This window comes from Caloenas nicobarica, chromosome 2 (assembly GCF_036013445.1).
Source record: "Caloenas nicobarica isolate bCalNic1 chromosome 2, bCalNic1.hap1, whole genome shotgun sequence".
Taxonomy (NCBI): domain Eukaryota; kingdom Metazoa; phylum Chordata; class Aves; order Columbiformes; family Columbidae; genus Caloenas; species Caloenas nicobarica.
The window spans coordinates 141,902,920-142,185,522 of record NC_088246.1 but is presented as its reverse complement, the minus strand read 5'-3'; the positions used below and the strand labels follow the sequence as shown (position 1 = coordinate 142,185,522).

The 282,603-nt window shown below is 41.3% G+C and overlaps 3 protein-coding genes across 5 annotated transcripts; 1 reads left to right on the top strand and 2 right to left on the bottom strand.

Moving 5' to 3' along the window:
• Positions 1-48,648: 48,648 nt before the first annotated feature.
• OSR2 (odd-skipped related transciption factor 2) lies at positions 48,649-54,751 on the bottom strand. 3 transcript variants are annotated; one of them, XM_065628545.1, is made up of 4 exons: positions 54,511-54,751; positions 50,836-51,562; positions 50,138-50,237; positions 48,649-49,440 (listed from the first exon to the last, which is right to left on the bottom strand). In XM_065628545.1, exons 2-4 carry the CDS (start codon positions 51,489-51,491, stop codon positions 49,258-49,260), a joined length of 939 nt encoding a protein of 312 aa, XP_065484617.1. In that variant the 5' UTR covers positions 51,492-51,562; positions 54,511-54,751; the 3' UTR covers positions 48,649-49,257. The 3 variants fall into 3 exon arrangements, with proteins under 3 accessions (XP_065484617.1, XP_065484619.1, XP_065484618.1); XM_065628547.1 differs by having other exon boundaries at positions 48,649-49,358; XM_065628546.1 differs by having other exon boundaries at positions 54,515-54,751.
• Positions 54,752-76,363: 21,612 nt separating this feature from the next.
• On the top strand, positions 76,364-209,642 carry STK3 (serine/threonine kinase 3). The gene is made up of 11 exons (XM_065628800.1): positions 76,364-76,577; positions 84,017-84,097; positions 84,542-84,670; positions 87,791-87,905; positions 100,412-100,576; positions 101,002-101,169; positions 134,592-134,729; positions 137,147-137,272; positions 151,524-151,716; positions 161,806-161,981; positions 206,396-209,642. Exons 1-11 carry the CDS (start codon positions 76,555-76,557, stop codon positions 206,552-206,554), a joined length of 1,473 nt encoding a protein of 490 aa, XP_065484872.1. The 5' UTR covers positions 76,364-76,554; the 3' UTR covers positions 206,555-209,642.
• A 12,882-nt stretch (positions 209,643-222,524) lies between these two features.
• On the bottom strand, positions 222,525-224,755 carry KCNS2 (potassium voltage-gated channel modifier subfamily S member 2). The gene is made up of 2 exons (XM_065629572.1): positions 224,745-224,755; positions 222,525-223,995 (listed from the first exon to the last, which is right to left on the bottom strand). The coding sequence occupies exon 2, from the start codon at positions 223,956-223,958 to the stop codon at positions 222,525-222,527; it is 1,434 nt and encodes a 477-aa protein (XP_065485644.1). The 5' UTR covers positions 223,959-223,995; positions 224,745-224,755.
• Between the last annotated feature and the right edge of the window lie 57,848 nt (positions 224,756-282,603).

Below are 282,603 nucleotides of genomic sequence, written 5' to 3'. Positions count from 1 at the left end.
TTGTTTGCACTTCTATTTAACTTAAGTACCATGTACATGCTTGGAAACCTAGCTTTCAATAGCAGCAAAGTATGTACATAATTAGTAATGGGGCCTTCAATCATTCTCCCTCTCATGTTCCACTATTTTCCCGTATTCCAGCACAGTTATATGCCCTTTAAGCTATTTTTATCAAGTGTGACAACTTTGAACTTGTTCCAAGACCATATTGCCTTAGATGTGACCTTCTGGTGTGGAAGTTAAACGTTCTCTGAAAATCTTGCATATAACATGTACTTCTCTATATTTACTCTTAATGTAATATCTTCAAAGAATACCAAAAAGTCAGTGAAACATGAACTTTTTCTATAACAGCCTTAGAGCCTGATCCTTTATACATGACTTCAGTAGGATTTACACATGTGTAAGGGCTGTGGACCATGTGTGCAAATATGGACACATGTTGTATCATATTAAGGTTCAATAATAGGGCTGGCCAGGAAACAAGGATTCTGTTTTGTGAAAAATTCTGAGGTTTTGGCATTTAGTTTCGTTCTGATGCAGGGTGAAATGAAGACTTTTCCGTGCATTTCGAAAGCAAGACAGTCCAAGAAGGAGGCAGACAGACAGACCTCTGGGGCTACATAGGTACCTGTCACGGTGAATGCCCATTTCAGACACTGCTTCAAGTCTGACAGTGGTGCTTTAAACATGAATGTGCCCTGGGCGAGGTGAATTACCACGTTATTTGGTGTCCATCAGCAAGTGAAGCCCTTCCCCCTTACTTCGACTGAAATTCCATTCTGATGTTGAGGTGGGCAACTCCTGTCCTCTCGCAGCAGGACAGGCAGCACTCTTCACTCGCCTTTTTCCTTGTGGAGCATTGTCTAGGCTTGAGATATAGTGTAGGCCAGGGGACCCATGTGGTGTATTTTATCACTGGGCAGGTGACAGGCCATGGTGCTGTACTCTGCCACATCGCAGGACTCTCTCAGCCCATGCCCAGCTGTGTTCCCTGGGCAGTCACCATCTCCTCAGCGGGCACGCATGGTGCAGAGGTTGGGGACCAATGATGTAAGGAAAGGGGCTGGGTGCCACAGGAGTTCCTGACACTAGAGTTGTTCGAGTGTTATGTCTGCGAAGTATTTGTCCAAGATGCACGTCTCTGAAGTGTCAGCTTCTCTCTGGTTTACAGGGAATTGGGTATCCAAGAGAGCAAATTTTCTGCATGATAAACGGTGTTTGGTTAGAAAAGAAATCCTGAAGGAGTATGAGTCCCAGCAGCTCTGCTTTATTTTCTCTCAAATGAAAGTTAACATCATTAGATTTGTGTTGGTAAAAGGCATTTGAGATGTATGTAGCATTTGAGCCATATCCGTATCCCTGCAATAGCAATATCAGCATTTTTAAGTGTACTTTGAGCATTTTTTGTCCTAAAAATAATGCCATGGCATTGTGCTGAGTTTTTCTGCAGTGATGTTGTAAAGCAACTCTCACACAAGTTACATTTCCATGTGGATTATACAACAAAAAATAACTTTTCCAGGTTAGATATAAGCTCTAGCAAACATTAGCTGTTAATTTAATTTAACTTAATATATATTAGAATATTTGTTTAATGCAATAAAACCCCAGAAGAAACCTCAACCACCTTGAGTGAAATTCTTACGGACAAATGGAATATAGCGTTGCTTGTGGGTTGAACAAGACTTGGAAATATGAGTGGATGCCGATTTTCTTCAGCTGTTTTACTGTCTGCAAGCACCGAACTGTGATAATGATAGGAAACAGTTAAAACCAGTAAAGAAAACTTTCTAGAAGAGCAGGTAGCAATTGACCAATACTACTTATTTTAAATTTTAACAGAAAATTGATGAACAGAAACAAAATCCACATTTTCTCTGAGATAGTTTCCAAACGCAATTGTGTAAATTTAATCTTTCTGCTTGAAAAAAGCTCACATACTATATTTAAAATAAAAAATGCTTGCTTTCTTCATCCTTCATTGCTAGCATGACCCAAGACAAGTTTCTGGTACATTTTGCCTAAGGGCCAAAGTAATAATTTCAGTCTGGATATAAAATACCATCCAGCAATCTGTCCTAGATCTTGACATAAGAATTGGCCGAGTAGAGTTTTCTTCTGTTCTTTTTTATTAGAACAGTATTTCAAAGGGTAACTTTCCAAAAGAAGGCAGGGAATTGGAGCTGCCCATTTCAAAGATCAGATGATGGTAAGTTTTAACATTTATGTGGTAGCACCGAAGAGGTATGACCTAGTCAAGCAGAGGCAGCTTAACAGATGATATGAAGTGTAAATGTTGAAGATCTGCTTTGGTGTGTCTAGTAAGCATTACAATATGGATTATTCCCACTTTGTAAATGTGGAAGCAAATCAGGAAGATCAGAACTAGATTTAGACTAGGACTTGGTGTTAGAGACAGGATTAGAATTCAGGAGTTGTTTGCTATCAAGCTTAGTCCATTAACTCAAACTGCGAGGGATGCTGCTGGATATCTGGCTGGGCAGCAGTCACACCAGAGGCCACCTGGCCCTCACAACCATAGCTCTGACTGCAGCATTTTTCAGCTCTCTGAGCTGACCCACTGTGTTACCAACTGTGGGTACTTGCTCACGTGGTCACGCTGTAAGAGGCCACAGCCAAAGTGAAGAACAAATTCTTTTCACAGAAATTCTCAAACAGAACTGTTTCACCAAATATATATTTTTAGCACTGCATTTCCCCACTATCTATGCATTCAGATAAAGTAAATTGGCAAGACTACCTGCAAAAAAGCCCAGCTGATCATGTATCAGCTCTCCCCAAAATCCAGAGACCAGTGGCTTTGGTTGCCCTGTGTTCCAGAGCTCAGCTGGGAACAGCTGTGAGAGGGACCACAAGCCTCCTCGCCTTGTGTGAAAGAAAACAGTGCACTAGTGCACTCTCACATCAGTAGAGCAATAGAAATACCATTTTAAAAAACAAATACGTGAATGGCTTCATGGACTGTAAAACCTTTTGTTTGAAAGACAGAAGGTGTCAATCTTCTTGTGCTCTTGGTCACCAAGGGTGGTATGAGCAGCAGTGGTCTCACCACCATATACAAATAGAATAAGCAGAATGTTTTAAAATTCTTCTTTTTAAAGAGCTCGAGGAACTACATTTGTCTTTATTTTGGTCTTGGTGTGTAGAGGCAAATGCCAACCAGAAGAGGGAGCACATGTCAACTGGAAGTCTATTCCCAGAGCTCTACTGACTCAACTCATTCTGCTGACGAATACAGCCATGTTGGCAAAATAAATAAAGAAGATAAATCTGGGCTTGCCTTCTGGAAAAGGTCAAAGCTGATCAGAAAGGAGCTGATACCTACATACTCCGTTGAACTTCCCTAGCAGAAGTATTTCCGTGTTTAAGAGTGGCTGGATTTGAGACAGAAATGTCTGTCGCTCTTGTGTTTTCGTGTACATCACTGGGAGCAACAGCAGGCTCCTTGCTGTGCCTCTCCTACTTACAACTCACACAGGGATCACTTATGTACGTAGTACAAGTAATTTCTTCCTGTAAAGAGGCCATGACTATTAATTACTTTCCTTTTGTACCCTCCTCTCTCTTTTGCCTTCTTTTTTGACGCGTTACAATAGGTTTTGCTTTTCCTTACTTCTCCTGCTGCTCAGTTCTCCAGCTGTCCTTCTGTCCTTCACCTCCTAAGGCACCAGCATGCTGAAAAGATGGGAAGCTGCAGAGGTCTGGCTGCCTGCGACACCCCTGCGGCTCTTGGGTGACCAACCCGGCTTGCAGGTGAGTCCTGAGGGACTCCAGCCACAGCTGGCTGCAGCTGGCGCTGTTGGCAAGAGCACTTGGCTCAGAGAGAGCTGAGGTTTTGCTGCCACGGCACTCCTTCTGCCATCTTTTCCTGCTCCCTCTGATGCCAGACCACAGGTCCCAGCAGTTGTCTTGGCATCAAGGCTGCACAGCCACGACCATAGGTGCCTCCTGTGGGGAACTGGGAAGCATTGATTGCTCCAAGAGGCACTTGCCCTTCTGGGTTCAGTTTAGCATTCACTTGGGGGTTTTACTTTTCCTCTGTTTTCAGCTTTTTTACCCTGCCCTTATTTTATGTAGTTCTCTCCTATTTTCACCTCCCTTGGCGTCATATGATCTTTCTCTGTCCTCACGGACCCTCATTTTTTGTTCTTCTTCCCTGCCACATTCTTTACCCTCCACTTCCTATATTTGATTGTTCTTTTTATTCTTGTTTCCTTTAGCTGCCTCAGCATTTTCCTTCTTTTGCTTTCCTCTTCCATGTTCTTGTCCTTGCCTCTTTGCCCCTGATCCCATCTCCAAAGTGATATCTCACATCTTCCTCCTTCCAGAAAATATATATGTCAGTCTTAGCAATGAATTAGCATATAAACAATAAATTTAGGGTCTTTAAAATTAAACTGCAAATGTTATTTTAATTTGCAATTTTCCTGATCATATGTATAAAGTACATGTCTGCACATACAAATGAAGAAATTAGGTATAAGTATTCCTTATTATCTTTCAAAAAATCTGTCCTATAATGTGACTTTTTGCAAATAATTATTTCAAATAATTACTCAAAAAAATAATTTTGCACATTATTTTTTGGGGTTCACTACTGAACCAAAACCAGAAAACTTTTTTCCTTCCTATATTATTAAGACCAACATAAGAGATATAAATGGCAGTTTTATTTACATGATATAATGGTACGAGAGACCATTAGGCTTTACGTAGTATAGAGTAACTAATATTATTCCTTTCCATCTTTTTTTTTTCTTTCTGAGCCACTGAGCCCTTGATCTTTTTAAACAACGCTAGGTCAAGTCAGCTATCTAAGGAATAGTTTGCTAGAGAAAACAAAAAAGCAATGATGTCTGACAGTCTTCAAATGCACTTTGTACCTTGTTGTTTTAGTGTCAGCTATTGACAGATCTAGTTGGGGAAATTTCTGGTCCTATCAGCAACAACAATTCGATCTTCTATAGCACTTTTCACATCAGAGCACATTACAAATAACATTATCATCCCTCTGTTGATAGCACAGGAGGTTGCAGTAGGGATAACTGACAGGTTATAGGGAAAGATCTAAGTGGGAAAAATAAAATTCCAGCAGAAAACAAACAAAAAATTGTGTCTTTCAGTGACATTTCACATCCCCCAGCCCCCAAAATGTTACGTGAAGAACTTTTCAAACCTTGCTGAAATTCACCATCCTTTGATCTGACTTTAGATACAGTTGTAAAAATAGTGAAATTAGGGTAACTTTTACTTACACCATTTGGGATTAGTCAGGTCTTTTCTTTCTTTTGTTTTTTTTTTCTTTTTTCCTTTTTCTGTTCTAAAGTACGAGTACAGTCTCTGAGGAAACATTCCCTCTCTACCACACAAGTGGTAAATAAAATTTACAAATAAATTCTACTATTTCCCCAAATGCATAGGATACAAAAAAATGTATTCATTAGTGTGAGATATAAAAATGTAGACTCACACTTCTGAAATCTACGGCTGTTCCTTTCACACTTGTGCCAAAGGCAAACAAACATAATTCTCCCTGGCAGCTGGACGACATTCCAAACAGCCACCACATTAATTCACTCACCTCCATCAGCCTCCGCCTGCAACCTGCACAGCTTGCTGCCAGGAAGCCTGGCAATAAATTCCAACTCTAAATACCAAACAAGGTAGAAACTACCATACAATGCATTATTCCAAAGGACAAAATGGGCTCGCTCGATAGACATACCAAGGAAGGGACTTTTCTACCGTCTTTGGGAGTTTCCCTCATTGCACTTGTGGAAGTCAGCAGTTGTCACAGAAAACGTAGGTTTGCACTGGCAGTTGAAGTCTGAATTTTTTGCTCAAAATCTGAGTTATTTTGTTAGGGATGTCTATAGCTGGATGTTTGACTAAAGCTAAGATTATTTATGTTGATGATTTGCAAATCGGTGATAACACCTGATGTGATTATAAGGGATCAGACCTGGAATTTCAGTTTATTCGACTGCTGCTGGAAAGGGTGTTGTGGTTGCAGCGCTGCAGCTCTGCAACAACTGTTAGTACAGAGCTTCTTATTTGCTCTCCAACAAAATGTATATGAAAACTGAGGCAGGTACCAAATAATAACTCTGTCTAAGGTTATAGATTTTATTCAGTTTTTATATATATTTGTTTTCATGTGTGTGTATGTGTATGTACATATATATGTATGTACACAAAACCATTCTACGTTTTTCTCAGTCTTAAAGTTGTCTTCTTCTAATTTCAAGACGAAAACCATGAAATAAAAGTAATTCTGTTCTTGGACGAAACGGAGTGCACCTCTCTTGCCCAACAGCAACTGCAAACAAAATGGCCAATGGCTCCGGAGACAGATAATTTCTCACAACTTAAAGGTACAGGGCACAATAAAGGCATCACAAATCCGAAGGTTTTCCGACATGGGCTATATTGTTACTTTTTTCAGTTCACCTTTTTCAGGAAAGTTGTATATTCTGAAATAAAGTGAATGCAATATGCTAATTTTGTTTTCCCTGCAAGGATTTTCAGGAGTTCAGCTTGGAAGAACACCTGACAACCCGAAAGTTTTCCATCTTCTCAGGTTCTTGTGAGTATGAAGAACTGGGCTGGAAAACTCAAGGGAACAACTGTTGAAAAAGGTTATGACTGGTTTGTCTTATGACTGCACTCAGCACTTGACAAAGTCAGCCATTCTTCACATTCAAGCCCCAGACAAAAGTAAGTGGAGCAAATGGGACAGTAAAGGAATAAAATCGTTCTCAGAAGTGTAACAGGCACTACGAATCGCAGAAAAGTTTTACTTCGTGTTCTGACCAAAGCTGGTGACAATAATTTCATGCAAACTGCTTCCACCCATGTTAGTTTTACTAACTCGGTGTTAGTTCACTGCCTTTAGGGACAGCAAAAAAGCTCACTCTGATTAGTCTTCTATCTTGATTTTATCTTTTTAGAGTTTTGCAAAGCTGATAAAAATACAGAAGTTCACACAGAATGATTTATTTGGATTTCAGCCAAACCTTTGACAAAATCATGTGTCATGAGCTTCTGTATCAGCAAAAGTAGCTCATTTTTAACAATAGGATAAGTAGTTCTTTGAAACATATTTTACACCTTGAAGAAGTGTAATAGTAAGGAAACCCTTATACCCTATAGATCTATAAATTTTTCATGTTTTCTTTGTGTGAACACCTACTCCACATTACAGCAATTACTTATTCTCAGTGCTTTTTTTGTGGGGGCAGAGGGGTCATTCATATGATCTCCACTTCTCCTGTTCTTTTTGAAGTTGCGCTAGGATCTCCACCTGTAGGCTGCTTATTATATCAAGTGGCTGTAGTTTCCATAAAATTAGAGCTACAATGAGCTTTCTATTAGAAATTTAATTCAATCCTTGTTTATCCCTGCTTCCAAATTCTAATTGCACTACATTTCCTGCCACTGGACCCTTGCCTGGGACAGGTTTTTGTACTGTAGGGTACAAACTGTGCAAATGTCTCCTTTTTCACTTTAGGACTGGCTAGGAGAAGTATATCTTAATTTGCCCTTGCAAGGCTCTCAGTGCTTCAGTTTTTTTAATAGCAACTGCTAAGCTTTAAATGGCTTTGCTTTCAGAATATTTTAAAATTAATTTCTTTTTAAAGAAATGACACTCTTCTTATGTGTTTTTACTCTGCCTTCTCAGTGAAGATTTACAGTTGAACTCCAGAATAAGAGCTGCTTTTGGTCGGGGGAGGGGGGTGGTGGTGGTCAGTTTTGAAAAGTCTCAAGATTTTATCTTGAGTTTCAGTATTTGCTTCTTCCTTTATAACTGTCATTCTTGGACATGAATGAACCCGTGACCGTTTTAAGCTGCTTTTTCTTTAAGTGTGTTTCTACTCCTCACATTTGTAACACCTGAAAATACAAACACAAACTTGACAAAGGGTTAGAAGTTTAAAAATTCTACCTTATTTTTTCGGGAACTTAAGATTTTTAAGCCAGTCTCATTATTTTAGCAAAACTGTGTTTCAACATGAGTTGGAAACCAAGGGACTTAACAGAGCCCAACAGAACAGCTTGGGGGGGTGGAAAAAAAAGTACCTTTTTAAAATTTATTTGTAGTTTAGTTTTTCTTTAACATAGATAAAATTAAGATCCTTATTTTTCATTTTCAGTGACTTCCATATCATATTTGCTGAGTTTACAGGTCAAAAATCTGTTTTATTCCAGCTGCCAACCTGCATCTTCCACCTGAGATTTGAAATTAAAATATATTCATTCTGGCTCATAGCTCATTGCTGGTAATAAAGATCCTGCAATGGGAAATTAGCTGATGATTTTGTTGATGATGTGCAAAACAGAATAGAAGCTGGCTCACCCTCCCAGAGCTGACAATAGTAAAAACAGGGGGTTTGGTCAGAAAAGTAAAACAGCTCTAATTCCAGGGTACACAGGGAACATTTCTGTGGAATAGGAGTGTGTGTTTTAACGTAGCGGCTCTGCCACCGGTAATTCTGCGTTGGGCCGCCGGCCCTCGGCACGGGCACCACGGCACCAGGCCGGAGGGAAAGGCGAGAAGAGAGCTGCCAGGTTTTGGGTAGTAAGGTCTTTCAAAAGGAAATGCCAGCAGAGACAAGATGTGATCTGCTCAGTTGGAATTAGGCACTGGAGCAAATAGGATTCAGCTCTCCTGGGCGGCTGAGTGATGGCTGGGATTATCTTCATCATGAATGACAGCTGATGTTTTTCTTTCTTCTTGTGCCTAATAAAGAAATTACAGTCACTTTAAGAAAGATGTGTTCCTCGGCCGAGGATTACTTTCTTAAATGATCTTCACATAAAACTTCATCTTTATCAAAGAATCTCCAGAGGTTTTAAAACAGTTGTGTCTCTGTCTCTTACCCCTCCTCACAGGAGAGGGAGAACAAGGAATGAACCGGGACTACGAATCTCTGTTCACAGTTTGTTCTTTGGGAAGAGCAATACATGCATGAGCAGCTTGCAGCCCCTTACTAGGTTAAAATTTTGCCTGTGGCAAGGATTAGTTTAGTGAAAATGCATAAATAGCATGGGTTTGTCTGCAATGATACATTCACGTGTCTTGCTCAGGATTATTACCAAGCATAATTAACTCAGCAATGGGGAAAACACACACATGCAGAAATGAGGTGCTGATATTTGTGAGATAAACTTCCTTTATCAAGAACCGTCTCACCTGCCCTCTGCACTACACGCAGTCTAAGCCTCTGAGAATAATTCGAAGGAGCCTGAAATATGAAAAGAACCAAATAACCAGAACTCCAAATCAACAGATAAAGGCTTCCTCTCCTCTTCAAAGACAGAGCAACAAAGGGTCTTGGATAAAGTGGTATTTAGTGTTGCATCTGGGACAGGTTCATTGCGAGGAGTAGTGCAGGAGCGGGAGAACTCTAGAGATAGCAGACTGCAAAATTATGGCATTATGAAACATGGAGCAGATATTTTGGGGTCATTTTAGAGGATTCTTAAATCATAAATTGTTCTCCGCTAGGCTGTGTAATTTGACTCACGCAAAATCAGTAGCCTGATTATAGAAGACAGTGAAAATATATTCAGAATAAAACAATATTTAACATTCAGAGGCAAGGTTCTTCAGGACTACATTGTTACCCCCAGCATTTTGGAGCTAGCTTCATTGGCAAACCCAGTAAAAAATCACAGAAGTCTGTCAGCAAAAGAAATTAACTTCATCTAATTTGTTTCTTCCCACAAAACTAGACAACCACATCATTCCTTTTGGACATTTGCCGAATCCTTTTGGATGATCAGATAGAGATGCCTCGGAGTCATGAATAGTCTTATTTCTGCTGGAGCTTACAGTAGCTCTGTTTTATGTTTTTTCCGCTGTGAACCTTGCTTGGGGAATGCCTGCTCTGTGGATTTTATCTTCTCCTTCCTGGTAGGATTACTGAATACAGTGCGATTCTGTGCTGATTTGCAATGTAATGAAGCCATATGAAGTGACATTACTGGCTGCAAGAGGATCCCTGGAGAGATTAGCACATGTATTGCCCTCAGATATCTGCTGAACAAAGTAGGCTGAAGCAGGAGGAGGAATTCTTATTGCACCAGGCAAGAACAGACAGAGGTGCAGTGGAGGACTTCTTATCAAATAGGATGAAAAAGAGGAACCTCTCTCTGCTTTCAACAGACGAAAGGAAAACCTTAATTTCTGAAAATATTTATGGGAGGGAATAAAAAGACACACTCTAGTGGATGTGCATCTCCTGTTACAGAGCTACAGCCCTGGGTGAGGCAACACTCTTTCAATGTCAAATGACAACACCAGGAATTTTTCTCTAGTAACGCTACAGAATTTGGCCCATTAAAAGACTAGATTTTCCTTCAGTTTTCAATCAGCTTTTCCAAGCCAAATTCTTTTTCTTGTTTACGTTCATGTAAATCCATAAAGGAAGTAAGATGAAGTAATTAGTCCCTAGGTCGCACCATTGTAAAATTTTGTTTTTATAAATTTTGCGAGTCAGCTTTTAGGGACTTGTTTTGTTATCATATTAGCAAACATTTTGAATCCCAGGAAAGTTCATCACCTCACAGTCTTTTTTTCTAAAGGAGTTTAATACTGAAAAGGAATCAAAAACCACTTAGGAGGTTTTACTTGGGACTTACAAATATTGTGGAGGCACAACTTTTGCCAAGTGGTTTGGTGGAGGCCAAATTCTGCAAATCCTAAAATCGCGTGAGTGTTCCTTTCTACTTGAAAAAGACTCACGACTTGAAGGACTGCTCACGTGCATAGGGAACTGCAGGATTTGGCCTTTTCTGGCAAGGCTGAAATCATGGCTTTGCTGTATGTAGTTAACCTGCATTTTGTTTAAAGGGATCCCATCAGGGAAGTGGAAACAGATTTTTCTTAACTAAGTGCTTCCAGTTGAATTTAAAAATGCTGCCCTTTTCAGAGGTTAAACTGTTCCCTGCCTCGCTCTTACAAGCATTTTAAACTATCTCTATTAAATACTGTAAATAGGAAATGCAAGGAAAGAGGGTACAATCTAAGCACAAGTAAATGTAAAACAAAAGGGCAGTCTCGTTGTCCTTATTAAAAATATGAAAAGTCCATTCAGCTGCTTGTGTTTAACGATAAAAAGCATGGTTTCACACCAAAGAACAATTTTTTCTGTGAATTAAAACATTCAGAAGACCTTATTAACAATGGTGAGCACTTACACAAGCAAAGTCAATGGCCGTATAGCACACGACTAAGTGCTTACTGGTACAGATACTGCTGCAAAACTGGAGTCAAAAGTATATAGAATAACTGAACATGGTTCTGGTTAGAAATTAATCCAAAAAAAGCCCAAAGATCTGAACCGCTGCAGTGAAATAAACGGGGGTGTGTATACATAGAAATTGGGTTCAAGAAACTAAGCCCAGTTTCTCATTTCCGTTGCATCCCTTTCTGTCTTGTTGCAGGATTAAAAATCTTGCAGCTTAGAACTATCTCTATTGTTTACTTTCTTGAAGGTCTTGACTTGTTTTCTGCATGGAGAGAGTTGGAACTTTTTCCTGTGAGGGCGTAGCTAGAAATGTTTACATACACATCGCTGAACCTATTGTGCCTCCTGTTCACCCTCTCTCAGTGTCAATATACTCTACATAACCTGATCAGTAATGCAGCCATGTAATTAGCTACAGAGATTTAACTGTGCGTTAATAAAAGGCCTAAGGAAAACAAAAATCTGTCTTCCAGCAGGAGTGCCTGTCTAAACATTTGTTTCCAGCCTCCCAGGCTTTACATAAAAATATAGTGCATCTCTTCCTTAACAATAGCTGTAAATAAATGGACACTGACTTCAGTCAATTTTTACTCTTTAAAAAGTTACCGATTGACTTATCATTCTGCTCTTCTTCAGCTTATTTTATAATTTCTACTTTTCTCTACCTTGCCCTACTATTTCCTTTAGTTTCTTCCCACCATTCTTGTACATTCCCACCAAGATTTCTTGTACAAATTTTGTTGTATTTCCATTTTCCCACTAATTTTCTCATTTAAAATTCTGGTTTTTGCTGTTTTCAGTTTGCATGTCCCTTCATTTCCTCTATCTAGCAAGTTCTTCTGATTCTATATTCTGCTTTTCTTTTGTTTCACTATTTGCAGCCTCTCTCCTGACTGTCCTTGCTTTATTTTATTCACCTCCACATCCTTCTTCTCCCCTTTTCTAGCTGGTGCTCCCCTTCACTGCACCCTTTATGTTTATATCCCCCCTGTACTGTATGGAGATATCTCAGACAAGCCTAGGGGGGAAGCTTCTCTTAGCATGTTTCCCTGCAACAGGTGTGAAGAAATTTGGTGGCATGAGGAACGACAGAGAATTTCCTTTAATGTGGCAAAATCTGTGAAACTTTTAAGAGATTAGTATCCTTTTCGGTAAGTAAATGGGGCAGTTTGAACACTAGCCAGTAACAGTGACGCATGGATGGAGGGAGTAGAAAAAGCTGCTTTTTGAGGGAGCTCGTTAAGGCAATGAAAAAGATTTTGTCCAAATTTTTAGGAAGAGAGACAAAATCATGAGAGAATTAGCAAGTAGCCAGGACTGACTGCAAGCACTTATCTGTCTCTGCAGTGCATTTTAAACCAGAAGAGCAATAACCTCCAAACAGAAAGTCCTCACCCTAGAAAATTCCAATGTATCAAAAACGATTTAAAAAATTTGCTCTTTGTATTTCTTCAATGTCTTCACACTATTATTTTTTTTGAGATGTTTCCTCTCGCAACATGCAACTGTCTGTTTCCTCTGCTCTTCTCCTCTGCCTTGTGTGTGCTGTCCCTCCCTGTCTCTCTGGATCCCTCCGATGGCTCCTTCTCCTTCCAGCGTTCCTCAGTCTGACTCTTCATGCACTCTTTCTATTCATCTTTTAACCCAGATGTTTCATCATACTTTCATCACCATAGAGGTCTCTATGCTAGCTTCTTCGCACGCTACAGATTATATATTTATGCTCTGTTGGCTTAGCCACAGAAACTGCCTCTCTCTCCTTCTTCCACTTGCACGCCCTCTCATTCTGTCCTATGCGCACACATTGTACCAGCACTTCAAAACTGAAACAAATATGTGGATACATGAAGATTTCCCCAATATGTGTTCGTACACGCAGGCTCCACAAATCTATTCAAAGCCTGCTTACAGGCTCTATGCCAGACCCAATTTATGTGGAAATTGTAATACAACCTCCTGCTGAAACACATGTTCAACCTCTCTTCAGCACATGTACCCCACTTTCTTGTAGATCGCTTTTCCACATATGCACAGAACCTCCTTCTCATGTGTCTTCTCCTTTCCTGATTGTTCCATCCACAGGTGACTTTTAAATAAAGATGTCTGGGTTTTAAGTTATAAGTTGAGTGAGTGTTGTTGGGGACAGGTTTGTTCCTCCAGTTTGGAAAAACTCTCCTGGTTTTCTCAGGAGGGTGTTTTTTTAGGTGTTTATTCCTGAAAGGAACAAAGGGCATCTTTCTTTTGAAAAGTAGGATTTTGGTAGCAGCTTGCTGAGGAACTGGCCTGGACCAGTATCCTTACTTGATCTTAGGAGAAAGCCGATTTGACTTTTCAGAGGACAATATTTATAGCATGGTTTTGCCACACTTGGTTTTAGGCTTTTGTGCTTGCTCTCAGGCATGTCAGTGAAGAAAGTAAAAACTGAGATAAGAGCAGTTTCATGACAGAAATTAAGCTCTTCAAACCAATGTAAAGAAGGACAACCATAACTATTGATTCTTATGTGACTAATGACCAAGGTGTAAATGGTGCAACACTACCGACCTCTTTCAGGGCTGTCTAAGTGGCACAGAAAGGCTCACACACTCCATAATGAATCTGATTGTGTCAGGACTTGGGGAAAAATATTTTACAACATTTCTTCAGGTAATCTCCCCTCTCTTGCCCACCAAGACAAGGAAAATATGGAAATGTGACTTCCAGCCTTTGTGCCGGAACAGTTTTTTGCAGTCTATCAAAGGTACTGAAGGTCAGCAGAACACTCTTGGCACTGCAGCTACATTGCCAACAGCCCTTCAGAAACGTGACTCCCATGAGACTTTCCCTTGTTGATCATTGAGGAGCTTAAAAGCTGGATCTTGACTAAAGCTTATAGGACCTCTCTGTTGGCCGGTGCTTTCTGTGTTCAATGCCTTCACCTCACAGCAAAACTGTGTGATCCAATCCACAGATGCTGCCTTCGGCCCTCAAACTGTTCTCAGGCTCTCCACTCAACCTAATACCAATCCAGCTTACTCTTCAGCTTCATTGGGAAATTTTTACAAGGAAAAAACAACTATTCTGCTCTTCAGACTGCATTTAGACATCCCAGTGGGTGTGTATTTGTGTGCCCCAGGGTTTTGGTTCCTCAGATCAAAACTGGGATCTGGTTAAAACACAAGCTGGCTCTCTTTGGACAGGGTACGTAAGTTTTTTTCTGATGCAAACCCAGATACAATGGGGCTGAAAAGTGATATGTAGTGAGAGTTCAACTTAACATGGGACTCCTATGCAGCTGTGTTTCTTCCTTAATTCCAGGAACTCCAAGATATTTTCAGGCCCTCCAGATTAGACGTAACCTTAGCGCATCGTGCCAGACAGGGAAGATGTCATGGCCTTGTCAGCAAGCAATATTGAAAGACTTGCACCCTATTTACATCCCAGGAATCTCAGAGTGTTTTCTTTCTGACAAATAAAGTAGGAGTAGGAAGTAGGATAGACTTATATACCAACTCTGAGACCCAGTGCTTCTAGCTGGATTGGCTTATAGCCCACTATGGGCAGTATTGGCTAACAATTGGTCTAAACCATCAATTAAATGTTTGTATCGTTTCAGAATGAAATACTAGCCACCTTCTAAACACCTAGTTATTGTTTGCATTAAATGATGTCACATCCTTTTTCCAAGTCACCTAATTTCTCTTATGGTAACCGGTTTCCAGGCTGGTTCACACGTATGCCAATTATGCCACAGGACAGACCCTCGTTTGGTGGGGTTTTTGTTGATATTGCCTTGGTTTAAAGTGTGCATAGTAGCAGCTTCCTCCTGCATTATGTGTGTCAAAATGCAGGTACACACAATGTGCCTGAAATCTGATCTCACAGAAAGCCCCACAAAAGCGTTGTTTAGTCTCACGCGTTAAATAATGTCCAGGAGCCTAGGACATGTCTACATCACTGATGAAGAAACTTCTGCCTAAGCCGGCGTGGGTTGATACGAGGTAGAAATGTGCCTGAACAAACGAGTTCGGCCTTACACCACCCTGCTGCCAGACCCTGTCTGGCTCATTTGCACAGCAGCGCTCTGTGCCAGGCCAGCTTGCTGACGTGGTGCACTACGAGCTGAGGGATCACTGCTGGGCTCCACACAGAGCCAATGCTAACGAGTATCTGACTACCAAGGAGTGGTGGTGAGCAAGAGAGGGAGATGCAAAAGAGGGAAGGAAGGCTGCCTGCTGTCTGCTTTTTTCCATGACATTCTCATTTTATATTCTCATCATCGTATTTACATATACTTTTATTACTTATGTTGGTGCTTTTCTATACTATTTTCTCTCCTTTTTCTTATTGATTATGAGAAATATCCACTGATATTTCTTCCAACACTCTTGAATGCATGGGAAAACCTGGTTGCAGCTACTAGAGAAAGATGCTATAGGAAGAAAACAACTTCAACATGATGCTGCCATTGCACCTGTAACCAACAGGCAAGCAAAAAATGTGATGCCATTGAAACAGAATTGAGGCATTGCACTGAAGACAGAAATATCCCATAACTTTCATGTCAAGGTCATTCTTATCAACAGGATAAAAACATGCACTGGAAAGAGTCTCCCGTGATACAGTTGCAGGTGTGTGTTTAAGGGCAGAAAGTCATAAACAACTTCTAGCAAAAGCTTCTGACACTGCAAAATCAGACTATTTCTGCATACACATAATTAATTTTTAGACAGAGCAGTCCTGTAGCATGAAAATAGAGAAAATGAGCAAGAAGTACTTTGACAGACAGAAAATCCACTTATGTAACATTTTTAAGCAGGGATAAAAGAAGTGAGCTTCTGCCCAATGTGTGTGCAAAGTGGATAGTTTTCCCCTTTTTGTTTAAATTCTTATACAGCTGGTTTCAAGACAGGGATTTGGAAAATATCTGAAAACAAACTTTGCAAGACAAGTGCTTGTGTCTAGCTTTCTGATAGGGTAGCCACACATCGCAGAAAAACTTTGCTTGCCTCTCAAGAGTATTTGAGCTATCAAGATGAATTGGGTATAGAAGATAGAGTATGTAAGGACAGCTGGATGACTGAAAATAGAAACTCTTGAGGATAAAGCAGAGCCATTTTGGAAGAGAAGTCTGTATCTGGAGAGCCAGAGGCACAGCAAACTGGCCAAACTCTATCAAGGATATCCAGGAACCTGGTGAGCAGATGTGAGACATGTGAGGAAATATGGTCCAAACAGCAAAAGAGACTATGAAAAATTGCAGCATCCCTAGCAGGCCTTGGAGCATAGTAGGAATGGGCCTTGTGAGAAAACACACAACAAGAAGTAAAAATTTTGAGCTGGAAGTTACCTACACAGGAGGTACTCATACAGGTCTTGCAAATGCAAATGCAAAGTTAAAGCACTGTCACAGTTGAGCACAAACTTAACCCATATTACTTTTTGTGCTGCATATCGTGAATTGAGACTGTTTCCCAACTGAGAGGCAGTAACTTAACCCAGGAGTGTATTAACGTGGGTGGTTGCAGTCACTTGATCACAGTGTGAGGTGGTATCTCTTGCAAAAAGCAAAGAAAATATATAGTCAGCAATTCCTGAATAATGCAATACACATACCAAGAGCCTGAACAGCATCCTGAGGCTGCACACAATGTTGTCTGTGTATTTCTGCATCCATAGCCCCAGCATCACAGTCACTAGTGGTGGTGAAAGGATGAGAAAGTACAGTTCATATGAAAAAAATGAGAACTTGCTACCACCAAAAACCTAACTGACTGCTGAACAGGAGACCTTGTTGTAATCAGGGATCCCCAGGACAAGCTATGGTCTTGAAAAACTCAGGGCACTGAATGAGTAAATTCTTATCAGTATAATACAGCAATGGTCCAGCACGTGTTTCTCTGAGACATCGTTACACCACCAGGATACTGGCATTGCTATGAAGGATAGTAATATCTACCTCCATGGAGACATGATCAGCACTACATTGAGAAGCTACAGCCACTGGAAGGACTGAGTGTACTTGGCACTACCAGAAGATAAACACTCATTAAACTCCTACAGAGTATATCCAAGACACTGTGCTATGGTACGGTGTGGAGCAACAGCTCTCCAAGCCCTGAGGAAAATACATCCCACACACAATAAAGAACAGAGAAAGAGAGAGATGAGTGTGTTAAAATATATACGATGCTAATGACTTTAAGGCTTCAAGGATGTGTAACAGAATGCTAAGTACATAAATTGGCAACAGTATTTGCACTTAATTTTGGTATCTCAAATAAATGCAGTAAATGGGACATTGCTACAAATATATTCCCTATGGGGACATCGTCGTAGGGTGATTTGCTGTATAAAACATGTCCATGCTTTCCCTGTAGTGTTTGCTGACATCAATAATGTCTATGAACTGAAGACCCATCTACACTACATCAGTAAATGCAGTGCCAGCATCAGCTGCAATACCTACATCAGCTTTAATCTAAATAGTTCCTGAAACAACACTGACTATGCACAGGGACAAGGTTTAGCACAAGCCTCATTAATTTCCTAGGGGTGAGTGGCTGGTTTACATAGGTGCCTGTGCAAGTCACAAATTATTGATGACATTGTCTGAAGTGGTGTGAGGATGCTTAGTCATACTCCAAAATGAAGTGTAAAGTGACTTTGAGGAGGTACTTGGTCAGAGAAGACAACATGCAAGGCTGAAAAAATATTGCCAGGCTGTTGAATTGTCTTGACTCTCTCTGTACCCTCGCTTGAAAACTGAGTGATCCCAGGCTTTCATTGTCATGTGGATTTGGAGAAATTCCCTTCCAGGCATCCTCTTCCCTCTCCATGTTATCCTTACAATCTCCTGGGACCAGTAGTGCCCAGGGAGGGGATGCCAGAGGACACATCCCCTCCTGGCCCAGCTCCTCTGCACTGTGGAAAGGTGGGGAGCAAGGTCTGCTGTCGGAGTGCAACCGGGTGGCACCACCGCTTTCTCTCTTCCCTTCTCCAGTTGGTTTGCTGTGGAGTGGAGCACCTGGAGGTCAACTCTTTTGCTCCACTAGGCACTAAAGCTGTTGCACACCGTCACATACAGAGACACATACGAGAGAGGCAGTGAAGAAAATTCTTTCCTGCACCCACGTCCAGCTATGTTCCGTCTGGATATAATTTAGTCCTAGTTAAAATCTCTTCTGATATAATTTTTTTTCAATGTCTAAAGTACTAATAACATTTAAAAATTTGACTTAACCTTTGAGTGTTGCGGGTCAGTAACCTTCTGAATGTGACCTTTCAATGGGCACTGCGGCCAAAAGGGTCCCTAAGGGTGTGTAGCCAGGAGCACTTATGAAGAGTAAGGAAGATGATGTGGCTGCTACACTTAGCATTGGTAGGACTCTTGATGCACCAGAGTCCATTCCTGATGTTTACAATGCATAGAAGACGCTGATAGGTTACACAGACCATGATGAAGAGCCATGGGACTCATTAAAGAATCTGAAAATATGTTTTATAGCAATAGACTCAAAAAGTTGAATCCGTTATTTTAAGAAAGAAGAGGCTAAGAAATGGGATGATCACAGACCGTAAGTATCTATGGCAGGGATATGATTTTGATAAATGAGAGTTAGTCTAGCAGACAAAGGCATAATAAGATTTAATTGCTGGAAGCTGAATCAAGACAAATTCAAAATAAAAATAAGGCACAAAAATGTGAAGGCAAGAATAGTTGTTCCTTGAAACAATTCACTGAGTGTTGCTGTGGGCTCTTCATCACTGGAAATATTTTAATTGAGATTGGCTGCTTCTCTAAACTTTGTGCTCCAGTTCAAACAGGAATTAATTCAGGGAAGTCCCATGGCTTGTGTTGTAAAAAAGGCCAAGCCAGATGATCACAGTGGTCCCTTCTGACTTTATAATTTATGAGCTCTGATATAATCAGACCCTAGCACAATATAGCCATAGGCAAAACCACTTCCCATTCATCACAGATTATTTTGAGAAATGTTAACATCTTCTCATTATTTCATCAGGATAAATCAGGCATTACAGTTTATGGCTGTATTAAGCTGGTAAAACATAACTGTAGTTTCACGTGTCTTTAACTCATTACCTCAAAAACCCTCAAAACATTTACCCAGCTCATCCTAACTATTCAGCGTATAAATCATTTAAATGTTGAGAACAATGAGTTCAGGCTCCAGTACCGCTGAGTTGTCCTTCAGTAAGAACACACAAAATGTATCCTAATAAATGAGCAACCCTAAAGTAAACCCTGCATCACTATCACCTGGATGTAACTACACCTAATGTCCCCTTGATCTTTGCACAGAACTCTCATTGCGTACACAGCAAGAGCAGTAAATGGCTCTAAGGAGGTAGATACTGTTTCACAAAAAGGTTTAAGACAAACACAGACAGCAGAGAAGTGCTGATTTAGTAACAGAATATTTTACAGCAAAGAAGGTCACAAATTGGCAGCATTAAAGGTTTTGTTTTGGTTAGTTGACAAGTGCAAATAAATGCTGTACAGAACAGGTAGTCAACTGCCAGCAATATTTTTCTTTTGAAAATGTTATCTTCACTTAGATCTTCTTCAGTAGAATATCATCAGTCAATCATAAAGCTGGTTGTTCCAGCCAAATACTTTTACCATTACTCAATCCTGTGTGAATACTGGGTTCACGCAGTGGAGACATAATCCTGCAAACCCCGAAGAAGAGAATGTTTTCTAATCCAAAAAGAGCCCAATTCCCCTTTATAGATTAGGAAATGAATCTTCTCAGAAAGTGGCTTTTAAAACAAACTGGACTCCTATTCTAGATAGATAGGCTTAACTAAATTTACAGAGTTGGACCCTTCATTATTAGGCAGAGAGACGAACAAACAGCTTGCCTCCGGCATGTTTTTCATGCACAATCGAGTCAGTATCTTGTGACCAGCTTCACAAAACACATCTGACTTTTTATCTAATGCACAATTTCTAAAAATCAGATAGCCAAGAACAAGTGATGGACCTACCAGTGGCTTTGAAGAGAAAATACAAAGAAATTTCTCAGAACACCACGTAGCTAGTTGTGACACATGCTAGACACTGATTCACAGCAGCTAAATTTACCTGAACCATCTAGATCAGACTGTTTGTTGCTTATTTGTTTAAAGTTCATGAGGAGTTAGTATCTCTTTAAAAATTATAATGCTATTTTTCATAATCATAACAAAAGAAATTTCGAAAGTGCCATGGAGTCCCACAAATCACCCTTTCTCTAATGCTAGATCACATTTTAAATGATGGTAAGTAGATGTCATATAATATTGCCACAGAACTTTTATATGCTTATCATCAGCAATACAGGCGATTAAAAACAAGTGGATTGACTTAATGAGCCGACAAGCAGCAACCTGTGGATGAAGTTTAAGTATGCTACAGAATTATCAGCAGGGCTCAAAATGATAATATCTTCTTTGGTTTTGTTATTTCTTTAGTCGTCCCGACTGCATCTCTACAGTCACATCCTCCAAATCTTTTCTCTCTTCTGGCTGCCCATGACACTTTCCCACTGCCACTCTAGACATTCATCTTCCATTCCTGACATTGTCTCTTCTGTGTTATGTCTTTTCCATCATGCTGAATTACTTTTACCTCTCACTGGACATTTACCTAATTTATACTACTTGGATTCAGCTTAAAACCACTGAAATCCAGGTCAACATTTTATCCTATTCTTCATAGCACACAAATGTCATGACTTGAGCTGTACTTCCTTGTTTTTCATCCCCAAACAGGTACTTAGACGAGTAAAACTTTCTGTAAATATATTACTGATAGACGTAATATAATAATTTGAGCACAAGAAGATTAGATTAATGGTTTTGAGATGACTGTTGCCTTCTGGTAACAGAGTTGTCTTTGCAGTATAGCTTTTGATTGCCAAAGATGCATGGATTGACCCGCATACACCAACAACTAACAATCACACTGTTGTACACTATCCAAAAGAAAACAAATCTATTGGCTGAGAAAAGAAATGAAAGACTATTTATTTCAATCCCAAGGAAGAAGTAGCAAAGCAACCTAAGTGAAAGCAAAACCTCTGAAAAGAGCATTGCATCTCTGCGAAGATGAAAGAGGGGTGTCAGGGATATCTCATGATTTAAAACGGCAGGCTGTGATGTGTGAATGTGATGTGTTTTCCTAATAAGAGGAATAAGTGCTCTGAGTTGATCCTTAAATAAATGTATAAAGTGCTGAAAAGCATGAGCACAGTGTATGGCTTGAGAAGTGTAAATACAGATATGAAATGACTGCTCTTGAGTGCAAGAGGCTGGGTGATAGAACAATGAGAATGAAAGAATACAGTGTTTCTTAAAGAGTTTACTGTTTAGTGAGAAGAAAATGAACATACTGTCTTCAGTCCTCTCTCTTCTTTTATCACCTTGCCAAAATTGTTTGCCTTTGAAAAATAATGAAGATTTTTTAAAATAACAACGCTCCTTATACCTTAATATGTTGCTTCATTTCTTCAAAGTGCTTAGCAAACATTGCTAAGTCTTCCTAACAACATGGCCCTAAAATATTACTATGAGGTAGGGAAAATGAACCCTGGAGATGAAATGGCAAAGCTTCTAAGTGACACTGTTGCACAAACAATGATCATAGTCATAATGCCATTAAATAGCTGATAGTGTAATCAAAGGTGGAACACAGGGTTTCCTGCTGCTTCTTTTAACATTGTGGACCACACAGCCTGCCTGTAGAAATCCATTTAATAGCCTTCTCCTTCAGTATGTTCTTACTTTGGTGTATGAGCCTCTTACCAATGAGTAGTCGATTCCTGAGCTATGAGTCTAAGTTACACATTATGCCTCACTTGCACTTTTTATCAAATGGGATCGAGGATCCCTTCTAAACACCTTGTGTGCTTGGAGGATGTTGGGAACCCAGTGTGACCTGGAGAGATTGGAGTACTGCTGGATGCTCCATGACTCTAGCGAATGAACACCATTGTCTCCACACCTTTCTGACTAGGAAAATGTCCTCATATCACAAACACTGGTTCCACAATTGACAAGCCAAACTGAAAGAACGAAGACTGCTGGTTGACTTAGATTGTCTCTCACTAATATCAACGTTCCTCTCATGATTAGGCTGAAGCAAACTTAAGGGACAACTTCAGACTCCATTTTGCTGTAACTGCCCATGCTTTACTTTTTCTTTAAGGAAAGCTTTTAACCTATGAGCAACTTGGAGAAAAAGCAAGTTTACAACACCCTCACTCTCACCCAAACATCTAAGACTCACGTTTGACCTGTCAGTAATAGGCAAAAATATACAGTTTGTAAGAATACATCAGAATATGAAAAATACCATAGAACACTGATAAGAACGCAATAGAATGCATAGAGCTATGTGGTCCATAGTATGATAGTATAGTTTTTTAAAAATGTGTTCTTCAGCTGGGTCATGCTCATACAGATGATCTCCTCTATAGTTGCACTTTGAAGATCTCAGAAAGCTTTTTCCAAAAAAATACATTATTTGTGAAAATGTCTGATAAGACTACTTTAATATGTGACTGCTCTGTACCTTCGATGACTTTAACAAAAATTTGAGCACTGCTGGGCATGTAGTTAATAGCATTGTAGTTAATAGCTATGTCTTTCTGCTAACTCACTGAAATACCAAATCCAGCATTCTGGATTTGGAACACTCCCTTGAGGACTTTGTGACCATAAACCAATAAATGGATTACATTCATTCACATGTTTTTTTCCCATCTGTGACAGATAATGTGGCGTGCCACAACTAAGGTAACATGGGATGGTCAAAATGCCATTTCTTTCATGCCCTACAATTCATCAAGAAGCATCAGGATAGATGCCAAGACTTTCAAAATCTTGAATCAAATGCAGAGGCTGAACCCCAGAAGTTTAAATAAGGACACTGACATTTTTGAATATCTGGATGGGGACATCAGTGTCACAGAGCAGGAATACTCACAGCCCAGCTGCAAATGGGTAAAAATTGCACGGAAAGCAATCAGCTTGGGAGTATGAGGCAAGAGCTCCCACAGTTTTCTTTCCTCCTCCCCCAGCCAGCAATAAAAATCCCACAGAAAAGAAAAAGTTCCTTTTAGTTTTCATTTTAGATGTTGAAAAATAGGTATGTCACTTTTACGCAGAGTCTGATGTATTAAGTCTCAAATAACACAAGAATTCTTATATAACCCAGTAATCAGTGGACTCAATTGTTTATAATATGCCAACAGTAAATGCAGGAGGAATTTATAATCATATTTTCATGGGGAGTAAGCCAAAACTCCTTCTGCAACTCAAACAAACTGCTTCACTTTTCTATTTTGGACAGGTTTAAAATGCAAAGAGATATGGCAACATGTCAGATAAATTTCTCTTGTGGCATTTTCCCCATAGAGGTGACGCAAAGTATCAGTCAGAACATTAGCTTGTTATGTCCAGTGTGTATTTTACAGTTACAATACAGGTGGATGGTTACAATAGTCTGATGTCAAAATCCCTACAGAAAAATAACTTTAAAAAAATTACTTCACTAGCTACATTTTCTGTTCTTCCTGTCAATTCTCCACATTTTTCCCCCTCCCAAAATGTTCTTTTCTTTCTCAGCATATCTTTCCAGTAGACTTTGGTTTTTTCTTTCTTTCCTCTCTCTTTTAGACTCCCTCAACAATGGAAATTAAGTGGGGTTGACTGAATTGGTTCAAACACAATAGAAATACAGTTCCAGTGCCTGGAACTTACAGACAGATTTCCCCTGACTGATGTCTGCTAGTCGTAGCTGTTTTGAGACAGTATTTTAAAATTATTTCTCGGATGTTTCTTCTTCAAATGAAACAGTCCCGTTCTCAGTAGAGAAAGAGACAATACCTTCCTCATTTCCTCTCTACTGGCCATCAGCTGCTTTTTCTCCTAGACTTCCCTCTTTCCCTCTTCCACCCACTCCTATCTCTAGCCTGAAGCTTCTCTTAGAAGAGATTTCAGCTCGGAATGTGCTTGAGCACCCCAAAAGCCAATCCGTGTCCCTCTAAATGTCCCAGTGCTGGCAGGGCGGTGTTCCTGCATTGGCTTGGCTACACTAGGATTTATAACACAGTAGCGTTGCAAAAACATATCTTCTCCTGTGTTCAGCCAGGGTCATTTTTAGACACAAGCTGCCCTGGGGCTGGGATGGAGAGAAAAGCAGCCCTCCCTGGAGCTGAACCAGGCTCCTTCCCAGGGGAGCAGGACAGGAGCAGAGGGAATGTCCCTCGGGCACACACGTGCTGACTGGTGCCGTGAGGTAGAGGAGTGTGGGGATGATGGCAGGAAAGGCTTTTTGTCAAGGTGTACCAGTCTAGCTAAGGAAACACGAAGGACTGAGTGTTGATGCAGATACTTGCAGCCTGGTGGGCATTTTGGGGGGGTCCTCTGCTCAGTGTGGTCCTCTGATACCTTCCTGATCTACTTGAGAGCCCTCAACCCTCTCATTCCTGCCCTTTTTTTGCATTTGCTCCTCACAGCATTTTTTTTTTGTTAGTCCATTCTCCACCAGGTAGGTCCTCACTCTTTGGTTAACCCATTAGTATCCCAGCCAGCCCTGGGCTGAGACTAACTAAAGATTTCCTGCTCTCCCATTCATTTCTGCTCAGAAGGAAGGGAGAAAGGGTTGATGCCCTGGGGAGGGAAGGGGTGGAAACAGTGATCAGACCAAGGCACAGCTATAACTTCAGTCTGTGAATGTGGGTTGTCATGGAGAAAATTAAGATGCTGTTTTTCCCATCCTGCAGACAGGCCAGTTAGGCCAGTTTCACCTGGAAACATTTTGCAGATTTTTACTGACACTGGTTCCTCTCCCGAAGTTCAAACGCTACTTCTGGTCAACACTTTTATCTATGCCGTAGCTTTAAAGACCAAGATCTCAGTGCAAAGTGGTGCAAAACTGCAGGTTTTTTCCTTGGATTTAGGGCAAAGCAACCCTTTCTGCACTTGGGCAAAGGCGCTTGTCTTCAGTGATGAGGCTGAGAGGTTTGTGCTTGAAACATTCTTGGTAATACAACTTCAAGATGCTTGGCACTGCTGAACTCCAATGAAAGAGTCTGATGCAAGAAAACAGAGGAAAGCTGCAACGTGGTTGAAGGGAACTGCAGAAATTGGACTGAGGATGGGATTTGGCCTCTACCACTGAACATTCATGGGGCCAAACATGATATGGAAACTGTTTCAGTACTCCACAGAATCAACATGCCAGGGAGCCTGAACAGCTTCATTTATCACTGTTCCACTGCTGGTGCTTGTCTTTACATGGGGTTATAACTTTTTCCATTAAATCCCATGTCTGACTCAGTCCCCATTGATTTCTAAGGATGCAGAAAGGTGTTTATAACCAACTCTGTGTATGATTCCTTTTTGAAAAGGGAGCTGCATGCTTAAAATCCTTCTGATCAAGAATGTAAGAGTTTGACTATTGTTCTGAAGCCGTTGAGGGTAAATGGAAAATTAATTGTTGCATATAGGTGTGGTGAAGATTAAAAATACTGTCTTTAGTACAGAAGAGTGTCTGTGACAGTACCCTAACTTCACAAATAAGGAGAGAACTATGGGAAACTTGAGCCTCTTTGATATCACAAAACAAAACAGTCAAGGATGTAGCTGTTTTTTCACTCTCCATCTCCATCTGATTCATTGATCTTAGTGTTCTCAGAGTGCTTCTTTGAAGTAGCCCAAACGCCACTCGCTAGAAGAGCTTTCCACTGTATTTTTCCCACCAATTTATTGAAGGTTGTTCAAAAAAAGATTTCACACATATACACTTATTTTAATGTGGAAATCTTTAACTCATGAAGTGAAGACAACTCTTTGGTCTCATATCCAATATTTGTCCTAGTTACACACTTTTAAAGAGATGATACTGATTTTCACCACTAAACAAAGAGCACATTAGTATTGCAATCAGTCATTTTCCATCCAGCTAAGCTTTCTTTGGAATGCAGCTGTCAATTTTTCCTTTTTCAGACCCTGAAGGAAGTATCCACATTTATTCAAAATAACGAATCCAAACTCTTGGACTCCTCAGAGCAAAATAAGCCAGAAGGTGGAGTTGCAACTGTAATTATGATCTCTTTAGTGCCTGAGGACAATGTCTTTTGTTAACTAGATGCATTCCACTGCTACTAATGCCGTCTGTTCATGTTTTAAAATGTTTATTTTGTCCTATCTAGACATAGCTTTCAATGCTATTGACAAATACAAGCAATGTGTCCACCCAATAAACATATGAAAATAATCACTAAAAATATATCTTTCTTATTGGCCCAACATCAGGTTCAAAGACTCTGTTTCATAAACTATTGGCTATTCTCTTATTTGACGTAAATGTTATAAATGTAATGCTTATCGTACCTTACTGATAGTTTTTGAATTGTTTTAGAATAGTGTATATGTGCCTGACATGGAATTAATCTAATCAGTCTTCCATATGAAAATACCTCAATTACAGAGATCATGGAATTATAGAGAGCAGAGAAAAAGAAAAGCTTTGTGCACTTAAAGCTATAAGCAGTTTGTTCTGGGAAGAAACTACAGAAACATTGCAAAGCTAAAACTCCATGAGAACACTTTGCTGCCATAGGCTCTCCAGTTTTTGCACAGTGGTACCTGATGAGAGGCTGCTTTTAGCTTCACTTGCAATTAAAACTATTCCAATGTTCTTTGCTACAAGTAAATATTACTTGAGGTGGAAAAGAGCTTCAAGACTGTGAGCTGAGAAATACAGTACAGTGTAACTATGCCTGACCTTAGTCTTTACCTTTTTAGTTTGAAATGCTTGGGGAATTTTTTTCCCAGGGAGAAAAATCTCTTTCTGACATTATACACTGCAATTTCCTATCAAAATGTGATTAGCAGAGCCAAAAATTACTCACTCAAATACCATAAAAATTAGCACTTTTTTGAAATGTGAGAACATTGTCTTGTTGCAGGCATTCAGAAATGATACTTAATTGTCAAGATATTTTGCTGTCATTTATTTATTTTCCTTTGACAAAAGCTCATGCCACAGATCTGAGATAAGCTGTGCTGTTGTAAAACTAGTGCGAAAACTTGCCTACAATAAAGGAACTTATACTACAAGTTACTCAGCTGTTCCAAAAGCTCAGAGGCTGTGTGTGTGGATACACATGTGTGCATGCATCTGTGTGTGCGGGTTGTATCTATAAGGAATTTTCATGGCAGTGGATTTTTTTAATTTATGGTCACATACCTCAAAAAAGCCAATGCAGGTGTCTGTCCTTTGTGCTACATGAAAAGAGCAATTTAGTTCCTTCAGGAGTAGGAGGCTGGGGACAAGGGAGGACACCACTCCAGTCATGCCAGAGCCCGATCAGAAATAGGCTGAGCTCGACCAGAATCTGCTGTGGCACATGTGGGTTAGGTAGGCAGCTGGTTAGATGGGGGGGGGGGGGGTGTGCATGTTTTACTGTCCATAAGAAATAGGAGCCAGAGAAGCCGAGGGGCCCAAAGCAGAGCGGCACGGCTCTGCGGGGAACAGCCGCGCTACCGAAGCAAGCTTGGAAACTTTGAGTAAGGAAAGTGCCTGTTGTTTGTTTCTACGGCATTCAGAGAAACAAGATTTTGAGTACACGCTTTGTAAATAAACCAAAGGCATTCCTGACTCCTATCATCAATTTCTCCTTCTAATGGAAAAAATCCAGCAAGTTTCCACTCTGTGAATAGGGGCAATAATATATGCACAAACACAGGGTCAAGCCAAGTGCTATCCTACAGCCCTGCTCAAATTAGTGCAGGAAAACGGGTCCCTCGACAGAAGAGTCAGAGAGATACTTTCTCTTCTATTTAAATTTTCAAACCCAGAAAACTAAATGTAGAGGTACCAACTGTGCTCATTCTTTTGGCTAGAAAGAAAGTTGTACTTCCAACAAAGGAAGTACAATTTGGTTTCTCTGAAAAGTTTTAATTTATGGACCAGCATTTTTCTGGTAACTGTACATTTTCTGAATGTACAGAGTTAGGCTGCTTCTTCTTCAGCCTTCCCGAATGCAAAACAGTTATCATTTTGCAGTAGCAGGCTGCCTCATGAGGAGGTGTGAGACCTGATTTTTTTCAGACTCAAATGCTATGAGATCCTTTGGATAAAAGGTAGTGGGCACTCAGTTTCTGTATGGTCAAAAGTATTTTTACATACATGTAGGTCTTTGGAAAATATATATTTTTATATTAAAAATATATTATAATACGTCTTTTATATTAAAAATAACTAGGGGAGAGAAAAAACCAGTTTTTATATATGGCAAGCTTGAGTCATGCACAGTTCATGATGAGGAAGACGTAGAAAAAAACCCCAGAATAACTGTATCTGCTGGCCACACACATATGCACATGCTTTAGGACTGGAGGTCATTTGATAGTGTATCCTCCAAATCAATGCCATATTACAGTTAAACACTAGCAGAAGCCTTGAAATTTTCTACCTTCTATTTAAAAGTCACCTTTGAAATATCACCTTTATTCCCATGAAAACATTGTATTTGAAGGCTTCTAACTTTTTCTCCTAAGATACTGTAATAAAAAATTGCACGTAAGGTTGGGTGCAGCCACTGACATAAAGGATGTAACTGTGCAACATGCAGGCAGGGTTATCCCGAGTGCATTCTTGCTAACAGCCTTGTGCACCCTGATCACATCTTGCAGGAAGGCGAGAGGAGAGATTTAGGACTGAACTGAACAATTTGTCCTCAAAGACTTCCACTAACGTAACCATCTCTTGTACAAGAGCAGTCCTAGTGCAAGAGTGGGGTTCCTAACCACTGCAACACAGGTAAAATTGTTAATCTAGTGATAACTAGACCATGAATTGAAAGACAGTCTTGTCAGTCTTGTCACATTCCTTTTGAAGGACCCACCTCTCAATGAGATTTCTTGCTTGAGGCGTCTTGCAGGAGCAGGCCAGTGGCCAAGAAAGTACAGTAGCCCAAATGATGTCAAAAATTGGCTGGGAGGGAATTTGTCGGACACTGCCTCTCCAAAGATGCAGAAGCTGGAAAGACACAACAGATGTTACCATGTGCTGGAGTGGGAAAGAAATAATAGCTGTAAGAAGGACAAAGTCTTAGAAGACATTTGATCTGTTGGTATAAATGGGGGGAGAACAATAAACCCAAATTTTAAAAATCAAGGTTCTAAAGGAAGTTGAATTAAAAGTCCAGAGAAACAACTGGACTGAAAGAATGACTGTCCTTCTGGTCTTTTGACTTCTGAGTTCCTGGCTTTTTATGTTTGAAATGGGCTTTTTATGTTTGAAAGCAGGCAATGGAAGTGAAAGGCAGGACAACAAAGCAGGAGATGCACTGTAGGTCTGTGAATAGTTAGTGCAATAGTGACTTCTACATTTCTGTTTCTGGAGGAGGTGGTCCAGAGATGAAGTGTAGAGAAACCAGGGAAGCAGATCAAAGTAAAAACCTGAAAGAGCCCTTTGAAAATCAATAGGGGAGCATAAGAAGCAGTTTCCAGGGGACTTGCTAAAAAAGTGATTACATGCATGAGAGAACCACAAGAAGATACAGGAAAGACAACAAATGAGAGGACAGGATTGAAGGAAAAGGATCTAATTACTGGAGAAAAGAGAGAGAAAGCATGAAGTTGGGAAAAGCAATCCAAAAGGAGTAGGACTCAAGCTAAGGAGATGGGGGTGGGAGAGGTCTGAAAATACTTCCTAAATACAGACCTCACTCACTCATGGGGAGTTTGTGCAACTGATGAAGTGTGAGTCCAGCTACATCTCCACCTCAACACCTCCCAGCCAGCCAAAGCCTTCTTGCCTCAGCTGGGCTGACAACCGCTTCCCAGCAATGGAAGCCCCGTTGCCTGCCAGGTGCCCCAGTCCCTCTTTCTCCCACCCCCGCTGCTCCCAGCCCCACTCGCTCCCCTGTGTCGGCTCTGGTGCTTGCCCAGCCCTAAACTAAGCCAGAGTAGAACTAACCTGACAAAGCAAATAGTTTTCCACCAGCTTAGTGTACTATTAAGCAATACTTTAAATAGCAAATAAAATACATGGGATGACATATGGAGACACTTTCCCACAGAAGCATTAAAGGGAGTTTAGGCCAGTGCTTAGTTTCAAGACATACAAGTATCTTTGAAGTCTATAGCCCCACCTTAACTACTGCTTGCAGTCTCAGAATACCAGATGGAGAAAAGGATGGATATACAGAGGCCAGTGTTTATTCTGAACAACAAATTTTAAAGGTTACAATATTTTTAAAAAATAGGGGATCCATGCAAAAGCATGTTGTTTCTGCATACATTAAAAGCTAAAGAAATTGAAATGACAAGTTCTCATCACACTGTGAAACACCTTATATATTTAACTGAAACTGGATATACATCAAACAGTTGTACTTGGTCATAGCCACAACGTAACAGATCATAACTGTGGAGATAGAAGGTCAGAAGCTAGCCCTCTGCCAAAGCAAGTGTGGGAGGACTATGCCGATGAAGAAACAGGTAATATTAATGCTGTACCGCAAAAATAGCAGCACAAGGCAACATCCTATAGCCATAGGGCTGCCTGGCAGTCCCTGCAACATCTAGCTGCTGTGGGATCTATGTTAGGCTTTGTACAGTGTGTAAAAAAAAACCAAAAACCAAAAAACAAAAACCAAAACCAACCAAACAATAAACTTTAAAAGTCTTAGAAAATGCTCCATCTATGCAGCAAAACAATGATGTTTGGTCATACACATATGTTCAGATCAGGGGTGTAGAGCTATATATTATAAATATGAAATGATTATTATGTTTTGTAGGGGTATAATAGAGGTTAACAGTGCAAACTATTGGTAATAGTAACTTGTAACATAGTTATTCCCCCCAAAAAGGATGAAAGGAATATAATGATTAATGTGTACATGCGGAGGCAGCTACACACTCCAATAGTACATTTACATAGAGAGAATGGCCAAGGCATACAGGGACTACATTTGCAGAAAGCATTTGCTGAGAGACAACTTTATACATGGAAGAAGGAATAAAAGCCGAGCATTTCACTCTCTTGGCTCTATTTCTATGTTTGCTCGCAGAGCAATCGCTGACTTTAGCCGAGTCCGGCTTACTGTTCAGCCTCGCCTCAGTGCTTACTGTCAGCACCTGCATTTTCCACCCTTTGCGATAGTGTCTGTTCATCACAAGCGCAGTAGGATACACGCTTGAGCTCAAAAGGCCATGGTACATGTGTGTCTAGCAGGAGATATTTATTTGGACAGTTGAGTGACACTTGTCACTCAGCTTTCTGCTGAGCGTTTGAGAAGGGCAGGCCGCCAAGGGCAGCTCTGTCATACCTGTTCCCAGGATGGGAGGGCATGACCATAACACGGTGCTGCTGACCCAGTTTGTTCAGGTTCACAGCATTTCTGCGGAGGAGGGAGACACGTGCAAGCTCTGGTCTCCCCAGGTTGCATGGCCCATGCACCTGCAGCGTGTGAGTTCCCTGCCTGCCTCTGTGCAGGTGACATGAGGCGTACAGGCAACAAAGAGTCCGTAAAATCTGTAGGTTAGGAAAGACAGCAGCCGTGGAAGCCAAATGGCTGCAGAGGCAGCGAGGAAAGCAGAAAGCAGAGCTGCCTTTCAGCAGAAAACTCTCTGGAAGGGCTGGCCAGGGAGTCTGGGCAAAGACATTGCGTGCTGCTGCTGACTCTGTTTATTCTTTGTGAATAAACAGCATTGCACCAGAAAATTACCATCAATCTCACATCCAAGGGAAACACCCCAAAAGATCTTAAATGCTGCCATACCTCTCAGAACAGACGGTGACAATACAGCTGGTCCAGTTTCTAATGTCCTGAAACACTTGCAGGTATACTGGTCCTAACTGGCAGAGCTGGGCACCATCCCACCCTGCGGGCATGGGGAAAGAGCTGCCCTTTCTACAGCAGCCTGGCTCAGCAAAAAGGCCCCACATGTGGGGTTAAAGCCCCAAGGAAAGGAGAATTGGAGGGCAGAGGATCTAAGGTAGGGAGTTTGGAGTAGGTCTGCTTGCACTACTCATCTCTCACACAGAGATTGTGTCATCTACCTCGTGTAGCTTTAGTATTAATAGTTGAACTCAACTGGAGATGTACGGCCAGGTGAAAAAGGAGAACAGGTTTGTGAGATGAAAAATCTCTTTCGAAAAATTTTACCTGGGAGAGATAGCGGCTGAATCTCAGGTCTCATCCTGCAGGTACCCTGCACAAGCAGTCCTTAACAACTTCTCTGGGGATCGGGTTTTGTCCTTTGATTAAGGCGAGCAGGATTTTGCCGACGATAACATCGTCTTTCTGTGAAGCAAAGCAAGTTAATTAAGTTCATGGTCTCTCCTGGCCTGGCTAGAGGTGCAAGTTACTAAATGCAAACCCATACCCGAGAGCAGCTGAGGGAAGGAAAGGCAAAAGTCCCACCTCAGATCCAAACCTCAGATGGAACGTGCACGGGCAAAATGCAATCACCCATGCTTATCCACTCTCGTTGGCATGCAGAACTCTTTGGAAAAATTATGTGGGATCTTTGTCATGAATGACAACGGCTGCTTTTACATCTTATCCCAAAAGACTCCACTAAAGATCCTGAGGAATTTCTTAAGTAACCACATATGTTGAACTGTTACTTATCTTAATGAAAAAAAGATAGTCACTTAAGAGAAAGATATCCAGAGATGAGTTCACGCTATGGATTATACAATATGTAACCCCCCAAAAAAGAGACAATCTCAACTTATACAAGCACAAATTTTCCATCTGAAAATACTAAATGTAATTGTTTTCCATCATTGAAGGAAGTCCTGGCTCCACTGAAGTCAATGGCAAAAATCCCATTGACTTCAAATGGATCAGGACTTAAACCTTTGCCTTCAAGAACATGCCGACCGATTTTTAAATTTTCTTTAAAAAAAAAAATCAAAAGAAAAATATGTTTATATTTAAAAGTTTTTAAAGTTTCGATGCCAAGTTTTGTCCCAGAGTGAATAACTTCAGCCATGATATAAATCTATCAAAATATGTTTAAAAAATCTAAAGATGAACACACCCTGAAAAAATAGCCCTGCTCTCCTCTTCTGCTCAGGTTCACTCAAAAGAATTTTGTACAGACAGTAATGTGAATAAAGGAGAAAAGATAAAACAACAAGACAAATAATATCCAACCTTATGGATATAGTATACAATTTCAAAATAGGCAACATATTGTAGTCCTAAGTATTTAATAGTAAAAATATTTATTTCTCCAGCTTCAATTTTATTGAGATGTCAAATATTCAGGAAATAAAATTAATCTATTTAAATTACTTTACATCAAGTTAAATGAATTAATTACAGGTAGTTAATCTGAAAAAAAAAAAAAACGCCACATACCTTTTCCATTTCATTTAATGTCTTACATAACACAAGAAAGTTTGCAGACTAAAGGTCAGTCTATCACTGTGTCCTGTCTTCGGCAATTTTTAGCAGCATTTGTTTAAGGACAAAGTATAAAGCCAGGGTGAGTATAGAAGCATCAGGTCAACATCTTCTAAAATCCAGTAGATGCAGAGTTCATGAAAAGATTTTATTCTTTCTACGAATTCATCTGAGATTTTCTAAATATGTTCTGTATCTGACAATATTGTCTTGTGGAGATCAACGAACTAACACTGTTGTCTGGTGTTATTGTAGATCACATTGAAACTTCTGCTTAAATAAAACATTCGTATCCTTCCTACTTTAATCTTGATTTGTTTCTAGTAATGTTAATGAAGAAAACTTTCTTCTCTACTTTCACATTTAAGTAGAGAAACAGCTGGTGTCTTTTGACTCCGTCTGAAAATTAACCAAGCTCCTAAACTCGAAATAATACCCAAACTAAACAAGTTCTGCAGTTTTCCCAGATGCATTAGCAGAACTCATTGATCATTGCAATGATAGTATGACGCGATGACAATACAATTTTGCTATATTAGTTACAGTGATACCAAAGGGGGGAAAAAAAAAAGGAAAGAAAGAAGAAAAAGGAAAGAAAGAAGAAAAAGGAAAAAAAAGCACTCGATGCTGCAGAATGTTGTAGAAACAATTTCTCTACTTTCTGATTATGATTAAATCTTGGTGTGCTTTGAAATCCCTAACGTGTAATGCGAACCAGGATTTGGGGTGTTAGGAATGCATCCCCACCCTTCTTCCAAAACGCTCTGTAAATTATCATCTGCAGACCCCAAATCCTTGAGTGGAGGGGGGAAGGAAGGAGAGGGAGGAAGGAGCAGGAGCAGGAGCAGGAGCAGGAGAGGGAGGGAGAGAGAAGAGAGAGATTAGAAGCACTTTTCACCTCTCGGTCCCGTCATTGTGCTCAGCGCCGAGCTCCGTGCTTCGCATCCAGTGTTATCGTTAGGCCCGACTCAAAGGAAGTGAAATAGTCTACTGAGAAAACAGTGGAAAAAGTAAAGGTCCTGAAGAAGTAAGTGCTGCATGTTGAAACGTATGCATGTCACACCCCATTTGTCTTTCATATTGAAGAATAAAGCAGCCTGTCCCGCAGCAGTTATTATACACCATATTCTTTATTTTAAAAATGCAAGAAATTTGGCACAAAGAACAAAAAAATCAACTGATGAAAAGCATTTATGTCATGGTTTAAATTAAGACCTTTGTAATGCAAGAATTACATCAGCAGTGGGCTTAGCTTAATGAAAATAAGACAGTGTTTTTAAAGACCATGAAGGAACAAATCCTCTCTGCTTTCTGAAAGAGAGAAAAAGCAGATATAGATAAATAGATAATTTAAGCTGAAATCAGAGCAAATCACACTTTGCTACCTCCAGGAATTACTGAACTTTTTATTCCACTGACAAGTCTAGGTCAATGAAGTCAAGCAAGAAGTTATTTTATGTTCACATGTGGATTTTAAACATTTTCAGGGAATATTAGGTATTACAAAGTCTCTTCGAAATTCTCATTGCGTGAACTTCTGGTTAAGATTAATTGAAATTCTAGATTTTCCTCTCTTTTGATGTGTTTTTTGTTTTGGGTCCACCTAACAAGATCTAAACGTTCAAATGTTCTACTATATCCACTTTTAAAAATGTTTATTAGCATATTAAAGATTTGATGAAAAATAATTTTGAATGAGAAGAAATTAATTAGTGTGAGCCATTTGTGGCTACTAGCAATGATGTAGTAATGATCCAATTAATGTTAAAATATATGGGCAGAGGTAGAAAAGGGGAAGTGGAGCCTCTTTGATATGCATTATTTCATATAAGCTTTTTTAATCTATTCTTTGTGCATTTTTTATCTTTATCGATCTACTGAGTGGTTTATGAGAACATAAGCAGTAATTTTCTGACAAGAATGGAACATGGTAAAGCAAGGCAAAATAGTGGTTTCTAGTGGGGATGAGTATAGAACTCAAAATCTAGACAGGAAACATTCTACTGTAGTATGGTGAGTACAATTACATTATTTTAATATTTCTTTACTGCAATTATGTAACAGAAAATTGCAAAGTGATTGGATCACCGCCATGTTTTGCTATTTCTGATGACAAATGCAACTGTTTTAGTCACAAAACATCGTATATATTTGGGGGTTGTTGTATATGTGTTCAAATATACATGTGTTATTTACTCTATATAAAAAACAGAGAGAACTAACATAAGCTGGTTTTAGTTATATCAGTCTTGCGGGGGGCGGGAAGTCACAGTATTTTGCATTACTCTGTTTATTTTCATACATGAACTAATCATGAAGTAATCATCCATTTGCTGCTAAACAAAGTTGTCTAAAATATTTGTGGATGTCAATAAATGAGATGGGCATGCACAGCACAGAATGCACACCAATATTTGTTTTATAAAAATGTTTTATAAATATATTGTTTCTGAACAATGTGATCAAGCTACTGCCAATATTTGAGATGATGATGTACACTAACACATTGCTAGTCAATCTGGTTTAAAGATTTTCTAAATTAGTTATGGAGAATAAACGATTTCTGATCTGGGTAAAAACTAGCTATCCAAATCCTGAAAGATCCTTCATCTTAACAACATTTCTTGATGTGTCCATCGGGATTTCCAGGAAGATAGTCCGTTCTGTGACGAAACAAGCCTTGTCCTCTGTGCCTACACGCACTCTCAGTAATGAAAGGATGAGCAGCAGAGATTTTCTAAAAAACAAAAAAGAAAACAAAACACAGTGATTTAGAAAATAATTATTATCTTCCATTTTCAGAGGATTTCTGGTACCTGTTTCAGTTTTCTTTTGAACAAGTGCAGAAAACAATTGAATTTCAGTTTCTACTTCCTTTGGGCTGTGGGAATGAAAGGGTGAAGGGAAGGGATTCGGAAAGATGGGGCCTGATTCTGTACCCAGAGCAGATCAGCAACCATGGCTGGTGTTGATGAGACCTGCTTGAGAGTAGCAGCTGCAGGACTGGCCAGATGCTAAAGGTGATCTAGTGTGCAAAAAGGAAAAGAGATAAGAGTATTGGAGTTGCTGCTTTTTTTATTTGCACACGCATACACGAGTTTCTTATCAATCAAATATAAATCTTCCTCTCTCAATTGGTGTCTCTCGGGGACGACTCAGAAGGCTCTTAGGAGTTTGTCCAACCCTTGAAAAAGAGCAGACAATACACAACCGTTTACCAAGAAATCCCTCCCTCTAAGTATTGTTTTCAAGGAATTTAGGTAGGAGCTAAACAAAACAAACCAATTTCAAGCTAAGTTGAAAAAAGTTGCTTTTTTTCTGAGAATTCTTTGCCCCCTTGATTTCTGTCATGTCGTGTCCAATATCTTCTGCTTCTATCATCTCTAATATCCACAATCCCCAGGAAATAAAAGGGGTAGTACCTACCCTCCTAGCAGCAAAAAAGGGAAAAATATGCCAGAATTCCTTCATACATGATCCAGGAGAAATCCAGGCAACAGACAAAAAAGACCCTAATGTCTAAACCGCTCTGCATTTCACAGATCACCTCAAACAAAAGCCAATATCAACATCGGCGTTCTCTGACGGGGTGACAGTTGTCTGCTGGGGGGGCAGCGGGTGCCAGGCCAGGGGTGGGGGGCAGAGAAGGTTGGTCCCCAGCCAGGATTTCTTCCTTCATTGTGCGGAAGCGTGTCTGCACGCTGCCCTGGTGCTATGGCACTTAACTTCTTCAAAATACAATAAATAAATAGAGCAGACTTTCTTATTGGGATAGCTGCTACTTCTGTTTTGCCAGAGGACTTGACAGATGCTGCTACTGAAAAGATAACATTTTTTTTCACCCTGGCACTGGTAGGTGGGTTTGAGTAGGAATCTGCTCTCCTGCCTTGCTGAAGTTTCTAAGCTTTCGAAACACCGCCCTGGGCAGAAAGGGCACCAACACAAAAAGCATTTGTGCCAAGAGACATTTTCACGTGGGCAAGGTTCTGACAGCTGAGATTGCCAGGCGGGATCCCGAGTGAGATGTTTCGTGCTATTGTTTATGAAGCAGATATTCCTCCTGATGCACTAAGTCAAAACAGCAGATCATAAAATGTGGTCGACAAAGCATGATTTCTGAAGAGTTGGCTACTCACCTGGTACTAAATTCCATCGTTCTGCTAACCGTTAAATTGTATTAGACACAGACAAAAGGCCATTAAAGATTTTACTTACATTAATTTTCTTAATATTAATTTTCCATGTCGGCAAGGGTTCTCGTTACCACAAATACATTATGCAACTGTGGGCTGCACAGCTAGATCTGCATCACAACTGCTGTCTATTAAGGTATGAGCCACAGCATGAAAATATTAGAGAATGTCCGCGTTAAAAAATGACTATCTCCTGTGTAAAGCAGATTTGTATTAATAGGGATCCTCAGCCTAAAGTGTTTTGGGAAAACAAGCCATCCCTAAGAAGCTTGATGTGGAGCTAATGTTCACAGGGTCTGATCTTTGCAAATGTGTGTGCTCATAGTTTTATTCGTGACAGAAGCCGTACAGAGTTTAAGGGCTCATTCTGTCAGATGACACGCGTCCGTGTCTGCAAAATGGCTGCACAGGCAGTCCTACAAGTCTTAAAGACTGCACTTTGGTACGAGACGGGGGAAGGACCTCACCAGCAGAGGTTATTTGAACACATTCACGTTTTTCTGTTGCCACAGCTTTGGACCTCAAAGTTTTGAAGATTATTTGCAGTTAATCTACCTCTGTTAGAAGCTATAACAAGAATTCTGCCCATGCTGTAAAAAAACCACTAATAAGTACTATCTTAACTTTAGAGCCTGATAGCCACCCACTTTGGGAATGAACAATTGGCATCTACCTTCCCCAGCTGGATTGTCAAATTACTATAAACGATAATTAGCAAATTAAAACTTAAATAGTCTTCCTGCTTCTTTGAAAGGGGAAAATTGGTTATAGATGCATTTTTCTAAGCTAAACTAAATTTTATTGCATCATAGATGTGTGAATTTTTTCCATAGAAAAGGAAAAGTCAAACTTTATCCTCCTCAGCATTTAAATCTGAGCTTCATACACAGACACATAGTTATACAGAAGAGAATTTTTGCCCTTTCAGCTCCAGTGATTTCAATCTTCTCATTTGTAATTGTCCTGACACATTCATGCTTCCATTTATTTTAATAGTTTAGGATTGCGACTCTTATTTAGAAATTGGAGCACTTGGACTAATTCAAAAGTGCTTTCTGAAAGAAATATTCTTTTACGCAGCATTTTGTAACACTACTGTTGTAACATATTACAAATTGGTGGTGTTAGACCACCATAACAGAGACTACCATTTCCCTGCTCTGCCCTTCTGAAATGTTTACTTTATCCTACCAAAAAAAAAAATCTAATTAAGCCACACGATGAGCCTCATTGCATAAATAAGTGTTAGTTTCCTTGGGTTGCTAACAAGAATAGTGAGACACAGATGGGTTAAATGAGTTGTTAAAAGCCACACAGTAGCTGCATTTTTATTATAAGGGTTAGCTCGAAGGGTAGCTCCACTGATTTAAAATGTGAACAAAGGAAAGAGAATCCATACGAAAAACAAATGAAAAAAATTCACCCTCTGTGGACAAATTTCTGCTGAAAAGGATATGCACAGTGATCAAAGCAAAGTTTAAAGAATGAGCGTCTGGGGAAAAAAAAAAGCAACAACAACAAAAAAACTTTAAAAGATGTTTTACTTATAATAATGCAGTTATCCAAATGTCAGTGAATTTGATCAAAGCTGATCTACAGAGCTCAGGTTTAGCATTAGGTGAGTCATTTTCTTTTATTAGTGATGCTTTTTCATTCAAATGGGTAAAAAGGTGAGAGTTTGGATATGTTGAAGGTTTCATTGGCTTACAGTAGGGACAGACAAATGAGGCCCACCTAGTTTTACAATCTGGCCCACAGCTACTTTGTTTTTAATAAAATGCAGCATATTGAAAGGGCATGTCTCAACATGTCTTGACCCATCCAAACTGGATCAAGATGGAGAGCCCCATATTGAAACCAATCTGCACCCAGAATGGGGCCTGTTGTCCCCAAGGAGCAGGGAGGGTCCCTGCCTCACCATGGCAGGGAGAAACCAGCCAGACTTGCTCCTCCGGCCACGCACCCAGCCCTCTCCTGGCCATGGGATCCGGCTGCTTTGAGGGGAAAAATATTTTCAGGATCCAGTGCTGCAGGGAGTCCCGGGGCTTCGCTCAACCACCCTGACCAGCCTTCTTACTTTCACAGCATGTCTAAATTACCAGAGGATGCAGTGTGGAAAGCCCATACAATTTTGGGGCAGGGGTCCTGTCCCCACCTCTGCTCCTACCCACAAGTGTATGAGGGTGTCCCCAAGGAGAAGGAATAATGTACCAGTCAAAAACCCAATTTCTCCTCTCATGGCCACTGAACATCATCTATCATTGTCACAAGAGGCATTTCAGGGTGCCTCTACTGCTGCCTAGCAGAGGACATCCCTGAAAAATAGGTTTTAAAAGAAAGTCACCTTCCTAACCCTCTTTATTGTGACTGGGACACTGCAACGTGCTTGGGGATTTGCTGGGATGCTTAGACAGCTACCTGTGTGACGGTAGGATGAGGGGTTCTTGGCAGTCACTGGGAGGTTGTTACTACAACGCGGCCCTGATCCTCCATTGGTCTTGATGTTGTTAGAAAAAAACCATATTAAAAGCAGTGTCAAAGTTGAGAGCTTGGAGAGCTGCTACTTTTCACAGCTTACAACTGAAACCGTGTAAGGGCACTTTACAGCGCATTCTCTCATCTGCAATTTCCTGTTGCTGAAACATGAAGAATTTCAGTCAAACCAGGTTGCTGCCTCCAAGTGTCTGTGGGGCAAAGGCCAGCGAGCAGGGAAGCTCCCATGCCATTTCCTCACCTGAGTCCGGACTTCACCATGGGGCTTTTAGGGAAATTAAGCCGTGGTGCCCCGGAGATTAGGGAGACAACCAACTAACTGCAGGACAAGGTAGTGTCAGCCTACAGCTTGGCTGCACTTGGTTGGCAAGTGCCCACCTGCACTTTTACCCGGCAGTACATCGTAGCCAAAGCCAGGTATCTCATCCCTTGTGACTTGTGGGAGAGGGAGTGAATTTTCATTTACGAGAGGGTTAAAGAATACATAAGAGCAGTTTCTTGGCAGTAGCTGAGATGCTGAACTTTCACACCACCTGTTTTCCCTGCAGTAACTTGTTCATCTGCCTGTATCCTCACTTCCCAGTTGAAAAACCCTGTTGAAGTGAACAAATAAATGCCGCCTCTGTAGGGCTAGACTTCAGCAAAGGCAGACATGTCCCTACAGTCCTCACTCCTGCACCATAATCCCAGATCATTTGGATTTACTGGGTGACTTTAAGGAATGGAGCAGCATGTGCCCCCAGCAAAGAACAGGACCGTGTGACTGGATCTCAGTTTAATTTTTTGTTTAAATATTTGTGGGTCACTCAGAAACATGTGAGTTTTCCACAGCTGAACTACTGAAAAACTGTTAGGTAACTTTTCAATTTTTTAATGGGAGTTTGAAAATATGAATCATGGTTGTAGGTTGGCAAGAACATGACATGATGGTATGAGCTGCCATATGCCTCTTCATGCAGCATTGATTGCAAGACCCACTTTTCCATGAAATAAAACTGGAGGGTAATGGGTGCATGACAGAAGAAGACAGGAAGGATTTGACCTGTTCACTTAGATTCATTCTGTCATCCATGTAGCTGAAATTCCCTCAAAGGCTCCCTTGCTTTCCTAGCGTTTCTCTGTTGCGGCCCCTGCGCATGCATCTCCAGGACAGGACCAAGCCATCATTTCCATTGTGGAGTGGGAAAAGGAGGCCACAACATGGAAATGAGAGGCAGAGTCATGGGGTACTTGTGTGGTTAAATGATTCACCCCAGCAGAACCAGCTCCTGGACTAAATCAGGGCCGGGTTTACATCGAACCCAGCCAGGCAGTCTTGAAAAGGCTCCGAAGGCCAGGACACCCTGCAGGCAGGAGCACCCCATTTGCATTGCCCTTGCCGGCAACCTGAGCATGCCTGGGGCTGGAGCTGCCCATGGGTCCCATCTGCCATCACGGCTGAGCCTCAGGGCCTTCCAGAAGGGCCCCTGAGGGTTTGCCTTCCCGCCACCCTCCTCGTCAGTCTGACACACAAACAGACAGGGCAGTGCACAGCTGGCACAGCATGGGGAGCCACAAGGTTGCACTGGAAGTATTAATCAAGTATTAATTAGGGCTGTCCCCAGGACTGGCTTCAAGGGCACTCCACGAGGCAGCCTGTGACCATAGGTGGTGCTGAGCTGTTCCCTCACAGGAGCTTTGGTCCTCTTCCTGCTGACGCACTGAGTATCACTGCCCAGCTTAGCCTGGCAGGGCCCACGGGAGCAGGGGAGGACAGGCTGCCTCCACGGCCTGGGAGCATTCGCTGCACTCGCTGACTGCAAGCCCCAGATTAACATAATCCAGCTGTCTGTCTGTGTTTATCAAGGCAGAGTTTACAAGGTTTACATAAAAGGACTGTGATACAGCAACAAAAGAACCTAAAGCATGTAACTTCTATAGAAGATACCAAGCCCGGGACGGCCATGCTTGTTTCACGCAGAGACTCAAGTGCGAGCTCTCCCCGTGTGCTCAGTGTGGCACGTGGAGCACAGGCTGCTTTGAACGTGGGCAAACTTGCATTAACACGATGGGAAGGAGCAGCTACATTCTAATGCACCAGTGATCCATGCAAAATGGGTCACCGGGAGATTTAGAAACTGTACCTTTCACTCCCAGCCAGAGAGATACATCAAGGCATGCTGACATGAAACATGACTGACACACCTTGAGGCATCTTCAGTGCATCGAGTGGTAGTGACGCCAAAAGATGTCAGCTGGCAATATCAGAGACAATGCCTTGTAAATAATCTCTGAGGGGGAAAAAAAAATATTTTACTTCCTCTTACGGTTGATAAAAGAAAAGCAATCAATCAACCAACCAATCTCCCTTCCCCAGACAAACGAATGGATGTCCAAAATGCCCTAGCATGTAGGAAAGCCCTCCCGAGCATGCAGCGAGGGAGCCGCAGGTCAGGGTGCTGCTGGAGGAGTGGGGCTCTTGCAGCGCTGCCTGCAGCCAGGCAGGTTCCCTGCAGATCTGCACAGGGAAGGTGAAGTTTGCTCCTTACAAAGCCAGAAGTCCAGGGTATTTCTGCATGGACAGAAAGCCGAAAGAGCTGGGGTTTGTAATCTCCCAGCCGCAGCCCTCAGCCCTGTGAGGCGATGGAGCCACTCTCTGGATCCTACGAGAATTTCAGGGAAGCAAAAGCCCTGCTGCTCCCCTTCTCCTGCTGAGAGGAGGCTGGTGGCCGATGGACTCCCAAGGCCTGGGGATTTGCTCAGCTGCTCCCAAGCAGCCTGGGGACTGCCCAGCACCCTCCTTGACCCCCTGTCACTGCGGCCCTGATGGAGCTGCCAGCAGGACAGCTTGTGGGAGTGCTCCCCCAGCTCCCAAAATCCCAACCAGCCCTGTGCCAACTGCCATGCCTGGCTGCTGGGGCTGGCAGTAGCCTGCAGCGAGGAGAGGCGCCTCCTTCAACCAGCATAGCCAGATCTGAGAGCAGACGTCTGTCCACCCCCGGGGCCACTGCACCTCACAGCAACATGCGGGCTCTCCTGAGGCCGTGCCACCCCTGTGCCCACCTGTACCCCTGCCTGCCTGTCTGCTGGGGATGTGACCTGTCCGCACCCCCTGGTACAGCCATGTTGGCAGGGCCCTGCTGGGTGGACCACTCACTCTCAGGCTGAGCTCGGTGTTTTCCATCTCGGTAAATTTTTAAAGAAGTTTTTAAAGTCAATCCACACTGCAAAGTTTTGCCCCAGTGCTGACGGAAGAAGCAGCCTCCCCAGGGAAGGCGGCCGTGTGTGGCTCCAGCTCAGCCATGTGGACATGAACGTGTGAGGCCACTGCGCTGGGGAGTAAAGGCTTTTGGGTCCTGCTCCCCCCAGCATAAATTCACCAGCGGTGTTTGAAAGTCACATCTGGGAAAGGCTGCTCAGGGTTACAAGGCAAGCTTGGAGGAGGGGGAGCAACTTATACTTCACATTGCCTTAATTCTGCAGATTTAGAAAAAGATGTTTAATGTTCTCAGCATTAATATTTTTGCATCTCTTGTTTACTAGACTAGAAACTTCTAGAAAAATTTCACAAACAGCTGCATCTGGATTTTTGAATATAGGTATATAAATGAATGTTTTATATAGATGTCATGCCTTTATTTTGAATGTAAATAAATATTTTAAAATCTAAGTATTTGTCTCCTTAATAACTCCAACAAAAATAACATTTTGGCTAGTTGCTCTGCTATTTTTGCCATAATTACATTATTATAAACAGGAAAAAGAACTAATAAAAGCTTCTGTAATTTGGGAGGAAAAGAGATGCTGTGAGGAGGGAAAGATACACAGTACAATATTAATATAAAAGCAACATATACCTAAGTCATTGTATAATGTAGATTGTTGAACAAAGTCACCCTTCCACACATAAAGGACTATCTGCAGTTACAATATAAAAAGCATAGAACGATTACAGGCTTTGAACCACCAGCGCAGCTCCACTGACTAACTGCAAACTCGTTCTTGAAACTTTGGAGCCAGTACATTTTTTTTCTCGTTCACCTGAAAGCGTGGCTGCCACCAGCCACCTGCACCACCGATACTGGTCCTCCTTGGACCATGCTGCTGGCTTTGTGCCAGACCTGGCATGCTTAAAATGGTCTGAGAGTGTCTATGGCACCAGCATTGATGCCTCCAGAATGCCATGTGGACATGGCATCAATATATGGAAAAAGCAAGGAAGGACCGGCCATGCGTGAGAAGTCCCAGGCAGGGAAAATGAGCTCTGGGTCAGTGAAGAGAGGGGAGTTCATATGGGCTGGTGGCTGCAGGGCAGATTGAGACGACAAGTAGAAGTTGGGATGGTTCAAAAAGAGGGAGCTAAAAAGTCTGAGTGAGGGAATTTGCTTAGGAAAAGAGAGGTTGAAACACAGAGTGAGACAAGGGAAGGCAAAAAAGAAACCAGGAGGACTAAAGTAGGGAAGGAAATGGAGGAGACTTGGTGGGAGGCAGGGTGTTGTACAGGAGCCCAGGGTGAAAGAAGCAGCTCCTGAAGTAAGCATCCAGAAGTAGAGCAATGAGAAGAAAGGAAGAGGAAAAAAGAAAGAGGGGTGAGGGCAAAGTTCAATAAATAATGGATTTTCACATGTTTTACTGTTGCTGTTGAGACAGAGAAATGACATAGACCAAGTTCTTCTGTACAAACAGCAGTCTCTATTTATTGCCACAAGCACCTTCTTATATAGTCTTTAGCAACTCCAGTGTCTTTTTACTATTGGTTACAAGTTGCAGTAGTAACATCTCGTTGGCTAATTTTGCTATCATCAGTGTTACTCTTTTACTACCTTCTCTCTCACAGGTACACCTTAATACCTCCAGATACTCCTTTACTCCCATCTTTCTCACAAGTAGGCCTTAATATCTTCAAGGCTGATCTCTGTTCCCGTGCCCTCTGTCAGGGAATCCACGGACCCACCATAGTCCCCCACATTTTACTCAAGTGGTTTGGATTTGTTCAAATAGTGGGACACTTGGCACCAGCCCTTGGCACCAGCCCTTTACCCCAGCCAGACATGGCTGTGCCATGTTCCTGGGTCGCTGCTGGACTGTTTCCCATTTAGATCTGGGCTGTGCCAGCTCCTGAGGTGGGACTTGTACAAAGTCGGGCTTTGCCAGCAAAGCTACGCTGGCGTGCTGGTCTGTAATAGCATGGCGTGCTGTTGCTATGTAATAGATGACCTCATAGAAAAGCATTATGCACACATAGCTGGGCTGAGCTGTTCTGCCATCAGCTGCCGACAACATCCATTTCAGCAACTAATGTATGAAGAGCTCAGTTTTCAGATGCAACCTAAAGGACTCTGATTTCCACCCCCCACCGCCTCCCCCAAATGGAGATTATGGCCAGAGTACTTCTTATTATCTGCTGTTTTTTCTCCCCCGTATGTAGTACAGCTAGTCCTTCTCCCGCCTGCCCCATTGCACAGCTGCTGCCTGTTACACAGCAAAAGGTTCAGAATGAATGGTGTCAGCACAACAGAAAAAAAAGCAGTGCTCCCCCCCTCAAAAAAAAGCAAGGGGAGGAGAAAGAGGAACACAGGGAAGCAGGAGGCAGGTGGTTTGAGAAGCTCCAGGAAACTGCAGAAGAGCAGAGCTGTGTGTTGTGACTGGGCTCCAGAGGCAAGGAAGATACTTCACACATACACAAACAGCAGCCACAGGAATATTAGTGTATTTAGTGTTTGCATTGTGAAAGTCAGAATGGCACTTTATGGCTATAAAAAGCCTAGCCCTAACCAAAAGATAGCTTTACAGAACCTGTTTCTCTTCCCAGCAGGTCTAATATGAACAAACTGTATGTGTATTTTAACGTGTTCTTTATAGTTGTCTCTGAAATTTCCCAGGAAGGGATGATATTTTAAAAAGTGAATGGAGTGTGTCAGTGCCATAGGCAAGTATATTGATATTAAGGAGAAACACTAAATCATCTTCTGACATTTTAAGATGACAGCTACTGGTTTAAATTCAAGAAAACAGTCCAGGGACCAACTATTAGAGATACTTGTCACTGCCCCTCTTCAGCAATTTGGGCTTTGTTCTGGCCGCTGAACTTCTGAATTCCTCAGAAGATAAATTTACAGTCTGTGTCTGCTCAAGGGGGAGATTATTAAACAAGCAACCTCAAAAAAAATAAATAAAACTTTAGCTATATGCAATCATTTTAATTTAGTCCTTTGATATCGTTCAGCTGATTAAGTTCTTTCCAAACATACTGCGCATAGAACTTGGCCTAGGAGGAGCAGACTAAGCCCATATGTATCCTGACAGGGGTGTTTACTTGAATGGAGTTATCCCAGCCTCGCCATGCATACTTGGGGACGCAAAAAGGCCTGGGGACAGGAACTTGGAGAACAATAAGGATAAAGAAACTTAGAGGAAATAACCTACTGGGAGAACGGGAGTGCACTGGGAATAGAAAAATCAGTCAGAAAGGAAGAAATCAAATATTGGGAAGATGCCCATGGAGGGGGAGTGAGAGATACCCACGGAGTGAGGTTTGGAGAGGAGCAGTGTGGAGAGCTGCCAGCACAGGGAGGAGGAAGGCAGTCCCAGGGGTGCAGCACTCCAGTGAGGAGGTCACAGGGGATGAAGAGGAAGAGAGCAGATGGCCCTTAAATAAACTTTGACTAGGGAGGCTGTTCTCCACTCACCAGACCAACATTTCTGGCTGCAGAAATATTTATTTCCCTCCCCATCTTGCTAGACAGGAGCAGATGGAGAGATAGGCCTTGACCACCTAAGCAATTCTGGCTGAGTTTGAGCCTGCCATGTCTGTCCCATCAGTGGAAACTCACCTGGCTGCCTTGAACTGGGGCAGAGCAGGGCTGGCTCAGGGGTCCCTGGCCCTGGGGTGGGCACAGTAGCTCTCTGCAGAGGCAGCAGACAGCAATAACAAGCAGCGGCAGGCAGCAGTGCAGTCCTTTCTGCACCAATGGCCCAACCACAGCCCAGGCAGGCGCTGCTGGTTTTGACTTGCTACTCATTGACAGGGTTCAGGCAGTGTGGCTCCCTGCCACAGGACCAGTGAGGGTCAGGGACCAGGACACTGCAACCACCCAAGCCCTGTCAGCACCTGCTCCCCGTAGGCCTGGTGGGACTGTGGACAGACCATCCCAGAGCCCTGACACCCTCCCAGGTGGAGCCCAGGAGTGGAGCCCTCCCCGCTGAGCTGGGTGCAGGAGGATTGATCCCCCACCCAGACAGGGATCCCTGGGTTGGGAAGGAAGATTTCTCCCTGCTGTTCTAACCTGGTCTTGAGTTTGGGACGAGTAGGGCAGGACGGGTGTTCCCAGCCTGAAAATAACAACTTTTGGGCACCCAAATTACCCAAGACACTGCGGAGAGAGTGCCGGGAGTGACAAAAGCTGTGGGGTGGCAGAAGGGGGATTGCACATCCAAGCCACTCTGGAACACATCAGGGAAAATGCCTCAGTGTTGGCACCAGGCCTTCCCAGCGGGGATCAGAGGCACTAGTGAGAGGCTCCCAAGGGTGATAATGGCGGGGAGAACAGGTGTCTGTGCCACCACCCTGCTACCTGCGTACTGGGCACAGGCAATGAGCATGCAGCCCATGGCACGGGCACACCGGGCTACCAAGAGTCACCTCGATGGGGGGCGGCTGGCGGTTTATAGAGGCGGTGAGGGAAGGAGAGAGAAAGGGGTGCCTGCGGTGGGGCGAGGGTCTTCCTGGGGGGAAGAACTGCCCCTTTCCTCGTCTCCCCTCTGTCCGATCTCCCGGACGTGACCTGTGCTCGGCAGCGGGCGGCTCCCGCGGGCGCGGCGCGGATGGAGCGGGGGGAGACGGGGCGGGGGGGTCCCCGCTGCCAGCGCCTTCTTGGGCCCGAGCTGGGCAGCGCCACCGCCCCGCGAGGGGCCCGCGGGTCCCGTGGCTGAGCCCCGGGGCGGGGGGCTGTATTTGCGCCTCGCTGTTTGCTTCCAGAGCTGTCGGGAATGAATCGTCTTCTGCAGGATAAAGTCCCTGTCTACGCGGGTGAATTGCCCATGTCCAAAGTCTACTGGCAGGAGGCTGTCTGCGGCAATCTCTGCGAGAAGGATGACTTTTACAATATATGGGCTGATTGCAAATAAGTTACTAATAAGCCGCTTTGGCGTAAGAACGGCTCTGTGCATTATTTCCTAAGATCTGTTTATTTGCAAGTATTTCTTTCTTTCTCTTCTTTAAAAAATATTTCGTTCGGGAAAATAGAAAAAAAAAGTACAGAAGTTAATATTTAGACATTCACACTATTAAGTAATAGAGCTATAAACTCTCAAATACGGCACTTTCATTTTACTTAACAATAGATAACACAACAGCGACAGTGAAACAGGCCAAACAAAAGCGATCACCAAAATTGTTGTGACAGTACAATTACCCGGCTAGGAAATTTATTCAATATGCTTTACCATTGCATTGACACAGCAGGAAAAAAAAGCCCAAATGTTCAGAGAATAATACAACAAGGCAGGAGGTATTTGGAAAAAAAGAAAAGGATTTATTTTGAAATACACTTTTAAGAGATATTTTGCCTCCCCGATTTGTTATCGATGTGCATCTGACACGACGATACGAAACAAACAAACGAAGAAAACCACATTCTGTACAGAGCTCTAAAATGAGCCGCGAGTCTACAAGACGAGCTCTACGCCTGGGTGTGGGTTGGAGAGGGGCCCGATCCTGCAGTCCGCACTCTCTAAACGAGTTTCGCAGACGTGTGGTACGAAAGCTTGGCCCCGAGTCTGCGTGTCTCCGTGTGTGTATGTTTGCGTGTCTGTGAGTTCCTACAACACAGTCCTTGAGTGAAATGGGCAAGTTGGAGCTGCCGGAGCGGGTGCGGGTCCCTGGCTGCTCTAGAAGTCCTGCCGCGGGGTGTGAGTTAGACTGTGCCGCCGTAGATCACAGTTTCGCCTGAACACTTTGCCGCACTGCTCACAGTTGTAGGGCTTGATGTCTGTATGGGTAAGAAGGTGAGTTTTCAGATTACTTCTTTGATTAAAGGTTCTTCCACATGTGGGACATTTGTGTGGAGATTCCTGTTCAGATTTGAAGCAAGCAAAGGATTAATCCTTCACAAACTACCTGGTTGAACGTATTACTGCACTTTTTGTTATCGCAACGCACAAGTTGAAATATCAGGATTCGATACAAAGCAAAAGTGGTCGAGCGGACGGGAGACTGTCTACCTCGCCCGGTCCTGCCCCAAAAGGGTTATTTTATAGTTTTCGACTTGTGGCGTTTCGCTCTCCTGGGGCGCACGGAAAGCGGCCGCAGCGCCGGACTCCCGCTCCGGGGCTCCCGCTGCCCGCCGGCGGCCGCGGCGGTGGCGGTGGGCGTGCAGGCAGCTCCGCGCCGCTCCGCACCTCTCGCACGCTCCGCGCCGCTGGGCTCGCCCGCCGCCCTGCGCCTGCCCTCGCCGACGCAGGCCTGGAGCCCTCAACGAAAAACGCCTCGAAGCGGCGGCGTGGACAAAATCAAACCCGGGGCTCGCTCCCCGCCGCCAACTGCGTCCCCGCCGGCTTTAAGCACATCGCCCGCGACCGCCGTTTTTACGCGGGTCGGCCGCAGATGTAACCGCGGACGCTTCCCTCTCCCACGGAGGGCCGGAGACCCTCGATTCCCTCCGCACCGGAGCTCCCAACCCCCCGGCACGGCCGCCGCCCCCGCCCCGCCGCGGGCCGGGTCCGCGCCGGCGGCACACGCGCGGAGGAGGCCGGGGAGCGCCGGGCTCACCTGCATGTGTAGGGTTTTGTGGACCGCCAGGGTCCTGGACTGGCAGAATCCCTTCCCGCACTCCTGGCACTTGAAGGGTTTCTCTTTGGAATGGATGTACCTGGAAGGCAACCCGAGGGGTGAGCGGCGCTGCCGGGAGCGCGGGGCCCACCCGACCCCGGGCCCCACTCCCCCAAACCCGGCTCCTCCCAAGCGCGCCCGCCCCCCCGTTGCTATTTCCCCCCCCTATAATTCTGTTCATGGCTAAACTCCTCTATCGGTTCAAAACATTCGAAATAATTCGTATCGAGGCGTAATTGTACTCTCTGGTGACAGATCGGGACAGCATCTGCCGGCCGGACTCGAGCCCGCTCTCCCTGAAGGCAGCGCGGATCCTGCGCTCCGCGGCACCGGCCGCAGGGTGCGGACGTAGAGGGGGGAGAGGGGGGAGAGCCGGGGAGCGCCCACCTGCGCCCCGTCCTCCTCCCCGCACCCCCAGGGCCCTGGGGCTTCACCCCAGCCGCCCCAACGCGGGTGCCCGTCCCACGCAGAGCGCAGGTTTTAGCTGCCCTGGCCCCTCCGCGGCCACGGAGTCGGAGCGCGGGTTTCTTCCGCTGCTTTTCCGGCTCAGCTCCCGGAGCGGCTCAGCCTCACCCCCCCGAGCTGCTCCCCCAACCTCGGCTCCACATGGCCTGGCCCCGGGCGCGGTGGTCCCTCACCGGTGGTCCCGCAGGTGGTCCTGCCTCCGGAAAGCCTTGTGGCAGATGTCGCAGGTGTAAGGCCGCTCGTCCGTGTGGGTCCGCTCGTGGATGAGGAGGTTGTAGGACTTGGTGAAGTGCCTGCCGCAGAACTTGCAGATGAACTCCTTTTTCGTCTTGGAAGGCAGGCGGCCGCGGGAGGGCTTCCTGTCCGGGGACAGCTTGCTGATGCCCGACAGGGGTGAGGCCAGTCCAGGGCTCAGCTTGGCGAGCTCCCCCACCTTGGGTGGGTCCTCCTGCGTGGCGGCCACGGCCAGGTTGGCAAAGTCAAAGCGGGGCCTGTCCTTGTGCAAGGCTGGGAGGACGTGGGCGATGGCCCCTTGCTTCGGGTGGAAGAGGTGCGTGGCGAAGGGGAGCGCGGGGAAAGAGAAGCGGGAGTCCACCAAGCCTTGGGCGGCCGCCATCTCCGTGATGGTGGAGCGGGTGATTTCATGCACATTGGGGTAGCCCAATGTCCAGTGGTTCATGTGCATGGTTTGCACGGCGCTGAGTCCATACAGACCTTGCAACTGGTCCACAGCTGCGGGGAAGGTGTTCACAGCCTGGAGGAAGGAGTAATTGGTGAGCTGGAGGGACGGGTGCAGCGGGATGGGGGCTGGCAAAGCCTTGCTTCCCATCTTCCCGGGGCGGGCGCAGGCCGGCGGTGCCGCTGGTGCCTCTGCTGGGCTTTCGAGACGGGAAGAAAATCCTTGGAAGAAAGAAGGAGAAAGGAGGGGAAAGATAATTTCACTGAGAGCAGCGTGGTCCCCCTTAGCCGAAACGAGCACAGCGACGGAAGGCAGGGAGGGCCAGGAACGGCTCGGGCCCCAGCGCCCCGCCGCAGCCCCGGTTCCCGTTCTCTACCGGGGCCGGCGGCCGCCACCGACACACCGGCGCGAACGCTTCGACCGGAGAAGCTACACCGTAAAAAAAAAAAAAAAAATCACTCCCAGAAACACCCACCCCAAAGTAAAATAAAAACGAGAAGCCTAGCGCCGAGCCAACCGAAGGACCCGCGGATTCAAACTAAACGAATCGTAGAAAAATACACCAAGAACGGAGCCGGGGCCGCTCCGCTTCCCGCTGCCGTCCCTCCGCAGCGCCCAGCCCGGGCCGCGGCCACCGCGGGGACCCCCGGGGCCGCCTCCCTCCTGCCCCCCGCACCGACCTGGCCCCCAGCGTCGCTCTCACCCTCCGCCGGGCCCCTGCGGGCGCTGAGGGCCCGACCCCGACTCCTCCTGGCTGGGGCCTCCCCGGGAAGGAGCACGGTGCTCACGGAGAGCCGAGGTAGGGCCGGGGGGAAGCGGGTGTAAAGGAGAGGCGGTGGAAACCCCGCGTTTATCCCAGCTCGGATGCTTATTTTTCTTCCTTCAACAACAACTCATTTATCAAGATAACCGAAGGAGAGAAAAGGAGCTCCTGCCCCCCACACACACCTCCTACTCAGCCCCCCCTCCCCCCGCGACGCAGGTCCTAAATAAATCCACTTTGCGCTGAGATCCCTTCCAGATGGCCGAAGCCGCCTCCCGGAGCCCGCTCGGGCCCGGGCGATCCCATCGGCGGTGAGGAAAACGGTCTGCCCGGAGGCCGAGCCGGCCCGCCGAGGGCTGCCCCGCAGCCGGCTCCCTCCATCCCGCAGAGCCGGGAAGGGCGAGCGCAGCCCCGGCGGGACAGAGCCGTCCGGCCGATCCCCCCGTACCCTTTCCGCCGTCCCCCGGCCGGGAGCTCCGCCGGAGCGGCGGGGCCGTGAGCTAATGAGCGGTGTGTGACTGTCAGAGGGTTTCACTCAGACCACTCAACCGAAACCGCCGGGCCCGCTTCTCCTGCCGCCCGGGGGACCCCTCGGCGCCCCCGCGGAGGGCATCGTGTCCCGCGGGGCAGGGGGGCATCGGCGCGGGGGGCAAGCCCCTGCCCTCTCCTTTTTTTTTTTTTTTATTGAGGGTTTACTTTCAGCAGCCAAAGCGGCCACCACGACCCAGAAAATTGGCGTCTCTTCCCCAGCAGAGCGAAAGCAGGCGCCGGGGGCTCTCCGGGCCTGCAAAAAAGAAGTAGGGCCGAGGGTGGCCCAGCACCTCCTGGGATTTGGGTGGAGGGACCGGTAATAAGTAGTTTCCAAAATACAAAAGACACTCTCCCCCTCAAAACAATCCAAAACCAAAATCCCCAGAACCACAACACAAATAAAGGAAACTCCGAGAGCAGAGCCCGCGCCCCGGGAGTGGCGTCCCTGCCCCTCCACGCCGGGCCGCCGCCTCGCAGCCCTCATCGTGGTCACACGCTCTGGGCCGCTCGGCTGGCACCGTGCAGCCTCCGGGTGCAAAGTGATTTTTCGATATTTTTCCTAAAATGCTTTTCCTCCCCGTTAGTGGCACCGCACTGAATCGGGCCTCCGGGGAAAAATGCGACAATGAGGTCGGGTGTGAACTGCAGCGCTACCCACCCCCGTTTTCGTTTTCCTTGAATCGTGGCTCTCCCCGATTTCCTCCGCTGCTGCTCAGTTTTTCTCGTTTGTGATTACATCGAGACCGGGCACAGTGTTATCGATACGACCTATTATATATGGCGACCTTTTCTTTTTTTCTTGGGGGTGGTTATATATAGAGACTTATTTTTAAAGATGTCGTAGTATGAGTTCCTATTCGCTTTCCTCCAGGAGCCTACACAGAGGCAATCAAACCGCTTTTCGCCCGCTGCTACCGCGGCTCCTGCCTCCATCCCGACTCGTTGCGGCTGCGTTTCGGAGCCACCGCCTACGAGCAACGACCACGGTAGGTACGGGATTTCTGTAGGGCAGAGCCTCTTCCTTTACAACTGTGTTTGGTGGTGTCTTTGCAGGGCACTCGTTTTCGTGTCAAAGAACCAGCTCCGAAGAAATATTCCAAACACGAAACCCAGATTTTAACGCAGAAACTTTTAAAACAACACTGTTGCCTGAACCACGGAACGTCCCTTACTATTTGTACTTGGAGGTAACTTTATTAAAATCTATCGATTAAGACCAGAAAGTGCCTTCCTACTTTATTTTTAGGCTACTTATAATAAGGTGCGGGGGGGAAAGTCAACCAAAAACGGATGTTACTTCAACCTTGGCACTTCCTTTTTCCTTGCTATTCAGAGCGCTTAATTTAATTAAGCCCGGTGCCTCGGCAGTACTCCCCTTTCTACCTGCCTGCCTGCTGCCGGCCCGGCCGGCGCTGCCCTTCCCCCGCGGCGGGGCTGCGGCCGGGGCCGTGTCCCGAGGGCGCTGCGGTCGTTCCCGGGAAGCGGGTGGGCCCCGGGGCGCCTCCGCTCTCCTCCAGTCTCACCCGAACCCGCGGTCGCCGCTGCCCGCGCAGCCAGGTGTATTTCCACGAAACGAGGACTCCTCCAGCGCGACCCGCGGGTCAGCCCCGTAGCCCACGCACGGGCCGAGGAATTTCGCGTGAAGGACATCGACCGCGCACGCCGGGAGACCCTCGCCGCCTGGTCCCGCATCAGCGCGCCCGCAGAGTGCGTGGGGGACCCGCATCCCAGCCGTGCGGAGCTGCAAACTGAAAATAAACCGGGCGGCCCCGCTCTCCCCGCCGAGGGGACGCGCTCCTCCCGGGGCCCTCAGCGGCCCCGCTGCTCCGCTCCCGCCGACGGCAGCAAGCAGAGCGGGCCGGGGGAGCCACTTACCTACCGCAGCCGGCTGCTCCTCCCGGGGCAAAGCCGAGGCGGCGGCCGCGGCACCTTCACGGAGACATTAGATCCACAGCGGGGGCGCTCAGCGGGGTCGGGGCCCGGCGGTGGCCGGCATGTTGCGGAGGGCTGGGCAGCGGCTGGGAGGTCTGGCGGTCCCGGCGCTCCGGCATAGACCGCGGCCACCCGCCCGCAGCCTCCCGCCTTCGAACCCGGCGAGGCTCGTCGCGAGTCTGAGCCGCCCCCTGCCCGGTCCATCACATTTCAGCGGTGAGTGGCGTGGAGCGCTGTCCCCGCCCGCCCGCCGCCGGCCCACCCCGCGGCGCGCACAGCCCCGCGCCCGGGGCCGCGCCGCTCCGCCCCGACGGGACGGGACCGCCCCCGGGCCGGCCCCGGCCCGCCTCGCCACGCCGGCCCCACTGTTTACTTGTGTTTGGGTAGCAACTGGGTTTTAAAGGGACAGGACGCCCCCCGTCCCCCTCCGCCCCCCCGTCACCTAAGGTGACTTTTCCCTCCGACAACCACCCTCCGCTCCCCACCCCGCTGCCGGCCGCGGGCATTTACGCGCTCTCGGCGCCGCACCGCCCGCCTCAGCCGCCCGCCGTGCTCTGGCCAGTGTGACACATGCGGCGCGACTTGCTAAAATACCTAAAATATCCCCCTCCACCCCAAACCCAGAGCGCAGAGGTTTTGTGGGCGCCTCCGTCTCCGAGGGGCCCTGTAGGTGCAGGTAACGCTCACTTCCAAATGGTTCCGTGGCCGTCACGTCGGGTCGCCCTATGGACCGACATTTCAGCGGTTCTGCTCTGCCCTTAAACTGATATTTAGGCACACGAAGGCAGATTCAAAAGAAGTGAAGTGGAGGTATCCTCTCCATGTGCGGTGACTAAGCACACAATCCTTACCTGGAACACACAGATAGTTTCGAGAGCAGTTTCGATTTATTACCAGGGAATTTATTGCTAAATGGGGGCCTCTGTGACCCTCTTCAAATTTCTCGATTAAAGCACTGTATTCATTTCTGTCGTTAGTTGCAATACGGTTGGTTGCATACAGCGAATTTGGGTTGAATTTTTAGCTGTAACTTTATCTTGATCTATGCGTTACTTAATCACATGTATGAAAAATTTATTATATAACCTATACCGAAGGTTAAACGTAGGCTTTGAGAAGTATGAAAAGATATCGGGAGAAATGGCATTTAAAGGCTGCTTTGAAAATTTTTAGAGGTAGAGTCTGTGCCGGTTAATTTGAGCTCGCGGAAGAGAAGACGCAAGGGGCGGTTGCATCGGTTTTGTTTTTTTTTTTTCCTCCTGTTAGTATACAGAAGAAAATAAAAGATCAAAGAGAGGGAACAGAAGTCGTCAGAGGAAGGTTTGGAGGTGTCCCCTCACAGGGCAGCGCAGCCGAGGCTGACGCTCGTTGCAGCGCACGGCTGCCGCCGGTCGCCGAGTGCTCGGGCTGTTTTTCGTTTCTTTTCATAAAGTCCTCCTTCGAAAATGCCCTCTTTTAAACCCCAGTATCCCTAAATAAATAGTATTTCGTCTCCTGGGCAGTGAGGACACGGAGGTTCACAGTTACGGGAGAAGGAGCCACCCCCCCGGGCCGGGTGCGAGGTTGGTGCAGGCGGCCGCGGGAGCCAGCGCGGGGCGAGGGCTCGCTGGCCGCGGCCGGGCCGAGGGGCTCCGGCACGGCGCAGGGGAGGAAGCCGCATGCCCTCGTAATTTTGCTTTCTCGAGTGCGGCCGGTTGCTTCAAGAACGAAGTGGAACGGAGAGTTTACAGTCGCATTTTCCACCCCGCACTGCTGCCTTGTGGAGGTCAAGGAGGACCCCTCCGGACACAAAGGTCGGAGGGGGCTGGTTCGGGAGAACCATCATTTATTGCCTTTACAGCAAGGGAAACTGAGCTACACTTGCTGGGGAGAAAAAAAAAAAAAAAAAAGGAAAACCAACCCGCAATCAAGACCAAATAGCAAAATAAAGGCTGCCCAAAACCCAAACCCAAACCGACCAGGCAACGAACAAGCCTCAAGGCGGAGTGAACTGGGGAGGGAAATGGAGCGATGCAGAGTCGCCGTCCGGTGTGCTCGCCCCGGCCGCTCGCGGTACGTTTCGGCTACGCCGTGAGCGGGGAAAGTCACGCTCTCCCGCTATCGGCAGCGCGGCTGCAGCCTCGCACGTCTGTATTGGCAAGGAGCTCCCGGTGACCCCGCCGCGCCACCGCCCGACTCGGCCAGCAGGTGCGCGGCGAGAGCTGGCGGCGAGACCCGCCGGTACTGCTACACCGCCCGGCGCCTCCGCCAGGACCCGGCGTTGCTCGGACGTCTGGTGGCTCCACGACAGCGGACACCCGTCGAGCAGGGGTAACACCTCCGGGGGGCACAGAGCGCTGGGTCCCGCCGGGGCCTCCGCGCTTCCGCGTCACCTTTCCGTGCACCCCAGGCAGACCCTCCCGCCCCCACGGGCCTCCCCCCGCCGCCCAGCGCACGAGGCCGCACCGACGGCCACACCGCGGCCTGCGGAGAACGGGCGCTCCCGAGCCAAGGAGGTGCTCTGACCCGCCCCGGCAGAGCCCCGCGCCCCGCCGTGCCCTGGACGGGCGCGGGTCACGGCCGGGCGGTGCGGCGGGCGGGGGCGCGCCCGGAGCCGCGCGTCAGGCGGCGGCCCGCGGTGCTGCAGCGCCCCCTGGAGGCCGGCCCGGAGCCCTGCCCGCTCCGCCCGCCGCCGGCTCCGGCCCGCTCCGGACCCGCGGGGCGCGTTGGGGCGGACGGCCGGGCGGCACCCAGCGCGGAGCTCTTCCCGCACCCTCCGGGAGACGGCGGCCGCGGTGCCCCGAGGACAGGGAGAGGCAACGGCGCCCTCCGCGGGAGCCCGAGGGCGCACCCCGCGCTGCCGGCTCCCATCGGCGCGTCCCGCGAGTGCCGACGCTTCCGGGGTCATCTCAGCCTCCCCCGCTCTCTCTCCCTTCAACCGTCTCCCCCCCAGTACATCCCGAGCGCTGGACTGCGTCCAGGGGAACAGGGAGATAGGCAGTGTTTGTTCCCGCTGCGAGGAACAGATTAAAGCAGTTCCTCCTCTGGTAGCGCTGCCTGGGGCAAACCTTGACCACCCGCCCCGTCCTGAGCACAGAAATGCAACCAGAGGGGGACGAACCGCGTTTCGGCGGCAGCGAGGCCCCGCAGCGGGGCTCGGCGGTGGCGCCCGCGGAGCAGCGAGCGCGGCTGCGGTGCGCGATGTACGCAGCAAGCGGCTCAGACCTTAGCACACCGCCGCTGTCAGCAGTGGGCGGCTGCGGGGGCTGGGGGCTCAATCCCGCTAAAATGAACGGGGCAAAATGTTCAGTGGCAGCCGCGGGTGCGCCCAGAGCTGGCGCCGGAGGGAGAAAGGGCGGCTGGGAGCAGAGTCGGCGCGGCCGGTGCTCCTGCAGCACCGACCCGCGCGGGTACCCGGACCGGCTGCGGCTCATGACAGGTGCTATGCCGAGGGAAGGGGCCGGGAGCACAGTCCCCGGTGCAGGGCACTCCGCACCCTGGTTAGGGAGGCGCCTCGACGGCTCCTGACGGTCGCTGGCTCGGGGATCGCTGCCGGTGCGCGTAGGGCGGAGGTGCCCTCGGCAGTGAGCGCACCCGTGGGCCAGGTCTCAGCTCCAGGCTACCGACCGCCGACAGACAGGCTGGTGCTGCAAACGACTCGGGCTACACATTGGGACTGACCTTTTTTTTTTTTAAGGAAAATACTGACCGCCCGTCGATCCGGCATCTGATTCCGTTGGTATTTCTTGGTGACTAAATCATCGCCTCCTTCACTCAGATTTATTGGGGTGGGATTTTTTGTTTGGTTTCTTAATGTACCAGTCAGGAAACGGCAAGGTTTAACGAACAGGCGCAGGCGGCCAGAGGCGAGGCGCTAGGCGGGCTCCGGAGGACACCGCCGGTGCAACTCCCGTTCAGCATCTCCCTTCCTCCCTCCCAGATTCGGATCCCCGTAAAGCATCACCGCGATTAATTTCCATAAAAGAAAACAATTAAGCACACAACGACCTCAGCGGGCTGGATGCCGTCCGCGTTTCCTACGGCGCTCGACGTCCGCCACCCCCTCGCCCGCGGCCCCTGCCCGCGGTCCCCGGCCGCGGGGCTGCCCCCGGGCCGCAGGGAGCGGGGGAGCCGCCCTGCCCGCTGCAGCGCCGGCTGCCCGCTCCGACGCCTCCCCGACGGGCACCACCGCCGCAGCCAGCCCAACGGGTGCCTCCTCATCGCCTTCCCTTCACTAGGTAGCACGGAGCCCCGGCGGGGTTTTGCTCTTCAGACGTCGCGGTCGAGAGACAGCGGAGCTCACGGGCACACCGGGAGAAGTGTCAAACCACTCTGGGTCGAGTCCAGCTTTGCCGTGTGCGCGGCGATGGGCATCCATCGTCCGGCGGAACTTGCGCACTGGGCCGCGGTGCAGTGGTGCGGATGGGCCGAGGAAGGACGCGGAGGCAGCCGCCGGTACCGCGGGGACCGGAGCCAGTTGGCTGCCCGCTGCGGTGCTGCCACCTTGCCCCGGCGGCGGGGCCCCAGCCCGGGAGAGCCGGTGCAAAGCCCGGACTCTGTGTGGAGCAAAGGCTCCGTGGCTGGCACAGCCGGCCTGCGCCAGAGGGGCTGCTCTGCCCCGGCCCTGAGGACGGGACTGTCCGTCCCCTGCCGGGAGAACCTCTGTCCTTGCAGCCATCCTGCCCCGGGGCGAGCCCACCCGGCACAGCCCGAAGCCGGCGGCCTTCTCCTGCTTCTCCCAGCCTGCTGATCTCCTCAGGGAAAAACCTTCGATAAATGGACTTTTCTAGCCTAAAGCATTCCTTCCCCCGGCCACCAGCAATTACATGTTTTTGTGGTGCCTGAAACGAACCATTGTCAAGACATAAAGAAATACAACGTGCCATACCTTATTATAGTTTGGTTTAAGCAGCCATTTGGCTGAAGTCTTTCCTGCCGTCAGCACTGAAACACTGAGCAGGGCTGTTGCCTACAGCCACGGCTGGAAGCACGGGCAGCCATCGCACTCAAGTGAGCCCCTTTCTCATCATTTCAGCCCGCCCTGATCTGAGCCTAGGGACTGCAGGGGGTCCCCAGGCTTTGCTTACTCTCTGGTGGTGGCATTTTACCTCCCTTGGCAGACGTGCCAAGTAACAGCCTGCAAGGTGAAGGTCGGTGGGGTTTCACGGCCGCCTGCCTGCTGCAGACGTGGGTTTGTATGCTTCACTCCTGGGAAACCGGGGATTTCAGGCACTGATGAAGTTCTGCAGCTGCCTCAAGCTGGAAGGATCATGAAGTTTGCAGTCTCTGAGCCAACTGTTACGGAGGAAATATAAGAGAAATATAGTATAAAAGCAATAAAGTGGTTTAAGAAACGCAGTTGTACATTCGGTCGTATGCCTCATAACTCACCTAGGACATGAGAACTCCAAGGCAGCAGAGAATGGGGCCCATACATCTTGTCCTGTGGCATATGTTAAATAACTCCATTTCATTTTAAGAACTTTTTATATCCCAGTGAATAACCTGATTTTCACAAATAAAATTAATACTATAGGGTGAAAGTCAGCAAACAATAAAAAAGCTCAGAGGGGTTTTTCCTGTTGTAAACATGCAGAATCCATATGGTCATTAGTTACATCTGTGGGTTAAGCACTGATTTGTTTATGCAAGCCTGATACTTATGATACTTTTAAACTGAGACTATTCTGTTGAATATATGTACACTGTAATTCCCTTTTACCTATGCTCTACATGTGTGTTTCCTGTTTTCAACATGCATTCTCAATGTGTAAACTGTGGTGAAGGACATGTTATAAACCAGGATACTACAGAGCATTTCAGATATTTTCACAGCATTACAAGCACGGTGCAAGCATATGCAAATCATCACTCACAGATGTGCACAATGTCTGTATTAATCTCTGCATGTTTTTTCAGTTTTTTGTGGTATCTAATTCAAAGAAGAGGACAATAATGGGTATTATGAAAAAGTACCAGTTGTTCCTAGGCAGACTCACCCCTAGGATGTCCAGACAAACCTTACTGATGAGACCCTGCACTTTTTAATAAAATCAGGATATTTTAAAGTTAAGATATTGAAGATTCCTGAAATACAAGGAAATTGAGGAAAACTTACCATGGTAATGCATTTGAAAACTCTTAAAGACACTGCAAGGCTGAACACTACCCTGTATCTCTACTGGGTATGATCCAAAAAAGCAGTTAAGCTTGTGCTTAAGTTCATCACTACCCAAGATAGTGCCTAAGCAGGTGTTTCAATTTCTTCATATGTCAAAGTCACCTGATGAGCATGTATTTTACCACTGGTTTAAAAGATCTCCTCAGTCAGGGCCTCATAAAAATAAAGAAATTAATAAAAGCTTATAAAAAATCCAAGAGTAGTTACCATTTTAGGCAAGATTTTGCATCATGCTGGCTTTCACTTCCTTTTCCATGAATTAAGTTGTTAGCACTCACTCATCTGTTATGACCACCTTGTTTCTGCCTTAAATGCTGGTGTTCTCCTCAGCTGCTTCTGCCACCTCATAGCACCATTGTGTGCACCATCCTGTTGGGTGGAAGGACAGTTGCTCCAACATGAAACTTGTGGATGTGATGCTGATACACCTTGGAAACCTTTCTGAGCAGAGCACTTTGGATCTAGCTTGCAGCATGGGAAAAAGAGCGCTTTTTCTCCATGAACTCTTCGCAGTCACTACGGAGAAAGATCGGGGCAAGATCACTCTGGAGTACAGAAAGGCTGCACAGTCAAAACAGTGGCTGAGAATGGGAATGGATTAGTTCAAGAATGTATCTGAGCTGGGAAGGGACCAGACAGAAGACTTTCTGGTAAATAATATCCTTCTGTCTCCCTTCCCTGCCCTGCCCTGCCCTGCCCTGCCCTGCCCTGCCCCATCCCTTCCCTGCCCCATCCCTGCCCCATCCCATGCAAATCCATTTTATCATGTCAGACAGTATGTGATTTCTGAAGAAGCCGCCAACAGACAGAAAACCTATAAAATCGGGACAACTCTGAGGTGAAACCCAGCAGTGGATTTCCACTGTCTCTGCACATGGACCCCTGGCTCCTGTTCCCGCAGTGAGGCAGGTACCCACTCAGATTATGGCCATTCCGCTTCCTCTCCTTAGTTCCTTTTCGCAGACCCCTCAGAAGTATCTGAGGGACCTACTCGTGCTGGTAACTGGTAGGATGAAAAATAGCAAATGGGTGTTTCCCTGTTTCGTCTGTACTAGATGGCATGGTTGAGCTCCTAAGGAATATCAATGATTATTGCAGATCTGCTCTGTCTGCATTAACTATTTCATTTATTTGACCTTCTCACCCGTGTTTGGCTGGAGAAAATTATTAATTGGTTATGCTATTCTTTCAAATGCCCCTTCGGGAACTGTTACCAAGAAAAATACAAACCCCGTTCCTTTCAACACCAGAACTCATTTTAACACCAGAAAAGTGCTGAAAGTCAAGGATGTTACACTGCAGCAGAAACACAGCTGCCTCGAGGCCTCTTATTTTCAGCTTTTCAGATCAGTGGAGAGGGGAAGGAGATGCTGCCAGCCACACCACACACTTCGAGTGTAATATGTATTCCCCTTTGCCACTTCATTTCTCCTGACGATTGCTGATTGTTCAAATGCAACTAGGAGCTTTTGCGTGTCACTGTTCTGACAAGTCTGCCGGTCTCTGAAGTGCTGACAGAGCCCACCTGTGTAGGTACAGCACTCGGCTGTTTCAGGAGGCTGGGTGTGTGTGGAGGGGAGCAGCAGAGACCCAGGGACAAAGCATGCTTTGGAACGACAGCCCTCCTGGCTGTGAGGGAAGCAACGATCAATGGTGTTGGCAAGACTAGGGGCTGGACGGGGCTCTGAGCAACCTGATGTAGCTGAAGATGTCCCTGCTCATTGTGGGGAGGGCGGACTAGATGGCCTTTGAAGGTCCCTTCCAGCCCAAACTATTCTATGATTCTATGATTTCAGTGAGCCTAGGACAGTGCCTGTGGAAAGTTGTGAGGAAGCCTCTGTCATTAACTGAAATCCTCAAGACAGAGAAATCAAAGCTGATTATAGGAAGTGAAAAAATATTTTCTGAATCCAAGAAAGGCCCCACGAGAAGACTCATGGAGCCACCTGAAAGGGTTCTTGAACAAAATGTATTCTGTGCTTGAACTCTTTGTGAAACCTGAGCATAGAGGAGTCCCCATGACTTTGGGCAGAGGGCTTTGACCAGTGTGGCATGGTAAGAATTCATATTGGGAGGAAGCACCAAGTAAATATAATATGATGTGTCTCTTTCAGTGGCAGCTAGTATGAGAGTCAGCCCGTGGCCACAGCGGCTTCACTGACACAGCTGAGATCTGAAAAGGAGACCACCGATAAAGGTCATTAGCTAAGGTTAAGCAGGGTTAACCCCGACCTTTCTCCAGTCTCCAAGCAGACAGCTCTTGAGCAAACACAAAACCACAGTTATTAAAGAACTCTTAAACAATTACAATAACAAAATAGAGTGAAGCAGAGTCAAAACTGCAGATCTGTTTTATTCAAAGCATAATATTTATAGATGACAGATACTGAAAGGCAGCAGAACTGGTTTGAAGGACCATCCCTGTACCTCGATAGTAGAGGCACACTTGAAAGCATTCTGTCTTTCGAACCACAGTGAGACATGAATTTAAGTTTTTCAGAAAGAGTATTTTCATTCCTAGAGCTTGGCAATTCCTATGTGCTTGGTAAAGAATAACATTTTAAATACTTGACTTTCTGTTAGAGTTACAGGTGAAGCCTGAAATGCTAAAAGGCTGTTCAAAGCATCGCTTAAGTCTGATCTAGTTCAGCATTAGTCTAATGTTCTTTCCCCCCCTCACTGGTTTCCATGAAGATATATAAAACCAGACCAGAGCTGATGTTTACTTTTGCAGCTAATGGTTCCTCAAATCTATAAGAACTTCTAAGGAGTAGATAAAAGCAGCTGCAAAAGTGATCTAGAAATAAACATCCAGAAGAAAACATAACTGCAATCAAAGTTCCAGCTGTTCTCGTCTTAATTTTTATCAGTATTCTTTTTAATCAGGCACATTTTTAAGTCAAAGGCATATTTCCAACAGCTTTTGTTCATACATATATACATCTATATACGTGTAAGTCCCTTGAAATATTACAGCAGTTCTGTTTCACATCAAAATAGTGTACATTGTCACTGAAATTATTAATTTTCTTTTCCTCATCCCCCATGTTCTCTCTGGGCCCCTCTTTTGCATCTGGCATGTGTACTGATACTCAAGATGACAAATACTGATAAGTGCGAAGCTGCAATGCCGCATACTTCCATAACGCAAAGCTTAGCCAGAGTTAGTTGTTGATTTATGTCTCCTGTTCCGTCCAACAGCATTTTTTTTAATTCCATACCTTTAATCCTTACCACCTTCAACCTAGTGTGTGTGAAATTTCCATATTTTTGTTGCAGCTGGAGTTTCTTAAAACTAAAGTACACTTCTTGAAGGCAGTGACACATTTTAAAGTTTATTCACAGATTTAAATGCTCAGTTGTTCAAAAATGCCTGAAATCATTAAAACGTGATGTTGTGGGTTTTTTTCCATGCTAAATGGTTGATACTGGGGTTTTAAAAAACAAATGAGGGATGTTGGGATGACTGTTTTTATTCAGCCCAAATCTGTAGAAAGTGTGGTAACTTAGGCAGAGATCAGAAGCCCAGGGTTCCCTTTAGCAAAGCGGTTATTTACAAAACACACAAGGCAGAAAAAGTTCTCCCACACATAAAAAGCCTTCTGCAGGTGTACAGATGAAAGGAAACAAACTCTGCACCATCTAAGTACCATATTACTTAGGATGACTTCATGACCCACAGTAGGAGGCAGCCTACAAAGCAGATTCATTTCAGAAGAATCTATATGCTTCCAAAAAAGAGTTGCAAAAGTTAAGTATTTTTATAATGACCTTCACTGTTTTAAGAGAATACCCAGCTTCCCTGTGCTCTCCCATGGAAAAAGGACCAGAGGCAAGACGCTCTAAATATTTCTCCAAGAGCCTGCAAGAGAGCCCTCTGTGGTACTGTAGCAGCCTCTTTGACAGCTGTCTGTGAAAGATTGCTCTTCCTCTGGCCGACCATACCTTTGCTTCAGCCATTTCAGTTCAAAGTCTGGTGTAGTAACTCAAACCCACTTTTATCGTCTTTAAAAGCTAAGAGGTTAGTGTTTGTTCCACCCAAGCAGCTGAGACATGTCCCATTCCAGGAAAAGGCCAAGAAAATAGCTGTGAGCAGTAACAACTTAAACTGCTGCAAAAAAATCTGCCAGAGGACATCTGTCAAGCCCAAAGAGTTCCAGTTATGTATGATTTCATTTGATCCCAGAGGCTAAATAATGTACAGGAAAGATTTAATAATGTTATGCAGATTACATGTGGAAATGTAAAAGGAACTGAATACAATGCCAGTTTGAAAAATCTTCATGTGCTCGTAGCACTAATACTGCTGTACAGTCAGAAAACATAGCTTGAGCAATAGGCTATGATAATAAAATTAAAAATAGGAATTGCTAGAATATTTACTCAGGTGAGACTATTTGATTAAAAAAAAGATGACTCATTATTTTCCCTCTGCCAGGAAATTATCAGTGGAGAGAGCCCCATTCCCCTTTCCACCACATCAGTTCCACTGCCATATGAAACTCTGATAGTGAAAATGTGGTAACCAAGGATCGCTGCTCACAACACTTCCGAATGCCAACGCAAAGGAGACTTCAGCTACTAAAAGCAGAACAAAACCAAACGGCCCTCAGCTATATCTGCTTGCAAATTTGAGTTGCGGCATCTGACCTAACCAGAATTGCTGGGTTACTGGTATGGTCCCTTTTGCCAAGTCACTTCCAGAAACAGTAATTTCTGGCAGAGAAGGGGAAGGTGCAGCTGGAAGGGTGAAGTGAATGGCCACCACAGGAGCTGCCAAATGATATCTGTCAAATCTTTTGGTAGCGTAATGCTCCAATGCCATGTGACACTATCTAAATACCAGCAAAGGAAGGATTATTAAACAGGATTCTTAGCCAGGACGGCCATGGGCTTCATCATTTAAAAAAACAACCTGAAAGCAGAAGCAAATGGATCCTATCTGGTAAGACCTGAAAACTTTCGTGCAGAATCTCACAAAGGAAGCAAGTGTAATGTTTCCTCGATTTCTTGAGGCCGGCACTTGTGGTGGTCTTTCTTCGGCTGGTGCTTTTATCTCCCTTGGGATAGTGGTTATAGTTTTAGCAGCTGAAAACTTATGCTCACCAGTTTTTCTTTCAGTGGAAGGATCTAAGACTTTTCTTTCCAAGGTTGGATCTTTATTTGCAGGGAGTTCCAGCAGGTTTCTTAGGTTTCTCATTTCCTTTTGCTATTTCTGCTCTCATCTGTTCTGCAAATGGCCACCATAATGTTAAGCTTATCTAATAGGCAGGCCTCTGGCTGGACGAATGCCAGCAGCGTTCTGAAAATCAGTCATCTGAAAGCATTCAGAGGAGATGGCCATCACCTTCTCCCTGAACCTCGAACATAAAACTTCCCTGATAAGCACATACTCCAATGCCATGGAAAGCAAGAGGTTACTCTTTAATTCAGCTGTCACTTTAACCAGCTTCCTTGGGTGGCACTCAGACACTTTGCTGAATTAATCTCACCCTACAAATAACAAATTATTATTTTTTCAGTGTTTGGAAAAGATACAAGTCATACATACACACAATCAAGAGTGAGTGTCCCCATGATGGCTTCACTGTGAATGCAGGTTTCATTCTACAGTCGGTTCCACTCATTTTGTTAATTGGGATCCTTTTCTTCCCTCACTGGCAGGGTGTACTCCAGGTCCATCTACTCCTGGCTTTTGACATCAGGCATGGCCAGGGCAATTCCTACCGTCAGTGAAACTTAGTCAGAAGTCCTGCTGAGAAAAGTGGCAAGGATGGAACGCTTTTATTTTCCTCAGTTTGGGGAAGTCTGCGAAAATGCAAGATTTGTTGCAGGTCTTTATGTGCAGACATATGCAGAGGACAAAAATCTCATGAATTTTACTATTGACCTCAGTGAGTTCTGTATTTTTATTAAAAAGGAGGAATTCAGTAGGAGAACTGTGTCTCCAATTTAGAAACTTGAGAAGAAGCCTAAAAAGTTGTCCAAGGTCTGCATAAGACACTCTGAGGACACAACATGCAGCAATAAAGATTGATATAAGAGCTGATGAGCTTAACCTTGCAAAAAAAAACCACCAGGGGTTTGTCATCATGACATTTATTTAGTTAAGACCTGAGAAGGAAGAGCCAAGAGCAGCTCCTATAAATCCTATAGAAAAAAACCAGTTCTGTAGGAATGGGATCCGTATGGAAAAAACATCCCTTGTTTGGACTTTCATTTCACCAAAGAGAAGGAATTCTGACCTTGTGTGAGACAGAAAAAAAACAGGCTCAAAGGACGAAACTGCAGTATGAAGACACCTATACAACAAGAAACTATCCTCTGGAGTAACCTTAATTTGGAAACAGGGCTGACAACAAGAAGAGAGAGATCTGCTGGCTGCTGCTGTCTCTGTCTGAAGGGCTGGTTCAACCAGGGCCAAGAGAGATCTGAGAGCCCACTGGGAAACCAGTGCTTCCCAGCCTCCAGGGACCTGGCTGCCCCAGCGCTGTGGGATCTGCTCCTGTCCGCAGCAGGACGGTTGCCGAGTCAGCCGCTGAGCATCACCCAAATACCTTCTGCTCAGATATACCAGAGGATGCAGAGAGGCAGAGTGCCTGATGGAACTAGAGAAGGTATCATAGCGCGCAAGGTAAATGACTTTCTGGAAAAGAAAAAAAAAAAGACATACACTTAATACTGTTTTATTAGGCTACATAGTGTAGCTTAGCTCATTTATTTTAAGCAAACACGAACATGTTTAGGAGGAAGCTATATTTAAGTGACATCAGTAAAAAAATAAGCTTAAAATAATAGATACATAGGTATAAACTGGCACAGCTCTAGGAGTGTCAACTGGTGACTTACACGGACTGTGGGTCTGCCTTGACACAGTCATTTGTTTATTAAAAAAAAAAACTTCTTAAGGCTGAGGAATCCAAATAACAGCAGTAACACTCCCTGCAGCTTCCAACTTGTGCAATAAGGTCCTGCGCTAGCCTTCCTGTCCTAGGACTAAGACAAACAAACAAAAATAGATTTTCTGGAATCCACTGCATTTCTGCAGGGCATTTTTTATAAATTAGGCTGCAAGAGATTATTATCACAAGCACACCACTTTAGAAGACTTCCTAGAAGCAAAGCAAGTTTGGAGAAAACCTCTCAAACAATCCCCCTCACTGTAAGACACCTGTTCTCCTTAAAACACTTTCTTTAGTGGAAGTCACCCCAGCTGAATTAAATTTGTCTCCCTTGGGCCTGCATTTTCTTTAGCCAACACAACAGCTGCACCATGTGGAGATGAGCCACAAGAAGTGTAACAACACATGTTTGTGATTGCTGTATCAGCTTTGGCAGATTGAAGTGCAGAGGTCTTTAGCTGCCTTCTATTAGAGAGCCAGCTTTACAATATATACAACATCTTGCAAAGTAGTAGCAATAATATATATAGTTTTATGTATTTCTTGTACATGCTGGTACAGTAAAACCAGAAAAGAATTGACTATTACATATAGCTATAAATATTGTACTAAGCACAAACATTTTCTTTTTCTTGTAGAAGTAGGAACAGAACAGGAAGATGGGTTAACTAAAATAAAATCCCCCAAGTCCGCTGTGCTAGCTGTTATCCAGTCCTGCAGAGACACTCCGCCATTCACAATGTGTAGTAACCCTGTTATTTCAAAGCTGCAGTAAATTAAATCTCTCCAAGAAACTGCTGAATTCCTGGAAAATAATGCATAATCTTGATTCAGTGTGCTTTTTTTTTCATTTCAAGAATAGGTGCCAAAAACTGGTCTTGCAGAGCCTAATTCAATATGCTTTAGAACACAGTTTTAAATTCTGCTTTTGAGGCATTTAATTAAGAGCTGTCGAGTATCTTGCACTCGTCAAAATGAGGTATCTGTTTTTGAAATACCATTTTGAAAGGTCAAGATAAATGCCAATAATTCAGCACAGGATCAAGCATTTGTGTTTATAATGTGCTGTTCCTGTTACTTTTTGTATAATTAGTGCTGTATGTATTTGTGGGTATTCTAACACAGTTGTGTAACTTTAATCTTCCTACACATTTTCTCACTTAAAATTGCTATCCCACTACATATTATATAATATGCAAGGCATAGTATACATTAATATTGTAATGCATTATACATTAATATGTAATGCACGTTATACAATATTGTGTAAGTGTCCCTGTGACTCTGAACAGCAAATTTTCTCACTGCCTAAAATTTCAAATGCTTAGTATCTATGCCACAATAAGGGGACCACTTCTACACTGTTTATCTTCTCTGAGTGCATCGTTTCTAATCAAATGAACCTATGACATATTATTAAGAGGTTACGTCAAATAAATAGTAGTGTCTAATGTGATATGCCTCTAATTTTGACCTTTCCTCCATCCTCCTGGGAGATTAATCAGGCTGAGGATAGAAACACCAGTCGAGCAAAAATCTGCATTTATATTCACACTCCCATGAGCAAATTAGACAGGACTCTCCTTTGAGAACTGATCCCCAAAGTGGTATATTTGAAAGAAAGACTCTGTTGATGCTAACTGATTTTGGATCAGGTCCTAGAGACATTCTGCCTAGTTTGAACTGCATAGAGCAGGGATTTACTATCTATTAATCTTACTGAAGGAGAGACAAATGATATATTAAAACACACAGTTTGGCTTTTTTTTGTTGTTCTGGTTCAGTTTTTCATTGTTTTACCTCGTATTCAAATTAGCATGTTCTTTTTAAAATTAGCTTTAAGGAATTTAAACTGCATTTGTTAATCCAGAAGGAGAAGCTTAATACCACCAGTGTAACAAATTAGATAATGGAATTACAGATGAGCTCAAGGATGAAGCAATAAAAGTTGTGTATCAGCCAGTTCAAGGTTACACAAAAAACATTAAGCTCTGTCTTGTTTAGAAGACATTGAAATGTGATATACGAACACAAAAGAAGTAATGTCTTTAAATTTGAAAATGATTAGCAGTTTTACTCTGCAGGGATCTATGGGAGGAGATGGACTCCACCCTGAGGAAGATAAAAGACCTCAGTTTTCCCAACTGGAAGAAGTGATTCATTTTAGGTGGAAGTGGTACGCATATGATATTCCTCATGTGGTAAATTAACTGTTTCCATTAAGAAAGCTCCTAGCATATGGAATTGCTCTCTTTTCTACTGCTCTACAGAGAAAAATATACCACCAGAACATTTTATTTTTGCTAAACCCAGCCTGGGTAAAAATGGGCAGTGTTGATGGCTGTTGATAAACTTATTTTTGTTATTAAAAAAATCTATTAGTCTTCCACTGGTTCTCCGCTTGCAACTAAGAACATTTATTTTTAGTGAAGGAATAGTGGAAAAAACTTAGGTCTGAAATTTCATGGCATTCATAAGCTGTCTAGATAGTAACTTGCTTTATGTTTTGCTGTGGTTTTATAGCTTGGCCTGTGTATGCTCAGTCACTTCAAAGCTTTGTTTTCAGCAGAAAATTCTCTTGCTCAGTAGTGACAGTAGTTTCAGTACTCATCCTGGGTAGCAGCGAGGATGCCATAAAACTCTTCCCTATTGAACCAAACTGAACCTGATTAGTGGAGGCTCAAATCAGTGCATCCTATAAAGCCAGTTCCGTGAAACTTTATTATGTGCTGCTGTGCTGCTTCTTTAGTACAAGGGCTGCTGTGGGGAAGGCTTCCCACTGCTTTTAAGAGCAGAATGGGAATGTAAGTGCAAATCTTAATCTTTTTCTTGTTTTGAATGCATTTCTACTTTCCATGGGCTCTTATCTTGTAATCAGATCTATTACTTCACAGTCAGTCATGAAATGGCTGTTATGCCACTGAACTTTTTTTGAGAAGTTTTAAGACAAGAATTACATTTAGGTATTTTTTTTTTTTAAAGTATGACTGTCCATGTTATATGAGTAGCTTATTTGGACTTGAATTATGGTCTTCTGGCATGTTTTGATTGGGAAAGGTTGGAAAAAAGTAGGAAACTGAAATTTTGTGGTTTCTGGATTGTGAAGCATTTAGAATGAGTGATTCTTCCACATACAAAACACTAGCTTTGTATTATCTATGAAGCAAGCTGGAGATGTGCTTCAGAAATAAATAGGAAGGGTTTTATTAACAATAAAAAAGCCCTCTAACTGAATATGCTGTAAGCATTTCATGGCATTGCTTTTAGAGTGCTCAGTATTCACTATATGCTTTCCAGTTGTACTGGGTTCTTCTTATTTGTAATTTGTCGTTTTGTACTTCTGCTTCCCACTGTTTAATATTTCTCTTCAAGCACTTCTGTGAAAGGTCAACAAGGGCAAGGAAGCTTCCCTTCTTTAGAGCTGAAAGAATGGGTCTTCATAGCCTCTTGAAAGCATCATCCATGAAAATAAAATATACTCTAATCTTCCCTAAACATTTCTGTGACATCTTCCTCAAACTCTCAGCTCAGAAGCTAAAGGAAGATGGAAGAAGATGCAGCCTTCATGGTGGCGGAAGCCTTGGGCATAAAGCTACACGTAGTCAGGCAGCTGAAGTTCATTTCTTGTAGTACTTGCTTCATCAAGTAACGATGATTCAATCATTCTTTAGCTATTGATTCTAGTTTCCACTCCTAGCACAGGCATCAAGCCTTGCTAGTTAAATGTTATTTATTTATTCTCCAGGGCGTGAGCACACCTCTTCGCAGACTGGAGAACAGATGGTTGTCCCCAGAAAGAGGGGGAATATTTTTGTGTAGAAGGGAATCCAGAGTAACTGAGTATTACCACAACAACAGCAATTGTTTCAAGAACTGAGATTTTTTTTTTTTCAAGTTGATGGTAATTCGCAGATCCCACGAGCACAATCAACACAGCTGTAGTAGAAACTGGAATATGTTCTTTGGTTAATTGTAAACAGCAGCTCTGTATCCATGGTTTATTTTTACCATAGTGTGCTATAATAGGAAAAATAGCAAATGGTAAGTCTATATATAGCCTGTTACTAAGACTATGAGCTAAATGGTTAGTCAACAGAAAAATCCTATCCTAATCAACAAATGTCTTTAGGTCTAGTAATAATATTTTGGATACCAAAATGATGTATGTTAGGTAGTGAAGGAATCACAGCAGTGCAGCTAATATTTTACTATTACAGATTTTTACTGCTCTTTTCAATGTCAAGTAGGAATTTTGTGAATCACACTGATTTTAATGGGGTGGATATGGATGGCAGGATCTGTACCTATATTTCCTGCCTATTTTCTGCATCTTTCTTTTGCTGGACCAGCAAAAAGTCAATTTCCTTTAATGTGACGTTAATTAACCATTAAGTTATTAATAGTTCAGGAAAAGAAATTAAAAACCCAATTGTTCTTTATTCTTAAGCTTCATTAAAAACTTGTTTTTTTAAAAAAAAATCTAATTTGTAGTCCAAACTTGAGAATATGGTGTTCTTTATAGTTTATTTATAACTATTTTATGACTGACAGGGTTAGGAAAGTATATAACAAATTCTTAGATAAGCCTTCAAGGTTACTTCACACTGGACATGATAGGTAGGAAAAAATACAGGCAGAAGTCAATTTTTCTTATCTTCTGTATAAACAAGCTGGTATTTCAGTCAAGGCCTTTCCCTTAACTTTCAGCATACCAGATCACTATCAGGCAGTCAGAAGGAGAGACATGCAAACAGGTTGTTGACTATTTGTCTACGGAATTTATGAATTAGTTTCTAAGGAAATCAGGCCCCTGCATTCAGCTTGTCTCTGGGCTTGCCTGTTGTTCCTTGCCTTTCTCCCCTCCACAAGCATTTGGGACTTAGCTGGCCAATACTCATCATGTTTGACGAAAAGCTGGAGGTCTGTAATGACATCAAGTTCCTATTTTTACGAAACTCATAGGTGATGGGTAGAGGAGGGAATGCCCTGTTTGTGGGGCTGTCCACCCCACGGCAAGGGAAAAGGGAAACTCTGTCCTTAGCTGCTGGGTTTGGGACCATGCTGGACCTGCAGCCTCTTCCTGAGAGCTCCACGTGGGACACTGAGAGAGGGAGCACTGAGGACCCCGCGAAAAAAGTGGGGGCTACCAGGATGAAAGGTAGAAAGCAAACAGGGAAGGAGCTAGGCCGTGGAAAGCACCGCGGATGTGATGAAGGACTAGGGGTATTTTGTTTGGACAGCCTAAGAAGTTCATGACACATACTTCTTGGAAAACATGTACTATTAATTCTGCTGCTTTCTAGTAGCGCCATGTATTAGTTACAATGCATGTTGTTTAAATGAGCCTGATCGAATACCTTCTGCAGTAAATGTGGCTTTTATTTGCTACCAAAGGAACCAGATAAGGTCTCTACTATAACATACATAATTCATTTGCATGATGTTCATGAATGACTTTGAAGTATATATTTGGAATTTAAATCTTACCATTAGTAATACCTGTTAGAAACTCAGACATGAGCTTCTCAAGTAATTTTTATGTTTCTCAGGTTTATTATGAAGTATATGCAACTGAGGCAGGACTGACATCTTGAAACTTTTTGGTTCATACATTTAGGGGCTTGGGGACTGTCTTAGTTTGTGGTTATACAGCATTTAATACTTGTCCGTGCCATCATGATTCCTGATTCCATTGAAATATAAGTAATTATAATATAAATTATTTTATTTGTTTACAAAACTACATTATAATATAAAATAATTACAGTACTAAAAATAAAGTATGGTCTTCATCCATCCTTTGGTCTAAGGAATTGTATTTGATGTTGATGCCAGTTCTGCATAGGACTCCCAATGCATGCTGATAAACTGGTGAAGCGGATGAAATGCTTTAGAAGAAAAAAGAGTAATTCAGTTAGTTTTCTCCTATAGTTTTAAGATTGGGCTACATGAAGCCTTGCCTTGCTCACATGCCTTCTTAGCAGTGTTATATAGTTCTACTCTTGGAAGAAATCATGGGAAAACTCAAGCAGATTGTCTGCAACTTCCTCATCTCCATGTTGTCTAGACACCAGCAATCTCATAGTATATTCATGTCTCCAGAACATCTAGACTGCCCTTGACTGGAAAGCCTGAATGAGGTAGTAGAACAGAGGGAGTCTGTTTTCCCTTTCAAAGTTCCTTCTTTGCTGGTGGCTAGGTACAGTACTGCAATGAATACCAAATCAGTGTTACATTTCACAACATGGTTTCCAAATTCATGCTGAAGGGGAAAGGTGAGATGAAGTTATTTATTCCAACGTCATCAACTGAAAATAACATTTGAAACTATAAGAGATTAATAAAGCAATCTCGAAAAATACTATGGAACACGTTATCTTATCGATATTTTATTTTCAGCATAAAAGTACTTAGCATTCTGAAACTTCTGTGAGAAAGATGTGGAATTAGTCAATTTTTTGGGCACTGTTTGCCCCGCTAGGTTAAAGCCAGGTAACCTAACTTTTTCTGTTTCAGGCATCTTAATTTTTTTCACACTCTTCTTTCTTCAGTAGCAGAGATGGAGGACACTCCTGACACCTTCTTCCTCAGTTATTGGGTGGTGAAGCTATTTTTTTTGGGAGGGGGATTGTGATATTGAATTGTTTTGAACAAGGAGAGCTAATATCTGTATCTGCTATTCTTGGACAAATTTTCTTTAGACTTGTTCTCAACAACTGTTGTTAAAGGAGGAGAGAAGAGTGGCAGATTAGGCTGTTTAGCCTTTTTCCGTAGAAAGACGTATATGTGTGAATGGGGAGAGGGAGCACTTTTGGCTGCCTTTCATGTTGCTGTTACAACTATAATGTAGTATCTGATTTTTTTCTAAGACTGATTTTCCTTGCTTGAATATATAGTTTATTGCAGCTTTGGCTTGAGATGAAACTGGAAAGAAACCGCCTCCTCTGAAATAGCCTGAACAAAATATTGCCTTAAAGATTTGTGTTAAAGGATGCGGAGACAGTCTCTGCATTCCAGGAGTGTGACAGCCAAACAGGGTTTGGGTGAGACTGGTGAAATGTAAATAATAATTGGTCAGCGGGTATAGCTGAAAATCCTGTAAACCAAAGCTGGACACTGACATCTGCCTGCCTGACCTTTCTTGTCTTAGAATGGGGAGACGGGAAGTCTGGTGGGGTTCCTCCCCACCACTTTCTAACGCACTCATACCACACTACATCTGAGGCATCCACTGGCACCTTCTCCTGGGTGGTTTGTTTTGGCACCTCCTACTAGCAGTTGTCTATGGTATGGACACATCTGGCAGTACTGCTGGTGAGCCACTCTGGCTTGTGGGATGATACTTGAAGAGCTCTCCTTTAATCTGTTGTGCAAAGGAAGATGTTCTATTGCAATTTTTCCATGACTCAGAAAAACAAAGAAACCTAAAAGGTCATATGGTGGTGTGTGATTTGATTTATGGGTTCATTCAATATTGCTGTTGTGCCTTTGGCCTGACCACAGTGAGTCAACTAGATTGGATTGACTCAGGCAAAGCAGAGGACTTGCACAACAGTAGGACTTCAGTCACTCAAAATTCCCTTGCTAATGCACATCAAAGAGATGAAGTTAGGTATGGAGTGTGGATTTTTTTTAAGGGGGAGTGCTGTTAGACTTGTACATCTAAAATCAGCTTAAAGTGGAACTTGGACATGTTGGTATTTTTATGGATCTTGCCCAAATGTTTCACTACCTTGAACTTCCATTAGTTAGGCAAATAAGCCTACTTTCAGGAAAGGGTACAGAAGCTGGCTTGAACATTTAAGCTTTTCTTGTATTGAGTTGGCTGGATCTACTTGGATGCTTTCTCAGTTTCTTCAATTGCTACATAAACAGCACAAAGTCAGAAACTGGAAGGTGGAGAAATCGCAGGTAACTGTCACGTGCAACTCGGTGGCCTAAAATCTGCTGCTTGAATAATTATGTGACAGCTTCCTATGGCTTTGCAGGGTGACTTGTATGCTTTGGCATTAAAAAGTCAAGTGCCAGCGTTTTCCAGCTCAAAGCCACACTGTGCCACCGGAGCCAGCTTTGGAGGGCAGCTCCCCATGACTAACTGCAGCCTGCCTCCCGCAGTGCCCTGGAGCCAGCTGTCCGCGGGGAGATTTCCCTCTCCAGGCGGGGGCTGGATGCAGCTCAGCACCACGCCAGGCCGCTGCAGACGGGCGGATGAAAGGCGCATCCCGCCCGCCACCCTTGCCCCGGGGCGGCGGGGCCCGGGGCGGCAGCGGGGGAAGGGCCGCCCTCAGCCTCGCCCCAGGCCGGGCCCGGGCCTGGGCCTACCCTTGCCCGAAGGCCCCGCCCCACGAGTCAGGGGATGAGGTGAGCGTGTGGGGGCGGGGCGGCTGTCCTTCCCCACGGCGGGTCTCCGTTTCTCCGCCACCCGGTTCTCCCCGCCCGACCGGGCCCCTCCGGGCGCCCGCCCCGCAGGAACGGGCAGGGCCGGTTCCCGGGAGGACTACACCTCCCGGCGTGCCCCGCGGGCCGCCGCTGCGCGGAGCATGCCGGGAGCGCGGCCGCCTCCATGTTCTTCCCATCCCGCCGGCGCGACGCCCCCAGCTCTTCCCGTGGTTGGGCGGGGCCTCGCGCCTCCTGCCGCGCTGAGCGACTTCCGCGCCGGCCAATCAGCACTCTGATACCGCAGGTTGTAACCATTGAGAGGCGCGAGGGGGCGGGCCTCCGTCGGTAGCCGGGTAGGTAGCGGTAGTGGCGGTTGCCTGAGAGAGGCCGGGAGCGGCGGCGGCCAAGGGAGGGCGCGAGCCCCGTTTAAAGGGCCAGCGAGCTGGCACGAAAGTTGTGAGGAGTTTAGTGGTTGCCGGCCCGGTGGTGCCCGGGGGCTCGGCCGGGAGCCCCCTCCGGACGGCGGGCCGGGGGGCCAGCAGCAGCATGGAGCAGGCAGCGCCCAAGAGGTAACGACCCTCCCGAGCGGCCCCTTCCCCTCCCGGAAGCGAGCGCGGCGGCGCGGCCGGGGCGAGGCCTTGGGCCCGCGGGGAGCGGACCGGCCCGGCCGCCCGCTGGCCTCGGGCGCTGTGAGGGGGGCGGCGGGACCGCGACGGGGGCTGAGACCTTCCCGGCCGCCGGGGGAGGTTGTGTTGCGTTGGGAAAGGTCTTCTGTAGGGTGGGGGTCCCCGAAGTAACCGTCCTGGATAAACTTCCAGTTGAAGGCAAACCTTGAGGGGCCGGTTGAGTTACAAGCGGAACATTTTAATGTGAAGTGAGGAAAACTTTATGGCCCTAAAGAGTCCTTTGTGGCCCGGGGGTCAGACTTTACGGTTCAGGTCTGTGGAAAAAACGGGCAGAGTAGCTGTTGTTATCTTTCCATATGAGAAAGTGCCCTTGTGCCCTGCTGGTGGGGGGATGCTTGTGGGGGCGGGCCTTGCATAGTTGCGATTGCAAATCAGGGAGTGGGAAGAGGCAAAAATCAAGAGTATTCCCGCAGTATGTCTGTTTTCTGAAATACATAGGCTGTCTGGTCATATGAACTAATGTATTTTTTTGGCGTTTTATCATTTGACTTCTTTTTGTGTGCATGTGTAATGATGTGAAACCATGAGCTTTGCTTTAAATGTGACACTGTCATCTTAGTGCACAAAATAATTTTCTTTAATTGTGTTAAATTTAATCATATATTTTAATTGGAACAATCCTTTCTTGGATGTAGTTGTATACTACATAGAATATAGTTGTGTGTTATACAGAATGTAGTCACACAATTTGCATATATACTTACTGTCTTAGAGCTCTAAGTATTTTACTCTTGCTTCCTTTTAATTTAATGAAAAATCTGGTGAGTGGCTACACAATATAAATTGGTGTTAGGAGATAATAAATCAGTTTTTACATTCTGCTTTAAAACATTTACATTCTACATTTTAAACCTTTATAATTCTTTAAAACAGCTTCCTGCAGGATGGCAGACCTTGAGAAGAATGCAGTCTTGAACTCTTACTGTTTTTTTTCTCCAATAATACATCAAGTGACAGTATCTACTACTTGAAAACTTTGACCAAGAATTGATTAGTAATTGCTATAAAGAGTGTTTTTAGCAGGCAATGGAACAGTATCTACTACTGAAAACTTTGACCAAGAATTGATTTGTAGTTGTTATGCAGAATGTTTTTCAGAAGGCAATGGGGGGAAGGAGGGACAGGCCTATGCTGTAGTTTCAGGTTGACGGTGCTGCATGTTTCAAATAAAGGAAGTAGGACAGGCACCAGCAAGGGTTTAGGAGAAGAAACGGGAATGTCTGAGGAGTAATCAATGTTACCACCACCAGCACAAAGCTTGGGATCTGGTGATATGAAAGGTTTGAAAATAAAACTTGAAGTTAGTATAACCCATGAGATTTTTTTTTTTTTTTTTAAGATTTGGGACTTGCTCTAACTTTTTTGCCAGGCTGGAGATTGTGTGTATGGCCTAATTGAGAGTGAGGAGCTGTTTAAGTCTTTAGCTTCAGTCAGGAGGAATTAGAAAGTTAATGAGAGAACTTCTAAATTCTCTGGTGCGTTTTTATACGTTCCGTGTGTTTTGAAGCTTATTTTTGGAAAATTGAGTGTGATGAGAATTTAATGGGTTTGTTTCTTTGGTGAGAGGGAAGATTTGAACTCAGTTTTTCACAAGATGTTAACTCAAGTTTTCATAAGATTTGGACTAAGGTTTTCATGAATGTGCATCTATATCTCCATTAAGTGTTGTTTTTACAGTTCTCTGCTTGTTTGGCGTCCCAAACTATTCTGCTAGGCCACCTTCTTCTGTATGTCTTCTAGACTAGAAGGACTAGAAATTTATTTTTTGTGGGCTGAATTTTTTTGATGCCTACCTTGCATGCAGTAGTGGCTTGCGATGGACGTGCCATATTTACTTTGCGAAATAGATGCGGGCACTAAACTTGACTTTGCCTGCTCTCCACAGGAGCAGTTACTGACAGGAATCTATTGCCCTGGTATCTGTAGGGCAAGACATTCATCTAGAGGTAGCAAGAATTCCGTGTGAACGCTTCAGAGCTGCATAGATGTCCTAGAATTCCAGTGTTCTCTTGCAGATATAAGGCACTTTTATCCCACTCCCCCTTCTCTGTAAAGGAACACACAACTTGGTTGGGTGTTGTGTAAATCTTTAAAACAGCCCTTCAGAATGTAGCAGGGATGATGCCCAAGTGACAGGCTGGACCACTGTGGCTTTTAAATGGGGATGCTGTCAAAATCACTGGCTTTTCTTGTTTGACCAATGTACTGCAACAGAAACAAAAGATTTACAAAGAGGAGTCCTTTTCAGAATAATATTGTTTATGTTTTAAAACAATTTATAGCAGGTGTTCTGATTGTATACTGAACAATTTGTGCAGTAGTTGCCACAGGGTGTTTTCATGCATCTGAATTTCTAACTGTATTTCAGATGTGCTTTATACTTCTTTCCTTCACTAAAATGGACATTTCCTCTTGAAATGAGTTACAAAATTTGCCACTGAGTCTTGTAATTTTCCCCTGTTATTATCGTTGTATTTTTCTGTGTATATTGGCAAACTCAGGTATGAGGAGATACATTGCATATGAGTGAAAAGTAGCTAGAGACCCAATTCTGTGAAATACATAGTTTTTAATCTAGCCAATCTATCTCCTGCATGCTGCCACCAAATGCTTCTTAACAAGCGTGTAACCTGTTAATTAAGTTTTTCCAATTGTTTCTCTAAGCTGAGGCAGTTTAATTTTCACAAAAATTTAATTTTTGTGGAAAGGGAAAAACTTCTTAAAATACGAAATACCTGTGAAAAATATGGTAGTTTTAATTTTTATGTCAATGGACATGTAAGGTCACGTGGATGACAGTTGTCAAGTTCCCCCTGAAAATGATGAGAAAAACGTGTAAGTTTGCTTGAGTTTTATTGGTAGAAAACGAAATGTAAGTACACAATACAATAATGTAAACTGTTTTAAACTTGCTCCTACTTGTGCGAATGGTGTAAAGCAGTGTAAATGGCTCCAGGCTTTCATGTGCCACCCTTATTTCTGATGACTGCAGTGATTTCTCTTACTAGCTTCTCTTTTAATATATCAGTGTAATTGATCCCAGCCATTCTTTTTAAATGTTTCAATGTGCTAGTTCTTCTGCAAAATAAACTGCATATATTCATGTTTCATGGAACAGCTGTCCAGTTTTCCATAACTCATGACAGTAATTGATGGAGTTCTATTCTTTAGTCTCGCTTTATTTTTCTTTGTTAGCTTTCAGGTTTTTTTACGCCTATCTCTGTAGCATATTGCCAGTTTATTTCATAAAATCTGTAATGACTGTAGGACACTAAACTCAGGCTTTGTTTTTTCATATTGGGTGGGGGAAAAAGTATCTCTTGCTCTTTCTGGTCCCAGTTCAGATTTTTCTGATTGTCATGCTAGGATTGTTAGTCTTGGGTGCCTCTCAATGTTTCTAGGTTTTTCTGCATTTAGTTATTTGGAGTTTTGCTGACGTATTAAACGACGCGTAAGATTCTAATAATGCAAAGTACAAATGTTTTTCTCCTATCAACTGGATTTATAAAAGTAAAATTCTTTGCTAGGATGTATTTTTCTTGTTTAAGAGAGTAGGTATTATGCAGAAAGTCAAACCTGCTTGGAACAAGAAAATCCTTTTGACAGCTCTTGTCCCAGAATTGTAGTTCAGTTAGTCCTCCTGCTTTCAGGAACAGCTTTCCTTCTGCAAGAGTGCTGAAAGAGCCCATAGTCACTCCCTGATGTTTTTCTAGGGCAAAAAACCCAGAATGGCTTTCTACCCAGGTTTTATACGTGTCTTCTACACATCTCCTTTGGACTTTCTTAAAGTTTTTTATATGTGTGTGTGTGTGTGTATATATATATGGTACTTGTATCCTGTGGCCGGAATAAAATCGTTCCTGAATTTACTGATTTATTTGTTCTGTTTTAAATGCTTGTGTCACATAAGTAGAGGACCCTTGAGGGAGATGAATAAGACACTTTTTTTTTTTTTTTTCCTGATTGTTTTTGAGCCCTTTGTCTCTTCACTTGTTCCTTTCCCCTCCACCCCCTTCATATTTCTAGTCATGCCTTAGCAGATAAGTGTTTTGCTGGGTGCTCGTAGCATTCACATGTAGAAGACCTTAATGCTTTAAAAAAGTAGTGATCCTTCTGAAATGCCTGGCTGTGTATGTTTTGTCTTCCATATTTAGAAAGTGAGGCTAGTAGGACACATGCATGCAAACAACTCCTGATTAAGGAGCTGATTCTGAAGCTTTAGATGCATTTCTATGTCCCAAGTTTTAGTTTCTCGTTTTTAACCAATATTATAAGATAATATTTCTAATCTCTTCTTCTTGTATTCTACTTAGTGCTGTACAGCCAGTTAGAACAGTCATCTTCCTCCTCCCTGCTTCTCACAAAGTTTTCAGAAATGCTTTCTTTATTGCAACTGTTTCAGGGTATATTGTATGCTGTTCTGTAGTTCAAGAGCTGGAAATTGTGTGAAACTTCTAGAAATAGAAATCATTGAACAGTCTGAGTTATTAGGATCTTTCTGTGGTTCAAAGAACTGTGGTGTTAATATTGTCACTTGAACACTGGACCTTGCATCTGTACTCTGACAATGTATTTGTGAAGGAATGTGAAGTACTTTTGAGCAATGCATTTGGCGATGAAATTTGGCTGACCTATCTATCTTCCTCTAAATAGGTTTAGTATTTAGCTGCCTTACTGTTAACTATTTATTATGTTTGTCAGAATTGGATAATGTGAAAATAATTTTAAAACTACAGAATGCTATTTCTTTGATCTCCAGGTTGCCTCTTATGTACTCCTGATAGTCAGTTATTTGACAATTATATTTGTTTTGATGAGTTTATGGCTGTTGGCGATTGTTTCCCTAGCTCTTCTCACCACTCCCAGTGTCTTGGCTTCAATGGTGCTGCTGAAACCCTTTTGGTCTTAAGCATATTCTAAAGTTCTCTTTCAAGAACCAAATTTGCTACAAAGACACACACACACACACACACATACATACATATAGATATATATAAATGACATTTTGAAGGCCTCTTCAAAATGGGCATATTTGCTTCAGGATTTTTTTTCTTTTTCCTTCTCATTGTAGTAGGCATTGCTCTTTTGGTGATCAGGTAGAAGTGTTCTCTTCTTAGACGTCTTTGGCTGAGGTCACTGTATGTTTTCTCTTCCAGTTACTAAAAAGTTAATTCCCTCTGCTGTTCTGTTGAGTATGTTATGTGGCTCTTTGGTTAAGTAAGAGACTTGGCTAATGGTCATGCTTTTTATTTTTTGAGGCTCTGCTGGTATCATAAGCATACTGTGCATGCTTTTTGTTGGTGGCAAGCAGAGGATGACTGCAGTAACTCTTGTTTTGTGAACACTGCCTTTAAGGATGCAGATAATCTGATCAGAGGCAAAAAAAGAATTTGAAACAAAAGAAGCAAAATCAATGATTTATTTCTTTAATAGCCGCCTGCAGAATCTTTTCTTCCCCTCTCCCAGTTTTGTCTCAACTTGCACTTGTTCGTTAATGAAATCTGTACTTCCCTGCAAGATTTATGTTCCATCTTTCTGCTTTCTAGTGTCTAACAAGCAGAGAGATGGTGAAAAAGCAAGCAGAGTCATTATGTGTTCCTGTGTTTGATTTGTAGGCCACTTTTGCAGACTTTATTTAGCTGCTCTCATTTGAGTTTTCTGCTGTTTTTCTTCATGGTCATGAGTTGTGCCTGTCCTTTGCTGTGGAGATTTTTATTCTCCCTTAAACACACGTGCTTTCCAGCTTCCTGCGTGTTTGCTGTAGCAAACTGCATGGTCTTTACAACGTCATGCACCTTTCCTTTCTGATTGTGGGTGCTTTTTGTATTCATATAATTGCTACATCTATGAAATTGATATCTAAATGGGTACAACCTCCTTCTTGCCTTGCTTTCCTTGTTTAACATCAATCCACATGACCTGTGTGCTTATACAATTACTTTAAATTTTTGTCTTTACTTAGATGGCTGGCAGTAACAAGTCTCTTCTGACTCGGGTATTCCTTCATCAGTCATTTCACTTTATTTTTTTTTTTAGTTACGTATGTCTCAGAATTGCATCACTTAATATGAAAGTTTCTTTTGAACACTGTTCTTCCACTGTTAGATTTGACAGTCTTTTATGTCTGTGCCCTCCCTTCCCCTAATTTGTATTCACTTCCAGGAAAGTGTCACAGGGTAACATATTTTCCATAATTTCTCAATGATCTGCTGTGCTTAGAAGTTTCTTCCCCCCACCCTGCCTTTTTTTGTTTTTCCTCCTCCTGCATATGGAATACATTGTCTGTATCTAACACTACAGCACCAGCTATTCTTCAGCTTATCTTCTACTTTAATAGTACCCTTGGCTATCACATAGTGTTAACTTGTTATTTCAGGCTTGCAGCAAAATTCCCTCTAACTTTTAGGATGAAGAATTTACAGGTTGCAGCCACTCAGCCTCACTGCAATGTGTGTGAGGTTATATTTTCCTGTACTATGCTAGGTGTCAGCTCCATCACAAGCTTGCAGCCAAGTTGTGTTCTGAGATCTACCAGGAGCCTGGGGGGCTGGCTGGGTGGGAATGCTGGAGGCCGGGGAAAGGCCAGGACTGCTGGTAAAGGACAAAGGATAGTGGTGAGAGTGGGTTGAAGATGCTGGGAGAAATGGCAGGGTGATAATGAGAGATTTGAGACTGTGAGAGAACTGGAAGGCAAATATGGTGGTATTGGATAATAAGAGATTTTGTTGCACATCCCTATGTACATTCACAAAGGTGCAAAAGGGGCTGCCCCAACAACTCTTGGAGTACTCCCCTTTTGGAAGTTCAGTGTTCTGCTACCACCTGTGCAGGTGAAGGGCTACCATATGCTCCCATATCATCTTGTCTGTGGGTTCTGCTTTTAACTTGATGTAATTCACTGGCTTACGAGTGGTATAGTTTAGAAAGTGGATACTTCGTGTGGGTGAAGGATTGGTTTATGCTTTCTTAGATAACAACATGGTGTGCTGTAGGCAGTAATGAGCATGTGTTTGCATGCTGGCTGCTCTTTGAAAGGTGTGCTTTACTGTATGATTTGGCTGTTTCTGCTTTAGTAAAGGAAGTGGTTTGGGCAGTGAATTGGTCCCATGCTGCTCTGAATTGAGCAAACATTAATGGGAAAGTGATAATGACAAAAATTGTCATAACTTCCTCCATCTAATATGATGGTTGATTAAGATCTTCAATTAGGCATTTTATTTTCATTAATTTTTTTTTTTCTGTCTGCTTACTTGTACGAAAGCTTGCTTGACTTCTGTGTCTTTTTTCCCCCAAAAAACAAACAACTTTTGTCTTTCTTTCAGCAAACTGAAAAAGCTAAGTGAAGATAGTTTAACTAAGCAGCCTGAGGAAGTCTTTGATGTTCTGGAGAAACTTGGTGAAGGGTAAGTGCAGCTATTTATGAGGGGATAGGATCAGAGGGAGACAGTATGTAAAGCATGTGTTGGAATATTAAGTTACATAGAAAGTGACTATAAACATCCTAAGGAATGCTTCTGTAGACAAGTTTTAATAATAAAGCAAATGCATGCATCAGTAGACTTCCATGCTTCCCCAAATATATTTATGCATTTTTGATGTCACTTGTTTACTAAGGCAGCAAAGGTGGTTGTGCCTGTACTGGTGTTAGATACACTACATCTTGCAAAGATTCATTATTCAGGGGCATGTCTTCCCTGAGGTCCCAATAGAACTGAGTTTTTTGCAGCCCGAAAAAACCCTCAAACTTTGGCATGAACATATGGCTTCTATGACTTTTAAAAGTTTCTGAATAATGGAAATGAGAATCAGTTTATCTTGTTTTAAAAAAATCCCTCTTTTATTTTTAGGTCTTATGGTAGTGTGTTTAAAGCAATTCACAAAGAGTCTGGCCAAGTTGTAGCAATTAAACAGGTCCCTGTGGAGTCAGATCTTCAAGAAATAATTAAAGAAATCTCTATAATGCAACAATGTGACAGGTAAGTATGACAATTCTGCTCCCTTTCTAAGAGTCTGTGAGAAAATGTATGTGTACTTGTGAATATAGCTGAAATCTATGCAGCTGCAGTTTTTTTTAATATGTGGAAAATTAAAACAGTCTGTGTTGGACAGTTTACTTAGAGGAACCACTTTGCGAATCTTTTCCTACCACTAGCTTGGACTGAAGAAAGTACAAATAGTGTACCTCACAGAAACTGTTAAAAGAATAAGTACTTGCGTCTGCTTAGAATTCTCCATGCTTGTTTCACTTTACTTGCTCTTGTAACCCCAAAGATTAATACTTCTTGTAAAACTCTTTAGCCTTGTGAATTCAGAGTTACCTGTTTCAGAAGATTGATAAAGATGTTTCTTGTACAAGGTGAATGGCTAGCAATTAGCTTCCAAAATAGTATTCTATTGGTAGCCTTTTTCATGCAGGAACATACCTTAACAATCTTCAAATTGTTCTGAAGAAGGACTGTTACCTTACACTTGTTCAAAACCAGTATATCTTATGATTGGTAGTATTGTAGGAGTGGAAGCTTTAACATCGTGCCCTCATGTTGCACCAGGGGAGTTTTAGATTGGATATTAGGAAAAACTTCTTAATGGAAAGAGTTGTCAAGCATTAGAACGGGCTGCCCAGGGCAGTGGTTGAGTCACCATCCCTGGAGGTGTTTAAAAGCCATGTGGATGAAGTTCTTAGGGATATGTCTTAGAGGTGGACTTGACAGTGTTAGGTTAACAGTTGGACTCCATGATCTTAAGCATCTTTTCCAAACAAAACGATCCTATGATTCTATTATCAAGTGCCTTCAAGGGTGTAGAAATTACTTTGCATTTTCTCTCTTCTATGGAGTTATCATTTTTTTATTTGTATATTTTTGGGGACAATCTTTTAAGGTTTTGGATGTAACTTCTAAGTCAGATTTGCTAGGTAGAGTCTTTATTCATATCTAATCAGTGGTACAGGAATCTATTTGTGACTTGGAAGTACAAACAGAAAAGCTTTGCATTCCACTTAGAATAAGCTTTATTTAAAATGATTGCTTTAGTCTTTAACTTGGTGAATTGTATTATAGCAAGTGGTCTGTTATTTCTCAGTTGTTTGTGCTTTTGTGGTGTATCAGTGTTGAAGTTCTGTCTTTAAATGAAAAATTTGCACTTGTTTGGCAATGAGCAGTACTCATCCTAGATTTAAAGATAATCCTTTTAATACGGTCTGAATTCATTCAGATTTGTTGCTGAATGTTTTGCTCAGGTGTTACATGAGCTTGATTGTACTGCTTCACAGCATCTTGTCTATAGGGTCATGAAGGAGGAGGGAAGGTTGAGATATTTATCCTTAAGTATAGGGATGGAGACCTCAGAGTACATTGTATCTATAGCACGTGGGAATGCGACTGTTCCTTAGACTTCTTTTAGAACCTCTGGCTGCAAGTCCTGATCTAAGCATTTGTGACCTACGAACATGCTGGACCATGTAGTCTGTTCTCTTCTAGCACTGACTTCTTGGAATGCTGGAAGCTTGTAAAATGTGTAGGCAGGGGAATGGGAGGAAAAGGAAGGGTTTATGTTTTTTCCAACATTCCACAAAGATGTGTGATAAGATTATTTCAGATGATACTGAAAGGATTTGGAACCCTTGAGTTTTGTTTGGGGCTTCTCTTAATCCTTTTTGTCCCTATGAGACTATTTTTGTCCGGCCAATTGAAGTTTTGTAACAGATACACATGAAAAAGGCCGCAGTAGTCTTGTTTGTCTGCTTAACTGTAGAACTAGATTTCACTCCCAGAGTAGGTCCTCAGCTCTTCCTGTGCACTGGAACAGGAGTTGAAATATGTTTACTTCGATTCTTCTTGTTGCTGTGCTGTTAATTCTTTTGACCTCACGTTTCATTTCTTTCCTGTTACACAAAGGAAGACATTGAATAAGTTTGAAAATAGTACCTTATGAATTCTCAGAAAGAGTTCTTCTGTGGGGTCAATGACAGGATAGCAACCCTTAGTCGCTGCACAGGCTTGAGCCATGTGAGCTGACTGGAAACAGTGGGGTAGGTTGTGGCATGTGTATGTCTGTTAGTACTAGACCAGGATTGAAAAAGATATTAAATGTCTGTGAAATATACTAACAAAGAAAAGAAGTGGTGATACTTGAGAATCTTCTAAATTTTTCACCTTTCTTTCTGTACTATGCTTCGTATGCCATTTTCATTCTTGTCCTGGGTGAGCCTGCTCACCATCTGATTGCTGTGTCCCCTGTCCTGCCCCAATTTTCTCTGCCCTTGTTCTTTTTTTCCTGCTTTTCTTTGAATAACATGGTGCATTCAGTATCTACTGGACATGTACTATTGTATAACTTTTATTTTGAGACTTCAGAATTTTGAAACACAAACTCTTCCTTCACTGGACAAGATGCAGCCATTCCCTGGTTGCAAAGAAGGAGTAGGCTGCAGCTCTGTACCATGTGCTTGTATATGTGTCCAGTGCTTTCAAGCAAATATAGTGCTGTGCAGTACTGATGGGGGGGATGACACACTTTTTAGTACTTTATTTTCCCATGTGATAATTCTATAGATATTACAGAAAAGCACTGAGCTATTGCAGCATCTCAAATAAAAGATGATTAAATCTTAACGCTTTACCCTTTTGTTCTTCTCCATGCCTATTTCTAGAACTAGCTCATGCTTGCAGAACCAGGAGAACATGGGTGAGTTTCCATGTTTTCCAACCAAAGTGGTTCTATGATCCTATGTTTTTTTGCTCAGGAGAGAAGAAAACAAGGCAATCTTTTCAAGAAGAGAAACATCCAGTAACTTTGTGATGAGAGTTAAAAACTAAGAGATGCCTTAGAGGAGGGAAAAACAAAGCTTTATATCGGAAGACTAACATTTGGGAAAACTATATATGTGAAGATCGCTGAAATATATAGAAGTACCTTTCTAATTTTATTAAACAGCAGACATTGGTTAAACTAATTACAGTTTTAAAATGTATTTGACTACACTTGCTCATTAACTGTGTTATTGTGTGTCAAACTGTCATTTTTAATGCTTGTGATTATGACTTTTTTTTTTCCTACTAAGAATTAATCTCTTTATCTAACTTTTTTCTGTCTAGTCCCTATGTTGTCAAGTACTATGGCAGCTATTTTAAGAACACAGACCTATGGATTGTTATGGAATATTGTGGAGCTGGCTCTGTTTCGGACATAATTAGACTTCGCAATAAAACGGTGAGTTTATACATTTCAAAAAATGAATAATAATTGTTAAAATTCAGCTGTGAATTAAGACTAGAAGCCAGAAGAAAAGGCAGAGTTGTGAGACAAGATCTTGGCTGATGCCAAGGGGTATGTCTGTGCCTTGGTTCCTCGGGAAACAAGCTTGTGCAGTTGCTCTGACTGTCTCTTTGTCCATTACTCTGTGGAGTGATCAAGAGCAGAAGCAAATGCATTTTGAAATACGAAGATCCTGTAAGTTTCTTGCAAAGTATTGCTTTGTACAAGGCAAAACTGTGTGTGGCTTCTTCCCTCTACCTCTTCCACCTCACAGCCTATCAGTAGGCCACTTAGTGTACATGCATGGCTTGAAACAGGCATAGAATTGTTTTGCTTCCACTGAGTAATTAGGGAGCATGAGAAGTAATCGGCATTCCTCTAGGAATGAGAAGGGGAAGGAATGCCAATTAAGAAATGTAAGAAGGAACAAAAATAGAGGATTTTATGGTAGGATCTTAATGGGCTTATAAGAGCAGTAATGTAGAGGGGGATGCAAACCCGTAGGAAACAATCGTTGCTAGTTCTACTTAAGAAACAGGTTATCTGAAAAATATTTTGTTGTAGATGTCAAATGATCTTATTTCCTTTGAGTCCATTCTCTTCAGTAGTGCACTGTAACAGAAGGTATTCATTTTACCAGCAAGTATTGTGAGATGACCCTCTACTTGCTAGCCCTTTACGTTTTGTAAACATGCCCTGAAATGTTCTTTGCATCATGTCTGGGAAAGAGAATGAGAGAGAGAGAGAGACATTCTTCAGGCTTAGAAAATAAGACGTAAGGGAAGATAGAATTTAATTCTATTAGGAATGGGGTTGATGTCCAGACTACAGGGAGTCTCTTTGGGAAGCATGGCTTGTATCAGGGCTGCTGTCGTGTTGAACTGATGATAGGGGAAAAGCCCAAAACAGTGGAAAATTGCTGGAATTTCTGCAACCTTTAGAACTGGTGTCCTTACAGTTGTGTATTATCCAAGGGTTAGGAGAAGAGTTAGTAGCTCCAATAAGAAATGGTGCAAGCTAGTCCAGATTTTTTTTTTTAAAGTCCCATTTTAAATGCTCCTTATTTTTATAAATCCCATAAGTGTGTGCATCAATAGAAAATGCTAGGATTTTTTATTTTAAAAGTATTTGTGTATATGTGTGTATATTTATATTAAATAAATCAGACAAACTAGTTTCTCTTATTTCCATTTTAGGGTAATGACACAGTAGAGATTTGAGGGAAAGACATGTTTGAGTCTCAGAGCAGATGCATACCAATGATCAGACAAACTAACTCTTCTACTGTTCTCTTCTACTGTTTGTGGTTAGAGTTGATATGATTAAATAGCATAAATTCTGTTTGAGGAAATAGAATAATCAATAAATACATGGATACATGTAGTGAGGGTAAAGTTAACATACCTTTTGCAAAGGCAAGTTATGCAGCATGTGGCTAGTACAGTCCCATAAAAGAGTTGTTGCGCATACAAATAATTCTGTTTGGCGTAAAGTTGGTCTGGATGTGCTTGGTACTGAGAGGTTTATGGACAGACTTCCACACCAGGGGCTTTTCAAGAAATATACCTGTAGTGGAGTAAAAGAGGAGTTCTGTCGTAGGTGGGTAGTTGGTTGAAAGACAAAAAAAGAAGATGCGAGTAAATGGTCATTTTAGGAATCCTGCATGGGTCTGTGCTATCCTTTTCAGGAAACAGTGTATAAATACTGATGAGAGGGGTTGCATTCCTAGTAGTAAAAGCAGGGAAAGACTTAAAAGGCTTTGTCATATTGAGTGTCTGAGTGAGAAAATAAGCATAAGTAAGTGTGAAGAGAGAAATTTGTCTTGGTGGGGAAGGCAAACTCTTTATATACAGGTTCATGAACGCTTCAGTTTAATGTTTAGAAACAACTGAACAAGTAAAGGGGTTGCTGAAGATTACAACAGTTGCAAAGATGTAACAGAAATATGAAAGTTAGATAAAGGTGGCAAGTATGATCAGAAGTTACTTGTCTAGAAGGAGATACTAAATGGATAAGGATACTTCTGTGTTGAGAAGAGACTTGGAGGGAGAGACATAGTGGAAGGTTTAAAAATCCATGAGTAGCACAAAGAAAGCAAGATATGGTTATGTGCTGTTTATTATAAAACAAGGCATCACTGTTTACTTGACACATACTTACATTCTTCCCTAGGTACCTACCGTAGGCCACTGGTGAAGACAGGCTACAAGGCCAGACAGAACTTTTATTCTGGCTTAGGATAGGTGGTGTTCTGCTGCATGTAACAAAAAAAGCAAACTGCTCCGTGTCTCACTTGCTGTGCTTGTGTCTTGCAAATTTTGCAAGATCTGGGCAGAGGCTTTGGACTTGTTTGAATTATCTTGTTCTCTATGGAACAGTGACCTGATCACTCAGACTACCTTGTGACTGTGTTACTGGAATAAGGCCGCTTAGCATTCTGTTGGTGACTTTTTAAAATGGAAACAAGAAGTAGTTTCACTCTACTTTTTCACAAGAAAAAAAAATGGAGGTGAGGAGGGAATTGATTCTTATTTTGTCAGAATGTTTATTGAATAGGCCCAGATGCACAGGGTTATGTGTTCTGTAATTTTCCTAAGTTGTTAAATGAAGACTGTATCTGGGCCAAGGAAATGTTTATTTCGTGCTTCTCCGTATGTAAGGAAAAGAAACAGAGGAAGAGAGAGTCGAAGTAAGAACCCTTACTTTAATGTAATGGTCATTAGGATCATTGTATCAAAATAGATAATAGGAAAGGGTGGATGCCTCCTTGTATTTGGAAAGGAAACAGTACTATGCGTTTGCCTTTGCTTATCTCTAAACCGAAGAATTTACTAATCTTTTTTCCGTATCTGTGTTTCCCTCACTTCTTCAAAAGTTTTGTTGTCTAGAAAGTGAACAACACTGGGCTTTGCTCTAAAGAACCAAAAGCGAAGGAAGCAGAATTCCAAGTTAAGGAAATGTCTAATGAGTGTTGGGAGCCTGTTCATATCAAGAGGTTTTCTGCTTGACAGAAGCAGGTTCTTGTCCAAGAGGCCCAAGCCAATACTTTGAAGTTGAATCAAACCTCTGGAATTCTGCCCCACAGTTCTCTAGCGTATCAGGTGAATCAGCAGCACCGGAGCAAGATTATGATGCCTTTTAGCTCATCTGAGGTGTGGTGTTCACCAGTCCGAGGCAGCAAAGCTGTGAATCTAGTCTTGTCTACTTTTCTCAGAGGCTGATTTGCGAGGTACGTGTATGTTTGACAGTCAAAACGGTGTGTTTCTGCCAAAAAGGGCTGTTCCACCACTATCTTCCAACCAGGCTGATGTATTCCTGCCTTCTCCATGCCTCAGATACACTGATTGTGTGGCTACAGGATGATGTTGGGTAAGCTTAATGACCTGATGGAGGAACTCTTTCTTCTCTAGTCTATCCTCCCCACCCCTTTGTGAGCTAACTCAGGAGTTATTGTGGCAGCATAGTGCTTCATCTGACGCAAGGGAGACATTAGGAATGAGCAACAGGGAAAGGGAAGGAAAAGAAGGAATGAGACTGACTTTTTCAGTGGCAGCTTGCAACAGAATGAGTTAATTACACTGTGAAGCAATACTTTAAGTCTTACTGGCTGCTATTAACGTATCGGGGAGTACTGACACACTAGCAACCCTGCCTCTCTACTGATAATTTAGAGTGCACTTACTCATGCACTGGGCATGGTTAACTGAGTCGTTCTAATCCTATATCTTTCAGGGACCAAATTCAGTTGGCTGTAATATACCACGCAGTGACTGTGCAGTGGGTTTATGAGGCAAAACCTTCTTATTTGGGACAGTATTGCAAGTGGCAAGTGCAGCAATGTTCAGAGCACATTGGTGTGCTATTGGTGTACAACAGGTGTGCTGTTGGGTCCAGAGGTCCTGCATCTTATACCTACACTGACTTCACTTACATACCAATTGATTGATTAGTTACATATACACTGTCTCATGTTTTCTTATTATCTGCTGCCGTGTTTTCTTAGCTAATTACTTTTCTCATGTGTTTAAGCTCCTGTGATTCAAATTAATAGTGTATCTGAATCTTTAGATGCTGTGTTTCAATGTCCTCCTGGTTTTGCTTTCACTACATGTAGGCTGTGATTTTGTTTGAAGAGCATGGTCTTTGCACAGAGTGTGCAGATCTGCTTAAAAAAAAAAAAGTGTGAATAGTAATTGCTGTGAAAGTGGTGCTCAAGGAAAGTGGCTTCAGGAGGGTGTAGTGTCATTGAAGTTTGTAGCAGACTGTGGGAACTAGACTGATGTTGACTTCAGGCTAGAGCTGGAACTGTAACAACTCTCTTTCTCTCTGAAGCTTTCTGCTTTAATTCATCTGTTATACTTCAAATATCGCTAGCCGGAAGGGTATTGTAGTAATTGTTATCTCTGCTCATTTGCTCGTCTCTCCTACATCTCAGCCTCTTTGTTAGTCCAGCCTTGCCTTCACATAAATGAAGACCAGGAGAGGTATGTGATTATAAGATTGATGTTTGAGCTTCGTATCTTCTGGTGGAAAAATGATTACAGCATGGTGCCTTTATTTGCTATGAGAATGGACTTACTCAGTGTATTGACCTAATCAGAGTGTTTAGATGCAATGATCTGATACTTCCTGGAAGCATCAGGCCTAATGTGCCTGTATTACTTAGTGTAAAAAGAGCAGCTGGGAATGGACTTAGGCAGTTAAAGCAATTCAGTTGACCCACACCCCTTCAGAGGGGCCCTCAGGAAGGAGAATGATTAATTGTGAGTAGAGAACCTGTAGATGAGTTCTCCCAACAGCTGCATGGATTAGGTAGTGTGTGACAGACTGTATAAATGCACCCTTAAGTCTCTTTTGTGCATGGCATCCATAGCCATTTAAATGTAAATATGTGGATTAGATGATTTCCTAATAGATGTGGAACACCTGAATTTGCTGCAATCTGCTTTACTCCAAATTTCCATTTTAAAGATTGGCTTAATGGTTAATGTTTTCTTTGTAGGCTTTCGAGTTGTTCGCCTTTATTGTTCACATTCATTTGAATGCATAACTTGCGTGTGGTTTTGATGATGAAGAATTTGAAGCTACTTCATGGCTGACTCATATGTAGAGGGTAGCACTGACCCATCAAAGGGACACGACATATAGAATTAGAACTAGCTAGAGATACCAAGCAGGTAAATGTTCTGCAGGATCTTAAATTAGCATCTTGACGAAACTGGAAATTGGAAATGAAGTAGAAAGATAATGACTGTGAAATTATACTAAGGTACAAGGTATAGAGCGTGGTATGCTGATGGAAGAATGGTGCTGTGTGTTTAAAAGCTCAGAATAAAATAAATCAACTGTCTTAGCAAGAAACATAATAACTATGTGGCTTGATCAGAAATAGTGTGGGGTAATACATCCAGACCAGGATAGCAACAATGGCTGTAGCATATTCCTATATTAAAATATAAAATAGTTTTGTTTCATGTAGTTGTGCTGTATGGTAGTTGTCAATGGCATTACTTGTATGTCAACATCAAATTACTGTTAGAAACAGTGAGTACTAGTTAGTAAGTAGATAAGTTGTGTGCTATGACAAGGTGTATTATGGGCCGATTCTGTACTTAGCTGTTTCCTTTGGAATTTGAAAGTCACTTGCAGGGACACAAGCGCTACTACACTACGCAGTCACTTCTAACCATCCTTATGAGGAGAGCTTGTCATTTAGGGGAAGGAAGGGAGGAGACATAATTCAGAAGTATTTTTATGTTGATTTTAAGAGTTTATTTGTAGTTTTTGTGAGATTTTTATGAATAAATGAAGAATTGGAGGAGCTTTGGTTCTGTTTTTGTATACTTTGGTCCTTTGTTTCCAACGACTGGTAGGCTCAAAAAGCATATCTGCCTTATCTATTTGCCCAAATTGCATCAGGCTTATGTTTGTTTATGTGCAAACTAGTCTCTATATGATGTGAAGAAGAACTATGCATTGTGTTTTGCTGTGTTTGGAAAAAAAAAAGGTTTTATATATTTTCCAACAAAACAGTTTTTTCATATCTTGTATATACGAAGACCTAAGCTGTTGATGCATTTAGGTAATCTGTCTTCAGAAATATGTCTTCTTAATACAAGTTTAGAATGATGGAATATATTATAAAATCCAAATGAGGTTAGCTGCTATGCTCATTGCAAGGGGAAAAAAAACCAACCAAACAAACCGGAATAGTTCCAGTTGGGAGGGACCTACAATGATCATCTGGTCCAACTGCCTGACCACTTCAGGGCTGACCAAAAGTTAAAGCATGTTGTTAAGGACATTGTCCAAATGCCTCTTAAACACTGACCGGCTTGGGACATCAACCACCTCTCTAGGAAGCCTTTTCCAGTGTTTGACTACCTTCTCAGTAAAGAAATGCTTCCTCATGTCCATTCTGAACCTCCCCTGGTGCAGCTTTGAACCATTCCCACGTGTCCTGTCACTGGATCCGAGGGAAGAGAGCTCAGCACCTCCCTCTCCACGTCTCCTCCTCAGGAAGCTGCAGAGAGCAATGAAGTTGCCCCTTAGCCTCCTGTTCTCCAGACTAGACAAGCCCAAAGTCTTCAGCAGCCCCTCACAGGACATTCCTTCCAGCCCGTTCACCAGCTTTGTTGCCCTCCTCTGGACACATTCAAGGACTTTCACATCCTTCTTAAATTTTGGGGCCCAGAACTGCACACAGTGTTGAAGGTGAGGCTGCACCAATGCTGCATACAGTGTGGTAATCACCTCTTTTGACCAGCTGGTGATGCTGTGTTTGCACCCCAGGATGCAGTTTGCCCTCTCGGCTGCCAGGGCACACACTGCTGACTGATACTGATCCTGCTGACAACCAGCAAGCACCCCAGGTCCCTTTCTGCAGGGCTGCTTTCCAGCCACTCATCTCCCTACTTATGCTTGTGCCTGATGTTACTGTGCCCCAGGTGCAGAATATGGCATTTGTACTTGCTAACTTTCATCCCACTGATGATTGCAGAGTGCTGCAATCTATCTACATCCCTCTGCAAGGCCTCTTGTCCCTCAAAAGAGTCAACAACACCTCCCAGTTAGCTGTCATCAGCTCACTTACTAATGGTGCATTCGACTTCTGCATACAGATCATTGATAAATAGATCAAACAGGACTGGCCCTGGAGTTGGGCCCTGAGGAACACCACTAATGACTGGTCGCTAGCCAGATGTAGCCCCATTCACTACAACCCTTTGAGCTCTGCCCTTCAGCCAGGTCTTCACCCAGCACACTGTGAACCTGCTCATCCCGCAGTTGGACGGCTTGTCCAGAAGGATGCTGTGGGAGACAGTATCAAATGCCTTACTAAAATCCAAACAAACTACATTCATGTCCTTCCCTTCCTCCATGAGGTGGATGACCTTATCCTAGAAAGAGATCAAATTAGTTAAACAGGACTTTCCCTTTGTGAACATATGTTGACTGTGCCTGATGGCATTGTTTTTTAAATGCCTTTCAGCAGTACCCAGTATGATCTTCATAATTTTTCCGGGAACTGAGGTTAGACTAACAGTTCTATAGTTTTCTGTGTCTTCCCTCATGGCCTTTTTGTGAATTGGAATAACACTGGCCAACTTCCAGTCAGTAGGAGCCTCAGCTACTAATTTTTCAAGAACTGAAGCTAGGGAATTACCTCTTTAGGAACACATACTTGCCTTTTGTTCAGACAGTCAGCTAAGTTACTGGATATTCCTTAGTAGCTGAATATTTTGGAATTCCTTTATTTTTGGGGTGATATGCAGGGTTTAAATGTAGACCAGTCAACTAAAACAAACCACCTCTGATTTATTCAAATTGGCATAAATGCACACAATCCTGTACAGAATAGTTTGTTTGTAAATGATACTAATACAGAATCACAGAATGGTTGAGGTTGGAAAGGACCTCTGGTGGACATCTGATCCAACTCCACCTGCTCAAGCAGTGCCATCTAGAGCTGGCTGTCCAGGGCCATGTCCAGGTGGCTTTTGAATGTCTCCAAGGATGGAGACTCCACAATCTTCCCTGGCAACCTGTTCCAGTGCTCGCTTGCCCTCACAGTAGAAAAGTGTTTCCTGACATTCAGAGGGAGCCTCCTGTGTTTCTGTGTGTGCCGGTTGCCTCTGGTCCTGTCACTGGCACCACTGGAAAGAACCTGGCTCCGTCTTTGCACCTTCCCCTCAGAAGGAAGGTCCTTCTGATGAGGTCCCCCAGAGCCTTCTCTCCTCCAGGCTGAACAGTCCCAGCTCCCTCAGCCTCTCCTCATAGGAGAGATGCTCCAGACCCTTCATCGTTGGTCTGTCTCCAGTATGACCATGTTTCTGCTGTACTGGGGAGCCCACAACTTAGTATTCCACTTGTGGCCTCACCAGTATTGAGAGAGGGGAAGTGTCACCTCCCTTGACATGCTGGTGACACTCTAACACAGCTCAGGATACCATTTACTTTCTTTGCAGCATAGAAAATACTTAAATACCATACTGTGAGAAAGTGCTACACTCAGCATGTCATAAACTCTTCATGATACAGTATTTGTTTATAGCCAGCTTTAAATTGCTTGCAGTGTCTGTTCAGATAATCAGTTTTGGTGTACTTGACCATGAAATTATTAGCTGACATAATGAGGATTATCTCTTTCTCTAGATATCCTTCTGCCCATACTTCAGTTTATCTTGCAGTTGTTTAGAAGTCTTTTCTGGTTTGATTTCAGGTAGATGGTTTTACTCCCTTGGCACAATGCCAGGAAAGCTGTCTCGTTTGAGCTGTGCATAACAGGGTTGTCAGTTCTCCTGGCATACGACCCTTTGAAGCAGCATAGCAGTCAGCAGAAAGTAGCACAAAGAAAGGCTTTGAACAGTGTGCCACTTAACAGGAACACTGAGAGCTCTTGGAGATCAAGGAACGCTAATGCACAGCAGAGGCGGGGACTGCTTGCTGTGGAGCATGGAGCTAATGCCACCGTCAATTTCATCCTCTGCTTGCATGGGGAAAGGGTTATAAAAGTCATTGGGACTCAGGGTGTAGCAACATGTATTATTTGGAAAGCAGTGACAATTTGAGCAGCATCCTTGTTGACTATGCCATGAATTGATTTGTTGGAAAGGTAATTTGGGAGAGGGGTTTATTTTTAACTAGGGTCAGTTACAATTGTTCAGTGGAAGGACTGACACATAGTGGCAATTACTGCTGTAAGTTGCAGTAAAAGGAGGGACTGGAGCTTGGCACTTCTGTTTAAATAAACGTCTGTGTAACTGTGCCCTTGGGCTCCACACCTAGGTTTTATGAGGCTGGATAGAAGCTGGAATAGGGAAGTGGTTCTGTATGTTAAATAATTAGAACTTGTTATGAACAAGTCAAGTCAGATAGTCTTGCTGACTAATCATTTTTTTCCTTACTGCTGAGTCATTCTATTGGTTTAGAGGGATTATGAATTATGAGCGGCTGTTTAGGTTCTTGTAGTGTGTGTGGTGGGGTTTTTTGTTGTTGGTTTTTGTGTGTGTATGGTGGTTGTTTTTTTTTTTTTTTTTTTTTTTTAGGAGGTGCAGATCTGTAGCAACAGTTTCAAAACTGAAACTTGAAGGAATTGCTACTGCTTAATTTAATTTCTGTGTAGGATTGGAAAAGTAGAGAAAGAGGGGGAAAATGCAACCCAGTGTTGCAGCCAAATTAGAATATTAATCTTCAATTTTGCAGCTTCTTGCATTTCTAAGAATGAGTCAAGTTCACTTGCTTAGTTTTTATATTAAAGCATTGATGTACTGTAATTGAGCAGCGTTTCAGTTGCGTGAATAGTTTCTTTGTATTTCCTTGAGAAATTGCATCACATGGAATGAATTGTGTGTGTTTTTGCTTTTATTCTAGAATAAATGTTGATTAAAATCTGAGAAGTGTTCTCAGGGTGTCTGATACCTGCAAAAGATTCACTCTTACTGTTTCTGTGGTAACACTTGTTCAGGAGTTTATGTGTTCCTATTATGCTGATCTAAAGCAATGAAGATAAACAACTGTGCTGAGGACTTACTCAGTACTCCATGTAGTTTATCAAGTAGATAAATGAAAATATCTTTTTTTTTTTTTTTTTTCTGTGTTGTATTTTGTTTGGTAGGTAATGTCTGTCAACTTGTTGCCAGTTGATACTTGCAGCTTATTGTATAATGTGTGATAGTACATGAATTCTGCAACATATTAAAGTATTAAATAAGAGAAGCATTTTGGACTATCCAGTCTACACCACTTCTTTATTTATAGTAGGTATTTACTTATTCATAATTTTTTTTTAGCTTTAAAACTGGAGTTTGTCTGATCTGCTTAAAAAAAGGTCAAGCGAAAGAGTTTCCTTTGTGATGCTTTTACAGAGTTCAATAAATATCCCTGTTGCGATTAACGCATGAAATTTTCTGTTTTGTTTCTCAGTTTGTATTCAGTTACTCGATGAATTTGTGAGTACCTTTCTGTTCATCCTGACTGAAAAATAAACAGCAAACATAATATGAAAGTGAGCTGGGTGTAAGTGTGCAGAATGTATTGTTGACCTCAGCAACTCTGACGTTCTAAAGAACCTCAACTCTTCTGCCTTAATTCTCAGAAGTAACTGAAGGCTGTGCCATTACTAAAGAACATAAAGACACCTGTTAAAAATTCAGCGTGGCTGTAGAAGATGGTGTTATGCACTGGTAAACATTATGTAAAGGAATATGTTTTCTAGAGGCTGTAAGATATTAACGGACTGCAACAAATTTGAAAGTTTGTGGGCTGACGTGTTGCACATGTTATCTTCACGTAGTGGTAGTTGTGCTTACTAAAATGTGGCTTTTCTTATAAAATACACTCAGGACCAGCTATGTTTAGATTTCTGTTAGTTCAGTTGTACAACTTTGTACAGCGATAGTAACATGATATAGCTCGTATGGATTATTTGCACTTAATATTAAGAACTCACAGGAAACCTTTGCATAGACAGCAAACTAACATTGGTAGATACTTTAAAAAATACAGTATTTGTGGCTGAAATTGAAGAGCCATATATTCAGTCTGATTGTATTTTCCTATGAGGATATCATATAGCAATTGTTGAGTGATGCAGGTAATTTAAAAAGAACCCAAAAGTTCAATGAGCATTCATTATCTGTATCAGTTTGCTACAAGAAAAGAAGAACAATATAAGAAAAAGCCTGTGGCATTTGGTTGGCATCCATCCTCAATCATTTCTGTAACTGTCTACAGTTAATGGAACAAGTAATAGTAGTTATTGGCACCTTCCAGCATAGCGGTACCGTGGCATCTTGGTTGTCCTTTCTCAGGGCTGAGTAGAGAAGGTCATTGGGGCACATCTGTGTGGGTGCAGTTCTACAGCTTTGTGTCAGCGTGGAGCACAGGCAGAGTGAAAAAATATTTACTTTCAAAAATTACTGTTTTACTTACATTCCATATAAAATGAAGGCACTAGCCTTGAAAGGAATAGCTTACTTGACAGACTTCAGTAAAATTCTGTGAACTAGTTGAGAACCGTTTGAGTGTTTTGTATTTGTATTTCTGCGTGCTGTATTACCTTCCTACAGATGGTAATTAGCAAGTTATCCCTGACAAATAAATTTTTGCAAGCTTTGTGATAAATAATTGTTTGTATATTTTCTGTACATCTTTATTCCTTGCTTTTTTTTTTTGTTGTTGTTGTTGTTCTTGTGAAGAACCTTTAAATTCATCCTCTCTAATTTGTAAACTGCTGGAAATGAGAAATTAATAGTAGTGCAGTTAGGAACAGCCATTGGACAAAAGCTTGATACTACTAACTGTAGCCTTAGCAGGCATTTTGTATGTAGAAATTTGAGAAAAAAAGAAAACATGACATTAGTCTAATCTCTTTCCAAATGTAGGAATGTCCTAGTTTGTTGGGCAAACTGTGTAAAGAACTTAAGGGCATGGATGTTTAAGAAATAACTCTAGCCTTCCGTGGTAGAGAAAGGGCTACCTCTTTTTCTAGGGAAGTATTCTGGTATGTGCCACCTCGTCCAGCAGTGACCACCATTACCTTTTTTTTGACAAAGGTAATGCGTAACTTGACAATTAATATGTGTTGTCTTAGTGATATTAGTTGTATATTGTAGAAACTGTGCTGTAGTCTTTAAGAGGGATGTCAGCATCTAAAGAGTAGTAACTTTTGACAGGCAAGAGAATATTGCATATACTGCCATCTGATCTGCATCTGTCAGCCCTTTCTCTAGTTTTCTAAATCATTTGCTATAATTGGGTTCTAGAATCTAGCTATATGCATCAAGTTAGTAGATCAGAGTTTTGAATTCTAAATGCTATTGGGCATATTCTTGTATTAAAATACTTAAGGTACGTTGTCTGTATTATTTATAATAATCATTATGAAATTACAATGTTTTAAATAGTTCCAATATCTAGACTCTCTGTATACCTGAAAATGGTTTTGTGTTTTCTTGCAGCTAACAGAAGATGAAATTGCAACTATTCTGAAATCTACTCTTAAAGGACTTGAATACTTGCACTTTATGAGAAAAATACATAGAGATATAAAGGCTGGAAACATCCTTCTTAACACCGAGGGGCATGCAAAATTAGCTGATTTTGGTGTGGCTGGCCAGTTGACAGTAAGTACCCATGGAAAGATCATTTAAAAATATTTTAGTGCTCGTAGACATGTTCTTTTACTTTTTGCCTTTTTCTTCTGCTTCGAATTTTGTGTCTGAGGATCAACTGGTGGTAGTGGTAGAGCCAACAGTCTTTATCATCATGAGTATTTAATGTATTGCAAGGCTATTTAGTTTTTAGTTTTTTATTTTTATAACCCAGTGTACTTTAAGTGCCTGATGATCCCACTTTAAACTTTTGTGTGAGATTTATGATCATTGTCACCTCCTTGGCCTAGGTAGGCTGATGAGCTGTTTGGTCTTACTTGGAATTCACTACCATTTGACCTTTGGGTAGTTAATTCAACTTTTAAATATAGAATTAATATCAAAATAATTTGAAAATAAGCATCTCTGTTTTAATTGCCTAAATAATATAATTACAGGATACAATGGCAAAACGTAATACTGTTATAGGAACTCCGTTTTGGATGGCTCCTGAAGTAATACAAGAGATTGGCTATAACTGTGTGGCAGACATCTGGTCCCTTGGTATCACATCGATAGAAATGGCTGAAGGAAAGCCTCCGTATGCTGATATTCATCCAATGAGGGTAAGTGTGTGTGGTGGTGTTTTCTCCTTTGTTATATATATTGACCCTACCCCGCCCCCCAACAATCAAACAAAAAATGGACAAAACCAAACAAAACAACAAACCCCCCACAAACCAAACCAACCAACCAAACCCAACAAATAAAACACAAGCCCTCCCCCCCTGCCCCGCCCCAACCTCAAAAAACTAATACTGGAATCACAGAACTGTGCATTTATGGACAAAGATTTTAAGAATAAGGATTTTTACTTGCTGTCTTGCTTCCTACTTATTGCAGTTTGCCTGTATTTTAACATGTCTCTGTGAGGTTTCAGAATACTTTTATCTCCACTTAAAAGAGAACTAAAGCAATAAGTTCCTAATTGACTTGAAGGCAACATATAGACTCTGTTTTGTATTGTACCTGCACTTGGAGAGTTCCATATCCAAGAGGCCATCCTCCTTTGAAAGAGAGTTCTGAAGTAAAAATGACCTAAAGAAGGATTCAGAATTGTCCTGTGTGAGCACTGTTAATATTGGTAACCCCTGACAGTTTTTATTTATTACTGACACTTACAGTCTGTTACTGAATTAGTTTACTTTTGGCAAAATAAAATGTAAATAGAATTAGTCACTTTATGAGAAGTAGCAGTTATAAAGGAATTACTTGGAGAAGGTTCATGGGGAACAATGTTTATCTAGGACTAATTATTGCCACTGTTAGTCATGCTTTTACTTTTTGAAATGAGCTATAGAATACCTACACTGATTGCACTGATCATCAATAAAAACTTGGTTCTTGAATTGTTCTATCTAAACTCCATTTGGTTTTAATGAGGCACTTTGTATTGGCAGAAGCAGATTTTTTTTCATCTTTGTGATTTGCCGCAAAAATGGCGTGCACGCTACATTATTCACTTTTATTTTGCTGGTGCCTCGTATATCAGGAGTTTAATATAAGGAAGCCACCACTCTTGAAAGAGAACGTAAGTCTAGGATATGATTACTCTAAGGCGATGCATATATGAGTTCAAGTGTATTTAGTGCTGTTGGGTTCTTGATTTTTTTTTTTTTTTTTAAATTTTTTTATTTGTGGGGTTCTTGTTTGTTTGTGGTTTGTGTGTGGGGGTGTGTTTTTTCTTGTGTGTGTCTGTGTGCTTTTTGGAGCAGAGATGTTTCCTGAAGTTTTACAGCAATATGCAGCTTGATTAAAGCTAGTGAATGTTTTGCAATTAGAAACATTACATAAATTTCACAGCAAAGTCTAGTAACTTTCCTGCACCATATTTTTTTTTTCTGTGTAATGAACTATTTTAAAATTACTGTTCAAACTGAAAATACTCAGATGAAAGCTGAGAACAAAATAAGTATCTCTGAAGTTTGTTTTTGATGGGAATTTAATTTAAGATGAAATAACATTAAAAATATTTTTAAGAACTATTAGTTACAAATTAAATACATTTGATCATGCTGGAGTTTTTGGTTGTGCTTTTAATGAAAATGTCTTGATTACATCTCTTCATTTTAACATCGTTATATGTAGTTGCACTAGCTGTTGAAAGGTGAGGACTACATTATCAGAGAGGATTTTTATATGCATGACAACAGCTGCTTATAAATCAAAGGTCACTGAGTTTGAAAGCTTGTTAGTCTGTTTAATTCTTGTAATCAAATGAATGCTATCAAAGGCCAAAGTAATTTAACACAACAATTCTGGGTTACATAGAACATGTGTTCTTGTTAATAAATTACGTTATAGTTTTTAAGGGCTTGTATGCAGTTAGTACTCTTTTGTATATTTGATACCTACAGTTTTTCTTAATTGTTATTAGTGAGTTGTTACAGTGGTTAACAAGAAATACACAGATTTAAGTTGCAATAGTTTTCCCAGTGTCATATGATACAGCTTCACAGGACTTTTGGACATATGTAGATGCTTTCCTACTTTGTTTTAGTTATGACACAGAATTGATACAGGCAAGCATGAAAGCTTGGGCAAATTTTCATTGCTTTTCCTAGATGTTGCTGGAGTTCTGTGGTATTTATGTAAGGCACAATTTTGTTACTCGGGAATGCATGTTGAAATTACCATGTGCACTATTTTGCTGTAGGCTGGTTGGCACTGCCACAAAGGTAATGCGCTGCCAGTAGGCCATTTCCTTGTCAACTGCATTTACAGCTTAATAGAAATATTACATGACTTCTTTAAACAAGTGTTTTGGTAGAGAGGAAATAGCAGATTCCATGCAAACAAGCATAGCTTCCTCTGCTTAACCACACTCTAGCTACTCCAAAGAACTGTACTAGTTTCAGCTGGGAAAGAATGAGAAGTGGGGGGTGCAAAATGGAATTTCATGTGGAGGGGAAAAAACAGCAGGTTTTTTCTGTTTAAGTGTTCAGTACATTTTCACTGCTTAAGTGTTGTCAGTGCTATTTCACTTGTTTCTGCTGCAAACCTGAGTTCAGCAGAGCCTGCAGTTGTCATATTTGGTTTGAGGCTGAAAGGTCAAGACCATTTGCCAGCTCAGTAAGTCTAATGCTTTATTCATGTAAGAGTTACGGAATGTCTCACATATTCGATGTCAAAGTCCTTTTGCTAATGGTGAAAAGTGAAACTTCCGTATTTTCTTGGAGTTTTCATCAAAGGAGGAGTGTTTTCAAGTAGTTTTAAAGACGGAAAAAAATACAGACATCCTCAAGGTTGCCCTAAAACACAGTAATACAGCCACTAGAAATAGGAAGGAATTTGCTGGTAAGTCAGAAATCCCTCAAACCTGGGTGGGTTAACCCATCCAGCACTGCTATAAGCATGTTGATTGCAGAAGCCTGTGCAGCAACTGGGGTTAATGTGGCTGACAGGGTTTGCATCTGCCTTAGCTCTGCTGGGATGAGCAGTTATGAATTTAACAGTGGAGCTAATTAAAGGAGGCTTCAGCGTGGTTCTAGAGCAAGACTCCATCTCCTACTCTGAAGCTGCTGTGATATGTTTTAACAGCTGTGTTCCCGTGTCCCCCATTCACTGCAGCATGTGTGCTGTCCTGTAGTGATAAAGTATTTATCTTCTGCCACTGTCTGAGTTTAATTCAAACCATTAACTGCTTTGTTCTGTCTCTCCTCTTCATGCAATATCTGTCTTTGCTATTTCTGTTTGCTTTAAAATCCCTTTTTAAATTTTTTTTTAATTTTTTTTTTTTAAATCTACAATGGAAGTGTAAAGATAGGCACTGCTTTGCTGCAGTAGTGATTTTTTGCTTTTTGGTAAAAATTGGTAATGTGCTTTTGAAGTATCTTCCATGTTTGCTAATCAACCCATGATCTCAAATTTGTCGTGTAAAAGAGTTGCTTCTGGTGGCAGATCCTTTAAGCTGCAAAGCTTTTACTTGATCATAATCCACCTACTGCTGATATTTGGCTTTATTAACAAGCAGATTAACAACACTTTGCCATAAAGCTCATCTTAAACCTTAAGAATGGCTGTTTTTGAGGTCCTTTCTCTAGGACTACCTTTACAAAAAATTTTCCTTATGTTCGCTCAATGACATGGTCACTTATTGCTGCAAGACTCTGATTTTTTTATAATCAATTGAAGCCAATTTAAGTGCTGGCTGCTGGTTATACAGACTGCCTATCCTTAGTCAGGAGTTTGACCTTTCTGGTAAGCAAACACTAGCATTTTTGTGGCCTCACATGCAGATGGATAAAGGAACTGGTGTTCTGAAAAGTTAACCTGTCAGAAACGTGCTGGTTTGGAATGTTGTAGGAACACGTAGATGGACGGGGGAAGTGGGTTGAGTGGAGCTGCTGCCTTTGGCCGCAGCCAGGCACTGAGTCCCATAGACCAACTGTAAAACTGCAGCCTGTGTTTTATAAAACTTGCTCTTCTTTGCAAGGTCAACACTTACTGACAGGTTGGTGTGCCTCAGATAAATGCTGGTAGCTCTCTTCCAGGAAAATTTAAAAAAAAGGCCAAAAAAACCCCCCAGACTCTTTTATTTCATGCTTGTCAGGCAGCTGCAATAGTTTGCATTGCTGTGGTATGAAAGAAGCTGGTGGTAGATGTGTTTTTCGACACTTCGCAGTATTGGCCTTTGTTTCTTTATGGTGAGGTTTGTTGGAAATGGACACATGAGCATCACATGTTCTGCAGTGAACTGGAGGAAGCCAATTTGAACTGCTTCCATTTGCCTTAAGTCCAATCATGATATTTATTTTTCCATGGCACTTACCCAGATTATCCATGCCTCCTGCTTAGCCTGTGTTGTTTCAACCCTGGACTAATCTGTTTGTAATAACCTTTTATTCCTGATGTATCTTATAACAATCTACCATTTCCCATTTTTTTTTATTGTCAGCATGTGGCATTAAAACAGGAGATTGAAGTGAGAATTATTGTGATGTAAAGCTGTAAGAACCAAGGAAGGTGTCATGATGAGCATCACTGTCTGAGAGCAGTTTTTCAATCACTGAGGAAATGGTTTCCTCTATGCCCTTTGTGCCAGAAGTTGAGGAGGGGGAAGAAGAAAAAAACCACTTCTGGCGATATCAGATGTCTTTTTGTATAGTCACTCTTGCGTTTCTTCTCTCCAACAGATGGAATTGTATCATCAGTTTCTATAATTCTCTTTGAGAGTTCATCAATCTTATCTCAGCATTACTGCTTTTAATTTAGAGTAGGTTTGTAAAAGTGTATTATATGGTTTTCTTATTTTAGTGCTTTTGCTTATCTTTAGAAAAGAGTTTGAGTTAGCTTCTAAAAGTCCTTTTCCTTTTAAGAACTTACTTTGAGATACTTTTTGTTAATTCGTAACTTGATCTTGCCTGCTGTTTCTAGATAGAGTGAGCTAATACTTAAAGAGATTTAAAATATAGGTTTTTTGATTGAACATTACTGTTTATTACTTTACTGCGTCTTCAAAATCTTCCGGAAGAATGACGGTGAGTGTGAGTCCTCAGTGAGGTCATAACTCTTCAATATTTCAGTTGTCCATTCTATCTTATGATAGTTCCCTTACAATTAAATATCCTATGTGCTTTTAAGTGACTTAATGTATTAAGATTATTTTAAAATAGTTAGATCTGAAGTCTTGAAAAAAGCACGAGACCCTAACAAATCCAGTTCTTTGAATGGCAGGAATGCGTATAGTTAAGAGAATAAAAAAACATGACTCCCCCTTCTTCTGGATCTTCCATTGTGCCTTGTCTTTCTAAAAAAATCTGACTTCTCAGGATGGGATTTTAGTGTGTGTTGTCTTACGCAATGCCATAGTCATTCTAAATTAGTAAATAATAAATGCTGATATAATGTATGTTTGCAGTGGGAATCCAAGACTGATGTGATATGCATGGTTGAGGCAGTAGACTGGAACTGGAGAAATATGTCTTGCTACAGGCTTCCCAAAGAGCTGTTGGATGCCTTTGGACCTCTCTAGGCTTTAAATACGGCTTTGCGTTTGCTTTAAACCGCCCTAAATGCAGGTGGTGAGTGCAGAGGGGTGTTATTCCTGTCTGTTTCCATGCATTTTCATCACCCATTTCTGTTGGAACAAGCATTTAGGTGGTCACATGATGAGCTGATTCAGAAAATTGATCCATCTGAAAACTAACCAAGTAACAAAAAATAGCTTTCACCGATACCATTGACTGGTGCTTGGACTAGGTGGGGACAAAAATACGTGGTGGAAGCGGTGGAAGAATTGAGTCATCTCATTTGGGGGATCAACCAAGTTGGTGCTGAGGTTGACTTAAAGTAATTGCAAAACCAGTGTCTCAGCTGTCCATTTGTAAATTTATTATGATTAAAATGTAATAATTATTTAACAAAACTCCTGTACACATAAGTAGATCAAAGGTCATAGTGTATCCAGATACCATCATGCTTGGGAGCTCTAGCTGTAGGTGCAGGGCTGCCGTGCTGTTTTTGCTACTCTGGATTTCGTTTACCTTTTGAATGCAGAGGGAGCCTGAGGGGAAGCAAAGAGATTCTTCTTCCTTTTTCTGATAGACTAGTAAGTGTCTGCAGACTGTGGAGCTTCTCTGGAGGTGGCACTTAAAAATGGCTGTTGTAAGGCACAAACTGACTTTTTTGTAGGCTGTCCTTTTGGACTTTTTCTAGTTGGGTATATCTATAAAATGGTACAGGGTTCTGAACCTTTCATGGGTAAGTGTTCCCTCACAAGGCTTCCCTCTTTCTTCGCCTCAGTTTGCATCCGCCTGACAGCCGCGTTGCTTCATAGTATATTTGCCTCTGTGGTACTATTTATAGCCAGAATTTCAAATAAGTATTATAACTTTATTTAAGAAAAAAAAATGAGTGCAGTACCAGACAGTATTCATCTAACAGAAAATAAAGTATGTTCTCTATATAGATGGGGGGGGGGGCGCAAAATAAATGTCAAAGGAGTTGCTTCAAATAACTGCAAGAAATGCAGCTCCATATGGTAACAGGATATGTAGCATTTTTTCTTTGAGGTAGTAGCAGTATTATGTTGTTAAAAACCAGTTGCACCTATACTAATGCCAGTGCTGATCTGGGTATTATATCTTTGATAGTGGCTTGTTCTGTTTTTTTTTTTTTGTGTGGTGTGTTTGTGGTTTGGTTTTGTTTTGGTTTTTTTTTTTTTTGTTCAACAACTTTCTTTTCAGGGTTGAACTTGAGGAAGTGTGACTTACTTTATTTATGGGTTCTTTAAAAAGAAAGCTTTAAATTTTCATTTAAATATGCTGCTACTTCAAATCAGTAAGCAACCTATCTACCTGCTCTGATCAAAATGTGAATAACTGTTGTAGGGCAATTTTTGAATGAATTAAAAAAAAAAAGGCAAAAAGCCAACAGGTAAGACACTTCTTTCAGCAGTACATCTAAAAACAAAAAGGTACCAAATGCTTTTTCATTCAAGATTTATTTCACTTGTCAAAATAAACATAGATTTTATTTATTTATTTTTTTTTTTAACTTTGAGGAATGATCAGTGTTTACAGTGTATGAACGGACCTCTTTACCTGAACTGCTGCTGGCACGGCAAGTTACTGGCTGAGGCCAGTTCTTGACACCCTGTTCGTGACTTCATTCAAAAAGGCTTCTGGAACTGAGAGATGATAAATGTTGGGCAAATTAAAATAAGTAATTGTGTACATTTGAACTTGTGTGTATTCCATTTTATGAGCAAATATCTGATGTGCATATCTAGGTAAGATATTTGCATAGACTTTGCTGGAACCTTAATACCTATGTACTAAACCTACTGATCACCAGGAGAGTTGCTCTTTCTGTGAGTTAAGATAACAGTTTGTGCTTGCTGTAATTGTAATGAGAGTTGGACTTGGGTCAGCCTACTTTTTTTTTGTCAGCCTACTTCAATAGGTATGGAAAAGCAACTTTTCCATGGGTTTTTATATGTAACTTGAGGAAATACATTTAAATTCTTCTGGAATACAATTAAGGCAACTGTTGTTGTAACAATGTGATTTTTTTACTAGGTGAACAGAACTAGTTTTTAGGTACTTGGTAACTGTGTCAGTTTGATATTAGTTTTCAGGGTGGTTGAGTTATTTTTTAGCAGTGGATTGAAACTAAATGAAGTGCAAACTGTGGTCCTACAGAAAAATCATTGTTTGTCTAAGTTGCACTTGTGGCTCATGGGCAAACTGCAAAGATCCTGCTTTATAGATAATTTATTTATTTCACAATACACATGGGTGTCCAAACTTAAAGTTGTGATTTATAACTTCAGTTAAAATGTGCTCGATGTTCACTTATGTATGTAGGGCGATCTAGGGAGGGTTCAGGTGTTTTCCTTCTTGGGCTCCTATTTTTTGTGGAAATGCTAGACATAGATATATAGTACCCTTTGAACGTGACTTCTTTTTTAGTATTTAATGCCTATGGAATTAGAGGAGAATGTGAATTTCAAAAGGATTGCATTTGCTTGTGACTAGCCCTTCTATGGACTCACTGTAGAGGAGACAGCAGGGAATATTCTGATAAGTGAGGGGGTCAACCCAGGTAAGTGCCCATGGGGTGTAGTCTAGTTTCTTGTGATATAGAAATATAATTTCTTCCCATTTTTTAGCATACCTAGAATAGAATTTTATTGAAAGTTCACCAAGTACAGCTTATCCCAAAAAGATAAACAGAGTAAAAGAAATAGTATGTGAGTTAGCCTCAGACACTGAAGACAAGTTTAGAGGTCTCTGGTTGTAAATCATATGAAATAAAGCCTTTGAAATTTTATATTTTCTTAAATTGCAATTGATAGTTAATTGCTTGTCTTTACCAGATTGAATTACATGTGTTGAGCCTCCTAGAGACTGATATGCTAGCACAGCAGCATGCAGTTTCCAAGACTTCACAGCTTGCTATGCAAAGGGATAGTGTGCTTAACGTCAGCCCATTTCATGTGGAAAGGAGAGTTTTTGTAATACTGTTGTGAAAGCAAGGTAGGAAAAATACCATTTGTCCTCTGGCAAAAGTTATAGATGATAAAAGTTTTCTCTTTAATACTCCAAGGAAGAGTTTTTGCCACATTGCTTTGTCACAGAAAAGACTGACAGATTTCCCTGGTTTATGGGACTCTTGAAAGTACAATCCACATAAAAGACTGGATATATACAGTAGTTCAGTTCTCTTTCCCTAAAGATTCGCAAAGGGGTGCAGAACTGGCTAGATAATCTAATTTCTTTTAATCAAGATACTACCTTGTCAATACCTGGCTCTTGATAGAGAGGAAAATAGCATAAAGCATGGTATAAGGAGCAGAAGAAAATAAAAGATGGAGATAACAGCAAACGGGGTTGGCTTGAGTTCAGCATTAGAAATCCAGAAGATGCTACTGAACGAAGACAGGGGAAGGAAGGTGAAGTCTGGAAGAAGAGCTCACTAATGAGAGGAAATCAGCGCTTTATAAAGGTTCACATTCATTCATATTCGTGTGTCTAATCAGCACAGAATGAAGTGACATTAGCGTTGATAGACATACTATGAAAACATCAGATTACTTGAGGTGTGTACGAGGATTAAATCGGAGGATGATGATGCCCTATTTGTGTCCACATTGAAGCTTTTGAGAAGTCTACAATCTTGTGTATGTAATTGTCATCTTCCTGTAGGTAGTATTTTTCTTATCTACTCCTTTTTTTCGTGCAACTCTAACTTGTTTATACCTTCAGTGAAGAGATGGCTTGAAATTTCACATAGTAAAACTGTTGCAATATAAATAAAATGCAGTTAAAAGTATTTGTGGTTACAGAATCTAGCATAAAGGTTTCACCATGATTTAGAAAATGCATCTTCACTCCTTCATATCACTAGAATTTTTGGGGGTAGAATAAATAATATGTTTATTACTGTTAGAAGTATAAATTCTTTAATTTTTTTCATGATATCAGGTTTTTTGGTTGCATATGTGTGCAAAAAGGAAATGTTAATCTGTCATGTGTAATAAAGTAGCAAAAGTGGAGAATATTTGAAATTTGGACTGGAACTGGAGTTTAATTTGAATTAAATGGAAAACGTTTATTTCGTGCTTCTAAATGAGGATTTAATTAAAATTAAATTAGTTCATCTCTTTAGAGTTACTCCTGAACAGGAAATTTGAAACGTACTTCAGTTGATGGTTGGTTTTCTCTGACTTTGATTAATCACTTTCAAAGTAAGCGGAGGATCAGTACAGTAATTTCATAATTACACACAAGTGAATTAAATTGAAACTTTAACTAAAATAACTGTAGAGGAAGTTTGATCTTGGTTGGTTTCATGTAATGCTGTATATCTTTTGTGTATGATTCAGATTCTTAGAAGTGCTAATCTGAAAAAAGGACCATGCCATGATAGTAGCCATTTATTTGCAAGATGCTTTAATAGGGAAATGTTTGGCCTGGGAATATTATTTTTCAAAGATGTTGGAACAGCAAACAGAGGCTGAATGAAGCCATGAAATTGGAAGGATTCTTGATGACTTGAGTGAGCGTCGCATCAAGCCCTTCATCTGTAAGCATTGTTGAAGATTATTTGATGGAACTGTTAATGTGGGTAAAGCCAAGAATGTATTGAACCAATGTAGTGCAGCATAGGTTAACGTTATTCTCTGCTGCTGAGCTGACTGCCTTCTTCCTGGACAAATGTTTAAAAACAAACCAACCAACCCCAATCAGAAAGCTCATTTGAAAGTTTTAAATCACTGTATATCTGCTCATTTGTGATGTTAGCAAAACTGTAAACATGTATCAAAGTGCAAAGCAAAACTATTTTGCAACTTGAAGATCTCAATAAAATTTTATTTGAAATAGGCAATTGGTAGTAAGTCATCAAGATGCATTAAAACTAGAATCACAATTTTAACATTACAGGCCGCCTTTATTAATCAACTTTACAGACATTGTTATTTGAAAAAGCCTTTCCGTCATTTGTGCGCATCATTTTATGCTGAATTTGTCCAGTTTCTTTTTAACTTGCACTATGGGCTTTGAAAATTATTCAACAAGGTGTTTATGCATGGACTTATGAGAACTCCTTTTACTAAAAATTCTACAGTACCCTGCGGGATATTGTAAAATATACCACAGATTGCAAAACTTTTAAGTGAAATGCTATATATATTTACTACAGATGCTTCTATTTCTTTTTATTTCTGTCATCTTTCGAGTTCCAGGATTAACACAAACTACACAAGTTTAATTTTTATTCAGAAGTCTGGCAGCTGGCTTTATTGAAAGAGAGGGAATTTGTATATTGCTTTTAATCGAAATAGGTCTATCTGGATTTTTGTATGTGACTAGTGTCTTGTTAAGCCAAAAAAAGAACTCGGTAAATAATTTTAAGAGGTTCTTGGAAGCTTGAATCAATGCTTATTTATTGAAGTTGAATTATATGTTCACTTTTTCTTAAACTTTGACATGTTTTCTACCAGTATGGCTAGTTGACTTGGCAGAAAGTGCTTTAAAGGGACTTGACTACTATTATCGCCAAATTCTTAAGATGTTATTACACTTTTTAAAAGAAAAAAGTGTATTTGCTTGGGTTTTAGTTAAAGGGATATTTACTTGATTTTTTTTTTAATCATGTGGGAGAAAACTGCAATCAGACTAGGAGGAAAATATTAAGCTTCTATTGCTACTTACTGTAAGGTGGTTTTTTTTTTTTTTAATGCTCTAAGTCTATAAGTCTATACTGGTTGCTTACTTTGTAAAAAATCTTAAAAATTGCTTAGATTGAAAGAAAGCTTATTAAGACTGTATGTACCCTGTTTCTGTCTTGGTATTATATTGCCTTAAAATGTACACTAGGTCATTTTTAAAGAGGATGATGCATATTTAATGGAAGAAATTTAAAAGGAAGGGTTACCAATCAGTCTAAATTTGTTTCAGTTAAAACTTGATGGTCTAAAGACAACTTATAATCCTTTTCTTGTTATAAAGTATTGTCAAATTTGTAGTAGTATCAGTTAAAAAGTTTATGGAAACTTTGTTTTAAGGTGGTTTAAAATAGAACTGAATCTTTAATTTGTATTTGATGGCACCTGTTTTCATTTTGTTTCCCTGGCAACACCAGCAGTATCAAAAATTGCCCGTAGACCACCCTGGTTTTAGAGAAGAGTGAAACCAGCCTGGCTTTTTCATTTCAACCTTTTAATTTTACTGACTAAATACTTAAAGCTCCAGCAGACAATCGGTAGTTTGTGAACTAACTTGAATGATTTGGGTATGCAATTTGTGATTTTTGTATTAGAATTTTCTGTATTAATGCCAGTTTGTTGTGCATTATTTAAAAAATGAATTGAGAGACTGTGTAGGAAGTACTTTTGATATCCCACAGCAGAAAAAGCTGTGCCTGAAACTGTACTGTCTACCTGCAGAAGAGTAAAAATTCCTGTTTTTTTGGATAGCTCTAAGAACAGACTACACTGTACGGATCCAAATTTTTTCGAGATATAAGGTCTCATTGTTGGCATTCCCATGGGAAAGAAATAAAGCCAACACAAGTGTTACCTCCAGATTTCTACTTTCTTCTGTGCCTCTTTACCACGTCTGAGAATCCACATTGATTATGAAAATTATACATATGACATTCCAAACATCTTGGATCTTAATGCGTTATCAGTTTCTAGTTTGTGTTTTAGAAACGCAAACATGGACATAATTCTTGGAAATACTGCTTGTCGTTACTTGCATACCTGAAAAAATTCTTTGCCGTTAAAAGCCTGCTCTGTAAAGTATATTCCCGAAATCCATGCTGTATTTTTGATGATTAAAAAAAAAAATTGGTGTTCTGGTAGAGCAAATCAGAACTAACAAGACAACGTCTGATTTATAGTGAGCATTACAGAAACACTGGAGAGTCTGGGAAGTTTCAGATGTGTTATGTTTTTCATTCTTCCCCAGAAATTTAGAGTAGTTTTGGAGATAATGAAGCGATCTGTTCTCAGAAAAGACTATTTTAGCAAGGAGGAGCCCTGATGGTATTCAAGGGGACCTATGATGGCCCCTGTGGTCCTTCCATCATCCTGGTGCCATGACTGTAGGCTGGGCAATAGAGGTGGCACCCAGTGTTCTCTCTGCTGCTGCTCCTTGTTTCATGCTATGAATGTTTACATAGGTAAATGTAAAACAGGTAGCATTAGCAAGCACAAGATTTATGGGCAGATTGACGTGCATGGGTTCAAATAGTCATCTGTTTCAACCAGGCTGTTCCTTAAGAAATGTAATAATCATGAACTCTGACCTTGAGACAGAGGGTGTGTCTGCATTGGGCAGGGACATACAGACAGGAGGAGCTTTGCTCGTACTGTCCTCCTTTCCCTTTTCTCCAGGAGTTTCTCCAGAGCAACTGTGTGTGCACTTGAAATACTTTAATTTTGTTGTCAGATGAGGGAGGAATGTTATCCATCTTGCCTTTTGTTTGTTTCTCTGAGTAATACAACTAATTTGTGCAAACTGTATTTTTTGATATTCAGAAGTGTTAAGCGTTTGATTTTTGGGGGTGGAAATGAGCATGTATAAGTTCTGAACTTTTAAAACAAACTAAAAGAGGAGCTTTAATGGATGCAGTGTTGTTGAATAGTCAGATTAATTGAATTGTGTAGAGAAATCAGCACAAAGTTTCGTAAAAGTTGATCCTTTTTGCATTCTCATGTGAATTGTCATACATACGTGGCGACTCTGGAGTAACTGGAGGTGATGCCACTTTCTTGATGTAAAAATATATGGAGTACGAAGCAGCTACAAGGTTCTTGCCAGACTGGAAATACTACAGTAAGCTTACAGTGCTAGAGGGAGGTCTTGCTGCTGTAGCCTGGATGAACAGTAGGTAGGCTAAAAGCCAAAGGGCACATCTGCCCGTCTGGGTGTTGGGAAGCTGATGGTGCCCAGATAGCAGCGCTCTGAGGGTGGGACGTGACTCAGCCCCAGCTTGGCAGCAGCACGTACACTGTGCCAACCTGCGTCTGGATCCACAGTAACATACCCGGCCCCTGAGCTCCTTTACTTGTTTGTCTCTCTTTGTGTAAAAAATATCTGCTCTTCTAGGCTGTAGTTCAAAACCTTTAATACTGGCTTCATTTGTAGTGCCTGGACTGAGCATATGGACATCTCTCACCGAGGAGTGTGTTTCTCTAAGTGGCTGCAGTATTTCTGCTGCTGGCTCATTGACTTTATGCTAGTTGAGGGTAGGTTAAGATTTGGTTCAACATAGTTATCTGATACAAATTTCAACTTATAAAATGTGTCTTTTAAATTAAGTTACTGGATGAGAGAGTGTGTTCTGTTGCAGTGTTTCTGATCTGGTATTATGGTTCCTAAAGCTGCTTTAGTGTTGTCTGAAAGGAGCTTTGATAAAAATCAACTGCATTAATGTGTTCGTGATATGGCTACCCAGCACAAGTGTGACTGTAATACTGACAAACATGTCTACGCTACATGTGATTTATCTGTGACATGCCTCAATAGCAGCGATTATGTGGTGGAACAGCAACATGAGAAAACCGGCCAATGATCCTGGACAAACTTACTCAATGAATGCAGAAGATCAATATTGCCATGACTTGACTCCATCCATCTCAGCTATGCCAGAATGGCACAGTCACACTCTCAACTGCAACCTTTTTCATCCAGGCTTCTTCTGAAAACTTTCACAAAAGACAAAAATTCTCAGAGTTTGAACTGCAGAAAATATTTTAAATTTCTCTTTATAAAGTTTTTTTAAAAAAACCACAACAAAACAACAAAAACCCAAAAACTTTCAGAAAAATCATTATGAAAATAATCAGTCTTTAAACACCTTTGCTACCTTTTTCTCCCAATTTAATGAAATTATAAAATTGAATCAACTCAGCTTGCTGCCATGGAAGAGAACACCCCCAAGGTGTTTCAGGGTTATTGCTCTTAGTGTTTTATGATCTCTTGTGCTTGTCTTACGTGACAAACTTGGCTGGTATTGTCACTGAGCTTATCCAAATTTCTGATTTGGTAGAAAGGTTTATTTTTTTGAGATGGGGGTAACTTTCTACCAAAATAATGAGTTCAGTTCATTTAATGCTGTCAGAGAAGCACTGGAGGAGTTGGAAGCATGGGATCGGAGGAGTAATCCCCCCTTTTCTGTGGTAAGGAGCTGTTACATCAGCATAATTGCATCATATCAGCTGTGCTGACACAGCTGGTTTTTGAACAGTGTTGTAAATTGTTTCATTGATGTGATATTGGTTGTGGGCAGGGAGGGGAAAGACTTTCTGGACGTAAAAATTTACCATAGGACATGAACATAAAGGTCTGCAGATGGAGGATTTGTTGAGAAGCTACTCCCAACTAATCAGCTTGTCTCTCTTAAAATGCTTTAGAGGTACAGATCATTTTTAAAGATTCCCAGAGATACCAAATTACCCTGTATATTGAGTGTTTTTGATGTACCTGAGCTCTCAATAGTAGTGACTTCCAAACAAATCGAAAAATTACGTTTGCATTTATAGTATTCAAAGAGTTGAGTGGAAAAATGTAAAGACTCATCAATAATTTTTATCGAAAGCCTCTGGTGTTCCTTGCCCCATCAAAGAAACTAGGAGGAGATTAACTACATGCTTGTAGTCTAAATTTAATCCCACCCTTTATTTTTGAATCATGCAGAACATGAAAATCACTTAATACATTTTTCGCTGTTTTCATTAGAGCTGCTTTAGCCGATTTGTTCATAGACTTTGATTTATGCAAGAGGAGGTCAAATTAGGCCATTGCCCTTTCACATTAGATTTGTCATACGTTGTATATGTGTGTTCTTAGAACATGATGCAGTTACAAGCATCCCCTTCACATCAAAATATGTCTGTTTCTGATTCTTCATCTGTCTCTTGGAAGTGTTTTGTTGGTAGATTAAGTGATCCCTGTGATTATTATTTTTTACATCCATGGTTAACAGATGATTTGAAGAAGACACTTTGTCCTGTATTTAGGTGTACTTTGCTTTCAGCAAATGGTATCATACAAACAAATTTCTTCATACTTGAAAAAAAGGAAATCAGTATTTGGTGCCCTTGGAGGTTATTAACACTAACATTAGGTTACATACAGATATGCAGAGAAAGTTTTAATGAAAACAGTCTTCTCCTTAATTTTTGTTTCCTTTTCTTTATTACTTCTTCCTTTGGAAATGTTTTAGCATAATGGCAGAGCAAGGGTAAAATTATGCTTCTGAGTAATAGTGTTTGAACTGGGATGTTAACTTCAGATTAAAAAAAAAAACACAACAAAACCACAACAGCTCATTAGGACTCTCTTTCTGACTTCATATATTTGACAATCTTGCAGGTATAGATTTTGATATAGCACATTTTGGCTTTCTGGGGCAACTTGAGCTTATTGGCTGGCTTTTTGTAGAGTTTGTTCTTGATCTCTTTGTGCTTTATCTTGTTATGGATGAAGTCAGTGGGTATAATGTTCATTTTTATAAGCCATTAAGGGCCATACATGTCCTTCAGGTATTGTTTTGAGCACCGAGTGCATTCTTTTCCCACTGCTGCTTAGTAGTCTAGTTAGGATGTTACCTTGATTTCTTATCTATATTCCAAAAATAAAACCATGGTTGGCTCAGTTCTATTTCAGACCTCAAGAAAACCGATTTTCCATAAAATGAACCTTTACTGTTAAGAGAAGAAGAATGTCTGCAGTGAATGTCATAATTACATTTGTAACACAGTTACCTCATAACAGTTACCAGAAGACACATGGTGTCTAGATGGAGACTGGCAACCCTGGCAATTACACAGTAACTTTTTTTTTTTTTTCCTTTTATAACATTACCTTGATCAAAAGGCACTCTTGGTGCCTGTTACTAAAATGAGCAATTTCACACTCTAGAATTTCAGCAATTGACTGAAAAAATCAGTCAATCCATCTTTTTTGTTTTCCTTTGACAATTATGTTTTTATACATAGCCTTGCAGAATGACTTTAAAGGCAGTAAACTGGATTACTCGGGGCCAAGACACCAAATTTGGAGCTAAAGACAACCACTGAAAACATTTTCCTTTCTATCTGAATTGGAGAATTGTTACCTAGGCTCAACTGCTATAGGAGGCTCACAAGGTGAGGTGACTTCTGCATTATTCCCTTTGTTAACTTCCTTTTTGCTTTTATGCTATGAATAAAAAACTGTCATTTCATGAATGCTGTGCCCAAGATGGCCCCTAAAGCATAAATAAATACTTGTTGTGCAGTACTTATTTGTAAACATTCAGGAAATTTTACTATTAAGTTTGGAAGAATTCTGCTAGGCTTTTGACATTGAAATGGTAGCTTTCGGTTACTGTTGAGACTTCAGGATTTATTAACAAAGAGAGACTATAATCTGCAAGATAAATTTGTTCTACAGGCTAAAACGTTATGTTTCTAATGCCTCTGCATTTCAGCGGGTGATGGTTTAAATTATGACACCCAGTCCTGTGCCTTAGGGCTTGTGATTCTGTAACTTTTTTCAGATGCATCAACTAAGCATTGCCTAATTTGTTATGAAACTGAAGGAAAAGTTGTTCAATAATTCTGACTAAATTGTGCTGCTAACATCTGTTTCCAATAAAATATTGGTAATATGATAAGAATTTGAAAGAATTGTGTGATTACTGGTTTCAAATAACCATTCCAATCGTAGTCAGCCAAAGCTAGCTTTTCCTTTCTTGAGGGAGTCATTTATATGTATAAGGTGTTAAGTCCAAATGGCAGAGAAATCAAATGCTGGGTGGCATGTGAAGGTAAGGTGTGTTGTTTTTCCAATGCTGTTCTTCACTGAAACTCTGGCAAATTTATAAGTTCTATGTTTTCACGTCTTCCATTTGCCATTAAATGTATTAATAATTTAATTAAGAAAACTGGTTGAATAGTCACTACTAAAATGAAAATGACTGTTTGTTATAGACAATTAAAATAGGTATGCTTTTTTAATTTTAATCAGTATTTTTAATTCATAGAGCAGTGGTTCTCAAAAAAAAAAAGTGTCCTTTGGCAGGTGTGGGCTGTGTTCTGGAAGTGGAGAGCGTTAGATGGCCCTTTTTTGAGCCAGAGTAATGGTTGGCTGGTCCCCCACCGTCAGTTAAGGCCCAACTTTGATGCTTAGTCTGTGTTATTAAGGTCAGGCAAGATCTGCTCAGAACTGTTTTCTTTTTCCCTGATTTCCACACGAATTTTCCTCTCTTGCACCTCCTTTCTCATCCTTGTTGCTTTGGCTGGGCAAAGGAGAGCTCCCCAGCAGGCAGGAGAGACAAGGGCAGTGAAACCAGAGGGTAAAGCTTGGCAAAGCCTCCTTGAGAGATTGCAGTTTTGTTTCACACAGCTTCTCTTTCTCCGCATCTGTGAGAACTGTGTGTGTGGATTTGTTTGAATTATGTTTTTGGTCTTCATATGTGAGGTTTGCATATTAGAGGAAGAGGACATACTGCACCTGACTCTAATTTGGTATTTTTTTATGACTTATTTAGCTGCAGTGTGTTAGAAACTTCAGTGAAGATGAGAACCCAGCCATGGTGATCTCTCCAACGAGGGAACCTCAGCTTTCAGATTTTTCAGTAGTGTTTGTTTTATCTGTGTTGTGTTGTCTCTGCATGCTGGCTTCCTAAGGAAAAACCAGTGGCTGTCAGGTCAGTGTGTGTGTGAGTAGCTAATGGAGTGTACCTGATAGAATGGAAGAACTTGCCCTTCCTTAACTGCGTACCTTGTGCTCAGGTACTTCAGAGTTCACAGAATCCCAGAGTGTCAGGGATTGGAAGGGACCTCAAAAGATCATCCAGTCCAATCCCCCACTGGAGCAGGAACACCCAGATGAGGTTACACAGGAAGGTGTCCAGGCGGAGACTCTACAACCTCCCTGGGCAGCCTGTTCCAGTGCTCCGTGACCCTCACTGTGAAGAAGTTTCTTCTCAAATTTAAGTGGAACCTCTTGTGTTCCAGTTTGTACCCATTGCCCCTTGTCTTATCATTGGTTGTCACTGAGAAGAGCCTGGCTCCATCCTCGTGACACTCACCCTTTACATATTTATAAACATTAATGAGGTCACCCCTCAGTCTCCTCTTCTCCAAGCTGAAGAAACCCAGCTTCCTCAGCCTTTCCTCATAAGGGAGATGCTTGTGCTTCATCTGCAATGCAGACAGCCTTGACAGGGAAATACATGCAAATTTTGTTCAGAGGCAGAGCAATGGCTTTAAAAAACTTACTCCAGAAGAAAAGAGATGGTCAGGAGCCTTAGGATTTTCAGACAAAAATGAGCATTGTGTTCTTCATAATTTCTTTCCCATGGTTACAAGGCACTTCCAAACATGTGGAAACCTGCCTTGGTGGAGAGATAGTGAAGAAAACAATGAATTTTTTATTTTCACTGTTTTTTTTTTTTAAAAAAAATTATTTATTTATTTATTTATTTATTTTTAAATCTCGGTATTTCCCAGCACTCAGAGGGCACACTGTCTGTTCAGTAATGATAATGTCTTCTTGTTGACGACAGGAGGGTGAACCGTTGGTCTCTATGTAGCTCTTTGTGAAGTGTTTATGCCTAAAAAGCTATGATGAACTTAAATCTCCATCTGACACTAAACTGAGGCTCTGTCAGTTTTATTGCTAAGAATGGGTGCCTCGGGAATGCTAAACTAGCATGTAGAAAATGTTTATTGTTTACATGGGTCTTGTTATGCATTCCCAATGTTAATTGGATGTCAAATATGTCCTTTGGAGCAGAATTCGTCAGAGCTCCTGGTATATCATTCTGTATTTATCTGTACTTCTAGCTATATTCAGATGAAAACATTTTGACTTCCAGTCATTGGATATTGTCATATGAAAAATATAATTATAGGCATTGAATCCTCTGACTGAGTTTATCCTTTCTAAAACATTTGCTGCTGTTTTTAAGATCAACTTTTCAGTTTAGTCTGTGGTTGAATTTCAGCTCAAGCAACTGGATTATTTGTCTGGTTTTTTTCTCTTTATACAGTTCCCTTCTAAATCCTTGCTTGTGTCAGTCCAGCAAGGCATCGCAGCCCCGCAGTCTGTACCAGGTGTGCTCACGCTCCCTCATTTGAGTTTCCTGTGTGTAAAGGAAGGTGGAGGAATTGTACAGCTCCCCATCCTTTTGTGTGGCAGCTGATTTAGGATTGTGTGTTGAAGGAGAAAGGCCGTCTACATGTAGCTGTATATGGCTGCCGTGTCTTGAAGAACCTTTGCCTTCAAAATTCCTTCCCCCCTTCTGCATGTGGTCTTTTTGAATAAAGTGGGGACAAGCTGCTAGGAATTAAGGGTGTGATACGGCCCGTTTGTATGATATCGACATTTCTGGTCACTGCTTCAGCCATTGCTGGTTTCTTTGCGTACTCGAGTGATTGCAACAGCCACATTGCTAAACTGTATTTTTTCTAGTAATATAGGCTGTAAATTTTTGTTCCTTAAGCTGTTAAAAAAGGAATGTTATTTCTGTGTGTACCTACAGTAACAGGGCTTTGCTTTCATTTTTCTTTTTTCTCTGCATTATCAGTCGTTTTAGGGAAGCTGTGAGACGTGTCTTAGACTAGAAACAAAATGCAGTAGGTTAAACCAGACTCTTAACAAAAATTTAGAAAATGCGATTAATAAGTGTTTGGACAAGACAGTACGACACAGACCACAAATCAGAATCAAAACCTATAAAATTTTGTCAGTGTTGCAATAAAATATTCCAGGTTAAATAGATCAGGAATCTTGATGGATACTTGCTATTTTTTTTGTTGATTTGGTTTTTAAATTCTTCCTGCAGGTTTCTTTAGAACTTTGGTTAAGAAAAGAAATTCGGAAGCAAGGCCAATTCACATTATTGCAGATCTTTTATCTCAGTATCTGTACATCTTTCTGGCCTAAAAATATTACATCTTATGCTATGAACTTTTTTCTTAATTACACGAAGAAATTCTTTTCCATGTCTTTGTTCCTGTAGAGTGATATCAGGTATGTGCGACTAAGCAGTTTATCTGTGTGACTTCTGTGTATTTCCTGTAGAGTGTGCAATATTTTGAAGATGATGACCAAGTCTGGAGGACATCTAACTAGCATTAGATGCCATTAGCATAATAATTAGCATAATGGAATCTAAATAGCATGTGTTGTGTTATGCTTCTGTTTCTTGTATTGGGTTAAATTTGTTAAAAGCTGAGCAGATCATATTGGAAGGAAGTAGAGATGGGTACAAAACCTTGAGATGATACAAATAATAACTAACTTGCATAATGCAGTGGGTTATAGAATAAACAACTAACAGGGCTACTATTTTATATAAGCATATTATGTTTTACTTAAGCAGTTGATAGTGCTGTTTGAGAGGTGGAAAACTTCTGGAAAAAAATGCCATATCCAGACAAAGTTAGAAAGAATACCACTGACAGATTTGCAGTCAGTTACACTGAGTGTAAACTGATGTTTTATTTAGTAGCAAAGATTTTAATCATCATTTTATAGCTAGTGTTTTTGTCAGAAAAGATTCAGCCCTTGATCACGACTAAGGCATTAGCAAAGACATATTGTTTACTTGCTTCTTGGAGATAAGCTTGAGGATTTTCCTACCCCTCTGGAACTAGTTTCTCTGCGTTATCAGTAAAGGTTACTGTATGGCTAATTACATGGCAGTTCAGGTTGATTTAAGAATATAAATGTTATTGTAGAAATAGAAGAGGCTTAGACCATTATTATTTTTAGTGTTCACTAAATCTCCAGTGCAATGTTTTTCTTTTTTACTCTGGACAGCTCAAATGAGCAGGCTTGAAAAGGTTAGTTAGCCACTGGGGATATTAAAAAGAAAGTGGAAACTACGTTGTTTGTACTTCTTAGAATATTAAAAATGTGTTTTGTTTTGTTTTTCTTTTAATTGAGTGGAGAAAGAGGAAACAATAAAAACTGCTGGTGAGCCTATTTGTAGCTGTCACCTCAGGGTGGGAAAGAGATGGCTGTTAAAACAGTACATTTCGATGTGAGAAATCTAGAAGGTGTACAGAAAAAAAAGGTAGTTTTTAGCTTCACCTCTATGTTTGATGTTAGTCAAAATGTAATTCAAGCAATTGTGTTCTGTAGCCACTGTATGACCTACCCAGCGGCAATCAGCCCCCCATCTTTTTTTTTTTAAGTTAATTGGCCCATGTTTAACTTACTAAATGTCATCTGGACTTGGTAAAAAGCAAGTGACCTGCAATGAATTAGTGTAATTGTAATACAAACAGAACATCTCATAGTTTTGGTCTTATACAGGAAAAGAGAAAGTCGGAGAGATTTTTCAGTTTGATAAATAAAACTAAAGATATGGGGAACCAACTTCAGCTCACAATTCATTTTACTTTTTTACTATTGTTTTTTAAAAAATGGTACTCGGCATTTGAATTTTGTCTGTATGTTTTCTCTTTGGAACATTTTCCCTTCTGGAAGAATCTTCCTTAGGATGTATGTCGTGACAGTTATTAAATGCTGACCAGTCATTACGAATTACAGTTTCACCAGACACGATACCATTTCAGAAAGGTATATTTTTAAATCTATGTAGCCTGTCCAGATTTTGGTATATTGTTTTCTCTCTGTCATTTGGTAGGATTAATTTTGAATGCCGTTATGTGGTTCATATTTCTTGCTTTCTGTTCCAGAGAGCAATGCTTACACCTACCAGGAGGACAAAGTGTCATGAAGAACTGAAATGTCAGTTCCTGTGGTATATTTGAATTTTAACTCTGACTTCGAAAAGAAAAAAAAAAGTTAGATTTGCTCTAGCAACCACATTTCCTTACTGGAAAGGTTGTAGATAACTTTTACACTAATCTAGCAATCAAATTAAGAGGCTACAATGTAAATGATATTAGGGAGCATATTGAAAGTACCAGCTAAGGCAAGGACAGTAACACTGTTCTCTGTACGTACCTGGTAGCTGTGAAAGCAACAATGTTGAGTCTTGTATTCTCTCAGTACTTTGGGTATTAGTGGAGCAGAGATGGGAGAGGAATTTTTCCTTCGTTGGTTGAAGACAGGCGTAGCTCTATTTAAGACATAAGAATTTAATACTCAGTTACTCTTTCATGCACCAGAAAATCTTCTGGAATTAATTAGACTTTTCCATTATTTCAGTGGGATGTAGGCATTTAATATCTGAAATATTGTAATCTGTCAGTTTAATTTTAGTTCTTAATTTGAGCACTGCAAGTGGGTTGTTTGCCTTGATCCAGTGGTTGGCTTTTGTTGTCACCTGTTCATCTGTTGCCATTGTAAATGGTGAAGTAGGAAGCTGCAAACATTGTTGTGAGCGTTGTTCCTCTGTGTTTCATGTTGCTTCTGTTAAACACAATCATCCTGTTTCTGTGCTTAGACTGACCAAAGATGATAATCCTACTTTTTTTTTTTTCTTTAATTATTATTACCGAAGTCACCTTTGGACATCCCACTGAGCTGTCAGCTGCTATAGGTTTGTAAACTCACAGTGTGCAGATTATTTTTCTAGCAAGACTCTATTACAGTTGTGACACGACTAGATGAAATTCCTGCTTTCTTCTGTGCTACCTGTAACTGCTTGAAGTATTCACTCTTAAATGTAAGTCCTTACATAATCCACATAGAATCAGAGGCAGAGGAGCTGTTGCAGGGAGAGAGCAACCTGTGAAGGATGCACATGGACATTTAATTTTGTCTTTGTCTAATGCATTCTTCGACTGAATTTTCAGGTTAGACATGGGGAAAATGCTACGTCTTCTGAGAGTGCGTGATTTGCATGAATGCTGGGCAAATGGGGAGGTGGTGGTGATGGAAGAGCTCATCAAAATACATGCCCAAGTTTTGATCATACGATTCTGAAACTGTGTCTAACTTTTGATAGAATACAGTGCCAAACTTCTCAGGTGGTTTATAGGAAACTTTTCTACTCCGTAACTGAATATTTTTTGTCGAAATTGAAACTCATTAGCTCTTCTTCTATTCTTTATAGACTTGAAAAAAAGAACATTTTCTCCCCCTTTGAACTGGCATTTGGCATGTTGGAGACTCTTACCATCTTTCTCACTATAGTCACCTCCTCTTTAAGCAATCCTAATTCGTTCAATCTTTCTTCACATATTGTGGTTTTTTAAATATCTAAGCATTATAGTTGCTGTCTTTTGAACCACCTTCAGTTGGTTCACATATCTTAAACTGCAATGCCTAAAACTGAACACAATGCTGCTGGAGGTCTAATATATCCTGAATAAAGAACTACTGCATATTTCTTGAATGCCTTCTGTCATTACTACTGTGTGTGGTTATGGCAGAAGTTTCACATTTAATGTCCAGCAAGTTTACTACAGCTTTTTCTCACAAATATAAGTTACTCAGTCCTTGACTTTTGTATTAGTAAATATAATTGCAAATGCAGTTTTTCCACTTCATGTCTCAGTAAATGTTAATATGTTTCTGGATGTAATCACTGCCTCATTTTCTCAGAAACTGCAGAAAATACTGTGGGAAGAAAAGATTTTATTATTAAAATAAGCTAGTTGGAGTTTTCTTGGATGGAAAGTAAGTTTCTTAGTCTGGGTAACAGAATTGGAACCTTGTAGGCATTATGTCTGTGGATTTTCAAAACAGTACTGCATCAGGAGTAAAAGAAACTATGGTGAAAGGTGACTGAATTAATCAAAAGAGTATTCCCTGGACTCAGTCATGTAATGTGCACTTTCACAACCACTTCCATGTTTTGTAACTGATAAAAACCCCTAGTTGTTCCAGTTCAACACTAAAAAAAGAAAAAGTTGTTCAGGTTCAAGACATTTATGTTTTAGATCTCTTGGATTCTGTGAAAGGGGGGGATTTAAGTGACCGCAGGATGCTTCTATCTGAGAGAAGTACCTACATTCATGAGACACCTTGTTCCTCTTTTGATTCCTGGGCACGTGTGTGGCTGGGAAATGGCCTTGGGGCAGTGAGTTCCCTGGCTCTTGAGCAGAGATCTACCATAATGTGTAGTTTGATCTGAGACGCTTTTAAATTTTGGTGAAGTTCCCTGAGGGTTATGGTAGAACCTCAAATTGGCCAGTGGTCTGAAGTGGCCCCATCTCTCTGTTGTGGTGATTTTCTCACAAAGAGATTGTGTTGCCTGTCATCAAAAGGGAATTTTCTCCTATACAGCTATGTAAAAATACCTTGTTTTCCAAGTCTGTGCCAAGTTAAAATGGAATGAGAAGGTTAAACCACTACATCACATACTTCTTTCAGTCTAAAGACAGCTGAATATCTATTTCCTTTTTTTCTTCCTTAAGCACCCCCCTGAAAACTCTCCACCCCCCTGTTGAGGGGGGGAAAAAAAAAAAATCTTAAACCACAAACACACATGTACGTACACACATGCACCCTTCTTCCCCATCCTGATTAGATATATCTTGCTTACCTGATGCTGAGGTTGAGTGTACTCTTCAGAACAACTCACTTAGGTTTCCCTTTTGATGTGTGATATTTTTCGTGATATTGTCCTAGATAGTGTCTGAATGATGCAGTTCTTTTCAGGTGTTTGAAACTCTTGTTTGTGTTTCTAAGACCTGCTGACTTTCATGGTCTTGTTTCCTAGTAGTGTTTGGATTTTTTCAGTCATCATGTTTGATCATGTTTGGTTGGGTTTGTGTGGTGGTGTTTTGTTTTTGTTTTTTTTCCTCCCATGAACACTAAAAATGTGGAAACTTGTTATTATTGTGGCTGTGGCTGTGAACTTTCAATATAGCCTTTCAATAAAATATGAAGTAATTATACTGTTTTGTAACTATATGGGATTATTTGCAAGTTAGATATTTTTCTCTGAAAATTCCTGTAAATGTCAATTAAAAAAAAAATTCAAAACCTTTAGCTTCCTGGGGTAGATTAAGCACAAAATCTTGAGCAGCCTGAAATTATTTTTGTTTTCAGTGAATGCCTTTGCTTTAAAAATCGTATAATTTCACTTATCTAAAACACCTTTCTTCTCCCACCCCCCAAAAAAACCAAAGAAACAGCAAAAAACCTCAGCGAAGCAAAATAACAGTTAAAAACATTCATGAGATTGCAGATATTTCCATGCTTTAATTTCTACAGGCTTTCAAAAAGCATTTGTTGCTATTCTTTAATGATTTGCTATCTCAGTTGAAGGAGAGGAGAATTTTGAAGATCAGGTTGCTGGTTGTCTTTTCTGCTGTAACTTTACTGACATCAGTGAGTGTAACCTTGCAGATGAAATGAAAACTTGAATGTTACATCTCTAAACAAAAAGGAAACGGGACGGCAACACCGAGTTGATTGGCAGAATTCAAGAATATTTTGTGCTGAAAAGTTGGGTTCAGGAAATTAAAATAGCCGTACTGAATTGGGTAGAAAAACTCAAACTAGTCCAATTTAAAGTAGGAGATGGGAGGCTGGGACAAAATAATAGCTGAAAAAGCTACAGGCAAAAGTCATGAAGACTTCTCCCAAATCATAGGGGATTCTTTAAATATGTTAAAAGAAAGCCTGGAGAAATATTGATAGGTCTGCTGGATTTGAAGGGAGAGGAAGAAGAAATAAGCAAGCAAAGGGTCACTGCAGATGAACAAAGTTGTTCCTTTGCATACAACTCCATCCAGTCATTTGTTGAGTTGCTCTTTGGATAGTACAAGTGATGACTTATGAGAGGTAAAGAAACTTTCAAACATGAAGCAAAACCAAAAAATCAACCCTGGATAAACTGGTAAATTACCTGGCAGTAGAACAGCACACTGAGGTGTTATTTCTGGGAAAAGACTGGTGGTAATGAATATTTATATATAATGAACGGACATATACAGATGACATGAACTTTTTAGATGAGTTAGCAGGGGAACTTACTCTTTGTCTTGCTATTTGGGTAACAGCCAATGCAATAAATTCTGCCTTTTAAATATACCAGTGCAGATTTGTCTCAGGACATGGTAGAACTTTGAAGTTATGCTATGTTGTGGGATTTAAAAATTGTGGTGTAAGTGAACTAGTTTAAAACCAGTAAGAAATAACAACAACAACAAAACCCACACCAAAAAAAATCCCAAACTAAATGAACTTGTGGCCTTAGAATGCTGATTTCTTCAAGCTGTTGTCACAGAAAAAATTATCTGTAATATTCTTTTGAAATTTGAAACAACTTTTAAAAAAGTTTTATAAAATCATAGAATATCTCAAGTTGGAAAAGACCCAGAAGGGCCATCAAGTCCAGCTCCTGCCTTTAGTAGAAAGAGTAACTTCAGAGGTGAGTCTTGAGGCGCAGTTCTGTTGCGTGACGGTGCTAACAAGGCAAGGGTTGATTCTTTTCAGTAGTTTTACAATTGCACTTACTATAGCAAAATGTTTGAGATTGGTATGTTTACATTCTTGACCTATTGTAACTCTGTCAAAATATTATGAACTTACTAGCAATAATAAATATACAGATCAATATAAATGGCTTATCTTTCAGTCACCCATCTTTACTGTTAATCATGTGATTATTCTTTTCATTATGTATTTTTTCTCTGTTTTTATTACTTTATTACTTTACATCTTAAGTGCATCATACTTTGCTTTGAACAGCAAAGGTCATCGTGCCAGAGGGAAGCCTGTGACAGCATGTGGCTGTTAAACCACTGGTAACAGTTGTGGTTTGTGTTTTTGGTTTTGTGTGTGGTTTTTGTTGTGTGTGGTGTGGTATGTGTGTTTTGGTTTTTTTTTTAATTCTCTTACTGTTAATATGTGAGGTATCTGTAATTTTATCCTAAAATACTTTAAATCTTTTTTACTGTATGTAGTATTGTGTATGTAATTTAATCAGTGGTCACTACTAAAGAACTATTGAAGGGAACACAGGAGAATTGCCTGTTAGACGTCACACATATTTCCCTTCATTACGATTAAAAATTCTTTATCCATTACTGTTTCTCCAAAGTTCTCTGGACTAAATCTCTGCTTATCCCTTCCTGCATTTAGGCCTACATTGATAATTCTAGCTGTGCTTTGTTGGGAGATCATCAGGCGAGTGGATGTAGCAGCACAGCGTTCTCGTTCTGCTGCTCAGCTGGATGAGCAGTCGTTGCTGACTCTCAGTGAACAAAGTGGTGTTTTGGTTGAGCAGTGATAGGAATCTTTAAGATTTGGCTTAATGTTGGAAATCTAATCTTATTGCTAGGAGTAGGTGCTTTCTAATATTTGGTGCTATTAGGTTTTCAAATTTTGTGAAAGCTGAAAAGTGTTTTGTTTCTATTTGATGATTTAGTTTTCAGAAGAATATAATTGCTGTGTTGGTGTGTGGTTGGGTGGTGTGTGGTTGGGTGGTGTGTGGTTGGGTGGTGTGTGGTTGGGTGGTGTGTGGTTGGGTGGTGTGTGGTTGGGTGGTGTGTGGTTGGGTGGTGTGTGGTTGGGTGGTGTGTGGTGGTGGGTTTTTTTTTTTTTGGTCCCAGTTGGCATTTTGCTCTGGATTATTAAAGTGGACTGAAGAATAAGTAACTTCAATGAACATTTTTTCTCCTGTAAATTGGTAATAGCCTCTTCAATGTTTTAGCTTAAACCAAAACTGTGTTTTAGCAAAAATATGGGAGAAGCACTTATCCATTGGGTGGCTGGATCAGTCTAGAGTATTTATTCACTGAACATATCTGCAATAAATGCTTTTTATGATACACAGTTTAAAAAAAGTAATAAGAGGATGAAACTTACTTGACAACTTTTGTCTTTCTCTAGGCTTTAATTCAGGGTAAACTATTCAGCATTTCCTGTGCAACATTGAAATGAATGCTCTTAGTGTGTTTTTTCAAGCCACTTCATTGCTACAAGTATGTGAGCTATGAGACAGGCAGTGAAAATGAAGAAAATAGCACTGAATGGGCCATAGCATGCACAATTTTGAGTTGAGTAGTTCCTTCTTGATCTCTCTAGTTCTAGTTTCTCTTGTCACTGAGATTAGTAAAGAGCAGCTCTTACTCCTGCAAAAACACAGGTATAATCGGATGAGCAAGAACTGGTGTGTGACTGAGAAGCTACTTTTTCTTTCTGAAAAGGAAGAGTAAAAATTAGTATTGGCTGCTTCAACAGAAGCAATATTTTGCACAGAAAGACAATTAAGCTTTTCAAACATTTTGAATCACATGTTCAGATTCCAGTTAGGGGTTTTATCAAACTTGGGGGATATTGAGAATCTCCTTGGATCAGGTATCTGATAGATGTGATGGAACCAGACCTGTTTGTAATTCTGCACAAAAAATGTGAGTGCACTGGATCTTTGTTAGCTACTGTGTTTGCAGATGGGAGGAGGAAACTGGTGATTTTTAGAGTGCTTCTGACAATTAAATTTATTATCTACACTGAAGCAGATCATAAACTGACTTCTTTGTCTTTAAACAGGAGGAATTGTTTAGTAACTTTGTTTTTCATTGTTACAAAGTTTTGCAAAAAGCTTTATTGGAACAATATTGTCATTATGAATTGAAAAACAAAACCAAAATCCAACAAATAAAAATCCCCAACCAAACAAACCCCCCCCCCCCAAACTCCCCCAAAACAACAACAAACGAAACCCAACAACAAAAAAACCCAGTGTAGAACCTGCTAGTATCTCACTCTTCTTGTCTGTGCTGGTGTTTCATTTCTAGACAGCTGTTGAACTGTATAACTGAATAATTAGCGGTGTTTCAGTAGCCTTTTGGGAGGTTATTCAAGAAGGGAGGGAAGTTCCACGACATGTATCACAAAGAGAAAAATGTGTCTTTCAGCTGATTCTTTGTTTCTAAAGCTAATAAAATGTTACAGGATTCAGTATTTATTACCTCCCCCCACATTAAATAGGATTTCATACTCTTAAAATGTGTTACTGAGTTGAAATGTATTTTTGAGTTTGTTTTCAGCAGCAGAGTGATAAACTAAGTAGTATAATTGTGGTGCAAAAAACTGTGGAGTCACAAACTGCCTGTGAATGTCTTATATCTTTACACTCTTTCTAAAAAAGTTTCTTTCTGTAGATTCTAGCAATGGAGCTTCACAGGATGAAAATTATAAAATCTCCACAATGTAAAAATATTTGTCTTCTTCAGTAGCATTCATGATACTGCACAAATAATAACAGTGAAAGTTGTTATTTTGATTTTCTTCTATTTATTTAAACAGCAAAGATTAGTTATTCAAGGAGCTAAACCCCCAAAGACATGGTACCTTTACCAAATTAATGTTGATCATTTAATGTGTTCATGGGTTATGTGAAATTCAGATATGTTACCCTGACTGACAGGAAGAATGAGTTGCAAGGATTTTCTGATTAGGAAATTCCGAATGTAGTATATGAGGGTCTCATTTTTCTTTAGGTGTTTCCTAATGAATCTGATTACATTTTTATGTCAATAAAATTGTCCGTAAAAGAACCTTCACGAAAAAACTGTTTTCAGCTTGGACTTCTTTTAAAATGCTAGGCCCTTTACGAGTAATAAAAAGAAAATCATGTCCTGACTTGTGCAGTTCTGCTCTCATTTAAGACGTGGTCTTCAGTCCAGTGTTCAGCTGAACCATAACTGCTGCTTATTGGGCAGGTAGGTGGTTCCAGGCAACACTTATGGTAGAAACTATGAGACTGTCTAGTGCCCTGTTCACAAGCGGCCACGGAAACTGCCCTGGATGGTACAGTTTCCCCCCATCCTTTGTCATGCATATACTGTAATTTGCCGCAGATTCTGGTTTCACTGCAGGGTGTAGGACTTGCCACGAAGCAACGTATGAAAGATGATTCAAAGCAGAGTTGGGCTCAAGGTTAAGAGGTGGAAGGGCCAGTGCAGGACAAATTTGGAATGGGCTCTGTCACAGACAGGTGAAGACAAACACTGATTAAGCTGCCATGGTCCCTCAGGCCTGAGTTCTGATGTCTCGCAGCTTAGAGGTGTAGTGTTTTTTTTTTTAAAAAAAAAAAAAAAAAAAAAAGGGTTAAAACTGGAGACTCGGTCATATGATCTAACCCTCTAACCCCTTTGCTGTATATTTTATGTGTTGTTTGAGTAAGACTTGCCAGTCTGTCTCAGATGTAGGGGAATGAGTAAGGGGGTGTTGAAGGTGGGAGAAAAGAATAGCCTCAGCTCTTTCACAGTCTGTCAGAGCCTTCATCCTCTGGACAACTTCCCCGTGTTTCCTGCAGTTGTTACCTCCAGCTCAACCCCTGGAACTGGGTGGTTGGGAGCTTATATCAAGTGCTAGCTGGTGCGGTTGGTTTGGTTTTTCTTTTGAGCAACAGTTGTCTAAGGCTGGCTGAGTGAGCGTTGCCATCAGCCCTACGGTGAGACCTGAACTCATACTGATAGCTATGGGAAACTTGGGAGAAAATGGTAAGTGGACCGGAAGCAAAAAATTACTACAAGTAATAGTTTGGGAGAACACAGGGACTAGAGGAACAGAGTGACTGAAACAGCTTAGTTTGGTTTTAAAAATAGGACAGAGTTCTTTTAGGATGGAAAAGATGTATTTGACAAGAAATGGAAGCAAAAATGAAGAACAAATTCCTATCAGGTGAGCATTTTGGTTTTATTCCTGGAGATTTGGGACTAGCTTTATAATTCTCCAGTGATTGCCTTGCAGGCTCCTTGGAAGGAAACAGGATTAGGTGGAAGCTAAACCAGAGTGTTTTGAAAGAGAGAGGGAGTGTAACTTTTATGCAGAGAAATATGTAAGCCAAAATGAGAAAGCAGAGGGGGAAGATGAAATGGAAAACTGGCATTTGCGGGTAGTTAATAAAAGGGAGTGCTGAGGGCTGAGGAGAGGTACAGGCTTGCAAGGGCATGGCGTAATTAACAAGTTGGACTAAACATTTGGAATAAGTAGTTTCTATATGTTTTACTGTATTTAAAAAATGCATCTAAAATTTTCAGCTAACACAGCTCATGTCACATGAAGTTTTTTAGAAAGCTACTTCAGAAACATGTATATTTATTTAAAGTAGATATTTTCAACAAACATACAAAGCATAAATCTGGATTTAGGACCTTAACTCTAGCTCTTGAATATCTCCTTTTGTGATTTTTATTGCCTGCCATAAAGGAATGATTCATGAATTCTCTCTTTCTTCTTGTCCTTGGTGAATTATAAAGAAGTCACTTCTTTGCTGTGGTTCTTAACTGCTGTGTAGTTGATGAAAATAATTGGCAAAGGCAAATATTTTTTCCGAGAACTTTGGAGCTGAGTAGGACTCCAAAACTAAGCTCTATTTACCTGCAGAGAGGCAGGTCAATGTTTATTATCAAACAGGAGGTATACGTTTTGGCACCACATAAACAGCAGTTACTGGTCTTCTGTTACAGCTGTGTGTTTTCAATAGCTACTGCAGAGCTGGCTGTTAAGAGCAGCTAAAGATAAGATTAAATGTCATCAGTTCAAAGTTCAGAAGAGATCATTACTGTCAAGGACAGAAACAGCTGAATTTGTTAGCCACTGCTTTATACCAGAAGCACTTCACTTGTACTGACAATCTTGTATCACAAGCAAAGTAGGCAAGGCCAATTGCAGAGTAGTAAAGTGCCACGTTTCATATCTGGGTTCATTTGCCAGTTTGGCACAGCTGCCCACTGAGAATATAAAGCATACATCTTTATTAAACAAAATGCCCAGGTCTCTTTTTGTGATTCTTGTATTAGGCAGATAATGAATTGAGTTTTGTAAATGTTTTAGGTATTTGAATTAAAGCAAACTATTCAGTATTGAAATATTTTTTTCATTAAAATTATAGTAAACAGGTTTTCCATTGTTTTGCATGGTTCCACTTTTCTTCAGCATATGAGAAGTGTTGTAGAATGAGGGTTTGAACAAGTTAAACCAGGTTTCAAGGCCAGTCAGCCTTCTTAGAAGCTATGGATACAATCTCAGGAAGTTCCCTCTCCCTTATGCCTGTGTTTGAAACACAGGTTGAAGCTTCTGGAGCCTCTACTATGCAACAGTCTGTGTAATCTCTCATTTCAATTTTTTTGCCTTTTCTGAATGCATATTTCTGCATATGCTTGTAGAAAAACAAATGAAAAACTTTTACTCCCTTTCACTTCGGAAAATGGTTTCACAAGAAAATAATAGCTTATTATTGCTGTCAGTAGAGCCGGTTCTGAATAGTGTGTTGCTGTCTTGTAAATCATAAGCAATGATACTGAATGCATTTGAGATAATACATACAGAAATTCAAAATTTCCAATTATTGTCAGTAGTCTATCAGAGTTGTACTGCTTTTTTTCCCCCTACAAGTGTAAATGTATAATTAGAGGAAAACCTGGGGAAAAAAATTGTAAAGAAAATGACACAGTATGTATAATCTTTAGTAGGACAAACATTCTTTATATAGGATGAATCTTTTTTTCCTTGTTGAAAAATCTGTCTACATACTGTTCTTGACTGTGAAATTTCTGTTCTGTAGGTAAAACACTGCCTTTCTAAGTAAATTCTCACTGCTAGTGGACATGTTACTTGGTTATTTTTGTCATCTTGTAGTGTTGTCTTAGATATTTAGCATACGTTTCTTAATCTTATTAGGAAAAGCAAGTTTTAAAACTACATCTGTAGAACTATGAATGCAAAAGGAAATCGTAATTCTAGTTTCCTAAGCAATTTTCTTTTATAAAACTAAATGCAGCTGAGTGAGGGGAAGGTGAACTTGTCTTTTCACAGCAACTTCATGTGTGTCTGTTTAAACGAGCAGTGCTGTCATTTTCAAAAGGGCAAATCATCTCTCGAGACTGATAAACAGCAATGGATAAAATAACAAGTGATGGGCTCAACGAGGTACAGTTTAAATAGAGAAAATCTAATGGGAAGTAGCTACATTAGTAGCAGCTGGATTTACTTCCTGGATCTCAATCTGAGTGGAAATCCTAGCTTGCTTAAAATTTGTCTTCCAGATTCTTGGCCTGATAAGAAAGGTGGATAAAGCAATTTATTTACTTGGCTTCAGTGCTGTGATGATGGGTTTTGTTTAAACTTGCAATTGTTGTTTGATTTTTATCTAGGCTATTTTTATGATTCCTACAAATCCCCCTCCAACCTTCCGGAAGCCAGAGCTCTGGTCAGATGAATTCACAGATTTTGTGAAGAAATGCTTAGTGAAAAATCCTGAACAAAGAGCTACAGCAACACAGCTGCTACAGGTCAGTATTTAAGTTACTGAGGAAATGCAAGTTTTATGGCTTTTTTCCTCTGGTCTCAAACCAGAACTGTCCTAAAAATTTCTAAGGGTAAATCTCATTTTAACTGTTATCATTCGCATATCGCATTTCTTTTCCATTTTGTCAAATACAAATACCCCCATTTTATTTCTCCTTTGCTACTTCTAAAAATTAATTGCTCTTTCTATAGCTTAGGGCTTGTTCTTGCTATTAAAATTGGATCCTTGCTTTGTGGTTAGAGGCCCTTGATAGATCTCGGGCTTTAGGCAAGTGTTAAGTAAAGGGCTTGAGCCCAGGTTACCCCTCAGTGTGGACCACCCATGGAGTACATTCAATCTGCCCTTCTGGTCATGGGAAATTAAGCAGACAGGTTGCTCTGTGTCCTAGAAGGGTCTGATGCAGATGGGCAGTATAAGGAGTTTGTTCTTGGGCTGGGTTATACCAAGTAGGTGCTTTTAAATTCAAGCCACGATTGGTGGTGTGGCCCCGCGGAGCCCAGAGAGGCTGTGCCGGGCTTTCTCAGCTCGCTGACCTGAGCCTGCTAGCGCTGCAGAAGTTCAACAGTTGCATCTTTTTGGTACTGAGATAGAAATCAAGCAGAGAGCTTTCAAAGAACTACAACAACTAAACAGGAGGGACTGATCTATCAAAAAAGATGTAGTCTTTGTGAATTGGCCACACGTTTTAGTGTGTGTGGGAGAGAGAAAATGTGAAGAAAATTGTTGTTCCTTAGTTGCTTGTAGGCTTATTAAAACAGCCCCGAAGGCAGAGCATAATACAAATATGGGGCAGAAGGAGACAAAGAACAAAGGTGGTGAAGGGAGAGGAAATTTCTAGAAAAAATTGTAATGGGTTCCATGATGTTTGAAATGGATTCTAAAATTTCCTGTAAATAAGCTTGCTTTGATAATGAGACAGAAGTGGAAAATTTTGATAGGTCCTTTGCTCCATTTACTTTCCTGATTCCGAATTAATTATTTTTTTTTGTAATTTAGTGTTCTTTTATGCTTTTTGCTGCTATTGATAAATATTACTGCTAATTTTACTTGTTCATCTGTCTACAAGTGAATCTGATTTTTGGAAATTTCATCTGTAAGACACTCATGCTAGATTTATTCTGCTTCTAGCTAGAAATAGCCTCTTTTAAAATCTAAATTCAAGTGAACTCTACCGCAAGGAGAACATAAACATTTTGCAAAGTAGTTTGCAGTAATATATCATCAAATTTGTAAGTCATGTTATGTACATTTTATTTTCCACAATGTGAGAACATGAAAATGTAGACTGCAAGGAGAGTAAAAATTGAAAGTTTTAGATTTTCATATGATGTATGAATCATCGCTTGAGACCATAAAGATTTGAAGTTCGTGTGGTTAGCTGAAGACCGGCAGCTGGATAGAAGAGATTTGCATTAATGTGTAAAAGTAAGGAGTTGGGGTGAGGGGCGAAAAGCTTCAGTGTTCCCCTTTCCATGTGCTTACTGGCCAGACAACCAAACACTGTGTCCAGCACAAGTATGTGTTGCCTTTTCCCACAGCTGGAGTTTGGAGCATGTGTGGTGGAGCTGGAGGTGCAGGGCGGGGAATGAAAGTGCTGCTTGTGGGAAAAGATTGTGGAGGAAAAGGAGAGTAATTGAATTAATATATTAAGTGACAAGATAGAGAACAGGTATAGGACGCTAGGTTTCATCAATTCTGTTCTTCGTGTAAAAAGTTTTAAAATATTTAATAATATATATCTGAGGTGCTTAGTGTTATCTTTCGCCTAAATTGTATTTGCATATAATGATGCAAGAATCAGAATTTTTCTAACAGCAGGTGTTTACTAGACAGCAAAATAAATGTAAATGGTATCGTGCACATTTTATCTTAAAGGAAGAAGTAATGTTTTAAATGACCTTGAATTAAAAAATTAGTCTTCCTGCTAAAAGTAACGTTTCAGCATCATCAGGAAATGTTTTATGATTTATAAAGTACAGGTTTGTTGAAGTAGGCAGTCATAGTTGCTTTCTTACAGCCACTAATTTATGCTGTCAGTTTGTTAAGATTAATTAAATTCCGTAACTGAAAATCTGAAAAAGTTTGTTTTTCCTGTGTCAGTCACTGCTCTATTTATTTACTACTTACTGCATGTTTCCTTTGGACAATTATATCCTTACCTATAAAGCAGTTGTTATATGATTACATTTCCCAAGGCTTGCTGTTATTAGAAATAGTTAAAGTAAAATCTTAGTTATGAAACTCCTAGAAGATATTGGATGTTGTTAGTGTAGATTTTAATTATTGTGTAATGTAAAATAATATTTATCACTGAGATCTGTGGTGTTCAATAATACTTGTAATTACATCTGAAGCGTAACTATTGTAGTGATGCTATATATATTTTTTTTTTTTTCCTAGCACACATTTATTAAGAATGCCAAGCCAGTTTCAATTTTAAGGGACCTGATCACTGAAGCTATGGAGATAAAGGCAAAGCGACATGAGGAACAGCAGAGGGAACTAGAAGAGGAGGAAGAAAATTCGGTTTGTCCCTTTTTTTCCCTATAAATATCTGTACTTTATAGATAAGTTACTGTTTTTCCTCTGCTTTCTGTACTTATGTTCAAATACTTTTCTTTACCAGGCTTCTACCTGGTTGTTACCCTATGAGGACTGAGTGTTCCACTCTTATTTATTACGAGTAGTGCTGTCGTGAGTAATGCCATATGAGCCAGCTTTCAGCACTATTCCACGAGATGTCCCAGCAAAGAGGTTTTCTAGGAGGTAGGAAAAGACAGCATGTCAACTTCAGCTGTTCAGACTAACATAAAAAGAAAAGAAAACCCACCAAAACCACAAACTGATAAGATTCCATTTTCACATAGGGGCTTTTAGACAAATGGTTCAATTTTCAGTCCAGGTCACTTAGCTTTTTTTGTGTCCCCCCCCCCCCCCCTTTTTTTTTTTAAGTGTAATACACAGAATAGTTAGTTATGCAGCACAGTAAGTAGTGATTGCAATATGGTTGCACCTATAAAGTGAGAATGGTGACAGCATTTTGTTCTTCAGATGATGACATCAGCATATGTTTGAGGACAGAAGTAGGTCATGTGATAAATAGGGTGCATTTAGAATTGTTTGGCAATGTTAGGAATAAGTCAAATAAGTCAGTGTTTCTGGCATTATCACTCTCCCTGCATGATTTTAGAGTGGTCTTGTGCTTTGAAGAAGTGTATTGCCACAGAAACAATGAGAGCCAAGGTCATTCAGTAATAACACACAGACTGGAATGTTAGCAGAAATCTTACAGCTTTGAGCAAACAGAAAAGAGCAGTGCAGTAATGCAGTCTGCCCCATCCCAAATTGTTGGATCCTTGTTATGTGTTACAGAGTATTAGGTGATGATCTATATACAGGAATACTTTTCAAGCAGATTCTGTGGAGTGTTTTGTATCCCAACAGACAGTATAGTCTTTTGTTTGCTGGATGTTTTTCTGTTCTAAGAATATTGCTAGGTTGTGTTTATAAAGATGGTTTACGCTGGATTGTATTTGCTTGGTCAGTAATTAAACGGGCAGGGAAGGTTGGGATTGTTGTTTTTTATATTCGGAAATGTTGCCTATGTGGAGATGTGTGACTTGCAGAGTTGATGTTTATGAATTGATATATCGAATAGTTGATCTCTAAAGAGACTGATTTATTACAGACATAAAAACCTAAAGCCTTTACTAGCATGCTTTCTGCCCTGCTATTGCCTTCTGAACTGTAGACCTCAAACACTTGGGCATTGTTGATGGCTTTTGCATTAACCCCAAATTAGGTATGATATCTGATTACTCAGTCTGAGGTTCAGATGGGGAGTGAGATTACCAGGCAGGAGCGAAACAATCCATGCCAGCTCAGTATGTGGTGTTTACCTTCCCTCTCCCATGACTGGGTGGAAGGGTGCAACTCAAATTGGGTCCACCTCAACTGAAGAAGCATTAGCAACTCCTCATGCTTCTTGCATGGGTACAAAAGTCAGAACATAACACTGCCCTTTCCCACACTCCTGCCACAGGTTATTCAGTGTTTAATATAAGGGAACCTCAAATCCAGGATTGGGGCAGCAATCTGCAGTAGATGGGAGTTTTGCCATGTACTTTTGTGGCACAGTCAGGGAACAGGTTATGAGTTAAAAAGACAGAATGACTCTGCTTGTCACTAGGTGTAAAAGATCGGTGCCTCAAATCTGAAAATAATAGAAGTATCTTTGGTTAGCGGGGCTGAGAGAGCAGAACCACAGAATGGTTGAGGTTGGAAGGGACCCCTGGAGGTCATGTGGTCCAGCCACCCAGATCTGGTTGCCTAGGACTGTGTCTAGGCAGCTTTTGAATGTCTCCAAGGAGGGAAGCTCTACAACCTCCCTGGGCAATTTGTGCCGATGCTTGGTTGCCCTCACAGTAAAAAAGTATTTTCTGATATTCAGAAGGAACCTCCTGTATTTCAGTGTGTGCCCATCGCCTCTGGTCCTGTCGCTGGGCACCACTGCGAAAGGCCTGGCTCTGTCTTCTTTACATCTTCCCTTCAGATATTTGTACACATTGATGAGGTCTCCCCAGAGCCTTCTCTTCTCCAGGCTGAACAGTCCCAGCTGTCTCAGCCTATCCTCACAGGAGAGATGCTCCAGTCCCTTAATCATCTTTATGGCCCTTAATTGGACCGTCTCCAGTATGTCCATGTCTCCGTTGTACTGGGGAGCCCAGAAGTGGACCCCAGTACTCCTGGTGTGACCTCACCAGTGCCTAGCAGAGGGTATCACCTCCCTTGACCTGCTGGTGACACTCCTAATGCAGCCCAGGATACCGTTAGCCACCTTTGCTGCAAGGTTGCATTCTCTTAAAAATAAGTGTAGTTGTAGTCTATGGAAATGCTAAGTCTGTCACTCTTTATTTATACTAACAGAATTTTAGGGCCTGTAATCATTATACCAGTTGTTGTGATTTAACCCCAGCTGGCAACTAAGCACCACACAGCTACTTGCTCACTTCTCCCCCACCCTGGTGGGATGGGGAGGAGAGAAAAAAAAAAAAACCAACCAAAACCAAACTCATGGGCTGAGAGAAAAGACAGTTTAATAGAACAGCAAAGGAAGAGAAAATAATAATAATAATAATAATAGAATATACAAAACAAGCGATGCACAGTGCAATTGCTCACCATGTGTTGACTGATGCCCAGCCTGTTCCCGAGCAGCGATCCCAGTCCCCTGGCCAACTTCCCCCAGTTTATATACTGAGTGTGATGTCATATGGTATAGAATATCCCTTTGTCCAGCTTGGGTCAGCTGTCCTGGATGTGCACCCTCCCAGCTTCTTGTGTACCTCCCTGCTAGCAGAGCATGGTGAGCTGAAAAGTCCTTGACTTAGTATAAGCACTGCTTAGCAACAACTAAAACATCAGTGTGTTATCAACATTATTCTCATACTAAATTCAAACCACAGCACTATACCAGCTACTTGGAAGAAAATTATCACAGCTGAAACCAGGACTGTATCCACTACTTATTCTATACCGTCTACATCATGCCCAGAATCCTACACTTTCCAATACATTTCAGTTAATCACCACCACTTTTCCCATCTTTGGATATATACACACAGATACCATTCCCTTAGTCTGTGGGCCATCCCTCTACCATGTCTGTTGAGTTCATTTAGTCCGTGACTTTGGGCTTCATCTGCCATAAGTCTTTTGGGGCAGGAGAGATGGAGGGTGGTGTTGAACCATTGCATGCTGCATCCAGAGCCTGCAGCTGGTGTGTCTGGTATGGCCCAAGCCCACGGTCTGCAGGTTGATCTTGATCTTGAGGAAGTTGCTGGGCACCAGCTGCTCAAGCCAGTTTTGGTTCCACTACCGCTGCGCTTAGCTTGGTCTTATTGAAGTTCATTCTTCATTGATCTGGGTGATTCTTACTGTAATACCATTGGTATGGCATATAGCAACTATAGTAGTGATGACATCCAGTGGCAGGGTTATATAGCAATTAACATCATACAGTTTAATTGGCTATTCTCACCTGAAGTCAAATCCCCTTGAGGTACACATTGGATTTCCCTGTACTTCTGCATCACCCACCAAGTGCACCCAGGTCCTTGGACAAAAGCAATCCCATGGGTGGGTTTACCTTTGCCTGAGGCAAGACTAACCCAGACTGTCCGGCCTAATACATTCTTCATGTGCAGTATAGGGATTTTATCCCTTTCATGGAAGTTTTGATAGGGCATGGCCAGCTCCATTGGTAGATCCCCTAGAGTTAACTAGCCATGTGGCTTTTACTTAATGTGTATCCCGATGTTTGAAGGTCCCACCACTCATTGCTACCAGTGTAGTTTTATCAGACCACCGTATCATTTGATTTTCCTGCGGGCTCGTGTGTGACAGGGGATGTGATATGCCCACTCAGTGCCATACTATTTGGCCCAAGTGTCTATGAAGTTGTTTTGGAAATGAGGCCCGTTGTCTGACTCAGTTCTTTTTGGGGTGCCATGTCACCATAGGACTTGCTTCTCAAGTCTTAAGATAGTGTTTTGGGCAGTTGCATGGAGCATGGCGCCTCTTTCCAGCCATCTGCTGGTTGCTTCCACCGTTGTAAGCTCATGGTGCTTGCCTTGGCAGGTCTGTGGGAGTGTGATAAAAAAAATGGTCTGCTGAGCCTCCCTATATTTATAGTTCGGCCATCGTCCTCCATGCCACGGAGGCTTTAACTACTTGACTTGCTTGATTGCACCACATGTTTTACATTCATGGATAACCTGTGCAGTAGTGTCCGTGGTCAAGTCCAGCCCTCAGTCATGAGCCCATCTGTATGTTGCATCTCTTCCTTGATGGCCTGAAGTGTCATGGGCCCACTGAGCTATAAATAATTCACCCTTAAATTGCCAGTCCGGATCCACCTCAGCCACTTAAATCTTAGCAGCCTGATCCACCTGCTTGTTTTGATGCTCTTCAGTGGCCCAACTCTTGGATACGTGAGCATCTACGTGATGTACTATTACAACCATCTTTTCTAGCTGGGCAGGAATATCTTGCCATAATGGGGCAGCCCAAATGAGTTTGCCTCTGCACTGCCAGGTACTCTGCTTCCATTGCTGTAGCCACCCCCGCCAGGGCATTTGCCACCATCCATGAGTCACTATAGAAGTAGAGCACTGGCCACTTCTCTTGTTCAGCAATGTCTAAAGCCAGCTGGATGGCTTTCACCTCTGCAGACTGTCTTGATTCACCTTCTTATTCAGCAGTTTCTGTGACTTGTCACACAGGATTCCATACAGCAGCTTTCCTCCTCTGATGTTTTTCCACGATGTGACAGGACCCATCAGTGAATGGGGCATATTGCTTCTCATTTTCTGGCAGTTTATTATACAGTGGGGCCTCTTCAGCAGGTGTTACCTCCTCCTCTGGTGATATTCCAAAATCTTTGCCTTCTGGCTAGTCCATGATCACTTCTAGAATCCCAGGGCAACTGGGGTTTCCTATTGGAGCGTGCTCTGTGATCAGTGCACCCCACTTACTCCATGTAGCATCAGTTGCATGATGTGTAGAGGGGACCCTCTCTTTGAACATTGAGCCCGACGCTGGCAGTCAAGGTTCCAGGAGGAGCTGTGCTTCAGTACCAACCACTACCAGAGCAGCTTGGAGCCCTTCATAAGCTGCCGATGTCTCCTTTTCTGTTGGAGTGTAGTGGGCCTCAGATCCTCTGTATCCCCAACTCCAAAACCCCAGGAATCTACCTGGAACCTCCCCTGGTGCTTCCTGCCGTTCTCCCCAGCTGTGGTGCTGGGCTGGATGTTCAGAGGGTCCCCTCTACACATCATGGAACTGGCAGCGCAGAGACATGAGCATCCACAAACCAAGAAGCAGAAGTCAGCCTCTGCTTGAAAGAAATTACTCTTAAATACAAGGCAGAAGGTCAGAGTGCATGACAGAGAGGCACAGGCAGAGGAGATAGAAAATTAGTCAGCGTGGGAAGTTCAGCATTAGCATACCTCGCTCATTTTTTTTTTTTTTCCAGGATCCTGATGTAGAGGAGTTTTAAAGGGCAGTAATGATAATCTGGCAGAGGGCTAGAGCCAGCCCTGCTGGTAGCAGGAGAGGAGTTGATAAAAGAATAAAGGGGTTTGAAAACTTGATAGGTGAGTAATAGAAGAGGCAGATTTGATGCAGAGCTGACTTCTTGGTACAGAATGAAGTGATATAGGAGGCCATGAAAGGGGGCTTGTGAATGAGACTAGTTGGCTCAGGAAAGAAAGGTAGTAGAAAAATAAAGTGTGTCTTCAGCGTAATGAAAGACAGATGGGGAGAAGTTGGAAAATGAACCTTTGTAGTTGTATCACCTCAAGCAGAGGGATCACTAGATAAGACTTGGAGATGACAAATAGGCAAGAGGGATTAAAGTCTGGATAAAAACTTTAGCAATATGGACATTTTGAAAATAAGAGTGTGTTTGTTAGGGCAAGCCCTTCGTGCTGCTGTACTTGTAAAAGACTTCAGAATTATTAAAAAATACATTGAACATGCACATGATGCTGTATAGTGTCCTTGGAGTTAATTATTGAAGTTCTTTTAGAAATAGTTTTCTCATCCTTAGTAATTTGCTGTCTTATACTCCTTTTTAGTTTTCTATAGTGATGCTGACTTACGGGCGATAATTGAACTAAAATTGATAAATAATACCAAATGATGTTTGCAGGGGACATTGAGAGATGAATCCTGGATATTGAGTGCATAATATATTGCATTTGGACATAATTACATAAGCCCTTGCAGTTGTATTTTTGAGCTAAGTAGTTTGCTTCCTCAGCAAGATAAGCTGGCTGCCTCTAGGTCTGTTTTAATGCAAGGTAAACTTTGTGAAGAATGGACTTAAAGTGACACTGAAGGCAGGTTGAATACAAAGCACAAAGGAGGTTAATGCAAACTCTTCCTTAATATTTTAGAGCATACAACAAGAGTTCAAGTGGGTGGATACTGCATATTATAAGGGGTGGTAACTGCCTGAACTACACGTTCTAACTCTACTTAACAGGTTATTGTATCTGGGGTTTTTTTTGGGAAAACACAGAAAGGTTAATCCTTACAATTTTATGTCTGTTTTGTTTGCTGTGAGAGAGGTCCAGTAGTAGACTTGGTTATACAAATAGCCTGTAGTCAAATTCATTGTGGCTTAAGGTAAGTCATGCTGTCTTATATTTGCTACAGACCTATGTGTCCATTTGAAGTAATCTGGAGGATGTGTTTACAGTACCATGGTAGGGTGATGGAGAGGTTAACCGTAGTTGTCCAGCAACGGCCAGCTTTGCTCATGGCAGAGAAAATGGATATTTTTTTAAAAAAATAGTTTGCATCGTTCTTGAAACTTCAGCAGGGAGAAGGAATAAATCTCTTTGAGCTTGAGGGAAGTTCCAAATGTAGAGAAAGACCATGTGCAAAGATGAGAAGATACGCTGCTCGTAAATAGAGCAAACAAAAGGGAAGTACTAGCTGGTGCTGCTGGCAAAGTGGGAAGTGGTGCTTTTCAGTGTGATAATTTCATATTTTCTATCTTGATCGTGGATGGATAAATTTCATTACTCCTGGAAGTTGTTCTGGAGAGGCGTTTGTGCCTTTTTTCCCTTTAGCTCCATCAGCTTTATTGAAGAAAGTCTATAAGCCACCATGTATTTACTACTTGTAATGGACAAGAGGATGTCCAGGTGTTTTTTGCTGTAAGGTTTTTATCGAATAGTTAAACTTTTGAAAAAGCTTACTGTTATAAAAAGTTAAAGTAAAAAGGGAGTTTTGTTCCTATTTAAAAAAATATTTTGTCTCTGTTCTTTTATGCTGCTGAGGTGTGTTAATTCCTTAAGTTTTCATATGGGTTTATGATTCTAAAAAATAATCTGTTACAAAGTTTGTAATTAGGATGAAATTTTTACTTTTGTTTAAATGTGATATTTGGTAGTAAGTGTGATTTTTGCTATCAGTAAATATATGGCTTTAATAATTTTATATTGCTTGGTAGGCTTTGAGTGAGAGAAATGAAGAATACTGATGGCGAGGTGAGGAGGAGGGATCTTCTTGACAAATACAGTTTGTCAAAACTTCATGTTTGCTAGAGACCTTTGAAGAGCACTCGTTGCCAAACTGATCTTGTTACGAATTGGTTTTAATGATCGTTTGGTTGTAATACAGACTTCAATATCTTGCAACTGAATTTCAGTGCAGTACATCATTGTAAGAAATTCCAGATTCATTTGAGAAATTATACCAGCATCTTATCCAGTTGCTGTCACTAAAGATTCTGATCAGTTAAAAGCAGAAAACCAACCAAACTAGGAAACAGCAGGACAAACTGTTACAATTTTTTATTTAATCAGAGAAGTTTTGTGTACCATATTTCCTGAATTCATGTTATTCATGTATTGCGTGCTGGAGGAGTCCTGAGCAACATGTAGTTGTAATTGAGGCCTGAATTAAGTGAAATTCTGGACAGCACAGATTTTAGTTTTTAAAGCATACTAGGCAAAGATTGATCAATAGACCCACAAGTTATTAAAGGAAAGGAGGATAATAAACAGAAGAATAAAATTAAAGCGTTAGAACATTTGTGTTTGTCATTTTGAGAAATCCCAAACAACAAAGCCCCCAAAAGCCCCCATTTTGATTTGAAATAATGCTTCATTACAAAATAAGCTCAAAGATAACGTCTTTCATTTAATTTGGAATTTGTTTGGGGAGCTGCCAGGAAAACAATAAACCAGTTCTTTTTACACTTCTGAGTGTTTATTCTTTCCCTTCTGGAAAGGGAAAGCAGATGAGTGCCACTTTGGTATGCGGTTGTGGATGAAGTCAGCAGTCCAGCATTGAAGTATAAAGACAAATAACTGTTGCACATCCCTCCTTATGTACCAGTTTCCACAGGACTCTGAAGAAATACGAGGCTGCTTGTGTGTAGTTTGCGTGACTACACAAACATGCAGTTCAAATGATAACACAGGTTTTGCTAATCCAGAATGCAATGATGGCAGCAGCTCCAGAATGAGGTAATGGCAGTCCCTGTGTTACCTTGTGTAGCAGTAGTGCCAGTAAGTCATACCTGTATTTCTTCATATTTTAATATCTATAAATATTTTCATAATATATGTAGAACTGGAGATACTGTTCAGTTGGAAAGTAATAGCCACCTTGCACATAAATTTTGGAAAACAGTACCCTAGAAGTGCATTTTCGCCAGTGATATTGCTGTGAAGTACTCACCGTAGAAGTACAAAGGCAGACTCAAACTTGGAGAAATGCATGTGTAATAACAGTGGGAAACAAGAGCAAATGTTGATGTTGGTGTTAAGTGGAGTCTATCAATGTTAAAAGTCTCTCATGGGCAGTGAATTGAGTCCATGTACTATTGAAAAAGAATGGTTTGAGTTAACCTGTCGGGTGCTTGAATTTATTCTTCTAAACGCCCAAGAATTTCCCATGTAAAGTGTGAGCAGTTGTGTTCATTACTCACTGGTACATGTTTTGGAACCCATCAAGAAGAAAGGTGTAAAATGTCCAAAACATGATGTTCCTTTTGTTAGGAAACCAGATTTAACCCTAACAGTTACATTTGAATTAGTTTTTATAGCTTTAATTCCCTCTTAAAGCCATATATGTCTTGTAATGGGCACTCAGGGTACATAACTGAAAGTGGAATGGAGATGAGTGAGTGGTTTGGAGAATTAATCAGATGCAAAGATTTCACAATTATGCGCTGTATTTTCAGGATCGATTCAGATTGTTTTCCTTCAAGTAAGGGTCACATCCCTAAAATTGATTATTATTTTTCATTTTTACCACTTTCTGTGAACACTTTATAGTATGGGAAGTTGTCAATTTTAATGTAAATATTTTTTTGGTGTGCAAACCTTTCTATTATGCAGCTGTAAATAAATGGCCAGGCTGACTACAGTCTTCACATCTGTATCCTTCCAGAGTGATATTATAATATTACAGATAGTGCACTCTGAATTGATTTTATGCCTATTATGAGAGCTGCTCGCGTGATGAGAATGCCTTCTGACAAACTGACATGTTTTGATAGGTGCTGAGGTAATTGTACAGATTTTTTTAATTAAGCAAAAATTGCAAGTGGTGTATTCTACAGAAGGTTAATCCCAATATCAAAGTTTAAAAGTTAGTTTAGGCATTACTAAACATGACCGATCTCTCCCCTTGTGTGTGAATTGGATGCTGAGGCTGGGCAGCTGTATTATGGGAATGTAAAGTAACTCGTTGCCTGGCAGCTCGCAGGAAACATGTCTAAATATTTATTTCTGTGGATCTTTAAAGGAATGAGCTAACAAGCAACTTTTGCTGTATGTTTTCTTTTACATTTTAATGTCTATATTATGTGAGGAATGCTTAATTACTTTAGAATATTCAGATAAGGAATTTCTGCTTCAGTACTCCATCTTTGTTTTTCTTAGACACTTAGTGGCTGACAACTACCAACAACTCAGCCAACCATCAATAATCAATTATTCCTATATGTAGGCTTATTTATTCATTCATATAAAAGTTTCTTTGGCTAATAATATATTAATTATGAGAAGCTGGCATCTTTTGAGACCTTAAGAAATAATTGCTATATTTATTCCTTTTTATTTTTACAACATTTATATAGTTATTTTAAAGGAACTAGTGAGTCATTTGAGTTATTCTGTATTTAAATCTGATACACTGGGCTGTATTTTTCTCAAGGATTTTATATGTACTTTCATATGTCTTTCATGTGTTTGTATGTAAATGATATATCTATATATCTGTGTATATATATACAGAACTTGGCAAGACAAAGTGTGAAAACTTTTTGTTTTCATAGTGTTTTTTCTTTAAGCCAAAGAACACCAGATATATGTGCTAATTAAATTTGATTGTAGCCCACTAAGTGTCCTAGAAATATGTAAAAATGACTTTGTCGAGTGAAATATAGCTGCCCAAGGGGCATAAACAGCATTTTAAGAGCATATTGTTAAAATCACAGCAATTTAGAGCCAGAAACTCATGATAGGTAAACATAGGGAGGTAATTGTAAGCGGCAAGTCATTGTTACTGGGTATATCAATTAGAAGGAGGTAGAAAACAAGCTTAAACGCTGTTTTGTGACATATGTCTGTTGAATTTGATGGGATTTGAGTGTGCTGAAAGCTTAGTCTTGACCTGTTTTGCTAATGGGTCCAAACTTAAAGGTGTGCTCAGTATGAAGCATATACCGGGGTTGGAGCTGGGCTTTGTGTATGTGAGGAATTTTTACAAAATCCTTGTTCTTGACCAAACTATAGTATGTGTTTATGTAACTACTACAGTGCTTTTACAAAAAGATAGCTGTGACTACAGCCACGTTTTTCAAAGGTGATGATGAGGTGTTAATAGTAAATGAAATAATTTTACAGGATACTAAATTTTGCCAGTGTGTAAATCTCCCTTTCATGTCTTGCAGCCTAGTCGGCTGTCTCTGGTGCCCTCTAGTGTTCTTTTCACATGCACAAACCAGAGCTGGAGATTTTGAAGGCAAGCTGCCGTATTTGCTTCTCTTGTTTAGTTTTTTCTTGATCAGCCTTCGTCCCTTTTTTTCCTATGAATGTTATGAATGCAACAGAAAAATCCATTAGTCTTTATCACCTCAGCTCGTTTGTTTCTATCATGATGGTGACTTGGGCATGACGTGCAAGATCGTATTTTCTGAGAAAAGTTCTAGTCCGATGATGAGATCTTTTATGTTATAAGCTTATTGTGAAAGTCGTGCGTGTTGTTTCTGCTGAAGCCTTTTTGAATTGTCTGTCCCTGATAGACGAGTCTCTATGACTGCATTTTCATGCTTTAAGAGTTGGTTTTCTTAATCTTCTGACTTGCTATGTTGGTAAACAAGGAGATCCAAACGGTCTGGTAGGATTGCAGGGTATTGCAAATGTTGTAGTTACTTTAGCCTGTAAAGTTGTTCAGAGTTTCTGTAGTTTATTGTATTTTCTGTAGCATTTCAAGAGATATTGGTGCTTTTGCTCATGTGCTCTTTCTGTTGCTCTCTACTGGTCAATCAGAAACCCCCGTCAAGGAAAATTTGGTGCTTATTACTTGCGCACAAGAGAACAGCAGAGAGTTTAGTTCCAGAGTTAGCTGGTTTTATTCCTTGATTCTTGGGTCTGTTTTCATAAACAGTAGGAGAACATGACACTTCAGCTTTATTATCTTATATTTTTTTCCTGGTTAAAATTGAAATTGTGTTTGTTTTTTATTTAATCAGTGAGTTTACATTTTTTTTAACAACAGATCAGAAATTCTGCATCATTACGAACTGTAAAGCATGAATCAGAATTTGTACGAAGGAATCACTTTTATCTCTTCTGTAAATGTGCACTTACATAACCTGATGCACTGGATATTTTTATAAAGTTAGTTTTTCAGAGTTAGTTACTACTGTATTAGCTAAATCTCCTATATGTGATAAATACTGGAATGATAGTTCTGCAAGCAATCTGGCTTAACCCACACAATTAATTATTTTGAGGCATGCCCAGGCCCTGAAAAAAATTTATATTGCACTCTCTCAGTCTATCATTCCTGATCTAGGGAAAACACTGTTTATCAAATTGTCATGTACTTCCCTTTTTGGGACAACTATTCTGTTAGTAGCAAGGTGGGCTTTTGTGATCCTTAATCTTCTACGTACTAAAAAACTCTCGTCTCTCGGGAAAGAGAACAGTTACAAGATGAAGGCTTTTGAGACTCTTAGACTGGAAAATGAAATTCTATTCTTTGGTACAAATCCAGATACTTGATTTGACTGAAGAAATAAATTATCAATGTTTTTAATGAAGCAGAATATCTGAAAACGATCATTTAGGACTCTATTTCTTACTTGTTCCTACTGTTAGCCATCACTTCTTCTTTTTCCCCACTAACTTCTAAAGTAAAACTTTTGAGCCTCGGGAAGATGTTGGTTTCATTTCTGATTTCAATTTTAGAAAGTTTAGGACCATATGCACTGCAAGTGGATATTAATATTAGTCAAGCAATTCTGTAGATCAAATGTAACTGTGCCTTAAGCTCGGAGATTTGCCTGCCTGTATGTTAGAGCTGCTACATTTATAGTATTTAACAGAAGAAATAGCAGTACTTTGTGAGTCAGTTTTGCGTTGTATTGCAATACTGGAAGAAGCATTTGGAAATAATAACTTAATTGTTCTGGCACTTCTAAAATGCCATGCAAAAATACACTTTTGGACTTTACTTCCTGAGTATCCTTGTTATGAAGGGAAAAATGTAAAAACCACTGGGGTTAGCAAGAACGTTGCGGGGGGAGGAAGTAAAGAAAACTCAAGTTGCCACCAGGAGGAGCAGTGCTAAAATATTCTCACAGTCCTCCAGTGCTGTAGCTGTAAACTATCTGTATCTTTGGGAATGTCATAATTTTTTAAAGGGTAGTGTTCTAATGCAGTGTATTAGAATGCAACTAAAAAACCCAGAAGGAACACAAATGAAGAACTTGAAAATTTTTACAATCCAGAAAAGAATGATTTTTTTTTTTTTGACATTTGAAATTGTAATCGCAGAATTTGATCTGTATCCTGGTTTCAGTACGTTATACTGTTAGCCAGACTCTCTGAATCAAAATTAGATCCGTTTTTGTGTCTCTTGGTTGAGACATAATGGAACAATTGTCAGGAGCTGGTGTACTGGTATTGCTACTCCCTGCAGTTCTCAGTATCTGCTGAGACCAGCCCTTAGAGAAACAGGCACTGGGGCAGTGTAGCTGGGTTTGTGCTAGAGGCAAATTGTCGTCTGCGTCAGGGAGCAACAGGAAAGGAAAGGAACGAGCTCAGTACAAAATAGATTCTAATCATAGAAAAGATGTATAGTCTATCACATCATTCCTGAAATGCTGTGATGTCGTACTTATAATGTAAATCAGCCTTTGGAAAGGAGTGGGATATCTCATTAATGTTTTCAAGTATTGATATGCCATATGAATTTTATAATTCATTAACTGAATTGTCATTAGTTCTCTGTTTCACATTCCTGGCCCATTATTGTCACTGATTCAAAATTGCATCTCCTGATATTAGCTCCCCTACCTACATCGTGGTTATGTATGTACTCTATGGATATTTTTCTACATAGTATCAACAAGTTATTTTGCTCACTCTTGTTACAGAGATTTTTTTAAAGTGAACTAAATACTGGAAATAAGGCAAGTTAATTTTCTTTTTCTGAGGTGGACTTCCAAAACGACTTTGGAGGATTGTTTAATTCCTAAGTTGAATGAGTGTCTGTTGTCTGGGTGCTGTGCATTATGTAAGATGCTGTGCATGAAATATAGTTAAGGGTGATCAGCACAATCCTCAGTGACAGTCCATTGCAAAACAACCAAATCACTTTCTATAAAACGTGGTACTGATTTTGGGACCCAAGGAGGTATAATGAGTTGTGAAAATCACCAAGATACTCAAAACTGGCTGCTGATGTAAAGTGGGTATGTGGGCCACATTTCTGGTATAGGCATCCTGCTGTACATTTGTGAATCTGTGAGCAAGAAGAAAGGTTTTGGTTTTCCTTTATATGGGACGTTTTTTATTTTGTAATTTCTTTTAAAATTTTAAACGTGGAATTCTAGCAGTACAAATAGGTCATGTGAAGATACAAAAGTAATGAATAAGCATCTAAATGATTGCTTCTTAGCTGCTTTTTTTTTTTTTTTTTTTAAATGATCATCTGCATTCTGACAAATGTTTCTTCATAGGATGAAGATGAGCTGGATTCTCACACCATGGTGAAGACCAATTCGGAGAGTGCTGGTACCATGAGGGCCACAAGCACGATGAGTGAAGGTGCCCAGACAATGATTGAACACAACAGTACTATGTTAGAATCAGACTTGGGGACCATGGTTATAAATAGCGACGATGATGAAGAGGAAGATGGGACCATGAAAAGTATGTTGTTAATTTCTGTTAATAATGTAGCATGTTTTCTCATACTGCATGAGAATGTGGTATCATCAGTGGCTTTTAAGTGTCAAGTTCTGTGGTTTAAACAGGAGGCGGGGGTATTTGTGTCTCTAAGTGCTTTCTGTAGTTTGTGGAGAAAAAGTTGGCTATTGTGGGAGATTCAAAGCAGAAGCTTGATTTTGGTGCTTTGCTGCAGGACTCCAAAATTAGCCATTTGTGAATTCTCCCTTCTACTGCCTGTCTTTTCCTTTTGCCTCCTGTCTCACGTGCATTTGGACCTGCTCCTTGGAGCTAAACTGAAGTGATGTGATTATGTGGGAAGCTGCTGCTTCAATGTCAGTGGTCCTGGGAGCTCGTCATGAGTCTCCATGGGTTCAGCAATCAGTACACATCTTGCTGCAAATTTGGTTTGCAACTCATGATCAGTTAGTGGATTTTTATTTTATAACCAAGTGTTATTGTTTTAACATGTGTTGGAATGTAACTGATTTAGGACAATGATCAAAAGATTGTTAAAACTAAAGTAAAATGTCCAAATGGACTTCAGCAGCATGTGAGGGAGTATGTAACAAAGAGGAAAAAAACCTTGCAAATGCTTTAAAGTATAAAATTTTAAGTTAAACTGAAATATGCATAAATACCTATTTTTTTAATAGTTAACTTATGTACCTACATATTGATGTGCTCGTTATTTAGCTGAAGACTACTGCAGAACAAGGCCCACTGAATTTAATAGAATTATTTGCTTGAATGGGCAGCATCAATAGATGAATCTAACTCAAGCTGTAAGTGCCTAATTTCATGAGGCACAGTGTAATGTTTAACTCCAGGCAATTGTTGGGGGCAGGGGGAGGTAATAAATCTAATGTCTCAAGAGTGGAAATCAGTGCCAAATAAATAACTTTGTTAAATGCTTTATAGCAAACATAAAGTTGCATTTGCGTTTGCACGTATACACCTGATGTAATTTGTGCAAGATTAGCTGGAAGCGCAAAGCAGGAATATGTTTTCTTTGTGGTTTAATGTACAGCAACTTGGAAGGAAGGAAGGAGAGATTTTGTTGTTGTGGGTGTTTTTGTGCGTGTGGGGTGTTTTTGTGTTTTTTCCTAGTGTTCTCAGCAATAAGACAGCAAACACCTGTTGATTAGTGATTAGTTTAAGTAGGATGATTCACCTCATGAAAACACTCAGTATGTGCTTTAATTTGTTTTCGTGCTGAAACAGAATATTTGTCTATTAAACTGGGAGGCTAATGCAGGGTTAGTACAAGTGATGTCAAACTCATCTATTTCAACAAGTTAAGGAAAAGATGAGTGATGCAAAAAGAAGATGATATTACAAGGACATTTGGAGTAAAGGATAATACAGTAATTCTTAGGGTGGAAGTACTATGCAGTGGGGTTTTGTGTGGCCTTAGTAACTATCCATGTAGTTTTTATAAGTGCTGAGAGGAAATACCTGCTGGTATGCCAAACCGATCAAAAAAAGTCATTAGGTTTGCACTGCAGTCTCTTATATGTGTCCTATTTGTCTGCTGCATTGCTGGAGACATTATTTTAAAAATGTACCATTATTTTCCATTTTTAGTTGATTCCAGTAACAATCTGTAGTTGCAATTAGCTTTCTACACCTTGGCATTTAGTCAGTATAATTCTTAAATCCATTCTTCCTTCTTGTCAAACAAGAATATATAATCTTTGGGACAGCAGGTTTCCTTCCACTCCCTCCCTGCATAGGTGACTGTCTCGACACCTGTAACTCCAGTGAAGGAAAGGCAGCAAACTGGAGGTGGCCTGATGGCAGGTGGTGGTTTCATCTGCAGCTGGCAAGCAACAGGTTTAGTTCCAGCACTTGCTCACTGAACTTTCTTGTATTTTGCATGAGACACCTGTTGAATAGAAACTAGAAATTATTAAAGAATGAGACCTCCACATCTCTCAGCTGAAAATAAATATAAATCTGTCCACTGTAGCTGGTCCTCCTCTGGTTCTGTGATTCATGTGCTATTGACTGAAAGAAGAGCAATAGTAGGTGTCCTAAATAAATGTCACCAGGAAGGTGAGAAAAATACAAATCCTTGGTCTCCCTGAGAGGCAGACATAGATTTTTGTGTTTCTTTGTGCTTGACAAAGACACAAGATTTTGGAGATTTGTTGCTTTTTCCAATGTACCTTCATAGGCGAGGTGGGGATTTTCTAAATGTTTGTGTGATTTGATTAAAATAAATCAAAACAGGTAGCTTAAAAGTCCTCTTTGATACTTCTGAATAATAGAACATTACAAGCAATAAACTTGGAGAAATAAACTTAGTTACTAGGAAAGAGGGATTTAGTTTACTTCCTAGAGACACAAGATATTTATGACAATTTTTTTTTCAGTTGCTCTTGTTTAGTTTCACATTTTGTTTCCTTCTGCCTTTTGTTTCACTGCTCAAGGACAAAATAAGAAACAATAATAAGTTTTTATTTATAAGTGCCCGTGCTTAGAGGCCTCTGGGAGCTATGACAGAAAGTAACTAAAACCATATTTTTTTCACAAATAGGGAATTGTGCCCAGATAAAATTGGGATTTGGAACAAAAAGGCCTGTCATCCTACCCCAACATACAATATACAGCCTAGCAATAAACAACATTTATGCCTTCTTGCTTAGTATGCTCAGCTCTTGCTGAGCAGAGACTCTGTGGTATGTACCTAAGGGCGAAGAAAATGTAGAATGTGGAGGGGTGGGAGGACAGAACTTAAGTTTAATATGGAGTGGAAGAAAGAGTGGGATTGATGGAAGGTAGTACAACTTTTGTTCAGCTGCTTGGATTGTACTTATTTTCACGTAGAAGCTTTTTCATATCTCAGTTCAGAGACCAGTATTCAGACCAGCTTCAGCACATTCCCTTTGGGGTGTTTTGGCAAGACTTAGCGGTGGGACGCTCTGGTTTACCAGGACTACTCCTGATTTTTCTCCTTTCTCCTTTTCATGAATGCATTGTGTCCACGCTTCCCTGCCATCCCCCCACCTCCCCCCTCTTTTTTTTCTATGTTGAATATATATTTGCCATCTGCTTTGGGCTGGCAAACAAGTTGTCTCTTGCTGTCTGGACTTATTCTGGGTTTCTAAGTATTGCTTCAGACTTCAGTGAAGCTTCTAGATAGCTCATGATTTTTAACGAATATATAAAAAAGACAGTGAATTGATGAAGTGGCATTAGGCAAATAGAATGCAGAAAAGTGGTTAGGATTTGGTTTATTACTTTTTGCCCTATATGACAAGAAATGTCTAAGGTTTAGTCAGTATAATTCTTAAACATTCTTCCTTTTTATCAAACAGAAGAACATAATCTTTGGGACAGCAGGCTTCCTTCCTCCCTCCTTCCCTGTAGATGACTGTCTTGAGACCTGTGACTCCAGTGAAGGAAAGGCAGCAAACTGGAGGTGGCCTGATGGCAAGCGATGGTTTCATCATTCAGTTGTCAAATGACAGGTTTGGTTCCAGTGCTTGGCCTCTGAACTTCCTTGTGTTATTGTATTATGGGATCCTTGATTACAGGAGGACACACACAGTGCTGTAGAACCTACATTTTGAGAGGAGAATTCATGAGTTGATTTTATTTTTTTAAAAAATTATTTTTTAGTGATTTCAGTTCATCCAGTTGAAGAGGTTGTGCCATACCGTAAGTCTCCTCTGTAATAGGAGATGGCTGCTTGGATAGCTCTTAGAAAGATGTAAGTCCTGTGGCTGTTTTTTCAACTGAGAAGCAGAAGCTATTTATATGTGTTTTATAACAACCTGTGACGAAAGTGCTCCAGAAATTCATCAAGGAAACTTAATTATGGGCAGGTTTCACTGGTTCTGTAACACAGACATTGGTATTTCATGGATGTAGTTTTGTTCAAGCATTTTCTGTGCCCATGTAAAGATGATTTGCTTGATGCCATATGCAGGTGTACTAGTACTTTACTCCTGTGTGTATATATAGAGAGAGATCATAAGGGTTTCCAAGCCTATTCCAGTCCTTGAGCCCTCTCCTGTGGTTGGTAATAGCTGTTCATTTGTGCCACTAATAGTATTATCTTTTACAAATGGGAATTTTTTTCAAAGAAAAACATCATGTTGGCAATTCTGCTCCAAGAGCCGTTGCAAAAAGCTAGCTTAAATTCGTGGTTTGATTGCGGGGTGACAATAAAACTGTGGCAGATGTATTGTTAACCTCTTCTTCCCCCACTTCCCCCTTCAGCCCCTCCCTCTCCCCCCTTCCCACTAAGGACAGGCAATTGGGAGGGAAAGAAGGACAGAGAGAAGAGAGTTGGCAAAATCAAAAATGTTTTACTAATGCTACTAAGAAAAATAGAGAAAATAATACAAAATATACAAAACCAATCTTGAAAGTCCCAGCAACTGCTCCAGCAGATTGAAGTCCTGGACTGGACCCTGCAGCCAACCGGAACTGGATTCAGTCTGTTACTGGGCCTCAGTTCGCAGGGACGACTCGCAAGGTCCTCTCCCAATGTCGGCCATAAGGAAAAAGGGACAAGATCCTCGTGATCCCCCACTTCTATATGAAGTATGATGAATGGGATGGAATACTTTAGTTGGTCAATTTTCAGTTCACCTCCTGCTTGCACATCTCGCGGGATGCATCATTATCAATGACCTTGCATTCCATTGCTATGCCTACCGAAACATGTACCTAACTTTCAGGAAAACTGCAGTTAGTAAGAACAGTTTGGCCGACAGGGAAATTCACTAAAAGAGAATCTTGTTTTTTAACAAAACCAGGACACTTTACATGGATTTTCTTTGTTTTGCTGAAAGCGGAAGTAAAGCATAACTCAGCTGGAAGGAACTAATGGATTTATTATAGTACTATTGTTGAGTCCTTTTTTTTCTTGTCCAGAAGGTGGAAAAATAGAACAAAAGTTATTAAACCAGTTTTACAAGTCTCATTCTCAGGAAGTAAAACAATGTTTTGTACAGGAAACTCTTTTCCTCATTAAAAAGCCTTTAAATTTGAGTTTATAGTCCTTCAAAAAGTCTGAAGACTTCAGCTGATTGAAAAATACGTGCATTTTCCATTTAAATGCCAGTTGCAATTATTTCTGATAAGCAGGTGTATTATAAAACAAAATACTGAATGACGCCTGAATTTGAATGAAGACTTGGGCGCAATAAGTCACTGTGATGTGAAAATGGTGAACTCAGTCACCACTTTGTTACACAGCTCTCTGACATCAAACATTTCCTAGATAGATCCTTCGGTGGACTCCCAGCTGCTCTGGCCCAAGGAACTGGTGATCTGTAATAGTTTCTGCTGACGTTTCGTTGTGATTCAGCAACTAGGTAGACTGACCTCTCATTCTCTGGAGTGGTTGCTACTAGGCATGTATTAGCAGTAGAATTCACCCGCTCGTAAAATACAGTCACAATTTCTGCTTGAAACATGGCCGAAGGAGGCGGCTGTGGCAACTTCCCACACGGTAGTTCACTGTATAAGCTGATGTAGCCCTTGTCATAGAGGCGATAGTCCAAGGAAGGCTAAAAGTTGATTGCAATACAGCTTCTCGCTGTAGTAGTGACAAAGCAATATGTTTTCAGGCAGTAGGGATCCTGACAGGTTCTTCTCAGAAGCACTGCAGGCAGGAGAGCTTGATTCCCTAACTTCACTGAACAGGCAGCAGCAGCTGGAAATGTTCCTCAGTCAAGTGGCAGATGGAAATCCCCAGGATGGGGAAGGCGGTGGAAACTTGTGGCTTCTGGCAAAAGGAGCAAATCTTTCATTTGTAGATTTGCAGCTGTGGAAGAGGCCTAGTGCCTTGGCAGTAACCGAGTGAGAGAAGGACTTAAAGACTTCCTATAGGAAATTGTAAACAAACAAAATACCACCACCTGCCCCCTCCTAGGAAGGTGTTGTGAGACTCTTCCCTCCATAGGACGTGGGTGGCCTTATTTGCAGACCTTACTTGCTATCTAGGAAAAGTTGTTTCTTGCCCAGGGCCCAGCCCCACAGTGTTGAAAGACTGCCAGGGCTTTTCCAGTGCCTAGACTGTTGTCTCCTGCTGCCTGTCCACGTGGCATGTCCCAGTGATGCTGCCAGAGGAGACCTTGAGAGTGACCGCAAGAGTGACTCCAGGGTTGTGAGGATGTTCTCAATCATGATGGGGAAGGGAAAGCCTTGGAGGAGTGGATGTGTATCCTATGGGTTGTGCCTCTGGTTGTGCCTCTAGTGTTGTTGACAGAGGTTTGACTTCTATGACTGTGGGGCCTCTTTGAGGGACTGCTGTGGAGAGGTGGGTTCCACCTGCCAAAGTAAGGCAAGCGTGGTTTTGCCAACAAGCTGACCCTGAGTTAGCCAGACCACCATGGGGGAATGTATATGTGGTTCAGCCCAACATAGGGTATAGAAGCTTAGCAGCTAACAACAGAACTTTTAATGGATTTAAAATCAATTTAATATTAATGAAATACTCTTATTTTGGAAATACCTCACTACAAAAGCCTTTTTCTTTATAGATGACATCAATTGAATTTGATCAAAACATGCATTAGAATGGAATGTGCATTCCTTCTTATTTTGAAATGTATGTTTAGAATTTATTTCTTTTAGATAAGATACGTTTTTGAAACAGTGTAATACAGTTGGTGTTTTATTATGTCACTGCCTCATTCTTTTTATCCAGCATACTTCTTGGGAGAAATTATCCTACATAAAACTATTTGGGGACATTCCTATTGACTGTATCCCTGGGGGTATTGCTGAGGTAGAATGTATGTTTTCAGTGTCTGTGGCGATCTCTCCGTTCCATGACTTGCCAGCAGTTTCTCAGGCTACTGTTTTTATTGTGACTCTCTTCCCAAAACCATCTTGAAGTGCTGGAGTGGGCAAGAACAGGGACGATAAAAGAAACCGATATTTTTAAATGTTGAAACTGTGGCAAACATTTTTAAACATGATCACCTCTTGTTGGAAGAGCAAACTACAATGAGAAGAACTGGAAAATCCAAATCCTGTTAGAATGGCTATTGCACAATACATCTTCAGTGCAAGTGTGGAGTGATACTGATTGTGCTGCAGACTTTTGTGGCAAATATATAGCTTGTGTAGAAAGTAACTTACTGGATAGTTAAATGAATTAAGTGTCCTTAACGGAATCTTCATGTATGGTACTTTAAAATTTCTTGGTTCCTGAAAGACAGTCGACAAGACACCATTACTCTGTTAATGAAAGTTAGAAAAACTGCTTTCAGGCCAAAATGATCTTCTAATAACTTTACATTTTGAGAAGAAAAGAAAAAAAGTGAAACCAAATCAGTTTACTCTGGCATAAAGAACCCGAGTGTTTTCTGAAGTCAGTACAAAACAGGTAGGAGCCTTCACAGGGCATTTAAACGAGTAGGCGTCAACCTACCGTACATTCCATGAAATATTAACTAAACTTGTTTGTGTTAGGTTAGCTGGAGATATAAAAAAGTATCTTTCTTTTCATTTAATTACTTGTAAAAAGAAAATAAAACCTTAAAAATAAATCTTTAAATAAAACCTTCATTTTTTAACACTGGGGAAAAAACAAACTTTGAAATGCTTCCAATACCATTGTATTGTGGGCATAATATTTCTGCGTTTGTGTGTGAGTTTTTGCATTTGCAGTGAAGGAAAGCAGCTGTTGTTCTTTTAAATGGGTTAACTATACTAAATTTGAATCAGAAGTGAATTCTATATTATTATTTATCGAAACAAGTAGAACAAGTCCTCAAAGTGTAAAATAAATGTGCTTTGCTCATTTCAGAGTAATTTCAGGCTTGTTGACCCACTTTGCTTAAAATGCATTTGATAAGAAGGAATTTTGAGAGGTTGGTTTGTTTTACATGTGTAGACAGTCTTCTATTACTTATATCAGGAAGACATTTATAAATAGCTCTAAAACTTAAAATCAGTGCTTGGAAAATCTTTAATATTTTCTGTTACATGAGACGAGGGAGACTATTTTACCTTTAGTGGGCCAACATTTTGGTACTTCAGAGTTTCTAACAGAGACACTGGTAATCTTCTTGTTTATAAGTATGTCTCAAGGATGAAACATAAGTACAACCATCTCAGCAGAAGAGAAATATTGGTTGTGAAAGGCCAGCAATGTGGTGTCCTATCTTTTTGGTACAAATAGTTCCAGGGTTTTTGGGTAGTGATCAGCAAGTAATAATAAGTTAGTATTAAGAAAATGCATTGTATTTCTGTGTTTAATTCCACCGCCTTCATACTGCTACCTTCTCTTGGATCTGTTTTCTAAAGTCATGCTTTGCTAAAATTTAGACTCTTCCCTTTTTGCCCTTTAGTGCTTATTTCTGTAGTTATTTGGCATCCCTGCTGTTTACTTCTCATCCCTTTCTCAGTCCCAGACTCAAGAAATCCAGAAACCTCATTCAAATGATCTTGAGTTCATTGTGGGCAAACTTGATTGATTCTGGAGAGGAGGTATCTGCTATGTGCTCTGTTAAATTCAAGCTGGAGTTTTGTTGACTGAAAAAAAAATGTGGAGAGGAGATGGGGTATATGGCAACGTGTCAGACCAAATGGAGGAATCATCGTGGAGCTGAAGAGAAGCAACTGAAGTCAAGTGCAGTATAAGCAAGACAGTAGAATACCACATTCAAAAAGGCAGAGGAAATCTTACTAGAACAGAATGATGTAGAAAAAGCAGAAAGAAAAGAACAAGTCAATATGCTATAAAAGATGGCAGTACAAAAATAAGCATTAATGAAAAAAACAGGCCACTGTTAACCATGCAGCAAAATTAGAATGAATTAAAAACATCTTGAGACAGAGGGAATGGGTTACCACAGGAAGAAATGATGAAATAAGATGTGGAATAGGAGGGGAATAAAAAAAACCACTTAGTGAATTAATAAAAAACAAATGTAAAGCCAGATAACAAAGATCACCAAGTCCTAGGGATCACGTTAAACACAAGATCAGATCAAAAGATATTAACAGTGCTTTTCCTTTTCACTTGTTAGAACAAGTAGTTCAAATAAAAATTCTTAATTATTTTATTATGCTTATAATTGAAAAGTGTTGTTCTACCTGTGGAGTTTTTTTGTGTGTGCGTGGTTTGTTTTCTTCTGTTTGTTGTTCTTCGTGCGTTTTAGCTTGCTCGTTTATATTTCTCATACTGTTTCACATTTTACTTGTGGAAACGTGTCTCGTATTTCTCTATGTAGAATGTGTTACACTGCAAGCAAGTACATGTTTCATGAGTCAATGCTATGCAGAACATAGTCTCTGAGGTGACAGTTACATAGAACTACTAAAGCATTTCTGATGTTTTATTTATTGTTCTATTTAGTAAAGAACTTGCTTTGAAATCCCACAAATGAAAACAAATTTCAGTCATTTAGGGTTGTAGATAAATTTTTGTGCATTTAGTTCCATGAAAAAGATAATAGAACGGGAATCCACGGGAATTCAGTCTGCTTCGTAAAGCTTTTGCAGGCACGTAGATGATGACAAAAATGGCCCGGGGTTTCCACACCACGGAGGGAAGCTGCTCTGCACCTGGCTGCAGGGTGCGATCCCATCACTTGCTGAGAATCCTCATTGGCAATGAATTTAATTAAGCAGTGTCTAGACACTCTTTGCACGGTGGTTTCTTGCAAGTTCTCGTTCTAAATATTTTTTAAATCACACCTTTGGTGAAATGGATGGAACTCTGCTGCTTTCCTACAAGTGCCTGTGGACCAGGCCTGGAAGTCGGGGGCATTCAACGCCCAAAGGGACACTTAGTACCTTGTGTTATTCAGTCTCTATAACAACAGATAGATATCGCATGAAGTAACTTCTAATATTATTTGTGTGTGCAGTTCTGAAATGTCTTGAACATTTCTCCACATTGTATCTTGCTACAAAAATATCATTCTTCGGCTATGAGCTTTTATGCCGAAGATCCTCAGGGGACAAATGGAGGCTTGCACCAGATACAAATGACTCCATTAGTTTCGGTAAAGTCCAAGAAAATTAATAAATGGAGTTTATTTTGTAGTGCAGTAAATCTTTAATTTTTTTCCTTTTTTTTTTTTCCTTTCAACTAAGGAAATGCTACTTCACCACAAGTACAAAGACCTTCTTTCATGGACTACTTCGATAAACAAGATTCCAAGAATAAAAGCCCTGAAAACTGTAATCAGAATATGCACGAACCTTACCACATATCCAAAAATGTTTTCCCTGATAACTGGAAAGTCCCTCAAGATGGTGACTTTGATTTCGTAAGTACATTTTTATTGTTTACTTTCTTGCATGCTGTTTATTTTATATGTGCCAAAAGTAGTTAATCCCTTTCTATAACTACTCCTCCTGGTTATTGAATTAAGTATATTTGCTTAATGCAGGACCTTTTAATGTTTTAATGAGGAGTGGTATGTGGCATTATGAATATACTTCTTTCTAACCCCCTTTTTTTTTTAAAGTATTTTTGGTTCCTTATAATTTATGTGTTATAACAACTTTTGAATTTGAACCAATTCTATTAAAAAAAATAAATTGCTACAGACATCGAGTATTGTCATGTTTGCTGAGTATCTCGGTAAAATGATAAGCGTTTTAAACTGGATTGGAACCATTTAATCAATCTCCCTGGAGATAGTTAAGATCACCTACTGTTTCGCACAAGCCAGCTTGTTGGTACTATTCCAATAGCGCACATCTCTCCACATAGAATTTTTCTATCTAACGCCAGTCTGTCTATTTTAGGGTGGCGTTTTTCCCCCTCCAAAATATGTGTCGTTTATTTCTTGTTGCTTATGGTGCAAATTATAATAGGTGCAAAAAGAAAATGTTCCAAAGTTGTAGGTTGCTCTTAAAAATGAAATAAATAATTACTGTTTAGAGAGTCATAGATAATTATACCTGGTTTTCACCTTTGGTAATTTTTTTAACGTGTGAATGAAAGACTTTGGTTTATAGATTAAACGTGTTCTTAACTGCAGTACAGTAGCTAAATATGATCACATGGCACCTTTTTGAAAGTACTCTTGGGATTTGGAGAAAAAATGTTGTGTTTAATTTTAGGTGACAGCTGTAGGTGTGGGATTTTTTTTCCCCCAGTGTTCACTTACTGCATTTCTACATAAAGCTGACTCTTAAATTTAAGCTATTGGAGTAAAGCCAGTTAAATGGCACAGTACAAGTTGTTGCTGCTGGAGAGTTTTGATTAAGTTGGATTTGGGGCTGGGTGGGGTTTTTTAGGCTTTTTTTTTTTGTCCGTAAAATGCAGTAGACATCATCCTGATAATTGACTAACAAAATACTTATTTACACTGTTCACTGGAAAATAACTGGCAGTTATTTAAGTGGGGTTATTATAGTAGCAAACAATTAAATTTAAAATTAATCCTATCTTTTCCATTACTTAATAAGAAATACAAGCAAAAATGATTCTTCCTGTAAATGCTAAGACCCTGATTCTGTAAGTGCTTATTCATGAATAATTTGCATGCGGATAATCCTGTGGAACTTTTTGACATTGCTTATACATATGAAGTTGTCCTCTTGAAATAGAAATTTGTCTTAGAACCAAATCTGAAGAGGTCTGATCTTCAGAAGCCGACTGTTCCCTGCGGTGTAGGCAAACCTTGCCTTGTCATAGACTGGCAGCTCAAAGACTTCAGAATCATAGACTGACAGAATGGTTTGGGTTGGAAGGGACCTTTAAAGATTATCTAGTCCAACCCCCTGCCATGGGCAGGGTCAACTTTTGGTAGTTGTTCAAAGCCCGGTTCAGCCTGACCTTGAACGCTGCCAGTGTCGGGGCATCCACAGCTTGTCTGGGCAGCTTGTTCCAGTGTCTCATGGAAGTTATGAGATGTGCAGTTTGTCCCTGACCTCCTCACAAGGCAGTGTGGTAAGGCTTGTAGTTATATATACAGAACTACAAAATGATTCTGGCTGAAGACCAAATAGGATTTAAAAAAAAGTAAACAGCCATTTGCATGGGCCATTATGTAGTTAGTTGAGGGCACGGGGATTTTGTTTTCAGCATGACAAAAGCCAAATAATTTGTAGGTAAGCCAGCCTAAGAAAGTTTAGGAAGACTCTTCAATAATGGATGTACTGCTTCAGAGTAGTCCAGTCAAGAGTACATTTCTCTGAAGCATCCGGTACCAGCTGATGTCACAGAGGATGTTGGTTTTAACAGCCTGCCGGTTTGAACCATAGGCAATTATTATTTATTTACATATTCTAGAAGCACTTGTATTTATATTTTAGAGAGCAAGTGGCAGTATTGGTAAGTGGCCTGCAAGAGACTTTCTGAAAGGATAAATCAGTGGGCAGCATGCATAATATATTGCCTGCTCTTTGTGAGATCAACATGAAAGTTTCCTTTTGCTGACATGAAGTCTTTAAATGATTCATGAAAAGGATGAATAATAGAAACTTTTTATACTAAATAACTCTATTCTATTTTGTTTGGAATTAGCCTTAATGGGATCTAGAAAGGAATCCTAACAGTAAATGCTGACAGTCATAATTGTATTTAAAGAAGGGATTGATACACCAGAACTAAAATATAAAGGATCAAAATCTAACTTAATCCTGGTATATTCTAATAGTACTCCAGCTTTGTATGTAGAAGAGGACGGATGGTCTGTAAGTTGGAGTTCACCAAACTCATTAGCTGAACGACACTTTTTTTTTACCCATATACCCTTTTAAGCCAAACACAGCAGGCAGTGCTGGCAGCATAGGAGGGATTTACTTGTGAAGCGAGGCAGAGTGACAGGGCCATGCTAAGAATTGATACTCCAGTGTATTGAATGGAAAGACTTAGATGTTTATTAGTGTATGTGTCTGTTACAGCATAAACTAGAGAAGCAGAAATGCCATTGACCTGGGAGGGAGAAGGGAAAAGGAAGAAAAATCAATCCTTATAAATCCCTGCAACTAATCAGTTTGCTTATTTCTACGTATAATGTGAGACATGCAGAATTGGGAGCTAATTCTTGTGGCCAAATAGTATATTTGCTTTAGGTCGCAGTAATATTTTATCATATTCCTAGTATATTTTACTGTTTTATAAAACAACACATCGTTATTTTATTTGTTTACATGTACAAATACATGTGATTGAGATATAGCAGGTAGTTTTACATACTTGCTGATGTTTTTAGATAATGTAAATAAATGATACAGCAAAATTTTCTCATAAGGTGGATAAATGAATGTATAAACTAATGCAAATTGAATTTAGCACTAGGTCTGGTTTGAAGGTTTTTGTGTGGGCATAGTTTTCTGCCCTGACATCAATGTTTTAAAAACTCCTTGCCAATGAAAATAGAAGACTTTTCCAAGAAAATAAGATGCTTTGGTCATCAATCTGAGCTTTAAAAAAAAGTAATTTTAGCAGCGCTTTTTCTTCTGTTAAGCACATATTTATACTTTGTTTTTCACTGTTGAAGGACATCTGTTTTCAAATTCAAAAGTTGATCTTATTTCTTTTTCGCTAATGCCATATGGGAATTTGAGATCCATCTCTGTTGGTCCTGTGAGTCTTCAGCTCCACGATCAATCTGTGCTGGTTATTGATGTCACATTCCATGAACTGATGAGAAAAAATTGCTGCTGCAGACCTTCAAGTTTTGCGTTGTATTGGATTAAGTATATGGCAAATAACTTTAACTAGATTTAATTCTAGTACTGTATTGTCACCTTGAATATTACTTTATTCAAAATTTACCCCGTTATGTATGCTTTAGGAGTAAGGTGCTGTTTTTCCGTGCATAAGAGGTGTTTGGGGGTTTTATACAAATATTCTTCTTGTTTTTCTTTTAAAAATAACCAAACAACCCTAGACTTTTTTGTCTTTTCTGTGAGTAGGGATTTGTACAGAGTTAATTTTTTTTAAACTTTGTTTTCAGTTATTTTATTGTCTGTTTTTGCTGTCTCATGATAAATTCTGAAAACCAGAAGTATGGGTCTTTTGTATCAGTGAATTTTAGGGAAACGTATTTCTGGGGAATTACTTCTAAATGTGGTTTTTCACTTCAGCTTGTGAAGTGGTAGTGTTGAAGCTCTGATTGGATTTAAATATTACAAAAACCCCACAACCTAGTTTTTATTCAAACTTTTAGCTTTTACATTAAATGTTTAATCTATATATCACACTCAAGGATTATTGTGGATTTTAATTTTCAGTTAATAGTATCAGACTATAGGCAATGCTTTTATCTATTTTCATTATTTTTAATGGGCATGCAGGAGGTGGAAAAATTAAAGCAATATTTTTAACCCTAATTCTGTCAGTTTTACTTGGAGTTAACCGATGTTTCATTCACAGCAAACCTTGATGCTAGTTAGTCTAATCAACAAGATACTGCTCATTGTGAGAAAAAGCGGCATAAGGTCTTTGAATAAGTAAAGATGTGGGAAAGCTGTATAGTGTACGGGTATGATATGAATAGAAATGTTAATGATGCAGGATATAAGCGACTTTTTGTAATAAGGCTTTACGGCTTAATGGGCCAAATTTAGTCTTAGCTCACAAGTCAGCAGTTTAGATGACAGTGTCGAATTAGAGAAAATGATGTGTTTGTTATGACCATAGAAATGCCCAGTCCTTTTAAGAACAGCTGTTTTTTATAGTTATTATGTATTCGTATGACCATGTTGCTATTATGATAGCTTGGTTCTTTCCATGGGGAATGTTTTCCGTGAGATACGGACGTGCTGGAGAGAGCTGTGTGTTAAATGAGCAGTATCACTGCAACGTGGTGTTGCAGTTTTTTTTAATCTTTCACCATTGAAGATTTTGTGATATTTGTGCAGCATTTGTCACATTTTAATGGGCATTATAGAACATAGTTTTCACCAAAAAAGGTGATTTTTTTCATAAGCAAGAAGTGCTGAAAATTTTTATGTGGGGAAGAATAGGTGAATCTTCGCTTGCTAGATCAATGTGCTATGAGTACGTGTTTAAATAACCTGCTGCTTACGTTTTTACTGTATCGTGACATTTTACGTCTCATTAAAATGTGAAATTGCTCTGTAAATCCTTCTGCCCCTTAGTAATGTGTGTTAGTGTGGGACATAATGTTAACAAAGGATTTACATGAACTACAGTGCAGTGATACCTAATTGATACCTGTGGTACCTGTGAATTAGCACTATTCAGAATGCATCGCTAAAGTTCATTTGCACTGACTGAATATATTATTTCATTTTAAATGAGTCATTTACTTTTTGTTATGAGATGACAAAATGTAAAAAGGCAAATCTATTTATTATAGCAATGCTATGGTAATGATTTCTGTCTTTAGTAGAATTATTTCCAAACAAGAATGGTATCCAGCTTGTTAAATATTAAACAGTGAACATGTAGATCGTGTTTTGCAGTAACTGCAGTATCATGTTTAAGTAGATGCATTTTGGGTGACTTAAAGATTCTGGAATAGCAACAAAAATTTAAAAAGCCATCTGTTATCCTACGCAGAAGATTTCTCTGGGTTTCAACCAGAACAAACACATTAGAATATAATCATTGTGAAATAATAGTACTGCAGATACTAACCACTTCATTTAACATTTATAAATGTATGATGTAACAATTGATTCGGTAAGAAAGTAAATACCATAAAATGACTGAAGACCATATAGAATTTAATTAAAACTTCGCTAATAAAGCTAGGCTGCGTTAGTGTTATTGGAAATACTTTTTTGTCCAAAACCTTGGCTGGGTTTACCCTGATTTTATTTGGGGAGCAGATGAGTTTGTTTGTACAGCCTTCTTTCTAATTAACGGGAATGAATGTATTCAATCTATTTTCAAACATTTCAAATTCTCCTCTAAGTAATTTAAAAATTTTAAATGAAGTATTAACGTGTATTCATTTTGCTTCATTTTTAATTAGTTGCTTGAACATCGTGAAGTATTTCCAGATGCTGACAGGAAGAAAGTTTTCTTAACTAAGCAAATAGAAACTTAGGTTTCTGAGTTTGCATATGGGATAAACAGAAGTATTATTGGTGTTGACAGTCTGCACGCAGAATTTCAATCATTTTAGTTCAGACACAGCTAACAGAGGAGAGACTGTAAAATGGAATATAATGAATATAATACGCTTTATCTAGCTCATTTGGTGAGGACAGTGTGAACCTCAGCAAGGAAGGTTTTCTCTACCTCTTTTAGTAGGTGGCTGGTACAGAAACTTCTTGTATGTTGAGTGGTTATTTTAAAAAATGGCAGGTGTGGGGTAGTTCGATGGGAGAGATACTCATGTTAGGAGTGGATGGTTTGCAGGTCCCGGTCATGGTTTTTAGGCTTATCATGCAGCTGTTCAGGTAGGCAGGAGGGGAGGTTGTGCCAGCCTGACATGTAAACTAAAAATGTATTACTGCCTCTTTTTTTTTTTCCGCCGCACCGCCCCCCCCGCATTAGGCAAAGCGAGCAGACCGACTTATTATACTTTTTTATTTTTTTTAACTCTGCAAGTCAAAATATGACTGATTTAACTACATCCTGTTTGTATATTCTGACCACAAAAGGAGAATTATTTTTCTTCTAGAGAGTAGGGGAATACACTATCTGTGCAGAGTGTATCTCTAACTGGTATTGAATATAGGATCTTTTCTCTTTCAGTATGTCCCTTCCCCTATTATTGTAGAAGTAAATAATTGAAAACCAAGCCTTGTAATTTGGCCTGATATATAATTAAATTGTTTAGGCTGTAAACAGAATCAATCCTTTCTGTTTAGCTTAAATTGTAGGATTATTTTAAAGCTGTTACTCTGATCGCCGAATCATTCATGCCAAAGTGCCAGTGCTGGACTTTTGCAGTTTTAGAAGGTGAATCGTGCAGTCCAACAAAGACTATATGAATTTTGTGTCCTAAAAGAGCACAGAAAACAGCCTTCTAGTCCAAAAAACTTTTCGCATTCTGAAATGTGAAAAACAGAATTAAAGATTTTTACTTATTATTGACATGTAGTCTGAAGATAAGACAAGAACTCTGCCTTTAATTGCAACAATTTATTTGAAGTTAGATACTAAAAAGAATGTCTAATAGGCAAACAGTGTACGACAGCGGGTTGCTGCTGGGGGTTGCAGAAGTTGCTGGTATTGTGAGTGGTGAAGACCTGGTTAGATAAACACGTCAGGAATAGTTCTGATGGAGTTGATCCCGCTTGGAGCAGAGGGTTGTTGTAGGTGACCTCCTCTGGTAAACGTTTGCAATGGCCTTATTCCCTGTGGTTTTTTAGTCTGCTGATGGCTGATGTTTGTAATCATAAAACATGTTGAGAACACATAGGTCTTAGAAGCTAAAGATCTCTGAAATAATGACATACTTAATTTGTTTATTAGGAGCATCAATATTTTGGAGGAGCTAGACCTTGGGTGACCTTGACAATTTTTGCAATTAGTAGTCAACTTGTATTTCCAAACATGTGTCTGCCTCTCGAAAATTTCAGCCAAGATTTGGTCAATAAAACTTAACCATGTTTTCTCTCCCAAAAGTTTAAAGCATCCCTGCTGTCTTATTGTATCATGTCAAATAGTTTCAATGCGCAATTTGTTTTTTAATTACAAAATAGTTTTTAGTGAGAAGACATTTTTAAACTTATTTTTCAGCTAACCTTCAAATTCTTAGCATAGAATTAAGAATGAAGCTACTTCACCCCAAAGAGTTTAAATGCTTGCATCATCTAAACCCCTTCTTTTTCCTCATTAGCTCGAATGGAGAGACTGAATTGTAGCTCCAGTGTCTATATTCAGTTATACAGCAGGTCTGTAATTTGTGCATAGTTTAAGGGGAACAAAGGAAAGAAATGAGTGAAGCTGATGAGCTGGGGCAGTGCTGCTGGTTTAATGTAACATCTTGTTACCTTAGTAACCAGTTGTCTGTACTAATATATCTCTTAGAGATAATTGTGTAATAGCTAAGTAATGTGTTTAGCCTAGAAAGAGCTTTGAAATACTTGGAAAAACCAGTTTTGGCTGGACAAGTTTTAGACTATCCCTTTTAGTCCATCAAACTGATTCAGCTTCAGATCTCTCTATTCTCTTTCATTAAAAAAATAAAAAGTGTGGGAGAGACATTGAATCCAAATAATTTCCATGTTGCATGCATCACTGTTAATGTCAAGACAGTGTACCACACCTTTGTGTGTAATGTCTGATCTCCAAACTGAGTCCCGACACCAAGGGGTGCGTGTTCTGCTTCAGGGTTTCAGCAGAATTCTTGGAAATCATCTTTATGACATTATCATGCAAATTAACAACTGAGACACAAAATCTGTTCTCCTACTCTTGCTATGATGATTAATGATAATGAAAAGAAGTAAAAATAAAACTTGCCTCAGGAGAGTGGGTGACTGGAATTTTGCAAGACTGTTTTAAGTTAATTTTTGTGACTCCTTAGTTTTGAAGAGGGTGTCCTCGTTATGTGATTTGGTAAAGAACTTAGGGTGCTTTTTTTAAATTTAGCCTTTTTTTCCCATTTCAAAAATGTTTACTGGACTCAAATTGGAGCATGAGAACTTGTCAGATAGGATTCTAGCAATGTAACGGAAACAATTTTTTGGTTAGTTCAGTGTCCATGTGGCTAACTCTCAATATTCAAAAAGCTTGTATGAGTTTTCTGTGCCTCATGTTTTGATCAGCAGCCAGTAAGTATCATGTGTAGCATATATTCTAAGCATAGATGTTAACAATATTTCATAAACAAAATACTGGGAATTAAATGACTGACATTTAATACTATTGAGCTTTATGAAGAATGGAAAAAATTCTATGTGGTTTTTGTTTGCAAATAACTTGTAGAATTTGAAGAAAGACTTCTGCATTAAGGCATTGACTTTAAGCAGAGGGCTTGTAATACTTGGAGTTCTTTGTTATTTGGAACTAATATCTTCAAATATCTGGTCAGATCTGGCTTAGTATACATTCACTAAACAAGGGGTTGCCCAGAATATTTTGGTTTACATATACGTTTTATTTCCTTTTCTTATCACTTGCATAATTCAGAGAGAAAAAGGACCTCTTATGAAACTTGAAAGCAAACTCTGTATTTCTGTAAGAATACACTTATTCTAATTTACCTCTATTTTAGTAATGTGTGAAATGTATACATTAAAATTATCTAAATGTTATTCTTTTACATTATATCTCTACCTATAGATGCCTTATAGCCCGCATTTACTTTTGTTTATTGGGAGTTGTAGCATTGCTATGCACTAGTCATTTTATTTTTCGTCAAAAAAGTGAGGCTTTTTATAGAGTTGTGTGCTTTGTAATGCTGTAAGCTAAATATTTGGAGACCTGATTTTTTTTTTTCCCATTTGTTATTGTTATTTAAGTGTGCCTCATGGACAGCACCAGTACCTAAAGAGGTAAAAAAACTGTAAAATCACCCAAGAGAGGGAGGAACCCAACAAAGCAAAAAAATTAATTTGGCAAGTTTTTATACCTATTTTGTAGTGTTATGAGTTACAATTTAAAAATAAAGCTATGCGAGCCCAATATATAAAAGCTGTACCTATTGACAACCTCTCTATAGAAGGGTTAATCTCATACTTGCTAAAGTCTGTGGCAAAGCTCTTACTGACATTAATGTTAAGTTTAGTTGCTCGGATTATTCAAGAAACCACTTCCATTTGTGTGCCTAGATGTGAAACTGCATTTAGGTTTAAGGTTAGAAACGTCACAGTTCAGAGTGTTTCTGTCATTATTCCTTAGCTTAGGGCAAGTATGCCTCGTTCCTAGGGAAAAAATACCTGAAGAATTAATGCTTATTTAGAATCTACTTAAAGATCTTGGTATTGCTTACATATATGTTTGTGTTGACAGTAGGAGTTGTACAGATATAAGAATACTAGTAAGAAAATTTAGTTTCTTAACCTAAATAAGACATACCAGGACAAAATTGCTCTGTAGGAAGGCTCTGAAGGTAGAGTAGCACACTGAGAGCTGTTTCAAAACGCTGCTTGATGCTTAGCTGAGAACCCTGACTGCATTTCCCTGACAATAGTTAGTCTGCCATAGTGAGAACTAAAACAAGTTAGCTTAAACCATTCTGGGGATTTAACTGATTGTACTTTGCAGTGCAGCAGATGAGGCCCATGGACAAGGCTGGGTCTTCAGCTGAGAAGCGGGAACTTTGCGAACTGTGCAGCCTTGACTGCCTGATACTGTATGAGCAAGCTGTAGTGCTTGTAGATGGGAATTAGGTGGAACTTTCTAAAAACATGGTTTTGGTTGTTTGTCCCCCTAGCCCCGCTGTGGTGTCACTACAGCCCAATATATTTAGTTGTGTGTTTTTTAGCATTTGAACATTCTTCTTTCAAGTAAGAATGGGGGAAAGAATGTTCTTCGAAGATGCCTACAGACCAGACTTCCTCATCATCTCTAGATGATGTTCTCTAGATCTGAAAAGTTCTCTTAGTAAAAATGAGCTGTCCCAGAATGACTAGCTCTTTTGATTTGTTGTGTCATCCTTGAAGATTGGTCTTTGGGGCAGAAGGAATGACTTTAGGAAGTATATAAATGGAAGAGGAAGCTGTCTTACTTGGAGCAACTTGGGCATCTGTCCCACCAGAGCCTGGAGGAGGTGCTTGCATTTTTTGAAGGTAGTTCTTCATGGCACTCCTAGTGCAAACATTTGGGGTTGTGTTTTGTCTCTTTTTTTTTTTTTTTTCCTGCAGTGTCAGTTCGATTATCACTTTCGCAGAATAATCATTTATTTTTCATTGAAATTAATCATTATGTTAAGATTGCTGTTAGTCATATGTACTAAATACCATCCACATGCAAGAAAAACATGCACTCTACAGAGATGGATAATCACCTCAAGATGAGAACTATTGTTCTGATAATGTTCACAGAGATAGAAATGTGATATTTCCATGGTGCTTGTGATGTGTGTATATAGGCTGCAATGGACTTTTTATTTTGCTTTTGCAAAGTTAGAAATTTCATTGCTATTTCTCTATTTCTAAAGAGCTTCCATTAATTAATACCTCTGCGAGTCAAGGTAGAGACTGATTCAGTCAGTCTACTTTCAGACATTCAATTAAAGTAACAAAGACGTTAAATTAAAAAAATGAACCTGACACTTGTCCTTGCGGATTTCGCCTGTGACTAATGATTCACTGAGATGGGAGCACCTGCATGCAGCCCACCACCAGCGCTGCTGCCGAGAAACAAAGGAGGGATCGGTAGGAGTGTGGTGAGCGTGGTGCAGCTTGCTGTGTATGTGCTCGGCTGTTTCATTTGTTGTCTCTGAAGCTGGTTAACTTCCTTGTCACGGCTTTCAAAGAGACCTGGTTTACAGGGACTGTTTGTCGCTACATCGAGTTCTCTGACGACTGCTAGCATGTTTTTTGTAACACAGAGCCTTTTGAAGGAGCGACATTATGGCCAAATAACGCACCTTTCACTTACACTCAGCAGGTACAGGATTTAACTCCCAAATTGTGCAGTGCGCGTTTAGTTAAAAAACAACCCCCCCCAAAAACAAACCCAAAAAACGTAAGCTCCAAACATTTTTCAGAGTAAAGGATGTTTGCAGAGAAAAAGACATGGAAAAGAGCTGGTGCCTCTGAAGAGGATTTCTGAAGGGCTGGGGGGAAGGATCCGTAGGTGGAGGGAGACCAAACTCCATGTTACTTAAGCATCCCCGTGTCCTGTGAAACTCAAGAGCCTTGATTTCTCCTCTCTGCTGGCTGATGACTCTATGGCAGCAGCCCACTGATGGTCTCAGAGGTGGGATAATTCAAAACTACAGAGGAAAACAGCGACGTTGGAAAAAGTGCTTAGTTCAAAACTACCTGACCCGTTTTCCATGTTTTAAAGAGCTGTTGCTACGGCAACAGCAGCTCATCGAGGACCGAGCGCTGCGAAGTTTCGAAGGTTCGCCAGTCATGTGTGCATGGAGGGGGTGTATCTCTTCCAACACCAAGCTGTGTTCCCTGCACCCACCTTTTTTTTCTACTCTAGGATTAGAACAGGTACTTCAGAAAGCATATTACCTAAGTAAGCAGTTTACTAATCTAGCTCGATTTCAACTCGGTTCTTCTTTTGTTCATCTTCTCTCCCTTACTGCAGCTTCCCAAGATAGGAGACCTCCAAAGAATGGTAGTTACCATATTCTATGGTCCTCAAACTGTCCTGTCACCAAACATCATGATCATTTTGTTCTGTAATTCCATGTCCCGTGTTATGGAAGGCAACAAGCATAAGCTGTTTGACCATGGCTTAGGGAGAAATTAAGTCCAGAGCTGAGATGCCTTCATTGAAAAATAGGCTGACAGTTTTAATCAGTGAATTACTAATCTGAAATGCCTCTGCTGCTGGCAGTTGCCATTGTAACATATGGGGGAGAGAAGGTTTTGCGAATAACCAATTCAAGAAACTATTTTACAACTTTAAATCGAAAATCAGTGTGGTGAACTTCACCTGGCATCTGGACCGTACTGTGCTTATTGTGAAAACTGTCACTTGGTAAGTGGACAACAGTATAGTACACTAACAGAAATGTTTGGCTAGTAGAGGTATAATCCAATTTTCAATTTACTGCATTTTTTTTGTTTGGAGTAAGAAGAGCAACTATAATATGATCCATGTCTGAAAGGAAAGTACGTTCTTGCCAAGCATAAATTTAAAGAGGAGCTGTAGTCATAACTGCACTTTGGGTACCCAGGAGCCAAGAAAAGCCCTCTAAGTGTAGCAGTACTGGAGCCTCTGCCTTACTGAGTGGGAGCTAAGAGAAGAAAGAACATTTCAGCTGCTTTTTTTCTTTTTCAAAACTGTTAGCTTTATTTAGACTTGCCCATGTTGACCCATGGATTGGAAGCCTTCTCTCCATCTCTAACAAGCAGATTATAAACCCAAATATGAAGGAGAATGTTCATCTGTGATGTTTATTTATTGGATATCTGGGAAAAATAGTGATGTGACAACTGTAAATGATTTCTCAACTAACCTCATTAAATCTCATTAAATGTAAAAAAAAGTATTAAAAGCTATTTAGATGTTGAAATCAAATGCTCAGAAGTTAGAGAATGATGCATTTATGATTGCTTGACCCATTGTGGGCCCAGTCTTTAATGGAGTTTTAATCCATAGTCCGATAATTAACGAATGTGTCATAATGTTTAAGTATAATGGGAAAAGGGCAAAATTAAGGTTGCTTAAGGAGTTTTAAGCATGTTACTCCCTGATGTCTTTCAAGTATTTGACTTAACATTCTTTTAAAGGGTTTTATGCATGTAATTTGATACCCATTTTAAAAGGAAAAAGGGGAAGAAAAGCAAGGTTTATTCCATACATGCAGAACAGCAATCCACTGCACAATACTAGTGAGGTTTGAATCCTGAATTGTTAACCACTGGTGCCCAGACGGCAGTGTCTTCTGTTAGAATAAGTATGTTGATAGAGGAAATCAAAAGGAGGAGTAGACTACAGGGAGCCTGGATGGAGGAACAGGGAAGGGAAGAGAAAAGGTAAGATTGACCTACTCTTTCTCCTGCTCGTGGGACAGGATTAATATGAGCTGGTCCCACAGAGGTATTTCTCTGAACAAGACACAAGTGGCTTTGAGCAAGTCGTTGTGGTAGAGTCAATCCAACCCAGCCTTCTTATAATAGTACAAGTGTAATAGAATTGCCCAGTAGATGCGTTACAATGCATAATGTGAAATAATTAGGTAAGACTTGAGAGTTCAAGTATCAATTTTTCTGCTTTCATGAGAAATGGAACTAGCTTTACAATGTTTTTTAAAACAGAGTTAGACTAGATGATCTTTAAAGATCCCTTCCAACTCAAGCCATTCTACGATTCCATGAATGTGCACTTGCAGCCCAGAAAGCCGGTTATATCCTGGGCTGCATAAAAAGAAGCGTGGTCAGCAGCTCTGGTGAGACCCCACCTGGAGTTCTGCATCCAGCTCTGGAGCCCTCAGCACAGGAAAGACATGGACCTGTTGGAGAGGGGCCAGAGGAGGCCACAAAAATGATCAGAGGGCTGAAACAGCTCTGCTGTGAAGACAGGCTCAGAGTTGGGGCTGTTCAGCCTGGAGAAGCGAACGCTCCAGGGAGGCCTTACTGTGGCCTCGCAATATATACAGGACGCTTCTAAGAAAGACAGAGAGAGATGTTTTACCAGGGCCTGTAGTGACAGGACAAGGGGAAACAATTTTAAACTAAAAGAGTATAGATTTAGTTTGGACATAAGGAGGAAATTGGTGAGACACTGGAACAGGTTGCCCAGAGTCGTGGATGCCCCATCCCTAGCAGTGTTCAAGGTCAGGTTCAACAAGGCTTTGAGCAACCTGATCTAGTGAAAGATGTCTCTACCCATGGCAAAGGGATTGGACTAGATGGTCTTCAAAGGTCTCTTCCAACCCAAACTATTCTATGAATCTATGAAAAATGTGAGGAAGAAGCAGTGGCAGCAAGGAACTGCTATGGACTGACCATATCTGTTTGCCGTCCATCCCTTTGTGTTCCTTGGGTTGGGGGGTGGAGGGTAGAAGAGTCTGTAATGAAGGAGTGAAGTTGAGCTTGGGAAATAGAGGAAGCAGGGTGTTGCTTTAATGTTTTTCTTTTTTGTTTCTCACTGCCTGAATCTGTTTGCAATAGGTTAAATTTTCTCCATATCAAGGATGTTTTGCTCATGATGGTAATTCATAAGCAATCCCCCACCGTTATCTGGAGACAGGAACTTTCTCATCCTATTTTCTCTCCCTGTCCTGCTGGGTGGGCATTTGGCTGTTAGCGAAGGTTTACCCACCATGCATAGTAAAACACATTTCAGCAGTCTTCTAGAGCTAGAGGTTCATCTCCATCTTTGACGTAAGGGTAAGTTTTTGTGGTCTATATCAGCTCTTCTTTATCTCTTTCTGATACAGCACTTCTGTTGTGTGGCCGTAGCTTGGTAACTAAGAAGCACCATTACAGATGCTTGCTTTATTGGGAATAGCACCAGGTTTGGTTCTCCTTCAGTGATCTAAAGCACAAATACCATCTGTCATACAGTTAAGATCACTTCAGTGAGTTTCTACATGACTGCTCTCACTTGCCAGAGACAGAGAATCAGTCTAGCTGCTTTTTCATTTCTTTTTACAGAACTGTCCTCAAATTGCCCCATATCACATGTACAGAACTACTGCTTCCAAATTCCCACTCATTGACGTCAGCAACTTTCTCTAGGACTCCTCAAAAGGCCTTGTCTGCAGTGCAAGGGCATCAGAGTGGCCTGAACGCATTTCTTGGCTTTTCGCTGGAGTGACTAGCTGTCCTCAGAATTGTGGTCGAGTCAGAGCTGGCAAAGAGCTGTCGTGATGTTTTGCAACAGCTAGATGATTGGCAAGTAGGTGTACTGGTGAATGTCTAAGTCTTACAGCCGGTGAAGTTCAGCAGGCAGGCACACGCTATGTACAGATACACCCCGAAGGGCAGTGCAGCTGAAGAAATTGTTACGTGCCACCCTGTGCTTCACTGTGGTAATAGAGTATTAGAAACAGTTTGAGCCTCTTCATGTCAAGAACATCAGGAACATACCTAGATGATAATTTGTGTGAACGAACAAGAGGTTATGAGATCTTGATTCTCTGCAGAAAAGGTTATGATATTTGGAACTGATATATCTAGTATCAGCCTCATCGGCTATCTATTTCTTGAGATCCCAGATAATATTGGGCAATGGAGACTGGAGAATTGTGAGTGCGTAGGCTTCAGGAAGATACTCAAGCTGGTTTTCTGGAACCTGAGATATTTCAATTGGCCTGTTTTTCCTGATAATGAAGAAATATTTTTGATGAAGTGAATAAATATTTTTGCCCTTGGCCTGGTTTATCCACATGGTCCCATTTGGATACCTCTTTAATCCATTAGTCACAGTCGTTTTACTGATATTTTTCTGGCAATTTATCTTTACTAATTATTCTCAGGAAGTTAGGATAGTTAAAAGAAATAAGTTTTCTCTAGCTTCATGAGGGCAGTTTTTATTCTAGAATCTCTTCCACCTTTCCGTGATAACAACTGGGTTTGGGATTTCAGGTTTGCTGTGAGGGGGTCTGCATTGCCTGACTCCCTAAGTCTTAGGCCAGACTGCTGAAAGTCTCCCAATCCTACACTGATCTTCTGAGAATATCTTTATCAAAAAGTGTTAGGAAGTTCACTGTATGTACATACACAGCTAAATGGGCCAGTTTCTGTGAATAGTGGCCAGCTTTGTACTCACTCTCTATATTTTGAGGGTGAGGTCTCCTTCCCCTTGATCTGGATCATTTTTTGAAAACAAAAACAGCAGTTCTTCTTTCAGCACTCTTTAGGAGTGCACCTCTCTCCTGGAAGTGTTTTCATGATGCTCTTCAGTGGCATTTCCCAAGAGCTTAATGGGACTTTTCTGGCTGATCTAATGAACAGGTTTGTTTTGGTTTTGGTGGTTTTTTTAAATTTTTATTTTATTTTTTGTTGGTTTTTTTTTTTTAATCACAGAATCACAGAATGTTAGGGATTGGAAGGGACCTCGAAAGATCATCTAGTCCAATCCCCCTGCCAGGGCAGGAACACCTAAGTGAGGTTACACAGGAAGGCGTCCAGGTGGGTTTTGAATGTCTCCAGAGAAGGAGAATCCACAAGCTCCCTGGGCAGCCTGTTCCAGTGTTCCGTCACCCTCACTGAGAAGAAGTTTCTTCTCAAATTTAAGTGGAACCTCTTGTGTTCCAGCTTGAACCCATTACCCCTTGTCTTACTGTTGGTTGTCACCTAGAAGAGCCTGGCTCCATCCTCGTGACACCCACCCTTTATATATTTATAAACATTAATGAGGTCACCCCTCAGTCTCCTCTTCTCCAAGCTAAAGAGACCCAACTCCCTCAGCCTTTCCTCATAAGGGAGATGCTCCACTCCCTTAATCATCTTTGTGGCCCTGCGCTGGACTCTCTCCAGCAGTTCCCTGTCCCTCTTGAACTGAGAGGCCCAGAACTGGACACAATATTCCAGATGAGGTCTCACCAAGGCAGAGTAGAGGGGAAGGAGAACCTCTCTCGACCTACTAACCACCCCGCTTCTAATACACCCCAGGATGCCATTGGCCTTCTTGGCCACAAGGGCACAGTGCTGGCTCATGGTCATCCTGCTGTCCACCAGGACCCCCAGGTCCCTTTCCCCTACACTGCTCTCTAATAGGTCATTCCCCAACCTATACTGGAACCTGGGGTTGTTCCTGCCCAAATACAAGACTCTACATTTTCCCTTGTTATATTTCATTAAATTTTTCCCTGCCCAACTCTCTAGCCTGTCCAGATCTCGCTGGATGGCAGCACAGCCCTCTGGCGTGTCAGCCACTCCTCCCAGCTTGGTGTCATCAGCAAACTTGCTGATAGTACACTCAATTCCCTCATCCAAGTCATTGATGAATATATTGAATAGTATTGGTCCCAGAACTGACCTTTGAGGCACTCCACTAGATACAGGCCTCCAACCAGACTCCGCCCCATTGACCACGACTCTCTGGCTTCTTTCCTTCAGCCAGTTCACAGTCCACCTCACTACCCGATCGTCCAGTCCACGCTTCCTCAGTTTTGCCGTGAGGATGCTGTGGGAGATGGTGTCAAATGCTTTGCTGAAGTCAAGGTAGATCACATCCACTGCTCTGCCATCGTCAATCCACCTTGTTATGTCTTCATAAAAGGCTATGAGGTTGGTCAAACATGACTTCCCCTTGGTGAAGCCATGTTGACTGTCCCTGATGACCCTCTTATCCTTGATATGTCTTAAGATGGCACCAAGGATAAGGTGTTCCATCACTTTCCCAGGGATGGAGGTGAGGCTGACCGGTCTATAGTTGCCCGGGTCCTCCTTCTTGCCCTTTTTGAAGACCGGAGTGACATTTGCTTTCCTCCAGTCCTCAGGCACCTCTCCCGTTTCCCAAGACTTGGTAAAGATGATGGAGAGTGGTCCAGCAATGACTTCAGCCAGCTCCCTCAGCACCCGCGGATGCATCCCATCTGGACCCATGGATTTATGGATGTCCAGATTGCTTAACTGGTCCCTAACCCAGTCCTCATCAACTGAGGCAGACTCCTCCATTGCCCTGCCTTCCTCTGGGGCCTCAGGGGTACAGGACTCCTCAGGACAGCCTCCGGCAGAGTAGACAGAGACAAAGAAGGCATTCAGTAATTCTGCCTTCTCTGTATCTTCTGTCACCAGGGCACCCACCCAATGGAGGCTTTAATGTTGTCATTACATCTCCTTGTGGATCATCTCTATGAGCTTATGGCTATATGTTCACTTCTTCATATTTCTAATTCTTTTAGTGAAAATAGTATTTTCTAGTGATTACTGATGGGGACACAGATGGAGGATGGTTTAACAAATAGGCAAGGTTGTAGTTATGTCTGTTTATGAGGGGAAGGGGTAAATGACAGTTTGGAAGTTTGGACCGTGCTTATTTCATTTTCTACTTGAAGAATCCTACATCTAAATGTGTGGTTCTTTACATAACACTCATAAATTTGGGGGTTGTTAACTTCACACACTATTGCAAGAAAACTAAAATAATGAAACCACCATGAGGCTGCAAAGTCTTCTGGTAATGCTGGAAACTGTAATGCTTGTTCTCTTTCACTGCCAGGTTTATGGTTTCAATTTCCTATATGGGCATGTAGAAGAACTAGGAAATTCCTCCCCCCCACCCCCACCCCAGTAGTAAGGCATTCTGGGACAAAAGTGAAGGGAAAAACTTAGAAGAAAGCTTTGACTGGGGTTATTCTCCATGGCAATACAATCTAATTGTAACTGTATTAGAGAAGCAAAGGAGGTAAATAGCTGGTGTAATATATTGAGTTATACTTTTATATGCTAATATGACGATAGAGGACATTCTCTTATTTCAGAAGTTATTGGTATGTTGGTTAAAACTGGAATTCTTTGGTTATCCATAGAGTATGAGGATAAAAAGACTAGAAAGAAGATGGCTCTTAAAATTGGGTAGAAGGGGTTTTTTTAGCTGCTGCTTTGTTTCTGTTGTAGGTGTAAAGTCCCAGTCATCTGACAACTACAGAAGTAAAAAACTGAGTTAAAAACTGTTTTACATTTTCCTGTGTAAGACTAATGATAGCATCTGCAACACTTGTTTTAAATGTTTTTTCTTTGTTTTTAATTGCAAACAAATTCACCTTATTCTGTCTCTTCCTTCCGCCTTTCCCTTTACTATAAATGTTGAACACAGCACTGTGTGATAGCAGTTAATGAATGAATGGCTAGATCAAGTAATTTGTATTAAATTAATCTCAGATGTGCCATATCACAAGTTGCACAGGAAACACCCTTTATGTCAGCTGTTCATTGCCGATAGAGTGTCAATTGTGATTTATCACCTTTTCTGATATGAACTCTGAAGATATGTAAACTTAGTTCTGATTTAGTTAGATTTTCTAGCCAGTAATTTGTACTTATCAACTACTTAAGCTTTCTTATCTCTGTAAGGTATCTGCCAATCTCTAGCTTTGCCCCTTTCAGAATTTGTACTGACCTTCTTTGACTCTCTCATCCCTCTTCTTTGCAAATATCAGGTTTCTATCGCTAATTCAGCATGGCATTAACTGGGCTTACCTGTGTTATTTAAGTTGTGTTTATAATAGCACTTCTTTAGTCAGGAGTCAGTCTTCAATTATGTGAAAAAATCTACAGGGTCTCAATTGTAGTTTGCATCTGCCACTAAATTGTGGATAAGACGGGGTTACCCTGAAGACACCTAGTATTTGAGGAAAACTTGCTTTTGCTGTTAGTTTGTGGGCAGGCAGAATTTCTCCAAAGACTTGTTGTACCTGAATACACTACTGCTTGAGGACCATCGATTTCTGACCTTAGCTCTTAGGGGTTTTCCTTAACAATCTGGAAATATTGACTCTTTAAGTTGTTGGGAAATAATTGTACAAGTTATTTTTCTCCTCAAAATCCGAAACAGACAGGTCCAAAAATATTGTAAACAGATGGTTTTCTTGCAAAGGGTATAGAAGGTGGCTTATGTAGACTGTCACGATTTTGTTTGGGGCCTTTCAAAATTTTTATTTCAGATAAACTTGAGTTTCACTTTTGCTTTCTGTTTAAATGAGTGCCTACCTTAAAGAAAACATTAAGTCACAAAGCCACACGAATCCACTGGTAATATCCATTACAACTCAAAATGATCAGAGCAATGATTTATTCTTTCAGTGGTTTCTGAGCCTCTTATACTTGAGATGTGTTGACATGGTAATTCGTGTATAAGTACATTTAGAGATGATAGTCATTCGAACGTTTTCTTGTGTACTACTGTATTATTTTTGTTTAGTAATGTAGTTCTTGTCCGAAATACTATTAATCTGAAAAATGAGAGATTAAAATTATTTTCTAAATGATCTTTTCTGTATCCCTACTAAAGTAGATTGTTCCAATGTGCTACTGAGTGCTTTTTCCAGACAAGCTTAACATGTCTGAACTGAAGGTTCTTCCATCACTTTCCTTGGGGGCCTATGTCATAGTTTTATAGATCTGAAAACTGAACAATATTTTTTTTTATCTTCAGTTTAAAATTTTATGATGTTATGCCTCATTATACCTCTTTGAACAATCTTCAACAATTCATACTCCTCCCTGGAGGAATGACTTACTCAAGCTATATAGATTATTAAATCTTCCCTTACGTGTCTATCTTAGGGAAAATATTGCACAAATAAAACAACATATGCATGAGTGTACAAATACCCACCCCAGAAATTATTATAAAGATTTGGAGTTCATTTCTACTTAGAAGGTCCCTGGAGCATAACCATGTCATCAGTAGCTGCAAAGAATGTGATCTGTCCCCCCAGATCTCGATTCTGCATTTGCATCATGAGCATCCTCAGGAGGGAATAGGTGGTTTTCCAGGAATAGGACATTTGTCATCAGGCCACTAATTTTGAGTTGTGACAAGCCATCTTTGGTTCTGGAACTGCAACACAGGAACAAAAATACAGTAACAGGCTTGTAACCCCTTGACAACAGCCAGAGTAGACATTATTTAGTCTCTGAACAGTTCAAAGCACACAATCATTTCTATAGCTAGAATTACAGCACAACAATGTAGTAAAAAATTCTGCAAGAAATCAAATCTATGGTGAAAATAAAACCGCAATCCTAAAATGTCAGTGCACAATCTTTTTTTTTTTTCCTTTTGTTTTGGAATCAAGAGACTGTCTTAAAAGTTTCAAATACTGTTTCCTTAGGTTGGCATTCACATTTCTAGTAATTAACTTAATTAACCTATCAATATATATATAAGAATACTTTTCTTCTTTCAAGCCCTCAATATGAGTCATAAGACATCAAAATTTACTCTAAGCAGACAATCACTCACCCTAAAAAAGCACTCCTTTAAACCGCTGGATTACATGAATGAAATACAGAGACTGAAGATAACGGCTCCATCTGTGCTTTCTACACTACACAACTATTTTAATAACCCTGGCAGCATCCTTGAGGAGAAATTCCTCACTGTCTGCCAGTGGCTAGCCTCTTCCTTTTGTGAAATCAATAATTCATTTACATGGTATCTTAAAACAGTTCACACATGAAACAACAAAGGGGTTTAGTTTGTTTGTTTTTTTAACTTGAACGGTTCAGAGACTAAATAATGTCAGTGTATTTGGATCAGATGTAATTGACCTAAAAGATCATCTTAATTTGCCTGTGGTGTGCTTGTGAAGTGGTGGTCCTATTTTTTTTTTCCTATTTAGGGAAATACTCTTCAGGAAAAACTCTTACTGTTTTTCACTTGCACATAAACTACATCTTAACTCCTTGTGCCCGTTCATTTCAGAGTTCATGAGAAAGCAGCTATGTTTGAACATTTAGTCCTGCATAGTCTCAAGGCTTTTTCTCCAAGTGACCTCTTTAACTGCTGGTGCTGACTTTGTTGCTCTGAGCTAATGTAAGACACTTATTTTGTTCGAGGTTATATTCACGTCACTAGCATTGTTTGACAGACAGGATTGTTATCCTTTCAAACTAGCGCAGCTATGCCAGATCTGAAGGGGGTGAAACACTGTTTGAACAAGTGACAAATTATTTTCATGGTAAATTAGTGAGTGCCATATTTATGTGTTTGGCATAGTCTATGTTGGAAGAACAGTATTTTCTGGTATGACTAAAGCAATGTAATTGCACTGGCAGAGATCTTTTGGTTGAGAGATAACAGAGAGGAGGATTCAGATCTGAGTTATTTATTCAAGGATTTTCTTAATTATAGCCTTGTAGTGGAAAAATGAATAAATGCTGTTGTCATCAGGAGAATGGTCACAGAGAAACAGAAAGTGATTCTGCAGTGAGTCCATAGCAGAGCTGGAATAAACTTTCTTGTCTACGTTTGAAAAGTTGGCTGTATCAGTGGTGATAGTAATCTGTTCTCATGCTGAAACACTGTCAAAATTTCTAATAGCCAGCTTCTGTGCCCCTTCTGCGTTGGAGTATTCTGTTTTAGAAGTACATAGCGGTCAGCAGTACAGAACACAGTGAAGTATGCCAGCTGTGTATGCATTAGTTTGGTATACCTTTGAACGTGCTCTAATTTTAATGCCTGCCTTAATGCTGTTATTGCCATCGTTTACTTCTACAACACTGTACATTTGCTGTTCTGGCATGTCAGGATGGGAAGCTCTATCGCTGTAATGATGGCAAAACTCACAAGTATAATTTAATGGCTAGAAATCTTTTAAGGAGAATGTGTACTTAAATTATTCCTGGACTAAAATGAACTTGCAATGTCAAAAAAATACATAGACCAAAATGATATGTGATCTGATTATACTACAGAAATTTTAGGCTTTATTGAATTTTGTGTAGGCATTGTGTTCTATTGACTTTAAATCTCAGGTGCTTTATTAAATATGATTTGCCTAATTTCTTAGCATTACTTAGTCACAACTAGGAGTAAAAAACCTGTATCAAATATGTGAAGGCCATTTAATATATTGAAACATTCTTGTAAAAACAATTTGTCACTGAAACTCTTCAGCACAACTGAAGAAGGAATTTAAGCACATACTCAATTTCAAGCAGGTGAGTAACCACATTCCAGCAGTAGGATAACTAATATATTTGTGAGTTTCTTGTGTCAAAGCCTTTTGTTGTCTGTTTTGCAGCATATCATCATTGCTGCAGCTTCGTGTTCCCTTTGTTCATAGTTGGAATACTCAGAAAATCATTAGTTTCTGAAAAACAGTTGCTTCAGCTTCAACAGGCTGCTGCTTGTTGAATCTAGAGTTAGTATAGTCTAATACATTAAAAATATCAGTAGTGTGAACTTGGTGTTTACCTATAGAACTGTTTATAACACTATTGAAATCTAGGAAGGATTAATAATGAGAAAAGCCATAAAGAGTGTGTACAGATGTTTCCTAATGCAGTAAGCCTGTTGTTCTAAGGGCACATGATCACATTTGGAAAATTGTTATCGCATGTCTTGGCAGTTTGTTAAAAACTGAAAACTTAAAGTTAACTGGTATTTTGATAGACTAAGTTCAAGGTCACCTTTTGTTTAAATGATGTTTTGTTTTCTGTAATTAGACCATGCCAGGTGTATTAAGTATGTAATTAAAAACACACGGTTTGGCTAATTCAGAGTAAATGAGAATGAAATACAAGGTCATTATTCGTCTCTAGTGAGACTCCAGATGAACAGTGCACATGGAACTATTTATAAAACATTTTGCATGGTCAAAAATGGCTTTAGGTTGCTGTCCATGGCTTTTAAGTTAAACTGCTCACAGATTTTTACAAAAGTACCTGTAGCATAGAAATATGTTCCCATGCTTAGTGTTGAATTTGAATGGAAATAAAACATATATGATGTACAATTTATGGCATAGATTTAAAAAAGAAGAGGGAAAAAAAGATAGTAAGAGAGCTTATGAGGCACACTGCAAAATGTTATTAGGGAGAACTTCCACTGATAGCTGCGGTACTGAGCAATGGTTCAAAGCATCAGAAATAATACCTGAAAGGGAACGCGCTACTTCTGTACTCGTGGGCTGTGAATTTCTTGCTCTGTAAATACTCTGTGTAGTACAGTGCTGGCAAATTCCCGCTACTGTACTACACGGTAATCAAACCTTAACGGAGGAAGAATTGACCTGTCAGTGATGATGATCGTTGCTTCTGTACCTCTGACCTACATTAACTTCTCCTGAGGGCCCTGCGGTGCCCGCAGCATGAGGCTGGAGTGGGACGTGGACTGTGGGTCTGACCAGGCGGGACTTGGTTTAACTGGGGAGACTTTCGGGATCTTCCATCTCCCAAGGTTAGCATCCCTGTTTTCGTACCATGTGTATTTTGGGAAAAGTTAAGTCAAAGACAAATACAGTAAAGTGTGCTGCTGCCTCAAAAATCAAAACAGTCCAAAGCTACAGGTACATGAAGTTTAAGCCAGTACTTACAAAACTGGTACGTGATTGGCCTGTGGGGTGTTTTTGTGGAGTTTGGTGGGGGGTTCTTTTGGCTTTTTATTTTTTTGAGATGGGGGTGGTGGGATGGCGATATTTTGGTTTGTTCTTGTTATTTTTATTTTTTTAAAAGAAAACGAAGGTCCACGCTCTAAAGTCGGTCTTTTTGGAATACTGTAAACTGATCTCACTGAATTCAAGTGAAACAAGAAATGTTTATACTTTGTTTTCATGGGCTTTGGTATTTTGAATATTTCTATGTGGTTGAAATTATAAGAACAAGGTTGTTTAGAGTTACACATTTTCTTTAGAACGACAATGAACTTGAAAATGCTTTTCAGTGGGAGGCCCCTATTCTTCATAGTTTGTATCAATATCTCCACTCTGTTTAAATGTGACCAGGAACTGAAGCAAGTTGCCTCAGAAGGACCATCAAGAGTAGCCAGCCATGTAGAACTGCAGCCACCAGAAGGAAGTTGCTGAGCTTTGTGCTTATGCCATGTTTCCTGAGGGAGAAATTTCTGAATGCCTACACAGAGTAACAGGATAATTCCTTTTGCCATTTGTATTTCTGTAGAGGCAGGATCAGAATTCCAACAAGCCCAGAAACTGTGACAAGTGAGTCAGCATGAGGAGATCATTCTTGATCTTCTGTTTACATGTCGTTATCTATTTTAGAACTTAGACTTGTTAGATTCCCAGATGAAGGAGTACCATAGTGTTGCTGAGCTGGTTTAGCTGTAGCTATGGGAATGTGATAACGTTTGAAACTACTTTAATGTCAGATTACTGCTTATTTTTCCAAAGATAACCCTATTTATTTTCACAGTTTTGCCTTCCCCATGTTTACTGCTACATAACTAATCTTGTTTCCTATTGTCTGTGGTTTTTTCTGTGATCTGATTTTCTGCTGTAAAATGAGTTCATTATTTGTGCAGTTTGTCCTGACAACCTTGCATCCACAAAAATATTCATTTATTGGAACCTGCTGCCAAAAATTTTTGCTGGTTTCCTATTACATGAAAATCCCATTCTTAACTTGCAAGATAAAGCAACTGCTCTAAGATGTACATTGCAAAGCCCATCTCAAAAAGCAAGGTAAGGTGATGGGTTGTACCTGGGCTGTGTGGCGCTGGCTCGGTCTGCAGCTGTTGTGATTGATGGAAACCTACTGTGGCTGCCAAGGCTCCTCTGCAGCCCAGGGGCTCCATAGCACAGGAGCCACCCTCTATGTGTCCATCTGGAAGCTGCTACGTACGTACACTTCTGTGCTGGGATCTAACAAGGCAGCGTAAGAAAGCGGGTCTACATGCAGCTGTACATGTAGGGTTGTAACTGTGCAGCTCCTGCACCAGTCCCTGTCTGGGGCTCAGGAGCCTGGTAATCCTCCCAGCTCCTTTTGGATGACTGACTACATTAAAAGTATTTTAAAAAACCAAACCAACCAAAAAAAAACCCACCAAACAAAAAACCCACAAAACCAAGTCCTTCTCATTTTGGAATGCGATGTCCCTGAGAATATATAAACACATAGTGTAAATCATATTTTAAGATCTGGTTTGCCTCTTATTATCAACAATACAGGTTTCTTCAACTGAGCAAAGGTGAAAGATTAGAATAAGACACATTCCATTCCTGAAGTTAAATGAAAGCATGTTTGTGCTTGATATGGTAGGAAATAGCTTGAATAATATTTTATTGTTTTTTAAAAAAAAAGGTATTTTAAAACTGCCAAGGACTCTGTGTGCAGGTGGTTATCAGTTGAGTAAGTGTCAGGTATTTAAGTGAAAGCTGGCTGGCTTATCCATATGGGGTTTTTTATTAGTAGTTTCATTTTTAGTTGATTGTGCCAGCACACCTCAGGCTTTGTTTTGCCTTGTACTCATCTAAATACCTGGTACTTAGTGCCAGACAGTCCGTGATCACAACTAACCTTTCATGAAATTTCACTAGAGTTGCTGTGTTTGATGCATTCATGAACGTGGAATATATATTTTTATATATAAGTAAGTCTTGCATGCTTAATACACTCTTTAAGAGTTTTTCTGCTTGCTGCGGTGGTTGCCGTTGAATCTTTGCTACATTTGTACATTAAAAAAAACCCCATATGTTGACTTATGGGGAAAAAAGTAGAGAGTAAGAATGCTGGGTTTTATTACTTTTCTTAATAGCAGCTCTGTCTACTTGTGAAGTAGGCAAGAAATAGAATTTTGCTGTAAATAAAGCAGGACTTTGTATCACTTCAGGGCAATCTGCAGGGTACATCTCAGAAGGCTGGTCAATGTTTTAAGGTTGGTTTTGGTAAATGCAGGCTCATGCTGACACTGGTGCTTTAGGAAGTTCATCTCTAGATGGACAATCATAGGAATCATTCACAGAGAGTTTTCTGTCTCTGCTTGCCAAAATTTCCTTTCTATTTCTTCCTTCTTGAGCAGATATGCTACGCAACGGCATGTTGAGTATGGAAGGGTTTCTAGTTTTTGTCAGTGGGAGGCTTATTTAAGAAGTGATATTTTACTGTATATGTATTTAAAGGTTAGACTGAACCCATGTTCAGTCAGAGCTTTGTCACTGACAGTAGCCATCTCAGACTTGTTTCGATTTTTAAATTTTCAAATCAGTCACCTGGCATAAGTTGAATTCTTTAAATTTGCACATATGTTACGATGATATGATGCAGGGAATCTAAATACAATTTAACTGCACTTCAAACTTTGCTTCATGAAAAGCCATCTGCCTTCAGGGATCGGAATTGCCATAGCTCACCACCGGGACCATGTACTGCCCTGGATGGCAGTGAGTGAAAACCTCCTTTCCCCACTGCCTTGGGTTTGGCAGTTTAGGTTGGGAATAATCTTAGCCTGTCACTTTAGTAACAACCTTTTTACCCCAGTATTACATGTTGCATAGCATGAAGTAAAAACTGAATGAGGTGGCGTAGTCCTCATAATTAAAGGAATCATTACTGCAGGAGAAAGATGTAACACATTTTTCTTGCAGTGTTGTAGAATCTCAGTATTTGCAGAGTTTTAGTAGCCCATGTGGTAGCTCATTTTGCAATACTTGCAGAAATTTTTGCCCTGTTTTTTATATTCTTTATGTCTACAGATACCGTTTAATTCATACACCAGAGAATTTCCTAATAAACATTTGCTTTCTGGTGAAGTGGTTCCTAATGAGACTGTAATTATTGTGTTTCATTGTAATTAGTTGTGTTGTTTTTAATGATAATCCAAATCTGTGGTAAAAAGTGAAATAACAATTTCCTAATTGAAATATTTTAATTAAGACATTTTTGTTGAAGTGTTAAGATTGTCTTTGCATTTTCATCGGAGCTATCACAACAATTGTGGACTCTGCTATTCATATACTGCCTTTAAATTTGTCGTGTTTTTGATAAAGCGATGCTTTTGCACAATGGTGAGAAGATGCAATGCCAAGTTGCTGAAGGCTTTTCTGAGAGAGAAGCTTTTGAATGCTTCCAAATTCAACCAGGGGCTGCCTGAGCAGTTAATTGAACACAGGGCAAGGGCAGCAGCAGTAACACTGAAGCAACATGAAGAGTGGGCTGTCAGTAACGCCTTCAACTTTTTTTCCAAAGACAGTATTTCTTCCTCTTCAAGAGTGTGAGGGCTTTTTAGAAATACATTTGATGAATTAGATTGTGTTTAAACTTCATTGTTGCATTAACTGCAGCATTTCATTAGATCCCAACCTACATCCACTATTGGGCCATAATTCATATTCTTTTTGTAATGTGAGAAAGTAAAATTTATGTAGACAATAAAAGAATCTGTGGTGCTAGATTCTTGTTATATTGGTTTTATTCCCTTTTTCTAATGATATTTTTAGTTTATATTAGGAAGATATATAAAAGCTTCAGAAATTATTGCAATAGTTTATTTTGTAAAATGGTACTACAAAAAAGTTTTCAAAAGCACTGATAATGTCTGATGATCATACCACAGTACTTACTGTGTGTATTTTGCATTTTAAAAAAAGAACTTTGTGAAGTAAGAAAAAAGTTTACAATTGAATTTTCTAAGCCTGCTTATTCTCAAACCCACAAGAAATAATTGGTACAAAAGCTTTGCTTGCTGATATTAAATTTTCACTTACAACTTGTTGGGTTTTGAGATCCCCTGCTATTTTTGATAGAAGTAGGGCAGTCTTGTTTTTCTACTGTCAAATATAACATGAATCCTAAAATTTGCTGAGGATACACTGTCTCAATGTTTCTTCTGAAGTGCTATGAATGCCAGGAAAAGCCTCTGCATTGGTTTACCCCCAGCCCTGCAGAATCCCCCGCTGTTGTATTTAAATTACATGTTTACAGTTCTGCTTGCAGACTGGATTTGAGGAAACTACTAATCCTGTTGCCAGAGCTCTGGGGGAAATATTTTATACGATTAATTCTTTAGTAGTTGTAGTGTATAAAATCAATTTTATTCACTTTGTCATAAAAGCGTGGCCATCTTTCATAGATTTTTATGATTCCCCCTCCAACCTATACTTATCCAAAATGGGATACCCAGTTTTACTGTGTGCGTTTCTGTTAACATTTAATTGTATTGGTGTTTCCAATTTTTAACAAAGAAGATTTTTGTGTAGTCTTGCTGTATATTATTTTTGGTCTGTTTCCTGAGGAAGTGAGACTAATGTGATTGTGCTGTTCATCCTGATAACTTTTGAGTGGCATTGTCCAAATTTGCCAAAAGTGGAGGTTTCAAAGGAAGTTAATTTGCTACAAGTTTCACTACTGCTACTACTAATTTGCCTCTGAGAAGAGGGATCCAGATCAATACCTATGCTGAAAAAGGGGCTGTTGCCTTTCACCTACTGGTGGGTTGACCTTGGACCAGGGACAGATGGGTGGCCTGTTACCCCAGATTTGTTCAGGAGATGGGGGAAATGGAGAGACATGGCTGAAGGGGGCACCTGCCCATTTCTGTTCCCTCCTTGTGTCAATGGTAGCAGTCAGCCAGAGAGCTGAGTCAATTCAACGTGCTCAAAAAATGTCTGACAACCCTGTGTCCTCCCCTCCCCTCCATCCCAGATCACCGTGCATTGCAGAATTGGTAGATCTCACGCAGGGGAGCAGTCAGAAGTGCGAGGGTTTCACATGGCAGGACTGGCCCTTTTGGCCACCTCCCATCAGTAGATCAGATTAAGTCTAGAATAGAGCTGCTTCCTTAATTTTTGTCCTTTTTTTAGACTGCTCCTAAATTCTACTGCTGGTTATTAGCAACAAATCAGCTGTGTTTTCTGTTAAGATTCTTGTCTTTAGTTTAGTTGCATCTCACCTGAACTAACTTTTTTATGTAAGAACTCCTTTCCTTATATAATGGTTTCCATATGTCTGCTGAATCAAATCTAAATTTACCATCTTTGGTTTTAGCTCCATTTTAATCCCATCTACTTCTTTGTCCTTCTTTGAAACAAGAGAGATGTGAAAAGAAAGTGTTTTTTCTTGATTATGCTCTTAATACAAGTCAGTGGATAAGATCCAAAAAGGAGTTTTACTAGAGAGAGGTTCGATTTTTGGCTTTGTTAGTTCTTTAAACAAAGTGCTGTAAATGTATTATTTCTTCTACCGTACACAAAACTTTGATTTTGACTGGTCTGTGTGTTAATTCTAGCTGTGGTGTAGAGGTATCTGTATAACATTTGTTTTTGTTTGGGGAGAAATAAATGCATTAAAGGTGTTTTGCTCGTAGGTAAGAATGCCATATTATCCAGCCTGTATGACTTCCATGTCAAACAAAATTCAGGCTCCAGGATGTTTTCTCTGAAAGGTCGTTGGAAAGGTGAGGAGCAGAGATGAAATGATATCGTTTCATATTTACATTTATTATACAGTGCAGTAGTGGATTGACCTACAGGAAAATAGATCTCTACATTTGAATTCCTTCGTAACTTCCTAAGTCAATTGTTAGTTCCTTCTGCTGGAGGGAATTTTAGAAAACCATGTAGAACTGGCAGCAATTTAGCTATTACTGTAATCTGGTTTTGAGGACTTTTAACTGTTTATGTCGTGCAACAGTGCAGCAGTATTGTTATAAGCGAGAGATGTAAAAAAAAAAAAAAAAACCTACAACATCGAAACAAGTTTCTGTCATAATCTCTGCTGAATTTTTATGTAACGTGTTTTAGTTTTCTTAGAGATTTCAACTAAATCTGCATGTAACTTCTGTTGGAGAACACTGGCAGGATGCCACTTAACTACCTTTTTTATTTCCCTGCCTTATCTGCCCTTTTCTATTTCTCCACCTTTTTATAATTCTGTCCATGAACTTGTTTGTGCCTAAAATTTTTCTTAAGGCTAGTGCTGACACAACTTGTTCTATTCTTATCTGTTTCTATGGCATTTCATCCTTTATTGCTCTGTATTTTCTTACATGATTTTCTATGGTTGTCATGGCAACAATAAATAGCAAATTTGTCAATTTTCAAGCAATATTGCTTTCGAAATTTTGCATGATATTAAATGGTTGAGCAAGAGGTGAAATATTTTCAGCATAGTTACGCTAATGAATAAGATTATTTAAATTACCTTGTAGTTTTGCAATGCTGCTGCTTCTAGGCAAGGTGTTATGCACTGTGATGCTAATGGGAGAGTATAAATAGAATACATTTGTGGAAGCAGGAGAAATTGTTAAACGACTGAAACTATGCCTTTGCTGTTATTCTAATGGCCAGGATCTGGTAAACACGACTGGCATTCTAGCAGCAGCATCATCAACCAGGTTAGTGGGCATTTAGCTCATAATTACCAGGATTCCCTGTGCAATACAGACCATCAGATGGCATAAGTACAAACTCCCGGAATGAAATATGCTTGGAAATATTAATGTTAAAAACAACAGAATGAAGTCTTTCTCTCAGGTTGTGTTTAAAGCAAGAGGAGATTGATGGAGGAAAGAGAAATGTGGTTTGAGATTGAAATGGGTGAGGATTGCAAGAATCCAATAATTCTGTGGATGTCTAAAGTCAGAATCACTAATAAAAATGGAAGCAACCAAAAATTATTTACCCAGAACTGATGGACCAGGTCCACAGGAGGTTTTTTGTATACAACATGATCATGTTACTACTTTAAAATACCTCTTCATATATTTTGAAATCATTGCTTGCATTCATTGTGCCCTTTAATAGAGCCTTTGGTGAACTTGACATTCACTGTAACTGAATAAGTTGAGAAGATAAATTCTTTTTTGTTTCCTCTACTGTGTTTGATTTTACAGCATTGCGAAGTCTTGCGACATACACAGTACTTGTAATTTCAACAGTGTGCACGTGTGTGTGTGAGAGAGACTAAGTAGGAATATTATAATGAAAACATCACCTTTTCAGTGCTGTCAGAAAAACCAACAAAACATTGCCTTCTTCATGTCTATAGCATTCTTAAATTGTTAGTGTAGCTCTTCTTATGATAGGATGCTGGGACATCTAGTCTTGGATTACACTCTGATTTCAGACCATAAAGCTGCAAGGTCTCCTTCCAGCTGTGTCAGCAGCGTGCAATTCTCAAAGACAGTAAGCAGAAAAAGAGGGATTTTCTCCCCAGTCCAGACACAGAATCACAGAATGTCAGGGATTGGAAGGAACCTCAAAAGATCATCTAGTCCAATCCCCCTGCCGGAGCAGGAACACCCAGATGAGGTTACACAGGAGGCGTCCAGGCGGGTTTTGAATGTCTCCAGAGAAGGAGAATCCACAACCCCCCTGGGCAGCCTGTTCCAGTGTTCCGTCACCCTCACTGTGAAGAAATTTCTTCTCATATTTAAGTGGAACCTCTTGTGTTCCAGTTGGTACCCACTGCCCCTTGTCTTATCATTGGTTGTCACTGAGAAGAGCCTGACTCTATCCTCATGACACTCACCCTTTACATATTTATAAAATTAACGAGGTCGCCCCTCAGTCTCCTCTTCTCCAAGCTAAAGAGCCCCAGCTCCCTCAGCCTTTCCTCATAAGGGAAATGCTCCACTCCCTTAATCATCTTTGTGGCTCTGCGCTGGACTGAGCTGACAGTTTATTTCTTCGGGGAGAAAAGAATTGGCTAGTCAGTCCACTGTTCAATATGTGTGGTAGTTCAGTAGGGCAGTTTGTATTGAAAGCCCAGTCACCAGTAGAATCTACCCAGAAAATCATTTGAGTTTCCCCATGAAAATATGTCTTTGTTTCAGGTGGAAAAGGAAGAGGAGACCAGTGTTGAGGACCCTTTCAATTATTACCTTTCTATGGTTCTTAGGATTTGTTGCTCTATGTTAATAGCAGTTTTTAAACTACTTGATATGGTCCTGCTTTCTGCTTGTGACAGGATATAAGCAATATAAAGATATTAACGAAAATTTTTTCCTGCATCCTTCCGCCACATGAGGTGAATTTCATTAGCATTAGTTCAAGAATGTATGCTATATTTTTATATGAGTGCCATTTTTCTTCAACAGTGAGTCCTAACGTCCCCATCCAGACATGTGCAATAACTAGATCAAGAAGTCATCAATGTGCGTTGCCAAATTTGTGTTTCATATATAGAAACTCCAGGACAGATATGCAATCTTTTTGACACTGAGCCTGTTTCCCTGCATTTGCTTGTGCTCATGCTTTTGTATCAGATCTGTTGATGATGAGGGAGTTGTTCACACACCCTCCCTATTCTGCCAAACTTTGAACAATGACACTTAATATATGACCAGTCTCATTAATTTGTACTTTCTGTCTCTTGAGTGTTAAGTCTTTGAATGCAGATACCATTCAAGCTGGGGAAAAGATGGTTCTGTAAGCAGAAACCCCAGTGATGCATTTTAAATAAATTGCAAGAGCATTTAATAACCTCTCTGTTTATATTCTTGTCTTTACATGGGAAAAACAGTACTCTGAAGATGGTCTTAACAATTGTACAGCTTTTACAAGGCACTGTAGATTGAAAAAAAATTTTCTTTGGCTTTTAATTACTTCTGAAAGTGCAGTTGCAAAACACATAATTCTGTTTAAATATGAGCCTGTGAGCTGTACAGCATTGACCGTGTTGAGCACAGATTTTGTTTGAGTACCAACACCTTGCATTTGAGGAATGCACTTGTCTGTCACATGTTTTCCTTTTTGTATGGTCTAGGAATGTGCTGGATGGATTGTTTGGCATGAGCTGGATCTTGATGGGAGCTGTCATTATTTCCTGCCCCGTTAGTTAGGGTTGGAAACAATATAGATGAGGCCCTTGGTTCTGCTTCAGTTTCCAAATCATGAATACTAGATCAATTTTAAAACCTAGGTTAAATTCCCAACAGTGTTTTTTCTGGAGAAGGATTTAGATTTGAAGTTAGAGACACTTGAACGTTACAGATATTCAAGTGCAGTATGTGTAGCATTTTCATTGTTGACATGCTATGCAATGAATAAGATTTTATAATTATTTTCCTTTATGGATTTTAAGTCTAGAAAGCTGACACATAATGGAAACCTAGATAGTCATGCAAGAGATTAATTGGAAAATCAGCAGCAAGGCCAGAAAGATTCTATTGGGACTTGGGTTGCATCATAAGAGTTTGCAGAGCTCATACCATTCCCTGGTTGACATAATTTACTCCAGAGATGCAGAAGTGGGCTAGTGAACACTATAAATTGGGACTGGGATTAATGAACAGTGTTGATACAAAAGCTTGCCCAGTACCTGTTCGCATTGAGCAATAAATCACAACCATATCTGCAAATTGTTATATGAAAAACCTAGTTAAAGAAACTAGTGTCGTTCTCTACTCTGTGGCCAAACAAATAGATCAAATGCTGCAGACCTTCCTAGGAGATAGTACTGTGAAGGTAGGAAAGAACTATGCAAATTTTTGGCTTGATCACATTAATGTTTGAGTCATAGGCAAAATATTTGATAATAAAATATTTCTTTGGCAAATGATTTTGGCAGTTCTAGACTCAGTAAATGAATATGCCACCGCGTCATTGAATCTTGTTCAATGAATAAATGGAATTTCTAAACTAATAGAGAGTGAACAGCACACTTTCCCTGGGATGGACTGAGTTTTAGAGAATACAGTTTGATTACGGTTAAGTGTACAGTTCAGCATTGAGATAACCTGGATTTTTTGTTCTGGTCTGGTTTTTTAGTTTAGTGTTGCTTTCAGTTGTATGTTGGTATGTGGGCTTCTTGATTGATGTGTTTTGATATAAATGATTGTCAATTATTATCTTGTTCTGTATTTTCCTACTTTCAGGATATTTCTTAGTATATTACTTGTAGTGAGAGTAGCCTACTACATGTCCGTAAAGGAAAAGATACCATATACTATTTGAAAGCTGCTAGCTAAGTGGTGCTGTTTGATAGATTATCCATATCTGTATTTTTTCACTTATTTTAGATCTAATTCAGTTTGGATTAGAAGCAAGACAGTAGCTGTCTGCTAGATTTAGACCATCATAAGGTGGATTTCATCAGGTTAATTAAAGATTATTTGATAGTCAGTGTTTATTTAAGTTCTGTTCACAAGTGTGGAGCTGGTGCATTTTTGTGAAAGAAAAACTAAATCCACTTTAATGAACCTGCAGAACTCTGTGGTATCTGTCTGATTGGTAGGATTTGTTAGATAAGACTTCATTAGAAGGCAGCATTAGGAAGAGTTAATAAACGATTGTTTAAGGGCTACTGGGAGCCCAAAGCTTTTAGCCGTGTCCACGCTTAGGAGAACTCGGAACCACATCAAACTGAATAGGTAGTCAAGCAGTTCCAGGAGGGGAAAAAAGCTTTCCAAAAAATGATTGGGGAAGAAATGAAGACAATTTGAGAAACTACAGATTGAGACAAATTCCTTAAAAGCCAGCAATGCTTCTGTTAAATCTTAAAGTTGTACAGAAAATGAGCCAGGGTGCTGTCTAGCAAAGATGTAGCCTGGCCTGGGGGAGAGCTGCTGCCCCCGGTCGCTGCAGGGCTCTGGGCAGCACCCGCTGCTGTGTGTTGCTGCCCGAACTCAGGCCAGCTTGGCTGCCCCGCTCCCTCTCCACAGCCTTCCTGAGCCCGGGATCTCTTCTCCTCCCCGCTGGGACGGACAGCAAGTTCCACCTCACTGCTTAGCCCTGCCTTAGCTCCGGTGCTGCATCCACATTCTGCTCTTTCTGAGGTTTTGCAGGCCTCTCTCAGCTTATGTCTCGGTTTTACTGTCCTTTTGCTGTCTTTGCTGTATTTTCTTCCTTCTCCCAGGGATTAAGAAAGCCGGCATTTGTTGCCTATAAATTGCCCAAAGTTTCTGGCCTATAGGATTTTTCCTGTCCATCCTGTGCCAAAAGGGGCTGAACCCCTTCTTCTCTTGTACCTGACTACCAGAATGCTTTCTGCATGAAATAAAACCCAGCAAGCAGTACATCTGTCATTTTTCCATTTATTAAAGATGATGTATTATTTTCCTAGATCCTTTATGAATTGGCTGTTTTAAACTGAACTGAGTTTTCTTCCTTTAAAGACTATAACTCAGTCAAGGTTGCTCAGCAAATAAGATATACATTTGCGTGTGCGTTTTGAATCGGGGGCTTGTCTCTCCTCCAACAGACTTTTCCTGTTAGGAAAATTTAGTTTTGTTGTATCCGTTTTTGTTTTAGTTTTTGAGTATCAACATTTTGTACATCTAAGAAACCTGAGATTCACTTGTATTGCTCCTCACTAGGACACTCAGGTTTCAGGTGTAAGGCTTAAAATCCTTCTAGCTTCTTCCATCATTCTTCAGGTTAAACATTTATCTGGCTCTGGTTTTAACTTCAAGGTTATTTCTGTGTATGCAAGTATCTTGTTGTATCATGACTCATTATTCAATGAGTTTCCATTTTTCTTTCTACTTTTAAAATAATCTTAAATGGAACTATTGAAGAAAAATAGCTTTAAATGACGTGATTATCTATTTCATGAACTTGTAGATTTTAATACAGCTTTCTTTTTACCTTAGGACTTCTATTTCATGTTACTTATGTCTTTAACGTTACTTTTCAATATAGATTTGCATTTACAAAATACTTTAGCAAAATGGGGAACATATTTCATTTTTAATTTTATCTTTAGGATGTTTGGGGTTCTTAATGTTTTTATTTTTTAAAATGGCTCTCAGCCCAAATAGTTTATATGTTTGTTCTTAATATAGCTTGCATTTACATTTCATCAATTGCATTACATAGAATTTTACAAAAATGTAATACCGTTTATTTTCTGAACATTTAAAAAATAATCCTCTCATGGAAGAGTTAGATGTCAAGGAGGCAGTGCCTTAACTTGAGAAGGCTTTTGAATGTGAAGGTAACGTTTTGATTCATATAGCTGAATGCCGTTTGCTGCAATGTGATACTCCAGGGCACTGTAATGGCCCCGCTGATAGCTGAGCTCTTTATGAAGGACAAATAAAAGCACTTGCCCTGGAGAGCTACAGATTAATAGAGATAAAACGCTGACCTTTTGATACTACTTACTTAGTATGCTAAGAGCTCTAGCTAAAGAATTAATTTTCATTTTAAAACTTTATATCTTTGCTTGATAATATTTGAAAAGGTGCTCGGGAGTTCTTTGTTAGTTTGTTTTTAATTTCCATGCTTTTTTTTCCTCCAAAAGCAGGAAGGGCTGGGGGGGAATCTTGTGTATTTTTAGAACAGGTGTGATAGCTGTTTTGCTACCAGCACCGTGTGGGTATATTTGCAATCAGGTTTAAATAGCATGGGAAGTATCCAGGTGGAGTGTTTTTCCTAAGCTTTAGATTATTTACTCTGTTGGGAGCTCCAATAAACACAGTATTCTTCAGGGCTAACTGTACCATTAAGCTTGAGATGCCTGGTATAGAAAATGACAGTATATAAAAAAACCAGCAAGGTCTTCTCTAAGGTATTTCAAACTGTGAATTTTTGCCTGTGATACTCTGAAAGTAATTTTAAAAAATGTCTGTGATGGATGATGCAATTCTAAAGAGAAGGTGATAGCAAATTAAAGTGTCGTGATTCAGTATTCACAGTTGTAAGCATGTGATGTAACAATACACTTTCTGTAAATGATATAGGAAAGAGGGAATGGTAGGATTTTCTTCTGTACACTATTAAAATTAAATTTCTTTATTAAATTTGTTATCAGACATTAAAGATTTGATCTCAAAGGTGCTTATTAATGGATGTTTCCTAGCTGCCAGGTTTTTGAGATACATTGCTTACAGTTTATTTCCCTGCATTCATATTCTACTATGTTGGTTTTGTGAAAATTATATACCTCACAACAACATGAACATCAGCCTCTCTAGCGGGTAAGAACAAAGTAAATGATATTTGAACTGCTTAGGATATGATAAAGCATTAATACACAGTACATGACTGGTTCTGTCAGGAACTGGATAAAATTGCAACATGCAAGAGAGAGCATTATTGCTAATTTTACACTGCATTTCACAATGAGCTGTGCTGTTCTTTAGATTTCAGTTCCTGTAGTCAGGATTGCCCATTAAAGTTTTTGGCTACTAGATTTTTTTTTTCCTGAACTTTTTAGCCTTTTTAATTGCAGAAATGTTTAGATTCTAGCTGCCTCCTCATGACACAGAAATGAAAAGGGAAATAAAAAGACATCTCCCTCCACCTAAAAACCTGTTATTTTAGGAATCTAATTTTTAAGGGTAATTTAATGAAGATGAAGGACCCAGGTCATGATTTTTGAATTTTAGGATTGTCAGTACTTAATGTGCACAAAGGAGAGCCCTGGGCAGTATTCAACAAACGTAGGCAAATGATAGTATGCACTTAATGCTATAGAAAACTCTTTTTTTTCCTTTGACGATTTGCTATTGAAGTGTAACTTTCTAGAGCTGAAAATTGTTGATGGTAGTGACTTAGATTTAGCTGTGTTAAAATGATGTACAGTTTTAATGTCTGAGCAGAGAGAATTCTACTAGTGAAAACAGGAATTAATCATGGGACATTTATATACAATTTTATCCCTCAAAAGACTTTTAAAAATTACATAAAGTTCTCCATCTTTCATTTTCTGTTAGTGCTGTGTGCTTATTTTACCCACCAAAATGTTTAAAATAACTGCAGTCCTGTGGAATGAACTTTAGCTTTTGAAAGTTAGGTTGTCAGTCCTTCTCTGTCATTAATTGTCAAAAATAATGATAGTAAATTAGGTCCTTTTTATATTTGTATAACTCCATGTTTTGTGTTTTGGAATAAGACGACTTGCTCTTCAGAGAGCCTGAAACAAATGCTCTCGCTCCATCCCGTGTCCATGTTTGTTTTCTTGTGATTTTCCCCCCGTAGTGCCAGCCGGGGTGGGGATGGCAGCGGGTCGGAGCTCTGTGGTGTCGGAGGCGGCTCATCCATCGCCTGGCACTGCGTGTGCAAGCTCAGCGCGGTTTGCTCTGCCAGCACAGGACACACAGTTCTCCCCTCCTGGCCGCACGGGAGCAGCCGGACAGATGACTGTAGCTGCGGAGTATTTATTTCCTTGCGTACAGAATTTTTAGTTTGAATTTTTAGACCAAAAAAGTCAGTCAGAAAGGCCCACCTTGTACCTTTTGGATCCTGACTCAAGTCTAACTTTTTATGTTAGTAAAAAGGAGTTTGAAATCATTAGTGGAGCTCATTCCATAAGAGAAAACTCTGCTCAGCAGAGGGAACAGCTGGAAAGAAGGAGTTTCTCTTACCTGAGGCCACTAACAACACGAAACAATCCAAGGCATGCACGGTTAAATCTTAGAAAGTGCTATAGGCGACCCACTTTTGCAATTGCCGTAGAAAATTATTGTTGTTAGCCATTCTGTTGATAGTTCGTATTGTAGGAATTGCTAGCAGATGGGAAAATAGATGACTCAGAATACAGTATTAACAATCCATATTTTTTTAATCAAAGGCTTCTAATAAGGCATGTAGCGTCCGTAAGATTCATTTAAGTAGTTGCTAGGAAGAATTTGTTTTTTCAAGTAAACACAGCAAACTTGATACAGATTATTTTTTGATTGAATATATTTTCTTAACAACTTAAACCCTGAAAATACATTTGCTTGTTTTCGTTGCACCAGCTTAATGGCAGTATTCCATAATTTAGTTTGATAGACTGGGGTTTGAGATGGTAACTCATGCATTATAGAATTACTAATGGAATCTAATTTTATCATATTGAAAACATCACAGGCCTAGAGCTTTTATTTACCTCTGTTAGCTGTCAAGGGTGGATTAAGATTCTAGTGTGCTACATCCACGAAAACTTTGGCATTCGCCCCTTGAAAAATTTGGATGGCTACGGATATGTGCTGGCCAAGTGCAGCTAATGAGTTTCAGCCTGTTTTCCAGACCCCTTTCCCTAAATCTGTGGACTGCAAACACCACCAGGTATCTCTGATGCATGTCCTTCCTCCTGACTCCTGTGCTGGCCACAGGTGGAAGCCGGTAGTCAGGATTTGCATTGTACCCTTTGACTTGATGGCTTCTGAGAGTCCATTTTTGGTTGAACTTCATGTTATTCCTTCTCAGCTTATTGCTAATAGAACTCGGGTCTGTAGATAGTAGCGCATATATATTTTCCAAGTACCTATTTTGGTCTGAATTTTCGTCAATATTATTTGACCAGGGTTGCAAACAAAATATATAAGGTATGTTGTGGGACCTCCTGCAGGCAGAAGTTATATTGACTGCAATTAATTATTCTTTGGTTTGCTGAAAATACTGATCTAAATAAAGCTAGTCTATCTGGGATGCAAGAAGTGAGACTGAAAGACTGAAAAAGTAAAAATTGTTACATTTCCCTTGCTGAAGTTTGGTTCTGGGAGATGATTGCATCAGTAAGTGAGGAAAGAATTCCTTGCATGTCACCGTTTGAAGGCATGTAGAAAGAGCAGTCGACCTAAAACCGGTATTGATGAGAATAACGATGTTTTCTCCATAGGAAATATTCTTCTGATGGAATGTTAAGCTGCACTATAATCCACCAGCCTCGTATGATAACGCTGGATTTTGTTTTCTTCAGCTACAAAACTTAATCATTGCTGCTTAAAAACTCAGATAAGAGTGATTAGCAACAGCTCCTGCTGCCTCCACACGATGGGAGCACACCTGTCTCAGGAGCACTTGTAGCTCTGACCTGTGCTCTCATCACAACTGGATCATTTCAGACCTGGAGCTGCCCCAACTTTGAGATTTTTACTGTATCCCAGCTTAATGAGGATGGTCATATCAAGAAGAGCTTGCTAACGATTCTTTATCTGTTCTGCTGCTTTTTAACTTCTGCATATACCCCTTCGTGGAAAAGTCTCTAACCCCATTAAGAATAAGGTGGCAAATGATCCAGGAGGAGGTAAACATTTGATATTCCATTTGCTAAAAGTTTGAGATAAGGTGCACCAGGTTTCCACACTTACTGATCTCCTAAGTGTGTGGCTGGGTTCCCTTTTCAAAAGATTATAAACTGAAAATCAGAGTTCCATTAAAGGGTTAGCTATATTTTCTTTCTTTGCTGGTTGTCCCAGCTCGAGTTGGTGCTGCTGAAAAGACCTTCTGCCACTGGAAGCTCAGGCTGATGGAGCTCCTTTCTGCATGGGCCTCTTTCTTCTGCTGGGATGTCCTCCTGCATCAGGGAGAGGAGAGGGCAGAGGCAGGAGCCGCTGCCCTCACCGCAGTGCTGGCAGCTCACCCCGCGATGGGGACCACTGGCTGGGCTCTTCGTAGGCAAAGTCAACTGCCTGTGCTCTAGCAAAGCAAAGTGGAGAATTTCAGTGGGGCTTCTTTGGGTGTGACCGTCATGAGCATCCATCAGCTTGTAGAAGAAGTTATTCAATGTTATTTGGCTCTGGAGATGGTTTTGTTTTGGTTTTTTTTCCTTGCTTCCCTTATACGCTGTACCACTCTTTAGTGATTACATTAAGAACCCTTCTGTACGTACCTATTTTTTTTTTTTTACTGGACAACCGAGTATGCGTATCCATTCTAAAAAACTATTTGTGTGTGTAAAACAGATGCACGCATTTTCCAAATATTACTGAATGTAAATGATAGATTCATGGTGTTGTAAATTGGAATTTGGACTGTTATTGCATTCCCTAACCTGTGTGATTACCCAGTGATCTGAAGAGTCCTGGTGAAGGCAGATGCTTTCATCAGAAACTCCATTCACTGGAGACTTCTGACTTGGAGATGGCTCATCTGGACACTAATTGCTGTCTGTTGTGTGATTGGGGCTGTTTGATCTCCAAAAGGATGTAATTGATTCTGCTATTTGGAGCGGCAGAAATTGAACTATCTACTGTTATCAGACAAATACTATCCTGATTACTGAACTGCTGCAGTTTACAGCTTTTAAAAAGCTATCAAAATATAATTTAAAGCCTTTTTGAATTCCTGTAGCTTGCACAGCTGAATGCTCTTTTCCCATTAATGCTGGTAGCCCTAGTAGTTACACCAACAAAGTGAGAAATTATTTATGGCAGTTTCACTTGCAAACAGTTTGCAGTTAAAGTGAGATTGCTGAGCTCTATCACTTTAAGAATTCGAATCAAAATATTTATCATGCAGGGGAATAAATTACATAGATATAATTAAGTGTCATGTTCAAGTTATTTTGGCACATCTTATTTGATATATTTGCTGTTGCATTCAGCATTTAGGATTTCGCAGACTTCAGGCTTCGCTAGGTGATGTCTATAGCACAGACAAAGTCAAGAAAAAATATTTGGAAATTTACCAAGGACACCTGTATGTCCATGGACACACACATACACATCCTGGAGTCAGCTGTGGCTTTTAGACATGCTTAAGTGGTTTTCTGCAGTACACAGAGCCCTCTGAGTGTTCCTACCTAATCCAGCATCTGATGTCAGATAGGTGGGACCTTCACAGCCCTGTTTTCAGTTTCTTAGTGTCCCTGTTTTCTGTCATTTACTTCCTTTGAATGTCCTGAGCATCAGCTGTTCATACAGATGAGTACTGTGGCTCCCTGGGTGACATGGCTGAGATAATTCTGAACGATTCTTCTTCTTTGGATTTAACGATTCATTCTCTTTATATTTTAATTTCCACCCATCTGTCTTTGATCCTTAAAGAATATTTAATTCTGTTTGCTGGCTCTGTTTCTTGATTGAAATTTAAATGAAAACTCACTCGTCACATTCTTCTCTGACAATTTATGAAAAAATGTTTTTCAGTGCAGAATAATCGTGCGATTGCATCAGTTGGAGTCTATTCTGTGCTGTTTCAGCCTGATGTCTACAGTGGTGGCTGAGAGGGAATAGATGGCTGCCCAGGCCAGCCCAGAGTGGGTAGGACACTTCATCCATGGCCATTCTCACAAAACACTCACACGAGGTTATTCACAGTGCCTTCCTTAGTCTCTCTGCTGGTCCATCGAGCCCCAAATATATTCCTCCTCTCACACGTGATATGGAATGCAGCTGTATTGCTGCTGTCATCTATGCTGTGTTGGGATCAGTTAAATGGGAGAATTGGCACTGTCGTCTCTTCTCATTATGCTGCAAATCTCTCTGGCGCTTCACTCTTCTAAAATAATATCTCCACAGAAAAGTGTCTCTTGTGCCAGTTTCATTTACCAATGGGCTACAAATGAAAGAGAATGGTGGAGTTTTTTTTAATCTTTTCTTTCTCTGAAAATTGAAAGGTGTGTTTATGCAAAATTCTTGGTGACTAAGGAATTATGATTCCTTTCCCCCATCCTTTCTTCCGTATATTAAATGGGAGAAATATAATAAACTAGATTATGTTTAATTCCTTGGGAGGCAACTCTTTCCCTCCTAAGAAACAAAAGGTGTCATTTGTGCTCGGGAGAGACAGACATTGCTGATGAGCTACTGAGCGCATCTGAGGTCCCTGAAGCTCATACAGGTCTAAGGATCTTTGGTCCTGGAAAACGGTTTGACATCTGGGGTTTAATTCTTATCTTCATTAGGAATCTTGTGGTTAAAATGACATTGCATGAAAATGTGCATCTTTTTCTGTATGTTCTTCTCTGTATTTCTGCTCTGCACTCCCTCTTTATTATGACTTTACGTTATTACTATGTACAATGTAGTCTATTAGTAGAAGTCATAATGCTGGGGTTTGGACTGTATGTAGCAATATGTTTTGGCAATTTATATGCGTCAGATACTGATAAAAATAAAGATCAAAAGTGGTATTTCATTCTTCAGGGAAAACAGATCAGGCTGTGTTGATGGAAGACTGCCCTAGATTCATGAAGGAAGTATTGACTCATTAGTAGGTTGATTCAGAAAATGTTGTGTGGTGTTTTTTTTTTTTCTTTTTTCTTTTTTTTCTTTTTTTTTTTCCCCCTGAGTTAGGTGGAATGCTTGTTTGCAATGTCAGAATATTTGCAAACAAAATATAGATTATCTCTTTCCTCGGATGAAATTATTTGTGCTATTTGTAATATGTTGATGTTTTTCACACTCGGTGAAGAGTAATTGGCACATAGGCAATTCTGACAAGAGAGAAACGCAGAGAGGCACTAGACTTCATCAGGAGAAAAATACTCAGGAACATATTTCAGATGTGGATCCTTCCCTGCAATAGCAGGTGGGGCAGTTGTGCCTGACATACCCCAGTACCTGCCAAGACTCCAACCTTCATTTGAGCAGCCAGCAAGCCAGCGAAGCAATTTACTTGTGATGTGACCCCTTGATTTTAACAAATGAAATATAATGAACTGTTTAACACTGTGAGAAAATATTTTTAGAAAGAAAAGAGGTTGGTCAAAGGTTAAGTCCCTCCCATGAATTCAGGAAATTATTTCATGTATTATTTAAGTACTCTGTTAGCAATTTGCTTTGACTAGTTCTGGCAGCAATCTGTTGAGTAAGATGGGTGCCTTTCAGACTTCCAGAAGAGACTGAAGTTCAGTAAGAAGTATTTGATTAAGCAATGCAATTTATATACATGAATATAATTGTGTATACTGTAACAGGCTTTTTTCCAGCCTAATGAATTAAATTCCAGCCCTATATTTATTTGCAATCTATTTGCAGGTTTGCAAAGTGATTATTTTTGAACCTAAATGTACTCTGTGTGTTTCCATTTTCATATGCTTAAATTATTTACTGTGGAGCATACTAAGGCTTTTGGTTATATAAACAGTTATGTGTGTGTATTCATACACTCAAAGTGTGTAAGAACACCGCAACTGTAAATTAAAGGATTATGAAAGGTGGTGGCTTCATTTTTGTTATAAACAGCTTGGGTTTTTTTGTTTGCTTATTTTACAGTTAAAGAATCTGAGTTTAGAAGAATTACAGATGCGATTGAAGGCTTTGGATCCTATGATGGAACGAGAAATTGAGGAGCTTCGTCAGAGGTACACTGCGAAGAGGCAACCTATCCTAGATGCGATGGACGCAAAGAAACGGAGGCAACAAAATTTCTGAGTTTGTTTTCCTTTCAGAGATTATACTATGAGTCAGTGTGGACACTGGTAACTTTCTGAGTCTGAAGGAATTTGGTTATGAGTTTTCAAAAACCCAATCTTTTGAATTTTCCTTCAGAACCAATGACAATTGGAGCAGTGAAAGAACATACATATGGTGTTCTGCATAGACAGCACAACACATTGCCATTTGTCTGTATTTTCAAATGTTTAATGTAATAGAAGTTTAATCTGTAACTTCCCAATCTTTTTCAGGTGTATAGTGGTTACGTGGTGTTGTACATTAGGAGTTGTGTTTTGGAGCACCTGGAACGATTTCTCGATTGTGCAACACTACAGAGCCTTATGTTGCAATATATTTTCCTCCCACTTAGTAGCATATTTATTATGTAGTCTTTGATTATCCTATTTATTTTATGCCTGTTTTCTTTTTTTATTAGGAAGTACTAGGATAATATTGTGGAAAGCAGAGCCAGATTAGATAAAATTGGTATTGTAGTGTTAATGAAAAGAAACTCACCACTGTATTATCTTTTAAAACTCCAATTTGAGCAAGCATCCCAATTCAGGACAGCACTTGAACATGTATCCAGCCCATTCTTATCAGTGGGATTTAAGCATAAAATAAGGAATAGGCACATGTTTTTATGCTCTCCTGAATCAGGGACCGTGGCTGTAGTTGAGCAATACAGTTGTTACACCACAGAGCATTCTTTTAGAGAGTATTTCTGTCATTTTTACGCACACTTAATGATGTCTCATTAAACAAGAAAACAAGTGCCTAATCAGTTTTGATTTTTCTGTTATTTGGGAGAAGCAATACTTGCAGTCACTTCAGTGCAAATTTCCAATTGCTATTGCAATTCAGACCAGTATAAACCTCAATTTTGCACCATAGTTTTATAATGAAGTAACAGCTACACTTCTTGGATATGTTTTTTGGTTCATTTAATTTTTTATCACTGTTTTGAGGGGAATTATTGATGGTTTGGCTTTTGTTTTGTTTCACATTATAGATACGAAAGGATAGTAATTTAAAAACCAAAGAAAATAAATTGAATACTTACATCTAATAAGTACTGAAAAGAAGCGATGTTTTGCAGTCCTGTGAGGGTTTTGTCCTGCAATCACTAAACATTCAAAATTCCTGTTGTCTTCTCTGGTAGATTTTGGGGAATCAGAAATGCAAGGCCAAGCTCTTCATATGTTTTACAAGTTCTGTCTGGTCTATATCGTGGGATATCTAGTAGGTAGAATTTACAACATTGCGAGAAATATTTCAGACTTAGCAGAAAACATGATCCACTCTGAACAATCTACTGTGTTCTCTATTGATATCTTTACTATTGTTGCCTTTTGTGTAAATAACTTTACTGTGACAGTCATACTTCTTTAAACAATACAGCTGAAAAGATCTTTACATTCAGCCTTCAGCTGTTAAACTTTTAATGGTGACTACTGTATGGGCATCTTCTGTTCAGTGTTTTCTGGAAGTTAGTAATCATCTCATACCTCTTAGCATTTACCGTCATCAGACATGGACCACTTGGACAGAACAGTGCAGTTTTTTGAATGGGTGCATTATATCATAAAGCTTAAGCAAAAGGAAAACAAAAGTTTTTACAAGATCAGCAGAGTGCAGCTGTGCTGGGACCAGGACCTGGGTTTGAGCTGTGTACAGACGTGTTGCCACTGTCATTCTGTGTGTGTGTTTGTGTTCACACCACGCTCTAATGTGTAAATTTTAACTGTGATTGTTGGAACATCCTTACCCTCAACTCTCTTCATATTTCTTAAAGTAATGATCATCCCTTTTGAAAAAGCAAAAACACGGAAGATACATAAAAATTACTTTGGGCAAGATAAAATTCACCTGGTAGTCTTAAACCTCACTTTTATACAATGAAATGATGTAAAGTAAAAAAAGGTATAATCATATCACTGTGTCATTAGATTATAATCATAAAGCAGCAAAAAATAACATCTCCAACCTCCCCCTATTAGTATGGTTCTTATTTATTTTAAATGAATTTCTAAATCTTGAACTTTCTGTTCTCAAAACCTCAAAGGTGTGTGTGTGCATACATACATTTGTGTAGGTATATACACAAGTATGTGCGTATCTATCTATATATATAATAAAAAATATAAAATATTAAATATATCTAAATCATCAGGAGAGGAACCTAACTTGCCTTTTCTTGGTGTGCCTTTTAAGCAAAGTGTCATTCTCTGGACATTCTTGCTTGCATCATTAGCAGCTTCCTTTTCCCTTACTCTCTTAAACTTTTCCCACCAAAAGTAAGACTTTGATTTTGAATAATGTGGCTTTTCAGTGTAATAGACAATGTAATAAAATGATCACAATTTCCATATTTTTTGTATTCTGAAAACTTTAGTAATGCAGTGCACTAAGTATGAATTGCTCATCGAGAGGGACTCCAGTAAAAGGCCATTTTAGACTAGAGCTGTTGCAGTCTGACATCTGAAAGGTACCAGAAGATAAAGCATGTCCTTGCTTCACTCCTGATCTGTCTGCATAGAAACAACTCAAATCCTGTGCACATGCGTGCACGCAGGTATAGATTATACATGCAAAAGAAAAATCTGAAAGCCATGGAATAAAATAAAAATGTAAACAAGTGAAAAATAGCCTCTGAGGTACCATAAACTGGGTATATATAGGACGTTTGTGACCAAAGAATACTTTCACCAATTAATATGAGATTAGTAATGTTGCCCTTCTGATATGGTGCATGTCAGTCTAAGAGCTGTCTTTGGCTTCAGAAGCTAGTGCATCAGGCTCTATTTTTTCTTCTGTTTATATAAATGAGTCAAATCCTTCATGTAGATGAGTACACATCTCTGCTGGAGGGTGAGCATCTCTGTAAAGGTAAGCTGGTAGTACAATAAATAAGACATTTTAAAAGCAAGCCTTGCAGGAAATCTGATAGAACTACTGACAAGTTAACCTTCAGTAAGATTTATCCAAGCAATTTCTCGTTTTCTTCTGACTTTGTATGTTTAGGTTTAGTAAGTAAAAAAAAAAAAAAAGATAAATCATTACTTATTACTAAACATTTGTAATAAAAGCTAATTTTTCATGTATAATTGTCGTCTTGTTGTTCATTCTAACTGAAGCTAAATTATGTTAATAGTAGCCATTAATGTTCATTTCCACAGTCATCGCTCATGCTTTTATTTCCTTTCTATAATACTGTGAGCCCAGCTGTGAGTGCAGAAAACCACATCTCTCAAAGTCAGCTCTGGAAGGGATTTTTCCAGCTCAAGACATTGCTACAAGCTCTAGAATTCTGAAGAGTATCAGGGCAGTCCAAGGACAGAAATCCACAATAGTTGGTGGAAGTCCCTCTCCCTGTAATCTAAGATTGCTAAAGGCCGAATCCTGAGAGCTGAGCACCACCCCAATATGCTGGAGTTCTTTATAGAGACCCTTTACTTGGAAGTACTAGTGGATATTGGCAGCTTTAGCTACTCCTTTGATTTTTCTAGTGTAATGAGAACAACGATAAGTAATGGATAGGCTTAACTAGGAAAAGCAAATACATTTAATGTCTCAAATTTGAGTCCATAGCAGATTTCTGATTTTTTAAAAAATGTTTCTCTGAGAATTGGCCCACAAAGACCCTTTAATAAAAGGGACTTAGGAACAAAACTACTTAGTGAGCTACATTATGTTTGAACTGACAAAATTCTACTGCTAATCTGAATTAATCTGACAATTATTGGATATTATAGTTATTTACTTTTATTTACATTAAAGAACAGCTTACCTGTATTTGCTCAGATAAATTCAGGTGAGAGTGCACAGTGGCTTGAACCCGTTCACTGGGTTGAACTTCCAAATATAAATATGGCTCACGGTGAGTGAGTCTGTGTGCAAGTACACGAGAGCCGTAGTCACCATGAACAGACGCTGGTGTTTCACTGCAGAATGTAGAGATGTACATCTTCTGTAAAGCACTTTGTGTGCACGCTGCTTCATCAGTGTGATATGGTCAGGGTTCCATTTTCTTTTTGAATGTATAAGTGGTTACAAAACTAATCAAAATGACCTCATGATGTGAGGAAGTCTTTATTTCTTTGCATTCATAAATATTAAGGGCTCCAGCTTGCTGTGGCATTTCTTTCTGTACTTCTAAAGGCGATGATGGATGTTCAGTAATACCATACAGCTGGCTGGGATATTGGCTCTGGGATGTTTCTATAGCAGGCTGTGGTGCAGCAGTGTTGTGCCCACTATTGCCAGTAAAGCCTTGGAGAAGACCGGTCCTGGGTAGCGCATGGTGCATCTCACTTTCGTGTTGTGCCAGGTGAAGTTATGGCTTCATCTTCTGGGGGAAAGGCAAAATTACATTAGTGGTTCAGTATGAGGTCATTAAGTTGCACTTGGGAACTTGCCCTATTAAGTTTATTTTAAAACACTTTTTCACAAAATGTATTTCTGTATTTGGTGTATTCATTATGGGAAGGGACTAGCATTTACATGGTGTGCTCTCATCCTTTTTCTCTGTTGTGTTTTAATTTGTTAGGGTTTTTTAAGAATACTTGAGGATTACCCATATTTTGCTGCTTCTCTCCCCCCTCCTCAGGAAGATGAATGTGGGCACTACTTTTAAGAGCATCCCCTGAGCCAAGTGTTCTTGGGACATTGTGCACAAAGGCAAATGTCAGCAACAGCTTTTATTCTCCTCTATTCAGCGATCACCGAAGTAAAGTCTCAGCTGGCCTATTTTCCCTCAATTTGAAAATACGGGATGTTCAGCTGCTAACCAAGTCTTCCTATTTCAGAATATTTGTTAGTTCCCAGATGAGATACTAGGTACTTTTTTGCATTGCTTGCTTCACAAGTTCCTCAGGATAGCCTCATGCTTAGATTCACTAGGCCTTAGAGAGTCTTCTAGGGTAGTGAAGGGCTATATTTGTCACAGAAACAAGAAGAAATAATTAAAAAAAAATCTGTAGGGAGAAAAGAAAAAGCACATGGTACTTGCAGCTGGCCAGGTTTCTGATAAAGCTAACTGTGGATGTGAGGAAAAAAAGAAGTGTTGGCTGACAAAAGCAAAACAGGTAGTCACCTGTGTATCTTGCTGCTCTACGTTGCTGTTTCACATCTGATTTTCTTCCATCCATGTTTGTCTTTTATATTTTTGCTTTATTCAGTTGCCACTTTTAAAGATAGAAATTTTATTATTTTTAAAATTGTATAAATGGAAACTTACCATAATAGTGCCAAGTAAATAAACATGGGGGGAAAAAAAAGGCAAAGTCACTGAAAGGGTGGTGTTTTTACTCCTCCTTTTCTCTCCAGCTCCTTTCTGGGGTCATGGAGGGTTTTGGCTGCAGATGACATTTGTCTCTGCATGGAGAGCATTTCTGTGCGCTAACCCTGGGCAGACATGGATGGACATGATACCGTAAATCAGGTATCAGAGGTGGTTTTATCAAGAGGGCTGAAAGAGCTGTGTCCCTGCTCAGGATGTTGTGTAGGTGCTGTGCCCTGCTGACAACCACTGTCCCTGTCCCACCCTCCTCCTCCTCTCCCTCCCTGCTATAGCGGCGGCACCAAGCTGTTGATCGGCGTCCGGGCAGCACTGTGCTCAAACCCATGCCTGTGGTCTAGGAAGCCTTGCAGGAGCCAGCTCCTTCTCTCAGGGACAGGGACAGGCTGCAGTGACAAATGGCTTTTGATGCAGCTTTGCTTTGTTGGCAGGACTGCAGCGTGGCTGTGGCCCCCAGTGCAGTGCAGGCATGCCCGGACCAAGGGGTCTGAAAATCACGTTTGACTCTTGGAAAGGAAGAAGTTCCTCGTGTCCGTTTTTATATTGATGTACAAAAAATGTTTAGTGGCCTTTAGGAAATTATCTCAGTGCAGTGGAAGGGTCTGTGTAATGGCACCAGCTAAAGATGGCTCTGTGCCCTACGCCAGGACATTTCTTAGGCCAGTAGTGCTCTGCCTTGGCCTCCCAAGTTTTTACCGTAGGCACCGGATGTAGCTTTGCTGGAAGTGACGGTGGGAGCAGGACGTTTGGACGTGCTGTAGGCAACCGACCAGAGCTCTTGCCTGGTGCTGGTACTTGGTCAGCGCAGCGAAAATTCAGAGGGATAAACTGGGCAGCAAGCAGGGAGCTGCCTGGAGCCAGCCAGCAGGAAAGCATTGGAAGGAATAAACGAATCTGATTCTGGGCTCAGATGCTGGTTTTATGTCTATCACAATGGGGGCAAATGTTAATGGCATTTACTTGTGCATTGCAAACCCCAGTGACCTTCTTTAGGTGTCACAACTTCAGAAATGAAATTTGTAAATATACGTGGCCACATGCTAATGTATCTGGATATATTTTTCTCTGTGAAATTAAGGAAACCGTTATGTTCTTTACTGAAAACCTGGTCTCCCTGTGGATATTTCTTCTGAGGCCAGACATTCTATATTACAGTGCCTCTCCCTAGCCAACTTCCAGGGAGAAACGTAGCCCTCCTGGTCCTGTTTCTCCCCTCAGGGACAGTATTGGAGCTGTGGAGGATCATCGTTCTTCAGCTGTACACAGGTGTGCGCGGGCACACACACAAACACACCCCTCTACCTCTTCTTTGTCCATTTGTTCCCTTGGTGTTGCTGAAAGGACCAATGCAGGGAAGATGCTATGGCCCTCAGATGTTTCTAACACCACATTTCCCCTCTTCAGATCTCTCTGCTGCTTTGCACTCCTGGGCTTCCAGAGCCTGCATGGTTACTGTTAAGGAAAAACTCACAGCCAATACATCAAAGAGGGAGACCAAAAGCTTTTGATTTGATTTATCTGACACTAAGCCTTTAGTGTGATGCATCAATTGATATTTCATTTTTATTACAGTACGATGGGGTATACAGGCTTAGCAGCAAGAGGTGTCCTTTTGATCTCTCATTGCACATGAAAACAGGTGTCATAGTCCAGAGATTATGGAGGTCAGAGATTATTTGAAGAAGGATTAAGCAGAGTTACCATTTTTCTTAGCAACCATATCCAAAAGCATGAGATTCTTTTTAAAATGCAGGCCTTATTTCAGTCTGTAGATGTCATGTTTATTTGTTATATACCAATTTTCCTTGCTGAAACTGTGGAAGACTAGAATTTTTCAAACTGTTTTGTATTGAAAAATGCAGAAACAAATCAAACTCTGTACTTTAATAAAGTAACTTTTTCTGAATCTCCTAAAATCTGGGGAAAATTTTGTTTTGTTTTTCCTGTTAGTTGATCTTTACAGAATAAAGTTCTTGAGACCATCCAGAAAATAATGAGGTAACTGTGTTAATATTCAACACTGCACTGATTTATATGCATGTATAATTGCTTAATCCAAACCTGATTTACCTCTGAAAAGTGAACTGAAGTCTCTAATGCAGTAAGTATTGGTTCAGTATTTCAATGAATACAGCTGAAATATTCCTCTCACTCATTCCAAGAGTCTCTCTGATCCCGTTAGAAACTCTAAAACAACCAAAAGTAGTTTGGTAACCCACTATGGGTATGTGCTAGGAAATGCTGATGGGCTATACACCTGTTGTATTTTTTCAGCAACCTGTCCTGCTAAGCAAGCGCATCCACCACCGATTCCTCAGCTTTTCCAGAAATACATTAGCTTTTTGGGCTGTTTATATTCCACAATGTAATGTGGCTGAAATCGATGGGAATAGTGTTGTATTAGATTCGATAAACCTATTTCTCTTAGGTAGTGTAATTATAACTCTTGTTGACATCCAGATGTTTAAACAGCCCCCAAATATGTAATTATTGGGATAAATAAGGAACTGAGGATTTCTAGGATCACAGAACCAGCAACACAGTAGCCCTGCATCCCAACAATTTATGCAAATTTATTACAAGTGTGAGTGTAAGTTTGAAGCCTTTTAAATGTAGTTAACATTGATTTATTGAGCCCATCAGCCAACACAATTTTTATACATCTCAGTGCTTATCTCCAGTTCCTGCCTCCACAAAAAGCACAACAGTTGGGTACTATCTTGCAGCTGAAGCAGGAGGAGGTTCTGTTGGCAAAGTGGCTAATATTTTATTTTGCAGACAGATGCTGAAGTGTTTAGTTCAGCTCTTTGCTCTAGGGCAAGGAACAACAATTCAGGCATATTTAAGAAGAGATTACTGCTGTGTTTCTGCACCGTCTTCCAGCTTCTGTCCTGATCTGTGGAAATGAGGCTGCTCAGGGCTGAATGGGCTCTGTGCTGCAGACCCAACTGGCTGCTGTGTCCCCTCATCACAGCAAGTGACACAAGCTGCAGGGCCCTGCTTTCCCAAAATACCATGAGGCCGCCAACCTGTTTAGAGAACAGACATTTTGCAAAAGGAAAGCACATTTTTGATGTGTTATCTTTTGCCGTGCTTGGGAAAACATAACCTATGGAGGTGCTGTCCCTTGATCTGGAGTGCATGGGCACTGGTACAATAGAAATAAATTAAAATTTCCTTGGTAATTAAATGGCTGGTCATTAAAGGGGCTATGCTAGAGTGTCAATGTTCAGAACATTTCCTAGAAAGGGAAAGAACATGCATTTCAAAAATAGCATAGTAATTTAAAAGAATAACTTTCACTGAACATTGGTGGGATTGACATTCCCAAGGTAGGAACTCCAACCACTCATTTTGCTGTGTTATGGCCCCACCACGTCACTCGTTCATCATATGTCCTGGGGACTGCAGGAACAGCCACGTCAGGGTACAGCAAACAGAGAGGGTGACGCAAGAGGTACAGGAATTAAGATGGGCAGAGCAGTGGCTGCTGGAAAGAAAACTGTGATGTTTGAGTACCACTGGTCTTCCAAATGTGATTAAAAGTTTTCTTCGAAGGTCGACAGTGTAATCAGTGGAACAGTCTGCTGAGAACTACACAGATGTGCACCACGCAGAGCACCTGCACACATGGTGACCACCAGCAGATGTTGGACCGTGCATCTGAAAGCGGGCAGCTCTCTTGGAGTTCTTCAGATGTATAGAAGAAATTGGCAGATTTATAGCAGACTTTGTCCAATCCCCAAGAATCTAAGTCCTGTTTATTTCTGAACAGGGTTCAGTGAGAAGCCAAACCCCATTGGTGCCCTGAAATTAAAAAAAAGGATGCAAGGTGCCGATGCTGCTTCTACACTTCTGTGAAGCTGAAGTGTTGGATTTGTGCCACCACCGCCTCTAGCCAGATGCCTGCGTTTATCCAAGTGAGCACTGATGTGATTTAGGGTTGTGTGTAACGGGTGAGGCGATGTCAGGCAAACAAATTTCTGCAGTGTCCAGTGGGAGATCAGTTTGAGTCTCAGCACCTGTGGAACTATTCTCCACCCTTTTTACTAGCAGGAGAAATAAATTCTAGAGCCAGAGCAATGTCACACTACCTTGGCAAACACTTTCTAGACTGTTTGGAGGTTGCCTCTTCCAGATGACAACCCATAATTTTATATATGAGAGGTGAAGAGATCCACAATCCTTAACGAGGGTGATGTTTCTTAATAAACCCAACTGTTGCTGTGAAGGCACAGACATGACAGCTGTCTCTGAAGCAACTAAGTAGAGAACTGTTGCTTTGAATAATCTATTGTCTGTTGTTGTATTGTTAACCTAATACATTATTCTCAGGTAAGAAGCATAATCTTTTTTTTTTTCAAAAAAAAAAAAAGCAGCAGAATCAGTAAAAGATGCTTCAGAAGCTGGATGGGAATATTCTTCTAGCCCTGTGTAAATAGTGGGGAACTTGAAAATAAGTTACAGGAGATCAAACTAATTTCTGATGTAACTTAAAGGGGAACCAGTGCATAAATTGGGAAAAACCAAACCAACCAAACAAAACACACAACAACAACAAAACTAACAACAAACAAACAAACAAAACCCACCCAAAACAAACAAACAAAAACACACACAAAAAAACCCAACCAAACAAAAAAAACCCCAAAACCACAAAAAAAAACATGACGAGAAAAGAATAGAAGAATAGTTCTGGCACAACACGTCCCCAAGGGATATGAGTGGTGACTGTGGGTTGAAGGTTGTTTGAATGTACCATCAAAAGTAAAGTCAGGAACATTGCGAGAGGAAACGAGTAACTCACACAGCAAGAGCAGTGACTCCAGGGGCTTTCTGCTGCTTACGTGTGCATAGCTGGGGCCTCTAAGGATGGGGGCTGTTTTGAGGAAATTGAAAAGTCATGTCAAGTTGATTTAGCACTTACAAGTGCTATTGGTATGTTGCTTAGTCTCTAATCTGTGAGGTAGAGAACAAGAAGTTTGTGCTATTCGCTCAACTAAAAAAGGTGGGTTCCCCACCACCACCACCAATTTAGATCATTTCTAAAAACAGAAGTCTAGCCTGGCGTATATGTTTAAAAGAAACCTACCTTCCCAATGAGATCCAAGCTTCTCTTTGATTAAAATATATACCCAGAATATCCTGAAACTTAAATCAATTCTTAATCTCTGGTGAAACATACTTTTTAATGCATTTAATTTCCATTTTGTGGCACAAAGCTGAGTTCTTCAGTGTGTTACATACTACTGGGACAAGAAACACAGTACAAAGAGCACCAGATACAGTAGTTCCCTGCAGTCTCATAAAGTCCTGTACAAAAAGGTACAAATACTGGAGGTATTGAAGTTGGAAAATTCAAGACAAAGTTCTTTGTTTTTAAGTTCGCAATATGAAGTAGCTCATGCTGTATATAATATGTGAGGAAAAAAACAGTCTGCTTTCAAAACGGATAAAATAGCCTGCAGGGAAAGAGAGAATTTGCAACTGATGAAAGCAAGTGAATAATAAACCAGGCAATCATATAAAATCTGAAAATACATGAAAAGCTTAATCACAGTCTATATATAGATTTTACATCTCAGGAAAATAAGGTAACATATTGCTTCTCAAGGACATCTCCAACTCTCAAGATAGCCCAGAGTTGTACTAGAAATCAAGATTCTCTTACAGTTTATTCCTGGCAATAAAGTAAGTTGCCTCATTTGAAATATTACCATAATCCTCATTTAAGCAATTCAAAGCTCTCAGCTGAAAGAGTCACAGCAGCGTTTTCCCTGGTGCCAGGAAGGTGACAGCCACAAGGCAGGAGGACCACACGCCAGCTGCAATGTTCTTCATTAAATGGCACGTCCATAGTAAGCAGATTTCTGACCACAACAATTTTCAAGTTTCAGACACTGAAGAAAGCAGCCAATTAGTCCTCTCATCCTTCATTTCTGACCTGCTGTTTTATAGAAGTGAAGATGCCCTGCTCTTACCAAACAGAGGGTCCTCAGGGGTCCATAATAGGATCAGTACTGTTTAATGTCTTCATCAATGACATAGGCAGTGGAATCAAGAGCACTCTCAGCAAGTTTGTGGATGACACCAAACTGAGTGGTGCAGTTGACACACCTGAGGGATGGGATGCCATCCAGAGGGACCTGGACAAGCTCAAGAAGTGGCCCCTCTGAGGTTCAACAAGGCCAAGTGCAAGGTCCTGCACCTGGGTCAGGGCAACCCCTGGTATCAATACAGCCTGGGGGATGAAGGGATGGAGAGCAGCCTGACTGAGAAGGACTTGGGGATACTGGTGGATGAAACATTGGACATGAGCCGGCAATGTGCGCTTGCAGCCCAGAAGGCCAATTGTATCCTGGGCTGCATCAAAAGGAGCGTGACCAGCAGGTCGAGGGAGGTGATTCTGCCCCTCTGCTCCGCTCTGGTGAGACCCCACCTGGAGTCCTGTGTCCAGCTCTGGAGCCCTCAGCACAGCAAAGACATGGACCTGCTGGAGAGGGGCCAGAGGAGGCCACAAAAATGATCAGAGGAGGTAATTGTATCCTGGGCCAGGCTGAGACAGTTGGGGCTGTTCAGCCTGGAGAAGAGAAGGCTCCTGGGAGACCTTATTGCAGCCTTTCAGTACTTAAAGGGGGATTATAAGAAAGATGGGGACAGACTTTTTAGCAGGGCCTGTTGTGGTAGGACAAAGGGTAACAGTTTGAAACTAAAAGAGGGGAGATTCAGGCTGGGCATGAGGAAGAAATTTTTTACCATGAGGGTGGTGAGACACTGTCCCAGGTTGCCCAGAGGGGTGGTAGATGCCCCATCCCTGGAGACATTCCAGGCCAGGCTGGACGGGGCTCTGAGCAACCTGACCTAGTTGCAGATGTCCCTGCTCATTGCAGGGGGTTGGACTAGATGAGCTTTGAAGGTCTCTTCCAACCCAAACCATTCTATGATTCTATGATTTAAGAAGTCTAGCAAAAGTACTGACTACTCAAAAAGTGCACCACCTCTTCTCCTCATGGAGGCTTTGGAGAGATTCAATTTTTCCTTCAAAGTGTAAACATTTTTCTGTAACTTTTATTTAATGAGAGCTGAGGATTCTCAGCATTTACTGGACTGAGCCCTAAAATAGAGGTTGCTTGATAAAATGTCAGGAAGGGTGTGCCTCATTCCTCTTTACCTAGATATTTTGGGGGAGCTAAGGCAACAACATTGCTTATATAAGAACTATTGTCATCCTCCTCAGTGAAAAATTCTGTTAGTCACAAGCAAATATTAAAACTGCTGTACAAAGTGATACAATACTGTACAATTCCAGCTCAAACAGATTAAATCTAAGCAGAAAGAATGCAGAAAAAAAGGCTACATCCCCTAGGCTGCTCAGGGGAACATGACTTGCACAAAAAAACCTAAAAGGAAGCTTGGCAGGTATAATCCTGTGAAAATAAGCGTGTAAAGGCATATGGTTGCTGTCTGTAAATACACTATGCATGCAAAAGTAAGACAAAAAATGAAATGTTTAAGCTAAAGAAGAGTGGTGGCATGAGAAAAAAACCTACTATAAAGCAGCCAATAATAAAATTATGCTCAAAGTTGCACAAGTCTTGGAGAGCAGCACAGCTGTGGAATGCTCTTCTGAAGGAGGAGGGAGCAAAAATCTGACTGTTTTTAACATGGAGTTAGTTAAGTTTATGAAGGGAATTCTTGTGTACTGTGTAAAGTCATTGTCATGCTACTAAGAACATATTAAATTTCAGTACTTTATTTATTTAGTGTCTTTGATCCAAAGCACTTATATAAAAAGCAATAATGAAAATTCCTTTCAACCAGTACAATAAAAGTCGTAATTCCTTGGGGTATTTCATTTTCTTTAGTAAACTGCAATTTGGACACATTCCATTCAATATTTGCAGAAATGACAGAGCATCAGCTCTACGAATAACAATAAATCTTGAACATAAGATAAGCTATAGGTTATTGAAAGGATGTGTTGCAAAGTTTGGATCCAACCTTTGCAATGCTAAACTAACAACAGCTGAGGGAATTTGTTACTCTTCGGCAAGTTTACAGGCCTCTTCAAATAACTGCCGCCAAAGTCATTGCTTTTCAACTCTGTGAATCTACTGCTTGTGAATCTGAGATAAAACCACTGCTTGGAGCTGGATTCTCTGAAGACCCCCAGCCAACAGACCCAGTGAGAACTTGCAGTGTCCTTGACACCAGTGGGGGAATTTGCCACCCTTGCAGTAACGCAAGTGAAGCATAAGTGCTGCATAAGCCCATCTCCTCCTTCCCTTGTTTCTTTCCTGGTAGTTCAATCCAACAGGCAACGTAGTGCTGTGCTGTGTTTTGGCTGGTTGGTTGTAGGTGTATGATAGTTTACACACATGCAATATGAAGCAGGGACAAGACTATTGAATTTATGCCCATGACCCAGCAGAGAACTTGAAGCAGCCCTCCAAAAGTGGAAACCTTAGCAAAATGCTTGAAGTTTGGATGCTTAATTTGGGTTATCTAAGTCTACCTTCAGGGCCATGTATATGGCTCTTCAATTTTCAGGGGCAGCAAGCAACGTCTTGCCTATTGACTTCATAACTTGTGCAGGCTGTGTTGAAACCTCCAAGAGTTTTATTTGGTAAGGTTAGAAAGGATGCGTTTCCCTCACACTTCATGGCATAAATCAACTACTAACTGATGTGAAGGGAGGGTCTTCAAAGAAAATGGTGCATGGGGGGGTTAAGCTATTTCATACTGTGTATTCTGCAAAAAGTGATCAGGCATAAAGTAATCTGATCCTGGGTGCTCAGCTTTCTGGGTTTTGGTGGAACGGATACAGCAACATCATCAAAAGATCCAGACCAATCAGCAACCTCTAATAGCTTAAAAAAAAAAAAAAGAATTACCTGCTTGTACTATATTTGCTTTATTCTACCAGGTGGAACACTTTAGTTCAGGTGTCACTCTTCCTTGTGGTGCGCAAACACAAACTTCCAAACATGACAATTTCGGCTTTAGTATTTTAACTTCTAACTATTTTGAATTTATTTTCTGAACCTCTGTAGCCTTCACAAGTGAAAAAAAAAAGTAATTGGAACATTTTATGTAATAAATGGGATGAAAGACCTGCAGGATCTGAAAAGAAATGCTTGTTTTATAGCACAGATCCCTAGAAGCATAAATAGAGGGAAGCAGTGGCTTCTGCCTGTTGGCCACAAGTGCTTGATCTCTGTACAATTACATAAAGGAAGAGGCCAAGCCTGCAAAAAATAAGTTTATGCAGATTCATGATTACTCTTGCAAACCCAGATGATCTGCTCTGTCACGTATCCCTTTTTTTTTAAAAAAAAAAAAAAGAAAAATAAGAAAAAAAAAAAAAAAGAACAGGCCAGCCCTTGAAAGGATTTGAATCGACTACATCACAGAAGCAGGTAGGAAGACCTGCCCACAGCGTGTGTGGTATTAAGCTCTTTTTTTAATCTGTTCCTTTCTTAGGCCCTTATACTCTTCCTTAGCTGCAAGTTGTGAGTTTCTTTCTGTGGGAAAATGTGGCTTACAGGCTTTTTTTTCCCCTTAGAGTTTCCTTGGCAGAAAGCTTAATGAAATTATCTGCCATCAACACCTGCTTTCAAGCTTTCCTGATAAAATTAGATTTTATATCTCAGCCTCACATATGGCATCTTTATAATTAGTCTTTTTGCAGTATATGAATGTCAGTTCCTAAAATGCTGCCTGTACAGTTCATGTGGGAATATTTTGCTCCATTAAACAAATCCAAGTGTTTCACTGGAGCTTCTAATTGTTGAAAATCTGCGTTTTTGTGTGTCTAATCTCAGAACCATTTTCATGAAGTGAAATACAGGGTATCTTCAGCTTCACTAGAACCGAGCTGTGGGCAGATCATTTCTGGAATGGAAACCTGAGATATCTTCATGGGCCTCCATATCTGGAATCACTTGTGGAAATGTAGTCTTTGAATACATAGCCATCTGAAAATGAAGAGTGGGCTTCTTCAGAAGGCTCAGTATTGGCCTAATCTTGGAAAGAGAGGTATCTTTATGCTTAGGAGCTTCTTAAAAATATTATCATACATAACATTTCAGAACAAGAACACCCAGTTTTTAACACACGTGCTCAAGAGTAAGCAAACTTCCATAGAAATGTGAAGCTTGGAGGTGTTTTCAGACATGTGATGATCAGAATTACTGGTCAGAAAAATGGGGAAGAGTGTTCCCATGTCAGTGATTCACAGGTGATTGTTTTAAACTGTTGTAAAATTAATGAGAAGTCCTACACTAGTACAGATACCAGTATAGGTGATAGGCGATTTTTTTCATTACTCGCATCACAGCTGAGAATTTTTATTCCACTTGGGTGCATTCATTTCTCTGCTTCGATGAGGAAATGCACAAAGTAACAGATCATCACTATACCATTAGCACTAATGTCATGGAAGTGGTAACATTTGTATGGAAAAGTCAGCATTTAGTACCTACGCAACAGGATGAAAATGTGCAAACTGTCAACTTGTAATAGAAATGTCTTTAGTTTCTCAAGTGCAAAAAGTTAGTGCAGTGTCAGCAACACTATCCTCTAGGAAAAAAAAAGAAGACAAATAGGAAAACACTTATAAACATAGCTCTTGATAGCTCTCATGCAAACTGCTGTCAAACTTGTGCACTAATGCAGCGAATCATTCAGGCTCAGCTCACTGGGGGTGCTCCTGCTCATATTGGTAAGACTGGCCATAAGGGATTTAACTTTATAAGCATAGTAGTCCCTTAAGTTGACTGACGGAACTTCTTTCATGCCATCACCAAAATCACAGCTTCTCATGGCACTCTCTAACTGCTTCTGACGCCTGTAGAAGTGGGAGAATTTATTGAAGATGAGTGTAATGGGAAGCACTACCACTAGGATACCGGCTAGGATGCATGCAGATGCCGTCAACTTGCCAGCGGTGCTCCCTGGCACAACGTCCCCGTAGCCAACTGTGGTCATGCTAACGGTAGCCCACCACCAACAAGCAGGGATGGTGGCTAACCCCTCATTCTCTTCCTTCTCAATGGTGTAAGCCACCACGGAGAAAATGGAGATGCCAACAGAGAGGTAAAGTAAAAGAAGCCCCACCTCTCTGTAGCTGTACTTCAGGGTGGCTCCAAGAGACCTGAGACCTGTGGAGTGTCTAGCAAGCTTTAATATGCGAAAGATCCTCATGAGTCTCAGGACTTGTGCAACCCTGCCTAAATTTGCTAAAGTCGGACTACTTTCCACCACTAAGTTGACAATTAAGGTAATATAAAATGGAAGGATAGACATGAGGTCAATCAAATTCAGGGCATGCTTGAAAAATTTTAAAAAGTCAGGGGCTACTGCAAATCTCGCCACCAGTTCAAAAGTGAACCATGCAATACCAAAATGTTCCACGATTTCAAAGCGAGGGTCTTCCTCGGGGTTCCCATTGCTGTCAACAATCTGAAAGTCCGGAAGGCTGTTCAAGCACATGGTCACGATGGAGCCCAGCACCACCACTATTGAAAGGACACTGAAGATTCGGCTTAAGACTGAGTACCCAGGATTATCCAAAGCAAGCCAGAGCTGCCTCCTGATGTTTCCAAAGGGTTGTTTGTCAAACTTAGAGGCATCGTTGTAGAATGCCAAAATCTCATCAAAAGAAGATGTAGTACTTTCCTGGTCACTTTGTTCCTCCCATTTCTCTTGGTCTGGCTCCATTTTCCTCCCATGATAGCTGTAACTGCAGCAGGAGTCTATAAAGAATTCATTGATTCCCCAGTATTCAATCTCCTGGCTGAAAGAAAACACACAGAGTTCACCCATCACATGGAGCTTGCCGGTGTTATAAAAATGTAGCACATAAGGAAAGAGCTCGGGGTTCCTGTCAAAATAAAATTCATTCTTGGTGTCATCGTAATCGTCACAGAGCTCCAGTATTGACTCCTTTGAGTGGCAGCTCAGCAGTTTTCCCAGCCTGGTCTCAGGGAACCTTAATAATGTGTTGGATCTCATTTTTTTCTTAAAGCCTCCGACGTTGATGCTGATCTCATTGTCTTCAAAATTCGCTTCAGATAAAGCCTTCAGACTCTGCCCTGTCATAGTGAGTTCCTTCCAAAGGTGTACAGGGAACGAAAACCTAGGATGCAATTGCACAGAAAATGAGCAGAATGAGCAAATCTATAGCATGTTCACCTTATCGTTCTTTCTTTTTTTTCTTTCCTCTTTCTTTCTTTTTCTTTCTTTCTCTCTTTCTCTCTCTCTTTCTCTCTCTCTCTCTCTTTCTTTCTCTTTCTCTCTTTTTCTTTCTCTCTTTCTCTTTCTCTCTTTCTCTCTCTCTTTCTGTCTTTCTCTCTTTCTCTCTCTCTTTCTCTCTTCCTTTCTCTCTCTCTTTCTGTCTTTCTCTTTTTCTTTCTCTCTTTCTCTCTTTCTCTCTCTCTCTTTCTCTTTCTCTCTTTTTCTTTCTCTCTTTCTCTCTCTCTCTTTCTTTCTCTTTCTCTCTTTCTCTTTCTCTCTTTCTTTCTCTCTCTCTTTCTCTCTTTCTCTCTCTTTCTCTTTCTTTCTCTCTCTCTTTCTTTCTCTCTTTCTCTCTTTCTTTCTCTCTTTCTCTCTTTCTTTCTCTCTTTCTTTCTCTCTCTCTTTCTTTCTCTTTTTCTTTCTCTCTTTCTCTCTCTCTTTCTCACTCTTTCTTTCTTTTATTTCTTTCTGTCTCTCTCCCTTTCTCCCTTTTCCCTCTTTCCCCCTTTTCCCCATTTCCTCTTTCTTTCTCCCGTCTCCCACTGAAGACACTGAGGGCGGCTCCTTTGTTCCCTCTGCAGGCTCCTGTCCCCACCCGTACCGTTCACCTGGGCTGCGGCTGTCGCTCCTACGAAACCCCCCATTGCTCACGGCCGTTGTGCCACCGGGGCCGCGCGGACCTTCCCCGCTTCCCGCCGCGCCCCGGCCCCGCCAGACGAGGACCCCCCGGCTGCCGCCGCCCGGGCCCCGCTCCCCGCCGCGCCGCTCGCCCAGCCGCCCCCCCTCCGAGGGGCCGGAGCCCCGCGCCCCCGCCCCCGCCCCCGCTCGGGGCCTCGCTCTGCCCGGGACTGCCGCCGCGCCCCGCCGCGGGGGAGCCGCCCCGCTCCGCGCCCCGCCGCGCCCCGCCGCGCCCCCCCTACCTGCTGTCTCAGCGGCCGCGGCTCCCCGCCGGCGCGCCCTGCTGCCCCCGGCCCGCCATTCCCGCCGCCCGCGGGGGCCGCCAGGGTTCGCCCCGCCGCCGGTGCCGGTGCGGCGGGGGTGCGGGTGCCGGTGGCGGGAGGGCGGCCCCCGGCCGCGCGGTGCTGAAGGGACAGCGGCCGCGCGCCGCCCCGCTCAGCGGCGGGAGGCGGCGGCACACGCGCTCGTCATGGCGACGACCCCCGCGGCTGCCGCTCGCCCCTTCCCGCCGCTCCCCGCTTCCCGCCGACCCCGCCGGTGATCGGCGCTGCCGCCGCGGGACGGCGGCGCGGCGGGTGGGCAGCCGGCGCGGGGCCGGCGGCCGCGCTGCCCGGCTGAGGAGGGGCGGCCCGGCGGAGCCGGCGTGCGGCGGTGCCGCCGCTCGCTCGCTCTCGCTCCTGCCCCCGCGCACCGGCGCTGCGAGGGGACGCAAAAATCGGGCTTCCTCCCCCCGCGATCCTGCCTCACACCGGCTCCGACCGGCACAACTTCCCGGGCGGGGACGCCCGCCCACGCCCGCGGTGGCGCTGGGCACCCGCGGACCCTCTCCCGCGGCGGCGACACCCACCCGCGACCGCTGGCCCACCGCCCCTTTGCCCCCTCACCCGCCGGCGGGCGCCGCGGGAGCCCGGGCAGCGCCCCGGGAAGGGGCCGGGGGAGGAGGTGCCGCCCCCTTCCCCCCGCCCCGGCACCAGCGGGTCCTGCCGCGGCCCCCGCGCTGCGCCCACGCCGTGTCGCCCGGGCAGTGTCCCTGCGGGGACTGAAAACACGGAGGATGGGGGCACTCGTCCGAGCAATTTGGTGTGAACAGAGCAGGGCTGCGTGTTGAGGCTGCCCACCGCCCCCTCGGACGCCGGCTGGGAACCCCCGACCTCCCCACACAACCCTGCCCAGCCACTTCGGGAGGAATGATCCTGAAGTCTCGTGCCTCTGACAGAGGGGCCCGACGTCCCTGCACGGCTGCTCTCGGCGGGGCAGAGTTCTATTGCTGGTGTGTGGAATAATGTCGAATTACATGGTCACCGGTGGCAGCATCTCTGCCCACGCTGGAGGCGGCTGTGAAGAAATCTCCCTCTTTCTGCTGAGCCAGGCGGAGAAGCTTGGCTCTGGCAACAGTGGGAAGTGGTGGCAGTTCCTGCGGCGGGAGCTGACCGTGCCCCTGACGCCCCCGGAGCAGGCAGCCGGCTGTGCAGGGCACAGGTGCCCTGAGACAGGGGCCTCGTACCGGGCTGACCTGCACTGTCTCCCGCCAGCTGCCTCATGACCACCTCTCACATCCAGACTCTGGCCGCTGGAAATGGATTGCTGTCAATGCTTTGCAGGACTGGGGGGTGCAGGGGGACGATGCCTCCTCGCTTGCTTCCCTCAGGGCAATCTTGCCCTATGCATCATCCTCGGCTTGTTACTCAAACCCTGCGGATGGGGCAGTGGGACAGAGGTTATACATCCCAGCTCTGGCAGCACATGAGCCCTATTTACAAGGAACCACTTCCTATTAAAGAACAGCCCTGTAAGAGCCCAGGTAACTGAGTGCAGACATGGAGTGGAGCAAGTTAAGTCCTTGTGCCTGCAGTGGCCATGTCTCCAAGAGCCTGCTCAGCTTTCCTACCTGGGGTGCTGTGATCATCCCACCACATCCCACTGATGCTGGTGCACTGTGTGGCTGGAGCCCCCACATCCGTGAGGACACTCCCACAGTGGTGTGCATGGACCCATAGCACTCTCAGCCCCCCAGGAATGCTTCAAGGTTGCTACAGATGCTGCCTCTGCTTGCCTTTTCTTGTGTGGTGCTTGCTCTTGCTTTGCTCTCCTGCTGGTGCATGCCTCCTGCCTCCCTTTCCCCCCGTGGTCCTCCGGCATGACCCTCCCTTTGCCACAGATGCCCTGAGTCAGAGCTCTGGGTTCCAGAGTTCCTCACTGCACGTCCAGCGGCACCTCATGGCATATTAAATCCACACTGAATTACGCACACCAGGCTGCCGTCCTGGCCATGGAAAGCACTGCTGCCACTCGGTTCAGTCCCCCCAGCTTTTCCTCACCTCAGGGAGGATGCTTCACAAATGCAGTGGCGACCTGCACATTTCTCTGTAACAACAGCTTTTCATCTCCAGAGAGGCAGCTCTCCTGCTTCCCAACAGCAGCACAGTTGTTAGGTTAGTTTGTGTTAACCCCCTCCTCTCAGGGCTCTGCTGGTGAACCATCACTGGGGAGCTCTAATTATACTGGCTTTTAATGCCTGGGCAAGGGGTGGCAGAACACAGGACTGGGAACCACCATGTAGGATTTCTGAGTTGGATGCACCCCCATGTTTCCCAGGGCTTGGATAAATCACAAAACTTCTCTGCTGTAATTTCCCACTCACTGTTAGGAGAACAAAAATAACTCATATTCCTCAGTGACGTTGCAAGGAATAGTGAGCTGCTGCTGGTAGTACATTGAAGTGATGTCTGCATGTTTTCACCAGCTCTGAGCTAGCCTAGGTATCTAGTGGGCGCTTTAAACATATTGAAACATCTTCAGCAAATTTTTAAATAAAATATTTTTCATTACTTTTCTTTCTTATGATTAAATTAGATTTTTTTTCCCCCTAATGCTGTTTTAGAAGAAACTAAGTGGAGATATGTTTAGAGGATTTTCAGGCTTTCATACGTTGTTCTCTCCTTCTAAGCCAACTGGCTAAGAAAAAAGATCATAGGCAACCTCATACTCATTTTGGAAAAATGTATTTATCTGTCTGTGTTCTTATCTTTACCCTGGAAAGATCACTGGTCACTTTTCTAACCTGTGTTTTCTCATTAAATGGCACAGTGAAGTTCAGCGACACTGGAGATAAATAGCAAAGTAGTATGACTCTGTAAGGATACAACTCCCCCTAGTTCAAGATAACTGCTCTTGTAATTAGGGCTAATTGGCTCAGCCAGAGCATTTTGCTAATAAGGCTAAAATGCTTCCAGCACCCAAGATAGTGATCCAAATTTCGTCTGAATGTTTCTGCAAGGTGTGCACTCTGCTCCACAGACATGCAAGCAGGTCTGCTGCTGACCTAGTGCTTTGCCTTTCCCAGTGGGAAGTACGGCACAAATTGCTGTGGATGCACTATTACTGGTGGAATCCAAGGCAAAAGCTCTGCTTTGATATGTCAAAAGAAATCAGATTTTTTTTTCCCCCAACAAATGAGCTTGTGATTTGTCAAATAAGAGCAAATTTTGGGATGTCCTAATAATAAATCAAGTAAATATAAAAGAACCCATTGTCTCCACTGCCCTATGGATGCTTCTTGGACTGGGGAGGAGGAAAGAGGACTGCTGAGATGGGGCTGGGATTGGAATGTAAGAAGTGTGAAAGAATTGCAAGTTGGAGTGGGGGGATAAATGGGTGACTCCTATCCCCCTAGGGGGCAATATTACAAAAGCTCAACTCATTTTGAGTCTGCTGGTTATAGTTGTTGACTCTGAGAGTGTGAGAGAGACCGGATTTGTTTTATTGGTACACGTGATACCATGTTATTTGGGGAATATGTGAAGGTGCCAACACTGTGCAAAGACATCGGGATATGTACAGGTGCCCACCAGAGCTGGTCTGGGTCTGGACACATCCTAACTGCAGTGTGTTTGCCATCACTATACACCCTGCCCTGGGCCTGTGGTGACCTGAACAGTGGTGGAATGTGGAATTACTGTTGTGCTAGCAACCAGCTCACTGTAGGAAGCTGCCACCTGAGAAGTCATGTCTTTGGACAACATTTCCTGTCTGGTCCCTGTTGGCTGTCCCAGCACTACAGCAGCTGCGCTACCCCACAGTGAGCTTAGTGCTGATGAGGACACGTGGCATTCACTTCTGCAAGCATGATACACTGATATCTCAGGTGCGTTGTGAGCTTTGGAAGATGTGAAACAGGTATGACCATTACTACTTCCTCAGTGTTAATGAAATATTGAACAGGTTACAAAGGAAGATATGGGACGTGAGACAACGGTTCTATCAACACTTCCTCTGAGTGGTAGATGGATTCACTTTGGACTTGAGGATACAACCATCTATTAGGCTGAAGGTGGAAAGCCTAAACTTAATAGGTATTGGAAGGTATCCACCCTGGCCCTGGAGCCAGATTCAAATGGTTCTTGTTGACCATTTCCTTTTGTACCAGATGGACTGGAAAATCCCAGAGTTTTAATGTATTAGTTTAAGGTCAATAGATACAATCTGTTTTTCTTTACAGAGCCTCACAGGTGGCTGGGAGTGAAGCTGAGGTCCTTTCATGGCGCATTCCTACTGCCGCAACCATTGAATGTGGTCTATTGGTGAATATATTTAAAAGAAATAAAAATAGTTTTGCACATAATGCTCATTTAAATACTGAAAAAGGACTGTTGGAGAATATTGCCAAGACTAAAAGAATGAAAAGTCAAAAATGGACTTAAACAAATTCATAAAGGCCATGTACCTCTCTGGATATTTATCAAATGATCTGAGTATAGCTTGAACTTGACAGAACCCCTGACTGAGAGAGAATATCGCGGAGGAGGGACCCTTCTGAACATGCTTTGTTCTTATCCCGCCACATCAGCAAGGTAACTATTCCAATGATGTTTGGTTGCTGTCAGTCTATGGCCAGCTTTTTGTAACTAGAAGTTTAAAAAAAAGCTGAGATTAGCCCTGCTGCATGATCTTTCAGCTGTTCTCTAACCTCCCATAACCACAGGAAGAAAAGAAGTGCCATTTTTTCATGAATCTGCTTGTTCCCTAAGTGTCCTGGGTGTGACACATCTGCCTTTCTTAGGAGGCAAAGGCTTTGCACAAGCTATTGTGGCATTTGCAGTATAAAACTGGGGAGGGATAAGAGAAAAACACTTTACTAAGCTGAAAGTTTACAAGGCAGTGATAGCAATGTCTGAAAAGAGACCTCCACTGTGACAGAGTGGAACTCCAGTGGACCACAGAAAGACCATCTGGCAGATGAAGAAACTGAACATGAACTGAACAGTCATTTTGGGTGACAGCGCCTCAACAAATACTGATCTTTTGCGGTGCACTGATTGCATGAGCAATGAAGTTTTATTGCGATGACTCTGCGGTGCTATGCCCTTTGTTATGAGTTAACCTGTTTAGTCACTGTTGTGCCTGCTCCACATGATTCTTGACTGAAGGACACACAATAATATTTGCTTTTGCAAGTCCTGTGGGGAACCTTGTCTTCCTTAATTAAATCACCATATTCCAGAATCATGGAGTGCAAGGCAAAAAAGGATCATTAGAAAATTGTGACTTTCTTTTAGTATAGATTGTAGAATTTCAACCTTCTGTCCCCTAATGGAAACTAATGTCTGAAATGGGTTAAATGAACTCATCTACTGACAATATATCAGAGGAGCCTGCAGTATGTTTACCTGAGCATTTTACTTGGAATTGGGATTGTGCTTTTGAAGTGACCCTCTTGATCAGCTTCACTACTTTGATTTTGTTTACATTGAGTCTGAGCGCTACATCCCTTTGGATGAAAACAACCCAAAAGCTGAGCTGCAGAAGTAAGCACTGCCCGTAGCAACAAGCAATGGAAAATAAGAGGTGTCAGAACTGCGGTTTTGGATATAACAATACGACCTAATACAGTTCAGTGGTCACTTTCTCAGCGGCACTGCTGCAGTCAGCAGTGGGCATGACCTCTTTGATATTTGCCTGAATGGAGATGGGAAGAAAGAGGATCTTGCTTGGATCCAGGTTACTAGTTTTAAATTATGACTAAAAAGCCTAGTTCTGTGCTATCAGTCAGCTAACTTGGAACATTTGAAGGCTATTTCACTCGCATTTGGAACGTATCCATGTGTTTGTTATACTTCTCACGCTTCTGTGTATCGAGAAAACAAAGCCATGGGAAATCCAGCTACAGCATAGCTCCTCTGGGCAGATCCCCAGATTTGATATATTCTCAGCTGATTTGCTCTCACTGAGAACATGCCTCTTGCTCCATTTTTCTTCTATGTATTTTTAAAGATGGGAAAAAATGCTGATTGCTCTACGCAGGTGAGAAAAAGCTCAAAGACAACCTGGCCCCCTTATTCTGAAAAGAATAATTAAGATATTTTCTTGTTTCCATAAATATATGTATCTATCTCTGTGGCACAGGAATCTCCATCTTAAATAACAATAATAATAAAAACCACAAGTTGAACACAAGCAGGAAGAGCAGTCCCTACTTGGAAACATTTTAATCAAAAAAAAAAAAAAAAAGAGAATCTCCCTCCTAACTTACATCTATTTCAGTCTGTGAATAAAACTGATTTTTATTATGAAACCAGCATGCAGAAGGGCAAAGAGAAGCCTCTCAAGCTATACGGCCTGAGCTCACCGCCTGTCCTAACTTCCTGGAGCACCACATAGGTTACTAAGTTTCAGGTCAGGGTTGGTCAGTATTGCAATGATGGCCATCTCCAGCGTTGCCACCATTGCCTGACTTGTGGATCAGTGTTATCTCATTTCTTGGCACTTCCTAATTTGTTGGGGGGAGTTTGGAGTTAGGAGACCCTCAGCTAATCCTGTGTTAGAAATAAACAGTAACAACGTTGCAATTGTGCTGGTAACAGCCAGAAGAGGATGCTTCTGCTGCCAAACACAATTTTTTAATCCAGTGACTCCCCCTCCCAGCTCTTTGGATGAGTTTCTGACGGGTGTCCAATTCTTCTCCTCCGTGTAGTCCCACCATACAGCATATACGAACAGCCATGAGACCTGCCCCACCGCCCTCACACGCTGTCAGCACAGAGCTCACCAGCACACAGCCTGCTCTGCCCAACCTGCTTCGGGTGCCACGTGAGAGTGCTCTGCAGAAGGGTCCAGCCAGGCAGCCTGTCCTTGCCTTTTGCTGCCCAGCCTTGTCACTAGAGATCTCGGCAAGGACAGACTGACAATTTCATGGCCAGCATCCACACAGCGTGAGGCTAGTCTGCAGTGGGCCAGGTAGAGCTTGGATTCATGAGCATCTTTACTTAACCTTAAAAAAATCAGGGGAGCGTAAGAGAAAGTTGCACTTCATCTTATGAGGAGAGGTTGAGGAAGCTGGGGCTGTTTAGCCTGGAGAAAAGGAGGCTGAGGGGAGACCTTATCGCTGTCTACAACTACCTGAAAGGAGGTCATAGCATGGAGGGTGTTGGTCTCTTCTCCCAGGTAGCAAGTGATAGGGCAAGAGGAAATGGCCTCAAGTTGCACCAGGGGAGGTTTAGATTGGATATTAGGAAAAAAATTCTTTACAGAAAGGGTTGTCAGGCATTGGAACAGGCTGCCCAGGGTGGTGGTTGAGTCACCATCCCTGGAGGTATTTAGAAGGCATCTAGACAAGGTTCTCAGGCACATGGTTTAGTACTAGACTTAGGTTAGGTTATGGTTGGACTCTCTTGGGTCTCTTCCAACTGAAATGATTCTATGATTCTATTCTATGATTCTATCTGTACAAAGGTTTTTATTTTACAACTGAAAACCTTAAAGCCTAGCTAGATCAATGAATGAGCTAAAACAAATGGGCAAAGGCAATGGAAGGCAGGCATACCAGCGATGTTGCCTGCACCTTCCAAAGGTGTTTCTGGTGGCAGAGAACAGAAGATGCACTATCTGCCTTCCATGCCTGAGTTGCCACTGTCAGCTCTCACAGGCTACCCAAACAGCTTGATGCTGCAATGTCTGGTGTCTGCAACAGTATTCTAGCTCGAGAGAAAACTCCGCTGGAACTTTGACTGAGGTCATAGAGATTTGAGTGGAAAGATTTCATGGGGCTAACATAAGTATGGAGACCCAGCTCCAATCACAGAGGACCATGAGGAGCTCCAGCCCAATATTAGTGCAGCTCAGCACATATTCAGAAGCTACTGGTTCCTGCCCCCTAAACATAGGTCTCAGCTTCTTAAATACGAAATGCCAGCATTGTCTGGTTTTTTTATGAGGCCATCCAACATCAGATCCTTTGTTTTATCATCATACTGCTTATGAAGGACTTAGCTGTTGGGGCCTTCAGTGTTCACAGTTCAGTCTCTGCTTTGTTTCACCAGTTGCTCCACCAAGACAAGAGCAAAGTTTGCCTCTGAAGTCAGCATGAATATGAAGAAGCTTAAGGACTCTGGATGACTAAAGAAATAGCAGCATGGGCCTGAAAAGAAATGGACTCAAACTGGCAGCACAGGTACATCCTCACTGCCCAGCATCACCACACTGGAGTGAGTGAAAGGCCCGTTATACCTGGACAGTGTCCTGAAGCTTCCCAGAAGGGCTGCTGTGAGGACTTTTTCCCAGTTTTTTGTGGACCATTCACCATTGCCTCATAAAACACCAGAGTTTGCCAGCTGGGAATTTTAGATAAATTTTAGATAAATCTCTCTCTCCTTGAGATGTTTGTAGCAAATAGCTTTGAAGGGCACTATCTGGGATATACATGACCATTACACACAGCTAGCAAAATAAGTTTCTGTAGTGGTATTGCCTGCAGAAATTCCTTTTTTTTTTTTGGTAACAAACTAAAGCACAGAGAGAAAGATTTTGTGCCATGTGGAGCCTCACTGTGACTGCTATAGGTTTTTTTAAAAAAAATTCTGCTTAGTGGAAAACAGACAATCAACCATTTATTCTTTAATAATTGCCCACAGAGCAAAAGGATCTTAAAAACTTTTTCATAGTTTGTATAATGCTCATGTCTCATTTTTCGAATGCGAGAGCAATCCCTTCAAAAATATAAATGAACTGTTCGTAGCAACAATCCATCTTTGAGTCATTCACTGTAACTTTGCAGCCATAATACCGTTCCTGAAATGTCTCTCAAAGGCAGTTTGGACTGTAATTTATCCCAAAGGTCAGACATGTTTATCTGAGGGTCTGAATGAGGCTATGCGCATTCCTATATGCCTCATATTCTGGTTGTTAACAGATCTCTCAATAGTGGATGAAGGATCAAGAAACTATTTCCTTTGGATTTGATTCACTTTAATATTTTTGGATTATATTTAAAACAAGAACAAGCCAATTAAAAAAAGAAAAGGAATCGCTAAATACGATTCCAATTATTTTTTCCCACTGCTATCGTGGAACAAAAGGTTTTAAAGCTTCTGAAACATGTTGGGACATCTGTGCTCAGTTTCTGTACACAATGCAGAAAGTCCAAAACATCATGGGAAACCTTATTCTGAGGGGATGCCAGTCCAGATCCATCCTCTGAAGAGTTCCATATGGTTCAGATTATAAAAAAAGCCTCTGAACTGTTTTATCCTTAGCTAACATGATTTTAAACTTCACATTTTTTAACCTCAATTCAAAAAAGCACTTAACAATACACTTAATTACAACCACCTCTCTTTTTCAGAATTGTGTTTTTCTTTGCTCTCCTGGAGTTTGCTATTCTGATAATAAAGAGTAAGAGGAAATAATGGAGTAATTTTCTTCAAGAGTGTATACTGTGGAATTATAAGAATACAGCAGTAGTTTAAACTTCACCATTTGTCTCACTGACTGATTCATTTGGTATAAAGTCGAGTGAGGGCCAGCATATTGTGAGCACAGGAAAACCTGAATTCCATTTTATTTGTTTTTCTTTTCAAACCGCTGCTTTGTGGAACAATTCTGAACTTTGCCGCAGTCGGAATATTACACTAACCAGCTGCTGAACAAAGACTTCACTGAATCTAGGTCAGGTCTAATTTGTGAAGCTCACAGAGTTAGTCACTATGGCAGCTTTCTGAAAGGTGCAGATGGAGAATCCATGAGCTGTGGGAACAGAATTACAGGGCTTCTTCTCACCATTGGTTTTAATGCAATTTGTTTTATTTCCTTTTCCAGGAGTTCCTTTTTCTCAGAGTTCCTAGTAAAACAGGGATTAAATGTGACAGCCACATCTGTTTTAGGAAATTCCCATGGAGATATCCGATTGGTAGCTGGCTCAAGCGGTGTTAAAAGTGAATGCTTCTGGTCTGAGCAGGTGGTCTATGAACATTATGAAAAATCTGTAGCCTTTTATGGTGACTTTCATCTCAGGATCTCAAAGTGTTCTATAAATATCAGCTGATCAAGCCTTGCAACATCCCTGTGAGGTGATCACTTTGTAATTGAAGGGAATGGGTCTTATGGTCACAAGTTTGCTGCTGGCTGTGAAATGCCATTTGTGACTCACACGACCTGCCACAAGTAGAGCAGATGTATTGCTGCTGTGTCTGGAAATGAGAGCTGTTTGAGATGCAGCTGTGCTTGTGCTACTGGTGCATGGGTTCTTCTTCTCTTCTGATCTGCTCCACCATCCCTTGTTCTCCTGTTCTCGTTTCCTGGTGCCTCCTGCCAAGTGCACACACTAGCTGTGCTTTCTTTTGGATGTTCTACCTTGTGCCATATTTTCCAGTGAGAGCTTGACACAGATGCATGTTTTGCAGATCGTCTCTCTGCAGCTCCTAGGACAAAATGTGTGCTCAGATGTACCTCAGCCAGCTTTCTCCCAGACGTAGCAGCAGGGAAAACAGCAGTGCAACTCTGCTTTTCGTTCTCACTATTGCTGGGGTTAATTTAAAAAGTTAACTTAGAATCACAGACACCACCTCAATAGATGGAGAACATCTGACTGAGCAATGTCCTGCAGCCAGCAGAAGAAGCTGCCTTGTAAAGCAGTCCCGTCTGCCCTACGGATGGGATGGAGCATCAGGTTCACCAAAGGCATGTTTGCTTCCATGAATATTCCTTCTGGATTTCACAAGAAGCCATAAACAGGCTTATTTCGGAGCTGAGTCATAACATGATAAATATTATTTGTGCGTGTGCATCTATGTATATGTGTAGAGGCACTGCTTGTATGGTAACCAACACTTCTTAGCCTTTAGGACATGACTTTGGTACAAAAGTAATCTCTTATGAGTTTTCTCATTTCTTTGTTTGTATAGCTGTAGAGGCTATTTATGTTGAGCACACTTTGACTTGCACTGAATATACTTAAAATTCAGCCACAACTCTAATTGCAACCGTTTGGGACATAGCTGTTCAGGCCCTCCAAAGATCATATCACTTCCTTCAGCAAAACATGGGATGGGGGACATGGGCGAAGATCAGTATTTCCAAACGAAAATACACCCAGTTGCTTGGATAAAGACATGAGGCTTTGTTGCCTGTGTGATAACACTCAGGTTATAAATATCAACTTTTGACAACGTTGACCTGCAATCCCTGATGCTGGCTGGTAAATCCTGGTTTGTTGTTTTAAGCATTCTGTGAAATATGACTGCCTTCCAAGGCTGAAAGGAGAGTCCCCGCCAGTGCTAGTTTGGAACTTGTAATGCATATTATACCTCTTAGTATAATAAGGTTAACAATACCAACTGTATCCTCAGCCAATATTTATGGCACAAAGAAATCCTTAAATGCAAGGATATTTGAGGGTTTTAGGCTAATACACCAGAGGAGAACTTGATGTTAGATTTTCAAGTTGTTATAATTTTAAAATTTGCTTTGTAAGAGACTTCACCTTCCCATTTCCATAGCAGTCAGTACATCTGGATCTCCACTCTGATTGTGACCTCTGGATGTTGCCATAATACAAACATTAAAAAAATAGAGTTATTGATAAAAAGCAGGAAGGTAATTTCTTGTCTTGATTTGTGGTATAGAAGATTTCTGTGGACATGTGTTGTTCCTAATATGCAGGTACCACAAGATCAATATTAATACAATGACCAGTGTGTGAAGATGGTGTCACTGAATTTAAAAAGCTGAGGATTCTTTCCAATGGCTGAACCGAAGTGACTGAGTTCAGATTTTGGTCCATTTGGACTTTGGATATATCACAACATGCTACAGATGTCTTAGCAAACAGCACTGGATGATCAAATGGAATAAAAACCAAACCGAGAGAAACTGGGAATTTTACTGGGAGAGAGGAAGCAATCAGGAAGTTTACTACTGTAAAAGTTTGTTCTGTACTCCAAAGTGGGGAGCAAGGAGAATAGTTTCTTGAAGATTAAAATGTCTAATAGCAGGCAAACCTTTGTACACTCAGAGCATCCAGTTCTCAACACAGCAAACAGTAACCTAGAAACATATGTGGTGAGCAATAACACTCATAAATCTTAAGAGATTATGTGTTCCTAATGTGAGACTTCAGACTGATCTATTTTGTTAAGTGCCAAACTTCAGCATGATTCAATCATGTTTTGCTTAATCTGAATTTATTTACTCTTGGTGATGATGATTCATTGAACATGTCTCTAGTCCAGTCTGTTGGACTAATTTATCAGGCATTTTGATGGACTGGTGATTTGTCTTCTCTGAACATTTCATGGGTTATTTATTTGTGTCATCTGGGTTGTGTAGAACAAGAACTGCAGTTCTGCTAAGAATTAAACATTCCTCAATGATGCCTTTAGTAACAGGAAACACTCTCTAAATAGGTATTCTTGTTGCAATGGAGCCAAACAACGAAGCCAGGAAAACTTATCTTACCTAGAGATTCAATTCCCCTAACTAATTCCTGTGTTAACCTCGGCTGATTTGCATCAGAGACACAACCTGGCAAAGACAGAGGGGCAGCAGCGGTGAGGTTTCTTTGTGCAGGACATGGGGCTTTCCTGGAGGCTGGCCCAAGAGTATAGGTCACCCCAAGAAGAAATAAGACACGAGGGGTTTGCTTACATAGCCAAATTAACATGCAAGTGATGTACAGAGAGGCATTCTCACACTAGCTGTCCTCTGGCTCTCACAGGTAATGATAGTATGAGACAGGCCAGGCTGGACTTCAGCAGAAGTTGGCACTTTATATGCATTCCTAGAACCGTACTTGAATTGCTGTTCTCTGCTGAAATCTGTGTCACCATGACCACGCTGCTGTGGCTACTGGTTAAAGCTAACTTCAGAACAGCTATGAGCAGCTGGTATACCTACCTTCAATGCGCGTGCGTTGCTTTGGCCTTCTCTTTTCCAAGGGAATATATCTCCTCAGGTGATTTTCAGAAAGACTTCCAACTCTCTACCTGTGAAGGGATTCAAGAATGAAAGTGTGGAAGAGGCAAACTATTTCCCGGAGTGGAAGGTGCTGATACACACGATACACATGGCTGCAGAGTAAGAATCTTCTCTCTTTTGAAGGGTGCGGTCTGCTTGATCTGGTCTCCCCAGTACAAGAGATACGGACAGAACTGAATCGGGTCCAGTGAAGGGCCATTGAGGTGTTTAAGGGACTGGAGCATCTGACATATGAGGAGAGGCGGCGAGAGCTGTGGCTGTTTAGCCTGGAGAAGAGAAGGCTCCAGGAGATCTCAGTAATGTGTATAAAACACCTTATTGGATAAAAGGAGTACAAAGAAGATGGAGTAGAAGAGTAGTGCCCAGCAACAGCACTAGAGGCACTGGACACAAGCTGAAACACATTCAATTCCACTAAAACATAAGGAAAAAACTTATTCAACGCAAGGGTGATTGATCCCTGGCCCAGCCCATTGAGGTTGTGGAGTCTCCATCCTTGGAGATATTCAAAGCCTGACTAGATTCTATCATGGGCAACCACCTGTAACTGACCTTGCTTTGGGCAGGGCATTGACTAGAGGCTCCCCAGAAGTGTCTGCCAGCCTCAGCCATCCTGCCATTCTGTCAGATTAAATTAAAGAATCTCAAGTTGTTGTTAGTGCAGATCTTCCTGACAGTTGATAATGGCGAGCAGAGCATTTCTGTGTGTCAAATGAATGTTAACCCTCTTGACTTCTAGGATCTTTTTGTGAGCAGCCAAATAGTGAATATAAACTAGAGATCAAGCACCATTAATGGAGCAACGGTACTAGAATATATGTGGTAGTAAATGTGTGCACAGGTGTGTAGCATGAACATCAGGTGGCGGTGTAAGAAGTAAGGATGTGATTCAAATACTAATTAAATGTGCTTTATTTGCTACCATTCAAGGACTCATGTTCCTGCCATACCACTGAGCCTGATTGATGGTGTCAGGTTTTGGTCCCTTTGCTTATTGTTGCTGTTTCATGGTCTACATTGAACTTGACTCGAAGCCTTCCTTAAGAGTTCTCATTTAGGGATTTTGCCTAGTCATTAGAAACTTTTTAAGTTAGTTAGCCCTACAGAGAAAAACAATCAGTTCATATCTGAGGACAGTGAAATGCATCTGAAATATCCCAAACACATTTGGCATGTTTAAACACATCCTTTCAACTTGTCTTCTTTCACACAGCTTGTGAGTGATGTTAATAATAATATCATTTTTTTTGGATGATTGATTCTGTGATTCTTTCTTCTATATCCTGAGTGCAATAATTCTGCCCTTGGCTTCTTTTTTTCTACAGGGAAATGCATTAGACTTCTTCAGTTATTCTAGATATTTAGAGCTAGAAGACCAAGACCCATTTGTATACAGGTCTAAAGTTATTAAACAACCAGAATTACTTTAGATCTAATTGCTTTATTAATGCTTCTATGTTGACTTTGATTGAAGTAAGAGATTCTACATTGCCAAGAAGAAGAAATGAATTGGGCCTTTATGCATAGACATATGTATTAGATCATTTGTGAATATGTAAATTGGGAAACCAGCCATATTTAAATGCTAGAAGGTATTCATATAACACTACTGTTACTTGCTGGTGTTACTTATCTGAAAATAATTCTACAGGATTCAGTGTAATTGGAAGTATATAAAACCTGTGGAAGATCAGAACGGAGATCTATACTTTCAGTCTTACTTTAGATTCAGAAATCAGCACAGAGACTATGCACAGTTTCAGGAAGAGAGTACTTTTCCTAGTCAATTAGAGATCCACAGTGGATAATTTGTCCCTAAAATCTCTGGTGACAAATGTAGCCAACTGACCCGCTTTTAACAATATGGCTTTATTTTTTTGGTATCTGGAGGATAGCCAATATTGCTGGTATGCCTATAAAATTAACCAAACCTGAAGGAAAGAAGCTGGAGCGACGGAAGAAGACGTAAACTTGTTTGAAGAGTATCTTTTTCAAGAAAAGAAGTCGTACTACTGTTTTTCTATGGAATGCACGAGTCACGTCTGAAGATATGCAAATGCAAAAACCATCTGACAGTAACAGCGTATCAGTATTAGCAGCTCTGCCAGTGTCTCTCCACTCACTCGCTGAACCGTGCTGAGGAGGTAGAAGTTCCAGTTCTGCTGTTTACCCAGCTGTGGATCAGCTGGTTCCATATGAGGAATTCGTCTTTCCAGTTTGCTTTTGTAAAAACCTAAGAAATTACTTCAAACAGTAGGAAAAAAAAAAGTGTAATAATTGCCAAGCCAGGCTAAGGAATGCCAGAACTAAAGTTGCCATAATTCAAATCCATTGTGTGCATCATCTTCCAATTTCTAATTGCACGACCGCAGACTGGTAGGGATTTTTTTGCTTCCCCCCGCCCCAACCCACCACTGCAGAGGATGGACCTGCTGAGGGATGAATCATGGTTACCTCATTGCAGAAACTGTGGAATTTGGAGTGTGATGGTGGAGGATTTCAAGATAGGAAAGGATTGTACTGTGGTTTGGGAAACTGAGTGTTGTCCTGGTATTGGATTTTGTTGCTATTATGGATTTTGTTGTTATTCTCCTGAACATAATTTCTATGTAATGCTGGGCTAGTCACTTAGCTCAAAACTTTTCACAGATGGTAACTGATTTTCTGGAAGCCCTGACAACTGGAATCTGATATGGGATATGCTGAATACTCTCTATTATGGTAACTGTGCTTTGGAGATACGTTTCAGATACTGAAAAAACCTGTTCTTAAACATCTCAAATGAGAAACCAAAATCTGTGTTTTCTTTTGGCAATTTTGACTCAATGACCATGAGTAAATGTAGAAAGTAATACTTCATTCTCATCTTCAGGAGCCCTGGGAAGATAAATTGTCAGTGTTTGTAGAACACCAGGATTCTGCAGAGGAGAAGACCATGAAATGCCTTTTTTGGGGAATAAATAGCTGTGTTTCAGGGCTGTGTCAGATAACAGGTACTGTATATAGAATAAGAGGCTAAAATTTTTCAAATATTGATGCCACTATTATTGTGTAGTGAATTAGCAGACAACCATAGCAAAGGCTCTGAAAGTTCATTTAATCCACTCCCCTGCCTGAAAGCAGGATCAGCTAGGCCTAATATATTCCTGTTAGATATTTGTCTAAGCTCCAGCGACAGAATTTTCACAATCTCCTTGCGTGATTTTTTCCATTGCTTTACTTTCCTTGACATTAACAAGTCTTTCCCAGTAACTAGTTGACATCTCTCCTTTGCTGCACTACTTGCCCAGTCCTCAGGGGAGAGGCAGAAAGGTTCATCAGTGGGACTGCCTCATAGTGCACACGTCAAGGGTGCAGAACTGAGATGATCCCTTTATTTCCAAAGAGATTTAAAAATTGCCCCAGACCAATAGTCTGCAACAGCACAGGCTGAGGGTTTACTGCCTGGAGAGCAGCTTGGAAGAAGAGGACCTGGTGTTCCTGCTGGACCAGGAGCCAGCAACGTGCCATTGCGGCAGGGAAGGCCAACATTCTCCAGGGATGCATTAGGTAAAACACTGCCAGCAGGTTGGGGGAGGTGATCCTTCCTCTCTGCTCAGCACTGGGGAGACATGTCTGGGGTGCTGGGTCCAGTGTTGGACTCCCCAGTACAAGAGAGATATGGATATAATGGGGCTGGTTCAGTGAAAGTCCATCAAGATGTCTAAGGGACTCAAGCATCTGACATACAAGACTGTCAGGGCTGGTGCTGTCTCATCAATATATGTCCAAATACCAAAGGGAGGAGCATGTAAAGAAGATGGAGGAAGACTCTCCTCTGTGGTGCCCACTGACAGGACTAGGGGCACTGGGCACAAACTGAAATACAAGAAATTCCACTAAAACAGAAGAAAAAAACTTCTTCAATGCAAGGTTGGTTGAGCACTGGCACAGACTGCCCAGAAAGATTGTGGAGTCCCAGTCCCTTGAGATATTAAAACTCTGCTGGACACAACCATGGGCAACATCACCCTGTTTTGGGCAGGGGATTGACCAGACAATGTTCAGGGGTGCCAGCCTCAGACATTGTGTGATTTGGTAGCTCTAGGAGCTGTGTGCAGAAAGCATGAGCCTGGCAGTTGCCTCCTGCGTATTGGAGATATTGTGCAACTGTTCTTTGCACTAAAATTGGACATGGCTGTTTCACTCACGGACTGTCTGTATAATAGGGGGATTCAAATTAGAAATATTTAATGTTTGGGTACCTTTTATGTTTCTTTATGGTGAGAGTTGGCCCTTTCTTATGAGGATCTGGAGTTTGGGTGCCTTCCCAACTCTCTGCAGTAAAGTTGGTTTGTTTTTTTTTTTTCATTCTTGTGTAGTTTTTCAAAAACACTGACTACTGCCTAAGTAAAGATATGCAGCTTTTTGCCAGGTCTAATGCTTGTCTCATGAGTGATATGTTAAAATGCTCCTCACTTTCACTTTTGTCCTTATCTTCCCCAGACAGCTGGGAAGCCAGTTGCCAATGTTTTATACTTGAAAACATGATTTTCAATACATTTCTTTTCTCCCTCCCTTCAGCCCAGAGCATGAGATCTCATTTTATAATGTATTATAGCTGCTTGTCTGTGGAATGGAGTTATCTAAATTAAGAGTAATTTTCCAGTGCATTCTGGACATTCTTATAGTGCACAAAAGAGGTCTAAAACCTTAAAACAATGGTCTTGTAAGATATTAGTGCTAGATTAACCTACCCCATAGCCACAACTAGACATCAAAATTCCCTTGCCCTTTCCTCTTCACCTTCAGATTGCCTAAATTCCTGAGTCATCTGTATGTCTGCCAGCCAAGTTCCTCTTAATCATCAGCTTCTGGTCTTGTTTCCAGAGCCATCCAAATCCACATTGTGCTGAGCAGTCAGCTTTGAAGTTCACAATCCACTTTGCCACCCTGCCCTTTTCTTCCGTGAAATGTTTCTCATATTCTCTGTACTTCTTCCCTTTTCCCAGCAAAGAGACTGAGTAGATGCCTTCCTCTTGCTGCTAGAACAGTCACTCCTGACCACTGAAGTGTTTTCTCTTGGGGCTGTACACCAGATCTGTGGCCTCCCTTGTGACGAGAACATCATTTTCATTCCTCATCCTCTAATGCAGTAAACCCTTGAGAGGAGTAAAAGCATGAATGGGAGGGCTGGTAACTACTGCTCCCTCTGCCAGTCTCTCTGGTCAGGGGACTCTTCTGGGAGATGGCAGATGTAGGCTCAACTTCAGCCTGGTGAAAGGGGCAGAGATCTCAGGTCTCTCTTTTCATAGAATCATAGAATAGTTTGGGTTGGAAGGGACATTAAAGATCATCTGGTTCCAACGATCCTGCCATGGGCAGGGACACCTTCCACTAGACAAGGTTGCTCAAAGCCCCATTCAACCTGACTTTAAACACTTCCAGCGATGAGGCATCCACAGCTGCTCTGGGCAACCTGTTCCAGTGCCTCACCACCCTCACAGTGAAGAATTTCTTCCTTATATCTAATCTAAATCTACCCTCTTACAGCTTAAAGCTATTACCCCTTGTCCTATCTCTACATGCCCTTGCAAAAAGTCCCCCTCCGGCTTTCTTGTAGACACCCTTTAGGTACTGGAAGGCTCCTATAAGGTGTTCCCAGAGCCTTCTGTTCTCCACACTGAACAACCGCAATTCTCTCAGCCTGTCTTCATAGGAGAGTTGTTCCAGGCCCCTGATCATCTTCATGGCCCTCCTCTGGATTCACTCCAATAAGTCCATGTCCTTCTTATGCTGGGGGCCCCAGAACTGGACACTGTACTCCAGGTGAGGTCTCATGAGAGCAGAGTAGAGGGAGAGAATCACCTCCTTTGACCTGCTGGCCACACTCCTTTTGATGTAGCCCGGGATACACTTGGCTTTCTGGGCTGCAAACACACATTGCTGGCTTGTGTTGAGCTTGTCATCAACCAACAGGCCCAAGTCCTTCTCCTCAGGCCTGCTCTCAATCTGTTCTCTACCCAGCCTGTATTTGTCCTTGAGATTGCCCTGACCCATGTGCAGGACCTTGCACTTGGCCTCATTTAATGTCATGAGCTTTGCACAGGCCCACTTCTCAAGCCTGCCAAAGTCCCTCTGGATGGCATCCCTTCCCTCTAGCGCATCGACCACACCACACAGCTTGGTGTCATTGGCAAACTTACTGAGGGTGCACTCAGTCCCACTGTCCATGTCACCAACAAAGATGTTAAACAATACCCGAGGAATAGTACAGTCCCTGAGTTGTGAAGTGCCAAGGTCCCTGATCTGAATCTGACTTTTCCTAGGTGGTACCTACTGGCAGATCGCTCACTTTAGTTCCTTGACCTCTCTCTTATCCTTGTGTTTTCATTAGCTATCTCCTGGTTTTATGACTTTTCTTCCTTCTCAAACAATTGGACTGCGAGGGCAGTTTAGGGGAGAAAGAGGCTCACCTCTTCTTAGGATTTTACAACAGATGAGATGCATTAGCAGACAAACCCTTTTATCCGGACTGCAGTCATCCTGGCTGCCTTTGCCCTTTATATCCATTCAGTCTGTCCTCTTAAAGACAAAAACCTTTTTCCTAGAGCCCATTCTGTCATGTGCTTTTATGCAACCTAGTCTTAAGGAATTCAGAGAAAGAAATGTCAGACCCCTCCACAGGTAGCTGTTTCACAGGGCAATATGGCTCACCCTGTCAATGAGTCAGCCTATATTTCTTTTAGCTTGTTTCTGACCCTTGCTCCTCCCCACTCCATAAATCAGTCCTTCTTCTCCTTTGTGGTGTTTACACTGTCCAAATAGATAGAGGTCTCTGGGGTGGTTCCTCACCTCCAGCAGATTGTCTCGACATTAACGCCTGAGCACACTCTGCTCTCTTTGCTCAGCTGTCATGCAGCCAAACTCATCTCATTGACTTAATTCCTCATAAATCAATAGGTCCAGATACTTACCCTCTTGCTTCCTTTGGGATGAGTCTGTTCCACAAGCTCACAGCCAGTTTGCTGGTCTCTGCCGTTTTTAGGACCTTCTGTCTCCCTTCTTTAAGCACATTTCCCCACTTCATGTCTGCACTTGAGGATGAGCTTCCTCCTGCAGTCTATTGCTTTGTGTCCATCCACTTGGCTGTCGTTTTGTTATTTCCAGCCTGTCTAGGTTTCTTTATGTTTTGTGTCTGTCCCCATTGTTTTACACAACACCTCTCTAATTCATAGGAGTCGTTACATCAAATATAAATTGAATGAATGTGGTGTTTACTGCATCCTCCCAGATCATTAATATACACTAAATAAAAACAGATTTACAGCAGATTTCTAGTTCTCCTTTCCTCCCCTCCCCACACCCAATCCATGCCCCAGATATTCTTCCATCGGCTCTTTATGTTCATGTTTATCTTTTGTTCTTCTTTGTTTATGGACTCACAGACTGTGTTCAATCTCTGTGACAGTGCTCATTTTCCAGCCAACTTGTGTTCATTTTTCAAGTCATATTTTGTAGCTGAGGCTTTTCTCAGGACTGGCTGTAGGCTGCTTCTTCATTCCTTTCATCTGCTGGTTCTGTAAATCAATAAGAAAGGAGTGATCATGGTTTTTTTGGCAAGATTTAGTCTTTATTGACTCCCTGGGATGACTTTCGTGGTGGCAATAAGTAAAAACACCGTCATTGGTGATGGGAGATTTGCTTCCTTTTGCGCCAGCAATGAAATTTCCCTTTGCTCTTCACCGCTTATTGTATTTATTTATCCCATTGTGTTTATTAATCCAGTCCCTTAACAATGTAAAATATGGGTCATGATGACCAGCTGGTTGTTCTTTCATGCTGGCTCTCATCTACCTCCTACCAGAAAATACTTTATCCATCTGCTTAGGAAGGTCTCAGATTTGTTGCAAGAGGAAAGAGATTGCCATTGACAAATTCTGAGAAACAAATTGTGACTGATCTTGGGGCACGGAGGCAGCAAATCCAACATCCCTCCCATGCTGCAGTAGGACCTGTGATATGACTGCAGCAGCATGCCCTCTGAGGGCAGGACCATGTAACAGGAGCTCTTGCCTCTCATCACTTACCATTGGCACTCCACAACATGCTCTGCCATGGCTGAGCTGTACAGCTTGGTGCAGAGAAGACACTGAGGGGAATCACTGAGATCTTGCAGGACAGACAGGTACATGGGGATTAGCATCACTGAGACTTGATAAGGTTCTGAGGAGAAACATCGTGTGTGGTTTCCATTTAATTGTTGGGCGTGTTTGTTCATTTCTCTGAAGACTATCAGTGCTGAGAAAGGCAAATAAAAAGCCCATTTCTTTCCACAAGAAATATATCTCACTGTCTTGCCAGCTTCTTCTTGCCCCTTATCTTAGGTGCAGATTTGAAGCGTCTCAGCACAAAGAAATGATAGAACATTCCTGGTCAACCTGATCAGTGCTAGTCTCAGTCCATTAGTGGGCTGCCTGCTGGAAATGTTTGCTGGGCAGGCTTTGGGACAGAGGATTTGCAAAAAGGGTTTTCAAGGTGAGTAGGATACATGGACATTTATGGATCTTGAGTAAGAAAAACTGATAGGTAGTACAGATGAAAGTATGAACTTCCAGACCAAGGGAATCAATGGAGAGATTCAGAAAGTGCAATGTGAGTGGAGGTATGGGTCGATGTCCATGGAGGGTGGATGATATGACCTAATGTTTGACCCAACACTGAACTGGGTAGGAAGCATGGCCAGTGACCATAGTGCAGGCAGGCTGATATCTGGAATTGGTTGGTGCAGGGGAACCATGTTCAGTGACCAAATGGAGGGTACAGGACGCAAGGAAAGGTTCGGTGCCTACAACTCAGTCAGTAAATTAAATGTGTGCAGGCTGAATCTCTGGTGCTGAGGCTAACTGGCACAGGAGGGACCTTAAGTTCACTTAGCTTCCAAAAAAGGATGGCTTGCATGCAAATCCTAACTTGAGCTACATCCCAAATCATGCCTTCAAACTGTTTAGGAGTGTTTGTTGGCACAGGCTCAAGGCATGACAAGGGTTGTTCTTACAACCTCTACAGTTACTGTGTTTGAGTTCAGTGCCTAGGAACAGCCTCTGGTGCTTTTCAATTTACTTACAGAGATGACGCTTTGTACAGAGCGAGGAACAAGACAGAGTGTAGGCCAGGGTTTGTAGCAAAGGCCAGTCTTCAGTCGCTATGGACTCCGTTACTCCCAGACACACACATGTGCCCCTCAGTCCCCATGGCACACCATGTATCCCCAGTAAGGTCAGACACCAAGCCTACCCAGCAACTAGCCCGAGCATCCACTTGTCTCCAGTTGCCTCATGCGCAGACACTCGCAGACACTCACATACACACATGTGCACTTGCACACAGACAAAAATGGGTCTCCCAGCTGACTCTAAGACCCCGTGGTCTCTCCAGGAGTTGTCCTGAATCTCCTGGTGGCTCCAGTAGCCAGTTCCTCCAATGGCCAGTTCTTCCAGTGGCCTCGCAGACGTGCACCTACTGAGTCCAGGCTTATGGCCACTTTGATACTTGTCTCCCAGGCCACATGTACTCACTGGCTACTCCAGCTTGATATTTGCTAGCAATGACACACTGTTGTACGAACCCTCACTCGCTTGGGTTGCTGGCACCCCAGGCACATAGGTCCTTACAGCAATCCTTACAGGATTTGTAGTCCAAATCCAGTTGCTGGCACTTAGACATCCATACACACCCATGAATGCAGAATAGAGTCCCCTCACCCAGGAAAATCACATGCAGGAAAAAAAAAAAAAAAGTCACATTTCCATTACTTTTAGGGAGCAGATTTTAAGCTTTATTCTCCACCTAAATGTGTAGCAGGCATCAACATATTATGGTAAAGGGATGGGTGGAGCACTCTGTATTCCAGTGAATCCTTTAGGAGCTAAAAGCATTAAATGGTATTAAGCTTCTCTAACTCAGTTTGAAGCCAGAGTACAGCAGAAGGTTTGAAGCCAGGGTACAGCAGAAGATTAGAAGCCACTAAGTAGTCCCTGCTGTCCCTACTCCTCAGTTTTACTGAGTAGTCTCAGCTGCTATGGAGGATCCAGACTCTTCTGTTCACAACTGAAAAATGTTCACAAGGACCATACTTATAAAGGCACAAAGCATCAAATGAATCAAGGCACATAGCCTAAGAGCTCTGTTTAAATGGGTAAAGCCACCCATGGTTTGAATGACATCTGCAAATGTCATAAAAATGTTAGTCTTCAGCCAACACGGTGATTCTAACGAGAGGGTCCCCAGTGCAGACACACAGCATTAGTGAGCTGCCAGTGCAATTCCCAGCCCCGTGCACTGTGCTGAAACCACATCTGCAGTAATGACACCAGACTTGGATGACTTGGTGCGGAAAGTTATGGCCAGCTCTTGTCTCTGGAGAGAGAAGGGAAGAATTTAGAGTGACTTTGCACCTGTGAAACAGCATGCTGCTATTACAATGCCCAGCACCAGCCAGTCTGTGCTCCAGGGAGGCTTTAGAAAGCTTTTTGCAACAGCTATGGTCACTATAAACACAAATGAAGAAAGCAGCTATTAAAAGATTTTTGAAAAGCTCTCTGTTGGTTTCTGCTCTCTCTAGCTGTCTTTGGCAAGGTTAAGGATGCACCGAATGCCAAATGACAAGCTTTGCAGTCCCCAGCACTCCTGAGACCTGAAAGAAATCTGCCAGTACCTGTTTTAAGCTAATGATTCCCTTCAGATTGATTGGTGCTTATGTGCTGAGGGATGAGAGGCTGTAGTTACAGAAGTTATGAAAACAAATTACCTCTGCGTTAAGGAATGCCAAGCTACCTGCTTGGTCTAACCCACTTCTACATTTTTTATTTTAAGATCTGTTTGCAAACTCGGAGCCTGGGCTCTGCTGATTAAATAGCCCCTTGCTAGGATTTACTGGGATAAATCCCTGAACTGCAGTAGGGCATTGATGTCAGGATACTACCTCTCATAGTTAAATTAAGGGGGACTTCAATGTGTTGCATTTAATGCAAATCACATTGGCTATTAGGTTCTTGGGAACGTCCTTCTCTTGGAAAAATGGAAAAAAATATGATCTTTTTAACAGATGGGAGTTGTGTTTAGTTCCCATCTGTGACTAATCAACTACCCCTCAGAGGTATTAGACTTGGGTTGGGGCTGGAAAATCACCTCGTCTCCAGAAAAGCCAGCAAGGAGACTTCATTCTGGGGCTGGATTCTGCAAAGGACTTGGATACACTGGTCCTGCCTGTGTGGATCTGCAGGATCCAGAGCAGAAAATGTGGTTCCCAAACACCCCAGCTAAGTAACTGCCTCATTCTGAAGACATCTGAGGTCCATGGAGAAAGGTGCAAGAAAGGCAAAAGCCTGCTGGAACTTAGCGTTAGGCTCTTAAAACCAGAGGGGATGCCCAACCCTGTTGTGCGATGCCTTTGCAGAGCATTAACCATGTGTGCCCGCCTGGAGAGTGGGTCAGAGGCTGCCAGCTTTGAGCCATGAAGGTGAGTGAGAGGTAGACCATTGGATTGCCTGTTGGCTGCCTTGGGCAGTGACCCACTGTCACACAATGTGCCACCAAACAGTGCTGCCCCTCAGTGTTGTGTCTCCTGCAGGCTCCTTGCTGCTTCACCAGGGAAGCCAGAGCCAGCAATGCCAGGCTCTCAGCTGAGATGCTCCCTGCACAGTGAGATTGTCACCTCCTGTGGCAAACCAGTTCGTTGGAGGCAAAAAGCTGAGCTGGCTCCTGATGTGGAGTGTGTCTTAAACAGATATGCGTGAATAGAAGTGAGGTCTGAAAGGAGAGAGGGGGATCCTCTGTTAGAGGAGTGTTCTTCAGAGTGCTGTACAGGGAGTTAATCTTAGCAGCCCACCCAGAAGAGAACTGCTCCAGGGAAGAGATTCCTCCACCTCTATGAAGCCTAATAACCAGCAGTGCACTGGGTACAAGGTGCTTTGCAGGAGCACCATTGCCAGAGAGACCATGTCCTGCCTAAAGGAAGTCATAAGGTTGGGAGGTCTAATACAATGACAAATCCTGTGCTCATGTGGCCACCTGCCCTCATCTGAGCAGAATGCAATGATGTCAGTAGTGGGGATGTACTCAGTCAACTTCAGAAGGCAGAGTGGGAATAGGTGGACCTGCAGGAGATCCCACATCAGAAGCTCAGGCAGGCTAGCAAAGGAGCACAGTGAGCTGCAACAGAAACTCCACCTGTTCATGGTAGCAGGCTGGGGAGGTGGCACTGGGGCTGTGAGTCCTGTAAGCCAGGGACTGGGATTGACAACTAGACCGTGGACTGCCCAGCACCTGCTGCAGCAAGTGAGATGCTCTGTTATCGTGGTACACATGTGGAAGCAGAGACCCAAAAAGTATGGAGTGAATGTCTAAAGATTCAGGTCTTGTCTCTTACTGCAGCTTGTCCTCTTCACCTTCTGTACCAACACGAGGAAAATGTGTGATTTTGACCTTCAAGGGTCAGTACTGGCCATTTTCAGCTTGTTGGGGAGCTATCAGGAGCTGGCAAGCTGGGCAGAAATGGACAGATTTGGATTTTCCTCTAACTCTCCCTGCAGAGCTGAGAGGAAAAATTCCTAACAGACTTTCAGTCCCTGCTACAGCCCTGGTGACTGTGGCAAGGATTTCCAAGCAAGTGTCTAATGCATGTTGTGTCAAACCTCCAGAGAAAGCCCTCTGCAGCAGACCTGACTGCCTGACTACCTGACACCAGCTATGGGAGGCCACTGTATGGACCGATGGCATAAATGTACAGTAGTGGACTTGGTTCAAGCATTCATGTGCCTGTGCCATCCACATATTCAAAGGCAGAAGAGATCCAAGTGCTATCCATTGATCACATAAAACTCACACCTGAGAATGGGCACCTGTCCAACCTACCTACATGGCAGGTGATTTCAACCTCAAACATAGTGTTATGTCCAGGCTTGACAGGCAATATAGAAATAATACCTAGAATTCCAGCTTCCTTTTCAAACAAGGATTCATTTTGTCAGTCTTCTTATTGATAGCCCATCAGTAGAAGTACTAGTCCCATTATTATTTCTAACATTACATTTTTCATTGTCATCAGCCCATGTATTAGTTCTAAAACAGTAGCACGAGCCCTGAATTTTTTCCATCATGTGCAGGCATTGAAATCATTCTGTAAACGCCTCACCAAATAGGACACAAGCTTCTCTGGGAACCTGTGCATTTTATGTAAGATGAGTATGTGATCATTTTGAACTCAAAGGCTATTTTTATGATGTGGGGGAGAGAAATGCAGTTAGAGCTGAGAGCCTGGATGATTTCAGAGTCATGCTGAGCTTTACTAAGGGAGGTGACCTTTTCCCCTCTCTGGAGCTTGAGTCTTTCAGTGCAGTCGCTGCTACATTTTCTGACAAAGGCAGCTTCGCAGAAATATTTGTTATTATCCACCAAAGGAAGAGACATGCATGAGATACCCGCAAAAAAGAACGCGTTCTTTTCCTGAAGAATTTATACTGATCAGAATGGGAGGCAAAGTCTTGAACACAGTATTATTAATCAATCTATTGACATGAAACCTGCTTTTTCAGAATCAGCAGGACCTTCACAAACCTTGTAACGGACAACTGCTGCTTAAAATAAAGTAACACAGACCAACAAGCTAATTGAAAGCAAGAACAGTAGATTGCCTACGCATTCATGGTTTTCTTTAAAAATTACAAATTGATTACACCCCTTTCTGAGAAATATTCATATCTATTGCAATACTCTGTTCAGTTCTATCTAGCTGTAACTTCCAAGTCAAATAAACTAGTAAGTGCATACACATTTATGTTTCTCTTGGTAATCATGACCTTTCCATAGTATTCTGCAGGCAAATGCTCTAGCTGTCAGTGATATAATACAGATGCAAGTTTCTCTGTCAAATAAAGCTGTGCACTAGACATGCAATCTCATTGCTTTTGAAATAAAATCAACATGGAAATATTTTTATTTCTACAGTAACTTAAATTAGCAGAAAAATTGCAACTGACTATAATCCCCAAGCAACTTAATGGTATGCATTTTGGAACTTGCTTCTCTAATAAATTGACTACTACAATCAATATGGTCTGCATCATCATCATGAAAAGAGTGCTTTCTTCCCGTCCGTACAATAATGCACATAATCACTTCTGCAGACCAAGAAATTCTTCGGCAAATGTACAAACGAAATATAACAACAGAGGCTCACAACAAACATCTGAACAATTTATATCAGTGATGTTTTTGATGGTATCTGTCACCTCATTTTAGATTTCATTAAGTGATATGTATCACTGACCAATCAAAACTCACGGTTATCCATTTCGAGAATGTTTCTCTGCCTATTACACTTGTTAGGAGACGAGGCAAATTTTTAGCAGTGCAGTTCATAGATGCAGGGGATTTTTAAGCCCAGAAGGGGCTGCCAGCTGAGCCCGACCTTCTGTGTATCTCCAGCTTTTCAATTACTTCCCATCCCTTTTGAGTCCCACCACTATTTTTTTTACTAAAATTTAGCTTGCAGAAAGACATTCAGACCTGAAAAGGGGGACATTATGACATAATTGTGGAAAATCTGTCCCTTCCAGTTTTTTTTCCCTGTGGTTAATTGTTTTCACTGCTAAGGATCTGTGCTTTATGTCCAATGGAAATTCATTTGGCTTCATCTCCCACCCATGTTTCTCGTTACGCTTTTCTCCGTGAAAACAAAGTGCCCCTTATAATTGCCTACTTTTTCCCTTTAAGGTGCTTGCAAAATAGTTCTTCGTCTTCTTTTTTAAAACCAGATTAATACGTTGATTCTGTAAGTCTCCCAAGATAAGGCATCTTCTCCAGCCCTCCAATATTTTGATGTCTCTTCAGCTTCCCAGAGCCTTTTAAAAAACTTGAGAAAGAGAATGCTGATGATACACAGTATTGTGGTTTCAGTGGCCCTACTCGATGGGAGGCTTCAGTCAGTTTTGCTCACCATCAGTTCCTCTACAATATTGCACTGTGAATTTCTTTGAGTATTTGTTTACTGGGACCTAATCTGAATCACTCATCCCAGGCCAGAATCCCTCCTCTCTGCAAAGATTTGGTCTCCATTCCCTGTTCAGCAATATATAAAGTAGAATTTACCTGTATTAAGGAGTATTTAGATAGGAGGAACACTGAGTCTCAAGCTTTCATAACTGTCCAGCCTGCACAATTATTTACCTTTCTGTTACCAAATATCTTATTAGCAATGATTTTTTTGCTTCTAGATCACCGGTGAAGATATCAAACAGTGCCAGCACCTGGCCTGACAGAGCCTTAATAAAGGCAGCATGATTTGATAATGGCTGTCACTATGATATGTTGGTTCCTCATCAACTTAGTGTTTACTTTATTGATCTTTTCTAGCGCTATCGTCAGAATATTGTGTAACAATGGATTGAGTACCTTGCCAATGTGGAAGTGTATTATTCATACAGATTGCCTTTACCAGCCAAAGATGTGATGAAAAATATAGCGGGGTTATTGGAGAAGAATTGCTCTTTATCTGTGTATCGTTGTGAACAGACTGAATAAACCTTGATCAGATCTAGAAATTTAAAGTGTAACATCCCTTCATTCTGACTGCTCAGTGTGTGTCTTGGCAGTGTGGTCCCAGCCGTGAGCTCCTGGCCACCAGCAGCTCTCAGAGCCTGCTGAGGGCTCGGCCTCTCCCTCCACAGCTCGTCTGAGAGCAGCTGCACCCACCACCATGCTCCTGCTGCTCGTCCCGCTCCATTTCAGCAGGCTGGAGAGATGGTGCCACAGGGAGAAGGCTTTTATTTACATTCATTTCCGTTAAAGAAGAGGAAGCAAAATGGGGTTTTAGGCCAGCCTAGTGCTGTCCTCCGAGTCCCTGTGTAGCCCCAGGATGGTATTTTCTCATCTGTGGTTGACTTTTGTGAGTGTCCGCTATGAGTCTCTCCTGTGAAATGCCCTCTTCTCCCCAGGAGCCAGGGAGCCTTAGGTGGGCTATGGTAGCCCCAAAAGCGTCCATTTGGTGACCTTCTCCATTCTTCCACAATGATCTGCAATTAGAAAAAATGCATCTGCCTACCTAAGGAAACTTTAGGTTAAATTCAGAGTGTCAGAGCAACTCTGATAGCACCAGTGGAGCTGGAAATTGCTGTGCAGCACTTGGCTGGCAATTGCAATAAACCCTTGAGTGGCCAAAAAAAATGTATGTGGGTTGCAAACCATGCGAAGACCCTTTTCTTCTCTTTGCAACTTCTCCCCCAGATTTGATGGTTTCTCCTTGATGGCAGGGCTCTGCACTTTTCCTTTGTAATTGAAGAAGCATATTGCTAGTTTGTGGGTTTCTGAAGAAGTGTCACCCTTTATTGCTCATGTGCAGCAATGATATTAAAAATAAACCAGCCAGTTATCATAGATCAGGAACATGCATATGAATTAGAAACAGACAGTAAGCAATATCTGGGAAAAATCCATATCAGGAAAAGCTTAGAGTGTTGTAGTCTAGTTCAGTTAGGTCACAGATGAAGCTTTTTGAAAATAGGATCAATAAATAGGTTTGTATGAACTGTGAGTGTATTTTTAGTGAAACAAATTTTAACTTGGATTTAACCATTTTCTTGTAGAATTTGCAGCCCAAGCCCTGCCATGCTGAGTTACTGTGAGAAAGGCAAGAGAGGAAATTGAGCAAAAATGAGCTATAAACAGGAATGAAACTAACTCTATTATTCTAAGTCCTGAGCCTGAACATAAAATGACTGCCATTAAAATATGGAAATTTTATACTATAGTCATCTATCTTTCTCTTGGCAAAGTCTGAGGAATTCAAAATATTCACCCCTCATAAAAACTTCAAAAGTACTGGTGTTGACCATGAATATTCAGCTTTGAATGTTGTCTTCTGTAGAGGATGCAATACCCTCATGATGACCATAGAGGATATTTATATATTTATATAAAGCAATGTGGTATCTCTTCTGAGTGCTCAGCTCTGTGCAGAAGGACTTCAGTGCTGAGAGCTTTTCTTCAACTGGAAATGTGAATGTGAGGGCTGTGGGAGAGGTTTGGAGGGGTCACAACAGCATCTTACCTGATGTCAACATGTCTTAATGGCCTCTCTGCTGAAATAAACTGTGCACCCATGAAGTGAAGGTTTGTTTCCTCAGCCATAAGACAACCGAGGGAAGTTATCTACTAATAAAAGTCCCTAGAATAAGCGGCAGTTTGTGACTGTGATTCTGTGAGTAAACTATGTGTTGCTGCATATTCTGGGTTCATGGTAAACTTACTCTCTGCCATGGAAAAACTCAACATATAAGATAGTGCTGCCAACACTGATTTTAACATGAGTCTCATCATATTCCTGTTTTTTGATTTTTTTTTCTTAGAGCTGCAGAGAAAAGTAATTGAGTAAGAATCTTAGGCTTGAGCTTAGGAAAGGAAGGACAGTAGGGGGAAAACTCAGAATGTGATGTATGTGCATCCTAATGCCTCAGAGAAAAATCAATAGTGAAGAGATTGATTATTCTATAAAAAATCTCCTATTTAAACTAATTTCACCATTTCTATTTTGTTGGCTTATCTCCAGGCTGTTTAACACCTTTGGACAACTCAGATTCTGCAGCAAGAAACCGAATAGAGAGCAATAGCGGAAGCTGAGTCAGTGAGCTACCTTGTCACGTGCATTCCCACCAGACCAGGTAAAAAAGCATTCTGGCTGTGTTTGTACACAGTTTTTCAGCTAGCATCTGTGTTTCTGGACACTCAGGGAGCTCCTCGTCAGCTGGATGCAGACCAGGGTGCGCCTGCTTCAGCTGTGGCCCTGGCTGGACCCAAACCCAGCCAGACCCGGCTCCTCTTGAGCTGACCCTGGTGCACGTGTAGTGTGCTGGGGGCTCACAAAAGACATTGGGGCTTGAAAAATGTGAGATTGGGAAAGGGCTGAGAGGAAAGGCTGGGGTTACAGAATCTCTTGGATCTTTCCTTGCGTGTAAAAGGCCGGAGACTCCTTGCAGGCTTGCCTGGCTCTGTGGAACTGCTCCCATGACAAGGGGAAAGCGAGGCTGCTGGAAGCATGGTCCCCATTTTCCACTCAGGAAGCACAGAGACAGCGGCTGTGGGATCCCTCTTCAGGAAAGAAATGTGGTGAGGGGAAGGGATGGCTACAAACAGGCCTCAGCCAGTCTGGGTAAGGAAATGAACTCATGGCCAGTAATAATATCAAAAGGACAGCAGAAAAATTGCAGCTGTGAGCCTGGAATACAGCACAAACACAAAATAGACCTTGAACGCCCTCAGAGAGAACTGCAGAGGTGCCTCCACCCTCTTAGGTTGTCAGCAAACATCTCAACGGTAAAGTGAGTTGAAGGCATCGAAATGCGTTCAAAACTCTGCATCCCTCCAGGCTCATAATGTACACACCTCGTAACTCAAGAAATGCAGGCACCAGCTCAATGGGCAAACAGCATTTTTAACCTCTTTCTATATAAACTTTTTTTTTTCAATGGAAGAAAAGAGGCAATTGGGCTAATATATTACTTGGGTTCATTTTCTCTCCTCGAATGGTGAGATGAATCACAAACTCATACTCAGATGTTTTCCAAGTCAAAGAATAGATTTAAAATTTTCCTTTCACAAACAAAATTAATGGGGCCAAAATTTGATAGTTGTTGCTGGCAAATCTCTTCCAATGAAAATAGGTGTCCTTCACATGCCGAAACCCTGTGCAGAGCCAGAGCCTGTAAGCAGAGTGCCTTGTGCTTCTAAGTCTTTCTGAGCAGAGGCTGCGATCGCGAAACCTGTAACATAAGGACCGTGTTCTGAATTACAGCACAGTGAATAATTGGCAGTGACTGACTTGCCTAGTGAATGTTACTGGCCAAGTAGACTTGCCCCAGTGTTCCTAAATGCATTCAATGTGAGTTGCTCATGCACAGATGTCTGTGCATTGCTCTGGCTTTGCTAGCTCAGTTGGAAGCAATTAATGATGTTAGTGTTTGATGCTCAAAATTCAGGCTGCAGAAGTCTCAGGAGTTCCTTTCCTCCCTCAGAGCGAACGGTTTGTGTTGTTTCAGAGCCCCATTCAAGCATGTGCTGATCGATGGATGGGGCTGAAAGCAGGCTCCCAGGGTAGATGTGCACTAAGCTGAGTTCTTCGTGACTTTTTCTTTTTTTTCTTTTTTCTTTTTTTCTCTGTAGCATTTGCTGACACTGACCCATCCTGGCTTGCAAGCCTACAAGTACACTCATCAGCCAAATTCAGTGCTCCAGGCAACTTCCTTACCAAATTTGCCAAAGATTCATGTTCCAAAAATCTTCTCTTTCTGTTCCGAAAAAAAGGATGCTTATAAGCCTCATTGCTGTGGAATAATATGAAGAATGTCTAAAACATGTCAGTGCTGTCTTTAAGTCTTTATTTTTGACAAGTGGAGCTCATTTGAGACTCGAAATCCTCAGAAGGCCACGGACAGATTCCTGACTCCGGGCTCAAACAAGCTTTGAATTCTTGGACCACATCCCCGCTGTCCTGTAACAGCAGTCTCAGGTCCCCCATCAAGAAGGGCCATGCCAGCCACCCTTGCTTCTACTCTCTTTGGCATGATTGGAGGTACAGCCCACACACGTGCTCCAGGGGACGTGGGAACATATGCCCGAATACAGCCACATGATGACCTGCCAACAGGCAGTCTTGCAGAAACAACTGGCCGGTGGTCACCACGGCAGCCAAGTGACACGTAGATGCACGGACTGCTGAGTCCATCATCCTTCAGAGCTATGTGGACATAGACTATGAGATTAAATGTCAAAATGCCAGGGAAGACAGATGAGGATTTGAGCCCACAGTCTACTGAGAATGTAGCAAAGCACTTGAGCAAAGCAGCAGTCCAGCAAAGCACTTAGCATGCACTTAACTTTAAGCCTGTAAACAATTCATTTTTGAGTATTCATAACCATAAAGAATCAAAAGAAGAAAAGCTCTCATATATTACATTGGTGAGCAGATTCATAAGCCTGCAGAATAATGTTCTGAGGATGGCCATATATTTTCCTTCTTTATTGGGTGAAATGAGACCTTCCAAAGCTTTAAAAATTTCCTGTTGATAAATATTAGACTGATTAGTAGTTGTTGAGAAGGAAAGTAAAATGAAAATTGGATCTTTATTCCTTAAAATCCACCAGGTAAACAGTCCCTCTCTTTCCCCAGTGCTCTTACCAGCTCCTCCTTGTAGTAATGCATACCACAGTTCTGTTAATGTATAATCCTGAAAGAAACTCCAGCACTGTGTAGTGTACAATCTGTCCTTGTATATTTAAGATGTATGAGTCACAGTGCGTTTTGAGATCTCCTTCCATGTAAGTGTGATCTATTTACAAGCATGCGTAGGTTTTCAGAGTTTCACAATAGCTGGCAGAAGAGCATAATTTATCTAAAAACTCTCATTTTGTTCTGGCCTATTTGCTAGTCATGTGAGTATAGCTATTTTCTTGAAAATACAGCATCTGTCTCCAAATTCAAAGTAAAATTTTGATCCTGCTCTGAGGTGCTTTGTTTTCAAGAAACTTTCTCCTGACAGGCCTTTGACATTCAACACTGGCTGTTGTGATGCAAAATAAATGTGAATTTAATCCTTGTGTTACTTGTAGAATCTGGTATCTTCGTGTACTGTGCATATTTCAGAAGTTGAGGACATCCAGGCAAATAAAAGCCACTGGATTGTGCCTAACACAAAACTGGTACAGAATATAACTTTTATGAGCCTCACAAGATTGATTTAGGCTCTGAAATCTTTATTATCCTCATTCCTTTGTTGAAAGTAATAACCGAAACCACAAACTACCATCAGAAGAACCACCCAAGCAGTGAGTTGGTCCCTGGCAGATCTTTTATATTAGACCATTGGGGCTAAATTCCATTTTTGTTTCTGTGCCTGATGTTCCTATTGACTAGCTTCAGGCAGCTGCCTTCTTACTGCCTTATTTAGGTCCTATGAATCACTCTGAGGCTCCCCCACTGCCATAAGGAGATCGGTGAAATTTAGGCTGCAGGTTTTTCTACACCTACTCAAAGAGAAGGACAGTTTCAGTGCAGCTGTGCATGGGTCTAGGTCCACACAGCTGCTGGCTCCCTCTTCACTGACCTGCTTGCACCTGCCCTTTTTTTGCAGGTTCTCCATCTGTGTGTCATAGCAGTGATGTTCTCATGGATAACAAAGCAGGTGGCCTCCCTCTTTGCCTTTTTCTCCTGAATTGTGTCAGATTGTGTGAAGTAATGAGAGAAATTAGGAATAGGGAAATAAAAGGAATTTGTGTTGATTTGTGGAGAATTTGGAAGCATGTTAGAGCATGGCATATACAAGCTAGGTGCTATTATCGTTATCAATAGCTGGCAATTCAGTACGGAAAATGAATTCAACAAATGTAGCACTGTGCAGAAAAGTGGAGTTCTCACTTTTGAAGGTTTTACAAATACATTTACATTCACAAGAGATGCCCCTAGAATACAGGTGCCCCATAGACTGAGACTAGCATTAAGTAAAGAAAAACAAAATAAAGAACTGCAATTAAACATCACTAGTCATCTCCATATGCAGTAGAGGCCAGGCTGTATGGTGCAACTCAGATGTAGTCACTAATTGTTCACATCAGGTACCTGACTGGACACACTGGATTCTGCCTAGACCCCATTTCTGGATGCATTTCTGAGGTGTAGTAGGACACAGTAATCATTTGTAGGCAGTTCTTGTCCAAGTACAGAAGGGGAGCACAGTTTGGGAGTATACCTGGACCAAGATGCTCAAAAGCATTCTCAAGTCCAGGAATTCACACACAACTTGTAATTTTTTTATTAATAGAAGCAATTTCTGCCCTGGGGTACCTGCTCACACTTCACCCTTTGGAGTTTGCTCCTGTGTATTTGATAACAGAATTTAAAAGCAGTACAAATTTACCAAATGAGAAACCATGAAGAATCCCTCTCCTGGGGCAGCAGTGTCAAAATCCCATGAAAAGGTTCTGTGAAAGCCTCCTGCAGCCAACTTTGCAGATAATACCTCTCTGTGGTTTCAGGCAAGTAAGAACTGTACAGCTCTCACCCTGTTGAAGTAAATAGCAAATACCTCAATGACTAAGTGCAGCCAAGATTTCACCCAGGAATTTAAGTGCTGTAGTGCTATAGCTTCCTTTCCTGACAACTGGGAGAGATGGACAGCAGCTTGTCTGGGCATATTTAAAAACAAATTGTTGAAAGGGAATATAAACATGTTGCTAAGACCTTTCAGGCATATTCTTTGTTTGTGCTATAGAACCTGACAGGGAAAAGCAGGAGGATTTTTTTCTGAAGGTTAATGCTCTTTCCTTCATACTCAGCAATAGCACCGTGCTGTACTGCTTGGAGGAGTCACTCCAGAGAGTACCTCAGCTGTATTTTGCCAGAAATAGGAGGGCTCATTTCACTGCTGCGGTTAGAATTGCTCCCTCCCTTCATGCTGTTGAATCATTTGTGCTGATGAGGACATATTTTGGAGTATGCCTCCTCTTGTACAGAGATGTCTTGCTTTTTGAGAAGGATCACCTGGGCCACGTGAGAGGTATGTACAATTGGGGGTAAAGTGATCCTGACCCTCCATTTAGGTTCTTCCTGCAAACCACATTTCTAGCTGATCTGCTTGAGCACTTTGTCAGGAGGATGAAACTGTTCCATAGTTTGTTTCCCTTTTATTTTTCATGAAATCTCTGGAAAAGCTTCTGAGAATTTTTCAGACAGGACAGAGCTTACCTGCATACAGACCTTTATAGCTGCTGGTGGTGCTACCTCCTCTGGGTTGTGAAGAAGTGCTTTGGTTAGAGTGGGATGAAGGTAAATTCTCTTTCGTTCTCATGAGCACAGGCGACCCTGCAGAGTGAGATTTAGCCACAGGAATTAGGAAAGGATTTTCTGAGACCATCACATTCAAGTGATGCTGAACAGAGGAAACATGGGCAGGGCTATAGTGTCCTGGCTCACAATCACGCACTGCAGTCAGTCTTGGATATATGCAACCACACATCTGGTTTCTCTAGAGAAATGTACCCAGGCCAAACCTCCTCAGGCCCCAGCTTGGTGTGAACATTGTTATATCTGAATCTTGAGCAAAACTTGATAACATACCTTAAATCAGGGAAGTCAAACCCATTTTCACTGGGGAACACATCAGCCTCACGGTTGCCTTCAAAGGGCCAAAGGTAATTTTAGGACCATATAAATGTAACTGCTTCTACATTTATATGGTCCTAAAATTACCTTTGGCCCTTTGAAGGCAACCGCGAGGCCGATGTGGTCCCCGGTGAAAATGAGTTTGTCACCCCACCTTAAATATTTTCCTTTGCCACACCACTTTTAAAATAGATCTTACCGGGTAGATACATGCAGACACATTTTTACTGTTGAGGAGAATTTAACATTGAAGCAATTTATTTAGGGACGTGTCTCTGTTGGTCAAGTCTGTATATGGATGTGTTCAACAATTAGTTTGAAACCTGATGCAGAGATCAGCCTGAGATTTTCTGTGTCACATGAGATCCAGCTACATAGTATTCAAGCAACCTTCCATCCTTAGACTCTGCATTTATGTCGTCCTTGTCCCAGAGAGAAAAAAGACTTGAACATGTGAAAGAAGTTGGCATGTACACACTAAGATTTAAATGCATCTCATAATAAGACTGCATTTATGCCAAAGAAGGGGATGGTCGCGTTTAGGTGAGAACTAGTTTGGACTAGTTCTCCATTTTAGTACTGCAAGTCATTTAACATGTGAGTTTTGTTGTGTCACTAGAGGTGGCCCAAACCAGAGTGCCTGATCTGAGAAAAATTTGTAAAATACTGGCTTGGGCCAAATTGGCCTAAACCCCTTTTTCCTGTCTTTCCTACTTACGTTCAGGAGCTGCAGCAGTCCCACCCTCCTATCTTGCCCTGTTGAGAGAAATGCTGGGGCTTGTCCCAGTCCTCCCAGGACTTGGCTCTGCAGCTGGGAATCCGGCAGCTCCACCTGAGGCTCTGTGGGACACCAGCATTCCTGCCCTGACCCGGGGAGCCAAGACCCGCTCAGAGCCAGAGCTTGCAAGCTTCTCACTTTTTGGAGTCATTGGGTGTCCAAACTCAGGGTATGCTGCCTGGCGTCCCTCTCCAGCCCTGCAGACCAGGGCTGGATGCCAGAGGTCCTCATGCTGGGGCTACCTTGACAACGAGCAGACGTCCTGACTGCCAAGAGCCTACGGCTGACCCGGCCGGCTGGGCTGGCCTGGCATCACGGACCCAGACAGAGGCCCTGGTTTTGCATATCCTGCCCAGAATTCAGGCAGGGTTGTGCTTATTTAATTTGGTAAAAGCTTAAATGAACAAGAGATTTTTCAAACAAAAACATTGCAGGAAAAGAAATGGAAGATTTTTCCATGAAGTACAGTTTTGTCAGGAAAATTCCTTGCCATGTTTCCTATAACCACAGGTAGCCTTTAGAGCTAGCAAGATGGTTCTTTTCAATGAACACACATAATTTCTACTGTATGAAGCAATAAGCCCTCCTCACTGGTGTTTTCTATTAGCCACTGCAGCGATCTGCCTTACCTTTCCGACCTCCCACGGATTTCTGAAAGATAAACTAATCCCATCATGGTGCAGCTTGACCAGTTCAGATCAGATGCCCTTAAGAGTGAGGAGTTTCTCTAAGGAACCTTTCTGATCTGAAAGATTTGTGATAGAAACCTTTTGTAATAGTGTTAGTCTTCAAGGAAGCAATGTGAAAATTCATGATGGTGGCAATAAGCCACAAGAGTCAATATTTTTTAAAAAAATATAATTTGCCAGGACTGCCAGCTGCTGGCCAGACACTGAGTTAGCTGCCTTCCTCAAACAGAGATGTCCCCCATCTGCTGAATAAATGCTCTTTTTGTGCACATTTTCGCAGCTGAGGTTTGAACCAAGAGCCTTGTGGTCTGCAGACAGCAGCTCCACAAAGACAGCCAAAAAGTTTCTTGCTCTGGAATAGACCAACAGGAAGCTAAAGTCCTTGTCAGCTGGAAGCATTCTTTGTCTATCTCACAACATCCCTTCCAATCATATAAAAATCTTTGAAGGAGAACATCTCCCTGCAATCCATCACAGAGTGAATCCACTCAGGCAAGGCATATTTTTGGGAAGGAGCCAACTTTGCTTGGTGGTCCTGGCTTTTGGCATCCACCATGACTCAGTAGGGAAGAGAGAATAAATAAAATGCTATTAAGAGGTACAACAATGTTACCAAATGGGATTGTGCCTTTCCCAATTAGAGTTGTTTTTCCTGTCTCCATATGTTGCGTATTATAGAGCCCTTTTGTTGGTAAACACATCCATGGGTCTCTGCAGGGGTGCCAGGGCCACTCACCAACAACGTGGAGACTGAAATTGTGCGTGAAGTCTGATATGCCATGCAAAGATGGTCTTGTTTCCATGTGCACTCTCCTGTAACACAGAGAAGCTCTGGGAAGCTGGAAGCTGCTGGCAGTTAGCACGATGATCCTTCCACAGGTACCTCTCCCTAAAAAAAGGTGGAAGGTTGGGAGTAGGCTTTGCAATTTTTGTTTCTTTCTATGGTAGATCCACAGTAATAATAAAGCAGCTAAACCATTTCCATTGCTCCCTGCTGTCTGGGAATTTCTGAGAGCTCAGTAAGGACTACAGTAACATCGCACTTGTGAGTCAGGCAACGTCATTGCAGTTTGTAGTTTAGATAGGAAGAAGCAAAATTATCATTCCCAGCACTTAGACACAAGAGCTGGTAACAGAGGCTTAACCACTCACTGTGCATCAGCTGAGCTGTGTCTGTGTTTTTGCTCTCAGCCCAGGGCAGATCCAACTTGAGTGCCTTTCTCTGTGGATCAACTTAAGTTGTTACCTAGCCTTTAGTGGCAGACTTAAAGGTTATAAACACGTGTACAGACAGTTACTGTGGCTTAGCCATTGCATGATTATCTGCTATATCAAGGTAACTCGCTTTTGTATCTAAGCTTTGAAATCACCTGGCATGTTGTTGGCCGAACAGGCAATAAAAGTCCCAAATCCTGGTCCTTAGAGCTGTGCTGTAAGCACTGGCCTGTCAGTTCATTTAATGCTGCAGCAAACCAGGCACAACTTCGTAACAAAGCTTGAGCACGAATCACAGGAGACTGAGTTTTCTAGTGTAGGTACAGTATGGGCTTTGAAATAGGATCTGCTTCTGCCTCCAGGTGTTATTTCACTATCCTTTCCTGGCTAACCTGATGGGCACCGGAAAATTTCTTTGTCATCTCTTTCTCCATTAATTGCTCCAAATGCGTGTGATTCAAGACTGATGTAAATCATCATTGCCACCTCACTCTATTTGTCTGTTTCTTTAGCAGGCTCTCATGGTAACCAGCAACTACTGTATTTAAAGAATGCACTGTACCACACCTACTCAGTAGAGTGCTTGCTATGGAAGAGTGTGAGAGAAAGAAATAAAGGAAGAAAGAAAGAGATGGAGGTTAAAAAAAAAAAAAAAAAAAAAAAAAAAAGATGGGACCTCGTGTCCTTCAGAAGAAGGGAAAGATTAGATTTATTTCTGGAGTGACTATGAATACCAGATCAGCTAACTGCAGTTTAGGAGGTCTTTCTATATAGTCTACCCAGTCTCAGTTATTTTAATTCTGTGTTGCCAGCTGGCTTCTGCAGAAATCTATTCAGGGTTCAATTCTAAACAGTAATGTTTGGGAAAAGTACAATCTAAAACAGACAGATCCGTATGTGTTTAGGTTTTGCTTTCTTTCCACTTTTAAATATTAAAAATTGACTCCAGCTGTGGGTTAAAGTAACGCCCAACCTATAAAGACACTGACAAATAAATCACAATGCAATTTGCTGTGCATTTTCTGAGGTCTAAACACCAGCTCTTGAAAGGAATTTTCCATGATTACATCTTGGGAAGATATCTTCACTACCAACAACTCATTTGACTTTTATACTTCTTAAAAGTCATTGCATTCCACCAGGGCCAAACCCTGCCATTACTTCTCTGGCACATATCTCAGGAGTTAACAGAGTTATCTGATGCTACTTAGAACATATGCAAAGCTTCACTATACCTACCTAGCATGTTGTTAAAAAGAATAGCTACCTTGTGTTTTTATAATCCACTCTTTACAAGAGTAAATCGCTAATTGACTGTTCAGCCCCCTCAGCTGATCAATTCTGCATGAGTCCTCTTTGCTGTGTCAGGTTTAGGCAGCCTTTCCTGAAGTTACAGCTTTTATTACTGTTCATCTCGAAATCACTGAATAACAGAAGGTTTCCCACTTCATCAGGGTACAGCCCAGAGAAGTCAAGTTTAGCTCCTGAATTCTGATCCAGCTCACCCTGGCTCATTTTGTGGCCCACAGTAATCACTCCTGCTTGTCCCACATTTCCTCCTCAAAAAGGGATAAATATTTAGTGTTTGAGAAAGGAAGAAGACGGAAATTCCATCCTAAAGGCACTGCACTTTTTTTTTCAGAGTGTGGACATTAATCCACAGAGTTCCCTTCATCTTCATAGCCTGTGTAATAATCTAGAAATAGGTCTGATGTCGATATCATATTTTTAAAATTATAAATTAACTTGAAATTGAAAAAAGCTGGCTTTGAACGAAAACCCCTTGAACTATCCTATTTCAATTATTTACAAAACATTAAAAAAAGAAAGTTTCTGGCCATTGCCCTGTTCCTGCCAAAAGTTGCAATGTAAAGTTATTTTGTGGGGAAAAATAATTAAAGCAAAAATTCCTGACCAGTTATGCTCCGCATGGCATTTAACTGGTGCTTGCTTCAGATCTGCAAGTTGGTCTCCCATTCAGAGCCGGGCTGTGGAAAGCCTGTCCTCACCAGGGAGGGGATTTAAGAGGTTCCTGCTGTTCCCTGCCTCCAGCTATGCTACCACTGCCTCTGTGACACTGGCTCAGTGCTTTGTGTAATTTTGTTCTGAACCAGACGAGCGAAAAATAAAAGGGAAAGGCTCTGCTAAAGTATGCTTTTGTTTCTACCAGATCAGTTCCCTGATCCAGCCAAAGATTTGCATTTTCCTAATGAGGCGACTGGGAAGAAAAATATTGGTGAAGATGCTTGGAGCCCCCTGCATATGTGCCTGGTCACTGGAGGAAGCCTAAAGTCCAACTGCACTTTTAAAAGACATCACTGGACTCACAAAAAATTGTTCTTGTCCCAACACCTTTGCCCTCCTTATTCAAACACCCACACATAGGTTCATTCGTGGGCAGTGTCAGACCATTCTTCTTTTGAGCCTCATCCTCCCTAGGTTCAGCTGAATCCTCTTGTTGGGGTTAGTGGACCTTCCTAGCCCTGGGAGGAGCGCACTCAAGAGCTGCTCTTCATCTGGAAATCCAAAAGGGAGAAACAAGGGCATGCTCTTAAGCTGAATAGAAACTGCATCATAAGAATGAGGTAACTATGAGAGAGACTTAAAGGCCCAAAGTTGTTGCCAACAGCAAGAGTTGCAAAAAAAATCCAACCAAACCAAAAAGGTTCCAGTGAATGCAGGTGATGCAGAAGGTGAAGAAATCCTACCAAAAGGCTGGAAAATAAGAAGTTTTAAACAGATACACAATGTACCTAATAGTAACAAGGGGACAGTGTGTTAGGACAAAGCAAGGGGGATATATATGAAGTTTATTGTGGTCGGTCAGATGTTTCATGTGGGAGTGCTTAATAAAACCTGGAGAGCCGAAGAATTATTGAAAGCAATCTCTAACCAGAGGTAATTGACTTTGAATTGTGGCAATATCACAGTTAAGAGTGAGTGGGTGAGGAGTGGAGAAAGGGTTTGGAAATTTATAACTGTGGCAGCTTTGCAATGATTTAAAGTTATTCAAATAAGTGCATTTATTTAGGAGCACCTAGATGGAAAAAATATGATAAGAAACAGGAACATGGAATTGTCAAGAACAAATCACGTCAAAGTAATCTAATTTCCCCCTTTGAAAAGAAGTGGAGATCATGGAAAGGGGGAACTAGATGTGATCTATCTTGACTTTAGTAAGATTTTCAACATTTTTCTATATGATGCTCTCATGCAGAAACTTGGCAGTCTGGTCTAGCTGAAACTGCCATGGGAAGGATGCACAAATACTTGGAAAATGTAATTAGTATGGTACTCAAAAAGTAGCTGTCAAGAATTTGCTGACAAACAGGAATAGTTGCATGCATGAGGTTTCATAGAAATCTGTCCTGGGCTTGGTATCATTTCTTGTTTTCATGAATGACTTAAATGATGGAAGAGCAAACATACTCGTGAAATTCACACATGACACCACACTGGCAGGTTCTTTGGGGGCCAGGAGAAGAATTTAAAATGATCTTGATAAATTTAAGAAATGGTCTGAAAGCAATTAGGTGAAATTCAATAAAGGCAAGTACAAAGTCCTAGGTTCGGGAAGGGAAAATTCTATCACACAAAGACAAAATAAATGCAGGAATGTCTTTCTAAAAATAAGGCAATTTTTTAAGCAGAAAGCACTCAAAATTGCAGTCCAATTTTTGTGAATCCTGAGGACAAGAGTGATAGGTAATAATGGACACTCCTCTTAGGCTTTAGACTTAACTTTTCACCTACATGAAAGATCTCAGAATAGCTCACATTTCTATTTCCTAAAAGATGGGGAAGGGGCAATAGACTTGTTTTGTTCTCCCTAGATCCTAGGACTCTTCCTTACTGTGCTACAGCTATAAGTTAAGGTGTATTTGGAAACCCTAGGAGGGAAGAATGAGGAAAAATATATGCCTTTTGTTTTCATCATAAATATCAGTACATCAATATCAAGAGCCTCTCTATTTTCCTGGCTGATAATATCCTGCCTGGCCACATGGAGTTAAATCAAAGCAGTCTGTTAGTGAGAAGCTGGCAGGAAATGAAACAATGTAAAGTGATAAATAAGTATAAATGCGTAAGGTCCCATCACAGAGAATACCAAGAAGAGCTGCTGAGCGACCAGCACCCAGCCGGGAGGGAAGGGCCTTCCTGTCCCTGTCCCTGTCCCTGTCCCTGTCCCTGTCCCTGTCCCTGTCCCTGCCTGCACAGCCAGCAGGGGCTCAGGCTCCCACTTTCCCCTGCTGCTCTGCAGCCCTGCCAGGAGGAAGAGACAGAGCTCTTTTAATGGTGTTAATGATCTTGACTCGCTCAGGCCTGTTTACAAGAACAGCATTTTACACATCCTTACTTGCACGGAGGAAGGCTAAATTGGCTAAGCTGACATTAAGGGAGCTCCTCTGGTCACCATGGGGGTCGGATCACTGGCGGGGACACGGGAGGCTTCCCCCGCAGAGCAGGATGCGCTGCCTACACAATTGCTCTGGTCCCCCAGCAGTGCGTGAGCTCTGCCTCTGTATGATGGGGCTCCATATCTCCCCTAATTAAAAAAAAAAAAAGTCATTCCAGTGGATATAAAGGGCGTAGGCATTTCAGAGACCTTGGAAGTCAAGTGGGTGAAGGAGAGATCGTGTATGTCCTCCACAAACCGGCTAAAGAATATGCAGAAAGAAAGGCAGAGATGGCGTAGTGCTGGAAAAACTGAGTAAGTGACAAACTTTTTCCTGCTTAATAAATGAGTAAGCTATAAAAGAAAATAAATACAAATCCACTGTTTTAACTCAGAGCCAGCTCTTGCTGTCTTCAGCACGCAGGCTGCTCCTGGGCACCACAGCCTTCAGTGTCGTGCAGTTTTAATGATGTCTCTGCAGGCACACAGTCAAATTTTGAGATCAGTGGCCTTATACAGGAGGACACGTGGGTTGCTACTGTCTCCTCTGTAAGCTTTAAGAAATTGGTGGCAATTTTGCAAACAAGCTAAAGATCTCAATATTAATACGCCACTTAGAGCCACTCAGCAAGTAACGCCTGCTCTTCCAAGGATGGCAATCGATTAAAATAAAAGCTTCCATCGAAAGCTCAAACAATCTTTGTATTAAATCCAACTACTCTGCAAAAAATGGCACTTTTTTCCTTGTCATTATGCTGTAATGGCAAAACAGAGACAATATTTTACCTTTTATTAATTTCTCTGGGTTTGATTACATTATCAGTTCCATAAAGGCTATCAGCTGCCGCCCAGAGAGAACCAGGCTCATGACAACATGACTGGCTGATATAAATGCATTGTGGCTGTGCGGTGAGAAGCAGCGGTATTAAAACAGCATTTGGTCTCTAAAGAGAGATGCTTTTTGCAGAGGAAACTCATTTCTGTGCAGAGGTGTTTAAATGTAATTCAAGCACTTAGGATTTTGCGGATGGATGATTTTCACACTGTGTGTATTTACCTTCTCTCCTGCTGCTACCAGCTGAAGAAGGAGATCATTACTGCCAACTCTGAAGTATCCAAGTGCCTTTGGAGAGGGAAACATTGTGTGTGGCTCCTGTGTTTGCTGCCAGCCTCCCACGGCACCATGCCCTGGCATGGCAGGTGATGCGGACACCTGTGCCCGTGGCCGGGCTTTCCTCACTGCCAGTAAGAGTTACAGGGCTGGAGCTGAGGGCATCAAGCAAGAGCCACAAGGTTGTAGTGATGCTTGTAGCCTGGCAAAGAGACACTGTGGATTCAGAAGACATATAAAGGGAATACGTTTTATTTTTAGTTGTGAGTAGGACAGTACTGCAAAGCAAACACCAAACTTTCTTCTTATAGCATCCTTTTCTATGTCCATATTTTCTGAGTTTCCACCATAAACACAAATACATTGCCCCTCCTAGCTGCATAATGTAATAAATCCAACTGTAGGCATCAAGTGGAGCCTATCACTATGGGATTCAGTTTCCTAAGTTCTCCGACTAAGATCATGTTTGTATTTGAGGAGCATACTATCCCTGGAGATACAGCACTTCAGGCTGTTGTGCCTTTGTTTGCCAACATGAAAAGAAGAAAATGAAGGATAAATTAATCACTGATGCGCTGAGGATGCGTTCAGTGATTCACCTAGCCTGGAAGGAGTTTATGAAAAGGCTCAGTTCTACAAATGTTTATTGCCACGTTACAGTGACATTGTTCTGACATAAAATGCTGGCTCCTATAAATTAGCTAGAAAAGAGAAAAACATCTTAAACCAGCCTCTTAACTATAGATTCTCCTCTATATTTTGAGGGGCAAGTAATTACAACAGCTTCTGTTTTCGTTTACTCAGGTGTAAATCAGTTGCAGCCAATGGAGTTTTATGTAAGAAAAAATGTCACAACTGAGACCAAACAGATCAGATAATCCCTTGCTATCCCTGCTGACAGGGTGAGGTCAGTGCCTGCTTTAGCCCTTGCGCCATACCAATTGCAAAATACTATTAATATTATTACCATAATCATTTTTTTCCTCCTGCAAAGTACACCATGTGGCAGGATGCTGAGTACATCAAAGTTATTTTCAGTGCTTCTTTCCTTCTGTGCTCTCCTGTCTCTTCTTCTCTGTCCCTCACTGCACTGTCCTGAGAGTAATTTTGTCAAGTGTAAATGTGGAACTGTATGTGAGGCTGAAACTTTGTGATTTTGAAGTATCTGCTTTTGCCTGTGGGAAATCATTAAGTACCACTGGTTGGCTAGAGAGCCAGGGGGAATGTCAGTATTTGTTGGTGTATCTCTTATAAATCTGAAAGTAACTTGGAGCTGTGAGATTGTATAAGCGCTTAAACTATAGAGGCGAATGTTGCTTGTTGCTGAGATCTCTGCTCTCTCTTGTTCTGCTCACCCCTGAGGTACCTAGTGTATGTAACTTTCCACTGGTCAGCATGGACAGACATCCTACTCATGATCCAGCTGTGTTGATGGAAAATGTGCTGCTGGTAGTTGTCCATGTTCTTCACCCCTGCAGCTTGCTCATGGGGACTCAGGTGGAAGTACTTTGTAACCTAACCCCAGAGTTGGCTCAAGCCAACAATTTTAACTGGTTTAAGTAATCCAGGATGATCTGGACTGTAGGAGTCACCCAGGATGATTTGGACTTGCCTGCTTGGCAGGACGGGGATGCCCACATCCCCTGTGATGCTAACGGATGGGAGGACAGCAATCACAGCTGCAGCCAGAAGGGCAGACTTCAACCTTGAATCTGCACAAGTGCACTGGCTTAATGGAATTCATTTAAAGCTGCCATAATTAAGCTGATGCATCTCTGTACACGCAGAATAGGTGTAAAGTCTCACCTGGGCTTGTTAGAGTTGCATTAAATTGGATTTAAAGCACATGAGAAAAGAGCTTGCACCTTCCTCTCACTGGCATCTTTGGACAGTTTTGCAATACCAGCAATTGAGCCCAATGTTAATGTTGTTTCTTGGCCTTGCAACTGGAAATAGATACCAGTGGGATGGTTTACAGTGGGAAATTACATCATGTTAAAATGTGTTGCTCAGGACTCTGGGTGACTACTACAGTGTAATTTGCCATCATAAACAAGGCCTGTGAGACAGCTGTGGGGAGGCTGAGCACCAGCGGATGGGGCTGATCCTGCTGCCATCCGAGCTCCTTCGGCAGCGAGGACACAGTGTCATGGTGCAGGCAGGCTGTGCAGCTTTGCTCACTGGCTGTAAGTGCCAACAAGCTTTTCTGTTTGTTTGTGGGTGATTTTTTTGGTGGTTGTTGTTAAATGATCTTCAGAGAACTAGATCAAGCAAAATCTCCCTTCTTTTCCAAACAACTTGGGCAGGCTGCAACCAAGATCAAAATAGCAAAGTGTCGATTGACAGGCTGTGTATGCTCAGTTGCGAGACTGAATGGGCAGTCAGTGTTTTTAGGCAAGGATAAATATGGCAAAACCTTGCACAGGCTTTGAGGCTTGATTATTTCAAATTCAGTTGTTTTACAAAGCAAGGGTTCATTGGCTCCCTGCCGTTAGGCAACTATGAAGAAACTATAAATAGCACCTACAAGAACTATCAATTTAAAATTTAAATGGGAACCTATACTTTAATTGTGTATAAGGAAAGGTTAAATAACAAAGGGTAGTTGGTTGTATTTCAGATTAAGTTAATTATTCTCGGGTCATGCCAAAGTGTTCAGTACTCTACTTATATCTCTTCAGTCACCCTGTGCACATGCTGCATCACTTTAGAGGGGGCCTTGGTGAGGGGCAGTGGTCACGAGACTTTGCACACCAGATTCTTCAGCAAACTTGAAGTAACACGTTATTTTTGCATACTGCAGTGTGTGCATATTTTATAGGGTGAAGTAGGAGATTTTAAAATCAAGATAATGGCAATTGTAAGCAAAAAAAAGCTGTAAAACTAAGCCAGGGGAAAAAAGGAAGAAAAAAAAGAAAATAAGAAAAAAGTCTTCAGCCAGATCAGCTCATGTCTCTGATTTTCCACAGGACTGCAGGATTGCAAGAGCTGAAACGACAGGAGGGAAGGAGGGTGCAGCCAGGGCTGGGGCAAGAGGTATCTGGAGAAAAGGAAAATCTCTTCCAGTAGCAGTCCCCGTTAGATTGCTCTAAGTCATCTGCGAAACCTCAGGACCAGTCACATTCTTTAGGATCAAATTTTACTCAAGGAAAAAGTTTGGAGAATCGCAAGATGAGCAGAGGAAATCTGGATTATCTTTGGAATAGAGAAACTTCAAACATGGAAGGATGGTAAATCAGGGGCAGGCCTAGACATCTGAGATGTCAGAAAGACCACTTTGGACACGGGGCTCTCTTCTGGTGCAGTACAATGCTTGGGCTTGCTTTGTACACATCTCTGGTATTTAACTCTACACTGCAGGACTAAAGGTCCTGTGGAAAGCAGACAGTGATTTCAGAGCCTTCAGTGCTTGGATGGAGTGCCTCGAAGTGATTAGATTTTCAAGATGAGATGTACAAAGCTCCTACAAAGCCAGGTCCTGTATAGTATTGCTATATGAAATACCCAAATGAAAACCTATGAAACCTCTAGTCAGTTGAATGTCATTATTCTCCACTGGATAAATAGGGAGCATAAACTGTGGGTAAGAGTTCAGGCCTTGTAGGGGCACAAGACTTGAGCCATCCCTAGAGGAGCTTTCTCTTTATTTAATTTAAAACCACCTCCCTTCCAATCCTCTGTATTTTTTCCCTTGTCGTTAACATTGCACACAATTTTACTGAGAAGCAGCTCACAATGAACCACTTCAAATATGCCACTGCATTTGCAAAGGAAAGAATTTCTCTCTGACAGTTCAGCAGCACCAGCATGTGCTGAAAAATAAGCATACACCAGCAGACAGCATGTTGCACATGGGAATCCTAAACAAACAAACTACTTATAGTGTGACTGCACGCAGAGATCTAACACGATTCTGAAGCAGCTGCTTTCAGTATCTTGGAGCATCAAATCAAACTGCACAGAGCAAATAGAAGTTGCTGTTGGTCTCCATGTGAAAATCATTATTAGGGGAGAGAATTATCATTTTGTCATGTTTGTACAGTGGAGTCCTGGTCTGTGCTTGGGAATTGTAGGTGCTACCAGAACACATATTTTTAACAATAACAGACACCGAATACATCCTTTGTTGAAAACATGGGGACTAGAGGAATCTGGATTCCCATCTTCAGATGACATAAAATTGAGCTACTGGTACTGAACTATTTTATTACAAAAGCTTGATACTTGCAACACGCTATTTAAAACCACTGACATATCTACACAGGGAACACTTGCAAGCCACACCTGAGGCTGATGTGTGACCTACAAAAGCTAAATGCCTGGCAAATATGTTTTCCATTGATTTTTTTTTTTTTTCCTTTTTGGTAGTAAGCTCTTCTTTCTTGGAAAATATTCAAATGTTCATTTGGAAACCTGAGACTGAGTTGTGCTTTATATTAAGTTTCATAAAACCAAAAACCCAGAAACACTGTTGCAAAAAAAAAAAAAAAAGAAAAAAAAAAAAATTCTCCAAGCAGCTTTATCAGCGCTATGACTGATAATGGCAGGAAAGTCACACTCAGCGATATGTGAGGCAAAAATAGCTAAAGGTTATTTTAGTCCGCTTTGACCTGAATGTCTGTGCAGCGCTACAAAACCAATTAAAGTCAGAGTCCAAGCCAGCGGCCTGCTGCCCCGATCCCCGTCCCCTGCACCGCGCATCTCTGCAGCGTGCCAGGCTGCCTCCCCCGCCGGCTGCAGCAGAAGCTGCCATGCAGCAATCCCAGCTGAAAGCTGAAAGACGGCGTGTCCCAAATCCCCTTTTCCTCCTCCCACCAGGAATGGGCACATGCATCTAGGCTGGGAAGGGCGGTGACATTGGCGTGGTGACTGCCTGTCCATTGGGGTGTCTTGTCTTCCAACCCAACTCTGCAATCCTTTCATCAAGCAATTAGAAGAATTTTTTTCTTCTTCTTTTTAGTAGTCTTTGTCCACATTTGGATATTCTAAAGTAGCAAACACAGGAGCTATACAGGTTAAATAAATGCAATCTCAGAAGTTCACCACAGTCTTAATGTCATTATCCCTACTTTGCCATTCCCATATCCCAGGACAGAGAGGGAAAGGGAGGATGTACACATACAAAACATTCATCCTGAAAGACAGTACAAAAATGGAGAAGACAGGAGGACAAGATTTTACAGAAATGGTAAACACAGCTTGCATCCAAAGTAAAATGTTAAGGGAAACCTGTTATAGCCTTCAAACTCCAAAATACTGTTTCTCACAGAGAATCTAAATCACTCTCTAGGAAAAAGGGAAAAAATAAAACCTCCTCAAAATGTCAAATACCTAAAATCTATCTCTATCTGTATCTCAGCTATTTATAAAGCCAATCTCTACAGTTTCTGTCATACATTTCAGTTACACATGTCCCAAGCTAGCAAACTAGTAGATACAAACCTGGTCTATATAACCATGGCAATAAGTGAAGATATCTGTGCACACTCTAAACCATGCTTATTTAAATAGCAGGAATTGCTGCATTTGATTTATAGAGAGATGAGTAGGTTTCTGCAGGAAACTCTACTAATAGTTGAAAAAAACCTGTTCTGCTATGGACTGGAAATGGGTTCTCCCCACCCACACATGCATCTGAGATTTGATCACGGACCTTTAGGAGAAACCCACAAAGCCTGTTCTGCTTAGGAGAATGTATTACAGGGCAAACGAAAACCTTGCGGGCTTGAGAATTGGGTGGAATCCATTTATTCCACATGTGAAAAGACTGGATGAGGAATTGGAGGATCCGCAACAACCAAACTGAAACCTCTCCATGTATTACACACATAAGCCACTCTTGATTGAAGTCCTGTAAATCTTTTCCTTGTATAATATGTTTCCTTGTCTGGTAGAGCTTGATTTCAATTTATACTGTTCTTTTTTTCTCTCCATCATGGTCAAAACTATCATAAACAGTCTGTAGACTCTGTATTGCAAATGGCTTTCTAATAATAAAAAGGTATTTTGAGAAGAAAGATCAGTTCCTCATGTCGATGTTGAAAAAGGGACACTGTCATGCAGTCAGAGGTGAAAAACAGAATCTATTAATCTTTAAATTATTGTAATATGGTAAAAAAATATAATAAGTATAGGAAAGAACTTTCTACAGACTCTAAAAAAAGAACCAAATTTCTGGCAAGAAAATAAATACTTTCCCCAAAGGAAGTTAAAGCTTCTGGAACATCCCTGATGGAGGTATTTTCTATATGAATTGTTTGTAAGAACTACAGTACATAAACGAACAAAACTGTCTAGGTTAGAAAAAGCCTAAATCACAGGGAAAACATGTATTTTCTCCACTAATGCAGTTGGCTTCTTCCTCAGTGAAGTACTTAAATTCCATCTTTTGTCTCCAACAGACACCCCTGCAAAATCCTGTTTACTTACACCGTGACAGTATTCCTCACCAAAGCAAACATCTGCACTTCTGCAGCAAATGCTTTGGGGATCTCTACTTGCTCTTTCAGGAAACATCTGTGTCAATACACCTCAGTGAAGATGTTCTTTGCAAAAGAAATCTATCACCATCTCCTTCATTTATTATTATTTACTGTTGTGCTCTCCAAATAATCCCAAAAGTTTATCCCCATTTCTGAAGATCTGTATAGGTTTTGTTTGCTTGGATGGTTTCACAAGGATGAAAGCAGCATTTCCAAAACACTGCAGTGAGCATTGCTGTAGTTAAAGCAAAAAACATTGGCATTTGATCTTCGGCTTTTATAAAAGCTAGTTTATAATCACAATACCTTATCTGTTCTTAGAAGGTAAATAGTACATTTATGAAAACAGAACTTCTAAGGAAATAAACCTATTGAATCTTACTTTAAAAAGCAAAGACATAAAAAGATTTTGCTATTTGTAACGTGAAGAAAGCTTGTTTCCAATTCCCCAAATATTTTAACAAGCAATATTGTGTATATACAAGTTTTGCAATATCAATTGAGTGGTTATTAAACATGTTTGAGTTCTTCCCCTGCTCCCAGCACACTCACACACACACACAGAGACATATGTGATATTCATGTTAACAATTTATTTCTTGAAGGGAAGAAGCGAGTCCTTTCTCAGTCCAGTTATCCTGCAGGTTGCCTCAGGTTATTTTAGTTTTTATGTTCAATATTGCAGGGATTTTATGGATTTACCAAAATACCATAATTTTTATTTTTAAATCACATTTTTTTCCAAACAGATCCAATCCAGATCAGACCTTATCATACTCTGTTTCAGTTCACTGCCACCATATGTAAGTGTTGTCAAGACTGTAATACATAAACTATCTGGCTCCAGGGCTGGTTTCACCGTGATTTTGGAATACAGATTTTATAATATGCAGTTTCCTTCCTCTGAAGTCAATGAGCTATTCAGTGGAATAAAGTTTCTGAGGCACAGGTCAGATCTTCAAAGGCGTATAGGCACTCAAATCCTGTTTAAGGATATTCCACTGATTTGAGTGAGGTGCATGCCTGATCTCCTTCAAAGGAGAGGGGGAGATTCCCCAAACCATAGCCAGACCCAGGTTAAACAGGCACCCAGGCACCCCCCAGACAATCTCATGACTACACATCCCCTAGCCTTACTGATAGGCCACTAACATAAGACACAGGTTGGACATGCCCTTCTTGAGGTGAGACTCGATGCAAATAAAACCATCCTCAGGTTGCTCCAGTTTATGCCGTTGATGAGACTGAAAGACCTGATGGAATTTTTGGCCTTGGATTGCTTGAGTTTCTGTGATGTTACTGCATACACACGTGCAGTGAGCTTGCTGCACAGATGGTCTGCATACACGTGCCTCTGGTATGGACATCTGAAGCTTCTGGGATGCACGAGACTGGCTGAGCAGGAGCAAAGCAGCTGAACAGCACGTAAGCAACAGCGCTGATAGTCTCCAGAAGCACAGTGCTTTCTGTGTCTTCTCTATGAACATGCAGCCTCTGAAGCTGCCCTAAAACATCAGATCTGCTGTGTTGGTGCGTGGTGACAACAGCACATGCTTCCAGCAGAATTTATCTGCTGCAGCACAGTAGCCACGGCTGTGAAGTCTGGAGGGGTGCCAGTGCACTTGGAGCTCTTGTACTGGACCTTCAACCAAAGCTGCTGTACGTCCAGAAAGTCGGCCAAACATAGCAAAATCCTCAAAATGAAATTAAATCTCCAAGAGAGAAGAAGAGGACATGTCCTGGAAAGCTCAGCTGTATGGCGTTTTGGCTCCAAGCTCCAAAAAAATGTCATCTTGCTTGGCTGTCCCTTGGGCTCTGACTAAATTATTTGGACTCGTGCTTTCTGATAGACCAGTGTTCTCTGACTTCTTGAGATGTGTGTGGACAGTGGTAGACTTAGGTCAGACTTTATGGTGGCAGAATAATGGCATCAGCTGTGTAGATGTTCATTAAGAAAAACAGTTTCGAAAGAGCCCTTCAGGCCAGGGCTACACTAAAAAGTATTGTTGCTCTAGCTGTTTTAAAAGGTGCTTATGCCTGGAGACAACAACCCATGTGTGCTCAGCTGTAGCAAAATTTAAATCGTCAAACCATCAGGATGTAGACTGCACGTTTGGTTGTTGTACAGGTCCTGCCATAAGATGGGTAATAAGAGACGGGGAAGAAGCCCAGCTGAAAGTTCCCAAATGTTTGCCCTGACTCTGAAGAGTTGTGTCATTGATTCAGTACAGAAAATGAGCCCTTATACACACAGATTATAGTCTAAAACTTGTTTTGAGCAGGTATTAAACTGGATTATACAAAGGACAGCTTTGGCTTTCTGATATTTGCCAGAGTGAGAAAGACCATGTCAGGAAAAAAAAAATCACACCACAGTTTTCCTGCTAATCATATTTTTTCCCTCAGCTATCGCTAGCCATGCTCTATTCCCACCTCCTTGGTGAGTTCTCATGTTCCTATATAGCCAGAGCAGATACTGCTGTGGTATTTGGGGTCAGGGTGCCTCTTCTCTAACTACATGTATGAAAAGCAGGTCTTGGATCCACAACAAATTCCTCCCCTGGCCCTGGATCTGAGGAAGTTGCAGGTCTTTGGACCTGTGCTGGAAAACCCAGAGAGGTGTAGATTGGGGATGGAGCTGATTCAGGCGTCTCACAAGCCTGCAGATGAGAAAAGGGGTGACTGAAAGGCAGATGGTCACGCCTCACGTATGGAAGAATTAAGCAGATATACGAGCAAAACCTCACAGGCAATTTCTTCCAGCTAATCCCTGCCATAATTTTTCCCACAGCAAAGATGATCCAGTACATCATTTCCATGAGACAGAAGGCAGTTTTATCATTGCTCACTTCTTAGAGGTCTTAGACACTTGCTTTTAATCATATAGTGTATGCTGACATCTGGTGGTATTCAGTAACCAAATCTTCGTTAAACAAATAAATTTCGGTTTTTAGGAGTATGCATTTTTGTTTTCTTTTAGTTGGGTCCAGAAAGTGAGGATTCCTCCCAAACCATCTTGGACTGGAGATTAGTCCGAGACATGCATACGGTCCTGGATCTCTTGCAAGACACTTACATGGGCGCTTGCCCCGAGGTGAGGACAGAACCACCAGCCAAGGGACCCGACTGCATTCAGATACTGTAATTCCAGTGCAAAATGGAGCAAAAAGCATCTTATCGTTCCTCATTCTGAATGCAGAGAACCACTGCACTGAAAACAAGTACCACAAAACTACCGCGGGCTTTAGCAGGAACAGAGGCACTGTAAAGTCTTAGGTGGTAACACTTCTCATGTAATTTGTTTTATCTTTATTTCAAATTGGAGAAAAAGAACCAAACACCATGTACGAACAGCAAGTGAGATTGTACCAAAACCTTGTTTCATGGCAAGTGAGAATAAGTAGCATGGAGTCAGCTGCCACGGTTTAAAAGATAAAAAAATTTGGATTTAAATCATGTTTAAATTTCATTTCCTTCACTCCTTATCCTGTTTTTGATTAGTTTTAAGAGCAGTTGATGGTCTTGTGATTTGAAGGTTTTGCATGTTAAATTTTGTGTACATGGCCTAGAATTTTATGTGAAATTGTGGGTTTGATCTTTGACCTCTGTTTACTACAGTCCTGATTTGCCACAAATTTGATAGCAAGCCATAAGGACCTACTGTAAACAAGCTGCTCACTTTACATAGCTATGTTTGCTTCCTAAATGAAGAAGTATGTATGGAATATACTTTGGGTACTGTAGCCTCCTAAAGAAATAATAAAAAACACATCACTGCTTAGCTCTCCAGGTGATGTTTACATTTGGAGAAAATAAGTTGCATGCCTAATAGAGAGAGAAAATGCAATTCTTATCCATCTTAGGTTTGTTTTAAATTGTTCTTTAAAGATTTTAGAGCTCAGGCCATCTCTTTTAATGTCAGTGGGAATTTTGCCATTGATTTTTAAGGGATCAGGATTAAGCCTAAATTGTTAGGGTCTAAAAGGCAAAAATTAAAATGTCCAAAGTCAACAAATCTCTCACTGATCCACCATCCAGAAAAGAGGGACAAAAGCCTTCTCCAAGGTCTGTAATGTACATCTTGATTCCAGGACTCCTGTTTTGCGTACATTTGTATACTTCAAGATGAAAAGCAACTTCCAGTCAGGACTGTAACTGATGGCATATGGAGTAGGACACACACCATGGACTTGTAAAGCTGCTGGGGGAAGGAAGATGAAAGCTGCTTGTAAAAATCAACTGGCTGTCTGTACGTATCTTCCACAAGTTGTTCTGGCCTATCAGTACAGAGTATACCCTGCCTGCAACCCACCCCAGGAAGATTCCCCAGCTCACAGGTTCAGGCCTTCAGGCATGGTCTTACACCTTACAGTAAATGACCCAGCATAAATCTGCTGGTGAACATTTAGCTCAGAGACATGTCTGATCATCCTGCACAAGCTTAGCACTTTTTGCACTAATCTGGCACTAGCAGCTACATCTTCTGAGCAGCAGGTCAATGTAAGGTCTTCGCCTTTCTCCTGTATCATCCAGCCAGGATCATCCATCCCAGCAGTGAACTTCTCATCACCTGGGCTTCGTCCTCACAGTGGAGAGCAGATGGTGGTGGCAACACCTAGGGACCCAGCAGAAAGGCTTGTTTTCCTGTTTGGCAGAGGAGGAAACAATAAAATCTCTTGTGTTTTCTGGCTTAGGGAGTCTTGGTAACTGCGACCAAAGCCTGGTAGTCAAGGATGTGAACTCTTCTCAGCTAATAATACGGTTCATCTACAGTGAGGAAGTGTAAGCTCAGAGAAGTGATGAGACGTGGGCAAACAGATATGAAAGGCCCTCTTGTATCCTCTTCAGACACTCTAGTGCATTGAGTATCTGAAGTGAAGTGGCCCTGGTGCCAGGTCAAGCTATCCATGGATGACTTAGGAGGCTAAAGCAATCGCAGGCAGGAAACTGCATAATGACCATGTTGGTTTATGTGGTCCCAATATCAGATAAGCCAGAGTTCAGGGAGACACATGGATCAAGCAGTTTCCCAGATCATGTGAACCAGTGGTCGATAAAGCACCCATTGCAGTCTGGAAAGCCTTGTGACCCAACAGAGGAACATCATGTTCTCTTAATAGAGACTCATACTTGGCCAAAGAATATCAGATAGAAATACAGCATCACAGTAAGGGAATCCATGCAATTAAAACCCACAACAGTCTCTTGTGTCTCCATTTCTCAGAAGTACTCCAAGCTGATAAGAGCCTGATGGGAGCCACTAGAGGCAGATGTCATTTCCCAGGCTGTGTAACCGCTTCTCTTCTACCCCAAAACGACTGGCAATAGCCTGGGAGGAGACAAAAGAGTGCCACCTTGAAATGAGTCAGTTTAATCATCCTTGAGATTTTCTAGCAATGCAACCAGCAGCTACTCCATCTTCACAGGTGCTGCCTCCCGCTAGGTGCTCCTCTGAGTGAGATGCTACTCAAAGGGAGTGAGGTGGCTCAGTATTGTCTTGATTCTGATGTGGATCAGCCACTGCATCCAGACAAAACTCTGTACTTCTGTTGCCTTTGCCCAGGCATAAAGACAGACAGAGCCAGCAATAGCAAGTCAGGTCACCTTTCCGAAGATACTTGCCCTGAGGTATTTCTTGAGCTACCTCAGATTCCCCATGACAACTACTGAAAATACACATGCAGGGAGTTATACATGGTGCTTTCTGAACACATCCCCTGTGTTCAGAACCCTGACTCTGGTGCCAGACCTCTGTTGTGCTGTTTTGCTAGGATATTGTGGTGCTCACTGAGAACACCTTATATTTCCATGGATTTGAAGTAGGTCTAGTCTATCTTGCTGGCCCATCTGACAGAGAACACCTGTACTTTGAAGAACCAGCAAACAGAACTCCACTTTGGGCAGCAGCTTGCAGCACAGCTGAGTACCACTGAAAATTGGAAATAATGTTCTCATTCAAAATGTCCTGCACATCCCACCTTCTGCTTCCACTCCATGGGACATTTCCTCAGAATATTTTAAGCATCAGTCCCAGGGGCTTTAGTACCTTTATGCCAATCACCTCAGCATCACTTTCAGCCTGAAGTCAGCAATGCACAAACACAGGGACATTTGCACATACTGAATTGTTTTTTCTCATGGAGGGTGGTACCTGAGCAGAAATGCATTCTAAAATGCTGTTTACTTTCTTAATAGGGCTGGCTTACAATGTAAAGAAAGACTAAATTAATTTGAATAACTTTGAGCTCTTATACATGCAAGACAGTCAGAGATTTTTAATAAATAAAGGATGTCATAAGGGCTCCTGGTATGTTTAAACAGAGCAGACATGCCTTGACCCAGTGCAGAGCAATGATCCATCACTGCTAGGTCAGCTTCAAAAGCAATTCAACAAGGGCTTGATGTAGACATTACAGAAAACCTGTTCAAATAGCTTTCTTATGCAAGAGAAAACCACAGTCACATTTGCATTTTTGGCAGTGAACCAACAAGAATGAAGCAAAACAACAAGAACTGAACTCAAGAGATATTTTGGACTGCTCCTCTCCTCCCACTCCTCTTACACTCCTTTTCAATCTCTTACCAGTTCATGCATTTTTGGCAACACAGAACCATACTGCAGAGGTCACTGGCAGGCTGCTGGGGACCACTGTGGCTTTTGGCTACCAAAGACAACTTCCCCAGCCTGGGGAAGTGTCAGCCTCTTCGGTCCTCATTTTGAGCTCAGG

What these genes read in the sequence shown, in the direction of transcription:
- OSR2 (XM_065628545.1), bottom strand. Translation starts at nt 51,491, where the DNA reads ATGGGAAGCAAGGCTTTGCCAGCCCCCATCCCGCTGCACCCGTCCCTC. An exon ending in GACCACCTGCGGGACCACCG is followed by an intron (nt 50,238 to 50,835) that starts GTGAGGGACCAC and finishes GTTGCCTTCCAG; the next exon opens with GTACATCCATTCCAAAGAGA. An exon ending in ACAAAACCCTACACATGCAG is followed by an intron (nt 49,441 to 50,137) that starts GTGAGCCCGGCG and finishes AAATCTGAACAG; the next exon opens with GAATCTCCACACAAATGTCC.
- STK3 (XM_065628800.1), top strand. Translation starts at nt 76,555, where the DNA reads ATGGAGCAGGCAGCGCCCAAGAG. An exon ending in CTGGAGAAACTTGGTGAAGG is followed by an intron (nt 84,098 to 84,541) that starts GTAAGTGCAGCT and finishes TTTTATTTTTAG; the next exon opens with GTCTTATGGTAGTGTGTTTA. An exon ending in CAGCAACACAGCTGCTACAG is followed by an intron (nt 134,730 to 137,146) that starts GTCAGTATTTAA and finishes TTTTTTTCCTAG; the next exon opens with CACACATTTATTAAGAATGC.
- KCNS2 (XM_065629572.1), bottom strand. Translation starts at nt 223,958, where the DNA reads ATGACAGGGCAGAGTCTGAAGGCTTTATCTGAAGCGAATTTTGAAGAC.